The 243,793-nt window shown below is 53.0% G+C and overlaps 10 protein-coding genes and 1 long non-coding RNA gene across 23 annotated transcripts; 7 read left to right on the forward strand and 4 right to left on the reverse strand.

The window, feature by feature from the left end:
- The first annotated feature begins 6,429 nt into the window (after nt 1-6,429).
- On the forward strand, nt 6,430-13,931 carry LOC102445604 (perilipin-3-like). 2 transcript variants are annotated; one of them, XM_089774908.1, is made up of 8 exons: nt 6,430-6,562; nt 7,709-7,776; nt 8,859-9,054; nt 9,480-9,562; nt 9,940-10,204; nt 12,230-12,420; nt 12,557-12,694; nt 12,768-13,931. In XM_089774908.1, the coding sequence occupies exons 1-8, from the start codon at nt 6,526-6,528 to the stop codon at nt 13,110-13,112; spliced, it is 1,323 nt and encodes a 440-aa protein (XP_089631034.1). In that variant the 5' UTR covers nt 6,430-6,525; the 3' UTR covers nt 13,113-13,931. The 2 variants fall into 2 exon arrangements, with proteins under 2 accessions (XP_089631034.1, XP_006110783.3); XM_006110721.5 differs by having other exon boundaries at nt 12,557-12,679.
- Nucleotides 13,932-17,380: 3,449 nt separating this feature from the next.
- On the forward strand, nt 17,381-22,758 carry LOC102446714 (uncharacterized). Its single transcript, XM_075903040.2, has 8 exons — nt 17,381-17,515; nt 18,666-18,757; nt 19,018-19,195; nt 20,109-20,173; nt 20,707-20,956; nt 21,453-21,640; nt 21,828-22,115; nt 22,195-22,758. Exons 1-8 carry the CDS (start codon nt 17,506-17,508, stop codon nt 22,585-22,587), a joined length of 1,464 nt encoding a protein of 487 aa, XP_075759155.2. The 5' UTR covers nt 17,381-17,505; the 3' UTR covers nt 22,588-22,758.
- A 5,323-nt stretch (nt 22,759-28,081) lies between these two features.
- Nucleotides 28,082-54,443, reverse strand: HDGFL2 (HDGF like 2). 4 transcript variants are annotated; one of them, XM_089774935.1, is made up of 16 exons: nt 54,262-54,443; nt 47,847-47,923; nt 47,623-47,761; nt 43,624-43,821; nt 42,996-43,112; nt 40,099-40,170; nt 39,463-39,604; nt 39,053-39,128; nt 37,158-37,437; nt 35,761-35,858; nt 34,588-34,658; nt 34,055-34,125; nt 32,164-32,265; nt 31,862-32,075; nt 30,286-30,412; nt 28,082-29,318 (listed from the first exon to the last, which is right to left on the reverse strand). In XM_089774935.1, exons 1-16 carry the CDS (start codon nt 54,331-54,333, stop codon nt 29,225-29,227), a joined length of 1,950 nt encoding a protein of 649 aa, XP_089631061.1. In that variant the 5' UTR covers nt 54,334-54,443; the 3' UTR covers nt 28,082-29,224. The 4 variants fall into 4 exon arrangements, with proteins under 4 accessions (XP_089631061.1, XP_075759157.1, XP_089631062.1 ...); XM_075903042.2 differs by having other exon boundaries at nt 37,158-37,443; XM_089774936.1 differs by lacking the exon at nt 40,099-40,170 and having other exon boundaries at nt 37,158-37,443.
- A 6,395-nt stretch (nt 54,444-60,838) lies between these two features.
- On the forward strand, nt 60,839-75,621 carry UBXN6 (UBX domain protein 6). 2 transcript variants are annotated; one of them, XM_075903037.2, is made up of 11 exons: nt 60,839-60,980; nt 66,450-66,607; nt 68,048-68,109; nt 69,518-69,649; nt 70,643-70,740; nt 71,760-71,835; nt 71,918-72,002; nt 72,642-72,861; nt 73,031-73,161; nt 74,969-75,114; nt 75,472-75,621. In XM_075903037.2, the coding sequence occupies exons 1-11, from the start codon at nt 60,970-60,972 to the stop codon at nt 75,598-75,600; spliced, it is 1,248 nt and encodes a 415-aa protein (XP_075759152.2). In that variant the 5' UTR covers nt 60,839-60,969; the 3' UTR covers nt 75,601-75,621. The 2 variants fall into 2 exon arrangements, with proteins under 2 accessions (XP_075759152.2, XP_075759153.2); XM_075903038.2 differs by lacking the exon at nt 60,839-60,980 and adding an exon at nt 61,047-61,207.
- Nucleotides 75,622-78,806: 3,185 nt separating this feature from the next.
- On the reverse strand, nt 78,807-101,873 carry CHAF1A (chromatin assembly factor 1 subunit A). Its single transcript, XM_075903036.2, has 15 exons — nt 101,720-101,873; nt 100,990-101,040; nt 99,946-100,760; nt 95,075-95,131; nt 92,150-92,391; nt 90,957-91,017; nt 89,855-89,923; nt 89,253-89,479; nt 88,132-88,300; nt 87,827-87,907; nt 87,534-87,626; nt 85,945-86,203; nt 84,776-85,263; nt 81,094-81,184; nt 78,807-79,310 (listed from the first exon to the last, which is right to left on the reverse strand). Exons 1-15 carry the CDS (start codon nt 101,724-101,726, stop codon nt 79,207-79,209), a joined length of 2,814 nt encoding a protein of 937 aa, XP_075759151.2. The 5' UTR covers nt 101,727-101,873; the 3' UTR covers nt 78,807-79,206.
- Nucleotides 101,874-115,075: 13,202 nt separating this feature from the next.
- SH3GL1 (SH3 domain containing GRB2 like 1, endophilin A2) lies at nt 115,076-166,063 on the forward strand. Of its 5 annotated transcripts, none has more exons than XM_089775029.1 (11): nt 115,076-115,232; nt 115,526-115,890; nt 151,594-151,662; nt 151,750-151,822; nt 152,674-152,817; nt 155,107-155,240; nt 156,579-156,737; nt 157,346-157,449; nt 159,769-159,893; nt 160,405-160,461; nt 163,095-166,063. In XM_089775029.1, the coding sequence occupies exons 2-11, from the start codon at nt 115,846-115,848 to the stop codon at nt 163,289-163,291; spliced, it is 1,107 nt and encodes a 368-aa protein (XP_089631155.1). In that variant the 5' UTR covers nt 115,076-115,232; nt 115,526-115,845; the 3' UTR covers nt 163,292-166,063. The 5 variants fall into 5 exon arrangements, with proteins under 5 accessions (XP_089631155.1, XP_089631157.1, XP_089631158.1 ...); XM_089775031.1 differs by having other exon boundaries at nt 115,559-115,890; XM_089775032.1 differs by having other exon boundaries at nt 115,077-115,232; nt 160,408-160,461.
- Nucleotides 166,064-166,910: 847 nt separating this feature from the next.
- Nucleotides 166,911-182,596, reverse strand: MPND (MPN domain containing). Of its 2 annotated transcripts, none has more exons than XM_075903028.2 (13): nt 182,447-182,596; nt 178,081-178,295; nt 176,835-177,065; nt 175,116-175,275; nt 174,155-174,239; nt 173,636-173,732; nt 172,199-172,271; nt 171,957-172,033; nt 171,451-171,619; nt 170,518-170,588; nt 169,942-170,031; nt 167,927-168,019; nt 166,911-167,431 (listed from the first exon to the last, which is right to left on the reverse strand). In XM_075903028.2, exons 1-13 carry the CDS (start codon nt 182,451-182,453, stop codon nt 167,345-167,347), a joined length of 1,455 nt encoding a protein of 484 aa, XP_075759143.1. In that variant the 5' UTR covers nt 182,454-182,596; the 3' UTR covers nt 166,911-167,344. The 2 variants fall into 2 exon arrangements, with proteins under 2 accessions (XP_075759143.1, XP_075759142.1); XM_075903027.2 differs by lacking the exon at nt 182,447-182,596 and adding an exon at nt 181,187-181,437.
- On the forward strand, nt 181,346-185,572 carry LOC142819030 (uncharacterized). Of its 3 annotated transcripts, none has more exons than XR_012896715.2 (4): nt 181,346-181,479; nt 182,884-182,977; nt 183,716-183,828; nt 184,910-185,572. It is a non-coding gene; the product is annotated as an uncharacterized LOC142819030 (long non-coding RNA). The 3 variants fall into 3 exon arrangements; XR_012896713.2 differs by lacking the exon at nt 181,346-181,479 and adding an exon at nt 182,066-182,193; XR_012896712.2 differs by lacking the exon at nt 181,346-181,479 and having other exon boundaries at nt 182,723-182,977; nt 184,910-185,571.
- Nucleotides 185,573-187,435: 1,863 nt separating this feature from the next.
- Nucleotides 187,436-205,181, forward strand: STAP2 (signal transducing adaptor family member 2). The gene is made up of 14 exons (XM_075903026.2): nt 187,436-187,645; nt 192,533-192,604; nt 193,177-193,305; nt 193,392-193,448; nt 194,607-194,755; nt 195,198-195,329; nt 196,232-196,301; nt 197,052-197,154; nt 198,170-198,244; nt 198,708-198,827; nt 200,379-200,420; nt 201,559-201,636; nt 202,441-202,548; nt 203,061-205,181. The coding sequence occupies exons 1-14, from the start codon at nt 187,544-187,546 to the stop codon at nt 203,117-203,119; spliced, it is 1,296 nt and encodes a 431-aa protein (XP_075759141.2). The 5' UTR covers nt 187,436-187,543; the 3' UTR covers nt 203,120-205,181.
- Nucleotides 205,182-207,845: 2,664 nt separating this feature from the next.
- Nucleotides 207,846-220,785, reverse strand: FSD1 (fibronectin type III and SPRY domain containing 1). Its single transcript, XM_075903024.2, has 13 exons — nt 220,600-220,785; nt 217,299-217,394; nt 216,667-216,798; nt 216,486-216,587; nt 214,572-214,594; nt 214,070-214,191; nt 212,973-213,182; nt 211,855-211,953; nt 211,208-211,367; nt 210,731-210,810; nt 209,892-210,143; nt 209,338-209,426; nt 207,846-208,478 (listed from the first exon to the last, which is right to left on the reverse strand). The coding sequence occupies exons 1-13, from the start codon at nt 220,612-220,614 to the stop codon at nt 208,368-208,370; spliced, it is 1,491 nt and encodes a 496-aa protein (XP_075759139.1). The 5' UTR covers nt 220,615-220,785; the 3' UTR covers nt 207,846-208,367.
- A 5,858-nt stretch (nt 220,786-226,643) lies between these two features.
- TMIGD2 (transmembrane and immunoglobulin domain containing 2) lies at nt 226,644-240,847 on the forward strand. Its single transcript, XM_089774916.1, has 5 exons — nt 226,644-226,686; nt 229,251-229,664; nt 236,638-236,937; nt 237,416-237,511; nt 239,921-240,847. Exons 1-5 carry the CDS (start codon nt 226,644-226,646, stop codon nt 240,139-240,141), a joined length of 1,074 nt encoding a protein of 357 aa, XP_089631042.1. The 3' UTR covers nt 240,142-240,847.
- Nucleotides 240,848-243,793: the final 2,946 nt, after the last annotated feature.

Raw genomic sequence — 243,793 nt, forward strand, 5'->3', positions numbered from 1 at the left:
AACACTTATTCTCCCTCCCCCTCCCCCTCCCATCTCTCAGGCCTTGGGTCTCCGCTGGGGAATCCGGTCCAGCATCCCTAAGGAGAGAGAGGGAACCGTGTCAGCTGCTAAGTGCTAATACCCTGGTAATTGGATTTGCTACCGTCTTCATAAATCCGCCACTGAGATGGAGTCAGCCTCGGCCAATCCTTTCTGAACTGGCCGGGCAGCCGCTCCAACCTGGATCTCGTTAGCTTGCCCGGAGAATAGGAGCGTATCTCTGCTACGCAGCTCTCTGCGACCAGGCTGGACCGACACGGCCCTTTCCAGGGTGAAAGTAACTTTGCATTTCTTACAGGCACTGTCCTATTGCCCGGGTCCCTGCCAGCGCTTTCAATAGCCCCTCGCTGGCTTTTGCCACAGCTCAGCCAGCTCTTGCCGGAGCTGCGCACCAGGGCTCACCCGCTTCCTTCCACCTCTGCCTGTTGCTAAAAGTCAGCCTGCGCAAATGCCGTCTGGCAGCACCTTTGTCAACAAAATACTTCCAGCTCCGGCGAGAGGGTTTCGCCGTGTTGGCCACAGAGCACACCTGCCAGCAAACCAGCGTTCACACTTTTACTTGCCACTGCAAAATATTGTTGGTGATGGGAGACGGGGGATTAAGCCCCCTAACCAGCCACTTTCTGCCCACTGGGCGACGCAGTATATGGGGGAAACTGAGGTACGTCAGCTCCGTAAAAATATTACAGAAAATTCCCACTGCATGACAAGTGGGGGAGTGCTCAGCAGCTCTTCCCTGGCCTTTTGCTCAATTAGGCAGAAGGCCTTTGTCATAGTTCAGGGCAGCTGCAGCTGGATTGCACCTCTGGGGTCTAGCAAGGGCACCCATTTCCGGTTCCCGGACATCAGCGCTCTTGGGTGGAGACCCGGGTTCTCTTTCCCTGCTGACCACACTGCAGAGTTCTCTGCCTCTGCCAAGAAGCTCTCAGCAAGCCAGATGGCCTGAGCACGCCCATTTCCTCACGTCGCTGTCTCCGCAGCGGCTCCGACGTGGGGGAATCCTCCACCGTTCAGAGCTACCTGCTGCCCTGGCTAAGCAAGCACGTTTGCTCTTACGGGGAGCGGGCCAGAGAAAACCGAGCAAAAGGATCCATTACGATTCAGCAGGCCCGGGTTGGCAGGCGTCTGAAGACTTTGTGAAATGCCATAGAGCCAAACCTTCTTGGTGCCGAATGGCTAGTCCGGGCGTTGCCCTCCAAGCAACAGAGCCCAGAGCATTGCAGAGTTCTTGCAAAAATTGGGACAAAGGCAAAAGGGAGCCGAGCCGGTGGAAAACATTGCTAGAAAGGGGTGATTTGAAAATGTTCTCGTTCTCTCTGGAATCGTAGTAATCTAGCACTTTTCAAAGCACGTGACAAAGGAGGCCAGGGTCATTTTCCCTGTTTTACAGATGGGGAAACTGAGGCACAGAGCAGGGAAGGGACTTGCCTAAAGTCATCCCAGTGGCAGAGTCTGGATGAGCAGTCATGTCCCAGACTGGGGCTATAGCCACTAGGCCATGCTGCCTCCGCAGCACTTCAAAGCACCACGAACTGGATTGCACCTTAGTGCTAAGGTCACTCCAAAAGCTCCTGCGAGGCAGTAGCTCTTTTCTACCCCAGACACCTTCAGGGGCATAGCAAGAGGGAAGAAGGGGGAGCAGTTGCCTCCAGGTGCCACGCTAGGGCGAGTGCAGGTAGAACGGCGCGGGTGGGTCTGACGTGGCCGCAGCTGCCGTGGCAGGGCTGGGCGGTCCCAGACCCTCCCACGGCTTTCTCCTTGCACTTGCCCTAGCGTGGCACCTGGGGGCAATTGCCCCCGACCCTGACCCCGACCCCTCCTCGCTATGCCCCGGCCACCTTGGTGTGAATTTGAACGTCTGTGCTGACCGATTGCCATTGAACTCGCTTGCAGCTTGTTTGTGCTTCTGCTCCACACACAGCCTTGAGGGCCGCATAGGCTGGCTGCCGAACGCGACTTTCCAGTGAGTCACTGAAAGCAGCCACAGAGAGGGGAAGATCCTGTCCAGCCCTAAGACCCCCCCAAGGATCCTCCTGGAGCTCCCAGCCCTTTAAATAGCCGCCGGAGCACTGCATGGTGTGCTCCAGGAGGCGCTAAAGCAATGTTCCTTAAAGACCACGGAACACCAAACAATTTTTTTTATGGGGTACACCAAGGTTTTTTTTGTTCAGGAAAAAAAAAAGCCCCCAGGGAAAAGTTGTTGAACCCCCCCCCCCCCCCAAAAAAAAAAAAGGGTTTGCAAAGTGCTCCACTTAGGAAGGAACAATCAGTTCCATACATACAAGATGGGAAGCGACTGTCTAGGAAGGAGCATGGCGGAAAGGGATCTAGGGGTCATAGTGGACCACAAGTTGAATATGAGTCAACAGTGTGATGCTGTTGCAAAAAAAGCAAATATGATTCTAGGTTGTATCAACAGGTGTGTTGTAAGCAAAACTCGCGAAGTCATTCTGCCGCTCTACTCTGCACTAGTTAGGCCTCAGCTGGAGTACTGTGTCCAGTTCTGGGCGCCACATTTCAAGAAAGATGTGGAGAAATTGGAAAGGGTCCAGAGAAGAGCGACAAGAATGATTAAAGGTCTAGAGAACATGACCTATGAAGCCAGGCTTCATGAACTGGGCTTGTTTAGTTTGGAAAAAAGAAGATTAAGGGGGGACATGAGAGCGGTTTTTAAATATCTAAAAGGGTGTCACAAGGAGGAAGGAGAAAATTTGTTCCTCTTGGTTTCTGAGGACAGGACAAGGAGTAATGGGCTTAAAGTGCAGCAGGGGAGGTTTAGATTGGACATTAGGAAAAAATTCCTAACTGTCAGGGTGGTCAGACATTGGAATAAATTGCCAAGGGAGGTGGTGGAATCTCCCTCTCTGGAGATATTTAAGAACAGGTTAGATAGACATCTGTCAGGGATGGTGTAGACGGAGCTTGGTCCTGCCTTGAGGGCGGGGGGCTGGACTCGATGACCTCTCGAGGTCCCTTCCAGTCCTATGATTCTATGATTCTATGATTAAGGGCAGCCATTCTGAATTCTGTTCTCTCCACGGCACACCTCCAACTGCAATGTGCCGCGGAAGACACTTGAAGAAACGCTGCTTTAAGGCTGGATGGGGGGTGTGGCACAGTGCTGAGAGCCAGCTGCACTTGCCCCTCCCTCTCCACCCCTTCCTAAGGCCCTGCCCCTTCCGGGAGCATGGAGCCTCCCCCTCCCCCAACTTTCCCAGGGGCCCGGCGTGGCTGTCGGCTCCCCCGCGGGCTGGATTCCTCTTTGGAGTTACAGCCTAGGGGAGGTTTTGCAGACCAGGCCAGATGGAAGCAGCCGACATCCGGCTGCATCTCCACAACGGCAGCTGATTGCCTTTTCCGTGGGCTGCTCGGTGCCACTGGATAGAATATTCCCTAAGGCCCAGCTCCTCAAAGGTATTTCAGCACTTCGCTCCCCTTGATTTCAATAAGTCTATGAAGCTCTGGACTTCACTGTCCTAAACTGCCGTATAGTGTTGCTGGGAGCTGTTAAACAGCTGCTGTGTTCCACCCCAGAGGGGGCTGCATTGCATTGGTGGTCCAGGTGATCCTGGGGTGAAAGCTGCTGGAGAAGTGACACGGGTTTTACTTTCCTCCTTCTCATAGGAAACACTCCACGTTGTCTGATGTCATAGCAGAGGAGGGGAGACTTCAGGGAAGAGGCAATCTGGCTTTCCTAGGCCGGATGGACTGTGAACGAGGCCTGTGTGGCACTGAACTTTACCCCGCCCTTTATCTGCTCCCTCACACGGTTACCGCAGTGACTTGGGCTACACTTTCACCAGCTGTTCCATCACATCAGCCTCAGGTCTGGCCTGTGAGAGACATGCAGGAGGAGGGAACGTCGTAGAAGTGTCAGGGTGGCTCTCGAGAGGTCACGTAGTCCAGCCCCTGCCAGGAGGCGGCACCCAGTAAACTTAGACCAGCCCTGACAGGCACGTGTCCAACCTGTTCTTTAAAACCTCCAGTGCTGGGGACCCCACCACCTCCCTTGAAGGCCTGTTTTAGTAGCTCAGAAGTTTTTACCATAAGAACACAAGAATGGCCACACTGGGTCAGATCAAAAGTCTATCCAGCCCAGTGTCCTGTCTGCCGACAGTGGCCAAGACCAGATGCCCCAGAGGGAGGGAACACAACAGGGAATCAACTGGTCCCAAATGAAACTAATGGGCAGCAGGTTTCAAACAAATAAAAGGAAGTTCTTCTTCACACAGCGCATAGTCAATCTGTGGAACTCCTCGCCTGAGGAGGTTTGGCGGCTAGGACTATAACAGGGTCTAAAAGAGAACCAGATAAATTCATGGAGGTTAAGTCCATAAATGGCTATTAGCAGGGCTTGACAAACGGCTGCAAAATCTTCTTGCCAGCCCCGCACTGCGCATGAGCAAGACCCACATTGCGCATGCACGTGCCGCCGGAGAAGGGGCGACTGGCTGAAATCTACTCACCACAGACTGGTGTCCCCCCCCTCGATCCCCTGCCCAAGGCTGCACACCCAGCAGATACCCCCCCCCCCCAGCTGCCCTCATTGCCAGGCTGGAAGAAGGGCAGGGGGAGGGGGTTGCTGGCTGTAGCCAGCCCAGCAGGAGAGAGAACAACCTCCGCAGGCCTCTGGTGCCAGCCCATCCCTGCCCACCAGCTTGGAGCATCAGGAACGGCTCTTCCCATGTCGGGATTGCCCTGCGGCCCCAGCCCAGTCTAGCCAGGTGTCACGGGGTGTGGGGGAGTCATTGAGCCCTGCACCCCCCTACGCAGCCAGACTTGACTCTCAGAACAGAAGGTTTGTTGGTTGTTACAGGAACCAGGAGCAGCCAGTACAATCCATCTTGGGGATAGGGGTGTCCCGAGCCAGGGCCCTGCCCAGCCCCCCATGCCAGCTAGACTCCCTTCTCCCTAAGCCAGCTGAAAAACTAAACTCACCCCCCCCCACCCGCAGCAACTGGTCCCAGCCCTCGAGTAGCCTCGCCTCCTCCTTTGTACAGATCCCCCTCCCCCAGGTGTCACCTGGTCCTCAGGACGTGAAAGACTGAACATTCTTCCACAGTGAGTCATGCCCAGCCTTCCCCTCCTCATCCAGATAGTGTTGCAGTGCCCAGGGAAACTGAGGCACACACAGAGTTACTCCAGAACAGCACAAGACAGTAGAATCACACGTAACACAACAAAGCAAACAGGGTGAATACAAAACCAGAGTGACTACAGTGACTACAAGAGTGAATGCATTCCCCCCTACCTCACACCAGGGCACGCCCCCTCCTAGTTAGCAGTCTGGGAAGGGCTGGTGGCTGTGACTGTCCCCCCCGCCCCGTCTCTCCTACCTCAGTGATGCTGCTGGCCCAGGAACCAACCCAGGAGTTCGAGGTGCCCCTGCATCCGCTGGGGTCCCCCATTCAATAGGCTCCTTGCAATGTCCACCCTGTTGCTATCTGGAGAGCAACCCTCCAAGCCAGCCCCCAGGTACCATCCCTGCCCAGGCAGAGTGCGCCCAAGAGACCTCGAAACAGGCCCTTCCCCCTTCAGCACTAGCAGAGGGTCCCTAGCACGGGGGGCTCCACCTTTCCGGACAACTATGCCCCTTTCAGGAGTCTCATTGCCCCCCCTCCCCGTTCCACTCATTTCAGAGCGACTTGTCCCCAAATCCGACATCCGGCTAGAAAAAGGTCACAGTCGCTATTGCTGAAAAATCGCTGGCTTCCTCCTTTTCACCAGAGCCTTCTAAAATCCAGCCAGCGGAACAGAAACACTGCGCGGACACGGCAGTGCATAGTAGAAAGCAGTAGAAACAAGTCACCGGATGACACTGTCGTTTGCACAGACTTTGGCCCGGCTTTTTCTGTAGCCGGCTGTAAAACGAGGCAAATAGCTGGGCAAGTCGCTGCACCCCCTGGGAAACCTCAGAGCACCCCAGAACCCCAGTTTCCCATGATCAGAGGGGGAACCTAAAGAATCAGGACTCGCTTCTTATTTTCCAAGCTCTGCCACTGACTTATCCACTGACTTCAAGGCAAGTTACATCCCCTGGCCTGTTGGTGTGGGTGGGTGTCACTTTGAGATGAAGGACACTCGACTCACTGATTGTTACTAGACAAACAAGGTGGGACCCACATGGCTCCAGTAGCAGGAAATTCCCTTGTTTGGAGAGATATTTAGCAGCACCAGGAGGTCTGCAGGGCAAGGGAGCAGGCCCTAAAGCCTAGACAGCCATCACTGCTCACACAGACCAGCCCCCAAGACCCCAGCCACAGACCAAAGTCCGAGCCTTCCTCCAAGCCAAGTGCCTGCGAGGGGCGGGACTTAAGGCTCCACACCTGGCTTGAGCGAGCTCACGTGTGACCAATGAGGATCCATTTCTAATGCAACTCGCTAGAGAGCCCCACCCATTTGCCAGCCTCCGGAACGAAGGGGCGGGGCGGGTCTCGTGGGCGGGGCTTAGTGCTGCTATATAAAGGCTGGGCAGGCACAGGGCTTATGTTGCTTCTGGCTGAGAAGGGAGCAGGAGTGAGAGGTAAGGGGTCTGGAAGGGTCTGAAACCTGCTGGGGGTGGGGAGCTGGGAGTTATTTATCAGCTCAAGTTAGATGGAATTTCAGTATCTAAGAACTTAAGGCTTGTTTATCCCCTTTCCCAGAGAGCTCCTGACTTAGCCTTTAGCCGCACTAGAAATGGAGACAGCGAACTCCAGCTACTCTATAGCTCCCTGGCTGGGCAGGGCTGTGGGGTTCCCCTCCCAGCATAGAAAAGTTTGTTTTGTTTTAGCTCTGTCCCTCTTCTCCTCCTGGGGTGAGGCTGGCTCATTCTCCCAACTAGCTGAAATGCAAAGTTTCACTTGGAGGCTTAAACACTCTTCTCCTCCCCCCCACCCTTCCAAAACAGGCATGTTTTGTCAGGAAGGTTCAAAGCAAACTGCTTGGCAGAGATGCTGTGCCCTGGGGTGCTGTGAACTCCCTGCTTGTGGAGACTCTCTTGGCTTGGCGCTATGGGAGGCTCCCCTTGGAACAATTGGCCCCTCAGTCCTCCTGGCTGGGGGAGAAACCCTGGACTGCGAGCCCCCCAAGGAGTCTATTGGCTTGTCTGTGCCTCCTGCGTCTTGTGACCCAAGTCTGAGTCACGCCTGGCTGGAACGCTTGGAGGCTGGTGATGCTGCTACAGTGGCCAGCCTTGCGGCTGGCTTATCTCAGGGCGTGTTCAAACCCCCCCCCCCCTGCTTCTCTGGGCCTGGGGGAAGGATCCTGCCTAGTCAGCGGGCTTCCCTACCCAGCTGTGGGGCGCTAAGCGGGTGTGGCCTAGGGTCACCGTGACCCTGGCTCCGGTTAGCAGCTGGCATCTGAAACGGCTGCGACACAAACCTGGCAAAGCAGGCGGTGTCGAAACAGCCCTGAGCTGTCTGGGGCGAAGGCCGCTGCTCGTTAGCGGCAGGGTCCTTGGGGGCGGATTTGCCCTGCCACCCTGGATTGCAAAGCAACGCCTGCCTCCCAGTGCCTGCTGCCTTGGGTCCCAGGGGGCTGTTGCTCCACGAGTTGTGCCGCTGAGTGAGGGGGTCACAAGTCTGCTCTCACTGCTGACCTCTGATCAGGCTTTATGGCTCTAGCATTTGCTCAGTCTTATCGTCAGTGTTGGCAGATTAACTAGGGAGTTTCTGTGTCTTCTAATCAGTTTCCCCAGATTGCACCATGGCTTCTAATGACCCCAGCGCCGCTTTCCCAAAGGACGAGGAGCAGAGGGTAGGTACACGCCGGGGGCAATAGAAAGTGGAGCTGAGCCTGCATAGGGGGTAAACGTAAACCACAGTTCTACCAGTACAATATTGCTTGGGCCAGCCCAGCGTCAGCTTGCTCAGGTGAGGGCAGAGAAACTAGGCACTTCGCCTGCCGTTTGCTGTCCCCACCTCCTCTACAGCAGTGTTCGAGCGAAGTAGGTTTGTCGTGTAGGCCTGGCCTCAGCATTGTGTGTTCGGAGAGGGCTTCTTGGCCTTGCTTTAATCAAAAGGCAGCTGAGTTCTACTAAGGCACCCTTGACCAGAGACAGTAGAGGGGAGGTCTAGGTTGGCTGCGGGGGGGAATAGATTTCACCAGGAGGGTGCGGAAGCACTGGGATGGGTTATCTAGGGAGGAAGTGGCATCTCCATCCCTGGAGGTCTGTCCCGGCTTGACAACGCCCTGGCTGGGATGTGTTGGGATCAGCCCCCCTGCCCAAAGGGGACCAGACTCCCCCTCCTGAGGCCTCCAGAATCACAGGGCTGGAGAAGTAGCCACACATGGCTCAGCCTGTGTTTGTCTATATGGGGCAGACCACACCCTGATGGGGAGTGTGGGGGAAGTAGTGCCACTTGCAGATTCCTGGTAAGTGTTTTTGCTGATCTCCTGCACCACAGCAGTGTGACATACGGCCCAGCCCTGACCAGTGTCCCCTGCAAGCTGGGGGCCTGGCTCTGCTCAGGCGAGTTTGCCGATGGCTAGGCTCTTGTCTAGAATGGTGGTGTGCACACGGATTCTTCATCCCATGGGAGGAGAAGATGGGGGAATACTGGCCCTGACTTGCATGACTTTTTCTTTGCTGTCTGGCTTTATTTGTGGCCTGGCCTCAAACATCAAATGTGCTAACAGTATGGGGAGCTTGAATACCCCTGGCAGTAGCGGGGCTCACCTGGCAAGCTGGGGAGAGGAGGTAACCCTTCTAAGAAGGGTGCCTGGTAGGCCATGTCAGCTGACAGACCCAGCTACCAATGGCAGGGCCCCTAGACTGCTTGGAGGGGGGGGGGCTGCCTGGTAGCTCTGCCCCCTACCTTACTGCCTTCTCCCCCTAGAACATAGCCAACCGGGTGGCCAACCTGCCCTTGGTCAGCTCTGCCTACGACATGGTCTCCACGGCCTACGCCGCCTCCAAGGAGAGCCACCCGTACGTCAAATCCGTCTGCGACGCGGCGGAGAAGGGCGTGAAGACCATCACTGCTGCGGCCGTCAGCGGTGCCCAGCCCATCCTGACCAAACTGGAGCCACAGAGTGAGTAGCTGGGGGTGGCAGGGCCCCATACTCTGCCCAAGGAGCTGGGCATTGAGCCCCCTGCCTGGGAAGGAGTCAGGCTGGTGTCCGTGAAGCCAGTGGCTGGTAAAACATCACCCCTTCCCTAGAGGGCCATAAACACTCCAGCTGGGCAATATTAGGGACATGCCCTGGGGTGAGCCCGCTTAAGGGATGGAGCCACCGTAGCTGGTCTATAGGCAGCATGAGCTCAGGGATTCCTGGATCTGCCCGTTCTCTGCAGCCGTATCTGAGTATGACGGAGTGGGTCCACTCCCCTCTGGGCCTGAGCCAGGCTTCTGCCTGCTGTCCCACCCCCCAGGCAGGACCCCAGTTCTCGAGCCCCCAGGACTTGCTGTAGCTGCGAGGGCTTCCTCGCGGAGACACTGAACTGCCTTGCTTCACAGTTTCCACTGCAAACGAGTACGCCTGCCGGGGGCTGGACAAGCTGGAGGAGAAGCTGCCGATCCTTCAACAGCCCACCGAAAAGGTCAGAGCCTCTCGGCTGCAAAGCCTTCCCCAGGAGTGGGGCGGTGCCCTCGGCTCCTCTGAGCAAGGAGCAGGAAGACCAGCAGCAGAGCGACATGTCACCTTTCTGCCCTGTGGTGCTGGCTGGTACCTGTTGCTGCTGCTCTGTTTGCTCAGGGAGGGAGGGGTGTAGCCAGCCAGAACTAATCCACTGCTGGTGGGGTCTCTGCAGCCTCATGCAAGCCTGGCGGTGCAGAGTAGGCACTAGAAACATGCTGATGAGTTTAATGATGGGCCCTGAACGGGGGGAGGGGCGGAAGCAAAGCTGCATACCCCCCATGCAGCAATATTCCAGCCCTGGCTTGCAGCCTCATGTGATGGAACCTCCGTCCTCCCTAGATCATCTCGGATACCAAACAGCGGGTGACTGCCACCGTCACCGGGGCCAAGGACGCAGTGAGCAGCACCATGACGGACATGGTGGATCTGACCAAAGGGGCCGTCCAGGGGGGCGTGGAGCTGACCAGATCGGCCGTGACGAGTGGTGTGAACACGGTCCTGGGCTCGGCTGTGGGCCAGATGGTGGCCAGTGGTGTGGATGCCATGCTGGGCAAGTCAGAAGAGCTGGTGGATCACTACCTCCCGATGACCGATGAGGAGCTAGGTGAGACTGGGAGCTGCAGCTCTACCCCATGCACTGGGAAAGGAGGATTTTGGGGGGGGGGGGCACGGGTGATGGCTCCAGTGGAAGCCAGCCTACAAGGCTGGGTTTGGTTTCCTGACAATTTAAGAGTCTTGAGGTTCCTCCCAGCTGTTCCCTAGGAGATTCTACTTCTACATAATAGAATGCACACAACCACCATTCCTGGGGTGGCAGCTAGCCTGCCTGGAAGCTTCACATGAAGTGGAAACATGGGGGGGGGGGGGACCCTATTCTCTACAGGCTCCTCTGAGCAAGGAGACAAGAGGAAGCTTATAGCCAAGAGACAAAGCTGAACCATCTGCTCCCCATCTCTGCCTTGCATCTTGTAGACCCTAATACATCGGAGATGCTGGGGCTGCTTGGCCCAGGGGTGGGCCAGACTTGGCCCCTCCAAGCCATTTGATCAGCCCTAGTCATCCTGCTGCTCCAATTGAGACCTGGGGGTGGGGAGTGTGGCAATAACTGGCTGTTCAAAGTGGCTTCCCTGGTCTCCCCAGGGGCACATGGCACGTTGTGGGAGCCACCAACCATTTTGAACGGCAAATTACTTTGTGCACCCTCCTCTGCCCAGGCTCCGATTGGCCTGAGGCAGGGGATCATGTGAAATCTCATCCCGCCAGGGGTGTGCAGGGCTCTCTGGGAGCAGAGCTGGCCCATGACCACAACCAGCATTTGAAGTGACCTTCTCCCCCTCTCCCACACAAACTGTTGCCTGCCAGGCAACCTGAGAAGACACCAAGCTGGGACCAGCACCACCTAAGCAGAACATGGTGGTCTGACCTCTCCCAAATAGGCGAACACACTGCCAGGGCAGTGTTCCCTAATGGCTAAAGCATTGGGGTAGAACTACTCCTGCCTCAGCCTGTCAGGTGCATCCATGGTGGAGCCACTCCCCAGCCAGTGAAATGGGGGTGATACCAGTTGCCTTTAGTCCAAAGGGGCCTTTTCGTGACAGTCCCTGGGTATAATCTGGTCTGTCAAATGGCAGCATCCCTGCCTTGTTGCCAGCACAGCCACTCAGCCTGAGCTCACAGCCAAACCAGGCTCCTGGCTGTCCTACAAACAGGGCAACCCCTGTGGGTTCTTGGTCTCCCCTTATACCCTATACGTGTGCCTTGGCCAGTGCAAGCTGTAACTCTACCATTCCCAAGGTGGAGAGACCGCACTGCACCAAGCCTGTCGCGATTGGTGCTTCCCCCACCCAACACTCCAAACACACTGGCCAAGATGTAACTTAAGGTCTGTGCAAGGCAACGAGAGCAGGAACAGGCTAGAAAAGACAACACGCCAGCGAGTTCCTGCCAGCCCAGGCCCCCTGCCACAATCGTGCACAGGAACGTGGGACCTCAGAGCAGGGGTGGGAGGTGCTGGAGGGATGCAGGGGTGGGAGGTGCTGGAGGGATGCAGGGGTGGGAGGTGCTGGAGGGATGTAAGCGACTAGTTGACTATCCGATAAGCAAATGCTTATCAGATTAGTGACTAGCTGCTTTTTCTTCCCCCACCCCCTGCTGCAAGGGGGGAGGGAGAAGCAGGATCTGGTGCTGCAGGCAGTAGTCTAAAAGTTGGTCCCTCCCAGCACCTTCTCCATGGGGAGAAGGGGCAGAGAAACACACGGTGCTTCCACCCTTGAAGTCACAAGCAGGCTCTTTCTACCCATCAGAAGCACTGCAGGGCATCTGGGGCAAGGGGGCTCAGTCCCCCATGTTCCCACGGATGCTTGGCTTTTGACATGTACTAGAGCCCTTGTGGCTCTTGTCTAAGCAAATAGTCATGCAAATGACATCGACTCTTCGATTAGTTGGTCTAAATGAAGAGTCTTTGGGTGCAGTGCTGGTCAGTCCCCATCGACCTCTCTCTCCTGAGGCACACTTGGCACGTCACCCTGGGCACAGGCAAACTTGAGACTGCTCAGTTGGCAGAGCAGGCTAGAGGTGAGGGGGTGGCCATGTCCCCCTGGTCCCACTAACCCTCCTCCCCCACTTCCAGCTAAACTGGCCACCTCGGTGGAAGGCTTCGAGGTGGAGCAGCAGAAGCAGCAGCAGAGTTACTTTGTGCGCCTGGGGTCCCTGTCCACCAAGCTGCGCCACCGGGCCTACCAGCACTCCCTGGGCAAGCTGCGGGATGCCCGGCAGAGCACCCAAGAGGCTCTGTCCCAGCTCCACCAAACCATAGAGCTGGTAGGAAAACAGCTGTGCCCTGTGCGCACCCCCGGTCCTTGGAAGTGTCTCGGGACAGGCCCCTGCTGCAGCTGAACCAGCTTGTGGGCAGGAGTCAAACCTCGCCAGGGCTGATGACGGGCGTCTTTCCTTCCAGATGGAGCATGCCAAGCAGGGGGGTGCTCAGAAGCTCCAGGAGGGCCAGGAGAAGCTGCACCAGATGTGGCTGGAGTGGAGCCAGAAGCAGCCACACAAGGAGACAGTCTCCGTGCAGCCACAGGTGGGTCTCCATGGGGTAACTCTAACTTTCCAGTAACTCTGGGCGCAGGGAAGGCTCCTTTCTTGACTGACCTGACCTTCCTCTGCAGCAGGTGGAGGACCAGGCTCTAGCCATGTCCCGCAGCCTCACCCAGCAACTGCAGACCACCTGCCTGAGCCTGGTGGCCGGCCTGCAAGGCCTCCCCGCTGACCTCCAGGACAAGGTGCAGCTGGTCCGTCACAACGTGGACGAGCTGCGTGCCTCCTTCGCCGCCGCCGGCTCCTTCCACGACTTGACCGGCAGCGTCTTGGCCCAGAGCCGGGAGCGCGTGACCAAGGCCCGGAAGCTGGTGGATGAGCTGATGGAGCAGGTGGTGCAGAATGCCCCCCTCTCTTGGCTGGTGGGACCCTTCGCCCCATCGGGCAAGCAGCAGGAGGAAATGGAGATGGAGTAGCCTCCTGCCCGTCCGGCTTCAAGGCTCTAGGCTAAGCCTAGAGCTTCTGTGGGGGAGGGGAGTAACTCCTGCCCCTGCATCACTTCCTGTTACACAGCTAGCCTGGCGCTGGAGCACAGCACAGGGTGGCCAGATTCAGTGCCTCAGCCCTGGCATCCCTCTTGCTGCACTGAGCTTGGCTCTTGGATGCAGAAGCTTCCTCCATGGGAGACAGCCACTGTGGGCTGGGTCAAGCTCCCAGTGAAACTCACTGGCTCTGAACAATCCATGACCCCCTGAAATGGGGCTTAAGGCAGAGCTGGGGTGCCCTGGCAGCCACCTCTAGGTGAGTCGTCAGAACATCTGACTTCCACCCCATCAGGGTCCACAGGCTGTCCAGCACCTCTAACCTAGACTATTCCTATTAGCAGCAGATCCTAGGAATCCAAAATGCTGGCATGCAGTCTGGTCTTAGACCATCACTCAGGTGGGTAGCCCTGAGTGGACACTGGCAGGCAAATCCTTCCACTTTTAGCAAAGCGCTAACACTGGCAGATCCAAGCCTGGGATCTCTGCTCCAACTGGGTATTTGATGTAAGGTCCCAACAGCAGCTCCCAGCTAACTGCAGCTTAGTCCTGTTAAACATACAGGCTGCTCCAGCCTTGGAGCTACCACATCACAGCTCCTTGGTGAGACCAGGAACTGACCAGTGCACTCAGTGCCCAGCACTGCTGTCCTTCCAGGATTCCCTGCCTGCCCAAATCAAAGTGCCTTGGCTCTGACTTCTGTATCTGATAAGAACCGGTTGCTTGCAATAAAGCTGTACTTGCATTGACAAAGTCCTGTCTGTGTGGTGTGTGGGGCCCGAGCTTGAAGGGCCATGACAAGTCTCCTTCCCAGCGCTGACAGAAGCTGGCCCCTGCTGTTGGGGGATGGATTCTCCCTTCCTCCAACAATCCCCTCCCCAGCAGAGCTTTGCCTTTAGAGCAATGGCTGGAGGGCTCTGAATTAAGCCCTATAGACCCTGCTTCTTAGTCATCTACCTAGGTCACCTCATGGAGACAAACTCCTGAAACCATTCTTGAAATGGCTGTAATTGGCCAACTCTCGTCTCTCTTGCTTCCCCTGTACACTTAGCATCCTGCACAGAGCTAGCTGGGGCGATGGTAATGCTGTTGGACTCCACTGTGCCTTCCCTTCCAGCTGCCCCTAGCTCTGCAAGGGCATTTATGCAACACACAAGCTCAAAGGGTCTCTACAAAGATCTTCACTTCTGTGTAAGGAAGTGGGTTTGGTTTTTTGTTTTCTGGGGGACCTCACCATCATTGGCAACTATTTGAAGTGCCATTAATAGAAGCAAAGAAAACATTAGGTCAGGGTTCTACAACTTGCTTGGGTTTAGCCTTCCTCAGTCTTACAGAAACATCCTCCACTTTTCTGGATCCTGTTTGTTTTGTGTTAGCCTTAGCCTATCAGCCATGGCCACACAGTTTATCCCTCAAACATCCTGCCAGCTCATTTCAATGGCATTAGGATTACCTGGGCTACATCTAGACTGGCCCCTTTTCCGGAAGAGGCATGCAAAGCAGGCAAGTCAGAATAGGGAAATCCGCGGGGGATTTAAATAAACATGGCTGCTGCTTTTTTCTGGCTTGGGGGAAAAGCCGGACAAGAGCATCTAGACTGGTGCGATCCTCTGGAATAAAGCCCTCTTCTGGAGGATCTCTTATTCCTACTTACAAGTAGGAATAAGAGATCCTCCGGAAAAGGGCTTTATTCCGGAGGATCACACCAGTCTAGACGCTCTTTTCTGGCTTTCCCTAAGCTGGAAAAAAAGCAGCAGCCATGTTTATTTAAATCCCCCACGGATTTCCCTATTCTGACTTGCCTGCTTTGCATGCCTCTTCCGGAGAAGGGGCCAGTCTAGACAGAGCCCTGGGGTGCATGGAGTCAGCATCTTCTACCAAAATACATGGGTTAGGCAGCAATAGTGTCTGGCTTTTTAAGTGAATGGCTGATGACACTTTGCTAACACAAGACAGGACCATACAGCACTTTAAAGACTAACAAGATGGTTTATTAGGTGATGAGCTTTTGTGGGCCAGACCCACTTCCTCAGATCAAATTATGGAAGAAAATTGGCATGACCATACCAAAGGGCTACAATCAAAAAAGTGAACACATAGATGTGGTCACTTTCTTGATTGTATCCCTTTGGTGTGTATATGGTCATGCCCATTTTCTTCCATAATTTGATCTGAGGAAGTGGGTCTGGCCCCCAGAAGCTCGTTGCCTAATAAACCAGCTTATTAGGATGATACAGCACTTTAAAGACTGTCTCGTTTCATGGCTACATCCCTATTAACAGGTGTCATCACCTACAATGATGCTTATGTCAGCACTAGAATCGCCAGCCGTTCTCTTTCCAAGCTTAAACCTAGTAGCTCTCTGCAGTGTGTCGATAACTGAACTCAATGCCAAGATGCTGTTACAGCTCAGGTTTAACAGAGCAGGCAGCTGGGCTAGAGGTGGCCGTGATGGTACTGGGGAGGGGAACCGTTGGGCGTGGCCATTTCTTTCCCTGCTCAGGAAAAAGCCAGTGGGCATAGGGAAGCACAGGAGTCACTGCTGCTAAAGCAAAGGCTGCCCTGGAATAAGGAGGCAGGGGACCACGCTGCTGGCCAGCTGTAGCTTGGTGGTTGTCACTAGACACCGCTGCTGGCATTGTCAGCTGGCAACCCACTCTCACTGGCCTGTGCTAGTCCATGTGTGCGGCAAGTGACAATTCACACGTGCTCAGAGGATTAAAATAGGAGTGAGCTTATTCCACACACAGCCCAGCTGTCTCTCTCCAGCTGGACAGCGCGGTCTCTGGTGCAAAAACCACCTCCAACAAAGAAGGCGTGTGCAAGGTGGCCAAACAAGGTGCTCCTGAAAGCGATGGCAGCGCTGGCTGCATTCACAGCTCCATACGTCCTGTTTCTCAGGGCGCATCTCGAGCTCCAAACTTGCCCACATTTTTTTTTTTTTGGCAAGAGCTGTTGCACCATTCCACCGGCTACAGCAGTCTCGTGGTTTTCCACAGCCTTAAGCACTACCCGTACCTGAGGTAAGTTTCATACCGTAGCTCTCTTCTTCCCCCTTTTTGCTCATTCAGTGAGCACGCTTGGCTGAGGGCGACCAGGGCTTATACCTCAGCTGAGAAGCAGGCTGGGTGGCTGGTGAGGAGGGAGCCCCATACAACAGGCAAACCTGAGCATGGGGATAACTCGCTCTATACCAGTGATTCCCAAACTTTTCAGCATCATGCCCCCCCCTTCTGATTTTTTTGAAAAACCCTCCCCCCCCCCCCCAAAAAAAAAAAAAAACTTGAGCAAAAAAAAAAGGAACTAGGCAGGGCGGCAAATCTTAATTGTGGGGGGGGAGGGCTGGGTCATCTCATGCCCCCCCGCCCTGGAATTTCTTCACACCCCAGTTTGGGAACCCATGCTCTATACAGACCAGAATGGTCCAGTCACAGTGGAGTGTCCCTGTTCGTCTCAGTGTGTAACAATGACGAGGGGCCCCCTACACTTTACTGGTCGATGTGGGTATAAGCTGGCATCGGGCAAAACCGCTTTTGCACGATGCATGATCTGCACGGAGAGGGGGCGGGTCTCCGTGCACGTTTGGAGTCGTGATGCACCCTGCAGCCGCCTCCCCGTTTGAGTCTGATCATCGCCGCAACGCCCAGCTGGAGGGCAAAGCACTGCAAGTTCTAGGGCAGCCACGTGGCCAGAGACTGGGGCAGGCATCCCAACCCGGGAGAGGGGAGAAAGAGCCTTCCATGCCCCTCCTGTGGGAGCCGTTCCAAACAACGGTTTGTAGGGCCAGGGTGGGAGGCTGACTCCTATGGGGGAGAATATGGGCTGGCGAGGTGCAAGGCCTAGAAGCCGAGTCTCCTAGCCCCCAGCTGAGCGCTCCAGCCACTGGGCTGGCTGGGGGAGGCGTTCTTGTATTTATTTCAGTGGTGAGCTGCCTAGGTATGAAGGCGATTCTTGGCCTGTTTTGCCAACCTGCCCTGTTTCTAGCGTCCTGTAGGAAGGCTGCTGCGCTAGAGCCCCTTCCCCTGCATTGGTCGCGCCCTGTGCTTAGCAGCAGCAGGTATCTCGCCCCTAGGCCTGCCGAGGTGGGCAGCAAAGGCTCCGTCTGTGGCTTCCAACCCAGCCCTGAAAGGCCCAGGCGAGGCTACAGCAGCCAGGCCAGGGCATTGTGATGTCACCACATGTCACAATGACGCAGCCGTGTGGGGCAAGCAGCTGCCTGGGGCGGGCGGATTCCGAGAGGGCCCAGCTACCTGAGCAGGGCAGCCCCAGGGCCGGGCGGGGGCCTGGACCAGGCCTTTCCAGCCCCCCCGCCGGATGAGCAGAGGCCATGGCAGAGGGTGAGTAGAAAGGACAGTGCCAGGGCAGCACTAGCACTCAGGCAAGGTGCTTACCAAGAGGCTGGGCGCGACCGGGCTCCAGGCGGGCACCTGCCGCCACGTCGCCCTTCTCGCCACTCGAGGGAGCACGTGAAGGTCCATGGCACCCAGACGTCCGGCCCCTCACGCTCTGCCCTCTCCGCTCCCGCTGATCTCCCTCTCCTCCCCGATGAGACGCTGCCACGTCGCCCTGTCCCACGCATGTGGCCAAGAGCATTTTCTGCCATCAGTTAACAACTTCCCCCCTTAGCAGCAGGCACACACAAGAGCGGGCAGCCAGGGGGCTGTGTCCCACTTGGGCTGCTTCCTGGGGACGTGCTGCCCTGCGTGGTTGCCCCCGAAGGCCGACCCCTTCCACCTGCCTCAGCCACCTTTCCCCTACAGGGGCTGAAACATCCCCTGGCCCACCTGTGCCCCAGGGCCAGGCCCACCGGAGGGCCGGGAAGAGCGGGAGCAGATGCAGCCGTCCCTCTAAGAACGGCAGCTCTTGCCCGGCACGTGCAGGGTGGGGGGGTCACTTTGGTTGGGTTGCTATTAAAAGCGAGGCCGACGCCTGCAGCACTGTGAAAACCCCGCGCTCCTGGCCCGCCCAGCTGCCCATGTCGCTGTGCTGCTGAAAGGCCACCCCCGCTCCCATAGCGCCCTTCGTGCGGGGAGGTGGCGTCCTTAGGGGAAAGCCCCGTCCATGGGTGAAGGCCGGGTTTACACGCTGGCGTTAGGCCGGCAGAGCAATGCTGCAGTAGGCACCGTTGTAGAGAGCCAGCCTTCCCCGGTCCCCACCTCACCATGTCACACCCACTCATCCCTAGGAAGCCGGTCCAAACACCAGGCAGGCTGTGTGTGTGGTCGAGGCACTGGCCTGCAACCAGGGGAGTGTGGTAGGCCTTTTAACTCGCTGTCTGCCTCAGTTTGCCCATCTGTAAAATGGGGAGGAGGAAGGGGCTACTCCTGCTGTCTGGTCCATAGCCTGGAAGCCCCCAGGGGGTAGGGACTGTCTCCCTGAGTGGATGTACAGCGTCAAGCGCACTAGGCGCCTGTTCTGCTGTCTAGCTAATCTGCCTGGGCAACGTGTTCCCTGACCTGCCCCATCTCCCTCATTCTGTCCCATCAGCCACCCCAGAAGTCGCTGCGCCAGCTGCGGAAAAAGGACCGCAGGGCGTGTCCTCCGACCCCACACTGAGAACGGCTTCGCTGGACAATGAGGTACAGAGGGGAGGGACGTCCTGGGCAGCGCCACACGGGCACTGGGGGGGAGGGAGGGTTCAGGGCCAGGGGAAGGAACACTCGCTGCAAACCCCTAATACGGTGAAGCTCCGTTCGCTCGCTCCCTGCAGCGCTCTGGCTCAGAAAGCCAGTCGCCCAGCGCCGTGCCCCCTGGCTTGGGTTGGGATGGGAGCAGGTGCAATCCAGCCCCGGGGAGTCCCGTTTTCCTTACCCCCGGCCTGGCTCTTCTCTGCGGTTAGTTTGCAGTGGACAGGATGGTCAGCATGCCCTTGGTCTCCTCCATTTACGACCTGGCGCCTGATGTCCCCAGCCACGACAGCAGCTCCTGCCTGGAAGCCACGTGCAAGGTGCCAGAGACCAAACCGGAGCCTGGTGCTGCTGCTGCCAGGCCTGCCCAGCTGGAACATGAATTTGAGAGTGAGTCGTGGGGCTGCGGCCAGAGCCTGGGAGAAGGGGGGACCCTCGGGGAGATGCTGGTGGGGTTTGATCCTTTCCCTGCAGTCTGTGTTCTTGCTCCCAGGAATCAGTGTCCCTGCTGGCCATGTAGGAGGCCAGTTTCCACTCTGGCCTGGTGCTCTAGGGCTGTGGCAGGGACCCAGCTTGGCGAGAGCGCATCCAACTAGCTGCCCTGAGCACTGCAGCCCTAGCTGCCGACTTGGGACAGCCAGCGTGGCCGTGCAGCAAGGCTGCTTTTGCTTGTACTGACTGAGCCAGGAAGTGGGGGTACAGCCCCTCCCCCCTTGCACACTCTGGTAGTATAGGTCTCAGTCGCAAATGCAGGAGCAGCTGTTTGGGTAGCAGGAATTCCAAAGCCTGTGTAACCGCCACCAGGTAGATTTGAACCTGGGACCTCTGGAGCTTGAGCCATAAAGCCAGCTGGCTCCCAGCCTCGGCTGTAGAGCTCCCTTGTTCTGCTCTCTCGCTGTGAGCAGGCTACGTGCCACTGCGGGAGACTGACCCACGCTCGCTGCGTGAGTTACACTAGCAGGGAATTTGGACTCCCGCTGGCAGCTTCCTAGCAGCACCGTGCGACGCAGCAGAGGGCACAGGCTGGGGAGGCAGGGGCAGAGCTGGAACGCAGCTGTCTTGCCCCAGGACATCAAACCCCAGCTCCCGTCTCCTCCCTGGGGCTCCCCTCTCTGATGCTGGCCCATCCGCTGGGCGCACTCTGAGCCGGGGGAGCGGAAAGCTCCAAGCAGCTGGACTGATCAGCATTTCAAGCACTGAAGAACTCCATCTTCACGGACACCCCGCAGCCTGAGCCCGATCCCTCCTGTTCGCCCTGTGCCCCACAACTGCTCATGATCCCCCCTGCTGTCTGTCCCCACAGCTGTGCCAGCCGCAAAGACCCCGAGCAACGGGCTGGGCAAAGGCCCTCAGCAGCCACCCAAGCAGGTAACCATTTCCACCTGTGTAGTCTCCTGGGGACGAGCATCTCGCACAGAGATGAACCCAGCCCAGCGTGGGGGATCCCTGAGGCTGCCAAGCAACACTGGTCACGCTGAAGCGCTGCGCGATACCTGCCGCTCTGGTCCTCACGTGGCCTCCTTTACCCTCCGCTCTGAGTCCCTCCTGCCACAGGGATCCTGCCCCTTTGTGCAGACGGGGATTGGTGGCAGACAGGATAAGTGACATGACCGAGGTTACACCAGGGAGTTAGTGGCAGAGCAGGGAATTCAGTCAGTGGGTGCCCTGACCACTGGGCCATCCTTCCTCACCGGCCCAGGATATACTTGGAAGGAAGCTTCCACTGCTCAGTCAGGGGATGACAGACAGAGAGCCCCCCCCGCCCAGGAGGATGGTGGTTAGTGTCTTGCTGTGAAGACCTCTCAAGGACTAGCTGGGCAACTTGTTCTTCTAATCCACTGCCTGCTCCCTCCCCTGAGTCACTGCCAGGAGCCCCTGACCCGAGCTCCTTTTGCTTGCAGGTGGTGACAGAGACCTCGGAGCCCCTGCCATCCGAAGGGACAGACGACATGGCGGTAGCTGCAGTGGCCTACGCCAAGGAGCCGAGCCGCCCCTCCAGGGCGGCCGGTGCCCGAGCAGCCATGACCAGCAGCCTCCGCAGCCTCATGAGCTCCAAAGTGGGCCAGCTCTTCCTGCGCAGCGTGGACAAAGCCCTGGACAAGTCGGAAGAGCTGATGAATCGTTATCTGCCTGTGACGGAGAAGGAGCTCGGTGAGAAGTGCTGCTCTTCTCGGGGGGCCATAAAAGGACCGAGCCCCCCCAATCTCCCTTCGCCCCCCACAAAACGTCCCACCCCCCGGCACTAGAAGTCACCCCTTCTACCTGCAGCGGGCGGTCCCTGGACATGCTACCCCAAGGCACTCATTAAGCCGTCCCTTGGAGTTAGAGGAGGCTCCCTATTGAACTCGTGGGCTGTTGTATAGACCCAGGCCCTCCAAGGTGCAAAGTTTCAGCACTTTGGCCCGGTGCCTCAAAGGTGCCTATGTAATTTTTCCATGCTCGTGAGGAATACATTTTATGTGCATGCGCGCATGCGCACCACCAGCAGAAACGTGCACTGCCAGCTGTGGGTACTGTGGGCACTCTGCTAATCAGCTGGGCGGCACTGGAATCTCTTTGGGGTGGCTGCCCAAGAGCTCAGCCTATAAAGAACCCTGCTCTGGGCCGTGGTCCCTGCCTCCTTGACGCGGTCTGTCTCTCTCTCCAGCTGCACTCACAATGAAAGGGCTGGATGCCTCTGCTGTGGAGCACCACAAGAAGGGTTGCCTGGTGCGCCTGGGGTCCCTGTCCACCAGCCTGCGGAACCGGGCCTTCATGCTCATTCTGAATAAGCTGAGACTGACCCGGCAGAACACCCACGAGAACCTCTCTCAGCTCCACCAGACGATCGACCTGGTACGAACGCGCCCAGCCCTCTCCTCGGCCTGCAAACTGTCCTGCCTGGGACCCGGCCAGAGCCCGGTTATCGGGGACACTCGCCACCTCCCATCCAAGCCTCCCTCGCTGCTCTTGCTCGGATCATTGTGCCCAGCCCGGAGCAGGCTGACGGGATTCCTGACTCCGTGTTTTTTCCACCCTGCAGATCGAACACATCCAGCAGAAGGGGCAGCTTCAGGGCAGCCAGGAGAAGCTGCGCAGCATGTGGAAACAGTGGAACCAGAAGCAGGAAGGGACTTGGGGGCCAATCGGCAGCAGGGAGAGCATCTCCAGAGCCAGCAGCAGCAAGGACCACTACCCTACCGCCAGCAGCAGCAAGGACCACGGCCCCACCGCCAGCAGCAGCAAGGACCACCGCTCCTCCGTCAGCAGCAGCAAGGACCACCGCTCCTCCGTCAGCAGCAGCAGGGACAGCGGCTCGGCACATCTAGAGGTATCTTCCCTAGAAACCCGGACTGCTGCCTTCAGGCAAACCTCACCTCACTCACCCTTCCTTTGTGCTCTCCTGGCAGGTGGAGTCCAAAACCTTGGAGATGTCCCGCAGCCTGACGCAGCAGCTGCAAGCGACGTACCTGAACCTCCTGGACAACGTCAAAGACCTTCCTGTGCATCTCCAGGAAAAGATGCGGCATGTGTACGAGAACATGGCGGAGCTGCATGGCTACTTCTCCTCGGCCAACTCTGTCCAGGATCTGTCCAGCAGCGTGCTGAACCAGAGCCGGGGGAAGGTGGCCAAAGCTTGGGAGGCCTTGGATGAAGTGACGGAGTTTTTGTTGCAGAACCCACCTGTAACGTGGCTTGTGCAATCCTTAGTTTCCCTGGAAGGAGAGCTGCTGGAGACAGAGGAGCCGGATATATTGAAAGTTCTGCAACACTACGAGCCGCAGGACTGCAAAGAGGACTAGCGGGCCAGCTTCCGTGCTCAGCCCAACCAAAGCAGAGACCTCACCCTACCCCTGTACTCGGAGACTGGGTTTTACTCTGGCCCTCGTGGGCTGCACTTCAAACGTGAGGCACCCGGGTGAAATTGCAATAGCCAATAAATGGACGGCTTTGTTTTCCCATCTCTCTTCCAAGCTAAGGCCGTTGGTGCTAGTTAATCGCAATGCACAGGAAGCCAGCTAACGAATTCTCTCTCTGCACTAGCACCCAGTGCCCTCGCCTCACCTGTCGGAGTTTGCCTAACCGGTAACGGTACAGAAATTGCTGGCTAGTCCACTGTAGTGGATGGACGGGCCAGTAGTCGGCTCCCACCTCCAGGCTCCTAGGCGCTAGCATCCTCGTCCTTGGCTGCAAACGTGGCTGTGCAGCAATCCACTGACCTGGGAGCCAGCAACTCCCCAGCACCAGTATAGGACGGGACATGGATAAAATAACTATGCAAATTCGAGGAGATTATTAATTTTTAGAATGTTCTGGGATTTGGCCCAGGCAGCCAGATCAACAACTTCCCTTCTCTGCCCCCTGCACCATAAACTCCCAAAGCCACAGTATCCCAGCTAAGAGCTAGGGCCCGCCTCCCCCCGCCGGGACATCATGGCGTGAACCCGGGGCACTGACAGCCATGATCACAGAGCAGCGCTGGATTAGCAGCACTCTCGCCGCACGGGGGTGGGCACCGGAACCATTGTCACATTCTCCTCTTGCTCAGCTCTGAGCGCTCAGCCGGCGGGTGGCTGATTTCCAAAGCAGAGGAGACTTGTTGGACTAAGCGTGGCCCAAAACTCAGCTGCCCAGATGGCCGAATCACCCTGAAATGCCTACCTCTCAGCCGCCCCCCTCTTCTCCCCTTGGCCTGGGGCGCTGCCCTCTCCCCTGCCTGGCTAGACAGAGCAGGCAGCTGCCCCATTTGCATCGCCCTCCCTCCCCGTGCTCACAAAGTTTCCTCCCCTTTGCTCAGTCTGTCCCCAGCACCTCTTAGTCTGTTTCGGGCTCCCCCACATTCAGTTTCTTCCCCTCGTTCCTCAACACAAGCACCCTCCCTGCTGCCTGCAGGGCCGTTCTCTGGGCCGCCGCAGTCTCCTTTCCTCCCGCCAGAGCCTCGCGCTCCGAGGAAGGTGCCGTCTCCCCTGAGGGCAGCTGGCTGCGGCCCCACTGGAGGCCGTGGGAGAGCCCATCCACCTTGCCCGGCTTCGCGCCCATTGACACGCTGGGCAGACGGTCGCCATGGGGACCGGGCTCAGCCCCCCTTCTCTCTACCAAGGCTACAGGGCTCTAGGGCCGTCCCGCTGAGGGCAGCCTCTGGCTTCAGGCCTATTAAGGTGCGACGGTGGCCATTTTGATTGAGGGCAAAATTTCCAATATAGGACTGCCAGGGGTCCGGTTTTTGCCGGGACTGTTCATTATTCGGGTCCCCTTGGGTAAAAAAAACCAGAAAAATATCAGACGTGAAATGTCGGGTATTTCCTGTTTCTCTTGAACAGACGCCTGGCAAGAACAATTTTCCCCTGCCGCGTCTGGCGGGGACAGGAGACTGAGGAGCTTGGGGCCATTTAAAGGCACAGCCCCCCCCCCCTTTTTTTTTTTGGCTTAACAACTTTGTTCTCCCCCTTTTTTTCCCCTCAACAGAATTTTTTCCCGGAGGTTTGTTTTTTGGTTTTTTTTGGGGGCGGGGGGGGGGTTCAGTATTTTTTGCTAAACCATCTGGCAACTCTAAGAGCAGCACTCTCTAAAAGTCACCCCACCTTCAGGAGTCGGCAACGTTTCTAGCCTCCTCCTCCCCACCCGTTTCAACAGAGTTCCCAGCCCTCCCACAAATTGTTTCAGCTGCCACCGCCAACCCAACCCCCCCCCCCAGATGCCCTTCATTTTACACCCCACTGCCCTCCCCCATCACAGCCCCTCCTACAAATCCGCTGCCCCCCTCAGCTGCAGATGGCAGAGAGGGGGCAGCAGTGAGAGCCTCCCCCCCTTCAGCCGGGGGCGGGCAGGGCTGGGGGAGAGCCAGAGCAACCCCATATGGCCATGGGCCCATCCTGCTCCACACCCCAGGCCGCCTCCATCACAGAGACAGAGCCCGTAGTACCCGAGCGCCTCAGTCCCCGGCCCCGCCTCTCGCGCTGGAGATGGGGAGCTGGAGCAGCGAGAGGCTAAGTCCCTGTCAGGGGGAGCCGGAGGCAGATGGGGGGCCTGGGACCCTGCTGGGACCAAGGGGAGCTGGTCTTCCAGCTACACTCCAACTGCCACCCAGCCCCCTGGGGTCCTGACCACTCCCAGAAGGGGTCTGGAGGACACCGGAGGGAACATTAGCCCTGGTCTACACCAGGGAATTACTTGGAAATAACCCCCCTTATTTCAAAATAAGCGGCACGTCCACACTACCAAGCCCGTTATTTGGAAATATATTCGCAAGTCGGTTCTCCCGCTTTCCTCGGGGAACCACGCTCCTTTCAGAACGGTTATTTCAGGAGTTCTTTCGATTTCAAAAGAATCTTGTGTCGCTACGCTCTGAGGGTCCTGCGAAGAGGCTGCCTCAGCCTCCAGCGTCCCACCCACGCCCCGAATGAGTCCCCTTTCCCTGGAAGTTCCCTCACTTCTCAGGCGAGTTCCCCCCACAGGCAGCCCAGCCTGTGCCCAGCTTTCCCCAGACTCAGCCCCTTTCCCCCAGGTGATGGTCTGGCTCCCTGCCCTTTTCTGAGGCTGCTTTTCCTCTCAACTCTCCTTCAGCCAGCTGCCAAGGGTTTATATAGAGCCCAGGCCCCTCCCACTCCCAGCAGCCCCTGCGAGGAATGGCTAATTCAGCTCCTTGGGGTTTTTTTTTTATCCTGGCACAAGCAGTCCAGAGCCAGATTTGCTCCCCCCCCCCCCCCCCCCCCCCACAGCATCTTGGTCCAGATCGCTCCCTCCCTCCTTGCTGAACCTACCATCCACTCCAAGGGGAGAGCTTTGCGTGACATGGGGCCAGACCAGCGCTCAGTCTGTGGCTGCAGGGTGTGATGGAGTGTGGGGGAGTCACCAGGCCCTGCACCCCACTCCTGCAGCCAGGCCTCGCTCTCAGCTGGCAGGCAGAGTTCACAGGGACACAGCGTAGCCCCGATTTGTTGTTATGGGAACTAACTAGGAGCATTCAGTACCATCCATCTTGCAGAAAGGGGGGCCTGGCCCCCCAGCTCTGGGCTCCTGCCCCCACCCAGGCCAGCGAGGCTCCCTTCTCCCTCAGCCAGCGGAAAACTAACACACCCCTAGCAACTGCTCACAGCCCCCCCGGGCCGCCTCCTTTGTTCAGAGTCCTGGGCAACACGTCACCTGACAATCCTCCACCTCGCTCGGGGTCAGGCCAGCCTGGGTCATTCCCTACCTGCCTCCCCCAGAGACAACAACAAAGTGAGCACCGTGGCGACAAGCGTGACCACCACCCCCACTACGTCCCACCAGGTCCCACCCTTAGAGCGTAAATTGCACTTGTTCTACCCAACTCATGGATGCAAAGTTAGGCGGAGGAGTGATGCTTCACCGCTGCTACCATGGACGTGATGCTGCATCACTGTGCTATGGCAGCATAAAGCAGCTGCAAGGTAGAAGCAGAAGGGCTCCTGGCAATACCCCTGCACAAGCCAACTCCCTGTCAGAGTAAAGCTCTTTACATGCTCCTAGGCTACGTCTTCAGCTGTTCTTGTGCAAAAACTTGCGGAGCGTCTACACTGCACACGTGTTCTTGCACAAGTACATTTACAGTAAAGCATCGGAAAACAGGGCTTCTTGTGCAAGAGTTATTCCTCTCCCCACGAGGAATAAGCCCTCTTGCGCAAGAGCTCATCCACAAGAAAGCAGTGTGGACAGGCAACAGGGGTTTCTTGCGCAAGAAAGCCCTATGACTAAAATGGCCACCAGAGCTTTCTTGTGCAAGACAGCGTCCACACTGCCATGGACGCTCTTGCGCAAAAGCACATGGCAGTGTGGACGCACTCTTGTGCAAGAATTTTTGCACAAGAACTCTTGCACGAAACAGTTCTCGTGCAAGAAGCCTGCAGTGTAGACATAGCCCTAGAGTATGGCTGCTCTGTTTCCCAGGGCATCGGTTTCCCAGGGCACCTAACTTAGAGAAGGGTGGATTGCTCTAACTGCACCCCCAGATTAGGAGCCATGTGAGTGAGAATCTGTCCCCTGTGGTAAAACTCTACCCCATGTCAGTCACCAGTGGATTTGTCCTGTTCTTTGCAACACCCACGATTCCTGCTGTCTAGTCCTCAGCCAAATTCCACCAACCCTCACGCAACACAGCGCCGGCTGCTCTGCCCTAAGCCAAAAGGGAGAGAATTAGTCAAGTGACACTCCAGCCCCTGCACGCCGCACTGTGACTCCTGGTAAGCGTGTGCCACACTGACCCAAGAGGCCAGATTTGCATGTGCACGAGTGACAGGATATCTGCAGCAGCTTTACACCAATATAACTTGCCATCAGCATGTCCTTGAGCCCTTCTCCACACGATCATGCTGGCAACAGCCTGGTTCCAACGGGCCCTAAGGAAAGTCGCAAGACCAGGCATCCCCTCGGATTAGCAATCTCAAGCCTGACAAGACAAGGCAGAGCTGTGGTGGGAACTGGCCTGAGACTCAGGAGGGCCAGCTTCAATTCTTGCCTTGACCATAGATTTTCTGTGCGCTTGGCCACCCCATTTAACTTCCTTGGGCCTTCTTCTCCCCCGACTTTTGTAAAAGGGGATGAGGCTTTTCCACCATTCTGCCTGTTTCCAGACTGCATGCTCTTCGGAGCAGCCTCTTAGTCTGTGCAGCACCCGGCCCTTGCTCTTTGGTGGAGCCTGTAGGAACTCCCGGGATACAAACAATCGATAAGCGCGCCCTCGGTGCTGGGTTTGTGAACAATGCACCCTGCAAATAAGGCCACATTGCTGATAGCAGCCAGGGCGCACACTGAGGGTGTGTCTACACTGCAGGGCTTAACTCGAAGTTATGCAAATTGAGCGACATCAATTGCGTATCTTATTTCGAAATAGGGAGCGTCTACACAGCACTTATTTTGAAATAGAGCACTCTTCCTCCGACTTCCCTTATTCCTCGTACAGTGAGGGTTACAGGAGGGGGAGTAAAGTCAGCCTCCAGCTTGACAGTATTTTGACACTATTTCGAAATAACTGCCTGCTGTGTAGACGCAGACTAAGTTATTTCCGAACTGCGCTAGTTATTTCGAAGCAGCGTTGCAGTGTAGACGTACCCTAAGTGAGTAAAAGGAGTCACTCTGGTTTAGGGTGATTGTTTATATGGAAGGTTTCCAGCGCAGCGCATCAGCGAGGAATATAAAAACTGAGCATTAAGCTGCAGCTTCTGGAGTTTTGGGGGTTGATTTGGAACAAGCCAGAGGATTTGCAACCAGTGGCCTGTTAGGCGCTGCATGGTTCTGCAATTCATCCGCCTGCAGTGCAAAGGAGACAGGACACTCGTCTTCCTTTTCAGATGGACAAGTCTTTATTTTACATATACAAAAGCTCAAGATCCTTCTGAAACACAGCAAACCCTAAAGATTTCTCCTACTCTTGCTGATGAGAGGAAGCCCCCAAGTTGTAGTAATTTATAAGCAACTGTATTTGAAATAAAAGCAGCCAGTGGCAACGCCTCCCCCATACCAGGGGCACCCATCCATGAAGCAAAACATCACAATGCTCCACTCTCGACTTTAGTTTGCTGGTGGAATGATACGCCAACAGCCTCTGGCTTTAAGCGGTCGGGGGACTGCAGGAAAGGGCATCCTACATGATTCCGGGGCTTCAGAGCCATAGGACCTAGGAGGGCAAATGGGCTGGGCATTTCTAATTCAAAGGTCCTGCAAAGTGCGGTTACACCACGGGAGCGAGCTGGAAATAACGCAGGATCCGTTCTCGGTGCTGCTGCTCCACGTTTCCACGCCAGCGCTCGGCTGGCTTGTTACCCACACAAAGGGTTGGGCCTGAAGAGCCAGCACCGTTACGGGATCACGCGCTGGAGTTTTCCGGGTTACGCAGAAGAGCTGCAATCCAACTGCAAAATCTGCAGGGCTGGGTCTGATCCAGAGACTCCAGGTGATTGTCCTATCCCCACGGGAGCCTGCAGCACCACCCTTTTTTGTCTGCCTTGTAAAATGGGCCAGACTGGACCTGGTGCTGCAGGGCGACCCAACGTGGGAGCTTTGGGGTTTATTTTTACAGCCAATCTCCCCCAGTCTAACCGCACTTCCAAAGGAAAAAACCAAAGGACGCCCCTTCTCACCCTGGGCTCACAGCCGTCACCAAGGGGCTCAAGAAAATAGACAAGTGATATTTTTTCATTAAAAAACCCTTTATGTTCAGTTCATGTCGGTTTAAATCACAAGAATTTAGGTGGAAAAAAAATACCCCAAACAAACAAGGAGACAAATACAAACATACAGCACAGAGCCTCCCCAGAAGTTCTTTCCTTTCACAGGAGCAGGAGGGGCGGGGGAACGAGACCTACGCATCATCTACGGTGCGACTTAGTGAAGTAACTCTGGGGGCAAGGCCGAGACAGTCTCCTTCGCTGCCGTCAGTGCGGAGACCCTGCAAGTGTTCTCGTCCACGCGGGATTCGCCCCCTCAGCTGTCCTCCTCCTCGTCCACGGACTCCGACTCCAGGCGGACCCTTTCCCTGTCCAGTCCAGGCCTTTTGATCTCAGGAAAGTCTTGCCCGCTGCCAGGAAAGAGCACAGGAAACTCACTGCGTTGCCTCCATTCCCGGCTCAGACGATACGGTAGCCAAGCAGGGAGGCAGGGTCTAGGGCAGCGTTTCTTAAACTGTGTTCCGGGGCACACCGGTGGGCTGCGAGGCAGTCGGAGGTGTGTCGCGGACAACAACAGAATTCAAAATGGCCGCTCATAACTTTTCCCCCGACCCCTTTTTCCCCTCAATAACTCCCCACCCCAACTCCCCCTCAAAAAAAATCCTTGGTGTTCCCCATTAAAAAAAAATATTGTTTAGTGTTCTTCGGGCTTAAAAAGCTTAAGAGACACTGCTCTAGGGGGTACAGTCTCCACCTCCTCTCTTCGTTCATACCGCTCCATGTATCCCTCCCTCCTCCGTTACACCCCCTCTATCCAGCCCTCCCTCCCTCCCACACCCCTCTGCCCAACACCCCCACTGGTACACTTAGGGGACACCCTTCCTTCCCTAGACCTCCCCCTGACTTTCTTGCCCCAGGCAAGGTTCCCAATCGTCCCTAGGCCAGAGCGCCTCTGCTATCGCTCTTGCTGGGGCAAGGCAGGCAGGCCATGCGGGCTGGCAGGGTTTAGACTCAGTTTCCGCTGCTCAGGCCTGAGGCTCTGCACAAACACCCGATCCCATACGGAGGGAGAACCACCTCGCAGAAGCCTAGAAGCAGACCTGCTGGCCCAACGGGGATTTCCTGCCCGGCTCCTTCGGCGCTAGGAAACCCAGACAGAGACCTGGCCTTGATGCGATTTAGAAAAGGCTGCTGGTCTGGAGTTCTGTACCCAGCAGCAGCACATCACTGCACCCCTCAGCCTCTGCCCCATGCATGCTGTGGATAGGGGGCTTCCCGGCCCTTGCCCTGCTGCTCCCCTCAGCAGGCATGAGATGGACCAGAAAGGGCCCCGGTCCCCTCCCACCGAGTCTTCCCCAGCCAGAAGGGGTCACTCACTCGTGTGTGTCTTCCAGGGATGCCTCTTGGTCTCCATCGCCAGATCCCTGGGTTTTGTCTCGCTCCTTATCCTCCGCGTTCTCCCCTTTCTGGGCCACAGACTCGCCGTTTACGGGGGCTGACAGATCTGCAGTGGGCGGGGAACGTGGCAGAGGAAGACAGACTCGTTCCTAGGCATGGCTCCCTCTTAGGAGCAATGGCAGACAGTGCTCAGTTAGGCCCCCTTCATGGGAGGACCTGCCTGCCTCGCAGCCCTGAATGCACTGAGGGAGCCGTGAAACAGGGAAGAGGGAGAAGGGGATGTCCAGAGAGGCTACAGGACTTGCCCAAGGTCACAGGGGAAGTCTGAGGCAGAGCAGGGGAGCAAGTCAGGCTGCTAAGCAAATCATGGGGCCCTTCTGAGACACAGACCATCTTCCTCTCCCTCTGGATCTAGCTAAGCTGGCAGCTCCACAGCCCCGGAAGCTAAAATCCTCCGGCCACGGCAGCCGCAGGGAAAACCTCCCGGTTCAGCGTTATCCCACCAGCTCTCTGGACACATCCCCGCTAAGAGGGCCAGGGTCTGGAGTGTGGTCAGTCCTTGCCCTCGGCTGAGCCCCACCTCTCCTGGCCCTGGTTTCAGATGGGGGCTCTAGGGGCACCAGCACATTTTGGTGGCTAGGCACCTGGGGAAGATTTGACACAGCTGCCTAAAGGTGAAGCTACCCCCACCCCCTCCCCACTAGTTTGTAGTTCATCGGGGAGCCGACAGCCTCTCCCTGCCCCAGGGCACTGTGGGCGGAGGGCTGGCTCCGAGCACCAGAAGGGGCAGGGAGCAGCCAGCCCTCAGCGCGGTGCGCACCTCTCCCGCCCTCAGTGCCGCCTGGCGCGCCCCGCACCCTTGTAAGAGCTGGCCAGAGCGCACCGCGTGGCACCCCAGCAGCGCTTTAAAGGGCCTGGGGTCCAGGACAACTGTCCCCTTTGCCCCTCATCGTCAGGCGGCATCTCGCATTTCATTTGTGTGCCAGGGACGAGTCGGGGGCACGGGGGGCTGACGGCCAGGCTGGAGCTAACCAGAAGGGCCCTTCTCTTGGAGGCAGCCTGTGCTACCCCCCTTTCCTGGCCATTGGGAACCCTTAGCCCCCCCCAGCCTTGAACCAACTGGTGGCATCACAGGTCTGGAGGGTGCCCTGGGGTGCCAGAGGTAAAGAATGTGCGTGCCCCTTCTTCAGGCTGGCAAACAATCTGCATGCCTCCAGCTGCTGGGACAGGCCTCTCCAGCATTCTGGGCTCATCAGTGTGACACTCCCATGAGCCTGCCTGCTTCCCAGCCCCTCCACGGGCCCCATCTAGAGAGTCACCAGGGAGGACCCTGCCGCTGCACTAGGAACCCCCCTGTAAGACTCAGGCAGGCAAGGCCCCTGCTTCACAAGTGATAAAGCCAGGGTCCTGTCCCTCCCTGGCGAGGGGGGGCAGAGTCACTGGAGCATCCATCACTCTCAGTCTGTGTCAGACTCAGGGCACCAGCCCCCCCGCCCCCGGTTTGCCGAGTGCCCAGGAGGGTCAGGACCCCCCTAGCCGCCAGCATTCCACGTACCAGCATTTGTCTCCTCCTCTCCTTTCTCGTTCCGGGCCTCCTCTCCCGACAGCTTCTCCTGCCCCTTCTCCACGTCCCCCTTCTCCTTCTCCAGCCCCGTTTTGTTGGCTTTCTGGTTCGCCTCGATCTTTGGTCCCAGGACGCGCGACTTCAGGCGGGTGTAAACCTCAGCCGCCTTCTCCATCACATCCTTGTTGGCTTTGTAGCGGCGGATCTGTCACACGCACACAGGGAGGTGGGGCTGGCACCGGGCTCAAGGGGCACCCGCACGCCCGCCCGCTACGATCCCGCCTCCCTTGTACCTTTTTCAGCGTAGCCACCACGTCCGTGTGTTTCTGGAGGATGTGAGAGGTGACCTGCAGGGTTCCCAGCTCCTCCAGCGCGTTCAGGCACCTCTTGATATCCTGCAGCCAGAAGCGGGAGATCAGAGACTCAGCTCCACCTGGCAGAGGTGGTGGCACGGAGCACCCCAGGAAGTTTCTTAGTGGATTGTTCCATCCCCTCTCAGACTTCCAGCAGCAGGACAAACCCAAGATCTCTCCCTCTCATTGGGGGGGGCTGAGCAGCAGGGACGCTGACAAAGGGGCTGAAGAACCTGTCTGACTTAGAGTCAAAGTCTAGGGGTATGTCTACACTACCCGCTAGTTCGAACTAGTGGGGTAATGTAGGCATACCGCAATTGCAAATGAAGCCCGGGATTTGAATTTCCCGGGCTTCATTTGCATAAGCCGGGCGCCGCCATTTTTAAATCCCGGCTGGTTCGAACCCCGTGCCGCGTAGGTAGTTCGAACTAGGCTTCCTAGTTCGAACTACCATTACTCCTCATTCCACGAGGAGTAACGGTAGTTCGAATTAGGAAGCCTAGTTCGAACTACCTAGTTCGTGCCGCGTGTAGCCGCGCTGCACGGGGTTCGAACCAGCCGGGATTTAAAAATGGCGGCGCCCGGCTTATGCAAATGAAGCCCGGGAAATTCAAATCCCGGGCTTCGTTTGCAATTGCGGTATGCCTACATTACCCTCCTAGTTCGAAATAGGAGGGTAGTGTAGACATACCCTATGGCACTTATCACATACGCTCATCTTCGTCCCTTTCCCCGATGAGACACCGCAGCCTCGCCAGGATCGGACACCCGACCTAGTCCAGCCCCACCTTCAGCTGTGCTGCTACAGCCCCCCCCCTCTCCCCCAAAATCCAGCAGTAATGATCCGCATCAGGCAGGCACTAGCAGGCAGCTGTGACAGCCAGCAGGGAATTCTCCAGATTGGGAAGAACCACCCAGGGAGAAATAAAAATCACCTTTGGCACCATCTAGTGGCAAAACTGAGCATTGCTCCTTTAAAACTGCAGAATCAAGTGCCTCTCCTAGGGCCCGAGTAGTTCGACATAGAAGGGACCAATAGGGATGAATGAGTCCGACCCCCGGCAGCAGCCATGTCAGACAATAACAGACCCTTCCGGTGAATATGCAGCAGGAAGAACGACCGAACAGAGCTTGGAGCTGGCTCAGGTGGAGACTATAAGGAGGTCCATAGAATGCCCAGCAGAGGTCAACATTTACAGCTGGACACCTCGAATAGCATGAAAGCCAGAAAGCTACGACGGAGGCAGACTCCAGACACCTCTAGCCAATAAGCTAATTCAGTAACAATCCTCTATTAAAAGCTGACAGAGGCCTAAAGACAGCAGGGTCTGGCCCCAATTTAGGGATGTAAAATGCCATTTAATTGGTTAACGGTTACGCTGGATGGTTAACCGATTAACAGGGGTGTAGATGAGGGAGCCGCAGGTAGGGGCTGCTCCAGCCCGGCCAGAGCAGCCCCTGCCAGTGACGCGCCTGCGCTTGTTGCAGACTCTGGCCGTCCAGAGCCGCCCCGGCCCATGGCGGTCAGGGAGCTGCTCCAGTCCCAGTCGGTTAATCAGAATGGGTAAGCATCGCCCCCGGGTCTCGTGTGGCCTCGCACTGAGCACGGTCACAGATGCCTGTGCAGTGGGGGTAGGGGGCTCCCCCCAGCAGGAGCGGAGGGTTGCAATCAGGGAAAACCTGAGTTGCTCTGCACAGACGTCAGCGACACACTGAAGAAGGGAGGAAGAGGCCACAGTCGCCAGCAGCCTGGGGACGCCCAAGGAAGAGGGAGCCCTCTCAGATGAGGGACTAGACCCTGACCCTCTCCCCAGCCTCCTCCCGTACTCACCGGATTATCGACCTTCAGCGCAAACTTGATCTCGCTGTGAAGTTTCTGAAGCTTCTCTTCGATTGTGGGCTCTAAGACCACATAAAAGAAAGAGGCCAAGGAGTTAGCCCGCCCTTAGCGGGTTTTAACTTGTTTTTGGGTTGCGGGACACGGAGGGTCTGAAAGCAGAGACGGCGCACAGGGCATCCGAGGAATTCAGCTCTGCTTCTACACAAGCCTGGCCTCCTGAGAACAGGCAATATGCACAGCCGCCCCCCAGAGGCAGGAAGGGCTGGGAACGGACTAAGATCAGAGCAGTCGTCACTTGGTTTTCCTGAGCAGGGCATGTTGCTTGAACCCCCTCTAATGCCTGCCAAAGGGGGGTTACACCAGCCATAAGGGCCCCCAATAGCTCTGGACTGAAGAGCCGAATCAGAGCGACACACTGGGCCTGTTTTGGGTAGACGTTCTCCGCACCCCACGCCAGGATACTGGTCAGAAGAGTCCCCTCCCCCCAACACGCTTTCTGTCCCAGAAGTAACCCGCTCTCTCACCCTTCTTCTTCTCCATCCTCCTCTCCGGGATCACGTCGGACTTTCTCCGGCCTCGTTCCACTCTAAAGGGCCTGCAGCAGTTAAGGAAACAAGTAGTATCCCTATTAGGAGTCGTGCTCGTTGCCCTGGCTTCCATGGGACACCAACAGTCTTCTCTCTCACAGGGCAGGCAGGGGGATGCCCTGCCTTCCTGGCAGAGTTTTGCCCACCTGGTTTACACGGCAGCACCCCCGGCCCTGGCACCACCTGCTGCAGGGTTTGGATCACTCTGGGTGCATGAAGGAGGCAGGAGGCTGCCCCAGCTCTCTGGGCAGGAATAATGCCGCTGCTTAACCCTTCCAGCCTTGGATCTCAAAGCACGTCACCAAGGCAGGGGAGAGTCACTGCTCTGCTTTTACAAACAGGAAGCGCGAGGAGCAGGAGGGGTTGAGCCCACGTCCTCAGCCACGGCCAGCCTGGGACATCTCGGGCTGGATTTGCCAAGGGGCCCGTCTGCGGAAGTCAGGGGGGGCCGTGGGGGCACCGAACCTCTGGAGAATCGGGCTCCAGTGAGCCGAAGCTTATAGGGCACTTCTGAGGTTCTTCGTAGGGATTTGCCCAGTCCCACGGCAGGGCTAGAACCCACAGGGCCCCTCACAGGCCAGACCACCCTCATTCTTACATCAGGCCTGGACATCACAGGCCCCCCTCACAGGTTCGCAAGGGCTCTATCGGGGGTCTCAACACCTTGCGGCCCCCTCTCCCTGGCAGCAGAGAAGGGAGCCGTCCCAGCAAGGACAGCAGGGTCAAGAGACGTCCTCTTGCTTGGAGAGGCCTGTGAGCCTGCCACTCCCACACCTGGGACAGGCCCTGAAGGCTGCTTGGACCATCCAGCGGAGGCAGGCTCAGTTCAAGGCACATGACACTGGATGCTCCAGCAGGACCTCCCTTAATGCCCTTAGAAACCAGGGAGGGGGGAGGAACCTCGCCTCGCCCCTGCAAAGCTGCCCCTTCCCAGAACCACAGGCACTTCGCACAGCTCAGCCATGGGCTCCAGCAGGGGAACCTCCCCCCCGCCCAGCGGTGGGGCACAAGAAGAGAATCCTCCCCACTCAGCCCCACAGCCACTGCCCATGCCGGTGGGGAGGGGCCAAGCACAAGGAGGAAGCGGGAGCGCGGCAGCAAGATGCTGACTTGTTATGAGGTTTCTCCTCCGATCGGCCCCTCTTCTCCTTTTGATTCGGTTTCCTTGACAACTCCGAGAGCTGCTGCTTCTTCAGCGGCTTCTTTACCTTCAACAAGAGAACAATGCGGGCGCTGAGCGCGGCGGCAGGCCCCTCCTCGCCGCAGAAGGGGAGAGAACAGGGGTGGCCTATTCCGGCACCTCAGGCGCCCGGCAGCCTGCCACCGGCGGGTGCAGCGCCTAGCGCCATTCCAGGAACGTTTCTGCCCCCCCGAGCGGACAACTCAAGGAGCCAGATTTGCTTGGGGTCACCCAGCCTTTGGCCAGCCAGAACCCCACTGCCCTGCCAAGAACATGGCCACATGCTGCTCTGGTGCCCAGAGGGAGGGTTTCACTCCAGCACTCACACAGCCTCCAAAGGCCTGGTGTCCACACACCGCCCCACCACCCTTTGCACGCCACCTGGAGGGCCTCCTGCCCAGAGGATCTCAAAGCTCTGCTAATATCAAACATCGCAGCCCCCCCAGACACTCCTTTTACAGCTGGGGAAACTGAGGCTGAGGTGACTTTCCCCAAGATCTCTCAGTGAGTCGGTGGCAGAGCAGGGAACGTAATCAGGAAGTCCCTGGCTTCTGTCATGAGGCAATGCTGCTTTTATAGCTTCTCCCTCGTGCAGTGGAGATGGAAGGAGGAAGAGATTTGTCATTTCAGACTCTCCTAGCCCCCCAAGAGCTCCAGAAAACTGGCACAGGGAGATGGGTTCTGGAGATTCCACCCCGAGCTCAAGAGCTCACATCTAGCCTGGGGCAGCGGTGACCGTACAGTGGCTGTGCTTCGTGACATGAGTTTGGTAGGTCTCCGTCCCCTCCCAGCAACCAAACATCTACGTCACATACACACACCCACCCCCCACCCGCCCAACAGCCAGTCCCTGCGCCGGCAGCCTCCATTTCCTGCCGCACCTAGACCCTCCATGGGCTGCTGCAAATACAGCCAACAAACCATGGCAGAGAGTTTTCCAAGCCCAAATCCTGAAGCCCTCCACCAACTGATGCTCAGCCATCACAATGCAGCCAGCTCTGGGGTGGAACGTGAAAGCTGTTACACAGCTTCCAGCAATGCTCCACACCAGCATTCAGGGCTTCCCCCGTGACAGGAAGCAGCCAGAGCCTCCGTCCAACATCTCGGCAAGCCCTGGCGGTGGAGTTTGGTACCAACGCTAAATCCAGGCAGCTCCGCCCCGCCCCCCTCTCGCTACAGTGGCAGCTTGTTCCCCACTGACCGGAGCCGACGTGGCTGCCCTCAGCTAATCCGGGCAAGACACCACCCGGCAGCACAGCTGGGAGAGGTTCCTCCTGGATCTGGCCTGATCCTTGCATGGGCAGCACAGGAGCGACTGCACACTCACCTCTCGCTCCAGCTCCAAGTCGGAGTCCGATGACAAGTGGTCCTTGCCACGGCCCTTCTTGCCTTTCTTGGTCACCTCGTCCCCCACGCTGCTGTCGCTGTCCGAGTGCACCTCCTCCCCCTTCTCCGCCTTCTCTTTCTTCTTCTCCTTCTCCTCCTTCTCCTGCTCCCGGAGCCTGCGGATCTCTTCCTCCTGCTCCCTCTTCCTCTTCTCCTCCAGCTCCCGGCGACGCTCCTCGTCCCGCCGCTTCCACTCGCTGATGCGGTCCACGTCGCTGTCACTGTCGCTGTCGGGGGCAGAGAAGTGGATCAAGGGGAACAGGAAACTCCCTGAACAGATGGAGCCCAGGCGCCCTCCACCTCCCTTGCTTCCAGAGTGCTGCTGGTGCTGCGGAGCCCAGGGCAGGCTGTATACCGGGAGGAGCCGCAGCCTTGCTCCCTGGGACATAAGCTATTTGCAGCATCAGTCTCAGCAGAATGTGGGGTGTGGGCCCCTGGACAGGCCCTGGAGAGAGAGGTAGGAGGCCACCAGCAGCTGCTCGCTCGCTCGCTGCCCCCACCTGGATGGAAGCAGAGCTGGCAAGGGGGGCCACCCTGGCAGCCCGGGAGAGTGAAGGCTTCTGGCTACCCCCAGCGGTGCACACTGCCCCCCAGCACCGAGGCAGTGCTCAGGGATAGCTGCACTAGGGCATCAGTCTCCAGGGCCTAGGCAGTCCCTGGCCCCTCGGCTCAGGTGGCCACCGCTGCGGGGGCGGGATTCCTGCCCCACACATGCAGGAGCCGGGCGAGAGCCATGGGGCCTGCCTCGGTCCAGGCTGCAATTCGCACTTGGGAGTCCGGTCCCTTGGAACCCTGCGCTCTCCTCCCGACGTGCCACACGAAGCCTGTCGGGCACCTCGCCAGTTGTGGCTCCCCCCCGCCAGGCCAGGTCGCCCACGGAACCGCTGGCTGTCGCAAAGCTGGGCAGACGGGGATTCCCTAAAGCCCTGGGGCAGACGCACCGAGACCAGCCTGCGCGCGTGTTGCTTGGGGAACCAGCACGCGCTCTCGCTGAGTCTGCACTAGGAGGGGTCGCCAGCGCAGCCACGCTCCTGAGCTGGGAAAGGTTTGCCGGGGTGGCTCTAGGCTAGCCCACAGAGCAGGGAGCGCTCGTCGACGATGGCACCCCCTCTGGCGGCAACCACGGGTACTGCCCCCTGGCCAGCGAGGCACTGACCCGGCCCCAGGCTTACAGCCTTTATACTAGTGATATATGGTTGTGACTATTTTCTTCCACTATTTGATCTGAGGAAGTGGGTCTGGCCCACGAAAGCTCATCATCTAATAAACCATCTTGTTAGTCTTTAAAGTGCTGCATAGTCCTGTATTTTGCTTCAGCCTTTATACTGTGGCACTGCCTCCCAGCCCTAGGGTGCTGGACAGATGTTTTGTATCTAGCAGTCCCTGCCCTAAAGATCAGAGGCAAGCGCTCCTCTCCCCCGACGCCCAAATGCTGCCCATGTACACATTTCCCTCCGGACGCCCCCGAGACTCAGGTTTGTCATTTTATTCCCGTTTTCATAAATGGGGAAACTGAGCCAGAGGGAGACCAGGCAACTAGAGAGCTTGTGGCAGAGCCGAGAATCGAACTTGCTGGCCACACTCTGCCCATCAAGTCAGGACTCCTCTGCTCCAACACAAAAGATCCCCCACGGGACACCAGCAGGTCTCTTCCCTCTGCTCCCGCTTCCCCTTCTCCTCCAGACGGGACACCAACACATCGCCCTGGCTAGCTCCTGCAAGAAGCTAGAGCCAGGCTCCAGGCCGCACTCCTCTGCTTCTGAGCCAAAGGGGGTTAGAGCATCTGAACTACAGAGCAGGCATCCCAGCCAGGCCTCGATGCCCCTCGGCTCTCACCTGTCGCTGCTGGAGCTGGTCGGGGCTCTCTCGGGCTTTGGTTTCCTGCCACGAGGCTTTGGGGGCGGCTTCTCAGCTAGAAGAAGGGAGGGGTCAGGGATTCAGCACAGCAGGACATAGTACACACACACAGAGCACTAGACAGTGCTTGGTCCTGCCATGAGGGCAGGGGACTGGACTTGATGACCTCTTGAGGTCCCTTCTGGTTCTGTGATCCTTTCCACCAGCACCATATGCAGCCTAACCTGGGCCGGGGATCTGGCTTTCAGCCCACCTCCTGGGGCAAGGATTAACGAAGGTTCCCACACAAAGGGGAGCTGCTGAGCCCACCCAGCCCAGCTCCCTTCCAGAACCACATGGAGAGAGCTAGCAGCAGCCTGGCAGGAAGGTTAGCTCCCCTTCAGTCCTACCTGGCTTCCGGCCCCGTGGAACCTTCTTCACAGACACGTCCGAGTCCGAGTCAGAGTCCGAGTCCATCTTAGTCACGTCCACCGACTCCTTTTCCTCTTCCGAATCCACTTTGGAATCCGAGTCGGAGCCTGAATCCGCCTTCTGTGAGCAAAAGGGAGAGCAAGGGGGGGACCGATGAGTTGGTCCGCAAGGCACAGAGCTGAACTGCCTTCCTATGGGACCCGTAAGTGAGAGGAAAGAGGAAATCTACCTCCAGTCCCCTTAGATCTCTGCAGGTCAGGAGGTCAGATTAGGTGATCACAAGGCCACAAGAGAACAGGACATCCCCTCTTCCTGCTCCCCCAACTCATCAACTCCACGAGCAGGACGCCCGTCATTCTGGCTCCTCGTAACCCTCCTCCCCCCACCATGCCTACACTGGGGGCAACAAGGAATCAGAAGTTGCGTCTCTTCCGTTGCGCGTCTGTATTTCCTTTCCACTTCCGGCCAGCTAGATCAGGTCTGTCTAACTGGCCAGCTGCAACCTGCACCGGATGTCGACTGGCAGAGCCAAGCTCTCAGTGGCAAGGGGCTAACCCGGTGCAGGGAGCAGGGACTAGCAATGGGGAAGGGCTGTTGGCTTTAAGGGCCCCTACCTTTTTCTTCCTTCTGCCTGCAGATGCCCTCCTGGGAGCTCTGACCACTGGCTTCTTCTCTGGAGTAAAGTCCTGGGAAGGGACGGACGGACTTGATTTAGGAAAGGCCTCACTTTCGCTTCAGGGCCTTTGCCTGCATCGCTCTCGGCAGGAAACAGAGAGAGGTGAGGGCACCTTCTGGATATGCCTTGGGGTGGCATTGTGGGGGTAAAGAATGGCCCCAGGTTGGCCCTTCCAGCTAAAACGCCTGCCCCGCCTCATTATCGAACAGCCCTTGGCTTGGATCTCCGCAGACCACAGGTGCTGACCCAAAGCCCCGGGCCTGGTTGTACTTGGGTAGACAAGCTGCCCAGTCTTAACTGGATCAAGGAACAAATACCGACAAGGTCCCAGCAAAGATGCATTGGGCACCTCAGAGCAGAGCCACGACTTTTCCTAAAGCTGGGGAACAGTGGGCGAAAGAACTGCCCCCGGGTGCCCAGTCAGTCAGTGCCACACCGGCCAACCTGTGCCACCTGCTGTCACCACCAATGTCCCTCCAGCAGCAGAGCTTCACAGGTGATTAATCAGCCCCGCCCAGTCAGAGGTGATTAATCAGCTGTGAAGCTTTAGAGGAAACACCAGTCACCATGCAGAGATGCCAAGCCCCAGCCTGGCCTGAATGCTCATGGAACATAAGAACAGCCGTACTGGATCAGACCAAAGGTCCATCTAGCCCAGTATCCTGTCTGCTGACAGTGGCCAGCACCAGGTGCCCCAGAGAGGGTGGACCGAAGACAATGATCAAGCAATTTGTCTCCTGCCACCCTTCTCCAGTCTCTGACAAACAGAGGCCAGCGTCACCATTTCTATCCCCTGGCTAATAGCCTTTTATGGACCTAACCTTCATGGAATTATCTAGCTTCTCTTTAAACTCTGTTATAGTCCTAGCCTTCACAGCCTCCTCTGGCAAGGAGTTCCACAGGTTGACTACACGCTGTGTGAAGAAGAACTTCCTTTTATTAGTTTTAAACCTGCTACCCATTAATTTCATTTGGTGTCCTCTAGTTCTTCTATTTAGGGAACTCATAAATAACTTTTCTTTATCCGCCCTCTCCACACCACTCATGATTTTATAGACCTCTATCATATCCCCCCTCAGTCTCCTCTTTTCTAAACTGAAAAGTCCCAGTCACTTTAACCTCTCCTCATATGGGACCCATTCCAAACCCCTAATCATTTTAGTTGCTCTTTTCTGAACCCTTTCCAAGGCCAAAATATATTTTTTGAGGGGAGGAGACCACATCTGTACACAGTATTCAAGATGTAGGCGTACCATAGTTTTATGCAGGGGCAGTAAGATATTCTGGGTCTTATTTTCTATCTCTTTCTTAATACTTCCTATCATCCTATTTGCCTTTTTGACCGCCGCTGCACACTGTGTGGAAGTTTTCATAGAACTGTCCACGATAACTCCAAGATCTCTTTCCTGATTTGTCATAGACAAATTAGCCCCCATCATACTGTACGTATAGTTGGGGTTATTTTTCCCGATGTGCATTACTTTACACTTATCCACATTAAATTTCATTTGCCATTTTGTTGCCCAATCACTCAGTTTGGTGAGATCTTCTTGGAGTCCCTCACGGTCTGCTTCTGTCTTGACTATCCTAAACAGTTTGGTATCATCGGCAAACTTTACCTCCTCACTGCTTACCCCTTTCTCCAGATCATTTATGAATAAGTTGAAAAGGATTGTTCCCAGGACTGACCCTTGGGGGACACCACTAGTTACCCCTCTCCATTCTGAAAATTTACCATTTATTCCTACCCTTTGTTTTCTGTCTTTTAACCAGTTCTCAATCCAAGAAAGGACCTTCCCTCTTATCCCATGGCCATGTAATTTACACAAGAGCCTTTAGTGGGGGACCTTGTCAAAGGCTTTCTGAAAATCTAAGTATACTGTATCTACTGGATCCTCCTTGTCTGCATGTTTGTTAACCCCTTCAAAGAACTCTAATAGATTAGTAAGACAGGATTTCCCTTTACAGATCCCATGTTGACTTTTGTCCAACAAATTATGTTCTTCTACATGCCTCACAATTTTATTCTTTACTATTATTTCGACTAATTTGCCCGGTACTCAAGTTAGGCTTACGGGTCTGTAATTGCCCGGATCGCCTCTAGAGCCCTTTTTAAATATTGGTGTCACGTTGGCTACCTTCCAGTCATTAGGTACAGAAGCCGATTTAAAGGATAGGTTACAAACCACAGATAATAGTTCAGCAATTTCCCATTTGAGTTCTTTTAGAACCCTTGGATGAATGCCATCCGGTCCCGGAGATTTGTTAACATTAAGTTTTTCTATTTGTTCCAAAACCTCCTCGAATGACACTTCAATCCGGGACAGTTCCTCAGATTCATCACCCACAAAGGATGGTGCAGATTTGGGAATCTCCCCAACGTCCTCAGCCGTGAAGACTGAAGCAAAGAAATCATTTAGTTTCTCCGCAATGGCTTTATCATTTAGTTTATCCGAAGGAGCTGGAGACTGAATGCTCATGGAAGCAGTAGGTGTACTGCAACAGCATGCCATTGCCCTCCGCTGCAGCAACGAGACAAGCTTAGAAGGCCGGGATTACATCCCTAGGCCAAGGTCTTCAGAGCAGATGCACTCACATGCTACTAACCACGGATGGACGCTGCTTGAGCTCAAGTGGTAGAGGCCCTTTGTACGTGTACAGCACAGGCTAGTCCACATTCTGCCCCCGTGTGACCCATTTAGCTGGCAAGGGAGAGGGCATATGGAGAGTGCACCTTGGCCTACGTGCTCTCCACTCTCCCGTTAGTTAATCTGAACCTACCCAACCCCAGCAGCATTGGGGGAGGGAGGGAGAATCTCTAAATCACTCGCTCACCTGGTCACTGTTTTTCTCTGATTCGGAAGAACTTTCCGAGTTCTCCTCTTCCGAGGGAGACGCACTGCCCTGGTCGAGGTCGCTGGAGGATTTCCGGGGTCGTTTAGCCACTGGCATCTGGAGTCAGAAAATCATCAGCAGACCCGCTGCCACAAGCTGGTATATATTGCTCACTGCTGCCCCCAAAATCGACTGAGTGGGGCTTTAACCACCACTCTCCTTACTGGTTTCTGTAATAAACTCGGAACGGCAGCCAGGGTGCAGTTTAAAGTGCATACAATTCATGCACATTGCGACAGGGCCTTCTGACGGATACTAGGGCCAAGGGAGCTATGTCACCCGATGTCAGCTGGTGAGTTAGCTCTGATGTCTTAGCTACTTCTAAACTTGGGATTACCTCCAGAGCATCAATAGGAGAGCTTGATTTCACAGCCTGCTGTGATGTTTGGGTGCCACAAGAAAAATGCAGCTACCTCTGGGGTGGCTCACAGCAGCTAAGTGGTGGTGATGTTCCTGTCTTACATATTATTCCTTGCGTGCTTTGTGAGCAGCCCGTGATATAACTGTAGCCCTCCTCCCGCTATCCCAGCCAGGTCATTCCTCCCACATCATCATGGGGCAAACTTACTTTCATAGCTAGCGCTTTCCGTTTCAGGCCACTGTGGTCGCTCCCCTTGTCGGACTCCTCATCACTGTCCAGCTTCTCCATGGCCGCTGCAGCAACGGCAGCAACCGCCATGGCAGCGGATTCCTCTTCCTCCTCTCCTCCGTCGCTTCCTGCCACTGGGTCGTTCTCGGGAACCTCGCTGTCAGAGGAGCTCGCTGGCTGCGGGGGCGAAGAAATGGAAAGGTCGGGGTGACTGCTCTGCTGGGGGTCCCCCACAGCATGGCAAGAGAGTAGGGAATGAGAGAGGAGGGTTGAGCCAAGAGGGGTATTTACACTCCCACATGAACAGCAGCCCTCAGAAGGCGGGACAACCAAGCCAGAACCCCCGGAAGGGTGACAGCCCTGAGAAGGGACAGTATCATGTTGACTTTTCAATGAAACTTCTTCCACAGCCCCCTAAGCTCCCCTCAGCCTAACCCCCTAGTCCCTTTCTACACCATCTCGGAACAAAGACAACTCCGCACTGGCTCCCCCTCCATCTCTGGGGTTACCTACTGCTGCACCAAACTCTCAGGATCCCGCCTTCACCGTGTTGCTATTCCAGGGCTCCTCAACAAGCTCCCCAGGGGTGAGCCAAACACCGCTCTTCTTTTCTCTGCAGGGCACTGGAGAAGGCCGACTGCTCCCACCTACTTCAAAGCAACTTTCACTGGTTTCACTCGGGCTTTTGACCTCTTCTTAAGTAAGCGATTGCTCTTAGGTGACAGATGAGCCTCTGATCACAGATCCCGCTTCCCAAGCTACATATCCCAGGGCAGCTTCAGATATTCTCCCCTTTGAAATAACCCACCTTCACATGAGGGGTTGGATTTCACCAGCACTCCGCTCCCCTAGTTTGAATCCCACCTCTCCGACTACCCCTTTAACCATCTGCAGCAAAGACGTCACATCTTCCTTGCTACCATTATACAGTGCCAGCTTCATAGAAGCCTAGAACTGGAAGGGACCTCGAGAAGTCATCATGTCCAGCCCCCTGCCCTCACGGCAGGACCAGGCACCGTCTAGGTCAGTGTTTCTCATCCTTTTTTTATAAAGTATCCCCTTTTCAAAAAAAAAATAATTATAACTACCCCCAATACCTAGACTTTTCAGACATACAACATTTTTTTCTACCGTTGCAACACATTTGTTTAAACAGCTTAATTGTAGCCGGGCGGGCGATGAAATTTTTGGGTGTAAAAAGTACAAAAATAATAAATTGCTGTAGAACTTAAAACAAAAATTCAGTTTTCTCCAAATTTCAGTTGTGTGGATGTACTCCTCAGACTTCTCTCGAGTACCCCTATGAGTACTCGTACCACTGAGTCTAGATCATCCCTGACAGGTGTCTGTCCAACCTGCTCTTAAATATCTCCAGAGATGGGGATTCCACAACCTCCCTTGGCAATTTACTCCAGTGTTTAACCACCCTGACAGGCAGGAAGATTTTCCTAATGTCCAACCTAAACCTCCCTTGCTTCATGTCTCACTTCAAGCATGCAAAACACATCTAAAGTGATGATGACCAAGCTCCCTCTTGGTAAAAAGCCCTCTTTGCCCTATGTCCTTCATGCTCTTAGCACTCTCCTTAACTGCAACCAAGAGCAAACATCTCCAAGCCACCCTTCACTCCAGATGTTTCTTCCCGTCTACAGCCACCTCTTTGACAATGTCAGAGTTTAACTTTTCCTCAAACCCATCTCTGCTGAAATTGTGAATCAATAACCCACCTTAATCAAGAACCACTGTGACTACAGCAGCTCTCTCTCATGGTTTCTTAAGACTCTACTCTGTGAACTTCAGGAAGGTCCAGAAGAGCCTCTGGCTCCAGAAACAAGGATTGTGTCACCCCATCTTATAGAATCCTAGGGTTGGAAGAGACCTCAGGAGGCATCAAGCCCAACCCCCTGCCCGGAGCAGGACCAATCCCAACTCAATCATCCCAGTCAGGGCTTTGTCAAGCCGGGATGGAGATTCCACCACCTCCCTGGGGAACCCATCCCAGGGCTTCACCACTCTCCTAGGGAAATAGTTTTTCCTAATATCCAATCTAAATCCCCCAATGCAACTCGAGACCATTGCTCCTTGTTCTGCCATCTGTCCCCACTGAGAACAGCATCTCTCCGCCCTCTATGGAACTCCTTCTCAGGTAGTTAAAGGATGCTCTCAAATCCCCCCTCACTCTTCTCTTCTGTAGACTAACTAAGCCCAAATCCCTCAGCCTCCCCTCCTAAATCACATGCTCCAGTTCCCTAATCTTTTTTCTTGTCCTCTGCTGGACTTTCTCCAATGCGTCCGCATCCTTTCTGTATTAGGGAGCTTGGAATTGGACACAATACTCCAGATGTGGCTCACCAGTGCTGAATAAAGGGGAATAATCACTTCTCTAGATCTGCTGGCAATGCTCCTCCTAATGCACCCTAATATGCCATTAGCCTTCTTGGCTACAAGGGCACACTGTTGACTCATCTCCAGTGTAATCCTCTTCTGCCAAACTGCTGCTTAGCCAGTCGGTCCCCAGCCTGTAACAATACTTGGGATTCTTCTGTCCCAAGTGCAGGACTCTGTGATCGTCCTTGTTGAACCTCAGATTTATTTTGACCCAATCCTTCAATTTCTGTAGGTTACTCTGGGCCCCATCCCTACCCTCCAACGTATCTACCGTCCCCCTAGCTTAGTGCACTAGTGTCTTCTCTTACATTTACCGATTTCACACTCATCTCTGTTGTTTTGAGAGCAATGTTAAACGGCTCTCAAAACTTTCCATGGCATCATCTCACCTTGTATCTCTATGCCCTCGTATCCAGCCATCTCTTCTGCCTGTTCACTGCAACCTAGAGTCTCTCCCCAAACTCTGCAACAGTTTGGGTGGGAGTTGTTGCTCATTAATTTGGTGCATCCTTTCTGTCTGAAATGGTCTTCCTCTAAGCCATCTTCTCTATGTCTCATCTTAAAGCCTTCCTTTGCCTCTCTAGAGATCACAATGTAATAAATCGTATTATTCAATTTTGATTACATGTAATGTTCCTCATACACTTACACAGTTTTCTCCGAGTCTGATCCAAAGCTTACTGAAGTCTCATAGACTCATAGACTTTAAGGTCAGAAGGGACCATTATGATCATCTAGTCTGACCCCCTGCACAGTGCAGGCCACAGAATCTCACCCACCCCTCTTAGAATAATCCTCTCACCTATATCTCAGATATTGAAGCCTTCAAATACTTTGAAGGCCCCAAGATGCAGAGAATCCTCCAGCTGTGATCTGTGCCCCATGCTACAGAGGAAGGCGAAAAACCTCCAGGGCCTCTGCCAATCTACCCTGGAGGAAAATTCCTTCCTGACTCCAAATATGGCGATCAGCTAAACCCTGAGCATGTGGGCAAGACTCACCAGCCAGACACCCAGAAAGTTCTCTATAGTAAGTCAATGGGAAGCACAGTAATATATGGAGATATACCTATCTCAAAGAACTGGAAGGGACTTTGAAAGGTCATCGAGTCCAGTCCCCCGCTCTCCCGGCAGGCCCAAGTACCATCCCTGACAGATTTGCCCCAGATCCCTAAATGGTCCCCTCAAGGATTGAACTCACAACCCTGGGTTTAGCAGGCCAATGCTCAAACCACTGAGCACTAGCGACTCCAGTGGCCTTTGGTTCAGGTGCTCTCATGCCCGGGAAGGGATTGACATGGTCTGAACACAGGACCAGGAACTCTGCAATTCTAATTCTTCCTCCAAACACAGATTTCCTCTGGGGCTTTGGACAAGTCATTTAAACTCTGTGCCTCAGATTAGGCATCTGTAACGCGGGTGTGAGGAGGGCTAGTTATTTGTAAAACTTACTTTCTTTTCAAGAAAGCAGATTTTGCACATAGAGGTTTGCCAATATCACCGTGGCAGGCGGTGGGAAAAGAAGGGAAGGCTCTTGGGCACTCAAGAGTTCCTAGTTATGACCACACAGGAGCCAGGCTCCTGCACTCACCGGAGGGGCACTGTAACTGGCATGGGGGTTGTTCTGGATTTCCCACAATCCCTCATTGAAGCCTTTCCGCTTGTTTGGCTTCCCGTATTTGTCCTTGTACTTGTCATAAGGGAACAAGTCCTTAGGTCCCAAGAAGGCTCTGGGGGGAAAACAAAGCAGAGGTCAGTCCCGAGCAGCCGGGAAGCGGGCCACCGCAAGGGAATGGAGCGGAGAGCAGGGCTTACGTCTCATGCGTCCCAAAGAAGAAGATGGGGTACTTGTTTGGCGGGGGTTTCACGGCGCCGTCTGCTATGTCATCAATCTGAAATGAAGCACAAAGCAGGAGGGGGTCAGAGACGGCAGACTAGGGTGCAGCATGAGGAGGCAGCTAACGGATCCAAAGGCAAGGTTGGCTGCTTCCCATGTACACGGCAATTACACACCAAGGAAGGGAGCCTGCTACCCTCTGAATTCAAAGATAGTGCTTATGGCCAAGCAGGATCAGTAGGCAAGTAACAGCAGGGATCCGCTGCAGCTGCGGTGTTGCAAGAGCTCTAGTCTAAGACTCAGTATCCTTAGGGCTGGGAAGGCTGCAACACGGGTTCTGCACATGCAGGGAACAAGTGCCTTGCCTGGACCACCAGGAAGAACACAGTGGAAGGACTCCCAGGAGAGTCCATCCAGCCCTACTTGGGAGGAAGAAGATTGCTCCAGCAGGTGGCTTGAAATCCTCCTTCCTGGCTGGAAACAAGCGACAGGAAAAGCCCAGGCTGCTAGAAAGCAACTGGCTCGTACTGCACAGGAAGCCCAGCCTTCCCTCATGTTCCACTGGCTCCAGTGCCCATCAGTCCTCGCACATGGCTAGGGTCCTTCCACACTCACCGTCCATTTTGATCAATGTCGCAGTCACAGGATTTTTAAAATAATAATTTTCATGATTTCAGCTATTTAAATCAGAAATGGAAATGTCGTGATAGTGCAATTGTAGTAGGGATACTAAAATGTGATTATTTGTGAAAAATTCAGCAGTTACACGTTTACACACCGGGGGGTGGGGGGAAGGGTAGGTGGGAGCCAATGCTTGTTGGTTATTAAGCCAGCTCCCCACATGTACTGGCTCCTGCCTGGTCTCCCCCGACACACTGCTGCAGAGGAAGCAGTGTGTGAGGGGGAGCCAGGCGGCTCTGGGGGAGCTGGCATGAGTGGGGTGCCAATTTAAAAGCCTGCTCCCCATGCACACCGGCTCACCTCCCTCCCTTGATACAGGTGCAGAAGGGGGAGAGGAGGATGCATGTAACTGAGAGGGTTAACCGATGAGCCCGAGCTCATCAGTTAACTGTGTACTCAGATACACGTTCACATCCCTAAACTGTAGGGGTCCTGACCCAAAAAGAGAGTTGGGGGAGGGCAAAAGGTTATTGTAGGGCAGGACTACTCAACTTTGCAAGCCCCGGGGGCCACAATGATACTCACAGCACATGCCGAGGGCTGCAACTTAAGTGTGGTTGTGTATACATGCAAATACATATGCAAATAGCTTCTTTCACACTGACGGGCATGAATCCAAAGATGAAGGCAAGACCACACAACACGCAGACTGCATTTAACTCAATTCTGCTGATATTAATAAAATGCAATATTTACCTGATTTCCACCCATGTGACAGCACTTTCAATGAGCAATGACAGTCCAGGAATTTAACTACTAAAACACCTATCAACGGAAGACCATTCTATTGACTACTTCTTTGTTTTGGCTCCCACCCACGGGCCTTGTCTTGAGCCCCATGTAAACCCAAACCTCACTGCAGGCCACAAACAAACGGGCTGCATGCAGTCCGCGTGTTGACTAGCCCTGCTGTAGGGGTTGCAGTACTGCTTCTCTTACTTCGGCACTGTCCTTGCAGTGGTGCCGTCTTCAGACCTGAGCAGCTGGAGAGGGGTGGCTGTTGGCCAGGAGCCCAGCTCTGAAGGCAGAGCCACCACCAGCTGCAACTCAGACCTAGGATGGCCAGGTATGGTATTGTAGGCCTGCAGTGAGCAGTCACCAGTGTCCAACTGCCCAGCTCTGAATGCAGCAGCACAGAAGCAGGAATGGCCTGGTACGGTATTGACACCCTCACTTCTGCACTGCTGCTGGCAGGGCACTGCCTTCAGAGTTGGGTGCCCTGCCAACAGCCTCTGCTCTGTGGCACCCAGCTCTGAAGGCTGTGCAGAAGTAAGGGCGGTAATACCTGTACCCCCCCTAAAATAACTTTGTGACATACCCTCCCCCAACACTTTTTGGGGTCAGGCTCCCCCAATTTGAGAAACACTGGTCTCCCCTGTGAAATCTTTTTAGTATGGGGAAAAGCAAACAAAAGACCAGATTTCACAGTGGGAGACCAAATCTCACAGCATGCTAAGGATGTTAAGAGGCAGATAATCCACTAATCATGTAGGGGGCAAAATGTTTATTAACTACAGGATTAGTTGATAAGGGAAGGCTTCTCAGTCTCATCTTACAGCTGCAGTTCTGCATTTTAAATGTAGTAACAGCTGGGCTGCCTGCGCAGCTGGCTCTTACATTTAAACTGCAGAGCCACAGCCGGGGTAGCCCCCAGATCTGGCGCAAGCCGGTACTGAGCCAGGATTGCTCAGTCCTGGCTCACGTCAGGTCCAAGACCTACCTGTGCTGAGCCTCTGCAATATATATGTAGCAGGAGCCAGGCTTCCTGCACACCCGACTCTTATTATATTTAAACTGTAGAGCTGCAGCGGGGGTAGCTTCTGGACCCGGCGGGAGCCAGGACTTGCTCAGTCCTGGTTTGCACCAGTGGGGAGCTGGGACACACACACCCCTGCAGCCAGGGGCTGTCACCAGAGCACTCTCTGTCCGCAGCCAGCCTCCTCTGCCCCCCACAGGTGGCACCACAGACACAGTGCTGGGGGGGAACCAGCTTTAAAGCCAGTTCCCCCCAGCACCAGCACCGACTTCCCTCCCTCCCTTGCTGCCTCTGTATCAGACAGTAAAGGGAGCAGGGGGGAGAAGCAAATAGTCAGCCCAACTACTCACCTACATCTCTACGGCACACGAGGCATTTTTCATGGCTGTGAATTTGGTAGGGCCCTACACATGGCATAGCTGGGGCACAGCTTCTAGGCAGGAGCCAAGGAATATTATGGGCTCTGTGATTACTGAAACATGGAAACGTACATGCTAGGGGGTGACATCGCATACTGGGGAAGTCTTCACAAGAAAGCATCCCCCAGGGAAGGGCAGAGAGCTAACCCGGAGCAGATTGGGACTCCAAAACTATGAGCATCCTCCCGATCAAACCACGTTGTGCTGCAGTTCCACATTCTAGCACTAACCGACCTCAGGCACATTTGGGAAGATCCACGAGCAGATCCTGTCATGCACTGGAGGTCACGCATTGTCTTCCCAGCTCCCACACCCATAATCTTCCCTAGGCATCTACCATGTCCCAGTCCCAGGCATTTGCAGCCTCTTGCCTCTTTCCACTATGCCCAAACCCCTCACATATAGAGACCTTGCCCCTCCCTCAGCTTTCATAGACCCTAGAACTGTAAGGGACCTCGAGAGGTCATCAAGGGTGCGTCTACACAGCGGGGCTTAACTCAAAATAAGCTACACACATCAAGCTATGTCAATTGCGTAGCTTATTTCAAAATTGGGAGCATCTACACAGCACTTATTTCGAAAGACAACACTCTTCCTCCGACTTCCCTTGCTCCTCGGACAATGAGGGTTACAGGAGGAAGAAGTCCTCCAGCTTGACAGTATTTTGACATTATTTTGAAATAACTGCCTGCTGTGTAGATGCAGACTAAGTTATTTCAAAACAACACTAGTTACTTCGAAATAATGTTACTGTGTAGACGTACCCCAAGTCCAGTCCCCTGCCTTCACCACAGGACCATTTTAGATCTTCCCTGATACATGTTAATCTAACCTGCTCTTAAATATCTCCAATGATGGAGATTCTAAACAACGTCCCTAGGCAATTTATTCCAGAGTTTACCCACTCTGACAGTTAAGTTTTTTCTAATGTCCAACCTAAACCTCCCTTCCTGCAACTTAAGCCCATTGCTTTTTGACTTATCATCAGTGGTCAAGGAGAACAATTTTTCTCCTCCTTTCTTCTAACACCCTTTTAGGTACTTGAAAACTATCATCACATCCCCTCTCAGTCTTCTCTTTTCTACACTACACAAGCCCAATTCTTTCAGTCTTCCCTCATAGCTCATGTTCTCTAGACCTTTAATCATTCTTGTTTCTCTTCTCGGGGCCTTCTCCAATTCCTCCACATCTTTCTTGAAATGTGGAGCCCAGAACTGGACACAATATTCCAATTGAGGCCTAATCAGCACAGAGTAGAGCAGAAGAATGACTTCTCGTGTCTTGCTCACAATACTCCTGTTAATGCATCCCAGAATCATGTTTGCCTTTTTTTTTTTTTTGCAAGTGTCACACTGACTCATACTTAGCTTGTGATCCACTATGGCCCCTAGATCCCTTTCTGCAGCATTCTTTCCTAGACAGTCACTTCTCATTCTGTATGTGTGAAATGGATTATTCCTTCCTTACTGGAGCACTTTGAGTTTGTCCTCATTAAACTTCATCCTATTTACCTCAGACCCTTTCTTCAGTTTGTCCAGGTCATTTAGAATTATGACCCTGTCTTCCAAAGCACTTGCAACCACTCCCAGCTTGGTATCATCTGCAAACTTTGTAAGTGTACTAGATTGTTGATCGTCCAATAGGACTTTACTTTTAAGGACCACTAATCAATGCCCTCTCATGCACATGGTGTTCCACACATATACATTGACTCTTCCTGATTATCAACATCCAATACAATACACCCCCACCCCCTCCAGAAAGTGACCCCCTGACTCCATCCCATCCAGAGGCCGTCACCCTGCCTCATCCACACCCTGTCCAAGCACTGTGGCCCACACAGCACTGTCAGTCACCTTACAACAGTATCACACTGCAGCTCTTAAAACCAATCACCTGATACTCTATAACAGACCAGTAATTCCTGCCTGCCCAAAAGAACCCCCATATCCTGTGATCCACTCCCCCATCTCCAATCATGTGCCTCTATGAACCTCTCCTTTCATGTGCAGACCAGGGATAATCAATAGGCAGGCTGTGGGCAAAATCCAGACTGCCAGACGCCTCTGAACAAATCACAAAATCTTTCTTTTTACTATTATCATTACTGCTACTTCAAAAAAATATTTTCTGTGGGGTCTGGACCTAGACAAAAAATAACTGACTACCACTGCTGCAGACTGTCATCCTTGATCCCCATTCCCTGTCCACTTACCCCAATCCATATCTTTTTCCTCATCTCATTTCTCCACAGGCTCCTGCATGCCACAATCCATCACCTTGCCCTTTCTGGATCCCAACACCCATCCCCTGAACCCCACATAACAGTTTCCTTATGCTCCTTCTCCCCTTACCAACCTCCCTGCACCCACCCCCAAAAACCACCCTACAATCCATCACCTTGCCCCCAGTACCCCAACTCCTCAATGACCACACCATAATCACCTCTGTTCCATCTCTCCTCTGCACCACAAGGCACAATGCCCTGCTATTGCTGAGCCCCATCATCTCTTCTTCCACGTGACCTGTTTCCCCCACTCCACACCTCATCCCCTAGTGCAGGGCCCAGGCACTAGGCTGGACTAGACGCCCCCCCATAAGAATCTCCCCATAACCAGGTGGATTGAGTATGAAGTCTTTTGTAGGGAAGGTAAAAGGGTCACCTGGGAGTAGGGGAGCCCCCATGAAGGGCACTTAAGGCTCCCCACTGGGGCTGCAGGGTTTCTCCAACCTCCTCCCTGGGGCTAGGATGAGGGCCCCCGCCCCCAAATCCCCCTAAAGCTTGGGTTGAGGGTGCTCCACTCCCACAGCTGGGGTTGGAGGGGGTCCCCAAATTGCAATTAGGGGCATCCCCTGAGCGCCAGGGTTAGGGACCTCTCCACAGGCTCCCTCCCAAGGCTGAGGTTGGGGGCTCCCCAGGGGGATAGGGTTTGGGGACTCCCCCCAGGTACTCCCAAGGCTGAGGTTGGAGGCTTCCCCGAGGCTGAGGTCAGGGGCCCTTCTCAAGGCTGGGGGCCCCCCATAACCCCTCCCGAGGCTGAGATTGGGGGGCTCCCCGAGGGAGAGATTGGGGGGCTCCCCGAGGGAGAGATTGGGGGGCTCCCCGAGGGACCCCCCGAGGCGGAGGTTGGGGGGCTCCCCGAGGCAGAAGTTGGGGGGCTCCCCCTGGGTCCCCCCAGGCGGGGATTGGGGGCTCCCCCTGGGCCCCCCAGGCGGGGATTGGGGGGCTCCCCGAGGGGGGGTTGGGGGCTCCCCCTGAGTCCCCCCAGGCGGGGATTGAGGGGCTCCCCGAGGGGGGATTGAGGGGCTCCCCCTGGGCCTCCCCAGGCGGGGATTGGGGGGCTCCCCGAGGAGGGGTTGGGGGGCTCCCCCTGGGCCCCCCCAGGCGGGGATTGGGGGGCTCCCCGAGGAGGGGTTGGGGGGCTCCCCCTGGGCCCCCCCAGGCGGGGATTGGGGGCTCCCCGAGGGGGGGTTGGGGGCTCCCCTTGGGCCCCCCCAGGCGGGGACTGGGGGGCTCCCCGCGGGCTGGGGTCTCACCCGGGCCGGCCAGTGCGGGTATCCCTTCATCTTGGCGAAGACCAGGTCTCCGGGCTTGAAGCTGTGCGGCATGGCGAGGCGAGGCCGGGCCAGGCCGGGCCAAGCCGGGACTCCGGGGAAGGGGGAGGGGCGCAGGCCGCAGCAGAGGCCCAGGCCGCTGGCACCGCCGGGGAAGCGGGGGGGGGCGGGGTTGGGGGGGAAGCGGCAAGAGACTGGCCCTACGCCCGCCGGATGTCCCGCCCCTCCGCTCGCACTTCCGCAGCGCACTGGCTCGCGCCCCTGCCACTCACCTGCTCCCTCCAATCGGGGCTCGAGGCGGGGCGTGAGGAGTAACGGGATTGGGCAGCTGTCTGGGCACGCGGGGCGGCGTGGGGGCACTGGAGGGGTGTGACTGGGGATGTGCGTGGGAAGGGGGGCTGGGGGCTATAAGAGCCGTGGGGGAGGGGCCTGGGGGGCTATAAGGGCCATGGGGGAGGGGCCTGGGGGGCTATAAGGGCCGTGGGGGAGGGGCCTGGGGGCTATAAGGGCCATGGGGGAATATAGGGCAGGGAGTGAGGGGGGATGTAGGTGTATGGGGTGAGGAGCAGGGGGGCATGGAGGGAGGAGTACAGTGGAAGGGATATAAGAAGAGTGATGGGGCAATAGAGACGGGCTTATGGTGGGGCACTATAGGGCATGGGGTACTGAATGGTGGCTAAAGAAGGGAAGAGGTGATTACAGGGCTATGTCTAGACTGGCATGATTTTCCGGAAATGCTTTTAACGGAAAAGTTTTCCGTTAAAAGCATTTTCGGAAAAGAGCGTCTAGATTGGCACGGATGCTTTTCCGCAAAAGCACTTTTTGTGGAAAAGCGTCCGTGCCAATCTAGACGCGCTTTTCCGCCAAAAAGCCCCGATCGCCATTTTCGCGATCGGGGCTTTTTTACGGAAAACAAATCTCAGCTGTCTACACTGGCCCAAAAGACTTTTGCCTGAACGGGAGCAGCATAGTATTTCCACAAGAAGCACTGATTTCTTACATGAGATCGTCAGTGCTTTTGCGGAAATTCAAGCAGCCAGTGTAGACAGCTGGCAAGTTTTTCTGGAAAAGCGGCTGATTTTCCGGAAAAACTGGCCAGTCTAGACACAGCCAAGGTGTCTGGGGGGGATGAGGGATACAGATGGGGGAAGGCATCTGGAGGGATGAGGGGTATAGATATGAGGAAGGAGTATAGTTTGAGGCATATAAAGAGGATGGTGTATAGGTATTGATGGGGAAGGAGGGTGAGGATAGTATGGAAGGCTGGGCTATAAGGAAAAGGCATAATAGGATAGTGTGGAGGGTTTTACAGTGCAGGACTGAATGTGTCATTGCTCTCTCCCTTTAACGCCTCTCCTTGCTGCTTTGCTCCATTTTATATCCTCCACTTAATTGTCTTGTTTTGTCTCTTGGGCTCAGCTGGGCATTACTTTCCCCAGATTGCTGGTCTGCCTGGAAGCACTGATTCTGTTGGGAGGCTGATACATGCTGTGATGAGTGTGGTCACAGAAGCTAGTCACACAAATCACTGTATTGTGGGGCATTTTCTAGGCTAGTCACAGAGGGATGATGAAGCTCTTATTAAAGGATAAGGGGGGTATACTATAGGATGCAGTTAGTGTTACATCCTTAACCTCCTCTATTGAGATTTTTTGATGCTATCTGCCCCAAAACACTCAAAATTAAACAATAATTATACATTAATAATTTTCTGTCCAGAAGGGATCTCCTAATTAAAGATCCCCATGTGTACCCAGGGATCTGCAACAGTGGGATCTTCTGGATCACTGTCACTAGAGGAGTTATGGAACTGAATTGTTCTTTGTCCTGCTTAAATGGTGAGCCTCTGGTCTAGTGGCAGGGATGGTATCTTCGTCAGAACACACTGTCTTAGTGCAGGTGATCATGTCTCCCTCTAGAGGCTGGTTCTAGAAAGTATAAGAGCCTGCTACTGACTAAACAGGGTAGGCCTGAGCCTATACCCACTTGAATGGGCACTGGAAAAAAGTGGCAGCAGCTTGTGTGTTCAGATCCTTATGCTACACCCACTGAAGTCAGCTGAAACCTGACAACAACCTCAACAGGCACAAGAGTCAGGAAAGCATCTCTTCAGGGCCTGAATGGCCTTCCCCCTGACAAGTTTGATGTCTGTATGCATCAGGCCACATTCCATTACGGCAGTGGTCCCCAACCTTTTCAGGTTGCCGGGCGCCAGGGGGCGTGGCCGTTAGCCCGCCGGGCGCCAGGGGGTGTGGCCGTTAGCCCGCCGGGTGCCCGGGGGCGGCCCCCTCCCATAGCCCCCATATGCCCGGGGCCGGCACCCCCCCCCGCAAGCGCCGCGCGCCGGGGCCGGCGACCCCCCCCACCACAAGCGCTGCGCTCCCGGGGCTGGCGCTCCCCCTCCCCCCCGCAAGCGCCACACGCCCGGGTCTGGGGCCGGCGCCCCCCCCCTCCAAGCGCCACGTGCCTGGGGCCGGGGCCGGCGCTCCCCCTCCCCCCCGCAAGCGCCGCGCGCCATGTGCCCGGGGCCAGGCCAGCCCCGAGCACCTGGCGGGCGCATGCAAGTGCCCCCGCGGGCACCGTGTTGGGGACCACGGCATTACGGTAACAATGTTCCATAAATATGATACTAATAACAATAGTTAATACTTAAAGTGAAACAAAACAAAAAGCTAGTGAATCGAAACACAGGATCTACAAGCGTTACAACACTGTCAATAAGCCGCTACAAAACTTAATTATAGAAATTAATCACACCGCTCAAAATAATCATTTTGGCAAGGTTTGGATTTGAATATTCCTCTGCCATGTCTGCAACCCAAATATAATGGCATCGGACTAATACATGAGAACCAGAAAGTGAAACTAAGTAATTTATTTTCCAAGCACAAGCTGAATAGAGTGAAAAAAAAGCATTTGTAAACTATTTTAAATATTGATTGGGACAGATTCTGGCACTCAGGGCTTGTCTTCACATATAGTGCTACAGCAGCATGACGGCACCAGTGAGGCATGCAGAGCCCGTGCTGTCCACTGGATGGTTTGGGGAGGTTGCCCCAGGTCTCATGCTTTGGGGGCCTCCGGTTTAGGAGGACTCAGGCCCAGCAGCAGACAAACTCAGCACTTCTATCATTCAGGCCTTGTAGAGATGCTTTCCTGAATCAGGGTCTGTGGGCTGAATCTTGCACCTATTGAAATTGTTGAAAGGTTTCAATTGACTTCAGTGGAATGTAGCATAAGGGTCTGAACACACAAGCTGCGGAGCAGAAGCAGGGGCAGGAAGAGCTGGAATCGGGGCAAGCCTGGGGTGGGGGTTGCCCTAGACTCCGCACTCCCTTGGGATGGTCCTGCTGCCATGCCACTGTAGCACTTGAATGAAGATGGCCCTAATGTTTCTCCTGTCAGCTCCTGTGGCTTTTTCCACATTCTTGACAGACTTAGTTATAGTGATAATAGGGCTATATAGTGTAGATGTGGCCTTAGTGACAACACAACTTTCAAAGGGAAGTTACAATAATGTAACCAAGACTGAATTTGTCCTTTCCAGTTTTAATATACCCAGATAATGGCATTAAAATGCCTATAAGGGAATTTCCTTCTTTTACAGGTTCTGCACAGTTATACTGATATAAACTCAGAGTTACTCCACTGAAGCCAGTTAAGTTTATATTAATGGAACCAAGAGTAGAATCTAGTCCTATCTGTTTTGTACTTAACAGTTTCCTTTTAATTACGAAGTACAGTAGTAGAACATGTCTTTGTAAATCTGTCTTTCATTGTGTAATGCTGCAAAAGGAATAGAAAGCACTGACAGAAATTGGGCCTTGTCTACACACAAAGTTGCACTAGTTTATTTAAAGGTATATTTTTAAATCTATTTAGTTTAAACCAGTGTGAAATTTTTAAAACTAGTTTGTTCTGCTTTAGCTAAGGTTGATGCCAAGTTGATTTAAGATAAATTGATGCAGGTCAGGATTAAGCAGCTTCAAGAAGATCCACGCAGAAGTTTGCACTAATTTAACTAAATTTATTTTAAAACTAATTTTAGTTAAACTGGTGTGATTTTTACATGAAGCTCTTAGAAACAGCAAGCCAAATTAAATAGCCATATGAAAGCTGTTGAAAGTTGACATGAGGTGTCAACAAAAACAAGCATGTGTGTGTATATGACTTAAGTCATATCTAAATTAGCATTTATGACCATAAAATGTTTGTCATTCGGATTTGTGAAAAAAACAGGACCTTAAGTGACATAAGTTTTGCCATAGGTACCAAATTCTCTTCTAGCTGAGGGGGGAATGATCTTCTACTCCAGTGGTCCCCAACGTGGTGCCCGCAGGTGCCATGGCGCCCGCTGGGCCATTTCTGTGTGTCCGCTGAGTGATCAGGGCCGGCCCTGCCCCCGAGCGTGTGGCACATGGGCGGTGCTGGCCCCTGGGCATGCAGCGTATGGGCATCCCCGCCCCCGGGTGCACGGCGCAAGGGCTGTGCCGCCCCTAGGTGCGCAGCGTATGGGTGTCCCCGCCCCTGGGCGTCCCCGCCTCTGGGCACGCAGCACAGGAGCGGCGCTGGCCCCGGGTGCGTGGCATATGGGCAGCCCCAGCCCTAGGCGTGCAACACAGGAGCAGCACTGGCCCCGGTGCCCGTCAGCCCCAAAAGTTGGGGACCACTGTCTATTCTACCCCTACCCTTCCTTTTCCCCAAGGCACTGCCTCCTCTCCTCTTGCAACCCTCCCCCTGCTCTACTCTCATTTGGTCCCCTCCTTCAAGTGCATCCCATCCCTGTTCCTTCCCCTTCCTCTCAGCGCCTCCTGCATGCTGGGAAACAGTGGGTGAGAGGTGTTTGGAGGGAGGGGGCACTTGATCATTGGGGCAGCCAGCAAGCAAGAGGCTGGGGGGGGGGGGGGAGGGCAGAGGAGAGATGAGAAGGGAGTTTGGCGGTGGGTGCTGAGCACCTGTTAATTTTTCTACAGCCCTGGTGCACCCATGGAGTCAGTGTGTATGAGTCTTGCTGGCACAAGTGCTAATGTGCTCAATGCTATGTCAGTGGGAGAGGTTCTAAGCTGTGCCAAAGCTTGTAAGTGCATCCACAGCCTTCAGTGACAACTAGCTGTGTCTAAACTAGCTGAATGTGGCAGTGAGGAGCATGGATTTACACAACGAAAACATCCACACCCTTGACTTAAAATATATTTACATAGCAATGCCCTCCCTGAGAAAGGATGAGTGAAAGAAAACCTCAGATGTTAATCATGTTGCTTAATGCATGACTGGAAGGCACTGAAATACTGAGGTGATAGGGGGGAGGGTGAATCAAGAACCTGCATAAAGTAGACTAGAATAGCATCTAAAAGCAAGTTAGGAGCTTTGCAGAGCAAATTAAATGACAAAGGACCCTGTTCAGCTGTTACCTGATGATCTAGGGTCCTGATCCTGCAATCATATGGTGAGTGAATGTGTGTTACAGATTCTCCTGTGCTGAGGATATAAGCTGCTTATAGCCTCTGGCTACAGTCTTGGCTCTTTACTTCAAGTTGTGGCAGCTTGTGCTTTTAGCTCTGGATATTCCTGGTAGGCCAGCTAAGATGGTCATTGAGACACATGAGTAACTTTAGTGCCATTGTGCCAACAATGCTAATGAGGCTGCTCATGTGAGTAAAGGTTGCTGTAATAATGGGACAGCAGGGGGAACCAGGAGAAAAGGTGAAGAGAGCTGGGTGTGAAAGTAGGGGGTAGACAGTGGTGGGGGAGGGCTGTAGGTAGGCAAAGGGTTGTGGGGGTACATGGTGTGGGGAGCTGAGTGCCAAAAGGGGGCAGTGGGTGCCAGTGTGAAGGCAGGAGAAGCACAATGTATGAAGGCTGGGGTTTGGGGGGCTGGGGTCAGGGGGAATGCAGTGTGGTGCTGGGGGTAGGTTGGTCATGAGTATGCCCTCCCATTCCTTAAGGCCGTGGCTCTCAGCCTTACCCTTTGCAAATCTTAGCTGAGGCTGCAGACCCCCCTCGGTCTGCGGAACCCTGGCTGCTGTAAGGGACCATTCCTGGTCACCGTTCCCTTCTTTTAAGATGCACTGAAATATATTAAATAAGAAGAAGTCTTTGAGTTTTAGGCAGGAAGGTTGAAGCCTGTGAGCATTGCACTGTATCCAGGAGGGGACCAGAAATGGACATGGCTGAAATAGACGGCTCGCTACACCAAGAGGGGGTTCCCCGAAATGCCCCTTCAAACGCAGCAGTGTCCCTCACCTGTCCTGTCCCTGTATCCCCCCCCCCCCCCCCCAAGCTGGTCACCCTAGCTGGGGGCAAAGGCTGGGCACGTGTGGCGCTAAGGCTGGGGGAAGGGTCGGGGGCCTGGTATAGGAAGAAGGGGGGGACACACATGTGGGGCTGGGGGGAGGGGTGGGAGGGAAGGAATGGGGGAGGGGATAGGAAGAGCAATGGGGGGGAGAGGCACGTGCGGCGCTGAGGCTGCGGGGAGGGGTGGGGGAGGGGCAGGGCCAGTGCTCGAGGTAAAGCGAGGTCAGACCCGCCGCTGGCGCTTGGCGGACCTCACGCACCATAGAGAGGCGGGGGGGAGGCCTAGAGCGCCCCTGCCGGGCTCGTCACACAAGGAGGCGCGTGAGGTGCCTGAAGGGCGCAGGCGCCAGGCTCTGGCCCCGCCCCCCGCCGCTTCCCGCCAGTTCCAAGAGGCCGATGGCCGCTCGGTAAGTCACGTGCCCGCAGCGGGAGGCGGGGCTTCCTGTTTCCGGTGGCTGAGAGGAAGGGGGCTCCGCAGGTGTTTTGTTGTGCGGGGCCGGCCCGTCTCTCCCCGCCCCCCTCCCTCCCCCCGCGCCGCCGCCGCCGCCATCATGCGGAAATTCTTCCAGGACATCAAAGCGGACATGAAATTCAAAACCGCGGGGCCGGGCCAAAAGCTGGCGGAGCAGCCCAGGTAGTGGGGGAGGGGCGGCTGGGGGGGGGGAGGAGTGAGGGGGGGGAGCGTTGGGTGGGTGGTGGGGGGGGGAGGAGTGAGGGGGGGAGCGTTGGGTGGGTGGTGGGGGGGGAGGAGTGAGGGGGGGAGCGTTGGGTGGGTGGTGGGGGGGGAGGAGTGAGGGGGGGGCGCGTTGGGTGGGTGGTGGGGGGGGAGGAGTGAGGGGGGGGCGCGTTGGGTGGGTGGTGGGGGGGAAGAGTGAGGGGGGGAGCGTTGGGTGGGTGGTGGGGGGGAAGAGTGAGGGGGGGAGCGTTGGGTGGGTGGTGGGGGGGGAGGAGTGAGGGGGGGGCGCGTTGGGTGGGTGGTGGGGGGGAAGAGTGAGGGGGGGAGCGTTGGTTGGGTGGTGGGGGGGAAGAGTGAGGGGGGGAGCGTTGGGTGGGTGGTGGGGGGAGGTGCCTGCTCCACTGTGAGTTGGGCTGGGTGATGCCGTTGGTGGCAACGAGGGATCCAGCCCCAGGACTCCCATCTCCTCCGTGGTGCTTCTCCGCTTCTGGATCCCAAACCGCCTTTCTGCCATTAACCCCTGCCCAAGGCTGTGGTCGAGTAACAGAGTCTGTGGCGTGGGGCCTGGGGCCGCCGTGGGCTGCACAGGGGGGACACGTGAGACGGGTTCGGGTCCCAGCTCCCTGCTGGCTGGTCTGTTCCTCCTGGGACCTGGGTTCAGATCCCAGCTGCCTGGGCTGGACCCTCTTCTCATCTCCCCTCTGCCCGAGTTCGGTTCTCTTAGCCCCCAAACCGCTTACGCTGTTGGCTCTTCTCATTCCTGAGGTTGTTTTTTTTTTTTTCAGACGACCCCTCCCCCCGCCCCGGCTGTTCCCTTCTCTCCGCTTCCCCATCTCTTATCCCCCCACTCCACTTCTTCAGACTCAAGTTCAGATCTCTGCTCCTTCCCCACTTGTGCTGTTCCTTTCTCTCCCAGCTTCTCTCCCCCACACCCAGGTTCGGCACCCACATTTACTTCCACCCAGGTTGTATCCTGGTGACTCTAAACTATCCGACCCTTTGTGGTATCCTGTTTAACCAGTTAACCAATTCAGTGGATTTTTCTGTAATCTGCATCCCCAGTCTTCATCCCCTTTTCCCAATTGACTGTGCATGGCTAGCCAAGTACAAAAGCAGTTTCTCCTCTCTTGGTCTTCACACCTCCACATCAGCTGCTAGAAGTGGGCCTCATCCTTTCTGACTGAATTTACCTCTTTCTCTCTAGCCTTACTCTTGATTGGTACTCTTTTCTTATGCCTGTATATTTATACCTGCCTCTGGAATTTCTACTACATGCATCTGACGAAGTGGGTCTTTGCCCATGAAAGCTTTTGCTCCAATAAATCTGTTAGTCTGTAAGGTGCCATAGGACTCCTCATTGCTTTCCCAGGAGCTTCCTTGGTTCCCTCTTGCTCTACTCCTCCAAAATGTGTCAAGCTCTGGGATCCTCTGCGCTAGGCGCTGCAGACCAGGCCTACTGTAGGTTTGGAGGACTGAGGACTTTTGCAGTAGGGTACAGCATACACCACCAGAGGAACAACTTTATTTTCCTTGTATCACTTTTAGCTTTAGACTCAAAAACACACTTCCACTAAATAGAAAAAAAAATACTGTAGCTCTGAAGAAGTGTTTACCTGATTCAGGTATCTGAGTCAGAGCTCCTGACTCTTTTGGCACAAACAGGCTTTTACTCCTGTTTGCTGTACCAGCTCCTGCCAAGCCAAGAGCTGATTGTTCCCTGAAGCTGCACTGGGTCCACATCTGACCACAGAATTGCTATTCTTGTGGCTGATTTTCAGATACCAAAGTAAGTTTGGGGAAATGATGCTAATCGAAAAATCATTTGACTTGTAAAGGAACAGGATTGGAGGCAGTTAAGACAAATACAGAACCTCACCATGTTGTGGGATAGTCACCTTCCTGAATATCATTGTCCTGCAGCTGTTTATGAAATATGGCAGCTGAGTGAACGTAGAATAACCATACTGGGAATTAAAATCACAAGGGTGTGTGGTGTTGACTGTTTTAAGGCCTAATATGTTGAGAACAATCAAAGATGAAAAGGATTGCTTTGTATTATATAAATTCTTGGAATCCCAAACTCCACTGGTTCAGGTGACAGTGGCTGGTAAAATTTCCTTGAAGACAAACCCCTTGCCTGTAGAAAGCAAAGGTGCAATCAGAATGAAGCAGTTTATAGGCTTACTGTCACAAGGTCTGTCTGGGCTACAAAACAATATTGATGAACTAGGTCATGTTTTCAGGTTCAGTAAATGTTTCAAAATAAGTTTAAGACATTAGGCCAATACATGGATTAGTAATGGTGAAAGTGCATCTAGACTGGAATTTAACTGTTCGGTGACCTGACCTAGTCAGTGTTGCACTATGTATTCTCACTTTCTATATTATTTGTTTAGTTTCTATGTGAATTTCATATGCTTGATCTCAGCCCTGCTGCACTATTCAAATACACACTCAAAGAAGGCCAGAGTCCCCAGTTCCATCCTAAATCCTGAAGGAAACTGCTAAAACATTAGTTTAATAACAGAACTTTTCTATAACAATATTTCTTAAAAGTTGCAAGAGATTTGTAGTTGAGATCATCTATTGAATCCAATTTTCTGTGGCTTTCAGGGACAATGAAAGTTGTGATTGGTCCTGTCTTGGGCAGGGGGCTGGACTTGAAGACCTCCTGAGGTCTCTTCCAGCTCTATGATCCTATGAATCCAGTTGTATTTATTGCTCCAAACTTTGGGCGCACAGGCTTGACAAACTGCTTCACGGTCACTGAGCAGTAATGCTACCTAGCAAGGGCATCAGGTTCTTTTGTGACCTTATAAAGCTATGATGTCACTGAGCATCTACAGTTGCTTCCCGATCAAGCCTGTTCTTGGTGCTGTTCTGTGTAGTGCTCTTTGAAATTATACTCTGGTGAGGGTGGATGTTTTGCAGAGCAGCTGGAAACATTAAATTCTGTTTTCTGCTAGCAGCACACATTCTCCATTCCTAAATGTATCCATGTTTTGTAGTGGGTGCAGTCTTCAGGACTTTCCTGCTTGCATGTTGTGTATAAGCCTTTGATACACAACGGCCTTCTTGTTCTTATGGAGGAAGAGTATCTTGGAAAAATGGGTCCATCTCTCAGGGTATGCCTACACAGCAGGGCTAAAGTTGAATTAAGCTACACTACTTCAGCTACGTCAGTTGGAGCTACATCATAGAGGTTGAGAATGGTGTCCCTAGCTGCTGGTTGTCTGGAAATGGGTGACAGGAGAGGGATCGTGTGAGGATTACCTGTTGTGTTCCCTTCCTCTGGGACAACTGGTATTGGCCACTGTCGGCAGACAGGATACTGGGCTAGATGGACCCTTGGTCTGACCCAGTATGGCCATTCTTATGTTCTTAAGTCAAAATAGCTTAATTCAGCTTTTGGTGCTGTCTACACAGCAGGAAGTCAAAGGAAGAACACTCTTTCTTTGCCTTCCCGTACCCCTTGTGAAATGAAGGTTACCAGGAGTCAGAGTAAGAAGTCCTTCAGCTCGACATTTATTTCAAAATAAAGACTTGTAGTGTAGATGCACACTGTTATTTCGGCATAACGTCAGTATTCCGCTGCTGTGTAGACGTACCCTTAGAAGGGAAAGGTGCCTTTTTGCTGCCTTATAAAGGCCCAAATCTTTCCTTTTTTTTTTTTTTTTTTTTTTTTTTTTAAATCCTGCTTGTCTTCTGTCTTCCTTGAGTTTGATGAAGGATGTCTTGTATGACTCAGGCATGTTTGAGTGCTTATTAAAGCAGTTTGGCAAAGAGCTGTTCTCTCAATTGTCTGAGTGAAGTTGGAGTTAGTAATTTAGGTCTGAAAAAAAACCACATTCTCAAGCAATTGGGTTCCTTTCAGAGCATCCAGTGGCATCCTTCTAAGTGCCCATAGTCTTCCAGGGTAAACAAAGAACTGATGTTCTAATGTAATCCCAACTCCATGTTTCTTTTCTATGTAACAAGAACATAGCACCTCTGTGGATCACCTTTAACCTGAGGCTTAGGGCTTGTCTACTCTTAAACACTAGTGGCACAGCTGCACTCACCAATATCGTACTTCAGTGTAGACACTAGTGACGCCGATGGAGGGATTCTCCCCTGGCTGCAGTAGCTACATTGATGGAAGAGTCCTTCGGTCAGTTTAGAACTGTCTACGCTGTGGGGTAGATCACAGCTGCACCTCTCAGGAGTGTGGGTTTTTCACATCCCTGAGACTCAAAGCTATGCTGATGTAAGGTCTCAGTGTAGACCAGCCCACCGTGTACTTAAAGAGTTAAACTACCATTTCAGAGCCTGATTTTCAGAGGCACTAAGTACCTGCAGCTTAAAAGCACCTACCACTCCAATTGACAATGACTCAGAAGTTCAGATCCCAGATCTCTGAATTGCGTTATATGTAACTTATTAACCTTAAAGAAGAGTTGTTTGAACTTAAACTGTCTTCTGTTGTCATCTGAACAAGTAGGTTGTCCCCACGAAAGCTCATGATACCATCTACATGTTTTGTTATCCTCTAAGGTGCTCCTAGACTATTTGTTGTTTAAGTGTCTCCTGTTGTGTCTATAACCCAAATACAGTGTCCCAGTGCCACAGCATGATAGCCAGAATATGAAACTCATCAGTCTCTATTGATCAGATGGAGACAGTTTCACTAGGTAAACATCTGGGGGTGGGGGAGAACTGGATTTTATAAACCTCCTTTTAATAATCTATAGCAGGGGTGACCAGCCCACAAAGCTGCCTCTGCACCCATACAAAGGGCCTCCGGTTCCCTGTGAAGCAAAGTGGCGCTGGCAAAATAGCACCGGCAAGAAGCCAAACCCGAGTTTTCATTTAAAGGGGCAGTGTCTTCCTCTCCTCTCCCCCAACAACTTTTTTCCCTTGGCTCTTTGCGCTATGTCCACCACTATTTTGGCTCTTTGACTGTAATGGGTTGGCTACCCCTGATCTATAGCCTGGGTAAAATAAAGGGAAATACACACATCCTGATTTGCTCCTGTAAGTGAGGAGAACATAACTCTGCGTTGAACCTCTGTGGTTCACAGATGTTGCCGGACCAGAGAGCTCCAGCAGTTGGGAGTCTTGCAGCAGCGCAGCTTGGTGGTGGCTGGAGTGGGGACAGCGCAGAGTTCTGCTTCACCTGCTAAGGCTGTTCATTTATTTGTGCCTTTCTTTCATCCGCCAGGGAAAGGGCCCCTAAAGAAAAGCCAAAAGCGGTGACCCCAAAGTCTCGCCAAGGCCCCACAAATGAGGCCCAGATGGCGGCAGCTGCAGCCTTGGCTCGGCTGGAGCAGAAACCCAAGCCTCGGCTCCCTTCTTCCCAAGACGCCATCAAGAATCAAGGTAAGAACAGCCACCGTTCCTTATGGGTGCAGGGGCACGACAGGCATATTTGTGCCTCGACCGAGTGCCCGTTCACAGGGAAAGTCTCCCCCAGCCTGTTTGGCCCAGCGAAGCCTGCACTCGTCTCAGTGGCATTTCCATCTGTGAGACTGGCAGGGTGAGGAGCTAGTGTCCTGTGCTTTCACACTCCATGGATGGCTTTGCACAACCAGCTAGGGGCACTTTTGGGAGCAGGGGGTTGCATTCTCTTGAAGCCTCGTGTTCCAACTCACTGCCAGAGGCCAGATAGCAAAGATGAACCACCTGCCTGACTCGGGTTGGCAATAATTTTTGACAGGGGGCCACTCCAAGACTTTGTAAAGTGGTTGAGGGCTGCGCTTTTCCATTTTAAAGGAGGAAGTGCGGGGTCTGGGATGGAGGTTGGGTGCAGAAGGGAGCTTGAGGTAAGGGATTGGGGTGCTGGAGGGATAATGGGGTCTGGGAGGGAGTTTGTGTGAAGGAGGTGGTCATCACCTAGGGCAGTAGTACGAGTACTCTTAGGGGTACTCAAGAAGTCGGGGAGTATGTCAACACAACTGCAATTTGGAGAAAACTGAATTTTTAAGTTTTACACCCCAGCTATGATTAAGTTGTTTAAACTAACGTGTTACAATGGTAGAAAAAATTGTTTCTGAAAACTAAGTACTGGGGGTACTTTATTTATTTATTTATTTTTAAAGGCATACTTTATAAAAAAAAGGTTGAAAATCACTGATCTAGGGCAGGGGAATGGGATGCAGGGTTTTGGGAGGGGATTGTGATCTGGGGCAGGAGATTGGAGTGCCAGATCTGGGAGGGAGTATGGGTGCAGGACAGGGCAGAGGATTTGAGTATGTGCACTAGGAGGGTGAGAGGAGCAGAGGTTGGGGAAGGGAGAAGCTGGGGTGCCAGAGGCAGCCTCTGGCCAGGAGACTTACCAGCCAGCAGCCAAACCTGCCTGCCTGTCTGCAGAACTAAATGCTTACAGGGCTTAAAATGTTTCCCAGCCAACCTGCCTACCCAGCCATGTGCTTGTGTGAATAACTGAGCCGGACAGAAGGGGAGCATGGTACTTCGTGGCTGCCTGTTACTCAGGCAGCTCCCATTGGCTAGTTTCTGCCCAGAAGCTGGATAATGGGATTGTGCTGGGGATGGAGGCAGTGCCTGAAGCCCTCCCCTTGGGGATTACAGTTTTGAAAGGGAGATGGCCCAGGAGCTGCTTTTCTGAGCAGCATGCGGGACTTCAAGGCAAGCAGGGGAGCCTGCCTGCGGCTCCCTGCTGTGTCCACGGGCTGGATCCAGTGGCTTGGCAGGCCAGATTTAGCCCAGGCCTATCCCAACTGCTGCTTCCCTGCCCCAACCCTGTGTAATTCATTGGGTTGCACCACATCAGCCATCCTAACCTGAATTTATGCCTCCTAGTGAAAAAGGAGCTTCTGGCTGAAGCAGCAGTGAGCGAGCGAAGACTTTCTGCGGATGACAAGGTATGAGGAGATGCTGCTAATCAAGGGCATGTGATCCCTGTGCATTAGAGAATCCCTAAATAAGGAAGTTTGAGCATCTTCTAGGGAAGGAGATACCAGCCCCCGCACGGTGGGGACTGTGCATTTGAGTCTGACTTCAGAAACGAGCAGAGAAATAGCTGTGTGTGGTTCAGAGAGCATAAAACCCTTCAGCTCATACTATGGCATCTCTCCTAATTTGTCTTGCTCACTAACCCCCCTCCCCCCGCCCAAGGTCAGCAGGCTGCAGGAGAGAAGAGCAATTGCTGTGGAGTCAGAGGAGTGATTCTGCACTTGGTGCAGGACAACACCTATTTTTACACCCTCTTTTACCCCCTTTTTGAAAACGCCTTGACTGAAACATCTCTGGACTGACCCAGAGTTCCTTTGCGTGTAGGAGAGTTACTCCTATTGTTTGGCCCTGGGCCGCATTTGAGTACTTATGGGTAGTACCTTATGCTACAGGTCAGCAGGCCTACTCCTGAATCACGGGGCGGCTTGGTGGGAGCCATGATAATGGAATCTGGTGTTTTACCTGTGGCTCTGAGAGTAATGGAAACATCTGCTGCTCCAGCCGAGTCTTTTTAACATGACTGAAAGTGTTGACCTCTAGTGGCGGGAATCACTCTGACTTCAGGGCTGCCAAGCACTCGGTAGGAACGCTTTGCAAACCTTGGGTGACTTGCTTGGTAGCAATCAATTCCTCTGCTTGGATGTGGCATGCTTGTTGCTGGTATCTCCGCAGAATGCCTTTAGTACTTTCCACTATATTAGAAGGGATCCGAGTTAAGCCTTGGGAAGCATTGCACGGTGCTGCCGAATAACCCACACGGTCCGGGAAAACATGCTGAGATATGAGACTGGCATCTCCCCTCTGAAATAGGGATGTTAAAATGCGGGTGATGGTGTAAATATGTAACCGCTGAATTTTCCAGTGATTACACACACCTGGCTCCTGGGAGCTGGTGCACTTCTGGGGAGCTGGCTGCTTCCCCACGCTGTTGCCTCTGATACAGAGGCAGCAGTGTGGGATGATAGGCTGCTCTCCGGGAGCCGGTGTGCGCCGCCTGCATGCTTTTAAGCTGGCTTCCCATGTGTACAGGCTCCCGCTTGCCATCCCTGTCACAGGCAGCAGCAGCTCCCCAGGAGCTGGCGTTTAAGCCTACTTCTGATAGAGGCAGCAGTGGGAGGTGGGGGGAGCCTGTGTGTAATCATGAACGTTAGCTGATGAGCCCAGGCCTATCAGTTAACTGTCTGCGGGTTATACGTTCACGTCCCTACTCTGAATAGTTTCCATGAGTTGCACTAGCAAGAGAGTTGTGCATGGGGGAGATGGGAATCAAACGTTCTCCCCTTTCGAACCACTGTTTGATTTCAGCTCTTTCTTCAGGGGCCCGTGCCTGCAGTTGAGGAAGAAACAGCAGGACTGTCGGTGTCGGGGGTCTATTTCATTTGCCCACTAACTGGGGCCACCGTAAGGAAAGACAAGAAGGAAGCGCACATAAAAGAGGCCATCCTCTGTGTAAGTGAGGTCCTCTGCTGGCCACAGATGTTCGCTGTTTTCTGCCATCCATCTCACTAAATCCTTGGTGTGGTCTCCAAGTGCAACGTAACCTGTTGGAAATGCCATGGGGCCGCTGTGGTCTCAGCCAGATTCTCAGGCAGCCCAGGGTTGGATACTCTGTGTAGAACAACGTGCACTCTCCTCTATCGCCACCTCTCAAAATTACAGCCCTCTGCTGTCCCCACTTTCTCGCTCCAAGCTTCTATCTCCTCATCTGGATTTACAGTCCTTGAAGAGAGTTGCTGACAAATGCCTGCTCTGATTCCTTCCTCTGAGCTTGGTAGGAGACTGCTATCCGGAACCCTCTGGTTCTGAGTAAGGATTCTAAATATCAGTTAATTGAATAGTGAATTCACCTCATGAATTCTTATTGGTTACTCGACTATTCTGTAGTCCCCGGGGGTGGGGCCAGCAGCCAGTGTGCTCCAGCCCCTCTCCTGAGGAGCCCCCTGCCTTTCCGCACTACTGCTTCTGTATCAGAGGCAGTAGCGCGGGGTGTCAGGTGGGAGCTGGTCCGCAAGGGGATCCAGTTTAAAAACCAGTTCCCTTTGCAGACCGGCTGCCTGTTGCCCTGCCCTGCTGCCTCTGATAGAGGCAGCAGCACAGGGTGGCAGCAGCCCCTGTCTGGGCTGGGGATCTGAGCTCCCAGACCTGGTGCGAGTTGGAACTGAGTCGGGCTGCCTGCCCTGATACACTTTCAATGCAGAGCCGCAGCAGGGGTAGGTCCCAGACTCAGCACGATCCAGGTCTCAGCCCAGCTGCTGCCCAGCCTGTTAAAAAAAAATTGTACTGGCAAGACAGGAGGGGCAGAATGTTTGTAGTCTATAGCAGTAACCTATAAGCTTATGGTTATCAGTTAATCACCGATTACGCTATTACGTCCCTAGTTCTGAAATTGGCAGGACCAATCAGCTGGCCCCTCTGTGACTAGCTTCTGTCCTTCTCCTTCAGCATTCCGCTAAAGACCCAGTGGCTGCTTCCATCATGGAGATTCACACCTTCAACAGGGACCGAGAGAAGGTGAAACTTGGTGTTGAGACCATTGCTAAGTAAGTGTGTGAAAGCCTTGGGCAGCTCAGCTCCCAGGTGGCCTGCCTAGAATCTGTTGCTTCTCTGGGTGAGAAGGGGTTGGGTGCAAGCAATTGCCCCTTTCCTGGAAGGTTAATGGGGAAGGGATTTTCTTGTACTGTACGTGGTGCCCGAAGGAAAACTGAAGGGGAAGATTTGGAAACGTTTCCTGAAGTCTTAGACTGGACAGTGCGTAGTCAAGGAGACACAACTTGTGAATGGGGGGAAATGGACTGACTAGATGGGGATCAGGAACCTAGATCCCCAGCTTACTTGGATCTGGTAGGTGGGGGGCCCCCTCCCTTCTCCCCCCTCTGAGGGCTGGAACATGAGCTTGTTGGGAGCCAGTGAGATGTTTTAATTTTAATGTTAGGAGCCAGGTCAGTGAGGTGTGTTGCTTTTTGCTTCTCACTGAAGTGAGGCCCCTGACTGAAAAAGGGTTTCCTGCTCCTGGAGTAGATCATAAAAGTGGGCCCTGCAGTCCTAGAACTAGGCACCTCCAGGTGGAACATCTGAGTGACAAGTGAGTACCCTCTGAGTCAGGCTTTGGTTTTGGACTTTGCCTGCAAAGCAGACGGGGAGGGCAGTGGGGGAACCCATTGCTATGCTCCTGACATCATGAAACAAGCTGCAATGTGCACAAAGAACATTCTGGATGCTGGTATGCAAATAAGCCCAGTCGTCTTCAGCGATCTCACCCTATTCACAGGGCTTTTGAGTTTTATGGTTCTGTCCTGTGTGTTTCCATGTCTCTTCCATGGGCAGTTCTAAAGACTTCTTTCTGGAGAAGGGGGACCGAGGAAATTCGTACAATGAATGAGTGCTCAGAAATAGATTTGGCTTGGGATAAACAAGCCTGGGAAGGATGCTAGTGGAGGGGGCACTTGGAGATCTCTGGACCCATGGAATATGTTTTCAAACGGGACCAGAAGTTCACCAGTGAGCCGAGTATCCAGGCCTGCTGTTGTGAATGAAGTGTGAGAGAGTCCTGCCTTTGCAGATACCTGGATAACATCCACCTCCATCCAGAGGAGGAGAAATACCGGAAAATCAAACTGCAAAATAAAGTGTTTCAGGTGAGGGTCAAACGCTTGCAATTGACATACTGAGGAATTCCCACTCTGGCAGATGACATCTAACCCTCTCCTTCTCTTTTAGGAAAGGATAAATTCTCTAGAAGGGACACACAAGTTTTTCCAGGCCATTGGGTTTGAGAAGGCAATGCTGCCTGTTCCTGGACAAGGCAAGAAATCTAACTCTTAGATTTAAGACGGGGGTCAGCTACTTGTTGGTGCTAGCAAGGTATTTCTGGGAAGCAACTTTGGTCACTGTCAGAGCCTTCTCAACCAGGGCTATACGCAGGTTTTCCAGGGGGCATGTCAGCTCCTCTAGATATACACCTAGTTTTACAACAGGCTACAGTTAGTACAAACTGAAATTTCGTAGTAGTTTATACTGCTCTATAGACTACACTGAAACAGTACAGTATTTTTATTCTGGTTGATTACTTTCTCAATTTTATCATATAGCTATAAGCATTTTTCAGTGTGGTGTAACACTGCTGTATTTTTGTCTGATTTTGTAAAGCAAGTCGTTTTGAAGTGAGGTGTAATTTGGGGTACACAAGGCAAATCAGACTCCTGGAAGGGATGCCGTACTCCGGAAGGTTGAGAGCAATACTCTGAAACCTGCTGTCTGTTGTGGCATCACCGTTCTATCCACACCCCCAAACCTGCAGCTTGCTTGTTGCCCCAGGGGGTTTTGCTCTGGGGAGTGCTTTCCACTAGGTCAGAGGGAGACGCGACTACCCTCCTACCAGGGGGGAGTGCGAGTGGAGGCGAAGGGAAAACAAGGTGCTGAAGCCCCATGTGTGTGTTTGTAGAGACCACAGAAGAGTACTACGTGCTGAAGGAGGAAGTGTTGCCTAAGCTGGAGGAGCTCCAGGACTATAAGGAGCAGCTGGTGAGTTCAGAGCCAGTGAAGGCCCAGTTGGATCGCCAGCTCTGCGTTTTCAAACCTTCCCCTCAAGCTGCCCAGTTTGAGCTGCCCCACGATTTCTACAACCTCACACTAGAGGAGCTAAAGCGAGAACAGCGGCTCCGGTGAGTGGCCTGTAGCACTGAGCACTGTAAGTAAGAGATCTGCATAATTGGGGGCAGGAGGGTGGGCTGACCATACAGATGGAATGTGTTACTCTGGCCTAGGAAAATCTCACCACTCCCCCACCCTCCCTTTGCTTTATTTCATGTTCAAAACTGTTTGTCCATAAAGGACGGAAGCGCTGGAGAAGGCCTCTATGCTGAGAACAAAGGCTATGCGAGAGAGAGACGAGCAGAGGGAAATGCGGAAATATAACTATACGCTGCTACGAGTCCGTTTCCCTGATGGATACATTCTACAAGGTAAAGGATGGCCATGCCTTGCAACTTACACACACACTAGGGATGTACCAGTGTAGTCGATTAACCAATAAGCAAAAGCTTATAGGTTAATGCTATGGACTACACGCATTTCATAGAAACGTAGAGCTGGAAGAGACCTCAGGAGGTCGTCAAGTCCAGCCCCGTGCCCAAGGCAGAACCTGTCCCTCCCCCCTCCCCTTGCCACTACATTTTTTAGCAGGCTGGCCAGCAGCCCAGCTCAGTTCTGGCTTGCGATGGGTCCGGCACTACCCGTGCTGCGGCTCTGCATTTAAAGTATATAAGGAGCCAGCTGGGTGGGCAGGCAGCCCGGCTCAGTTCCCGCTCGTGCGAAGTCCTGGAGCTCAAACCCCCCAAGACAGAGGCTACTGCCACTCTGCGCTGCTGCCGCGTTCTGCGAGGCAGCAGTGCAGGGCACCAGGCAGCTGGTCCGTGAGGAGAGCTGGTTTTTAAATTAAAGAAATATAAATACATACATTGGCTCCCTTCACAGACCACCTCCCGTCTGGCACCCTGCACTGCTGCCTCTGATACAGAGACAGCAGCATGGAACGGCAGGGAGCTTCTCGGGAGTGAGGCCAGAGCACACTGACTGCCGGCTCCGCCCCTGGAGACTATAAAAGTCAACTAACCAATAAGAATTCATGAGACTATTTGACTATTCAGTTAACCGATATTTAACATCCCTAATACACACCCCAGATAACTAGACATTATGCTTCTTGCTCTCAAGCTACAAAGCTGAAACTTGGCAAGACCATGGGAAAGAACGTGGCAACATGGGGATAGAATAACTAAACCAGCTGGGTCTCTTCTAGACGGCATGGGACTGAGACAATGGGGTAACTAGATTTTTGCAGTCTCTGTAGAAACTTCTCTAAAGCGCTCACCCTCTAAATCAATGGTGAGTATAAAGATATGGGACCTCCTTGATCAGCACCGTGCTGTACAAGAGATTGCACACTGCTGATGGGAAATGAGCCATTTAGTGCCCATTACAGATTCCATGGAGTGGTTCATTAAAACAATCCGTGTGATGCCCACATTGTGGTATCCTCCAGCTACAGGGCCCCTTTCATCCTGCAATAGGAGACCCTTGGAATCTTAGACAGTTTTCCAGTGGATTTTATTTTTACGTTAGAGGTGCAACAGTAGGTTATTTTATGGCCTTGCTTTGATGCTCTTGGGATGACCAGTGTGTTTCTATGAATTGTTTACTTGTTGCATTAAATTATATCAAACTTGGTTCCTTCTCTAATGAACTAGCACAATGTTCTCCAGTTATGCAAACTGAGGGTCTTGGGGCATGTCTGTTGCATTCCTCCTTTGAGAGAGGAATGCAAATGCAGACAAATTGCAAATGAAATGCGGATTTGAATTTCCCGCGCTTCATTTGCATAATTGCAGCTGGCCGCTTTTCGAAGTACCGTATTTCAAGAGAAAAACGTGGTCCCCACGGGGTTATTTCAAAAAGAAACCCTTCCTTCGAAATAACCCATAAACCTCATTTTTTTTAAGGAGTAAGGGTTATTTTGAAGAAAAGGTTTCCTTTTGAAATATACTGTATTCGAGAAAAAACAGGGTTTTTGGAAAAGCGGCTAGCTGCAATTATGCAAATTCAAATCAGGAAATTAAAATGGGTGCTTCATTTGCAATTTTGTTTGTCTGTATTTGCATTTCTCTCTCGGAGGAGGAATGCAATAGACACACCCTTAGTGAGAGCAGGTGAATGGGAGTCGGCCTATAAACCAGTTTTAAAAGCTCTCTCTGCCTTATTTCCCCACCTCAGGGACATTCTATGCGCGGGAGCCCGTGTCTGTGCTCTACACGTTCGTGAGGGAAGCGCTGCAGGATGACTGGATGCCCTTTGAGCTATTTGTCCCTGGAGGTCTCAAACTGACGGAAGAGAACGTGGCGTTCAATGAGTGCGGGCTGGTGAGTAAAGTGATTTAGATGAAGCTACTTACAGCAGATACAAAACTCTGCAGGGAACGGAAATGGGATTGCAATCATTCTGTTTCCAGGGGTGGTCGGATGTGTTGAAACACTGAGCCTCTTAGTCCTCAGCTCAGTGCCGTTCAGCTTCAGCCTGGTCACAAGCTGTACCATCCCCTGCCAGAGGGCTAGGAACTCTGCACAAGCCTGACCTATATGTCCTGTCTTCCTGCCTGGCAAAGTTCTTCCAGAACTAACATGCCACCTGGAAGAACATTTTGAAGGGCTACAAATAGTCTACTCCCTGACCAGCTTTGGTGTAGTTACTGAGATCCTGTATGTTTCTACCTGTCCTAGGTGCCCTCTGCTCTTCTGACATTTGCATGGGATGCAGCTGTCATGGCAGACATAAAAGCTTCAGGGGAAGAGAAGAAAGGAAGCCTGTTGAAACCAGAACTCCTTTCCGCTGTCCAGATATTGTCATGAAATAAACAGGATTGGATTCAGCGCTGTTGCCTCTATGATGTGCTGTTGCCTCGAGCATGGAAATAGAAGCTGCCTCACTGTCACAAACGTGTTTGAGGGAAGACTTCTGTTTTAGCTAGAGCACTCGAAGGCCGGGTCTCAGTAAGCAAATGCTCAATGCATTATCCCCTCCAGTCAGATAGGAGTGTGTCTCTAAGGGGCTGCCACAGAGACACTGGTTTAAACAGATTTAGGTCTGAAGACAGTCCTGCCCAGAAAGAAACTTTACATTTGCTGCTTTTATATAACTACTTATTAAACATCCAGAGTAATCAAGAGCTTTTTATCTTTTCTAGAACTACTAAAGAAAAATCCACACTACTGAAGTGTAGCAAAGGACAGCTGCAGCGCTACCCTATTGAGTTGTGATGGTGGACAGGGCTAGTGTTTAGCTTTTCCTTGGTGCATCTATTGTACACAATACAGAGCCTTGGTTGGAACACTAACTGCACACACTTATGTTAGCCTCATTAAATGGAATATTTGGAAATAGTTTCCTTGAGCCAAGTGATTTGAGTTAACTTCCCTCCTGGTCCTTGTAGGCTTGAGTAAGGTAGGGTGTGCAGAGGGGGATACCAAGCCTGTATGTGACAGCAGTAGACTTCTATTGCTACCTCTGGTTGGAGGGCAAAGTAGAGATCAGGTGAGCAGGTAGGAAAAGCCACAGGTTCAACCTCTCTAATCTGGCACTCCCTGGTCCAGCATGGCTTTAGCTGAATGTTCACTTACCATGGGTGTGGCCAGGTTTCCCACAGTTCTGTACATTTTGTTTATAGCTATGAGTACTGGCTCTGTGTTCTGTGCTGCTATTTAGCTAAGAGTCCAGTAGGCAGTGGAAGTGTTGGTAATGCCACTAGGCTATTGACCTTCCGTGGCTTGGCACCTGTCCGGTCCTGAGGATGCTGGACTAGAGGTTCAACCTGTAGTGAACTCGGCATGGAGAAATTGGAGGCAGAGCTGCTCTGGGGTGATCTAAAACAAGTGCCGTGCTACAACTTGACGGAAAGGTCTACCCCAGCACCAGGTAGAGTCACTTTAAGTATAAAATTGTCAAGACTCACGTTCCTCTGAGAGTGACTTGAGATGGTGGGAGTTAGGTCACTGGCTATGCCTAAAGAAAAAGTGTGCATATTTATACTTGTTCCTTAATATAGATATGACCCAGTGTGGCTTTAGTATGCTGCTTAGTGTGTGTTCACTTTTCCTCCACTAGAGTTTACTAGTCAGCATTTCCTCCAAATGCTGGTAGGAGTAAAATAGTATGAAAAAGGAAACAATTGAAAGTCTCTTCCCTCTCACTTTAACCTTCAGTGATGGAGTATGAGTTAACAGAGCCACTTGGTAGAAGTAGGTCTTAAAGATTAAGGGGGGGGGGGGGGAGTTCTTGAATTCAAGATCATATCCTGCATAGACATGTCCTGGAAGGCAGCTGCAGTGTGTGTGAAGTCTTCAGAAGGCTAAGTTTATTTTTGTTTTGTTTTTTTAAATGCAACTAGGAGCAATCACAGGACTATAGCTGATGGCAACAGGTATCACTTTCACCTTCAACATTTTTCACTACTGAAGTGTCTTTACACAGATTCTGGGAATCAATGCAGGAATTACTGAATGACTAGTCTGTGTTGGAAAATCTTAAATTCAATAGGAGAATCTAATTTCCTTTTTAGACATCCATTAAACCTGTGCAACCACTGACAAGTACATACAGTTTCACAGCAATAAAGCAAAGCTCTGTGTAGTCAGATTCTCTCATATGCTTTGGAGACTATCAGTTTACCCACACTATTGCAGCTGACCTTGCTTTCAAATTGCAATCAGATCATGAGATGCCAATGTAGCTAAGCTGTTAACTAGTGGAGTCCCTTAGCTTTTAAAGCTTAAGCTAAGCTTGGTCATCACATCTGCACTCAACTCCCGCTAAGGCTGTATATGCAAATAGTACATGTCACTGATGACATACAGGCTTGGAAGGATTCCATTGGAAGTAATCATGCTGCACATGCACCAAAAATATTTTCCTTGATATTTATAGAGAAATGTTGCTTGAGAACTTTAGTTTGATTAAGGATGTTTACTGTGTATTTTGATATGTTGACAGTGTTAACCATTAAAGCTTTAACTTTTTGAATTTCAATGTGTCATTAAATAATTGAACATTAAGCATTTTTTTCAACAATTTAAAACCTACAATTTTGCACAACTGTAGATTTAATCAAAGTTTAGATACATATCTATTAAAATAAATCATTCTACCAACCCTCATTAGATAATCAGGGTCTTGAACTGTATGTTGAACACTTCAGTCTCTTCTCTTCATCCATGCTATGTCTGTTATAAGAAGGTTGATTTCTTACCACATGATCCATGTCTGCAGTGTGCAAAATTAGCAGAGTTTGAAGTAAAGCATCCCAATAGAGTACTGATGCACTGTGGGTAGATATCCCACTGTGCCTGGGCCCCTTTGCATTCTGAATTGTGCTTTCAGTGCATGCTGGGACCACAACTGCTGTAGATAGGTCTGGGTCCCTGTCAGCATCCCATAATGTGCTTGTCTATTCCCTTGCTTGAGATCAATGAGAGTCTTTTTACACCCTCTCTGGCCCTGGTTACCTGCACAGTTGCCATAGCAGCACACAAATAGAGTCCCTCATGGAGCATGAAAGTATTGAGGTTTATCTGGGTTTACCTAATGGGGAATAGGTAGAGAGCACATGCATGCCACTCCAGCAAGAGGACAAATCTCAGGAGGACAGGGCCATACTGTTCAAGTAAGCCCTTGAGTGAACTGGAAGTGTCGCCAGCATTGAAGCCTGGAAAGAGAACACTAATTCTGATGCTATCAGGCAAGCACAGACTGGTAGGGCTGCATCATGCGACAAGCAGCAGTGAATGCAAAATTTCCAAGGGGGTAAGGCCACTTTCACAGAACTTTGTGAATTAAACCACAGTGGCACATTGACTGGATACAGAGGGAGTGCCTGGGGGTCTCAGACAATGGGCATGTCAGTAAGTAATACCAATAGGAAAAAACTCAGACAAACCAGTAAAATGTGGCAACCCTGTGTGAAAGCAATGGTAAGTGTCTTTCAGGCCACACATAGAACCCTGATGGGCTGCATGTTCCCACTACTGCTAAGGAAGACAAACCAGAAACAGGACAAGATGCGGATAGCATAAATTCAAATATAATTGTACATGTCACCATTTATGCCCCAAGAGCCATGCTATACAGGGTTATAAACAGAGGACTTGCTCATGGGCATTGCAGTAAGCTTACATTCTCAAGATCACATTGCTAACTTTGCTTAGAGAGCACAAGTTAGATACCTTTCATACAAAATATCAATTTCAATAATGCTTTATTAAAGACAGATTAATATGCAATATTTTTATCTAAAAACTAAAACTAAAATTTTCAAGCTTCCATCTGTTCTGCTTCAGACCAAAGTGCTCTCTTCTTTACAAGAAATAGGGAATACTTTCAAGTATCTTGTACAAAGATACACAAGTTTTAAAAAAATCCTAAAAATTCTACATACATACAGAGGTGTTAGTAAGTATTGGGCATCAAACTGCGTTAGATGGACCAACTGTAATAGCCTTCTGCACAGGGACCATCTCCACTGCACCATCTGATTCTGCAGCAATTTCAGGAATTAAGGGTGTAGAATCTGTGAAGTAGAAAAATGTTTTTCACATTCACTATTAATGCAGTACAGCCGCAGGGCATCCCTCCTCATTAGAAAGTGTAGCTAGCATTAGAGGCTCAGTCTTCAGTGTTGTTTACTCAAAATGCATGCTATTGGTACAAGCCCATGTGGACAACTTTTTCAGGGGCTGATTTTGGATTGACGTAACTGTCTAAAGGACTGACATTGACCCAAAATAAATTGTTTACACAAAATGGTTATCCAATGATTGTTTTTAAAATCACTTTGTTAAATCAGTGCAAGTTTGTGCATAGACAAGTCCTTAGATGGAAACGAACAGAAAGAGCCCTCTCTCAGCATAAGAGGTCAGAGCCTTTAAGTTGCTCTGCACTTTTGTGATTCCAGAGAATCTTGATGCACACAGTTTTAGCTTAAGCTAATGTTTAAAAATATTGTCTATTAAGCATCAGAAAAAAGGAAAGGACGGTAGGTACCATAGCAGTTCCAGTTGGCAGAGAAAAAAGTAGAGATGGCTCAAAAGGTGGGGGCATTTTATATCCTTCCTGACCATAGGCTCAAGGAATATTGTGCACCCCTCATCTCTGTGCCAGGCAACTTTTACAAGGGGGCTCTGCAGAGACAGTCTCACAAAGATGAGCTACGCTGCAGAACTGGTATGGGGAACTGATAGCTCTGACAATGGTATAAGGGACAGTTGTAGTATTGTTTTGCATTAGTGACCACCAGTGAAATACTTAATGAGACCAGGCATTTACATTTCTCAGCAAACATAACAAAAGTAGCCTCAGAGAAAACTTAACACAAATGGGCCTGCAGCACCTTAGCTACTAACAAAAAGAGTGGACAGTATTCATGATCTTTTGCAGGTACAACCCCCTTCTTCAGATGACTGGAGCAAGGGGTCCAGAGGTACCTGTGGAGTAGTGTGTGGTGAGGGATTCGTTATTAGGTATTTTGAGTCGTTGATTTTATGTTGGCAGCTAAACCACATTACTTCTCCCAAAGGAGAGAACAATTAGCTTGGCAGCCAAAAGCAACTCAAGCAATTTGTGTAAGTGCGGAGTGTATCTCCACCCCCAACCCTGACTCAATTTTGTGTGTGCATGCAGGGGTGACCTTTTTCTGCAGGCATGAGGAATCTGGTTATATTCCAATGTCTAAGCAGGGCAGGAAAGAGAAGGGTCCAGCATACTACTGACTGGAATGGAAGATTGGCAGTATTGTTGTAGCCATGTTGCTTGCAGGATATTAGAGACACAAGGTAGGTGAGGGCATTTTTTATTAGACAACTTGATGAAAAAGAAACGTTCAAGCTACACAAAACTTTTCTTCAGACAACAGTTGTGTAGCTTGAAAGCTCCCCTCTTTCATCAACAGAAGTTGGTGCAACAGAACACATCCTCCCCCACCTCGTCTCTGAAACGGAGGAGTAGTTAGAGAAGGGAGGTTGCATAATGCACAAGTAGGGTCTGTGGGACTGAGACCCATTAAGTTAGTGTGGGAGAAGCACCGCAGAAGAACAGGCATTCTGAGCCAACGTTAGACAACTTGGCATCTAGGAGCAAAGAGAAAACATGGCCTGGGGAGGGTGATAAAAGCCCTAACACAGATGAGGCATCAGTTTTATGTAGAATGAACCAGCCGTGGGAAATGTTGGCAGGAAGAACTACAGCAATGTTGGCGCTCTGTCCTGTTCCCATCATGCTGAATGTACAGAGCGTTTCGCTGTATACCTCCTGGGAGCAGATCTGCCAAGAGCCATTTGGCAGAGGTCATCTCTCACCTTTCCCTGGTTTTATGTCCACGATTATGCAATCTTCTTCCTCCTCCTCTTCAGTGTCAGCCTGGAAACCATCCATTTCCACAGCTTCAGCCTTTAAACAAATCAAAAAGGTAGCAGCAACTAAGTTTGTCTGTGACTGTTTAAAATGCAAAATGATCAGAACGAGCTCCAGTAGATTAGGCAGCACGAAGGAAATCAAAAGCCTTACTGTAAGAGATGCTTGCTGTAGAATGTGCTTTCAGGATATCTTGAACAAAGTTAGGGATTTCTCACACAGACTGGGCCCTTGTCAAAAGTTAACATCTATATTACAATGTCAGATTTCCTGCTGTATCAAAAAACTGCTGGCTAAAACACATGGGCTATTCCTAATTGCTTTTTGTGTAAGGTACAAACTGATGTTTCGGCTCAGTGTGAACAATGATCTCCAGCTTTGTTCTAAAAGGGAAGGTTTTTTTTTTAATATTTTAAAAAAGTTTCTTCTTGCCCTCAACAGGGAATCACACATGGAAAATTATTTTTCCCAACCAAAATTTCCCCTCCAGGATTATTTATTCAGCATTTATCAGTAGTGACTGCTGCTTTTGAGCCAAAAGAACACAAGAGTGAAATTAAGATGGTGTCCTTACTCTACACTGAGCTGTATTTTTTCTGGAATTAGAAAAACCTAGAGATACCCAGTCATTTCCTCTCCCCTCTGCCTCCCAATAGCTGTTTTAAGATAAGGAACATTTTAGTTTTAACATGTTTGATAATATCCTTCATGCTTAAATTTTAAGTAAGATTCACTTAATTAAGATTCAGGTTTTTCATACATGCACTGGTTCTCAATAATCAGTGACTTTTGCTCTTCAAAAGAAAGAGCACCTGTATTTAGAAGACAGATCCAGAAAGCATGACAGCAGATGGATAACTAGAAGAGGGAAAAGAAAACAGATGTGGCTGCATGGACCCAAACAATCCAATTTTGATTTTTCCCCACAAGCACCCACCCTTTTTGATGGGAAACAATAAGATAGAAGCTGTGACAAGTGGACTTGAAAGCACTAACACAAAAAAATCTGAAAGCTCCCGACAGTTTGTTTCAAATTGCACTCTTCTCCCCCAGCATGATGTTCTGTTTTAGGAAGCTGCCTTTAGCAGCATCCAGAGCGTTAGAGTGTCCGTAACAGACCAGCACAGCTACCTCTCTGAAACCTGTAATAATGCTACTTATCAGAACCCTCAGTCTCATCCTTCTTCTTGCAGGAGAATCATGGCCCATAGCTAACAGCTTGAATGAATAGCAAGCAGAGGTTTTAGGTTCTGCCTTACTCAGCATGTAGGCCAGTCAAGAGCCAGATGGAACACTGGAGGCAGGAACGCCTCAGTGCAAGCCTCTAAAACAATGTTGCTCAGAGCAGCTTCACATGCAGGAGGAAGAAAAAGGCCCAATGTACTAAGAGGAAGATGGAAATTAGTAGTAGAGGAAGGAACCTTCACTTACAGCTTCTCTCTCCAACCTTGCAGTCTACAGAGCAAAGTTCTACCTTTGCTCATTAGTAGGCAAGCCCCTGACAGCTTTGAGTTGGAAAACAACTTTAACCCCCTCTTCATTGTCCCCGACTCAGAATAGACATCTTCCCAGCTGCCAAAATGGACACCTTGTTCTAGCTTTTCACAGGACTTCTATAGAAGTTATTTCAAAATATGTCTATTTAAGTATGCAGTGTTGATGTAGTCCTGTTGGCCCCAGGATATGAGAGGAACAAGGCGGGTGAAGCAATGTTATTTATTAGACAACTTCTGTTGGAGAGAGAAGTTTAAGCAGACAGAGCTCTTCAAGTCCAGGAAAACTTACTCAGCATCAGCTAAATACAAGCTGGAATAGACTGTTTAGCATGAGTAGTTAACATATTAATGGTCCACTTCACTTTGAAATATTACTCTAATTATAGGTGGAAAGGAGGGATAGTTGTTAGTGGGTTATAGATTAAGGGTGTTAAATTTAGATCAATCAGCTAATCGAATAGTCGATGTAATTTTCATTGACTAGTCAATTAGTCGATAAGGGCACCTCTGCCTCTGAAATGTAATTAGAGTCCTGCCAGCTCTTGCTACATTTCAAAGGCGGAAACGCCGCCGGGTACACAGCCAGCGGGGGACTCAGAGCAGGCAGCAAGGAGGGAGGAAGCAACTGGTTGACTAGTCACTTACATCCCTATTATGGATTGTTATAAGAAGCCATAAATCCAGTATCTTTTCACTCCATGATTTTAGCATCTAATGCAGTTAAGTGTCAAGGCTTGTCTGTTGAAGGTTTTGTGCAGGTTTCCTCTGAGGACTGGGAGGTCAGATACAGTGATTGCTCGATGAAAAATGTTCACCCATAGCGATATGGTATGTGTCATATTCCTGTGAGTTTATTCAAGAGTATAGTGATTGTCTAGTTTCACCCACAGTGTTGCTATTTTGGCATTTACTATATTACTATTACCTGTTAGGATAAGCATGTCTAGGACCTACGAATCTTCCAAATAAAATCTAAGAGCAATGCAATAGCTGAAATTCTTACTAAAAACTGAGAAGTAAGGGAGAGCAGAAGGGGGGAAAAAAAAGTGGCCTAAAATATTATAAAATGCTCAGTTTTGCCTCATGCTATACGCTAAAGCTTACTAGGACATCTTGCCAGTTACCTTGGTGTATTTTGCTAATCTATACTGCTATGAGGCTTTGCAAGCACAATTAAGGATTTAGTCCAGGGGTGGGCAAAAGGGCCTCCACGGTCCTAATCTGACCGGATCCGGCCCACGGAGGCCCTGCTGCTCCCCCGCCCCCAAACCAATCAGGGCATGGTGGCAGAGGAGCTGCATGAAGCTTCCTTCGCCCTGCCCCAGCCCTGCGAGTAGCCCGCAGCACTTCAGAGTGCCACATGCTCCTCGCAGGGCGGAAGGAGGCTTCCTGCACTCCCCCGCCCCCAGGCCCTAATTGGCCTGAGGGTGGGGGAGCATGCCAAGCCTCTTCCAGGGCATTGGTGCCTAGTGGGAAGGAGGGCGGGGGGGAACAAAGGGGCTCCCCTCATCCTCAGGCCAATCATGGTCTGGGGGTGGGGTAGCCCCGCCCCTTCCTGTTTAGGCCCTGCCTGGCCTAAATTTTTGAAGTGGCCCCCAGGCAAAAATTATTGCCCACCCCTGATTTAGTCCATAGGTACTTGCAGTTTTATATGTATTGAACAAGCAACAGAGCAAGAGGTGAGAGTAGCGAGTCAAGGCTAGACAACAAGGAATACATCTGGCAGCGATAGAATGCATTGTTTCACATCTCTCTCAGATGAGCACTGCAGTATGAGCAAAGTTAGCTAGGGGTGTTCAAAAAGCATTCATAATTTGGAGGGAAAATGGAGGGAGGGACAGAAAGAAAAAGTTGCCAATATTTTAATCAGACTATTTTCACTTGAAAACTAGAACTACAAAGACTCCTCCTGCCTATTCAAATTAATGCATCTCTTCTCTCACCCCTTCCTCCAATATATCAGAAGGGATTCATTGCAGTGAAATCCACATCAATATTCCCGACTGCAAAACCAACATTTTGCCATCTATATGGAGATCCATGCTTGCCTAATTAGATCACCAATATTCTGTGTTAATAGCTCTTATCCCTTCTGAGTACATAAAGTTAGAATGTTCTTAAAGGAACTCACCTGTTCTGCATCCCTAGGTTTTTTCATGAACTTGGTGATAGACATGCTTCCTGTTGACTTCCTCTTTGCTGAAACTGGGGTGGTTTGTATCACTGTCACCCCTGGTACAGTGCTATTGTCCTCCTTGGCTGCAGAAGGGACAGGTGTGATGTAGTTCCACTGACAAGGAACAGGCAGGTGCTCTTGATCAAAGCTTTTCAGCACCTCTGAGTGGACATACCAACACATCCTATATTCAGGTCTCTTCTCATACACAGAGTTCTCTGAAATAATTCGCTTTAGTCTGGCTTTGGAAGGAATAGCACTGTCCTCATTGACTGGAGTCTGTGGACGGGAAGTATTGGGACTCGTATGATTAGCATCACTAATATCTGAGACTAGGGCCGTTTCACTGAACAGTCCTTGGCGGCAACACTCCTGGAATTCATGGATGATCACTTTACTTCCATTTACATTTCCATGGAGCAGTGGAAGTAGTTGTCCCAGAACTGGAGAGAAAAAGAGATCTGCATGTAGGTTTTTGAAAGCAAGCCATTATATGCCTAGAACTCAGTATACATCACTGACTCACTGATATTAACTAAGCAGTTGTTACTGAAAAATCCACACCTAGGAGTTGTGGTCACTCAAAGTACAAGGCAAGAACACTTTGCTTACTGGAATTTTGGCATGCAAGCAGAGCAACAACCCAGGATGGTGTTACACTCACCATTTTACAGAAAGGAAAAAATATTGTTGAATTCAAATCAATGTGTAGTGGAAACAGAACCCAGGAATCCAACCCCATCCCCTGCTCTCACCCTTCACTCTGTTTTCATGGAGTTAGCATCCTGTTAACTAGTTACACCTGTTCAGCATTAATCAATTGAGAGACAATGAACCAAATCCCCATTCCCTGCAGTAGTATATAGGGATTCAAGAGAACACAAATTGTCTCATTCCCTAATCTTTGTCACAGCAAAAAGATTCCAGCATTTAAAGCAAGCAACAGATTTTAGATGGAACATAGTTAGAACTACCCATCATGGAAAAGTTTCCACCAAGTTCACCTGCAAATATTTCTGACTTCACACCAGTCAGTAAGACTCAGAATAAACTGGATACATGAGTATCATCAGATTGAAACCAATTTAGAGAAAGTACAACTGTTTGACCCTTCCCAGTCTTACTTTGCTGGTCTTTTGTCCTTTTTTTGCTAGTTTTCTGCATCTGCTCTTCCTCTGCAACAGAGGAGTCCAGAATACAAACTGCAAACTGCTGAAGCACTTTTAGGTCTGCATCTGTACTGCTGTTGCTTTCTTCTGTTTCCCAGATGCAGCCAATCTTCACAGCCTGAAGGACATGGAACCTCTTCCCCTTGGCTATCAGTTCATCCCATTCCTTTGCTTTCAGCTTCTGACGAACTTTCTGATTCTCAGGATCATGCTCCTAAAAGTCAAGAAAAGCCTCCAACTTATTAATTCTAGAAAAGTTGAAATTCTCACTTTTGCTTCACAATGTTCTCAGAGCTATGAGAAATTAAGAACGACAGGAGATCAGAAATATGAGGAAATACTTTGGAAAGGAAAGCCATCAGAAAGTATGGACACCATACAGTATTGTCACAGCCTTACAATAAAAGTGTCAGAAAAATCCTTATTGTCCATCTCTGATGTTCACATGGTGAGTCACTAAATATCTATCAGTTTGTCATCCATAAGTCTCATAGGCAGGAAATATCCCCATTTATAGATGAAGAACTGAAGCACAGAGGGAAGTGACAATCAAAGTTACACAGTAGGCCAGTGGCAAAGCTAGACTAGAACACTGGTTTCCTGAGTCCCATATCCAGAAAGAAACACTCTCTCAACATAAAGTTTCCAAAACTTCTAAAAAAAGTGTTGTGATATAGGTGGCTGAGTTTTAGACACTAGAAGGGAAGTCCTAACGTAGTCTTCCATCTCTCAAGAAATGCAGCTCACTCTTGATGAATACCTCTTTATAAGCGGTTTAGAAGTGACTCTTCCCCAAGTGTAGGGTCAACCTGTTCTGGAAGCTTTTCCAGGATGTTGCACTTACAGCAGGCTAACTGGCCATCATCAGCTGCTTATTTCCTGTCTTTCAGATGAAATATTCCTAGAGAACGGTTTTCTGTTTAAGTTGCCCATATTAACAGTTTGTCATCCTTTGCATCTGGTGGAATTCCTAGCACAGCCTCATCCTGAGCATAAGCTTACAATCAGCACTGATTTTTACTGCAGTCTTACATGTATTTCAAATGTTTCTCTAATCACCATTCGCTATTCAAGTGTGCTATTATAGGAGATGGGAGAAATCATGATAGGATATTAGTAGCTACTTCTCCTAGCTTAATCTTCTTCTATTCCACTCCTCACAGAAGAGCTTTCTTGGATTTTCATATAGTCACACAGCATATTAAACTCAGATACAACCCTGTCTATAACAGGTTGTATGTGAATAAAACTATCTCTGTCAAATGTTCTTCTCCCCTGCTTAATCAAAATGCTGCAGTACATACTCATCTGGAAGTACAAAGACACTGATATGCTAACTGACTGCAGAGTGCGCTAGTATTAAAGGCTGAAGCATACATTTTATTTGTTAAATAGATAAGCAGATCAGTCCTATCATGAGCATGCTCTCTCTCCTCTATCAAGTTTGAATCAACATCAGCTTCCTCTGGAAAAGTACACAACTTATTACACAGTACATTTGGGAAATGAAGAAACTGAGGTCCACAATCACTCAATTCACTTACTTCTGTTACTCCCTCATCCTCAGATAGATACCCATGGGGTACAAAAAAGCCATCATCATCATCTTCATCTTCTCCTCCCTCCTCCTCATCATCCTGAAAATAAAGTTAACTTTATTGGAAACTGCACTTCAGAAGAGTTTCTAAAAGCAGCAAAAAACCAGACAAAAACACTCTTACAGAAGAGTGTTGTCTGGCTTGAGACTAATGACAAATCCTTCTGTCCGCTAAGACAGCTATGGTTCTCTTGAATAATATCCACAACTTTAAGGCTGGCTGGCACTGGAAATTCTCACCCCTTCGCTGTGAGAGAGAGACTCTCCTGGTTCTTCCTCTTCCCACTCTTCATCACTATCTATCTCATAGTCCAACAGTTTCTGTAATGGAAACGTTCACATGTCAGCACTCAGTCAGTGAACCCAGAGAACAATTCAATAGTTAAAGCAACAATTTAAACAGCAGCAAAGAGGAATAAATGATAATTGGTCTGTCAAATGTAAGAGAAGAATTAATGGGTATTGGATACAAGGTCTGCTTTCAGAATTGAAAGAAAGCAGTCAGTAAGGCATAGCTAATACCATACTGATTGTGAAATGCTTACACTGTCCTTTGACCAAGGATTCCTGGGACGGATGACAGCGGTTTTCTTATTCCACGTGCCCCAATATGCAGGTCGGTGATTCTCCGAAAACTGTAGGAGTTTCATCCTGCCAAATTTCTTCCTTTCAGGAACACTGTCCATTTTGCAGCTATCCACTATCACCACATCACTGTTGAAACAAACACATCTATCATCTTCTACTGCTGCTTAGACAGAGCCTATGGACATCACTCAAAAGCCAAGGAAACCTAGGGGTCAGCAGTCTAGAGCATTTGAATTAACTACACTTCACCATCATCTGCTTGCAAGAACAAAGTCTCTACCCAGGCCAGATCCCACCCTAAATATCACATCCAGGTTGGTGTAGTTAGCCACTCTATTTCAACTATCAGACAGATTTAACAAAAAGTATGCTATTTAGGCTGTGTCTACACTACTAACATTACAATGGTGCGGCTGTGCTGCTGCAGCAGCCATGTGATGCACTGCATAAACATTCTTTATTGCTGGGAGACCACTTCCAAAGAGGTGTGGTAAGCTTCATTCTCCATACTACCGCTTTTTATAATTAGAGCTGTCTTTCCGGGTTTGGTTGTTTTTTTTCCTTCACATCCCAAATGACAAAAGTTTTGACCAGAGTGCCAGTGTAGACAAAACCTTAGATCATGGATGAGGAACCTTTTTTGGGGTCAGGGACTGCTGACCCACACAAAAAATCAGTCAGGCTAGTAGATTTAGTGTGCTCCAGCCCCATGGTGAGAACAGCAAGGGGTGTGTGTGTGTGTGTGTGTGTGCTGGACTGCCAGCGTGGGCTCCCGAATGCTGAGGTAGAGCCCCAAGCCTCAGGGGCCAGATTCAGGCAAGCCTTAGGTTCTCCACCCCTGCCTTCTGCACTGGACACTGTTAAAATGCCATACTTCCTGCAGAGAAGAATCTGTGAGCTTGCATGTGGAATCAAATCTGCTTCACAATACATTGCATCTTGTAACAATAAAACTCACAGGACTCTCTGAACAGGAAAATCCCACTTTTTTGGTGATCACTGCCATTGGTGCAAGCCATAACACCTGGTTAGACAGCTTGTATGTAAGTGAACAGCAACCACTAAGTCCCACACTAACCTGTTGACTACGTCGGCACTGTGGTAACAGACAACTGTAGGTCCAGATTTACGCTGCTTACGGCACTTCAGTTCTTCCAAAAAAGAAACATCACTAGTCTGTCCTTGTAGGAGCTGATCTAACTGATCTGAGAGGTCCTGATCAAAGGCAACACGACAGAGCGGGGCCAGGACCATGTTTTCTTTAATTTCAAAGGGAGCAAATTTCCCACAGGAGCCAGCAAGAGTCTGAAATTAAAAAGTGCATTTAGAAAAACAATTGCACCAGCCCTTTTGAGTTAAATCTAAACTCCTGATATTTCAAGGGGTGCTAGGAATAATTCCTATTAGAGTTCAGCAGATCCCCTCGAAGGAAATTAAAGTCTTGTAATCATGCCTGTAGCAGCTATTAATCAAGAGTCAAGGATTTCCATTGTAACTGGCAAGATGTATGATCTTTGCTATAAGAGATTACAATTCTGTCCCTCACAGCAGCCACCACAAAGTTTTCAGTAGTCTAACCACAGACACACTGTTCGCCATCACTTAACTAAACTAGCATGTGGGTTCCGAAGATAAGACAATGAAGCAGAGCAATAAAGAAAATTACTAACTACCACCCACCTTGGGGGTTTGTGGAGTCTTTGGTTTCTGAAAGAACCTGGTGATTTCTGCCTTCTGTGCATTAATGCGCTGGAATTAGAGATTTGAAATACAGGTTATCAACTTGTTAAATGAACATGAATATGGCAGAGTCTTTAAGAGGGGTTACTCTTTAGCTCTCTAAAGTTCATGATGTGGTATGTTTGGTATTTTTGCTCAGCTTCTGTAATATAACAGCAATCAATAACAAATGAATATGCTATTACTATGTTATCCATTTATAAGGTCAACATGGAACACAATACAAGTAGGTAGACTCAAGAGGCTTAGTGTTCTGATAAAAATGATGAATTAGAAGCAGGAAAAAGCAGAGCTGGAGCAACCTCTTAGTGCCTTGAATGTCAGAATTTGAGTGGGAAGAATGGTGCTTTGGTGGAAGCTTACACTGTTACACTGTTCAGAGGATGGGTTATGACAGCTTTTGATGGAAGATCTGTCAAAAAGCCCATCACAGTATCCTCCCTGAGTAAGTACTTGAGTTGCTCCCTGATGACTTTTGGAAGGATTTCCATATTGCCACTGTTCTCCATTCCTAGCCCAGAGTCCTAAAGGTGAGAATTATTTTCATACTGATGCAGATGGCCTTCTCATTCTTTTTTTGTGAATGAGTAGGCCAACATACATGATTGGTGGGCAGTCTCAGAAGAGGCAAGTTCAGCAAGGATTTAAGGACAGGGTAGCAGTTTGACTGACCAGAACAGATAAAGCTTTTATGTTTTTTTCCAGGAGAGGAAGATGGAAATGAACAAGTCTGAACAAAGGCCACTAGCATGCATGGGAGGAATTGACAGAGGTACCAACGCATCACTGGTGGAGTAGTGTAGATTGAATATGTTGCACCTCGAATTAAAAAAGTTTAATGTGATGCATCTGAGAAGGGAGAGCGAGTGGAGAGATTCAAAGACGGGAATATTAAAAGCCATGCTCTGGATGATCTAGCAAAGGGTAATGTTGGTATCAGTCCAATCAAGAACACTAACAATCGCCAACTTCCATAGAAGAACCTAGATAGAAAGTGTCAGAGGGACAGCCCTACTCCAAAAGGGAGCAAGAATTTTTTTACCTTCTCCTCTTCTTTTAACCGTTTCTCCTCCTCCTTCTTCCTTTTCTCTTCAAGTTTTGCTCTTTAAAATATAAAGTTGATTCAAGAAATTACTACACAAGTCATTAAGGTGACAGTATTTATCATTTGTATTTTGGTAGAAACTAGGACCCCAGTGACTGTACCAATGGAACAAAAGGGCACTCCATTAATTTGATCCAAACAGCAAGAACGTGAAACAAAAAAGGCTATTCATGTCTTCTGCATGGAAACGTGTTATGTTCAACCATGTCTACATTACTAGTTATCTATTTTCAACTCCCTCTAATACCCAGAAGAGGGATTTGTGGTTGTAACCTAAAAACACTTAAAAAAAACCCCTTAGGGGGCTGTGCACCTTGCTCGCTATGCTCACCAATTCCCCTCTCTCTGGGGGTAGATGTCTGGGTCAGAGGGGAGAGAGCAGGAGCAGGCAGGGTGCATGGCCAGGGGGAGGATGCAGGAGCAGACTCAGCGTGTGGGGCTTGGCAGAAGGGTTGAGGAGACTGGCAGGTGGGATGGGGTGGGGCTCGGATGGCAGAGGGGTGGCCTGGGGACAGGCGGGAGGAGGGGGATGGGCTCAGATGCTGAAGGGGTCCCAGCCCCAGTAGCTCCTCCCCAGCAGCATAGCTCCCCAGGGCATGAAGCAGAAGCCAGAGCTGGAGCAGCCCATGCCTGGAAGGGATGGTGCTGAAGCTGGCAACAGCAACCAGCTGAGGATGGAGGCGGGCAACAGAATGAGGACGCAGATGACATCACTCTGTCGTCCCACAGGAAACTTTTTTACACACACACACACACACACACACACACACACACACACACACACACACACACACACACACACACACACACACACACACACACACACACACACACACGGAGGCGGCACCACAGTACCTGGAGAAGTTTCCCTGCCATGATATGAAGAAAAAAAATCTCAGGTCAAGCACAAAACCTTTCATTCAGTCATTTCAAAATAGCTCAGTTTATCCTCGGCATTCAAGCTGAAAATGAAAGACTAAGGCCTTGTCTAACTAGTTAAAACTGGTACTAAAACTATTTAGAAACCGTTAAATCAATCCAACCCCTAAATGTGAACCCAGTTATACTGGTATAAAGGTGCTTTTATTGGCATAGCTTATTTCTATAAGCTACAGATACAAATCACTTACTCTAAAGCTTCTTGTCTCTCCTTTCGTTTTTCCTCCTTCACTCGTAACTTCTCAGCTTTTTCCTTTTCATCTTTTTCCTTTTTCTCTCTCCTTTCTTTCTCTTTTAGTTCTCGCTCTTCCTCTTTCTTCTTCTTTGCCTCTTCCTTAGCCCGCTCTTTTGCAGCTTTTGCCTCTTCTTTCAGCCTCCCTTTTTCCTCCTTTTCTGCTTGCAATTTCTGCAGCTTATCTGCACGTTCTTGATCCTAGTTGTCAAACCAGTTCAATAAGGGTCCTTATCATGCATGTTACGCAGCCACATATCAAAAGAATAAGTAATGAGAGGTTGTAGCACAACTGTTTGCACTGTTGGGCTACTGGTATAAGTCCTTGCACTGACTGGTTAGCCTATTGCCTCGTTTTGTTTCAGGTTACCAGGAAGGAGGAAGAGACAGAGGATTTACAGACTCATCAGCAGCTTGGGCTTGCTAAGCCATTTTGGGAAGCTGCTCCTCAAACCCCTGTTGATGAATGGATTTGGCTCTCCCTCTCCTCCTCCTCCTCAATGAGCAGTGTACTGCATTTCAGTCATGTTCTGGATAATGAAGGAAGTTTGTGTTCTGTTTCACTGTATGTGTTAATAACAGTCTGACAATACAGGCAGTCCCCGAGTTACGCGGATCCGACTTACATCCGATCTGAAGTTATGAACGGGGCTTTTCTTGCCCCGGAGGACGGGAGCGGCGGGACGCCCAGATGCGCCACGGTCCCGCCGCCCGCGTCCTCCGGGGCGAGAAAAGCTGCTCCGCATCTCCCTGGCCTGCTGGGGCGGGGGAAGGGGTCGTCCCCCCCAGCAGACCAGGGAGACGCGGAGCAAAGCCGCGGAGGATGCGGGCGGGACCGCGGCGCGTCTCGGCGGTCCCGCCACCCGCGTCTCCCTGGTCTGCTGGGGGGAGGGGCGGGTGCGCAGCTAGTGTGCCCCTCCCCCCAGCAGACCAGGCTTTTCTCGCCGACGACGCCTGGGGTAGAGCAGCTGGGGCGCTGCTGGGTTGGTCCCGCAGCGCCGCTCCTTGGCGCTACTGGACCAACCCGGCAGCACCCCAGCTGCTCTGCCCCAGGCGTCCTAAGTCAGCCGCTGCTGAAACTGATCAGCAGCTGATTCCAGGAAGCCCAGGGCAGAGCAACTCTGCCTCGGGCTTCCTGTAGTCAGCCGCTGGTCAGTTTCAGCAGCAGCTGAATCTGGACGCCAGTTCCGACTTACATACAAATTCAACTTAAGAACAAACCTACAGTCCCTATCTTGTACGTAACCCGGGGACTGCCTGTACATATCTTTTTACAGAAGAGTATACAGAAGAATAGATTTAATTATGGTAATTTTTAAAGAGATTTGGGGAAATACATATCCTTTTATGTACTGCATTTTCATGCTCTTAATTTCATTTACGGCTACCTACTGTTAAAGATTCTAAATATGAAAATCCAATTAACGTCGCTTTACATCCAGCTGTAGTTTCTGAAGGAGACACACTGTACTTCCTAAAAGCATGATGAACTCCAGAATTCGCACTACGCAGATATTTTATTTTCTACATAATTCTAAAGCAGGGGGGAATTTTACTGGTGTACCAATTCATCTCAAGTAATTTGACATCCTGAGTTGCTACGATAATTTAATTGGTATTATGGGAGGAGTAGAGAAGGCAAACAAGTGACGTTAGTACTAACATAATATCCTGAGGCAATCCTGTGCTATTTTTCTCAGTTGCACCATCTACTGAAATATTCTGAGTTTAGTACAGTGATAGATCATGTTAGCCTCCCCACCCCGTTTTGAGGGGGCCACATACTACATGCCTGGAAGCTAACGAAATCTATAAGGGGCATTTGGATGCTTGAGTACTGTCAGTTTCTAGCTCTGTCTATTAAGCTCACATTTCAGGCCTCCAGCAGATGCCTGCCTTTGCCAAGCAAAGCTTGCGCTGCACTAAAAGTCTAATGAATTGATGTCTATGACAGCAATCTTATAAAGAATGTGTTACTAAGGTCTGAGTGCTTCTGGCAGCAAATGAAGATTTATTGGCCGATGTGGCTTGGTAAATTGCCTAAATAACCACCAACACACACTAATATGCATATAATAGCAGTAATGGTGCACTGAGGAGGCTTCTACTCAAATGTCTGAAAGTAGTTGTGTGTGTATATATGAAATTCCTAAACTACAATATTAATGGAGCTAATATTAAAACATGTCAGTAATTAAATCTTCTAACCAAGATACTGAGAACATGGTATGTGTTTATAAATGGATGCTTGTGGCAAAATGCCAGTCTAGGTGTTTCATGACACAAAGTAAACCACAGCTGCAGATTATATATCAAGTTCTATTTAGTCAAAGGCTTTATATTAGCAATATATTAGAGGAAAGAATGGTCAAGAAGCAACACAGGGACATTACATGATAGCACTGAATCACAAGGAAGTAGCTGACCACTGGCTTTCTAGTGGATAGAGGATGCAGCTTACAAAGGCTGCTTAGAACAGCACCTAGCAACTCATTCAGCAAGTCACACAGGCAAGCAGGCCGCTGCCAGATTTCTCAATTTCTAGACACTAGATTAGTAGCTGTCAAGAAAAGAGGAAGAAAGTTGAAGGACGCAGTCAGAGCAAAGATTCTTCAGGATTTCCAACCCTGTTTGGCAGAATGCATGGCAAGAGTGTATCTAGAAAGTCAATTAAAGCTTAAGAAAATAAAGAACCTCTCTCAGCAGTTCTGAAGTTGGGGAGAAACATACTCCCCAACTGGTACTATTCCACATTCCTCAGAAGAACTGGAGAAGCAGGAAGAGAAGTGTTAACTTAGACCAAAAGGAAACGCAAAAGGCTTTGCTTACTATTCAATGCAAAAGCACAGCAGGTAAACTTTCTATGTCAGTGAAAATGCCTTACTCTTTGCAATCTCAGTTTCTCCTTCTTCACAGAACTTGAGAGGCATTTCTGGTACACCTGAAATTAAAAAGGTACAGATGCTTATAGATTCATACTGCCCACATCATTCTCTCAGTATTTCAATTGCTAGAGCACTTTCTCCAGAAGAGCTCTAAAAAACTTGATGTAATTTTAGACATCCAACAGCAAATGGGCTAGGTTAAATATTCCTACCGATTAAGAAGCTGGTTTCAGGTCTCTATTTCTGGCCAACCTGATTAATTTATTAAGCATGTATTTATAAGAATGTACTGCACACTACATCTTATACTATGCCACATACTTAGCACATTTTTCTCTAATGTACCATCACCATGGTATATTTAGAAACCAAAATGTTTATTTTTGTACATCAGAAGTCATCCACAAAGCCACTAAAATAAAATGAGGGAGCCAAGGCTGTAGCAAATTTAGATTTTACCCACTGCAAGATAGTTTGCTGCATTACTGATTTCTGCCATGATATTGCAGCCTCATTACCCAAATAAAAGGAATGCCACTAATGAGACAAGAAGCTGTCAGAGAGTAAAAAGCCCCCACCCTTGCTGCCCCCTTCCATCAACCACTACATTTATACATGTCCAAAACATGCACAGATGTCAGCTGTGGAATACCAAACAATTCAATTCACATAATGATTACATGATTAAATGTGTCTGTAGTATTTTATGTAGTTTAGTTAGCTTTGCTAAATCCCTCTATTCTCTCCTTTTCTAGGCCTCTTAAGTACAGATCAGGTGGTCCCACAACGTTTTACTGATCTGAGGAGATCACTCAATACCTAGTTTCCTAGTCTTGAAGATGTTTGCTTATGCAATATAACCAAGCAATAATCATGCACTCAGTCTTGCATGAGAAAGGATGCAGCCCTTGTCCCAAGGTCTTTTAGGCCAATAAACAAAATTTTAATTATGGCTTTATCTGTAGAAAGGAGCCAACACCCCATCACAAACGACAGACACTGTATAGTATGTGCTGTTTTTCCCATTTTTGGCAAAAATTCCATTACATTCAAATTCCAATGATAAGACATTCTACTTTAGTTTGAGGTGTGTGGAATGCAGGTTAACCCCTTCCAAAAATCCTTTATTTCATTACCCTGGCATAGTTTTGTGGCAGGATTTTCAAGTGGAACTTTAGTGATAAACAATGGTTTACTACCATGGTTATGTCCACACTGCCCAGTCTTGCGCAAGAACATATGCAAATGAGGCACAGCGATGAATATCGCATGCCTCATTTGCATACTTAATGAGCCACCATTTTTGTGCAAGGGGCTTTTGCGCAAGAAGGAGCAGTCTACACTGCTCCTTCTTGTGCAAAAACCCCCTCTTGCACAAGAGCTGTTCTGCCTGAAAATAAGCTTAAACAACAAAATAAACTTAAACAACAACAAATAGTCTGGTAGCACTTTAAAGACTAACAAAACATGTAGAAGGTATTATGGGCACAGCCCACTACTTCAGATGACCAGAGTGTAGAAAGAAGTGAGCTGTGCCCATGATACCATCTACATGTTTTGTTAGTCTTTAAAGTGCTACCAGACTATTTGTTGTTTTTTAAGTTTACATTTTTATTAGTTAGTATCAATTTCACTGTACACAAAATAGTTTCATTTATAATTAAAATTTACAGGTAGGCAAAGAAATATTGCTTGAGAACCAAAAGGTATCACTTATTTTTCACCAAGGTCCCAATTTCTTAGTCAAGGTATAGTCAAGCTTCAGATTCCAGAAAAAAATAGAAGTAAATAAAGAGATTTCAGGGTCCCTTCAAAAGCATCTGGCAATCCAGATTTGGCTTGTAGTCCACCAATTGACTACCTCTGAAATGTAAGTATATTTGCATTGTATATTTTGACATATAATGTTGCCAATTTGTGTTTTAGGGTTATAAAGTTTTGATTTTAAAGTTCAAAAAGTTTGTCATTAAACAGTTAGATCCTCCCATAATTTCCTACAACTGTGAAAATGTAAATTGATTAAAGTGCTTGAAAATTAATCAATATTATCCAACAAAATTATAAAATTAATTCTGCTAAGTCTACTTGTAACTTAACTTAGTAACTGTTCTATTCTTGCTAAACACACAAGTCACTTATGTAACAAAAATTAGAAATAGAGATGTAATCTCACAAAGGCCAAATTGCAGCCAATGCATAGGCGTACGCTGCTTAAAAATTCAGTGCTTTTTTCAGTCTAATTAGGATTTCCCTAGTAATTGAGCCTCCACTACTTCCCTTAGGAAGCTATTCCACAATCGAATTATTCAGCAAGCTTCTGGTATGATGCTATGAGCCCTTTAATTATATTCTATTACTCCTTTGCTTCCTCCTAAATAATTCTCTCCATTTTCAGTGTTTATACCTTTCAGCTGCGCAAATGTGTGGTTCTCCGCCCCCGCTCCCTCAATCACTTGGCTAAGATAAACATTTTTCTCTCAAACTTTCTTCACAGAGTAACATCCAAACCCTAGCCCTGAACCTCTTTACTAGAAAAGAATTACAAAATTAAAAAGTTAACTAGAAGTAAACAAGTATCCAGCCCAGTCTACTGGACTTTTGCACTGAACAAGGTTGCAGTGCCCAAAGCATATAGTTACACGGTCTTCTCAACAATATTAAGCATCAGGTCTTTGTGTTTCATGCAAGAAAAACTCCCACTCTACATCTCACATGATAGATTCCACAAGAGTCTATTCACATCTCAACTGTGTTCAAGTGATTTGATTAATGGTTTCAGCACTATTCTCACAGATTGCTTCCCTCTCAGCTCAGTGCCAAAAACCATGGTGCTGTAAAAGGTTCTAACAATCACTGGAACAGAAGCCTTAAGTTGAAATTTAGTAAACGCATAAAATTAACACAAATGAAGCTATCCTGAAGTTTAACTAGATGTGTATTTTAGGAATGCAAAAATCCCATTTGTTTAGTTAGTCGGTTAAACATTAAGTTTAACCAGTTAACTAATTAAATGGAAGTGGGTGGGCAAGAACAACCTCCTCACCATGGATAAGGGCTGCTCCAGCCCAGCTGCTCTGTGCCCCATGTAGGGCTGCTGCTTCCAGGAGCGGCTGCCACTCCCAGCCTGCACGGGTAGGGAGCAGACAGCCTCACGCAGGCGCCCAGCAGGGCTGGAGCAGCCCTCCACCTGCAGGCCAAGTATGGTTAACCATTACCTGGTAAGCATCACCCATTAAGCGTAATGCTTACTGATTAACCAGTTACCCATTAACATCCCTAGTGTTTTTATTATTGTATTCCACTCTTGATTCTGTTGATCAGCACTAGAGATGTAAAAATGCATTTAAAAATGTAACAGTGTAATTGCTAAAAACCATAGCAGTCACACACACTTTATAATAAACTTTATACTGCAGAGACCACAGCAAAGCCATCCCAGGCATGAGCTGCCAGCCCCAGTCCTGCGGAGGTGGCTTCCTCAGGAACAGGGTAGGCATGGGCTACTATCAGCCCAGCTCCTGGGGAGGAGGCTTTACTGTGGGCTCTGCCAAGAAACCAGCATGTAACCAGTAAAAGTGAGGCTTACCCGTTAACCTTTTACATTCCTAGCTAGCACCATGTGCCTCAAATAGTTTTGTACTAATGCTTTGGGGGGGGGAAAAAAAATCAAGCAATTAATAACTTCACATCATCAGATGGCATATACTTAAACAAGATGGCTGACGGCAGAAGATTTGCACACCAGCTTTAACAGATGGAGAAAAATAGTCTGAGTTGCCCTTTTCCCACATACATAGCGCAGGGGTTTGCAGTTATATTGTTCAGTTTGAGCATTTTCTATCCTTCAAACAATTTTACATAAATATTCTAAAAGCAGTATTTTGCACCCATGAGCAGCTTCTTCCATAACCTAAAATTCAATCCTGTATATGTAGGAGTACTTGCACTTCTGACCACTTCAAAAAGGTAAAGATTTTAAAATCTCCCAAAAAGACAATTCTCTTTGGACACTGCTATTTATTCACATATTATACCCAGTCCAAGGGTATAATGTTACATGTTAGTCTTGTAACTTTAAAAAACAAGTAGTCCTGTGGCACCTTAGACTAAAAAATATTTATAGTATCAGGAGCTTGGGTTTTGCTATGAAAGCTCATGATACTATTTATCTATCTTATATATTTATTTTAATCTTTAAGGTGCCACAGGACTACTCATCATATTATACCCAGGTGTACAGTCAGAGGGTGTGTTTCATGACCAAGTCGTAAATACCTGTGATAACATTAAAATATATAGCTTAAGATGCACGGATATATCAACTTACAATACTTTTCAGAATTTCTTTTTGTGACTTTTAACCTGAAATGGCAGAACAAAGTGATTAAAAAAATCCTAGGATAGTATGATCTCCCACCACAAAAACTAACCATTAGGGATGTGAATGTGTAGTCATTAACCAAGCAGTCTGGGCTCACTGGTTAATCCTAATGGTTACACACCGGTTCTTCCCTCACTGCCTCTGTATTAGAGATGGCGGGGAAGGAGAGCGCAGGTGCTCTGTGAAAGTTGGTGTGTGTGGGGAGCCGGCTCTTAAGTCAGCTCCCCGCATACACCAGCTCCCACAGAGCCACCTGTCCCTCCCACAGAGCATGGTGGGGTGGGGGAAGAAGAGCAGGCAGGAGCTGGTGATAATGGGGAGCCAGCTTTTAAGCTGGCTCCCCATGAGCACCAGCTCCTGCCTGTTCCTCCTCCCTCATGTAAACATGTAACTACTATAAAAATCAGCAGTTACACATTTAAAAAAATAAATGCATTTTTACATCCCTACTAGCTAGAGAAATGAAACAAATATTTTTAAAAAACCAACCTTCTGGACAGGTATTGAAGCAGCTAATGGACTAATATCACTCCTGTTCCCTGGGGCAGGCTGTGTCTCAGGTGAGCTGATAGAAGAGGGGGAGCTTAATGAGGAATTAGTAAGTATAGAGTCTCCTTCAGGAGAAGATTCCATTGTCTCATTTTCTGAGTTCATACTTTCTTCCAAAGACACAGCCTGGGGAGACCTTGCAATCATAATATCCTCCAGAACTACTACAGGCATTTTCCCCTCAAATATAACACTCTTGAGTTCACTCTGATTGGCCCTCTTATTCTCCATATTATTACACTGCGTATTTGATAATTCAGAACAGGGTTTGGTTGTATCTATTGAATCTTCATCCTTATCTGCAGTAGCTTCATAGGGTGGACAGGTATCCATTGGAACATCCACTTGGGCATTCTGAATGGGCTTAAATGGACTTGTATCTTCTTTCGTACCATTAGTTGTCTCTATAGATGAAAATGCTTCTGGATTTAATTTACTGTGGTCTAGGCCATCAGTGTCGTTAGAGTCCTGTGTCAAGTCAAATATGAGTACAGTTTCTCTCACGTTATTTTTTATGTTTTTCTGTAAAAAGTTATCTAACGGACCCTTTCCATTAACAAGTTTGGAAGTGAACTGCATTTCAGAATCCAACTGACAATCATTCTCCATATTGTCCAAAGACGCATGTGATGTATCAAGAGTGGAATCTTTATTTTGACCAAGAACATCTTGCGAGCTCTTTGCTTTCTTAACTTCCATGCCTGCGTCACACTTCTCCTTTGGTACAAGATTCAAACGCTTGAAAGGTAACCGTGCTGAAATAGTAAGATTTTGTTACTTTAGTAAAGTCATATAAATCAGCAGAGGAAAAACTACAAATAGAGGGAGTCGATGGGTTTTTAAAAGTACAAGAAATCCTTCAACTCATAACAGGTTACGTTACTACATATACCGAACACAATTGGCTGGTTTAGCAAGTCTATGCAACACTTGATGTATAATATTTTAGAAAACACGTTGTGTCAGGAACTTCCTGAAAGTTACCTTGTACGAGTTTCCTCATGGGAATAACTGGTTTGTCTCTGCACTCCATGGCTGTAAGCAGAAAAACGCCAACATTGATGTCTAGCTCACATTTCTTCCCCATTCAGGAAACATTAAACTGACATCACACCACTGCCACCCGCCGCATCACTGGCGATCAGACCATCCCTCTCAAAAATGGAGAAGGGCAACCAGACGAATGAGTGAGGCGCACAGGTTTTACCAGCACCAGGCCTGCTGTGCAGGGAAATTCAGCTCCCTCCCCCGATGGGGGGAACCGCCAGAAGGAGGGTGCCGGGGGCCTGTGGGGCAGCACGACGCTGACAAAGGCGCAAAGGGGGAGACTAGGCGTGACCAGGGCCATCGCCCCTCAGAGGGGAGCCCCCCCCCCGCCATTTGCATTCACCACCCCCTGGTGTCCCCACGACCCATGGGGGGGGTTACAAACCCCCTCGGGTCGCGCCCCCTCATGCACCCCGGGGCGCTCTGCAGGGGGGGGCCTCGCCCCAGGCCCCCGAGACAGGAACAGAGCCCCGGGCCCCTGCCGGGCCGAGGTCCCCCCGCCCGCGGAGTTGGTACCGTCCCCGGGGGAAGCCGGGTTCCACCTCCCTGGGGCGCTGTGAGGAGCAGCCCCCCGGCGGCGGGGACGGAAACCCCGGGGGCGTCGCCTGCCCCCTCAGCCCCGCGCCCCTCCCCCTTCCTCGCTCGCTGCCCTGGGCCCGGTCCGTACCTGCCATGTCCCGGCCCCGGAGCGCAGCCCTGACTCCTCCCCCCGCCGGCCGCGCGGACCGGGGCGCGCCAGCTTCTCCCGCTCGTATTTGGCGGGAGCCTCGGCGGCTCCACGCTTCGCCACGCTGATAGGCCCAGAGAGCCCCACGTGACCGCGGCCCCGCCAACCCTCGCGAGAACTCCTCCCCCCCTCTCCTGCCGGCTCCAGGAAGGGGGCGGGGGGGAGGGTGAGACTGGACTGCCTCCTATTGGCTGAGGGAGATTGCATGTCATTGGGGCAAACAGCTGCCACCATGCTAGGTCAGGGCAACGATTGGCTGGAGGAGCAGCCAGGCTCGGCTAGGTCTGTGGGTTGCACAGGTGAGGGTCTGGTGCTGTACAGGTAGGGGTGGAAGATGCTCTCTTCTGCTCCCTGGTGCTATGGGCCCTGCGCCCCCTGAGTGTGACCCCCCCCCCAGGGGAATGACTCTGAGGATGCAAAAACAATGAGGAGTCCTGTGACATCTTCAAGACTAACAGATGTATTAGGGCATAAAACGACCTAAGTAAAAAGCACTTTGTCAGATGCATTGGGGCTATTTCTACCCGCAAAACCGTACGCCCAAATAATTCTGTTCATTTTGAAGGTGTCACAGGACTCCTTGTTGTTTTTGCAGATACAGACTAACAGGCTCCTGCTCTGAGACTTGTCTGTGTGTGCAATCTTCCCTGCTGCTGCTTCCCTTGATTATGCTAGGGGACTTTTTCCTGCAGTGTTCAACTATCCCCACAGTGACAGAGTACATGTCACCTTGGGACTGGATGCAGAGGTAACATTTCTTGACACCTTAAATGACTGATTCTTGGAGCAGCTGGTTTTGGAATCCACAAAAGGAGATGGAATTCTTGATTTAGTCCTAAATGAAGGGAAGGATCTGGCCTATGAGGTGAATATAGCTTGAACTTTTGGAAATAGTGATCACAATATAATTAGAATTAATATTCTTGTGAGGGGAAAAAAACCTGCAGCAGCCCAATATTATGGCATTTAATTTTAGAAAGGGAAACTGAATAAAAATGATGTTAGTTAATCATAAATTAAAAGGTACAGTGCCAAAAGTAAAATCTCTGCAAGCTGCATGGAAACTTTTCAAAGACACCATAATAGAGGCTCAACTTAAATGTATATACCACATTTTAAAAATGTAGTAAGAGAATAAAAAAAAGTTTCACCATGGATTAACAATCAAGTAATAGAAGCAGTGAGAGATTAAAAAAAAGCATTGTTTAAAAAGTGGAAATTAAATCCTAGTGAGGAAAATAGAAAGGAGCATAAACTTTGTCAAAGGAAGTGTAACAATATAATTAGGAAGGCCAAAAACAATTTGACAAATAGCTAGCCAAAAAAACTAAAAAAGTAATAGCATTTTTCGTTTTAAATACATCAGAAGCAGTAAGCCTGCTAAACAACCTGTGGGTCCACTGGATGATTGAGATGCTAAAGGAGCGCTCAGGGACAATAAGGTCATTGCAGAGAAACTAAATGAATTCTTTGCATCAATCTTCATGGCTGACAATGTGAAGCAGATTCCCAAATTTGAGCCATTCTTTTTAGGTGACAAATCTGAGGTACTGCCCCAGATTGAGGTGTCATTAGAGGAGGTTTTAGAACAAATAGATAAACTAAACAGATGGCATTCACCCACAGCAGATGGTATTCATCCAAGAGTTCTAAAAAGAACTCAAATGTGAAATTGTGAAATTAATAACTCTGATTTGTAACCTATCCTTTAAATAATCTTCTGTACCAAATGACTGGAGTGGAACGTTACTGGATAACACTCCTTGCCAGTATAGTATCACCGGGCCAGTGGAGATCACAAGGGGATCTGGTTTTCTACTGGCACAAACCCCCAAAATCTTGCAGCACCAACCCCAAGTTCCTGGGCAGTTATGTAGAGGAGCTCTGCACTGTGAGTGAGTACACATGTACACAAATTATGTAGTATGGTGAACGCAGACTGGACTGTCTGGTGTGTGTAATTGTAGGTGTGTGAATATGAAATTACCTGGAATGAATTTTGCTGGTGTGTTTGGTCTTGTTTACATCAAGCTAATTATTTAATTCTAAGTGTTACTAAATAGTCATATACTCCTTTATCCAGAAGTTTATCTTCTGTTTATTGCTCATAGGAAAGAAGAATTGATTTTTCAGGTCAGTTTTGCCAATGCAGGCTTCTCTGTCCTATAGGCCTCATATTATTGAAAAGGCCACAAAGAACAGAAGTCAGACACGAACAATCAAGGCATCTGCTCACACTTTAATGAGCATTTGCTTAAGAAATCATACGTGGAGTTTAGCCAAAGTTCTAGCATAACGCAGATGCAGCCAGAATCACCGAGAAAAGTGAATACAAGACAACATAAAGAACTCAGAAAACCTTAGAGGTTATTTGGCACTCCTTCGAGTTTAGGAAGGCTTTTCGGGAGCAAAGCAGATGACTTAAATTGTCAGATAAGCACAGCTTGTGATCCAAATGCAGACGATCCTTTAGTATCGAGTAAGCAGCAATGTATGCTGGGAAATGGGATTTCTGAACCAGTACAGGGAGAATCCTGAAAACTGCAATGAGAGAGTCAAGTAGGAAGAATGCTTCTTGAAGGCACCACCAGTAACTCCCAGTTGAGGTTCCATTTAGATTTAGATTTGCGGCGGTAATATCTGGCTCTGGCACTAAAAGAGCTTTTGTCTCAGTGTCTGAATAGCTACAGTCATGGGTAGAAACAGACCTTTTAGGACATTCACTCTGAAAAATTATTAGTTTAAAAAAATAAATATTGGAAAATTGGCTATTTTTTATATTATAGGCAGGGCTGTTTCACAGGCAAGCCTATTATCCCATTTGTCACCGGGGTCTTAACAAAGACTCTAGTTATCTTACCCATTACAAAGATAGCTTCCACAATTATCACCTCTAATATCATTAGCTCACAGACATTTACCTTCCTCCTCCACCGCATCCTGCTTCTGTTCTGAAATTTGATTTGTCCTTTTCATATGTGTTCTTTTTTTTTTAATTGTATCCTTTGGTATATATGATTGTGACTATTTTCTTCCACTATTTGATCTGAGGAAGTGGGTCTGGCCCACGAAAGCTCATCATCTAATAAACCATCTGGTTAGTCTTTAAAGTGCTACAGTGTCCTGTATTTTGTTCCCATTATAAGACCCTGTTTGGCTGATAAGTTTACTAAACTTTAAACTTTAAGCACTTGGACTGACGTGTTTTGATTTGGGTGTCATCATTTTATTTATTTATGTACTTATGTATTTATTTCCTAAATTTCTGTCAAGACTGTTAGTCTGGCAAAGTTACAAAGTGACCTGAATTTTTCCACTTAAAGCAGGAATCCAATCGGAACTGTGGCTTGAATCCAGGAATCCACATTATGGCATAAACTACTTATAACCTCTGATTTCACCCAGCATGTCAGGGTGCTGGCGACAGAGTCTTTCCCCATTGTAGAGGGGTCTCAGCCCCCATGCAATGGACGTGGGAGAAAAATCAATAGGCATAGGAGTGAAGCTGGGTGGCATTGTCCCTTCTTGCTCACGGCAGGTGGCTTCACGTGTGGCAAACCTAAGGGGAGCTACTCATGTTTATTGCTCTGCTATTGGGGTAAAGGCATTAACGCGTACAGGGTCGTCTCTGGAGTAAAAGCTGTCTGGCAAATCCGTGTGTTGCTCAGACTTGGGCCCACCAGAGGGCCTCCCAGGCCTTGCAGTGCAACATTACAGATTGGCTCCGTTCACATCAGGCATCCAGAAGCCCCCCAGACCTGTGAGGAGGCATAATTCCAAGTCCAGAAACTTGTGGAGCAAGAACATGACAGAGGAGACTCATGGAATGAAGCCTGGCAGTGCCGGTGGAGGCAGGAATTTTGTATTAGTTTTGTAATATTTGGGAGTGGATGGTGCCTGACTATCTGGAAGGCTCCACCTCCGGCAACTTGGTGGTCTCCCTGTCCATTGCCCCATGCCTATGACTCTAGATATGGTCCGTCTGTCTGGCTGTCCACATGCCTCTCAATTTCTGCTCTGTCTGTCCCTCTCTCTGTCTTACAGTCTGGCCTGTCTAGTCCTGTATCTCCTGTGCCTGTGCTGGGTAGGGTTGCCAGGTGTCCGGTATTGAACCGGACAGTTTGGTATTTTCGCCTCCTGTCTGGTAAAAAAATTCAGAAAATGCCAGACACCTAAAATGTCCGGTATTTTCCAATTTTTTCCCTGCCAGGAAGTGAAAATGCCAGGCTGTCTGGCTCAATATGGAGGCAGCCTGGCAACCCTAGTGCTTATCAGGTTCCAAAGGGGAGCTGTCCGGCCCCATGCAGGGAGGCAAGATGGCGGGTGGCCACCGTGAGCTTATTAATGCCAAAAAAGCCTCACCATGCATTTTTTAAAGGGGCCACACTGGTTTGTTTTTTTTTTTTTGCTCAACAACTCTAGGGGTCCTTTTTTTTTGTTCGGTATTTTTTCTGAAACCATCTGGCAACCCTAGTGCTGGAGTAGCTGGTGTTCAGCTCGAGGGGCTGGAAGAGGCAGAAGCCTGTCTGTGACTGGGTGAAAGAAGCAGATTACAGTCTCTTTCTCAGTTGCTACATACACTTCTGGCACACATGGTTTCACTCCAGTTTGGCTCACTTCCCTCACTGGTACGACAAGTTTTCCATGAGCTCACCTGGCCATGTATGGAAAGTCTCATGCACAGAAACAGAACGTTTGTGCCCAAAGATCTTACACTCAATGGGTTGTTCCTGTCCTTGCTTTGAGACTCTCACACAAAACTTCCTGTCTGGGTGGTGAATCACTGGAATAGATTGCCTAGAGAGGTTTTGGAATCTCTTCCATTGGAGTTAAGAGCAGGTTGGACAGACCAGAGGCATAGTGAGGGTGTTATGCACCTGGGGGCAATGGCAAAATTTGCTGCAGCGGGGACCTGAACCTGGAGCATGGCTGAGCCCAACCCTGGGAGGGGGGGAGGTTGTACCACGTTTTCCCCTGCCCCCTCCAGTTTGGGGCTGGGCCCCTGCACGCACTAACCCGCCAGCAGAAATGGAGGAGGTTCGGGCTGGGGGCAGAGAGGTGGGGAGGAGGCTCCAGCCGGCGGCGGAGGCGGAGCAGGCGAGCCGAGGGATGACAGGGGGAGCAGAGGGGGACTAAATTGGTTCCCCCCTAATGTGGCGCCGGCGGGCAACTGCCGCTCGCCCCCCCCCCCCCCCGCATTTCCCTCTCTACACCACTGGGACAGACACTTGTCAGGGATGGTTTAGAGACGGTCTAGTTCCCAAATGGTGGGGCGAGGTGGAATGTTGGGGGCAGGGGCGGTGAAGCCCAGGCCAGCCCCTGTGAGTTCCAGCCAACCTCATCCTTCCCTCAGATCTCTTCTGGTCCTGCCCCAACGGTGGCCCTGGTTCCTGGCCTACGCCCTAGCCCCAGGTGCAGCTCTACACCCAGCTACTGGACTCCAGTGCAGCCTGGCTGTGGCTCTGCTCCAGCCCAGGTTTGACTCCTGGCTGTGGCTCTGTTCCCAGCCGGCTCCTGGCCCCAGATCCACTCCAGCTGTAGCCCCAGTCCCTCTTACCCCATCTATGTCCCTATTCCTCACCCCAGCCGTGGGATCTGTGGCCTCGCTCTTGGTCCTGGCTTTGGCCCTACTTTGGGGGGCGGAAGGGCAGACATAAAGGGGGCATGACCCTGAAAGCTTTGGGGACCTCTGGTCTAGATAATGCTTGGTCTTGTCTTGAGTGCAGGGGACTGGACTAGAACAATGGTTCTCAGTCTTTCCAAACTACTGTATCCCTGCCAGGAGTCTGATTTGTCTTGCATACTCTCAAGATTCACCTCACTTAAAAATTACTTGCTTACAAAATCAAACATGAAAATACGGACGTGTCAATGCACGCTGTTACCGAAATATTGCTGACTTTTTCATTTTTACCATGTAGGTATAAAATAAATTGATTGGACTATAACCTTTGTCCTTACATTTCAGTGTAAGGAGCAGTATAAACAAGTCATAATCTGTATGAACATTTTTGTACTGATTTTGCTAGTGCTTTTGCATGTAGCCGGTTGTAAACTAGGGGTGTGTCTAGACTACATGCCTCCTTCGACGGAGGCATGTAGATTAGCCAGATCGGAAGAGGGAAATGAAGCCGCGATTAAAATAATCGCGGCTTCATTTAAATTTAAATGGCTGCCCCGATCTGCCGATCAGCTGTTTGTCGGCAGATCGGGGGAGTCTGGACGCGATGCCCCGACAAAGAAGCCTTTCTTCATCGACACAGGTAAGCCTCGTGAAACCAGGCTTACCTGTGTCGATGAAGAAAGGCTTCTTTGTCGGGGCATCGCGTCCAGACTCCCCCGATCTGCCGACAAACAGCTGATCGGCAGATCGGGGCAGCCATTTAAATTTAAATGAAGCCGCGATTATTTTAATCGCGGCTTCATTTCCCTCTTCCGATCTGGCTAATCTACATGCCTCCGTCGAAGGAGGCATGTAGTCTAGACACACCCTAGGCAAATATCTAGATGAGTTGATGTATCCCCTGAGAGATGTCTGCGTACCCCCAGAGGTACCCGTACCTCTGGTTGAGAATCACTAGACTAGAAGACCTCTCATGGTCCTTTCCATCCTGTGATTCCATGAGATGCTGTCTCTGGTGAGTTTAGTGAGGAGTTAAGAATGCGGGTGAAGTCGTATCACAGCCCCAGATAGAGTGCTGTGGTGCTCTGTCTGAAAAGCTATGCTAAAGTGAATTTTTTATTTGGAGTGCAAAGCAGCGAGGTGTCAGTTTATGATGTCAATGTAACCCAGGTGAAGCAGGTCAAATGAGGTCAAATTCTGTTTCCGATTACGTTGGGGTAAATCTGAAATCATTCCGGTACAGACAATGGATTTAATCAGGGAATTACATTATAGTAAATAAAACAAACAACCCCCTTCCCATGAAACAAATGCCGGAAAAAAGGAACAGGAGAATGCTTTTCATATTTGTTTCTCCAGGTATAGAACAGGTAGAGTTGTAAGGACACCTCTCTAGGGAGAAGAAGAAATTCGAATTTGTGGTGAAAAAGTGCTTGTGCCTAATTTTGTGAGAATCTTTCTTAGGGTTGTGAAATATTAAACTTAGACAAACAAGCACTTAAAAATAGTTGCTGTCCTTATTGCTATCTTCTTTCTCAAGAGTGGGCATATTTTTTGGAGTGGTGGATTTTTTTCCCCAGGAATTCAGTATTAGGAATGCATTTTATTATGAAACATTGAACACATATCATCTGCATTCATTGCAATCAAAAGAATAGCTCTGATTTTCAACACCAAACACTGTTAATGACACTGAATGCTTGTTCAATTTCCACGCCAAACACTGTTAATGACACTGAATTGCTTGTTTGTTTCAGATTGTGGGCTGGTGCTGATGATAGAAATGATTCTACCCATGTTGCAGAGTAAATCTTGAACAAACCTAATGTTCTCATGAGGGATGTGAACAGGTAAACCCGGAGCAGCCCCTCTGTCAGCGGCTTGCTGCAGGCAGAGTGCCTCTCTAGCTCTGCAGCAGTTAGGAGCTGACCTTCCACTTAGGGAGGGGGGGCAGGGAGGGAAGCCAAACCCCTCTTCTGCATGCACAGCTGCTGGCTCCTTCTGCAGGCCCCCCCACACATGGAGGGGCTGGCAGTGGCAGCTGGGAGCTTCACACAGCAGCGGGGGAAAGGGGGAAGGGGGGCCAAGAACAGGAGCCACCCTTCCCCCTCACCCTCTTGCACACACAAGGCTGCTGAGGGCACTGCCCATGGGGCTGGGGGGCAAAAGCGGGATCCCACTTAATCAGTTAACTGATTCACTGGGCTTTTACATCCCTAGTTCTGATTTATAACATGAAAAACCAGAACATGTCTGGTGTCCCAAAGAAATTTCCTGGGACACCAGGAAATCATATGGAATAATGTGATTGTGTTGGTAAAACTGGTCACTTTAAGTAACTGCAACCTTGAAAACACTTATGCACGTGCTTTACTTTACTAATGTGACTACAGCCACTCCCCAACTTACAAACACACCGGCTTACAACCAACCATCCGTACTTACGACCCATCTCCCATTAACCCCATTATAATATTTTCAAGTTGAGAACCATGTACGTCAAGTTTTTCGAACAGCACGTTTAAGGGTATTTCTGACTTACGATCAAATTGAGTTACAACCAGGTGTTTGCATCGTAACCTGTTTGTAAGTCGGGGACTGCCTGTAGTCCCATCTGTGGCTATCACTATGAACAGGGCTCGACAAACTGTGGCAAGAGCTACTCGCCAGCCCCGCACCGCGCATGCGCCTGACTGGCACTGCGCATGTGCGCAAAGCTGGTGAATGGGGTGCACGGAGCGACCGGCTAAAATCTGCTCGCCACGGGCAAGTAGAAACAGCAGTTTATCGAGTCCTGACTATGAAGTCAAAAGCTTCAGAGGGGTAGCGGAGTTAGTCTGTAAGTGGAAAAATTTAAAAAAACAATGAATAGTCTAGCAGCCCCTTAAAGTCTAACAGAACATGTAGATGGTATCATGAGCTTTTGTGGGGACAACCCACTTCCTAAGATGAAGTGGGTTGTATGAAATCAGTGGGGCTGCTCACAATGCATGAGGTTAAGCAATTCCATAAATCTTTTCAGGATGGTAGGGATGGAGGCTACTTGTTTATGGGACTGAGCTCTGAGAATGAAGGGTCTCATGTTCAAAGACTCTGATTTGATACCATCTATAACAGTGATAGGCAGGCAACCTACACTTGTCAAGCAAAATGCAGGACAATGTAGCACTTTAAAGACTAACAAGATGGTTTATTAGATGATGAGCTTTCGTGGGCCAGACCCACTTCCTCAGATTACACTTGTCAGTGGGTTGTAATCTACCAGGATAGTGTCGTTTTGCTCAGTGTGCTTGCGTACCTACAATTTGTGGGCTGTGCCAATTGAGCCGTAGCAGCACTTTGATTGGATACAGAGGGAGCACATGGCTCTTACAGTTAGACTATGTCTACACTGCAGGCTTCTTGCGCAAGAGCGTGTTCACACTGCCATGTGCTTTTGCGCAAGAGCATCCATGGTAGGGTTACCAGATGAGCTAAAAAAAAATACCGGACACACTTGATCTCAGATGGGGACTGGCCGGGAGGCGGGTGGGGCTGGCCGGAATGGGGGAGGGGCCAGCCGGTGGGAAGCAGGGCTGGCTAGGAGGAGAGTGGGTCGGGGGCAGCGGGGCTGGCCAGGGGAGATTGAGTGGGGGAATTGGCAGGCGGGAAGCAGGGCTGGCCGGGGGATTTGAGGTGTCGTCGGGGTTGTGGGGCTGATCGGGGGAGATCAGGAGGAGGAGAGGAGAATTGGCTGCAGGAAGTAGGGCTGGCAGGGGCAGCGGGGCTGGCTGGGCAAGATTGGGAGAAGTGGGGGAAAACTGGTCGACCAGGAGGGGTTGGGGAGCGAATCAGCCAGTGGAGAATGGGACTGACCCGGGCACATGCAGATCCCAGAGCGCTGCCTGTCCTGCGCATGGTCCCGGCGAAGCACAAGTGAGTCCGGGTGCGGCTCCAAAATGACTGGGACAGCGCTCAGGATTACGTACAGGGCTTCCCCTCCTCCCTAAAGCATCACACACAATCAGAGGCTCCCAGTGCCGATTGCGCCCTGCCTCCTGGCCACTCCCCCCACCCCCGCCAAGCTTCCGTTGGGCGCCCAGCTGGAAAACACATGTCCAGTATTTTCTGAATTTTTTTACCGGACAGATGGCCCCAAAACTGGACTGTCTGGTTTAATACCGGACACCTGGCAACCCTAATCCAAGGCAGTGTGGACGCTTTCTTGTTCAAGAAAGCTCTGATGGCCATTTTACCCATCCCTGTTCCCGTCTACACTAGCCTTTTTGCACAAGAGCTCTTGCTCAAAAAGACTCATTCCTCGTGGGGAGAGGAATAACTCTTGCGCAAAAAGCCCTCTCTTCTGACGATCTACTGTAAACTTTCCTGCGCAAGAATGGGCTTGTAGTATGGACGCTCCGCAAGTTTTTGCACAAGAACGGCTGTTCTTGTGCAAGAAGCCTGCAGTGTAGACATAGCCTTAATGTTGTAAAAACAATGAGGAGTCCTGTGGCACCTTAAGACTAACAGATTTATTTGGCATAAGCTTTCGTGGGTAAAACTCCCTTCACCAGATGCATTGGAGTGGAAATTACAGATTAGGAATATATATCTATGTACTAATATATCAAAAGAAGGGTGTTACTTATCAAGTGTGGGACCGGTGTTAATGAGGCCTATTCAGCCAGAGTAGATGTGGCTCACACACAGCAGCTGATGGGGAAGTGTGAATACCAAAAGAGGAATAATTGCCTTTGTAGTGAGATAACCACTCTAAATTCCTATTCAGTCCCAATTTGATCATGTTAGCCAGGGGTGGGGAACTTTTTTGGCTTGGGGGCCGCTGACCCACAGAAAAATCAGTCGGGGGCCGCACACAAATGAGAAGCAAAAAAGAAAAAAAAATCTCTCCCTGATGTGGCCCTCGACTGAGAAGGGGAAAGATGCTCCCCACATTCCCCTCCCACACCTGGGCCTAGTAGGCTTTGTGTGCTCCTGCCGCATGGTAGAGCAGTGGGGGAAGCATGCTGGAGCACCAGCGCAGGCTCCCCTATGCAGGGGGGGCCCTAAGCCTTGGGGGTTGGACCCAGACAAACTGGGGGCCACATCTGGCCCCCGGGTCTGAGGTTCCCCTCCCCTGATGTTAGCCTTTTAGGTGTCATAGGACTCCTCCTTGGTTTTGCAAATACAGATTAACATGGCTACCCTTCTGAGACTAATCACTGTGTACAGTTAGCATGCACTTCACTTCACTTGCCCTGGCAGGTTACCCAGCACTGCTCTATAAAGTGCTTAGGGCACTACTGACACTATATAAATGATAACTAAGAATAATTACTAAGTCTTATCAGTCTTGATAGTTAATACTAAATAATTGCAATAATGACAATAAGAAAATTAATGGTGATAATGCCTTGGAATCGTGACAGTTGTGAAAAGAATAGCCATCATACTTGGCCTTGGTGAAAACCATTGTGGTGATAAATAGTAGTGATAACAGTGATTAAAAAGTATAGCTATTAACAATGGAAATTATATTAATGCTGTGGCTTAATAGTGAACATAATAGTGATAAAGCTTCAGAGGGGTAGCCAAGTTATCTGTAACTGGAAAAACTTAAAAAACAACCAATAGTCTTGCAGCACCTGAAAGACTAACTAAACATGTAGATGGTATCATGAGCTTTCGTGGACACAAGCCACTTCTTCAAATGAATGGAGTTATTAAAGGTCCATTTCTAAGTAAATAGGGGATGGGGGGGGGGAGAGAAGGAAAATAAGGGGAAATAAATAGTTAATTAGAGTGTCTATTTTACATGAAGCTGATGGAGAAGGTGATAATTGTTCTTAAGTACCCATTGTTTGCTTTTTTTCTGTCATTAGGATGTGGAATGTAGCAGGCCTTCCAGGCAATGTCTATTCATACTTTCGTAATAGGAATCAAATCTGTGAATGAAGTTAAGTTCCAAGGCTTCCCTGTGTATTTGACTTGCAGAATTGGCCCAGACCAGTTTGGTGACTTTGAGATCCAAAGTCAAGTGGATCTAAAGTGGGGGAGGTCTAGGTTGGATATTAGGAAAAATTATTTCACTGTGACTAGGAGGATGGTGAAGCACTGGGATGGGTTACTTAGGGAAGGGGTGGAATCTCCATCCCTGGAGGTTTTTCAGTCTCCACTTGACAAAGCCCTGGCTGGATGATTTAGTTGGGGTTGTTCCTGCTTCGGGAAGGAGGCTGGACTTGATGACCTCCTGAGGTCTCTTCCAACCTAGGATTCTATGATTCTATGACCCATTAATGAGTGCCCAGGCAAGTTAAAATGTTCCCCAACAGGTTTCTGTGTGTTAACTTTTTGGATATCTGATTTGTCCATTTGTCCATTAATTCTTTCCCACGGAGCAGTGGTCTCCAACCTTTTTACATCCAAGATCACTTTTTAAATGTCAGGGCAAGCCAAGATCTATCCCATCCCTTCCCCAAGACTCCACCCCATCCTTGGGGCCCTGCCCTCTCCATTCCCCTCCTCTCCATCATTTGCCGTCCCTGGCCCTTACTCACTCTCACTGGCTTGAGACAGGAGGTGCGGGCTCTGGGGTGGGAAGGAGTGATTTGGTTGTGGGAAGGCGTGAGAGGTGCAAGCTCTGGGAGGCAATTTGGATGCAAGAGGAGGAGGAGAAGGGGATGCTGGCTCAGGGAGGGAGCTCCAGGCTGGAGAGTGTTGGGGTCAGGTAGAGGGTTAGGGTGCTGAGCAAGCCACAGGCTTGTGGATGTGGGGGTGCAGGAGTTTGGGTTGGGGTGTATGAGGGGCTCAGGGCAGGGGGGTTGGGTGTATGATGAGCTCAATTACAGGCTAACTTGACTACCCTCTGAAGCTTTATCACTATTATATTCACTATTAAGCCACAGCATTAATATAATTTCCATTGTTAATAGCTATACTTTTTGATCTCTCTTATCACCACTATTTATCGCTACTATAGTTTTCACCATGGCAAGTCTGATGGCTATACTTTTCACTACTGCCATGATTCCAAAGGTGTTAGCACCATTAATTTTCTCATTCATCTGCAGAAATGAGTTGTCTCCACGAACACTCATGATACCAGCTATGTGTTTTGTTAATCTTTAAGGTGCTTCAAGACGGCCGTTTTTTATAATAGCAATACTGATACATTTCACCATCACATGTGTACTCAGGTGTGTGCGTAACACCCCACCGACCCAACCAGGCCTGTGGGTTTTTTGGGGGGTCTGTGTGTGTGTGTCTGTCTCTCTATGTGTGTGTGTGTCTGTCTCTCACTTTTTTTTAATTGTATCCTTTGGTATCTATGGTTGTGACTATTTTCTTCCACTATTTGATCTGAGGAAGTGGGTCTGGCCCACGAAAGCTCATCACCTAATAAACCATCTTGTTAGTCTTTAAAGTGCTACATAGTCCTGCACTTTGTCTCTCTATGGTACTCCTCCCCGCAGGGGGCCTTGTAGTAGCACATCACCTGCAGGGTGACTCTCTGGCCGCGGCTGAACTTTTCTATGGTGCAACCGGAAGGGACACTCTTTCCAAGCGTCACGCGGCCATCCCTATGGTGGCGGCTGAGCCCAAGGGCGGCTCTTGCTCCCCCGGGCCGGCAGGGGGCGGAGTGATTCCTGGCGCGGTGGGGGTGGGGCAAGGTGAAGGGGGCGGGGCGTCTCGCTGAGGGGCGGGCCGGCTTCCGGCGCCATGTAACGTCCGGAGAGCAGCGGGCGGGGGAGGCGGCGCCGCCGCGCGGGGAGTCGGTTCGTGTCCGTCCGTCTGTCTGTGGAGCCGGGCCGCGGTGGCGGGCTCGGGTCCGTCTGTCTGTCCTGGGTTCGGGCTCGGGTCCGTCTGTCTGTCCGCTCCCCTCAGGCTCGGGTCCGTCTGTCTGTCCGCTCCCCTCAGGCTCGGGTCTGTCTGTCCGTCCTGGGTTCGGGCTCGGGTCCGTCTGTCTGTCCGCTCCCCTCAGGCTCGGGTCCGTCTGTCTGTCCGCTCCCCTCAGGCTCGGGTCTGTCTGTCTGTCCGCTCCCCTCAGGCTCGGGTCTGTCTGTCTGTCCTGGGTTCGGGCTCGGGTCCGTCTGTCTGTCCGCTCCCCTCAGGCTCGGGTCCGTCTGTCTGTCCGCTCCCCTCAGGCTCGGGTCCGTCTGTCTGTCCGCTCCCCTCAGGCTCGGGTCCGTCTGTCTGTCCTGGGTTCGGGCTCGGGTCCGTCTGTCTGTCCGCTCCCCTCAGGCTCGGGTCCGTCTGTCCGTCCTGGGTTCGGGCTCGCTCTGTCTGTGTGTCAGTCCCGGGCTCAGGTCTGTCTGTCCTTCCCCCTCCCCCCCCCCCCGGGGTCTGCTCTGTCCGTCCCTGGGTCCCCGCTCCCCCCCCCACTCCCCGTGGGCTCGGGCTTCCCGAGTGTCGGTCGGTGCAGGGCTGATCCGCGCCCGGCCCCCGGGCTGGGAGAGGAGGCGGCATGTCTGTGGCGGGGCTGAAGAAGCAGTTCTACAAAGCGAGCCAGGTGAGCTCCCCCCCGCCCCCACACACACACTCCGCGCGAGCACCCAGCTGAGGAGCCCTTGGCTTGTGGGGCAAAGGTTGGCCACGCGTGAGTCTCAGCGATCTCGGCGCTCAGACTCTTTCTGACCCCAGAGCGGGGTGGCTATTGCCATGGCTCCGTGCTCAGGGGTTGGCAGGCCCGCAGTGGCTCCTCAGCAGCCGCCTTTATCATTGCCCCTCTGTCTCCCCCGTTGGACACTTGCACTCATGCTGATGGCGGGGAAACAGTGCTCTGTCATTAGGGTGATCCTCTATCCCAAAGGGAAAACAGAGCACCTCCCAAGTTGCCCACCTGAACTCTCACCCCACAAGGCTGTTGCTGGAACTTTGTCTCCCACCCTCCCCATCCACATCTCTGCTATCCCCTCTACCTCTCCCCCCACCTCACTTTTTTTTTGTCCTGTTTGCTCCTGGCCACTGATCAAGTTAGCAAGAGTAAATGTGACAAGTGCACCTTTTTTTTTTTTTACGCACAATCCAGGACAGGGCTTAAAAAACGGAACTGTACCAGCCAAATTGGGATATATGATTGCCCTAACTTTAATTCCTGACCTCTCTGTTCAGATTTTTCTGCAGTTGTCTCCGTGTATGCGTGTCCATAAAGTGCTGATCCCTGCTTGAAGTAGATCCTTCCTTCCTTCCTTGAGCGTTGACTCCGTCTGCAAATGATTTGACGTGGCATTGTTTTACCTCCGTTTATATTTAAGGCTGGTGAGAATGGGTTGATGTGGAAAGAAAGATGGCTCAAAATTGCAGCTGTGGTGGAGGCGTTTGTTACAGCAAAGGGAGATATTTCTAAATTAAAAGCTTCAGATTGGCTGTGTCACTGCCAACTGACTATAAAGGGTATCATTTTCTGGGAAAATATCTAGGCTAATGCCTTAAGTCTGCCGGTGCTGAATGTCTCTACTTTTCACACGACAGATCTAGCCTTTCTGGTGCATACTGAGTTACTCTTTGAGTAATGAGGTCTATTTTGCATTTCGGTGAAAATGATGCAGGCTCACTGTAGTGTTCTCTTTGTAAACAAAGATGTGCACAGGGAAGCAGCAGGTAAACAGATGGCTGCTTATTATTCTTGTATCAATTTCTTCTTCCCCCTTCAATTCTTACTTGACTTATATCCACTGCTCCTTGTAACTTCCATCTGTCTTGTCTCTTTGCTAGGAATTCATTTGTTCTGGAAGTACAGAGAAGGGAAAAAATGGGGGGGGAAAATCACCATGGGATCCAGAAGTCTGACTCAGAAATTAAATGGCTTTTGTTTTAAAAAAAGATGAGCTCCATCAAATTAGTGACTTGCTGCAAATTCAGTTGTCATTAAATCATCACAGAGATCTGTGTGTGGAAGGAAATAAGGACACAGTTGCATTTGCCACGCAACTGTAAGAGGAATGCTGTAGTGTTTCATTGTTTTCAAGGGGGGAGGAATGGTGGATGAAACTTGTTCATTGCCACATTCTACAGTATTGGTGTCCTTGAGTTCCTCCTCATCAGCAAAAAGAGACAAGAAATACAACACTAAGAAGACAGAGTATGTGTCTAGTTCTTTTCTTGACACATATAAGATGACACACATAGATCCTCTTTAAATTGCAGATTAAATCCACAAATAAAGCAATAAGATAGCAAAGGTATCTATTTCTTAGGTTACTCTGTGCTCTTTAGGTTTTTATACCATCCCCATTACTATCTGTTCTGAATTCAGGAAGATAATGAGGAAGTTAGGTCTTGTTACATGAAGTGTCCTCTTAATTCCTACCATATATACACTTCTAAAACTCAGATGTGTCACGTATTGCTTAGTGGAAATGCTAGCTCAGAAAAAGCAGTCTTCCACTTGGGCCAGTAAGCAGAGAGGTGTGTGTGTTCTAGGGTGATGGCCTACTAGGGCTTCTGTATATTTCCTTGCTGTAAGTGCACTTTTCAAAGGTGTATTACAAGTAGCCGGTGATAATTTTCAATTGTCTTGAACTGTTTTGTAATGGACAGTTAATTGTGAATGAACTGTAGTAGCTTTCTGGTCAGCAAGCACAACTTAAGGTTATTGGAGCAGAAAACTCTAAAAGGCATAATTACAAAATGTGTCGTAATTCTCTGCATGCTGAATTACAATTTTTAAAAAAAGTCACAAATCTGAAAAGATGGGAGGGAAAAACACATTGGAGAGGGAAGACTGTGAAGGGTACCAAGTGGGAAATTCTGGCCTAGAAGGTGCGGTTGTAGCTAGGAATAGCAAGCCCCTTGTTATACCTGGGGTTGAGTAAAGAGCAGCAGCAAGCTGCAAGATAACCTCAGGAAGCTCCCTCTTCTTTGATAGTAGTTGGTATCATGAAGCAGAAGAGATTTTGTGGCATGTGAATGTGATGAAATCTGAGAGAGAGAGAGCGAGCGAGAGCAAATGGAAGCCTTGAGATGACAGGAGGAAAATCTGTCCAGTGTACACATTTTTAATGACCTATTACTGAAATAGTTATTAAACTCCCTAGGTGGGACAAGTAAAAGCTGTGATCCTGAGTTCCAAGTGTGTGTGTTCATGCTTTCATCAGAAAGGGACCCTACCCAGAAATCAGTGATAGGAGTCCAATTCTCTAAATAAACTTAAGGGAAGCTTGGGATTAATTCCCTGCTTCTCATGAAATTCACACACCGGTCTCTCCCTTGTTCTCCTAGCTTCTGCTAACAATCCCTTGTCAGAGAGGACTTATCCTTGTGGTTATTAATGCTTCTGAAGTGATAAGCTTGTCACTGGAATGTACCAGATATCAACAAAACTTTCTATGCGAAGAGCACTCTGAAATACCCCTAAGCAGTATGTATTCTCCCCCATTTAAAAAGGACAGTTTTTTGTTTCTTTACCATTAGACTTGTTATATTTTCCAGGCACAAAGGGTAAACCGTTCCAGCAAAGTGCCGCTTAATCCAAGTGTGTTTAAGTGCTTTGCCTCCTTTCTTGGTTACCTCTATGAAAAAGCACTTTGCTTAAATGGAAAAACATGGGAATAGATTGAAGTCTTCAATCCTCCTGGCTACATCAAACACACACCTGGGTTGTTTGCATTATTCTAGTCCAAGGGGAACACTTACCCCTAGTTGGAAGATTTCACTGTCACGATTTTAAGCAGACCAAGTCGACGTGAAAGTTCATCTGAGTCAAAGATTAAATACATTGCTCTTGCATATGTGGTGATAGTTTTCTTCAGGTGGGACGTAGCTAAAATGAATAGAATTTGTACTTCTCTTTGGTTATTTTTTGTTATACTTTCAGTTAATTGTGTTTTTTTTTTTTTTAAATAAAAAGCACTGAGCCAAGGTTCTCTGCACTTGTGCAAATGTTAAATGCTGCACAAAATTGAAGCAAGCAATAGCCACAATGAAGAAATTTGTTGGCGGCCTGTTAGTTGAGAAGTCCCTCCTCTTCTCGTTTTATTTGAATATTTAGGTCACTTCTGAGGTCACTTTAAAAAACAGGAGATAAGGAGTATGCACAATTGCATCTTGAGTCATTTCTCATATCTTCCTGCTGCTGCCAAGATTTGCAAACTGACCTAATCTGTTGAAACTGAATTTAATTTGAGGCTTGCTGCCAATGTTTATGGCATGATTGCAGAAATGAATTTCATGTTTCACAGTGGGGTGGAGGAAGACAAGCTGTCCTGCTGCACCTCTCTTTCCGAGGTTGGACATATCTAAATGCTCCCAAGTGTTTGAGTGGCTTTGACAATGGCTCAAATTATGGATTCTTTCAGGGGATAGGGACCGATTCTGTGTCTCTCTCCCACTCAGTGTCCTACCCACTTCTGCTGTGCTCCTGGGGGAAGGGACGAAAATAGAAGACGTCACAGGCTGATTAGTTATTTTTTGGCCGTGACGGAGGAATTGGATCTTCCACATGTGTGGATTTGGCAGTGGTTTTCCTGAAGTGCTGTATTTAATTCCATTTCTGCTATTAAACAGGGCAAGGCGTATGAAGAATTTCGGCCTGTAAAAGAATCTAATAATCCTCCCCTCAAAAATACTGCATTGTTGTGCCAGTGAGTGTAGGATCCTCTCCCTCCCAGCCAGGATGGTCTGCCAAGTCCTCTTCCTCCAGCTGAACTGGGTTGTGCTGGTGGCTTTGAGGAGGACTTAATCTTGTTCCATTGTGTTCTTTAGAGATGCCTTTGGCTTCTATTTCAGTGGTTTGCCCTCTTCTTGGGTGAGGCCGCCATGCTCCCACACAGCAGAAAGTAATGGAGCTTGTAACCCCCCCCCTCCCCCCAAAAAAAGCCTAAAACCTACAATCCTGTACTGGCAAATTGTTACAGGTGGTGAATAGTTATCCTGTGTGCATCCAGAACAAGCCTTGCTGCTTCATAGTTAAATGTCCCATTTGTTTAAAAGATGCAGCTTTTTCCATAGAAGGAGACTAGAAATCTGGAAGATATTTCTTTGGTTTTGAGTTTCAGCATACAGATTTGGGAGACGATCAGGAAAAACTCTTGTAGCGTCCTTCACCGTTGTCAGTCATAGGTCTGATCCAATTCCTAAGGTCTTCCCATGCCAGCATCCTGACTCTGACAGTGGCTAGGTATCGGATGTTTCACAAGAAGGTGTGAGTCCTGCAGTGGGCAGGTGGAAGATAATTTGCCTCCCATATAGGTCTTATCCTGCTCTCTAACAGCTAGATATTGCCTTAAACTATGAAACACACAGTATATATCCATATAATTAAATATCTAATTCTTATTCAATCTTAAGTTTAAATCACCCTTGCCTAGTCTTTCCTCCAAAGATGTACTGGTATAATTGTCAGATAGGGGTGTGATTTCCCCACCCCATCGCCTTTTCTTTAATTGGTATAGTTTTACCAGTACAGGCCCTAGAATGAAGGCAGTTATGTTGGTAAAAAAGTGCCTAATGGCTAGGAATGTGAATGGTTAACTGGTTATCTGATAAGCATCACCCTTACCAAGAGACGCTTACTGGTCAGTAGTTAAATGGCAGCCCCATGGGGATGGGATCCCACTTAATTGGTTAACTGGGGTTTTACATCCCTACTAAGGGCTAAAGCACTAGATTGGGACTTGGAAGATAATTTTATTCCCAGCTCTGTTGCTGTCCTGCTGGGTGACCATGGATGAGTCATTTCACTTCCCTCTACCCCAGTTTCCCCACATATAAAATGGTGATAAGCATGGCTCGACAATTAATGTAATCTACTCACCCATGGCAAGTAGATTACAAGCCTGCACAGCACACCGAACCACGTGGCTGGCGAGCCCTAGTGATAAGGATACTATGATCACCTTTTATAAGTTACTTTGAGATCTATTGTATAAGTAAGTCAGTGATGAGCAGCCGAGGCTAGTGAGTGGGCGGCATGAGTGGCCCTAGTTCAGTGGTCCCTGGGGCTGCTGGGCGTCCGGGGGCAGGGCCGCTCACGTGCTGGGCGTCCGGGGGTGGGGCCACTCATGGGCCATGTGGCCGGGGGTGGGGCCACGCATGTGCCGCGCGCCCAGGACGGGCACCGGCATGTGCTGTGACCCCAGGCAGGGGCCGCCAGTGCGCCCGGGGCCAGCACCGGCATGTGCCACGACTCTGGGGCAGGGGCAGAGGCTGCTCATGCACCCGGGGCCAGCACCGGCATGTGCCATGCGCCTGGGGGCGGGGCTGGCCCAGATTGTTCCGTGGGCGCACATAAATGTTGGGGACCGCTGCCCTAGTTCATCTCAATGGGCCACAAGATTGTTGTAACCAAGATGGTCTTCCAGGATAGGGTAGTTTTGCTAATGCTGCTTAGAACCTAGAATTTGTGGATGGTGCCAATTAAACCATAGCAACGCTTTGGGTGCAGAGGGCACGCCCAGCTCTCATGGTTAATGTTGTGTGCAATCTGCATGCACCTCATTTCATGTGCCCTTGTTTTACATTCATGTCACATTAGTAATACTGGTAGGGAAAAAAATGATGCAGAAGGAAACCAGTGTAATCTGGCAACCCTGCACATGGGGAATGGTAAACAACATGTCTTGCACGTCACAAATAGAACCCCAATGGGCCACGTGCGGGTTGCTCATCACTGGTATATGGGGGGAAGGGAGGTAGGTATGATCTTATTGCAGTGGGACAATAACCCCCTTCTTGCATGATAAGTTAGGGATGTTAGAAATGGTTTATTTTAATAATCATGCAACTGCAACAATTCTTAGCGGTTATATGGTTATTAAAGTGCTCCCTCCTTTGGGGGAGTGGGGCCAGCAGCCAGCGTGGGATGGCAGCGGGAACTGGCCCATAAGGGGAGGTGGTTTAAAAATTGGAAGACCATGCAGACCATGCGCTCTGCCAGGCGATCTGCATGCTGTTGCCTCTAATACAGCAGCCCCTGTTCATGGGGGTCCCCGAGCTCCCCACAGAGCAGTCTCTGTTGGCTTCACTGCGGATAGAGGCTGCTCTGTGGGATGCTGGAGCAGCCTCTGTCCATGGGGAGCTTGGGGACCCTGAGGGGACAGAGGTGGCAGAGGAGAGCCAGTTTCAAAACTGGTTCTGCTCCCTGCGCATCCCAACTCCTGCCTGCCATCCTGCGCTGGTGCCTCTGTATCTGGAACTGAGCCAGCTTGCCAGTCCTAGGTTTAAATGTAGAGCGGGGGTGGGTGGGTGGGTGTGTAGTGTGACTAACCAGCACAGTTACCTGGTGAGCAGTTGCTTATCAGTTAAATGACTAGCCACTAATCTCTACTAGCTGTATTGGTATACTCACCTTTGTACAGATATACCTGAATTTTGGGGTGGCTGTTGGTATTGTTAATGCAGCACAACTTCTGAGTGTGGACAAGGCCTGAACTTGGAGGGCTCACTTATTTTATTAAAATTTCCTTTTGTGATCATGGCTGTGGTGGTGATGGCAGACTCGCTTCGGTTAGGGATAACTCCTCATCCCTGCCGTTCAGGGTAACAGTACTAGATCTTGCTAGCCATAGCTGTTTGCTTCTTACTTGATTTTCAGTCATGGTGTGGGGGGGACACTGGTTTAAACATGCAGTGTGCTGACTAAAGCTGTAACCGTGAACATGCTCAATCCTGCTGGAGATGATATAATGGGGACTTCCTCTAGCTCATCCCTACTGCATTGAGGCCTTCTGTGGTCCCATCTACACAACAAGATGTTTGTTAGCTGATGTTGCTTTTGTATTGGACTCACCCAAACAAAAGTGTATTTCCTACCTGGTCCAAGTGCTTCTGGTTTCTCAAAGAGGCTGGAGAGAGATTAGCCCTAATCTCAAATGTCTCTGTAAAACAGGTCCAGCATACTTTGGCCTTGATCAAGCTGACCATACAAACCTGGCAGAACCTGTCCTCCTTTTTAAATTGGCGCTGATGATTTTTCTAGTGCAACTTGGCCTTGCTTCCCTGTCCTCTAGCCTCGTGTTTCTGAACCATTTTGATACTAGGGACTGGTTTGTTGCCTTCCTAAACTGTTGGAGATCTCCGGGACCAGCACTGGTCCAATTGTTGAGAACCACTGTTGAAGTCCATCCCCTCCATGTGAGCTTCTGACCTTCAGACACGACAAAAGGCTGTGTCCTTGCTGCAGCAGCCAACAGTTGAATCAATAGGTGAACTGTGTAGTGAGAGAGTATCACTGCTTGATGGCAGTTGTTCATAATTCCCCCTCCCTACCCCTCGTACAGGTGCTCTTTCACCAGACCGATAGCTGTTCTTGTGATCTCTTCCTTTGATAGCAAGAGCTTTTCCTGTAGCGCAGTTCAAGAGCCAGAATAATTCTCTGTAACCCGATGATAGTTGTTGTGTATAGAAGGGTCAAGAGATCTCGAGGCTCAACTTGCATGTGGGCAGCCTCTCCAGTCAGTGGCTAATGAGTCCCAAGAATTTTCTTCAAGTTGATTTTTGCAACAGCAGCTCAGCAATGTGGTGTGCCCTGAAATGTCTGTGAGTTGTGGTCTGGTCCCAGATCATGTGGTTCAAGGACAATTTTGTGGCTAGGGAAGAGAAGAAATTTCTTCCATTCTTCATCTGTGTGTTCTTCCACCCAGGGTGGGCAGAGATTACCTCGATCTATATACGCGAGACATGTTTTTTCTCTTGTGGCTTTACATATGCATCGTCATGCTTTTTTTTTTTTTCTTCGTTGCCGCTTGATAAGAAGCATTGAAAAAAATCTGCCTCACATGTCAAGTCAGTTCCTTGCATTGTCCTTTAGAACTCATGTCTGAGTATTTGTCTTTCTGCTCACTTCCTTCATTTGGCATGGTGGTGAGTTCCTCTACAGTGTCTGCGGATGAAACCTGCGTCACTTCAAAACTAGTGTATGACCCTCTGGTAGAAGGCTGTTAGCTGTGCAGTGTGCAGGTTAAAAACACATTCAACCTCAGGCCCTGTGTCTGTTATCTTCTGGCCTCTTTGTCACTCTGGCATTGGACAGAAGTAGGGGGTCTCCCAGGCCATGTAGAAATGACTTAGGACTTTCTGTTGACCTTGCCCCAGCATGCTTAGAGCAAGCCATGATGACCCAATGTAAGTGGGAGCATCCCAGAGGCTGCCAAAAGTTTGCGATGGGTACTAGCCGGGGGTCCAAAGACAGGTGCTTTCTAGCCCTGTGAAGATGATTGACAAAATGCCTGTTGATTTGAATATGACCAAGACTTCACCCCAGAAGCTCAAAGCTGGCTTAAAGCCACCAAGTAACTGAGAATCTGATCCTTTGAGTTCTAACGTGACCAGGGCTGGGCGGGGGGAATAGGGACAACTAAACTGGTGCCTTGAGCTTGGAAGGTGAAGGGCAAAACATCTGTGGAAATTAAAGGAAATGGGAGGGGTAGGACTTCAGTAAACATGATGTGTCTGGGCCCCAAATGTCTCTTGACAGGCTGAGCTTATGTCATAACTTTGAGATGCTCTGGTGTATTGAAGGATCTGTACAGCACAGGGCAAAGGATCAGTACTGTGCCTTGGGAAGCTTGTGCCTTAGCCTCTTTTCTGTGATTGAGCGCAGGGAGTGAAAAGAGACTTCGGTTTCTGTGGCACTCTCAGTATCTAGCCTCTCCGCTGAGACCACCAACGAGGCGATTGTCAGGGTTGCTTAATGGGGACATCACTTTGCCTCAGCCCCTTTTTTAGTTCATCAGGATTTTGTAAGAGATCTGGGCCCCTTTGGCAATTATTTTGGGGTTCATAAAGTGGTGCTTTTTTCCACAGCCAGGCAATGCTAAATCTAAAACTGGGGTGCCTGTTCTGGTGTTTTGTGTTACCGTAGCAATGAGACTGGAAAACATTAAACTATCATTGCTTTAAAAATTCAGTTTTCTGTTGAAGGCCCAGTTGCCCTTCCTCCAAACAGTAACAATGAGGGGAACAGGAAATTGGTGGCTTGTCTAGTTAATGTTTCAGTGGGAAATTGCCGACTGAGGCTAAGCAGGCTTATTTACACCACATAAGTGCAAAATGACATGGAAATCACTTTCATTAAGCTAGGTGCTGACATGGAATGGATAATAGTGTTGTGGTATGGAAACTTGTCCCCTAGGATTTGAAGCGTGGAGTAGGCATGTAAGTGACTAGTCAACTACCCAATAAGCATAACCCTGCTGCTGCTCTGCAGTTCCCCCCTTATCGACTAATCAAAGAGTTGATGAAATTTCCATCAACTACTCGATTAGCTGATTAAATGCAATTTAACACCCCTAGGCTGTGTCTAGACTGGCAAGTTTTTCCGTAAAAGCAGCTGCTTTTGCGGAAAAACTTGACAGCTGTCTACACTGGCTGCTTGAATTTCCGCAAGAACACTGACTTCCTACTGTCTGAAATCAGTGCTTCTTGTGGAAATACTATGCTGCTCCCGTTCGGGCAAAAGTCCTTTTGTGCAAAGCTTTTGCGCAAAAGGGCTAGTGTAGACAGTTCAGATTTGTTTTGCGCAAAAAAGCCCCGATCGTGAAAATGGCGATCGGGGCTTTTTTGTAGAAAAGCGCGTATAGATTGGCACGGACGCTTTTCTGCAAAAAGTGCTTTTGTGGAAAAGCATCTGTGCCAATCTAGACGCTCTTTCCCGCAAATGTTTTTAACGGAAAACTTTACTGTTAAAAGCACTTGTGGAAAATCATGCCAGTCTAGAGTAGCCCTAGTGTAGGGTGAGTAGTCTCAGCAGAGATTAAGTTTAAAAAAAAGTCAGAGTATTTTAGGGTTGTTAAATTTCAATTAATTAACTAATTTAATTGTTGATGGGATTTCTAGTGACTGTTCAATTAGTTGATAAGCACTTCTGCATTCTGCATTTGAAATGTACAAGAGCCCCAGCTCCCTCTTTGTGATAGAGGCAATGCTGGGTGGGTGGGGAGCAACTAGTCAACTAGTGTGTTGACTATCTGATTAGTCAACTAGCTGATTAGCAATTAGTTAATTAGGCGCTTACATCCCTAGAGTATTCTAGTTGCAAGCAAAACTAAACCACCCTGAAACAAATGTATATAAAATGTGTGGTGTGGTGTGTGGTTTTTTTTGTTTTGTTTGTTTTTTTATATTATAGCAACCTGGTCAGTTGTGATACTAGCCTGGTAGACAGAGTTACAGTCCAGTAAGGAATGACTAAAAGACAGATTCAATGGTTATTTTCAAACTGTTCATTTCCAGTATCAGATTGACTCCAGATAAATGGTTTTGTGCAAAAATCAATACATAGTCTATGGTAGAAACATGAAAATACTTTGCGAATCAGGATAGAATCTGCAACTAAAAGGAGGAAGATGACATTAAATGGCAAAGTTGGCAAGCCACTGAATGAGGGTGTATGCTTTCTCTTGTGTGCTTATTTCTGATAAAGCGTTCCATTATGTCCGACCTCACATGGAAAAGACGTTCTCTATAATCATCGCAGAAGAAGGGTTTTTAGAAACAACACCCTGTTCGAACTTCGCTGCCCTTTTAACCATTTGTGGACGTTTCTGTCCTGTTAGTTTCCAGTTTTGAAACCATCAGTTCAAATACTTCAGTTTTACTTCTAAGCAGTTCTTGGGAGAAGCCACTTCAGGACAACCCAGGGTATGAGCTGACATCACTAGAGCTGTGTAAGTTTTACGTGGTTTGATGACCAAGACTGAAAACAGAATAAGGGCCCAAATTTGTGGTGCACTGAACACAGCAACTCTCACGAGAGTCAGGCGCGCTCAGCATCAAGTAACACTGGGCCTTGGTTGCCACATGCATAGGTGTGGAGAGCTTGACCTGGTGAAGATAAACATTGTGTTATGCTGGCAGCAATGAGCATGACTCATGTGGCACATGTTGTATTAATATTAACCCAGCCAGGAATCCCCTGAAGTCCTCCAGGTCTGGCTTTCAGCACAATTGTGCTCCTGAGGGACAGAGCCTGGGGAGTTAAGAACAGGACAGCGTGGTGTCCTATGTACAGCATGGCAGTTGTGTATTACACCGTGTGGAATTCAGTGTGGTGCTGAGGAAGCGGGACTCTCTTGTTCAACTAATCAGTTGTACTTCGGTCCTGCATCCTCCTAGTTTGAAGCAGGGAGGCACCTGTGAGGTGCTAGTTGCTACCGCTGGGGATCATGGTTTAAATGATTCATGCATTTGCAGTTCTGTGTCTGTGGAGGTGGAAAGCAGAGAAGCATTCCCTTTTACACCCATTTCTCCTACAGTGAACTTGGCTGGCAGTGAATTTCTCATTCTGTCCTATTTGGTAATACTTAGAACTTACAGAAACATTTGCCATTGCAACCACCTAAACAAAACAAAAAATGTGGCTCACCGTACATCTAATTATTGCTCATGCAGTTGGCCCTCTCCTGTCTCGCATCCTTTGATACTGTTAAAATGGCAACAGTTTCTGTTTTCATCATAAATTTGCCTGAACAGCACCACCTCCGGGAGCTGTGATGTCAGCCTCTCTGCAAACTCAGGCTGCTGCTGCTGCATTGCTTGCAATCCCTTTACGTTGTAAAGGTTTCCTTGGCAGCTGTAAAGGCTGGTAGGTTTCTTTTGAATGAAAGTTGAGGGGTGGGTGAGATTCTGTGGCCTGCACTGTGCAGGGGGTCAGACTAGATGATCATAATGGTCCCTTCTGACCTTAAAGTCTATGAGTCTGAGATTCTCGAGCACAAAGATGGCAGTTGACTGAGAAGTACTAGCTCCGTACCCACTAAGGATGTTAAAATGTGATTATCTGGCTAATCGTATAGTTGATACAAATTGTTGATTTGTTGCTGATTGAGGCAGCAAGTGGGGGGGAAAAGGGACTAAAGTCTCTATTCGACTATCCGATCAGCATTGCTTATCGGATAGTCAACTAGTCCCTAACATCTCTAGTACCCACAGCCCAATTCCTCACCCTCATCTGTGAGCGAGGAAAGAATTAGCCCCATTTTACAGATGAGTGGGGCCCTATCAAATTCATGGTTCATATTTTGGTAAATGTCATGGTCATAGGATTTAACAAATCTTAAATTTGGTGGTTTCAGGTATTTAAATCAGAAATTTCATGTTGTAACCATGGGGGTTCTGACCCGAAGGGAAGGGTCACAAGGCTGTTGTAGTGAGGCGGCAGTACTGTTATCCTTAGTTCGGCCAATAGCCACCCACCTCTGAAGGCAGTGCAGAAGTAAGGGTGGCAATATCGCAACCCCCGACCGTAGCCAGATTTCACGGTTTGTGATGTGTTTTTTGTGGCTGTGAATTTGGCAAGGGCTTGTAAATGTGGGAATCCAGGACCCAGGAAGGATACACAGCTCATTGAAAACCAAGTACAGGACTTAGGAGTTCTGGCTACTGGTTCTATTGGCTTTTCACTGACTGGGCCACACCGCTCTTCCCTATTTGTATCTATTTCAGCATGTTAGTGTTGAGAACTGTCCTTGTTTCATACAAAGTCAATAGGTCATGGGTGAGTGTCAGTGAACTTATCAAAAGTGTCAGAAACAGGAAGGTAGGGGAGATAACTTCCTTAATGCAGAGAAAGGAAATGCTTCCTCCCAACACACTTCCTCCCACAGGGAGGCAGCAAAATGAGGATGAGCCCAGGCAGATTAGGTTTTAAAAACTGATTCATTTCTATAGCACATCCTTGTTTCTCTCTCTTATTCTGCCTGCATTAATGCTGTTTGTGGGCTTGCTGCCCTGTCCTGCCTATTCAGAAGTGCTCTCAACCTCATCACAGAAGGTATTCTGCCATGCTGCAGTGGTTGGAGCCAAACAGATAATCCCCTCTGAGGAGCTGTTGTAACACTTGTATAGGTTCAAGGCATGCTTGAGGGTTTCAGCAGATTTCTATTTCTTGATGTCCTTCCTGGGCAGGCTGCAGATTCTCTTTTGAGAGTGGAGGCAGCGCCCAATGCACATTAGACCAAAGGAAATGCCATCAATCCCACGCCGGGAACCTAGTAGCAGTGGTGTAGGGCTTTGAGTTCTGTCTCTTAGCCGTATTACAGATATGCTTTGTGTGGGGTGTGCTCCTGAACAGATGCCCCCTCCAGCTTTTCCAGTAATCTCCACTTTTGTTGAGGTTCTGCAGTAGGGGCCCATGAGGTGCCATGCACAGATGACAATAAAGCATGGAGCAAGAGCATGTCCGCTGATATGTGGAGTTTCCAAGGCAGGCGTATCCGTGCTTCCACTGGGATTGGCTGTGGTACAGGACAGGAGAGGGTGCCCCTCCAGCGTGAGCATATGCTGCAGCCCAGCTTGGTGAAGGGTGTTGCTGCCTCTCAGACTTGTGCTGGTTCCTTACCTGTCTCAGATCTGCTCCCCAATTTATGGCTTGATAAGGGTTCACAGCATTTGCCAAGGTTGCTTGTGCAGAAGTTGAGCGGTGCTTTGGGGCACTGCTGAGTTGTTTTACAAGAAGCCTTCCTTCGCTGTAGCTCTGACTGGTCTGTTCGGCTATCTGCTGTAAATTATTAACACAGGCAAGTCCTGGAGCCTGAGCCTAACCTGAGGAATGAGTCCGCCTTTACCCTCTGGATGTGGGTAATTTCGTATATTATCCCCCATGGCCTCTATCTGCCAAATCACATTTCTCACTGCACATGCAGAAATCCTGTCTCAGGATCATGGGTCAGGCTGCTCCAGCTGGGAAGGGGTGGCTCAAATCTGTGCTCAATTCTGACGCAGAGAAGGAAGTAGGCTCCTAGAAATTTCCTGTAAGGTCCTTTCAGCTTCTCTCTCGACAAGCTTGTGTGTAACGTGACTGACTTCTTCAGGTTTCGACCCTGTCGTGGCCTCTCTCTGTGGTTAGCAAAGCATCCTTTTTCCATGTTTGATTTCCTCCTCCCATCCTGTTAAACTGCAACCCCATCACTTTTTCGGAATTGGATGGCTGTTGACAGGAAATAGACGCGTTCAGTAGGCAGGGACTGAGCGGTGGTGGGTCCCTAAGCTAGAAAGAGGACAAACAAGTTGTTCCTGGATCCAGTCCAGTAATGGTGTGTGTTTATCTCGGTATTGTGTTAGCTGATCATTGTGTCTCAGGTTGCAGAAATGAGAACCACCCTGGCAGAGCAAGTAAGGGTGCAGGCACCTTCTATACCTCTGAGGCTGATCTGGATGGGTTTGGAACTCCCCAGCCAGGTGTAGCAAGGTCCATGTTGATTCAGTCTGTTATGAGACGTTTGGACTACAGTGACTCAGCCCTGTTGTAGTAATTACATTCAGAATCATGTCACTATCTCTTCCAAAGAAGACCTTTTTATTGTGTGATTTGTTTCATTAGCTTTGGTGCTGATACTTTATTAATAAAGTTTGTCCCCTGCAGCCGCGGTGAACTTCAGAATCCTCTTATTGCATATTAATTGCCAGATAACAACCCCTCATAGCATGCTCAGTATTAGTGACACTGTTCTGAAAGGTGATTTTAAACTGGAACCCCCGGTGTAGTTTTATTGTTCAGTGGCGACAAGGTGACGTTGGCTTCATCAGCAAGCTTAAAGGTGCTTTTTCCAGCTATGAAAACTTTTAAAAATTCACACTGGGGTCTGAAAGTCAAGCGGGCTTCTTACTAGCTCAGGCATCGTCCCCAGCAATGAAAATGTGTTAAACGTTCAATTGATTAAGACAGATTAGAGTCCCTCTCCTCCTCCAAAAGACAGGGCAAGACTAACACGGCTGCGTCTCTATCCCTCTCCTCCAAAGTTCTGATGACACTAGAACTAGCATTTAAAACCAAAATGCCTACAGCCACATCTTCTTTTTTTTTTTTTTTTTTTTTTTTTTTGGTCTGTGCTCTCTGGGTGTATCTCTTAGAGTCATATTTGCACACAGTGACAAAAGTAACGTGATTTTTTTTATAAAGTATTGCACACGTGTTCTTAGGGGGTTTATAAGAGATTGGTCTGGCCCAAAGCCAGAGAACCAAATTAAGGATGTCAAAATGTGGCTAATTGTATAGTCGATTCAGTTTGTATCGACTATACAATTAGTTAAGTGCTGCTGTGCAGAGCCTCAGTGGAGGTAGCTCCAGGAGCTGGCTCCAGAGCTGCTGGGCTCTTATTACATTTAAAATGCAGAGGCGCAGTGATCAGAGTGAGCTGGGATTGCTTGGTCTCGTCTCGCACTGAGTCCAGCATCCCCTATCCCGCCCCTGCCGCTGCTGCCTCTGATAAAGGCAGTGGGAGCAAGCGGCACCCCAGAGATGGTGCTGGGGGAACCAGCTTCTGACTCCTCTCCCCCGCCCCCGCCCCCTCTTATAGACGGTTTTCCCAGCACCGGTTCCTGCCCCTCTCTCCTGTTTGTGCCTGCAGGACATAGTTATATTTAAGCACTAGTTATCTGTTGGACTCAGGATTTTAAATGTACCTGTGATTGTAGCAGCAAAGTGATTGAACTGCATTAAAATCTAGATAGTTTGCTTAAGAATAAAAACAATCTACGGGGAAACTGCAGCATTGGTCGGCGTTTAAACCATTATGAAATAGGGATGTCAACGTACACGATTAAGCGATAAGCCGGGGCTTATCGGTTAATCTTGTTGACTATGTGCATTTTCACCCCCCTCACTCTCCCGCATCAGAGGCAGCAAGGAGGGGGGAGCTGTAGCTGGTGCCCGTAAGGAGCTGGCTTTACACAGGCTCCCCAAAAGCACTGGATCTGCCTGCCCGCTCCACTCCCTTGCTGCTGCCTCTGATAGAGGGACAGCGACATGGAGGACGAGGGGGGCAAGCTGGAGCGGATATGCTTTCAAACAGGGTCTCTGCGTTTGCTGGCTCCGTGGACTCACCCCACCCCCCCGTTGCTGCCTCCTACAGAGGGTATGTCTACACTACAGCACTAATTCGAACTAACTTAATTCGAACTAAGCTAATTCGAACTAGTGCATCTAGACCTAAAAACTAGTTCGAATTAGCATTTTGCTAATTTGAACTAGCATGTCCACATTGAGTGGACCCTGAACCGAGGTTAAGGATGGCCGGAAGCAGTGCCGGCAGGGCATCAGAGGAGGACTTAGAGCGTGGAGCTGCTGTCTCAGGCTAGCTGAGGGCTGTGCTTGCTCCTGGCACAGGCACCATAGCCAGCCCGTGCCCCTTTAAGGGCTCCGGGGCCAGGAGGGGGGCAGAAGAGTTTCCCTGGTGGTGCCCAGAGTGGCCACCAGGGAAAGCTGGGGAGGGCTAGCCTCCCACTAGTTCGAATCAAGTGGCTACACAGCCCTTAATTCGAACTAGGCTTAGTCCTCGTAGAATGAGTTTTACCTAGTTCGAATTAAGCGCTCCGCTAGTTTGAATTAAGTTCGAACTAGCGGTTCGCGTGTGTAGCGCCTATCAAAGTTAATTAGAACTAACGGCTGTTAGTTTGAATTAACTCTGTAGTGTAGACATACCCAGAGGTAGCAATGGAGGCCAGGCAGGAGCTGGTGCTAGGGGGAAGCCAGCTTAAAAGCTGGTTTCCCACCAGCACCCGCTCTGTGGTACCTGCTCCCCTGCTGCTGCCTCTACAGCAGTGCATAGGTGGGGGGGACACAGGAGAGGCTGGTCCATGGCAGCAGCCCCTGTCTGTGGGGTCTGAGCTCCCTGCAGATGGGGCTGCTGCCATGGACCAACATCTGTCCATAGGGAGCTTGGATTCCCCTTCTGTATCAGCAGCAGTAGCATAGGGTGGTAGGCAGGCGATTTGCATGGGGAGCTGGTTTTTAAACTGCCTCCCCTGGGGGACCAGCTCCTGCCTGCCATCCTGCGTTGCTGCCTCTGAAACAGCAGCATGGAGTGGCAGGGGGCTGCTGGGAGTGGGGACGGGAGTGCCCAGGCTGCCAGCCCCACCTCCTGGAACTGTCGAATAGTCATATAACCACTAAGGCTTCACATGGTTACACAACTGTTCAGTCACAGGATATCTGACATCCCTATTATGACGACAATGTTAGCAACGTTCTCTTGATGGCTAGCAAAGATGAGCTTTACCTAGGCAGAGCAACATTAGGATGAGTCTAAGGACATCCTGTTGTGAAGGCTAGAGCTGCAGCATGTTGGACTATTTCTGGAAGAACAGAAGCTAGCGAAGGAAGAGATCTTGTTTGTTCTTTTTTCTTTTTGCTCTTCCCACTGTTGGTTTGGTATTTTTCTGTTGATGTCCAGAACTGAATGCAGTTATTTCATTAGAGCTATGCAGAGAGGATCTTGACGCCTCTGTGTGTGCGGCTCAAACCTAAGCTGGCTATATAGCGATGATGGGCCCAGCAGGGTTCTGTGTCTAGCCTGGGAGACATTTTGTTTACCGTTGCCAGATTGGACTGGTTTTCTTCCCTGTAGGTTTTTTCTATCCATATTACTGAAGTGACACGCAAGTAAAGCAAAGGCACGTGAAGTGAGGTGCGTTGATTGCACACAGCATTGACTGTGCATCCAATCAAAGCACTGCTGTGGTTCAGTCAGCACCACCCACAAACTCTAGGTATGCAAGCGCAGATAGAAAACAACCCTATCCTGGGATGTAGAATAGTCAAATAGAAATGTAGCTGTGTTAGTCTGGTGTAGCTGAAACAAAATACAGGACTATGTAGCACTTTAAAGACTAACGAGATGGTTTATTAGATGATGAGCTTTTGTGTGCCAGATCCACTTCCTCAGATCAAATAGTGGAAGAAAATAGTCACACTGTTTGATCTGAGGAAGTGGGTCTGGCCCACGAAAGCTCATCATCTAATAAACCATCTTGTTAGTCTTTAAAGTGCTACATAGTCTGTATTTTGTTTTAGCTATCCTGGGAGACAGTCTTGGTTACAACAATCTTACAGCCCAGTAGGATGGAGAGGCGCTCCTTATGCAACCCACTCTTAGCCGAGGTTGCCTATCGCTGCTGCATAGTGTTCATAAATCCATGCTTAATCTCCTGCCTATTTATCAGCTCTAAATATGTGTTTCTTGGCATTCCTGCTTTCCGGGTTTTCTCCCATAACACTGGTTGAAGTCACATGCTCTAGAACAGTGTTTCTCAGCCGGTGGTACAAGTACTCTTAGGAGTACTTGAGAAGTCCGGGCGGGGGGGGTGGTAAGTCAACACAACTGAAATTTGGAGAAAACTGAATGTTTGTTTTAAGTTTTACAGTGCTTTATTACTTTTGTATCTTTTTATACCCAAAAATTTCATCGCCCGCCTGGCTACGATTAAGTTGTTTCAACAAATGTGTTGCAATGGCAGAAAAAAAATTTGTGTCTGAAAAGTGTAGGTACTGAGGGTACTTTTTTTTTTTTAAAGGGGATATTTTATAAAAAAAAAAGTTGAAACACTGCTCTAGAAGTACTTATTTCTTCTGTATTAGTAAAATTATGCTCTGCGCATAGTAGGCATGTAATAGTGTAGTTAATTAACCGATAAACAAAAGCTTATAGGTTAATGCTATAGACTGCAGCCCGGCTCAGTTCTGGCTCATGCTGGGTCCAGGAGCTCAGCCCCCTCTCTTCCAGACAGGGGCTGCTGCCTCTGTATCAGACTCAGCAGTGCAAGGGGACAGGCAGCCGGTCTGCAAGGGGAGCTATTTTTTTTTTTAAACAGGCTCCGCTTATGGATTAGCTCCCGCCTGGCACCCTGTGCTGTTGACTCTAATAAAGAGAGAGCAGCACGAAGAGGCAGGGGGCTCCTCAGGAGAGAGGCCGGAGCACACTGGCTGCCGGCCCCACTCGCGGGGACTATAGAATACTCGAGTAACTGATAAGAATTCATGAGGTTAATCAACTATTCAAATAACTGATATTTAACATCCCTAGCACATATCTTGTACTTCAGTATTACACGTCACAGTAACTGTAAGGCATTCCAAATGCTGCTTATGCTGCAAAAATTAGTGGACCTCTGGATACCACCATAGGACTCAGTCTTTTATTAAAATCTCAGAATTGGAGTGATTCTTTGAGGTCCTTTGGTGAAATACACCATTGCAGTGCAGAGTCCTGTCCAAATGTTAGGGGTTGGCTTTTACCATAAGTTTAATGGGCACAAGTAATTTAAGTTCTAGTGGGTTGGGCGAATAGGGGAGGCTTATTACTTCTCTCTTCTTATGTACCTGTCTTCATCAATAGCTTTTGTATATATTAAATAAGAAGTGTGAGGCATGGGCTGTCGTGCATGTTATGGAGTACATGGGAGATGACTAATAGGAAAACATGTTTATGGTGCAAATGCTTGTTGCTAACATTTCAAGAAAAATCATGGGTAGACTTGAAGTGAACATGGATGTGGAAATTATTTTTTCCTCCATTGTGAGTCAGCTTTTAAAGCATAGTTGCACTGTGCTGCAATAGGAGAAAAGTGTATTTATTCCTAACGAGACTTCAGCAAGACAAGGCTAAATTGTCTGGTTTTTTCCCTTTCCTAAAAAGAGAGGGGACTGCTTTTGTCTTGTTGAAAGGGTAACTTGGAAAACATTGATACATTGACAAGCATGAAACATTCTTGTAAAAAAGCTTCTGGAGCATAGAGCGGTAGTCAGTGAGCAGGAAAAGGATTGTGTGTGTCTCGGGAAAGGCAGGGATATATCTTCTGTTATCAGTGGATTTTATAACTAAGTGGTGGTTTATTTTTGTAATACAATATTGTATCCATAATTAATCAGTTGAGGTAGTTTTTGCTGAATACCACATCTCTACAAAAGCAAGGCCTTCAGTGGTTATCTCCCAGTGGGATACCAGTTACATAAGAGCGGGTCAAAACCCAGCTTTCGTAGTTTGTGTTTGCTATTCTGAGTTGTATCTCAATTCCTTACTAATGACAAGCAGCAAACCCCTCCAGGTGCTGCTACTGCTCAGTACAACTGCAAGTGAAGCCCCACACCTGGCTAGATTGCATGAATGCTCCAAGAGCCATTCACAAATCTGAGAGGAGGCACCAGCCAAATCCCACCACCCAGCCTTGTGCCACTGGACCGTACCATCTTGCACTGCTCAAGCTGTGCAAGTTTATTAATTGGTTCACCACTTCATCAGTGGAAAATGTCCATCTAGCAGCCTTTGTAACCCGAGCAAGTTTACTAAACGCTTCAGTCAAAGTCACTGGTAAGAATAAGCACTACAATACGTTTATTTATTATAAAAGAGAGATTAAGTGGTTATAAGTATTAGGCAAAAGAAAATAAAAGATAACCATGCAGTCTAAATTCTTAACTTATAGATGGTCACAGTGTTTGTATGCAGGCTTTCCCTTTTAGCCTCAGGACTAGTCTGTTCAATTCCAATATTCGTGTGGCCTTCAATATAGGTGGGGGAGAAGAGAGAGGTGAGACATGAGTCCACTGTGTTCTGGTTTTTTTTACCCTTAGTACCATTATGTGCTTGAACGTAAATGCAGGCATGACTGGTGCACATTGCTGAGTTCCCAGGCAAAGATAAGCAATTCCCCAGTGAGACTTTGTGCAAGCAAGTCATTGAATTGTAACTCCCTTGCAGGACAATGGCTGTTGATAGTTGTTTCAACCCCAAGTTGTACCCCAGGGATCCTGTCACTGTAAGTCTTTCAGAGGTGAGTCACTGAAGGAAGGCACTGGTACCTCCTTTGTTACTTGGGGATCTAATGTCTGGGCGATATCCCAACACACAGCATATTTTAGTGACCAATATACAACACAATCTCATAGTGTCATGCACACGACTGATGTACGTATTTATGGCTTTCAGCAGCTCATAACCTTGTCCATGGTACCTTACATGTCATGCTGTATACAAAATATCACCGTTCTATCCAAGTGATGGCTCTGGGGGTTGCAAGGTGCTCCCTCGAGATGCAGTGACTCTCACTTACCTTTTTCAAACGTTTCTGTCTTCAGCTGTGTGCCCAACCTGATGTTTTTAGTGGCTTTAGGACAGGGGAATGCCTTTTGATTCTTGCTTTGTTTCCAGGGACTGCACTAGGTTGGCAGGTGGCAACTAACCTTTCACAAGACTGTTTGTGCCAAGACAAGGCCCTGGAAGTACACAGAGAACAAGTCTGATATTGAAAACACCCTTGCAGTTATCACTACATATTTACCTAGGACACTGCCCCTCACAAGCTTGTTTTACTAGGAGCCTTGGTTCTACTGCACTAAGACTAAAGAGGCAGAAATGTTGTAAAGTACACACAGGTCAGTGTTTTGCAAGCACCGCACCAGTACTGAAGTGTAACTGACTCCAGTGGTACCCTGCAAGGCTCATTCAGAGCACGCTGTTGAAATATCAGGCATGGCAAGGTCAGTTGGCGGCCCTGTGGGGTGATTGCCAGTGCTCCAGCTGTTCAGTACCATAATAAAGGTGCATTAAACCTGTGGTTGTGAATGACCCTGCCCATTATTCCAAATCAGCTGGTAGCAGCCGAGTAGGTCAGTGAAACTTGAAACTGTCCAGTCCTGCCACAGTTGAGAATAACAATGATGTGGCTTCCGGTGAAGATGACTTAAATTACACTTGATTCTAAGGCGTTTTTCCCCTGATTGAATTATGCTTGTAACATTGGTTTTCTTTAGCAGTCATATGAACACCCTATAGAATAGCATGTGAGTGTGTGTGTGAGAGAGAGAGGAGAATTTCTTAACTGCTTGCTGGTTTTTTTTGGTCTCTACTGGGCTTTCCTGTTGTTCTAAGCATATTGATCTTGGACTCAAAACGTTACAGCACCTTCTAATTATTTTGTGGGCTGGCTTTTCCCACAATACTTTCTCTCTTTCTACTGGACAAGAGCAAGTTGGGATGGTGGGTGGGAGTATGGGGCTACATTTTTTTTAACTTTGCTGTTGGGAATGAATATTCACTGAAGGTTGCTGTAGGGCCCAAGAATGCTTTGATATGCCAGGATCCAGAGGGATAGCGTTTCCATTATAGTGGGAGCATTGTTTTTAATTCAGTGGTTTCGTGTGTCCCAGAAGAAGAATGCAAAGTCTTGGAGGGGGCTTTTGGAGTAGAGGGAAGGCAGGGTGATGGCCTCCCACATCGTAAGTTAATTTTCAATTAGAAAAGCGTTAAATCGCTGTCATTAATGGTTTAAAAGAGAAAAATAGCAGAAGAATCCAATAGACCTAAAATGATGCAGAAAAGTTATTTGGTATCAGGCAGATCAGAATGGCAAAGATGATGGCCTCAATTTTGGAATTGACTAATTTTTTGTAGGTGCCTCAAGTAGGGCCCCCAAAAATAGCTCTCATACATTGAAAGGCCTCTCACTTCTGATTAGGGATGTGAAAGCTTAACGGGTGATACTGGTTCTGGTTAACCACTGGGGGCTGGAGCAGCTTCCCACCTGCTGCAGGCAGGGGACTGCTCCAGCCCCAGGTCCCCACCGTGGACGGGGCGCTCTAGCTTGGCTAAAGCAGCCTCTGTCTGAGGTGGGGGGGGGAGGAACTCCAACCTGGCTGTGGTGGGCATGGGGGACCCCCCCACCCACTCCCACTTTAATTGGTTAACAGAATTTTACACCCCCACTTCTGATAGCAAATGCACAGTACTTTGTGAGGCTGACCCCTTTACAGTGTCTCCAGCTGGGTACCAAAAACAGAGGCACCCAAAATCACTAAGCAGTGTTGAAAATGTTGGCCAGGGGCTTAGTATAAAAATCTCACTTGCTTATGGTTTGTGATGTCTTTAGTTCGTCTGTTCCGGCATCCTTCACTCTGGTGGCTGCCAGTACTTGGATCCTCTTACTGATAACCTAGCCCTGTCAGGAAAATCCTGGTGGTGTCTGAGGGTGCCTAGACTTTGGCTTTTGGGCAATGCACTGACACCTTAGTGGTTCTGTGATCTCTTCTAATGTTGCTGCTGCCGGGTGTATCTGAGCATGGCTTGGTTGGGCGCACCCCCCAGGTTGTGGAATGTGCTGGGATGTGTCCGGACATACTTGTTTCATCACTGAGTGTTATTGGGGCCATAAGGAGAGCACAGCAGGTGGAGCAGAAACGCATGCTAAATGTAATCCAGGGATTTGGGTAGGGTGTGTGTTTCAAAGTGGTGGTGGTGGTGGTGTTTCTAGAAACTGTCCTGGTGTGAGTAATAAAGTGGGCAGGACTGAAGTGGAGTCATTCTCTTAAACAGTTAACAAGCTTCCTCATTTCTCCAGTTTGTCTCTGTGACGGTGCGTTGGGGTCCCCCGTCTCCTGCACCCCAAAATGGCACGAACAGACTCCACCAGCCAGTAGAATGGAGGTAGCTTATTGCTTCTCCAGGATACAGCACAGCACAGATGTAATCTGGTTACAAGAACTGGGCCTAAGAGGCTTCAGTGCCCCCCTTGAGATGGGGGAGTCCCAGCCCCCTCCCCAGCTCCTTCTCCCCTGCTTTCCAGACAGGAACTCACTCACTCTCCTCCAGCCCTGCCCCCAGCCAGGGCAGCATCCACCTTCCTTTGTTTCTCCCCATGGGGGGCGGCTGGTCAGACAGGTTTGGAGCCACCTTTGCATAATGACTCCCCCCTTCCCTGCTGGGTCTTGCTACAGACAGCAGAGGTCGCCACAGCCCTAGCAAGGTCGCCACAGCCCTAGCAAGTTACCCCCACTACGTCAGTCTCCAGCAGAGTGTATCAAGTATTCCTCTTTTGTTCCTTTTCCCTCCACTTGAATAGCAGTTGTGAAGACTGGCTAGTGCATGAGTGTTGCGTGGTATGTGTGATCTGAGCTCTTTAAAATGCATTACCTCACATCACTCTATTTGGAGATGTTCCCATGATTCTTTAACTTCCTACTGGCACTCTCACCCCTTGTACTACTTTGACTTAGTCCAGGGGTGGGGAATCTTTTTTGGGTCCAGGGCCACTGACCCACAGAAAAATCAGTCGGGGGGCCGCACACAAGTGAGACGCAATAAACAACCCTCGCTCACGTGGCCCCCAACTGAGAAGGAGAAAGATGCTCCTCACGTTCCTCTCACGCACCAGAGCCAGGCCAGTAGATTTTTACTGTGCTCCAGCCCTGCAGGGTGGAGTGTCAGAGTGGGGTCCCCAATGCTGGGGGGGAGGGGAGAAGGGAGCAGAGCGGAGCCCTGAGCCTCAGGGACTGGATCCAGGCAAGCCGGGGATCACATCCAGCCCACCCGGGCCTTAGGTTCCCCACCCCTGACTTAGTCCAAGATCCTATTGCAGCAATCAGCCAGAAGGTGTAGATTAGCCATTTTTGAACATCTTCTGTCATGCACAACCCTTCCACTCCTTTTACAATGGCAGGAGAAGACCTTGACTGCTCTTACCTTTTAGAGCGGGGAGGGAATCAGAAGTGGAAGCCCCCATGACTTCATGGGACAAAGCAATAGGAAACCTACTGTTGGGAACAGCTCATCACTAGCAGGGGATAGACTGGATGCAAACAAACCGGACTCTTCTATCTTGGATTCCTAGGGGCCAGGACTGAAAATGAGTTTTTACTAGTGGTGCTCATAGCCCTATCTGGAGGTGAGGGAGCTGTTGCAGCTACAGCTGAGGCGCAGCAACAATTAGATGGGGTGTTGCACTACAACTACACCCACCTGCCATTTGTGAGCTCAGAGCCATCGCAGGCATTTTTTAAATCATTACATCTCTTTGTTTCAAAGAATACTCGGTGTGGGGTTTATTCCCAGCCATTTACTCACCAGAGAAGGGCAAATCAAAAGGGGAAAGAAGAGACCCAAATGTGCTCTCAGCCCTTCAGGGAAATCACCTGTCTTGTGCTGGTTTGGGGCACACAACTTTGTTGCCAAGTGTAAATACTTGTTGTAAGAAACATTCAACCTCTGCTGCTACAAGAGGGCTGGGCGGCAGCTGTGGGGCTTGGCTTTGTGTTTCTCCCCCGCCTTCGTCTTTCTCTCCCCCACCTTCATCTTGCTCTGTCATGTTAGAGCACTGGCTTCAGGGACCTGGGAGCAGGGAAAGATGTTAGATCTTCCAGCCCTGCTAGGAATGGATGGGGTAAAAGAAAAGCAGCCAGGGAGTGGGAATTTTATCATCCTGATCACGCCTCTTTCCCATCTGCTGACTTGAGCAATACTGATTATTTCTGCTGCTGTCTTAGCTCTACTGCTTTCCTGCCTGCCTCGGATCAGGCTCCAGCACTTGACAAAGAATGGGCAGTTTTAGGCAGTTTTAGGCCTCTGCTGCTCAGAATCCCTCTGTTTTGCTGCTGTTACACTTCAAAATTGTATGCAGAAAATGGGAAGAGCAGAAAACACGAAGCGTCTGTAAGGCTTCTGTTTAGCCAGCCCTGGCTAGATCTCTGGGCATCAGAGAAGGCCTCCTGGGTGCCACGTTTCATTCTGCCTGTGTCCCATATTTCATAGTGGACAGGCAAGAGCCAGCACCCATTCCATCTTTGGTCAGAGATGCATCTTTGACTTCTCTTTCTCGACAGGGATTGTCGTCATGCCCATTCTGTGTCAGGCTTTGGTTGATCTGATGTAGGTGCCTCTGAATGCCAGTGGCCAGGGTCCTTGCAGATCAGTTCAGCCAAGCCAGAGCTTAAAGGGATCATGTGTGAACACGCTGCCATCTCCCCATCTTCTCCAGAAGTAAGAATACCTTACTCTGACCAAGACAGTGCTACTCTCCCCCCTGTGGCTTCTGAGGGGGGAGAAGCTGCATCCTTGCTAGACTTTGCAAAGTCCCTCAAGCTAAACTGGCAGGAAAGACAATTTGATGCTTATAAATTGAGTTTCTCCCAGCTTCTTCCTGGCTCTCATCTCTTCTCTAACTCTCCTGTTCAAGAATCTGCAGCAGCCTTTTTCCCTTGAGTCTATCGCGGGAAGATTTAGGGGCCTGGAGTTAGTGTGTGTCTTCTCTGTGTGCAGCCTGACTTGTTTCCTTTAATGGGAAGGAGTTTATCTTTACAGTATATTGCCCTTCCCTTGTCTTCCATTAAGGAAGCCCCCCAGTTTAATTAGAGTCATTAGGAGGCAGCCTCCCTCTCATTCTTCCCAACCAGCAGGAACACCTGGAGAATTCCTTGAATGTTAAAAGGAGGATTACATTAATCTGTGAGTGAGGAAAACACCACAAGGATTCTGGCACTGAGAACTGTGTATTTTACACGGCATGCAATTCCTTCCTGAATACAAACGGAGTGTACCTCCTTGGGGCTGTTGCAGCCTCTTGGGCAGAAGGTCTGAGTGAGTGGATGAATGGGTAGGCGGGAGACTACGTAGTGTTAGTCACATCTGTTGTAAATACATTTAATAATAAGGGAGGTGATTCTACTTCTAGTGATGATGCAGGCACGTGCGAAGTCTCTGCATTGTCACGGGTTGCGCAAGAGGGCTGGTTGGCTGTAATGAGGGAAATACAATCATCTGTTCCGGTTGGTCAGCCTGGCTGATGGAAATACTCATCTCGCTCCACTAGTGCAGAGACCCGGGTTGCCCAACCTTGAGTCGTGCTAGTGAGGAATGTCTTTGTCTCTGTCTTTCTTCCTAGTTGAGTAGCTGCCCCATGGAGACGTGCTGGGGTTCTAAGCTGTGATTTTGCAAAAATCCCCCTCCCCTTGAGCAAAAAAAGGCAACCCCCCCTTTGTTTGGTGCCTGCACAGACACCCCAGCCTGGGTTGGTGGGTAGAATGTTTTTCTGGTAAATGACTTGGCTCTGTTTGGAGCATGACAGGCCTTCCTAAGTGTGTGTTCTCACCAGCTGTCAGTATCCCAGGCAAGGTGATTCCACCTTCACTAACTGTTTTGCTTTTCTCTGATTAGGGAGAAAGATTAAAAAGACTTGGACTTTTCAGCTTAGAAAAGAGGAAACTAAGGGGGAATATGACAGAGGTCTATAAAATTATTACTGGTGTGGGAAAAGTTATTTGCTTATTCCCACAATATAAGAACTAGGGGTCACCAAATGAAATGAGTAGGCAGCAGGTTCAAAATAAACAAAAACAAGTTTTTCCTTCACCCAGCGCATAGTCAGCCTGTGGAAATCCTTGCCAGAGGATGTTGTGAGGACCAGGACTTTAGCAGGGTTCAAAAAAGAGCTAGAGAGATTCATGGAGGTTAGGTCCATCCATGGCTATTAGCCAGGATGGGTAGGAATTGTCCTTAGCCTCTGTTTGTCTGGAAATGGATGACAGGAGAGGAATCACATGTTGATTACCTGTTGTGTTCCCTCCCTCTGGGACATCTGGTCTTGGCTACTGTCGGCAGACAGGACACTGGGCTAGGTGGACCTTTGGTCTGACCCAGTGTGGCTGTTCTTATGTTCTCTGTGAGAGTGGAAGCGAAGGAAGGAAGGAAAAGCTTGAGTGCATTTAGATGATAGTTGCTCAGAGTAGCCTGCACACGCTTGGTGAGGCTGGATAGTCTGGAGAGATTTTCCTTCACGAGCTGGACCAACGTGACTTACAGGTACGCAGGAATCTCACTTGGCAAGTGTAATTCAGTTGAGTCAACAGGGTGGACAACAGAAACCCGAGCCGCTCCCCACCCAGCATTCGGAATGTCTTTTGGGTTAAATGCAGTGCCCTCGTCTGACTGGTGTCTGTGGCCTTCTTCTGAGCACTGCTACTAGTTGAACCTAGCTACTAGTTACTGAAGTCAGGACCAAGTGTGGCTCCCTCTTTGAAGGAGATTCAGCTCTTGCTTCTAATACTTCCCTGCTGTTGATCATGGTTCTCCTCTGACCACACTCCTTTAATACTGTGGTGGGCAGCCTGTGGCCCACCAAGCATTGTGTGTGTTGTTGCCCATGCGCAGGGTTTCCAGATGCCACTGACTTCCATCCATGGAATTTTTTCCCTACTGGTATTCCTGAAGTGACGTGCACTAAAGCAAGGGCACACAAAGTGAGGTGCAGGCTGATGGCACACAACATTGAGCGTGAGAGCCGTGTGCTCCCTCTGCAGCCAATCAAAGCGTGCTACGGTTCAATCGGCATCCCCTGCAAATTCTAGGTACGCAAGTGCAGTTAGCAAAACTGCCCTGTCCCGGGAGGCCATCTTGGTTACAACAGCCTTGCAGCCCACTTCCTGGCCTAGGTTTTCCATCTCAGCTTCAATATCCATGTTCCTGATCCACAGCTCTGCAGGCTGATACTAAACCATTTGACTGATGAAGTATCCAGTTTCCTTTCCTCTTAGCCCTTTTCCTGAGGGTTGGGGGTTCTTTGGAATTCTGAAGGGCCTTTTGGTTGAACCTCTTTGGTCCAGCAACATCCATGGTCCGGCATGGTTTTAATTAGCTGGATGTTCACTTTATTGGGGTGGTCGGGTTTTTCGCAGTCCCATTAAAATTTGTTTACAGCAACTGGTCCTAGCCCTCGGCATTCTGTGCTGCTGCTTAGCTCTGATTTACCCCAGTTGTCTCCAAAGAGCCCAGTAAGCAGTGGAAGCATTGGCAATGCTGCTAGCCAATATTGACTGCTCGTGGTTGGCAAACTCTGATTCGGCACCAGTCAGGTCCCAAGGAGTCTGGATTAGAGAGGTTCAACCTGTGCCGTAACAATTATTTGTTCTGCAAGTCTTGCATGGCAGCCCCCCAATCTCTGCTAAACAACCCAGAGCAGGATTCCCTCTGGAGCCTAAGACTGCCAGATCATCCTAAAGCAACGGCTCGCAAAAGGATTTGGTGTGGCCCTCCCTTTCTTTTGTCTGAAGGCAGAGCGGAGAGCAGCAGCTGATGGCTCAGTGCCCAGTTCTGAAGGCGGCTCTGTGCCAGTAGCAGCTCAGAAGTAAGGTGGCTTGGCAAAGAGAAAAGTGACAATCGTGAACATCACTTTCCCCAGCAGACTCGGTGCCCCATTGCCACGCGTATTCTGCACTGCTGAGGGCCAGCACCCCACCTCCTGGTGAGCAGGGCTCCCTCTGTCACCTTTATCTCTGTCTCAGCCACCTGGAGCTGCCAGCCAGAGCTTTTTAAAAAACAAAAAACCCCCACAAACTGCAGCCAGGCCTCCCTCTCCCTATTCCTGTGCCTGCCTCCCTTTGCAGGCCCCACCCCTTAGTGTGAGAACCACAGATCTAAAGAACTCACTGTAACCCTTGACTCCCTTGGCCGCCAAAGCGAGGTATGTTGCCTCCTCAGCATTTTGCACTGCCAACGGCTCTTGGGATCAGAATGGCAGTGGGAGGAAGATGTTGCTTATGTTTGGACTGCTGGGAAGTATGTTATTTTAGGTGGATTTAATTAGGGATGTTAGATATCGTGTAATTGAATAGTCGTGTAACCATGTGAAATCTTAGTGGTTACACAACTATTCGATAATCCCTAGGGGCAGAACTCCCAGCCCCACTTGTGGGGAGGCCCCTCCACCCCATTGTTGTATCAGAGGTAGCAGCACAGGTTGGCAGGACGGAGCTGGTCCGCCAGGGGAGTCAGGTTAAAAACCAGCTCCTGGCACAGACTAGCTGCCTGCTGCCCTGTGCTGCTACCTCTGATATGCGTGGTGGTGGCAGCCCCTATCTGAGGAGGTTCCAAGCTCCCCACAGGCAGAGCCTGGTCGGTGGTAGCAGCCCCTGTCCACGGGGGGCCCAGGCTTGCCATGGACAGAGGCTGTTTTGTGACAGCCTCCCCTATTCCCCCTGCCACGAGTATTGATTCCAGCCTGCCCCCTTCACCTTCCACACAGCTGCCTCTCTATCCGAGAGGATACAGAGGCAGCAAAGGGGGAGTGCATGTGGTCGACAAGATTAACTGATAAGTGTAGGCTTCTCGGTTAACTGTGTAGTCAACTACACGTTGACTTCCCTAGTTTAATATGCTTTTTGCAAAACTTTCTGTCTGGACTAGGTGACCAGATAGTGTGAAAAATCAGGACAGGGAGTGTGGGGGGGGGGGGGGGAGGGGAGGGAGAGGAGGCGGTAGTAAGCACCTGCCTATCTAAGACACAGCTCCGTATATTGGGACTGCCCCTATAAATCCGGAAATCTGGTCACCCTGGCCTGGACAAGCAAATGGGAACTTTATCTTTTCCAGCTCACTCAAACCCCTCACCTTTTCACATGGGCTCCACACACACCTTGGTGAACAGATTTTGGATTTGCTGTAGCTTCATAGAGATCTGGGTGTCCTTTGCTTAGAAGATAGGATTGGCTTTTTTTAACCCCTACAGCCATGCTTGTTGCTTAATCCCCCAGTCAGTGTGGTAAAGGACTGGGTCTAGGGATTAGCACAAGGTTGTATCTCGAAGCCTCTATTTTATGCCCAGTGACTCTGATTTTCTGGGTAGTCTTCAGTAAGTCATTTATTTACTCTGCTATGCCTCAGTTTCCCATCTGCAAGATGAAGACGATATCTCAAAACAGCGTTGTGCAGCTTGTTAAGAACGCTAAGATCCTTTTGAATGAAAGAAATGATAGCAGCACAAAATATTTCTGTGCCTTTTAAGGCAAAGTATGCTAGGGAGGCCCCTCTCCCCCCCAAGGAAGTGGAAGAACATCATACCTGAACGACTTTTTGTTTCAATTGCAAATCTGACCAATGATGGAACCTTCAGTGAACCTAGTACTCTACAGAACAGCCGCCCCTGTTCCTCAAAGGGAAGGTAGAGGGTTTTGTGCCAGGGTGGATTGATTTAAATCAAGTTACCAAGAAAGCTAAGGCTGACTGTGCTTAGAGTGCACTTTATTTTGGTGTAAGCCCCACTGAACTCACTGGCACTTGTGTTTTTTGAGAACACAGGTATAGAACAGGGATCTCTTGGAAAAGCTGAGGTATGCTGAAGCAAAATAGGTGGTAGACTTATGGGATGGCCATCATGTTTCAAAATAAGGGGCATGTATTATGTAATATAAAGTAAGAAAATGACACTCAGTGGCCACTCTAGTTTTTGCTTCCTGCACCTTTCTGTATTGTATACTCGAGTGAGATTCTAAACCTAGTTAATCAATTAAACAAGCCATAAGGATTAGCCAAGCTAAACTTTTTTTTCTAGCAACATCCAACACCACAAACAACTTGGGAATTTACTTTACAGATCACCCTTATACTAAAAGGCGTAGAGAGAGTCTTGAAGAATGTTGCATTTCAAAGTGAATTCTTTAAGTTGACCCGCTCAGCCCTATCCACATCTTTATCCACATCATTTTCTCCCAATAAGCAATTTTCCTTACGATGTTTCATTCTTGCAAGTTGGCCCTGCCTCATCTTCTTGCACTGCTTACACTGGGCACATTTTCCTTTTGGACACAGGGAACAAATTTCTTCAAAATATTCCCAGAAAGGATCTCTCTTAGGCCCAGAAGCCAAGACAGATTTTCTGTGGCAAAAGTGGGGGGAGGGAATCTAGGAATCTCTCTGTGTGCAGAATAAAGTCTTTCCTTTTCTTTTCCAGTCTGCTCCAATGTTCCTTTCTATGCAACCTCCCTCCTTTCCTATAGAGTCTCTCTGTCTTTAGACAATGTCTTAACTACAGTAAAACTCTGATGGTCCGGCACCATCAGGAACCCGGAAGTACTCCGGGCAGCCGGACCATTGGAGCTGCTCTGCTCCCAACTTCCCGGATTCAGCCGCTGCTAAAACTGACCAGCAGCTGAATCCGGGAAGCCGGAGGCAGATCAGCTGGAGTGCTGCTGGGTAGGTACCGTAGTGCTGCCCCTTGGGGCTGCGGGACCAACCTGGCAGCACCCCAGCTGTCCCTGATTCAGCCGCTGCTGAAACTGACCAGCGGCTGACTCCCTGCCCCGGGTTTCCTGAAGTCAGCCGTTGGTCAGTTTCAACAGCAGCTGAATCGGGACGCCTGGGAACCAAGCAGCTGGGGCGCTGCTGGGTTGGTCCCTGCAGCGCCGCACCACGGTGCTGCGGGGACCAACCAGACCTAACCAAGTGAGTTATAAGATCAAGAACACATATTCCTGCGCATCCAGAAATATAATCTATGCTCTGCCCCAGGCGTTCCCAAGATCCCTGGATCCCAAAGGTGCTGGATTATTGGAAGTTTACTGTAACTCCTCTGCCAAGGTCCAGCGCCACCTAAGCACAGAGCAAAACCAACCCCATCCAGCTTGTCTGTCTTTGCACATGCTACTTTTTAGCCTGCTGAGAAACAGAAATTGAAAACCCCGGACTTTCAAGAGGCAAGAGGTAGTGTTAGGCTGGACAGACTAGAGCCATTCATTCATTTTTTTGAGAATGTTAATGTATGTGCAGCATTTTTGCAATGAGATTTAATTGTAACTGTTTTTAAATGAGAAAATTAGTATTGATTTATTTGAATTGGATTTTAAAAAAACAAAAAAAACCCTCCAGGCTTTTTTAAAATTATTTTTAAATTAAGTTTTATCCAGCTGGTTTGTGTACCTTTTTTTCCTCTGTGTAAAGAAGAGCTAAAAACATATACATATTGATAACAAGCAGACTAGCAGGAAAGGCCTGGCCTTCTCCAGCCAAATAAGGGGGACTCTTTAGGATCTATGATGTGGATTGGGAGCACTCAGTACCCTGCATTCCCTAGTCCTGTCTCCCGCCTGCCTGTAGAGTTTGTTTTACTTGGATATTCATTTTAAAAGCTGCTCGGTTTTATCAACTGAATGAAAAGCACATCCCTTTGTCAGACTTCACTCCTAATGGCGTTGCCCTCCTAGTTCGCTAGTACACAAGAGACCTGCAGAAACTTGCTTTTTTAAAAAAAATTTTTTGGAAGTGCAAAAGAAATTCTTAAAAAAAAAAAAAAAAAAAAAAAAACACCAAACCTTCCAGCTCCCCTGAACGTTAGAAACATGCACAAGCTCAGTTTCTCACCCTCTCCTTTTCACGCTTTTTTTTTTTTCCAAAAAATCGTCTGATCATCAGTGACCCTTTATATTTTAATATTTCCTTGTACAGGAAACCCCCCGAGTTGCGACCCCCTACACACATACACAACTATTTTTTTAAGTCCAGAAGGGGCCAACCCCCCCACCGACTTACATCCTTGGCCTGCATTTACGACAGTACATGGCATCTATTGTCAATGAGGGTTCGAGTTGTGATGCCCCCGACTTGTGACGCTTCCCTGGGATCCAGTCGCGTCGCAAGTCGGGGGTCGCCTGTATCCTGCCCCAAGGAGCATGTTTGTACAGGGCCTTGCATGCTTACGCAGCTCTAAATATTTATTAAAATGAAACCCATTTGTAGCCATCAAAGGACTATTAGTATTTTTCTGTTATGCAACTTCCTTTTTCCATACTGTGCTGCTTAATATAGAGGGACTGGGATTTTACTGATGGTCAGTGTAAAATGGGATTTTACTGATGGTAGTGTGGCTCACTGTCCCATGGAGTGGCACTTAGACCACTTGTACCGAGAGATAAGAACAAGGGAACTCTACAGCCTAAGCTGAGAGCGGAAGAGGCTCCTACACTAAGCTCAAGATCCCAGGTTCAAATCCGCCCAGTGGCGGTTACATGAGCAAAGTTTTCTTTGTAACAAAATAATAGTGTTAAAAGAGTACTAGGCTATGCAAGTGACTGCACAGCTGTAGCTCTGCTCTGGAGGTAACGCCTTTTCTGGTGCAACATGAAACGTCATGCACCCTTTAAGATTTGGCATCTAAACAACATGAGAGGAGAGAAACTGCTACCTGGGCTCAACCACCAGGTGAAATTCTTTCTCGTCTTCTCTCGGTGGCCTCCGTGCTGCTGAGCTGCCTCTTTGCTTTACTCAGGAGAACCCATGTGCCAAAGTGAAGTTGGGAGCAGCATTATGTCCTGCTTAGCAATGTAAACAAAACGTGGTTAACTCTCTCCCCCCTCCCCGCCCTACCCAAACAGCTGACTTAAAACAGTTGATTGTTCTTTCTGAAGCTGCATTGTGGCTTCTCCAGGGCGAGGAAAGTGCAGCCTGTTGGGTGATCTGCAGCCAAGAGATGCTGCTGGCGCATTAGAAGCTGGTTGTCGCATGGGACCCCGGCGCAGCATTCCTAGGCGGTGGCGTGCTGCTCCTGTACGTCGAGCTCCTTGCATTGCATGCACAAGGCGCTCCTTGCATCCCTCGTATTCCCCCACTGGCTCCATTTGTTGCCACCCTCCCACCCCCTTCTATTTCAGGGGCTCAGTGTGACCTACACCCTCCTCCTCACTTCCGGGGCTCCTCTTCTCCCCAACTACGAGGGCCCCTCATTCTCCCCCCCCCCATGAAAGGAACTCCTGTATGCCCCTGTGCTAAGAGTAGGAGCGCTTCTCCTCCCTGTGCAGAGAGGAGTTATTTGCATGGTCAACATGTTGGGCAAAGGGGCAGAGAGGAACTAGAGGTATTAGGCTGGGAGGCGTTGGCAAATGCCATCAACCAGCTCCTTGATCAAAAGACCATTGGGCTTAAAGCTGTGGCTCCGCTAGCCAGATGTTAGTGGTTCTGTGTAGGGATGTAAGCAGCTAGTTAGCGATCTGATAATCATAAGATTATCAGATAGTCCACTAGTCCCTTGACTCATCGATCCCCCCCCCCCCATTGCTGCCTCTGACAGAGGCAGCAGTGAGGGAGCAGGAGCCAGTGCTAGGGATGAGGCGGGTGGCTTAAAAGCTGTTTCTCCCCCCCCCCCCCAGCACTGTCTCTGCGGGGGACAGGGGAGACGGGGGTAGTGGGGTCCGGATACAAGCCAGGAATCAGCTAATTCCCAGCTTGCACCCAGTCCTAGGAAGCTGTGCCTCGGCTTTTTAAATGTATTAAGAGTCTGGTGTGCAGCTAGGGGGTGGAGACCCCATGCAAGCCGGGAATCAGCTGTCCCGGCTAGCATTGAGGTCTCCCGCCCCCCCCCCCCCCCCCCCGCGCTTCAGCCTTTTAAATGTATTAAGAGCCTACTGGCTCTTAGTATGTTTAAAAGGCAGAGCCACAGTGGGGTGAGCTCTCAGGGCTAGGAGCTAACCCCACTGCGGCTACCCCATTTATCGACTTAATTACAGAAATTCCATCAACTAGTCGATTAAACTAAATTTAACATCCCTAGTTCTGTCGTCCCTGTCCCCCCCATCAACAGGGAGGCCATTGACAGGCCATTGTAGCGAATCAATTCAGACTCGCAGGAGCATGCAGAGGCTTTCACTGCGCAGACAAGCTCAGCCAGAACAGTACACCCATGAGAAATTCTTGGTTGAAGCACTGACTCTGACCACTTTAAGGAACCACATCTTTGTGGTGTTTCCCTCGCAGTTGTCTCAAGCTGCTCGGGCCACTAACAGCCACTGAGGTTCGGCGCTTGTAAGAGGTGCAGGATCGGACAGGGAAGGGTGACAACACCCTAAACCTTGTGATGCTGGAGCAAGCTGCTTTTGGGGCCTCCCTCATTCTGGAGAGGAAAAGCTCGATCAGGACTTCAAGGGAACGGCCCCTTTGCATGACTGACATGTCCCTTGTTCACTGTGTCTCTGCAGCTGGTCAGCGAAAAGGTCGGTGGAGCGGAAGGGACCAAGCTGGACGATGACTTCAAAGAAATGGAAAAGGTGAGTAGGGGAACAGATGGCTCCGCGTTCCTCTCCATGCGTTTCAGAGCCGGCTGCTGACTCTGTTGGGTCTCCCTCTCCCTGCAGAAAGTGGATGTTACCAGCAAGGCAGTCACAGAAGTATTAACCAGAACTATAGAATACCTGCAGCCCAACCCAGGTAAGCACCCACAGCCAACGCAGCACAGCCAGCGTCCTGCTGCTCCTCCCACTGAACCAGGGGAGGGAGGCCTTGATCACAGAGAAGGGAAAGCTCCGAGAGGCCTGTTTGGTTTTGCTTTGGGATGGCCCCTTGGCAGTGCATTGCTGGGTTATAAGCATTGCTGCCCTGTAGTGGAAATTCGCTGGCCCAGCTTGTGTGACAGCCACCTCCTTCCCTTCCATGTTCAGGTGGCATTTCTGCTTCTAGCTCCTCCCTGCTTTGGGGTTCACATGAACCTGAATTGAAATATTGATGCCACCCTGTGTATCTCGACTGTTACCACAAGCGCTTGGCAGTTGTGACTCCATCCACCCTCTAGTTTGTTTCACTCGTTCAAGGGCAGTCCACATCCTTGTGATATTTTCTTTGAGCCCAGAAAATCCAATTGACTGTCGAATAGTTGCCCATGGCCTTTGGGTTCAGGATTTAGCAGGTGGATGCGACTGACTCTGGGGTGTTTAGGAATGGAGTTGTCTTTTGTGAGGTGGGAGAGACGTTTCACTGGCATTCCCTGACTGCTTTCCTGCTCAAATCTAGTCAGTCTCATTGAGTCTAGCAACTAGGGATTAACTAGAACAACAGGAGGGCTGAGGAATTCCTCTTTAGACCTAGTTGGCAAGTGCTGAACTATTTTCTGCTTGCTCCCTTGAAGGGGGCTTTTTTTTAGAGCTAGCAATATTGCTGGGAGACTAAGACAATAAAGTTTCTTGGCAAGGGAAGTAATTTAAAAAACAAAGCTGGCAAATGGTCGCTTGCTTGCTGGCAAGTCCACAGATTGCAAACACAGATGTGGCTTTCTCTTGTGCCAGCTTCCAGAGCCAAGTTAACGATGCTCAACACGATGTCAAAGATCCGAGGCCAGGTGAAAAACCCTGGCTATCCACAGTCGGAAGGGCTCCTGGGGGAGAGCATGATCCGATACGGGAAGGAACTGGGCGACGAATCCAATTTTGGTAAGTGCTCCATTGGGCCGGTCAGCGCTTAAGTGGGCTGATGGGAAGTAAATTCCTGTTACTGGGTTTCCTTAATTTTTACTGTAAATTGCTGACCAGATTATGAGTCAAGTGAAGGGAAAAAAGGAAACGGACTCGTTAACATGCTGATAGGGAAACGATAGCTCAGTAGGGCCATGAGTGGGATTCTGGGTTGGCAAAAGCGCCTTTTAAAGCAATGGTGTGTGCAAACTGAGCTCCGACGTGCCTTGTTAGACCCTTAACCCTGCCCCAGCCATCTTTCTGCTGCTTGAATCTGTTTTTTCAAATGTGTTTGAAAGGCCTAGCCACTGTCTCCAGTGATCCAAACAAGCTATTGGTCAGTGCTATGGAGCAGACACATCCACAGACAAGTGAGCTGGAATCTAGACCAGCTGACAGTTCTGAGGCTGATTGGAGGTTTGGCCCAGACCTTGGTGGAGCTGAGCCCCCTCTGTTCCCAGCACGTCCCGGGAAATGCTCAGCACCTTGTGGGACCAGACCAAGCTTGTATTTCTAGGGCTTCCCAATGGGCTGGGCAGTCGATGTCTCAGAAATGAGCATCAAATCCTTATTAGTTATCGTACTGATTTAATTCACAGTAAGTACTTCTGTTGTAATGAGACCCTTGCATTCAATCACAAGCCCCTAACGTGCTTCCCCCCCTTTACAAGAGAGGCACAGAGCACTTCACTGGTCCAAGGCCACGCAGGGAGTCTGGCGGAACAAGGACTGGAACCAAGAACTTCAAAGACCCAGTCAAGTGCCTCATCTGCTGAACTCTCTTTGGGTTTTAAAACCTCCAGGAGAGCGCTACGTCTAGGAGAAACCACCTTCTGACTTCCCAGCTGAGCAAATCTGACATGGAAAGTAGCAAGGGAGGAGATCCAGAGTTGTACAATGCAATTTTAACTGCAACTGCACTCCCCAGGGGGCCACAGCCGACAGTATTTCCATGGGGTAATGCCTCATTGCCATGAAGCAAACCATGTGTGACTTGTGGGGGCGGAGAAGCGAAACCATTTGACAGCAATAATAATCCACCAAAACACTGCAGCCTTCCCAGATGGCTGGATTCAGGATAGTTCCCAGCTGTGCGATCACTTCAGTGTGAGGCAGAAAGTTCTCTAATCTGGAAGATTGTACAGTAACGGATATTTGGAGGAGTGGCTGTACGCTAGTGATTTCGTGACCAGCTCTCTGCTGGGTTGGAGGAATTATAGCTGCAATACAGGATCTGAAAAATAATAGCGGGAAGTGATTTTTAGAGGACCCTACAAAACATGGCTTCCTTAAACATCCTCTTGTTTCTAGGGACACCAGATTTAAGTGTATGTTTTAAGCCCCATCTTTCCCTATGTTCAGATATTAACACTGAAAGAAATCTTTTAAAAATGGGCTTGTTCTGCACCATTGGTTTTTTGTTTTTTTTAGTTGGGGCAATGCAAATATATTGAAAATAGATTCACTTCACGTATAGTAAATTTCACTTTCACATTCTCCTGCCCAGAGCCACAGTGTTTGGGTTGCAAACACTGAAGGAGATACTAACTTCTTCCATTGGGATTTTAAAACAATCACAGAAGCATTTATGTTCATCTTACATGAGTAGCTTGCCAGACGTTACACATGCTGGCTGGGAAAGGGCCATGGGAAAAACTGAAACTAGAAGGGTTTTGTCCTACCATTTTATAAGACCTTTACTTTGGAGCATAAATTGAACCTAACGGTCATAGATTTGCATTAACTGTCTCAGCATGAATGAAGAAAAATACCTTGAGTTGCTGCCAACATCCGGGGAAATTTTATTTTTAAAACCGATCATAATGCTGAGACTGGACTGGGGCCACTAACATTTCCCCCTTCGATAGCGCCTGGCGTCAGAAAATTCCAACCATTGTGTATAGACATTCCTTCATGATGTGTGTCACCCCTGTAAAATAGGTAGGGATTTTCCGTATCGTTCAGGTGAGGAATCAGAGGCACAGAGAAGTGAAAGGAGTTTCCTGAGGTCACGCAATCTGTGGTGGAACTGGAAATTGAAGCTAGGGGTCTCAGTGCCTCAGCTCTTGCTCTCACTACTAGGCCACACTCCCTGTCATGCTGCTTCAGTGGATCCAAATGAGAACCTTTGGGTGTTTTGACACATGATTGGGGCTCATGCTCACTCAGTATCTTGGCAGAATGGTTCTGCTTGCAGCTGCCACGGAATCTGGCTGTTACTGGTTGGCTCTTTCTCTATCACCCTCTCTCTTCTTCTCTTGCGTGAAGGTGACGCGCTTCTTGACGCTGGTGAAGCTATGAAACGATTGGCTGAAGTGAAGGACTCGCTGGATATCGAAGTCAAACAGAACTTTATCGATCCTCTCCAGAACCTGTGCGACAAAGACCTGAAAGAGATCCAGGTAACTCGGAAGATTTTCCTCTCTCCCCCTCTCTCTTCCAGACTCTGGCCTCTTTAGGTTTTTAGCACCTGCTGTCCTATCCGGTATCACTCCAGAAGCCAAAGCAGACTTACACAGCATCTGTTTAGGTTACCCTGCAGCTTGCAGGCTTTCTCCATGTTTTTCTTGGCTCTGCTGGCATTTTCTTCTTGTTTATTTAACATCCACTAAGTTCTTTGACCAGCTCATGACATGGGGTGTTTCTTGGAACAGTTTCCAAGCTGATCCACTCACGCTATAAGCTCCCTTCATAATGTACTGTAGCTCTCCCGACTTACGTTCTGTAGCTGCTGGTACTTGGATTCTTTTTTTCTGTATCCCCGAGTCTGACAAACTGGTACATCGCCTTGCGTGTATCTTATAAGCCATTGATCAGCTTTCAGTTCCAGCCTCCCAACATCCTGAAAGGTAGATCCAGGGCTGTTTGTCACTTTCCTTCTTGCTCCCTTTGAGCAATACAGCAACATCCCACAGAGAGGCTCTCTCAGACGCTGAGGACGTCTGCACACAGCTTGCCAGCTCCTTCCTCACACTCGCAAAAGACCAAGCTCTTGAACATTGCAAGGTTTTGTAAAGGGAGCCGTTGAAACCTCTCTCAAGCCAGTGAAAATCTCCTGAGAAGTGGTTCTCAGTGTGACACCCCCTCACACACATACATGCACCTAGCTAGCTAACGTAGATTTACTGAGCACCCACAAACAACCTCCAGCGCTGTACAGACACATTAAGACAGACATGATCCCTGCCTGCTTTCTGTCTCTGCAGAGCTGTGACCCGCACAGGGCTTACAACCAAAGTGTTGCCTCTAAAGGCTCTGAGCTCTGCCGCAGAGAACCAGAGACAAGGGGCCAGCTGGGCAGTTCTCCTTTTAGAGTGATTGATGGTGGGCAGCCCCAGCTGAACTGCAGCAGTTTGGTTCCCCTCCAGCTTATGAACAGGGTGGGGGTGGGGGAAATGTACCTTCTCGCCAGCTTCTCGCTGGCTGTTTCCAAACAACAAAAAAGCAACAATAGTCACAGCCATCGTAAATCCCCTGCTGCACTGGGTTCAAGTAGTTCCCTCATCCCCAGGCTGCTCTTGAACCCTGACCTGCCGCACCTCTGTGGAGCGCCGCGGCAGGGGCCTGTAGCGTGTGGGGAGCCTGTCAGAAGGCGATGGCAGCAATCGCCCACTCTGGGAAGCTGGGGGGCTTTTTGTCCATTGCACATCTCCACCCTTGCTCTCTGGGCCAGTTGCCAAAGCAGCGCTTCTGGCGGGAAAAGTTTGGGCTTTAACCACATGCCGCCCTTCTCTCCCAAGCATCATCTGAAGAAGCTGGAGGGCAGGCGTCTGGACTTCGATTACAAGAAGAAGCGTCAGGGGAAGATCCCAGATGAGGAGCTCCGACAGGCCATGGAGAAATTTGAGGAGTCCAAGGAAGTAGCAGAGACTAGTATGCACAACCTCCTGGAGACTGACGTGAGTGTCCCCTGGAGATGGCTGCTCCCTTCCCCCTTAGCTCGTTTGTGCGCCGCTGGGGTGCTGCCCGAGCGTCTGCCTTCCTGGACGTGCCTCTGGGGCAGTGGATGGGGGGGCAGCCTATGTGCTTTTATTGGGGGAGTGTCTCCGCTGCTCTAATGCACACAAACAATGATAGCACGTCTCCTGTCATGCCTCTGCCGATGGGCCCTGTTGGGACCCTGCACCACGCGCTGGTATTTTCATTTTGGGCCCCCCACAACCAGCTTGGCAAATGCCCTCCGGTGCTGACCCTATTGCCCCTCCCTGCTGCTGCAGGCCGGGGCTGAGACCGATCGTTGCACGAACGAGGCCGTGTGGAGACTCTTCCACGTACCTGTGTTTGGTCAGGCTGCGGCTGACGCGGCTCGTTCAGCTACACCCACGTCCCCCGAGGTGCCAGGCTCTCGGCCTCAGTGAATGGTTGAACGTTCCTGTCCGTAAATCTACGGCTTCTCCCATCAAGCTGCCTTTTGCACGTTTCCCGATGTGCTCGAGCCCCCGGCGGAGCAATAGAAGCCTCCCGCGGGAGTGCGTGAAAGCCGCTCACCGCAGTTTGACCCTTGCAGATTGAGCAAGTGAGCCAGCTCTCAGCCTTGGTGGACGCCCAACTCGATTACCACAGACAAGCGGTGCAAATCCTGGATGAGCTCACGGACAAACTCAAGGGCAGGTGAGGCTTCTTAGGGCCGCTGCAGACCCTGGGCGGGAGGTGGAAGCTGTAACTGGGGAACGTGGGGTCAGTAAATATCTGGCTCCTTCCTCCGTGGGTTGTTCCCTGGCATTAGGAGCCTTCGAGGGTCTCTATCGCTGAGTCTCTTGGGCTTTCGTGGCAATTGTCTGCATGATCCGTTTTCTACAGACGGTCCCTCTCTGCATAAATCATTTCCTGCTGCTTTCGGCAGTCTCTGGATCAAAACATAAACACTCCCAATGAAATGAAAGATGCAAGTCAATTCCTTTGGGGGAGCAGGGCAGAGCATATACAATCCCGTGTTAACGTAAAGGATTTCAGCTCCTTAACAGGCCCCTGGTGTTGGATGTCGGAATCGTAACCGGAATGCTGTTGGCATTTCTGATTTTGATTGTTCCAACTTAGTAGAGCGGGGTGGGGAACTTCAGGCCCACGGGCCGTGCACCGTTCATCAGGGTGAGCCACTGGCAGGTTGCCAGACACTTCGTTTACCTGAGTGTCCGCAGGCCTAGAGCCGGACCACTGCTTCCCGCAGCTCCCATTGACTGGAAATGGCAAACTACAGCCACTGGGAGCTTCAGGGGTGCACGCTTGCAGACACGCAGGTAAACAAAGCACCTGGCGACCTGCCAGGGGCTAACCTTGTGCAAGAGGTTCCCCACCCCTGCAGTAGACCCTCCTCTACCGTTATCGAGAAGGTATGCTAGCATTATTCTATTACCTTTGAAACTGGCTCCCTCTGGCTTTCTTTGTCATTGGAATGCCTGGCTCCGTGTCTCGTTTATTACGGTAACATTCAAAGGCCCTAATCTGCATTGGCCCCCACTCTTGCACAAGGTCTCTGTCCTGAGCAGCTTGTGACCCATTTAAAAATGGGACGCAACCAGGCAGAGGAAGGGAGCAGGGAAGAATGCGGGTACCTAGACCTAACGTGGTGACAGCCACTACAAGAAGGCACAGTCTCGCAAAGTGGAGATGATGGCTCGAGACGTCTGCTTGAGAGATTCTTTGGTTTTCAGCAAACTCTTGCTCTAGCCTCTGTGTACGTTCGTGTATCCTGCTAAGCTGACGCAAACATATGATTTCCATATGTCCCCTGGAATGGTGCAGATGGAACCCTGGAGCACTGTCTGGCAAATGGAATACAGATTAGTGCGGGGTGTGGAGGAGCAGGAGGAAATGCGTTCCCCAAGGGACTGCACTGGCTGGGCTGTACGGTCTTTGCTGTGGCCAGTTCTGCAAACCCCACCCCTCCCTTACCAGTTTCTTCCCTTCACCGTGTAACACGAGGGACACTCAGTCACGTCGTCACGTGCACCTTCTCTTTAAGTGAGGTAGGGAAAGAGTCTGTCCCTGTAGGCTGTTCAGATATTCTGGGATTCCCAGGCATATGTGGTGGGCTGCTCCGCTTTGCTGATTCATGGAGAGAGTGAAAGATCCAAATACATGAAGCTCTGCCCCGCTGGTAGGCAGAGTGGTGTAGTGGTTAGGGCCCAGGACATGACCTCATTTCCATTCCAGGCTCTTCTGCCAACATACTGCGTTAACTTGGGCAAGTCGCCTCCCCCCCATGCTTCAGTTTCCCCATCTGTAACATGGGGGCAGCGATACTGACCTTCTTTGCAAAGCTCTTGGAGATCTGCTGATGGAAAGAACTAGCTAAGAGTTAGGGGCTTGCATGAGCTGCTGCTAGGGTATCTCACCCTAGCCATGTTCCCCAGAAATCCTGCCCCGGAGGGTAATGAGAACAATGCCTGAACTCCACCGGCTCCCCTCTCTGGGTAAGGGCCTACAGCTGAGCCCCATGGAATTGCTATGCAAGTGCAGTGACTTGCGTTCTCACTCCCAGCTGCCTCGCCTGCTCCCACCCTAGGGACACAGCAGGCTTGGTGGATTCTAGTTTGTTCTTGGGACTGTTCCCCGTAGCAATGACTGTCCGATTGCTCTGGGTGGGTGGGTGGCGCCATCCTGGTGTCTGAGCAATGGAGGGGCTGCATGGCCAAGCTCCCCCTGGAAAAGGAAACGCCGCCCTGTGCTGAATTCCCCCTTCACGCCTGAGCACCATGTTTGAATGAATGTAGGCGGGAGTCGGGAGCATCCGGGACAGTTGGGGTATGAAAACTGCTGCAGCAGCGCCCCCTGCTGGCCACAGAGTGATAGTGCCGGGCCCTGACTGCAGCTTTCCCCGTGGAAAGCCTGCCAGGGGAGCTGGATGAGTTTGCTGCTGCTGCTGCTGCTCGACTCTCTTGCTCTACGCAGCCTCGCTCCAACTTCACCCTGTCTCTGTTGCCTCTTCAGAATGAAGGAGGCCTCCTCGCGCCCCAAGCGGGAGTACAAACCTAAGCCCAGAGAGACGTACGACTTCGGAGACACCGACCAGTCCAACGGCGGCTTCTCTTGCAACCCCGCCCCCAAAGTCTCAGGTAAAGATGTCCCAGGTGTGCTGTCGCTGGTGCTTTGTAGCCACCGGCAGGCACCCTCTTGGGGATGGAGGGATTCACTCTTGGAGGAGCCGAGAATGTTCCTAGGCCACAGGCTGCCCAGGAGGTGGCAGAAACGTTTACGGGCAGGGGCTCTTGTGGCCCCCTTGTCCTCCCCGTTCTTGGCTTTGGCACTGGGGAGAGTGGGTCTGGTTTCAGCCGGTGCTGGCTGCCCCTCTTTGTGCGACTCTGGAGAGCAGTGGAGTGGCCATCTCACTCCGTGGTCTGTGATTTCGTCTAATTTGGTCTGTGAGCGGCGGCTAGGAAAACCCATGTCAACCTTCCCTCCTGCCCCCGGCACACTCCAGCCCCGCTCTGGGCCCGGCCTTGTAACTGACCTAGCTCAGGACATAGGGCACCGTATCCCTCCCAACTAACAGACCGCTCCCTTCTGGGCTATACCAAGGGATTATTTTTGCGATTGGTTTTAAGCATGTCTCTCTTTATTTGGAAGCAGCTTCTTCCTCTTTTCGATCCGACAAGCCATCCCGGACCCCCAGCAGGAGTATTTGTGAGTTCCCGCCCCACACTGCATGCAGTGTGATCTCCCTTCCTCCCTCTCTCTCTCGCTCTCTCTCTCTTTCCACCTCTGCTCTCACACAAGCTGTCTTTTTGGAGCCACTAACACGTCAACCAAATAACTTGTTCTGGTTTTAGTCTATCAAAAATCTTTGCTCTAATTCTGCCCTTGCTGATTCCTGTCCCAGCTGGTTGACTTGGGTTGTAATGGAAGGAAAGTTGGGCCCTTGTCTATTTCTTTTTTATGGACAAAATGCCTGGAGTCATGTCCCGTCCTCCCCCCCCCCCCCCCACGTGGATGCAGTGGAAGGAAACGTTTTGATGCCTCTCTGCCCTCTTCCAACACACCCGCCCCATTTTGTCCATTAAAATTGTTTCTGGCCAGAAAGGCAATCTTACATGCCTGTGTTGGGAAGTTACTGTTTCACATGGTCCTCCTTCACTCCTGGGGCTGTCACTGTCAAGCCAACACAGCCAGCGGCCAGTTAGAAAGCAGGGCGCACTGGGGGCCTGCTATGGAAGTTTGTAGGAGAAGGGAGCTGTGGGAGAACTGGGGTAGGTCTACTGAGGGGTGCCTGCAGGAACTTTCCCGGGCAGCAGGTGGTGCTGTTGCGCAGGAGAAAGCCAGGGGAAGGTTCCTGGGTCTAGAGGGGATGAGTGGTTCTTCCACTTGGGTGCACAGTTCAGACAGGCCAGGGGAGCGGGCTGGAGCGTGTCTGCTTTTGCAAGGGCTGGGCTCCTGGAAGAAAACTGGTAGTGGGCCAGTGTGGACACCCGGACGGGGAGTAGCCGTGCATGAGGGGTGTCCATTCAGAGTCCCCGTGGTGGGGAGGAGAGGTCAGGGTCCTTGCACTCGGGAAGGGGCTGTGTTGCGTGGCTTGGCCCAGGCTGTGCGCTGCCGTGTGGGGCTGAGCTGTTTCCCCGGTGGTGGTTGGCGGGAAGCCTTTGCACCTTGGAAATGCAGAGCTAATTTGGAAAGGCTCTTCTGAAAAATAAACCTGCTGCTTAGGGTGTTTTCCTGCCGCCTCTGCCAGTGTCGGGTTGCTTCTGGGGTTGAATAGCCGTTCCAGCTCCCATCGAGTGGGTAGATGGGGATTGCAGCCGGCCTTAGTTTTGCAGTTGTTGGGTTCCCCTCTTGCGGATTCCACTTGCTGAGTGACCAGAGCCCTTGTAATGCACTCGGGAGCAGGGACAACAGTGCTGGATAGTTACTTAGCATCCCGCTTGGCCTGCTCCTGGACAGTTGGACTCCAGGTGATGAGGCAAATGCCCTTGAGACGCAGACCCTGAAAACCTTCTCATTGGTCCAGATCAGGGGATCTGGGCTCTACTCCCAGCTCTGCCAAAGAAACTGCTGGGGCCCTGGGCACGGCACCCGTGCCTCAGTTTCCCCATCTGCTGCTTTTGTAGCCTGGCTCGAAAATGCTGCACAAATCTCAAGCCCCTCTGAGAGGCTAGTCCCAAGGGGGGGCTGCAGTGAGGCTTGTCCCCCCCAGTCCAAACTGCCCTGGGATGTGTTTGCCACAGCAGAAGTGTGGGGAGGAAGAGGCTCTGGGAATTGACTAGGGTGGTGTTGGGGGCACATTTCACCTGAATTTGAAAGTGGTCGTTTGCAACTTCCCCTCCCGTCTCCGTGTCTGGCGGTATCCTCAGCACAGAGACCAAGGACTTGCTGAGACTCGGCTCCCCTCTGGAGAACCTCTGGCTGGGCAGCACCGGGTGTAGGGACGGTCTAACTACAGCCATCCCGGCCGGAGCTCTTCCACCAGGGCACTAAAATTCACCTGAAGATGAGGGGTGGGAAACTGGTCTGTGGGACAAGGGGAGGGTGAGCAAATCACAGAAGCTGCTCCATGATCTGGCTTCATGGCCCAATATTTGAAGACTAATGACGTTTAGGTGCCCAATGTGGTGCACTTAAAGGGGCGTGTGCTCAGCACGTTCGGCCAATCAGGCCCCTGGGAGGTGGCTCCAGGTGAGCCCTGAGTAATTGCAGCAGTGGGAATTGCTCGTCCACCCTGGCTATCTGGGCCCTAGGCACCTGTGTTCTCTGTTACCATCCAGTATTGAGTCTAACCCATCACCGACTAACCAATTTACTGACCCTTGGCTGCCCTGCGCCACAGTAATAACACTCACGGCGGGCCGAAGAGAGCTGCCTCACCTCTCTCCTGTTCCCAGCGGGGCTCTTTCTGGCTGGTGTGTCACTGGAGGTAGTGGGGACAAGAGCAGCCACCAGGGATGGGAGCTGGAGGGCTGCCTAGACTGGGAAGGCAGAGGACAAGCAGGCCCAGGGAGGTTGGTGCGATTGTAGCTGGGTGTTCCTCCCTGCCAGGGGGAGGAGTAACTCAGTGAGCTGTGTGGTAGAGCAGGAGGAAAAGTCCCCGCTGCATGGTGGAATAGCCCCAGGGAGGCCAGGAGCCCCACAGCTGCGGCTTCTTACTGCAAACGTGTAGGAGGGAACAGCAGGGCCATAACGCTCGGGGCTGCCCTGAACCGGAATCCCGGCAAAGACGAGCGGGGGGACCAGCTTGCCGTGGGGTTGGGGTGCTGCGGCACAGCGAGGCCTGCTCTGTACGAGCGTTCCCGGGCCGGGCTCACCTGGGCTCTGCTTGTCTCTTTCAGCCCACCTGGACCAGCCCTGCTGCAAGGCACTCTACGACTTTGAGCCCGAAAACGATGGTGAGCTGGGCTTTAGGGAGGGCGACATCATCACGCTGACCAATCAGATTGACGAAAACTGGTACGAGGGCATGATCAACGGCCAGTCCGGGTTCTTCCCGCTCAACTACGTGGAAGTGCTGGTCCCGCTACCTCAGTGAAACTGCATCGGTCCCCCCACCCCCAGCCCTTCCCCCTCCTTCTCGCCCTCCTGACACCCCCCCACAGCGGGCAAGCCCTGCCCTTCTCTTGCATTCCAATTTGTAACTCAACACTAGTGTCCTGCCACTGGGCGGGGGTGGGGAGAACGCGACTGTGGTCACCCTGGACGGGTGCTGGATCCGTGGACGGGGGTGGCAGGGAACAAGCCATGAGGGCTGAGCAGCCCCTCTTTACGTTTTTCTCCTGGCCCTTGAACTAGGTACATGCAGCCCCTTCCCGGGCGCCTCCAGTTTGTACAATAAGCCAATGGAGCATCTCCTTTGTCATTGTCTTTCTTGGGGTGTTTTGGGGGAAGCAGAGAGCGGGGTCAGCCGCCTAGGAGAGCCCGTGTCCGTGGTGCACCCGGACAAGAGGGAGCATGTCTCTCTCCCTGGGGGGGCGTGCCCCAGGAGAGCCAATAGAGCCACCATCTGCTCCAGTGTGTGTGTGGGAGGGGAAGTGCTAGGTGGGTTCTAGCCTTTAAACTGCGTGAAGAAAAAGGCCTCAGCCCGGCTCTGCCCTGCCAGCTTGGAGCATCCTGGCTTGGGGGCAGGGGTCCTACTGAACCCTCCCCCTGTGGGGAAGAACGGGGAGTGTGTGAGGGGTGAAGCTCAGCTTCTGAGCCCCCTTCCTGCTTGCCCAGAGCTCACACCCAGCTTACCGCTGGAGCCCATGCTGCTGAGGGAGGGACCCTGCTGCCTTTATGGGCTTCTCCTCCTGCCCCTCTAAGGAGGGGCTGGGAGGAGGGATTGTCTCTCACAGTAACACTAAGCAGCTTGAAAACACTAACTAGGCCCCTGTTGTCTCTCCCGCCTCCCTCCTTCTGTGCCCTCCGCTTCAGGCTGAGTTCTGTCCCCCCTCCCCTCCAGCCTGCCTGGGCCTGCCCTCGCTGTCTCTGGTGTCTGTGCTGTCCCAGCTCGCAGCCCTGGAGACGCCAGCTGCTGTGACTGCTCCCTCTGTGCCCAGCAGGGCGGGGTTCGAACCGGTCCTGCTGCTTGCCCTCGGCGGAGGCTGGCGTGGCAGGAAGGTCGTTCCCAGCAGCTCTTAGATGGCGGTGGGCAGGGCTGGATTACAGCGAAGGTGCTGTAGCCAGTAGAGGAGCTCTCCTGGGGAGCTAGTGACTCCACCCGCAAGCCCTTCTCTCTCCGCCTGCCCGGCACTGTGTCCCAGTGCTGTTCCCATCCGACGAGAGCTACAGCCGCCCCTGAGGGGCTGAGTCCCGGGTCAAAGGGCTTTGCTTGAGCTAGGCTAATCTTGTGGGCCTGCCCCCGCTCCATGCAGCCCCAGCTCTTAGGAGCAGCCGGGCTTGGTGTGGTGGGGAAAGGCCTGGCTGGGGTCCTAGACCTTCTCCCCCAGGTCTCGCCCCGTTCCCTGGAAAGGAGGGGAAGCCGCAGGCGTGCCTCGTTTGGACTGGGCCTTGCCCTTTGCCTGCTGCCTAGCTGCTCTGTTCCAGCAGGGGCAGGGATCCCTGAGCTGCCTTGTGGTGCCAGGAAGCACCTGGTGTTTGGGCAGGAGGGGAGGTGGGATCAGCTGGGGCCTGGCTAGGACTTGGGGGACACTTTTTTTTCTTTTTCCCCTGCTCCTCAGTATGTAAATATCCTTCCATCCCCACCCCCATCCTGTTGCTGGCAATGGGACAAAGCACAACCACTGAGGAGCCCTAGAGCTGCCCTGCCTCTGTGCCCAGCGCTGAGTGCGGCTCTTCCTGGAGAGAACTCCTCCCCCCAGGGCTGTTCCGCAGGGGGCTGCACTTTCTCTGGCCCGCAGCACAGGGATGTGCTGCCTCCAAGGGCAACCCGCAGGGGGCGCCTTGCAGAACGCACCTCCCCTGCTGTTCCTTGCCCCGCCGTTGAGCTGGAACTGAAGCACAAGGGGCACCCCCCGTTTTTCGCTGGCGACAGACGCTCCCGCGGTGCCACTGTTACAGCCAGCGTGGTGCAGCCGGGGCAAGAGACAGGGCAGCCTCTGCCCACAGCCCCCCCCAAGCAGGGCTTGGTATCTCCCTGTCCATGGCACACGAGCAGGCCCAGCACTGCCCTGCTGTAACCATGGCCGGCCGGCTCCTCTGCCGCCAGCCCCGGCATCGCTTTGCTGTCTGTATTATTTTTAGTAGCAAACTGCTGGCAGGCCGGGGTTTGGGCCGGTAGCTGTGTAACCGCTCAGGCCACAGTGCTTGCCTGTCCCGTGCCGCTAGCCGGATCCAGCACCCTGTTCCGTATACACACCCAACCCTTTTAACTTTTTTAACCATGCATGTTGATATACGTTTATTACTCTCGTCAATATCGTCACGGAACCAACTCCCAGCAGAGGCCAAGGCTCCCGGGTGCTCTATTCAAACCCGGCTCCTGCAGCCACCCAAGCTTCCTGGGTGTGCAGCCAGTCGCCTCCAAGGGCCCGATCCGCTCCTGCTTCTGCTAAGCCACCAGGAGTAGGGACCAGCCCTTGGGGTGGGAGCTGCAGGGCGGGCGCCATTCCCCTGCCTGTCCCGCCAGACCTGTGCTAAGACCTGGTTCGTATTTTTGAGGTTGTAGCTTCTAACTTTCTCCTTTCAAATCCGTGGCCTGGCCGGGTTGGGGCTTTGGCATGGTCCAGCGAACATTCAGTTGGATTGAATGAGTCTTTTTAGTTGGGGCAATTTTAATAGAACTTTTGTTATGGTTCCTCCTGGGTTTAGGAGGGAACCCCCACAAATCTTGACTTGTAATCTCTGAATAAAAGTATTAAATGTTTCCTTTCTAAAGCCTGTGCCTTCTTTCACGGGGAGGCCAGGGGCTCCTCCCCTGACAGCTGTGGAAGGAGCAAACTGCGCCAGGAGTAGGGCGGCTGGAAAGGGACTATGGAAACCATGTCCTGTATTACTCAGCAGGGGTGGTGAGTGTCATTGCGGGGGAAGGGCAAACCGCCAGGCATAGCCCTGCCCCCAGAACGCCCACTGTAACTGTACTGGAGGAAGACGGTTGCTGCTCCCCATGCTTGGAGGCTGGGGCTGTGCACCCTCAAGGTGCTGGTTCCAGCAGGGGAAAGGGTAGAACCACATGTTGCCCCACCTCCCTGTGGTGCACGGGGCGGGGCCTGGGTAGAAGGGGCGGGGTGGGGGCTTGCTTCCCCCAGCCCTACCATCCCCCCCGCCCATGTCACTCATGCAAACCCTGATTCCTTGGCCAGCAGCCACAATGTCGGCTCATGAGTTAGTGTCACTGTCTCCTACTGTGGGGGCGTTGCTTGGCCCCGGGGGAGGGGAATATCCCCAAAGGAGTGGACCATCCAGACTGACCCTTCTCCCCGCCTCTCTCAGCTGGTGGGGCAGGGAAAGCACCGGACTAGGGGAAGCTTCCCGCACCTGGATGTGCAGCCGTTGAACCCTCCTGGGATGGCTTGTTCCAGGAGAGAACAGAGGAGGCCCCTGGCTTTGACTCCAGCTGCTGCCCTTCCCTGGAGGTGGGGGAAGGGATTCGTCATCCCTCACTCTCAGCCCAGGGCCCTCCCTGCAGCCCTCCTGGGTTTCCTCCAAGCCCATTTCTCCCTCCTAAGGGAGGGGGCACGGTGCCCGCCTAAGCCACAGACCCGGAGCTGCTCTCTCACCACCAAGTCTTTTAATCAGAACTAGCACTTCCACAGATCACTGACAGCTGGAGAGAGGCCACCGCCCCCCCGTTCCCACCTACACGCTACACAACGAAATTGAATGACGGGAGTGACGCTCGCGTCGCCAGCCCCCGGACCCACCCGCAGGCGCGGCAGAGCCGAACCCAACCGGTGCCCCAGCGCAGACGTGGGCCGCAGTGGTGGGCAGCCCCCTTCCTGGCTCAGCCACCCCGGCCTTTATGGCTGTAGAACAGCCCCTGGAGGCTCCTCGCTCCATCTGACCTGCCAACACAGGTGCATCCGCCCCCTCTGTGCTGGGCGCAGCCTGGAAGTTGTCTTCCCCAGCGGGGGGCTGCCGAGCTTGGCCCCACTGGTGTAAAGGCCCTTGGGTCTGAGGCGGATGTAATTCAGGCTCTGGCCGTGCCTCAGCTGCTGGGCTTGAGGAGGCTGTAGATCTGTTCCAGAACATGTGCAAAACCCTGATCTTTGGGCGTCCTGGAGGCGAGGGAGCCCTGAAAGGGAAACAGCTGCTGTCGGCCCGCTCTGTGCCCCAGCCCCATAGGGCGAGCCCCTGGGTCTCCCCAAACAGGTGAGGGGGGAGAGTTCTACCCAAGGCAACAGGCTCGGGTACCTGCCCCGGCCACTAGACCAGTTCTCAAATGGCTTCGCTCGAGTAAGGACTGCAAAAGCGGGGCAGGTCGAAGCTAGCAGGCTCGGGCTGCTTCAGCCGCATGGCTGGTTTGAGTGCAGCTTAATGCTTCAGTGCCCTGCAGAGAGCAGGGCGGGAGTGAAGAAACCTGACTCGAGCTTCCCTAGCCGTGGAAGTGCTAGTGGAGAAAATTCAGGCACCGGGGTAAAAACACCGAAGGGGGCTCAGAGCAAGCCTAGAAAACATGGTGGAAAGTCACCGGTGCCTCATCGCGGCAGGTGGGGTTTTATGGGCTTGATATTCCCCCCCCCCCCCACCACCACCACCTCTCCCCCCCCACTCCTGGCCATTTTCTCACCTTTAGTTTATCCAGGTAGGTCTGCTCCTGGCTCCATAGATCTTGAAACTTCACCAGGTCTGGAGCCCCCTTGTAAAACTCAACCAGCAGCATCTGGCGCCGCAAAGGGAAAGGAGAGTCAAGGGAAGCCGAGCGATTGCTCGAGTCCACCGAAGGCAGAGGCCATGCCCTGCAGTTTGGCGGCCGTGGGGAAGAGGTGGGAGGGGAGAGGATCAGCCTGTCTGCCCCAAGGAGCTTTCCTATTCTAGGGATGTTAAATATCGGTTCATTGAATAGTTGATGAACCTCACGAATTCTTACCGGTGACTCGACTATTCTCTAGTCCCCAGGGGTGGAGCTGGCAGCCAATGCGCTCTGGCCGCACTCCCGAGGAGCCCCCTGCCGTTCTGTGCTGCTGCCTCTGGATCAGAGGCAGCAGCACATGGTGCCAGGTAGAGCTGGTCTGTGAAGGGAGCCAATTTAAAAACCAGCTCCCCGCACAGACCAACTGCCTGTTGCCTTGTGCAGCTACCTCTGATAGAGGCAGCAGTGCAGGGTGGCAGCAGCTCCTGTCTGGGCTGGGGGGGGAGTCTGAGCTCCGGGACCTGGCGTGAGTCAGAACTGAGCCGGGTTGCCTGCCCACCTGGCTCCTAATACACTTTAAATGCAGAGCAGCAGGGGTAGGGCCCAGATCCGTCGCAAGCCAGGACTGAGCTGGGCTGCTGGCCAGCCTGCTAACAAATGTAGTGGCAAGGGGACGAGGGACAGAAACGTGTGCAGTCTGTAGCATTAACCGATACGCTTTTGCTTATTGGTGAATCGATTAATCGACTACACTAGTACATCCCTACCCTGGCCCCTGTAGCAGGAACTGTGGCAGACTGGACAAGCCTGAATTGGAATTACAGGAGCAGAGGGGAGTTTGTTTGGGCAGGGGCACAGGCTGCTACCCACCTAATGGACCTGTGATCTCGTTGCTCACTCACACGGTGCCTAGCCCTTTGCCCATATGTTTCTCCTGCCGCTTCTCGGAGCCGTGGGATTTCCTTTCTCTGAAAGGGCTCTGAGCAAAAGGGTTGGGAGGATTCACTGGAGGTATGGAGGGGAGGGGGAGAGCCTAGTGGAGCGGCTTCATCTGGCTACAGTCAAGAGGGGACATGTCTGTCACCACAGATCTCTAGCACAGGGCTACTCAACTGTGGAAGCCCCGGGGCCACAACTTATGTGTAGTGGCATATACTTGCAAATAGCTTCTTTCACACTGACAGGCATGCAGGAGCGGCCTGAGGCCGGCTGCAGCAGCTGGCGCCCTAGGCGGGGCGGCACAATCGGCGCCCCTGCCTGCACGGCTGTCGATGGCCGTGACGTCATCAGGCGCCCGGGCCAGCGGCGCCCTAGGCAGCTGCCTAGCTCGCCTAGGCTCACAGGCCACCCCTGCTGGCATGACTACAAAGATGAAGGCAAGATTACACAACACACAGGCCCCATTTAAGTCGGTTCTGCTGTTGTTAATGAAATGCAATAGTTACCCAATTCCCACCCATCCGACCGCCCTTTTAGTGAGCAATGACAGTCCAGGAATTTAACTGCTAAAACGCATCTCAGCAAAAGACCATTCTATTGACTCCTGCTTTGTTTTGGCTCCCGGCCGTGCGTTGAGCCCCGCGTAAACCCAGACTGTCCAGCAGGCTGCAAACAAACAGGCCCCAGGCCACGTGTTGAGTAGCCCTGCTCTAGCAGGACAGCCAGCCCTTTTCCGGAGCCACCCTGCCCACGCCAGCCTGCCTGGAGATGAGGCTTTGTTGGCCACCTGAGGCTGCCCTCGAGCAGGGGAAAGGGGAGCCCACCATGCCCGCTGGTGAGTTATAGGGGACGTCAAGGTCCTACGGGGGGACGAGTTGAAGTGACGGAGCCCAGCTGAGGACTGCGAGGAGACGTGTACGGTGCGGCCAGACCCTCTCAGGCTGGGTGGGTCCCCGCACTCCCTGCTCCAGTCCCCCTCGCCCCACGTACGTGCCACCCGGGAGGGGTCTCACCATCTCCTGGAGGACGTCGTTGGTGAGAAACCCGTCCTGCATGTAGGTGACCTCCACTTCCATGGGGATGCCGTAATCGTTGGGCCTTTGCTGAGAGACGGGAGAGAAAAGGAAGGAAAATGGTTTCCGGCCGGGCAGGGGCTGGGGTTCTGCAGGACGAGCTGGGACCTTCCCAGGCCTGGCTTAAGCGCTGGCATTAACTCAGCCCAGCCTCGGGCAAGGCCAAGGTCTGTAGTTGAGTGGCAGGGTCATCGCCCAAGGGTGAGGAAAAGGCCCTTTCCTGGCTAGGCTCCCTGAGGCTGCCAGCACGGAGATCCGGAGGGGGTGTCTGCCTGTTTCTCCAGCTGGAGAGACCGTGTCCTCCCCAGCAGGGGCCCTGATCCAACACCCCTGCACCGTGGGACCCAACAGAGGGCAAAGGCTGAGAGCTGGCAGCGGCTGCCTGTGCTCCCTCTCAGAGAGGGGTCCCCGTCCCCTCCCCAGCTACGGGGGCTGGAGGTTACAGGCTGGCACTGCCAACGGAGCTGTGACACCAGCACCAGCCCGGCCTGGTCACTGGCGCCTTGCGGAACTCACCTCAGGAGGCGGCATGACCCAGAAGGGCGAGATTTTGGACTCCACGCCTTGGTTGCCGTGGTAATATGGCGCTGTGGGGGGGAGAGAGCACCGGGGTTGGACTGAGGGCAGAGTTACCCCCACACACACCCTCCGCCGCCCACCCCAGCTGCCTGGCAGCTCCCCAGAGCTCAGGGAGGGGTGAGAATTAGAGCAAGCAGCGTTGGACGCAGCCCGGCCCGCTGGGGTCACAGCACGTTCCGGGGGGAGCATCCCAATGCCCTGGATCAGAGGGCTGCAGACTCGAGGGAAGGGGGCTAAGCCCCACCAGGTCTCAGGCTGCCAGGTCCTCCGCTGGCTTTGCTAAAGGATGGGTTCCCAAGCCCCGCCCCTGGCCCCAAGCCCCGCCCATGGTCCCCAGACTCCACCCCTGGCTTCCCAGCTCCGCCCCTGGCCTCCAGACTCCACCCCTGGCCCCCCAGCCCCACCCCTGGTCTCCAGACTCCACCCCTGGCCCCCAAGCCCCGCCCCAGCCCCCAGACTCCACCTATGGCTCCCCAGACCTGCCCCTGGCCCCCTAGCTCCACTCCTGGCTCCCCAGCCCGGCCCCTGGCTCCCCGCTCCTAGCCCCACCCCTGGCTCCTCAGCCTGGCCCCTGGCTCCCTGCTCCTAGCCCCCAGGCGCTACCCCTGGCTCCCCAGCCCCCACCCCTGGTCTCCAGACTCCACCCCTGGCCCCCTGGCCCCACACCTGGCCCCACCCCTGGCTCCCCACTCCTAGTCCCCAGGCCCTACCCCTGACCCCCAAACCCCACCCCTGGCCCCCAGACTCTGCCCCTGGCCCCCTGGCCCCACCCCTGGCTCCCCAGCCTGGCCCCTGGCTCCCCGCTCCTAGCCCCCAGGCCCTACCCCTGACCCCCAAGCCCCACCCCTGGCTCCCCAGCCCCTCCCTTACCGCAGATGAGAGCCAGGCAGGGCTGGAAGCTGTTGTTGCTGCCCTGCAGCTTGAGCTGGTAATCCATCTGGGCGTCGATGTCCTGCAGCGAGGGCAGGGCGTGGCTGAAGGGGTGGCTGTGGTACCAGCCCACCAGCGCCAGCCCCCGCAGGAAGAGGCTCTGGCAGATCTGAGGCAGGGGCACAGAGACGGGGGAGGCCGTGAGAGGCTGGGTGCTCAGGCCGGCTCTGCCGGGCCGGGGGTGGGGGGAGCTATGGAGCCCAAGGCGCCGTCAAGCCGAAGCCTCGTTCTCTGCCGCAGACCCGGGACAGCCACAGCATCCCACCCGCCACGCCCCGTTCTAGGCTTCCCGGGCGGGGCAGGAGCCACGGGGGGGCTGCCGCAGCTCCCACGCTAACTCCGCTGGCATCGCCGCCCTTCCGGGGGACCATGGGGCTGGGTTGTGAGCCTGGGGCCGCAGGACGATACGGGCACAGCTAACCCCCCGCCCCACACGCGCCCCCTACCTCCTCCTCCACGGTGGCTGCTGATTCAGCATCTCCGAGGCGCGTCCGGCAGGGGAACGCGCGCAGCACCGTCAGCACTGCAAGAAACGCCAGGCTTCAGCACGGCCCAGCCGGCCACGGCTCCGCCCGGCTCCCACAGGCTGGCTGGAGTCCCCGGGGGCTGGCCGGTGGCCTTGCACCTCAGACACAAGCCAGCCTCGGAAGGCCTGTGACAGGAACCCTGACCCTCCGTCTGTACCTACCCTGGCTGCTGGTGTCCCACCTGCCTCCCAGGTACCCGACCACCTCGCTCCTCGTCAGGTGGCTGTGAAAGTCCTAAAGGGGGAACAGTGGGGAGTTTAAAACAAGGGCAGATCTCACCTGCTCTTCCCTCTAGTCCCACCCCCTGCATCCACCCCCGCGCCCCTCCAGCTGCCCTACAGTCCACGCCTTCTCCCCCGTACCCTCCCCCCTGCACCCCTCCCCCACCACCGTGCACTCCTCCCCTCCCACCCCCTGCACCCCTGCCCCCTCCCCAACACCCCACCACCCTCCCCCCTGTGCACTCCTCCCTTCCCACCACCCTGCACCCCGCCCTCCTCCCCAACACCCTGCACCCTCCCCCCCCCTGCTCCTCCCTTCCCCCAACACCCTGCACTCCACCCTCCCTTCTGCACCCTGCACTCCACCCCTTCCCCCTCCCTCCCTCCCCCACACACTCCTGCACCCCCCCCCTGCCCCCTGCACTCCTCCCCCCCACCCCCCCCCCACCCCTGCACCCTCCCCTCCCCCTGCACCTCTCCCCCACCACCCTGCCCTCCACCCCTTCTCCCCTGTACTCCTCCCCTCCCCCAACACCCTGCACTCCTCCCCTCCCCCTTCTCCCCTGCACCCTCCCCTCCCCCTGCACCCTCCCCTCACTCCATCCCTTCTCCCCTGCACCTTCCCCTCCCACCACCCTGGCCCCCTGCACCCGTCCCCCAACACCCTGCACCCTCCCCTCCCACCACCCTGCACCCCTCCCCCAACACCCTGCACTTCCCCTGCACCCTCCCCTCCCACCACCCTGCACCCCTCCCCCACGACCCTGCACCCAAAGGCATTGCACGACCCTTCCCCCTGCCCCCCCCCACCCTCCACCAGGAAGTGTCTGGTTGACACCCCCGCCTCAAGTCTTCTGCATTCTGCAGGCGTCACCCCTAGTTTGACGTCTCCCTGGACCCTGCAGATCTGTGACCCCCCCCCACCTCCCCACCTCCCCCTTTCTTGGGATCTGCCTTCAGGCTGAGGTGCAGCCCCAGGGCCTTGCTTTGAGCCCGAAGGACACTCAGGACGCTGCGACTAGACTACAAGTTGCTGTGGCCGGCAGGAGATGAGGACAAACGTGGGCCGCCCTTTGGCGGGGGGTGGCTCTGCCGCCTCGGATGAAGGCCCCGGCCTCTCTCTGGCTCACACGCACAGCCCGGGGCTGCCGCCGGCGCCACCACGGCTCCTCTCCTCTGCCCGGGGACCCACCCTTCTTCACCCAGCTTCTCCCTCCTTCGGCCCCTCCTCCTGGGGGCAGCAGCCGTTCCACCCTGGCCCCAGCGGAGTGTCCATCAGCCCCGGTGCCTCTCTCCCTGCTGGCCGCCAGCAGCCATAGGCACGTGCTGCCGGCCGTCGCGTGGGCCTCGCCTCCCATGCCGGGGGCGGGTACGTACCAGCAGCAGCAGCACGTTGCTGGAGATGGCCACGTTGAAAGGCTGGAACTTGTTGACTGCGGCGAAGGACGTCACCTCCACCAAGGTGTGGGGGTTCCTGGAACAGAAGAGCCCCGTCCTCTATCCCAGCCTGTGCAGTCCTGATGCCCCGCCCGCCTGGCCCCCCGGAGCGGGATCCCCTAAACTCCAGCACGGTGGGCTGAGAGCCTGGGCCGCAGATTTGGGGGAAGAAAGGTTCATCCCAGGGGAGACTGAGGCCCCCCAGGACAGACAGGCAGAAGGACGCGGAGCTGGGGCTGTCCAGGCAGGGGAGCTCGGATTCGGGTTCCCAGAATTGTGGGTTAGGGGCAAGCCCCGGACAGGACAGAGGGACGCTGCAGAGCTGCGCGGCCGCCTCAGACGTGGACTAGCAGGGAGCGATACCATCTCCAGGCAGAGCTTTAGGAGCGGAGCAGCAGCGGGCGCAGGATGCCGGGAAGGGCGCTGCACTCGCCAAAGGGGCTGCCGCGGGGGCGCTACCTGGCGGCGTCCCGGCTTCCCAGGGTGCAGTAGCGGACGGGGGTGCGGTTCTTGCTCTCCGGTCTCTTCCCGGGGGGCCCATTCTCTGCAAAGACATCGTGACCAATCCCCCTTCAGTCCGATTCACACTGGCCCCGTTACCGCGCCCGTTGAGGCAGCGGGACAGAGTTTGCGGAGACAGGTTCCCGGGAATTCGTCTCATTTCCAGTGCAAATCTCAGAATTACCTGGTGGTTTATGGCCGGAGCTCTGAATCAGACCAGCTGAAGGGGATTCTGCCGGGTGAAAAGTCCACCCAGGAAGGCCCTGTAGCCTCGCAGCGAGCCCCATGGCGGGGGACTCAGCTGCTTGGGGTCTGATTTAGAGACGCGATGGGTTAACCAGGTAAGCGGCGAGCGTCGCACCTACCGGGTGACGCCTACCAGTTATGAACAGTTCACTGGGGCAGCTTCCAGTTCACGCAGCCGCAGCGCCACTGCTGTTATCCGGGCGAGCGGCGGGAGCACGCCGCAGTCAGGCCTCCTGAGCGCAGGGCAGGCCGACCCAAAAACCCGCCTGGAGACACGGCGCCGTAGATTTTAACCTCCCTGGGGGCAGTCCAGGTCAGAACCTCGGACGGAAGCCTCGCACTGGCCTGAAACCGCCTGCAGCTCATTCCCGCTAGAGCGGGAGAGCGCTGCGGCCGCGTTCAAACCCTCGGTGGCTCGCAGCGAAGGCAAAGTGGCGAGGCAGAGACGCCGGGCGGCAGGGGCTGCAGAGGGGGAGGCTCTCGCACCCAGTGCAGAGGCAGGAGGAAGGGACGGCGAGGAGCTGGTGCTAGATGGGCAGAGGACTGGGGAAAAGTGAGACGAAGGGCTAAGAATGACCAATCCCAGCCCTGCGATTCCCACCGGGCATGGAGAGGAGGAGAGCAGAACCCCCAGCCCCGAGCAGGCTGCTCCCAGCCGGCAGCCCAGCATTACCAGCGCCGTGCGGCTCCGCCAGGCTCTTGCTTTGCTGCTTCCTGCTTTTCTCCTCCGGTTTCTTGCCGAGCGCAGGCTCCGAGATGGTGATTTTACCTTCCCTGGTCTCCTCCTCCTCCTCCTCGGCCAATTCCTCCTCCTCCCCTTCGCTCACCAAGTTCTGCAGGGGAGAGGGAAGGGGGGAGAGGAGGGGAAGTGGCAGGACAAGCACGCCCCCTGCAGGCCTTGGTGCTCCTTACTGGCGCCCCATCCCAGGCCCCCCAATGACTCCTGTGCTCCTAGGGCCAGGTTTCCACCCCAGCACAGCTACATGTTGCAGGAGCAGCTCCCTTGGCTGGCACCCTAGCCCAAAGAAACAACTCCCAGCCGCGCCCCTGGGGGCAGATCCCTGCCCACAGTGCCCCACGGCCCAGTCCCACGAGCCCATCTCCGGCGGGAGACTCCCAGCCCCCTGCCTGCTCTCCCAGGGTTCAGACCCTCGCTGGCCGCATGACTCCAAAGCCCAGGTGTTTAAAGGGGCTTACCTCTGGGAACCCTCGAATCCCTTTGGAAAGGAAATTTAGGCTCCTTCGCTCAGGCCAGCAGGGCCCACTGCGACCATCTGGGCTGAGCTCCCATGGAGCCAGACCAGCGCCCCACCCCTGCCAGAATCGGGGCGCGGCTTTTAAGGGAACATCCAATTTGGCTTTGACAACTCTCAGTGACGGAGCCTCCCCCTTGCCCCTTGGGGAGCCCCGCCACTCCCAACCCCCCGCCCGGAAAGCAGTCCCACGGCATTTCCGGCGCCAACGTCCAGCCCGTTAACGCCTCTCGCTGCGGCCCGGGGAGCCGCTATTGATTCTCTCGTTCCTACAGGAACTGACTCCGGTGCGGGGGTGCCGGGCATGGACCTTTAAAAACCCAGGGAGGCCAGGCGGAGGGAGGTGGCCTCTTTTACATTTATTTTACTTCAATATTTTTACCCTGCCTTTCTATTTGAAATATTCAAGGAGGCTTTTGAATCTTTTATTAGACCAACTTCTCTTCTCTAGCCTCCAGCCTTGCACATGCAGGAGCTCACGTCTTTCCCCTGGAGGGGCTGGTCCAATAACAGATATTACTGCCCCCGCCGGTCTCGCTAGTATCCTGCAGCTAAACCAGCTACAACAGCCCCTGGAAAGTCCAAGAGTCCTTCTCCCAGCAATGGGGCGTAATAGGACGATGGGGGTGGGGAGATCATCGGTGAGGTGTTCCTGCTGCCTGGGCTCCCCTGTGCTCTCCAGGCCCCCCCCCGCCTTGGGACTATGGGAGACAGGGTGAGGGGCACAGGAGCTGGAGGCATCTCCCAGCCAAAGACTGGTTGAAGCCCGGGGGTCACGGCCCTGCAGCCCCAGACTCTGGGAGGGAAGTCCAGCTGCAGGCTGCTCGGGGCAGGGACTGGCGTGGAGTTCGATGTTTGTGCAGCGCCTGGCGCAACGGGTCTTGGGGCCAAAACGGGGGCTTCCAGCTGCTGCGGCCATCGCTCACCCCCCTGCCCCCAGGGCTTCGGCAGGGCTCCAAACCGGGGTCTGCACAAACCCGCAGCATCCCAGGGGAGGGGGGAATTGAGCCTCCGTGTCTCCCCCAGAGCTGCCTCCCTCTCCTGCAAATGGGCCCGTCCTGGCCTGATTCCCAGGGCTCTCCTTCCTTGCTAACCCGGGTTCAGAAGCAAACAAGGGAGGGGGGCTGGGCCCGGCTCACCTCCTCGGCCGCCGGCGCATTGGGCTGGTGTTTCTTCAGCCAGGCGGCCTTGCACTGGTCCAGCTTCTGCCCCTTGTACCTGACGGAGGCCCAGCCGCAGCCCGATTTCTTCGCCGGGTTCACCAGCTTCTTGCAGTACGTGGCCCAGGCGCTGGGCGAATTGAACACCTGCCCCGTCTCCTGCCAGGTGATCTTCCCGTCGGGCAGCAGGTCCCCTAAGAACTTCTTCCCCTGGGAGAGCAGGAGGGGAGCAGGCGGCTCTGTGAGCCCAGCACGAGGGGGGTGGGCCCCGGGAACGGCCCGGCGAGGGGGGAGATTCACCGGTTACGAGAGGCCAAGTGTTGCCCCTCGAGGGCTGTGCAGGCAGCGACCCGGGAGCCCTGCGCTCCGTGGGAGACTCCATGGGTAGCAGACGCGCCTCGCCTTGGGCGCGGTACAGGAGTGTGACGGGGGGGGGGGGCTGTCTGCTCTGTAACCCGCTGCCCCCACCTGGCGGGGTGATTCCCTCTGACTCACCCACCTGTGGATCGGCCAGACACCTAGTCCCAGCCTGAGCAGATGACGAGGCTCTTCCCAGGGGGAGAGACACAGGAAGGGAGGCGGAGACGGCCACCTGGCTGGGGGGCAGGGCCTGGGAGCTGGGCTGGCGGAGTGTGGGGAAGCATGGAAGGAGACTAAAAACCAGGACGGGGTGTGTGAACCCCCTCCCCCCAAGGGAACTAGGGCAGTTGGCCTGTCTGATGCCTACCCTGGGCTGTATCTTGGAGAAGCAATAAACCCATTTGTACTCTGCTGGCTGGCGGAGCGTCACATCTGGCTGTGGACGGGGGTGCAGGGTCGGGGGGCTCCCCGACGCGCCGTCACAAGGAGAAAATGGCTACATTCACCAGCATCAAAAACTCGCTGCTGGGTAGCTCTGGCCCCTGGCGCGGCTTAAGGCAAGACCCGGGCTTGGGGGGGCGAAGGGGGCTACGTGAAGTGGTGGGGACCCAGGGGGAGGAAGCTGGAGTCAAGGGAGCAGGGAAGGGTTGGCGAGGCACGGAGGAGTCGGTGTGAGGAGTGGGAGGAAGATCAGACAGCCCCCCAGGTTGTGGGGCTGGGGAGGCTGTCATGTGGGGCTCCCTGTCTGGGGCGAGCCGCTCTCTGCTCGGCCCCATGGCTGCAGGTGCCTCCTAGTCTCCATGAAAGATGTCGGAACAGGAGAGAGCTGAAGCCCCAGGCACCCCCAGGGAGCAGCAGCCCTCACCAGGTAGTAGATAGACAGCACACCCTCCCCCGGCTCGATCAGGCCGTCCTTGAGCAGCACCCGCAGCGTGATGCCCCGCCGGGTCAGGATGCAGCTGCGCCCGCCCGGCGCCGGCTTCCCAGCACTTTCATTCTCCGGGTCTTCCAAACTCGTCTCCAGCTCCTCCTCCTCCTCTTCCAGACACTCCTCCGCTCCAGGGGAGTCCGCGTCCAGGGCTGGGAAACAAACAGCCCGGTCAGGGCACCGGGGTTCCAGCCCCAGCTCCAGAAAAGAGCAGTGCCCTGCGGGTCAGCGCAAGAGCCAAGAGTCGCAGGTTCTATTTCCGGCTCGGGAGGGGAGCGAGGTCTAGTGGTTAGGGCAGTGTCATGGCGCGTGGGTAGAGCAAGGGTCTCCACGGAGCCCGAGCTCCACTCCAGAGTCCACCGTTAGCTCCCCGTGTGAGGCTGGACGAGCTGCTTCCGTGCCTTAGTTTCCCTGTCTACACTGAGAATGACAATGCTGGGGAGGGTGCACTCACTCCAGCTTGCAAGGTGCTTTCAGAACCTCAGGTACCGGCATGGAAGGGCGCAGGATCAGCATAAGAGCGGCCACATCTCGCCCAGTGTCCTGTCTGTCAACACGGACCAATGCCAGATGCCCCAGAGGGAGGGAACACAACAGGTAATCCTCATATGACCCCTCTCCTGTCATCCATTTCCAGCCAGCCCATAGGCTAGGGCCACCATTCCTACCCATCCTGGCTAATAGCCATTGGTGGACCTAACCTCCATGAATCTATCTAGCTCTTTTTCGAAGCCTAATAAAGTCCTAGTCTTCACAATATCCTCTGGCAAGGAGTTCCACAGGTCGACTGTGTGCTGAGTGAAGAAAAACTTCCTTTTGTTTGTTTTAAACCTCCTGCCTATTCATTTCATTTGGTGACCCCTAGTTCTTATATTGTGGGAATAAGTAAATAACTTTTCCTTATTCGCTTTTTCCACACCAGCATCATTATTAAGAGATCATGAGAATTAACTGATGAGTCTAAAAGCCATTGTTAAAAACCTCAGACTGTAACTTCTTGGCTTTACCTGAGATCCTAACACCATGGGCACCTTTTAAAACTAAACCAGAAATGTTAAGGCTGAAATTCTCAGCAGGGAACCAGTGTTGCCTGTACGCTGTGCATTGGGGTGGCCACTCAGGAGGGATTCAAATGCTGGCCAGCTGGTTAGCAGAGCGCCCACAGTTAGGGTCTTGTTTGTACTGGTGGTGCACATTTGCACATGCCTCAGTGCACATAAAACATTTATTCTGCACATAGATGGAAAAAATTAGAGGGAACATTGGCAGGAACCAGTGATTTTGTGCACCCATCTCCAGACCCTGTACAGGGGTCTGACGAGCAGTGGGGTGGGCATGCAGCACCTCCTGGAGATCAGCCCTCTCTGAAGGGTCTCAAAGCAGGCCCTCCAAGTCCCTCCTCGCCTTTGAAAATGTGAGCCCCTAAAACTGCTCTTCACTATTAAGTCCCAAAAAAGAGGAAGAGGGTGTTAGGGCAGCAACAGGCTCTTCTGTGCCTGCTGGGGGACCTTGGGCAAGTCACTGCTCCTCGTGCCTCAGTTTGCCCATCTGTACAATAGGGATAATGTGGTGGCCCTCCTCTGTAATTTGCTTTAAGGCCAGCAGATGGAAAGGCCCATCGAGGAGCTTAGCTGAATCATGAAACCAACAGGCAATTTCAGTGCCACCTCACATGACTCGCTCAAGGAGCTTGTGGGCGGGCCAGGAATTGAAACTGGTCTGCCAGGACCCAGCCCAGTGCTTGATTCTCGCTCCTGCCCTGTGCTGACTGTGCTGGTGATTTAGCACCTCTGGGTGCCTCTAGCCCAAGGAGACTGAAACACGCAAGAGGCAACAAGCCAGCAGGTCCATATACAACACTCTAGCTGCCGGTAGCAGCAACCTCCCAAACTTCCTGGGATGGTTTCACTAGTACCAGGCCAGCCCTCGGACATGGCCTCCTTTAGATCAGGTACCAGCTGATCCGGGCTGTCCCTCTCCATAGCTCTCTCCACCCCAACCTGTCGCCCTCCCACGCCACCGAAGCATCCCCGCTCTGCCCCCTGGGGAGGAGATGGAGATGGATGACCTGCCAGCCAAAAGCACCTGCCACCTGCTTTTCTGGATGGCTGGCAGAGATGGTGTGGGGGTTAGACTCATAGGGTATGTCTACACTAGCCCGCTAGTTTGAACTAGGAGGGTAATGTAGGCATACCGCAATTGCAAATGAAGCCCGGGATTTGAATTTCCCGGGCTTCATTTGCATAAGCCGGGCGTCGCCATTTTTAAATCCCCGCTCGTTCAAACCCCGTGCCGCACAGCTACACGCGGCACGAATTAGGTAGTTCGAACTAGGCTTCCTAGTTCAAACTACCGTTACTCCTCATTCCACGAGGAGTAACGGTAGTTCGAACTAGGAAGCCTAGTTCGAACTACCTAGTTCGTGCCCCGTGTAGCCGCGCGGCACGGGGTTCGAACGAGTGGGGATTAAAAAATGGCGACGCCCTGCTTATGCAAATGAAGCCCGGGAAATTCAAATCCCGGGCTTCATTTGCAATTGCGGTATGCCTACATTACCCCGCTAGACATACCCCTAGACTTTAAGGTCAGAAGGGACCATTATGATCATCTAGTCTGACCCCCTGCACAGTGCAGGCCACAAAATCTCACCAACCCCCCCTAGAATAATCCTCTCACCTATATCTCAGATACTGAAGCCTTCAAATACTTTGAAGACCCCAAGATGCAGAGAATCCTCTAGCTGTTCCCATGCTACAGAGGAAGGCGAAAAATCTCCAGGGCCTCTGCCAATCTACCCTGGAGGAAAATTCCTTCCCGACCCCAAATATGGCGATCAGCTAACCCCTGAGCATGTGGGCAAGACTCACCAGCCAGACACCCAGAAAATTCTCTATAGTAACTCCCATCATCCCTCCATTGACCTATTTCCCACCAATAATGAATGGTCAATTAGTTACCAAGATCATGTAACTAGTGTCATGCCCAGCCCGCGCGGACAGAGCAGGTGTGGGTGGGTGGGCACAGCCCTGCCAGAACAACTCACGCAAAGCAGGGATCAGCACAGACACCGTCCCAAAGCTCATGGCTGTGCGGAGCCCTTTGCTGGAGCCACTAGCCAGCTGGGTTTGCCTGTCCCAGCCTCCCTCTTCAAGCCAGGTCCAAACTGCCTGAGAATCTTGGTTTGAATTCAAAGGTGAGTTCTGATGCAGCCCCCTTTGCCAGTCACGCACGAGGATCTCCACGCGCCAGGGCAGATCCAGTTGCAGCATGAACCTTCACCAAGACCAGATTGTAACTGGCCACCATCAGCAACTGACCTAAGTGCCTAGGCTCTGGGTGCGGGAGCCTGGCTCCTACCACCTCCCAGTGGGCATAGGAGCTACACCACCAGGGGGCGCTCTAGAACTCCTGCCACAAGGAAGGGGTGGTCCAATAGCCACTCCTGGGACCACAGAGCCAGGGCGCTGGAGAGGCGGCGCCCCCTGCTGCCTCCCCACAGAAATGGGGCAGATTCCCCAGGGGAAAAGCCTGGGGAGGGGGTGAAAAGTGTCAATTCCTCATGGAATGGTCCGTGGGACACTCGTAGCCTCCGGCCTGCTGTGCTCCGTGCCCACCCGGCCCCCCGACACCTGGCATCTGCAGCCCAGAGGCCGGTCCCCACTTCTCCCTACCCCCAGCTGCCAACTGTGTCCAGAGCTTTGTCACAATCGCAGTCAGGCCTTAACTCAGCCCTTGGCCACTGCCTTAAACTCTGATTGGGGGGGGGGGGAGCCATTATTCTACAGCCCCCCTGACATGGCTGGAATGAGCCTGTGTTGGGAGGGGGCGTTAAAGCAGCTCTCACTCACCTTGCTGGGCAGGTGGCTGCCCCCTCCCTAGCAGATAACTGGGGCTGCGAGATCCGAGCCCCCCCCCCCCCCCCCCCCCCCCCCCCTTCGGGCCTGGGGGTTCTGTGCATCCCCCATGCTGCACTATGGGCCAGGAATCCCCCATGGCAGAGGTCGGGGGGAGCCCCCGACCCCCAACGGAGCAAAGGGACGCCAGAGGCAGGTGGATGAAGCCAGGGGGAGCTCGGAAAGGGACCCGCAGCTGGAGGGATGCAGGAGAAGGACTGGAGCTGGGGGTGGGGGGGAGAAGGCAGGCGGGGGGGGGGGGTGGGCAGCTCGGGACATGCAGGGAGATGAGGGGCCCGGCAGCGGGGGGTGACCCAGCCCAGGGAGGGAGGGTGCAGCCGGGGGCGGGCGAAGGGCGGCAGGGGAGCTGCAGGAGGGGAGATCCGGCCCCCTCCCCCCCAGGCCGGTACCTGCCATGGCTCCGCTCTGCCCCGGTGCCTGTTGTTCCGCCCCTCGGCGCAGGATGAATCAGACACTGGGCTCCAGCGGCGGCTGCTTCCCAGCACGTGATGATGCGGCCCCGCTTGTCTCCGCCTCCCGCTCCCCAGCCGGCCCGGACACCCAGCCCCGGGGAGTGCGCGGGGGGGGGGGGGGGGGGTGCCGGGGCTCCTGGCTGGGAATGGAGGGGGACAGCGGCTGTGGGGTGGATGCAGCCCGTGGGGCAGAGAGGGGTGTGGGGGGTGCATGGAGCTCCTGGGGCGGAAAGGGGGTGGGGTGCACGGTGCCCATGGAGTGGAGATCGGGTGTGTGGTGGGGTGTCCATGCAGCCCGTGGGTGGAGGTGGGGAGGGTGCAGGAGCCCTGGGAAATGACCGGATCCGGACTATCTGGTCCTATGTTCCTCCTAGGACCCGGCTCCCCATCTGGCTGGCTTCCCGTCCCAGGGGTTTAGCCATTGGCTCGCCCCTAGGTTTGCTGGAGGGGGCTGTCATTAAGGACCAGGTTGGTGTGTTGTGCCTCTAGCTCAAGGGACCCCCCCCCCCCATCTTCACCTGAACCTCAGAGAAGTTAAGCGATTTCCCCAAGGCCATAAAGAATCAGTGGCAGAGTTAGGAATAGAACCCAGGAGCCCTGGCTCCCACTCCTCCCTGCTGTAACCATTAGACCCCACTCCCCTCCTTTATTAATATAGAATAACCTCGTTTTCCCAGCAGTTACCCTTTTCAGGGTCCTGGGTTCTGTTCCCAGCTCTGTGCCTGACCCTGGCTCACGCTTGCCTCAGTTTCCCCCATTTGTACAACAGGGCGGGGGGGGGGAGAATGGAAACCTCCCCCACCAGCGCGCTGTGAGGATAAATTAGTCTCTGAAGGTGAAGGGGGCTATTTTTATGTCTAACCTCAATGGTGCATAAACCAGCGCGCTGCCGCTATTCCCCCACCAGGGGGCGCCCGCTCTTTGTGCCTGGTCCGCGCGGTGCTGCTCAGAAGGGGCAGGAGAAATTCGATACATATTTCTAGCACCACACTGGATCCAGACGCGGTGTCTTCCTGCCAGGTGCACACAGCGCTCAAGGGGCAGAATCCACCCCCAGCCGCAGATAACACAGACAAGTCAATCTCCAGGAGCCAGCCCCCAAAGCCTGGCTCTTAAAGGGCCAGCGCCACTTAGAAATTAGGTCAGTTTCACAAGGGACAGGGTGTTTTGTGTGTGTGTGGTTTTACTTGTTTTCTCTCTGTCCAGGGTCTGTGCGAAAGACCCACGCAGATGACAGGACAGACAGCGAGACTGGCTGTAGGCAGTGAAACTGGCTGCAGGCAGCGCCCTGTTAAAAGCCCAGAGCAAATGGAAAACAGGCAAGAAAACACGTTCCTCCTTTAATCTCTGCCATCTTTGGCAGTTGGCAGTCATACCAGGAGGTAACAAACCCAGGATCAGATGTTTAAGTGGACTTTGCCCCGTCTAATCGTTCTAATCTTTTAAACTATTAATCTAACTGGCACATGCCAGCCCGTGTATTTTCCAATACATGCAAAAAGCACTGACCAGTCTGACATGCTGATTATGCACCAATCAATCTTTGCCTCCATTGGTGCATGAAGTGTCCTAGAAGGGACACAACCAATAAAAGCAGGAGACTGGAGAATTAACAGATCTTGAATTAGATCCAGATTTTACAGGAAGCTCTTTGGGACAGAGACTTGGATTAGATCCAGATCTTACTGCAAACTCTTTGGGACAGAGACTTGGATTAGATCCAGATCTCATTGTAAGCTCTTTGGGACAGAGACTTCTTATAGGTTTGTACAGCACCTTGCATAGCAACTAGCTGAAGACTCCTTGGTACTCGGAGCAGGATACATTGGTAAATCTCCCTTTGACTTCAGCCTTCACTTTTGGTTCCTTAAATCTGTACCCTTTAAACCATTTTCCTGCTAGGATTTGTTTTCCTGAAGGGTTTGGGAGGGATTCCAGGGGTTGGTACATGATTTAAGGCAGGTAGGCTGTGTCTACACTGGCACCCTTTTCCAGAAAAGGGATGCAGATGAGGCAAGTTGGAATTGCAAATGCAGCGGGGATTTAAATGTTCCCCGCTCCATTTGCATGAACATGGCTGCCGCTTTTTTCCGGCTCGGGGCTTTGCCGGAAAAAAGTGCCAGTCTTAAAATCAGGAATAAGGGACCTTTCGGAAAAGGCTTTATTTTCTGAAAGATCCCCGTCTAGACTGGCACTTTTTTCCGGCAAAGCCCCTAGCCGGAAAAAAGCAGCAGCCATGTTCATGCAAATGGAGCGGGGAAAATTTAAATCCCCGCTGCATTTGCAATTCCAACTTGCCTCATCTGCATCCCTTTTCCGGAAAAGGGTGCCAGTGTAGACACAGCCGAAGGGTCTGATTGTAAGCAATAATAGTCCATTATCTTCTGTTTCTTTTTGCAGCCAAAAGCCACTGGAAACAAACTTGCAAGACACAAAGTTAGATTCACATGGGACCTGTTCCTACAACTGGATTTGCCAAGAAGACCCTTCTGTTTGACTAGATCTGACTGCGGGATCGGGCCCACACTGGGTGCCATCTGGCAGATATCAAATGCCCCATTTTGTTGTCAACTTTGGCTCTGTCTCTCTGTCATTTGAAAAACAAATTGGAAATGCAACAATCATATTTTATTCTATTTCTGGCTGTCCTCTTTTACAGTCCTTACGGCCCCAAAGTGACCTTTTCATCTGAGAAAATAAAAAAATACAATTTGAGGTTTTTTTTTAAATGACCTGGCCAGTGAAAAAATAAAAAACTAAATTGAAAGTGGAGTCCATAAAATAGAGAAAAAGTTGGAAATGAAAGTGAATACCCGTAAGAGTTAATTAAAAATGAAACGGTCTGATCCTTCCTGGTCTCTTTATGATCATTGTTATGAACAAGGGGTTTCCTGGTGTTGACTGGGGGGCATGGTGTTCAGTCATTGCCTTGCGGCTGTGTGGCTGTAAGGGGCTGTGTATAACAAGAGCAGCACAAGTCTTCTGGGAAGCACAGCCCTAAAAGGCGTAGCCCCCATGATCACAGGCTGAGTGGGAAGGAGCTGAACTTTGACCTTCTCGGGGTTGGGGATTCAACGATTCCTGTTTTTAGCTCTGCCAAGTTCCTCATTCCACACAAGGTTCAGAAGAGTTGAGCAGCCTGTTTTCCTGGGGATTTCCTTTGATGGCTTAGCACCTTCTTCTCCTGCAGGGCTGGAACTTGCATTGGTGACTCCACGGGAGCTGAGATTTCCCCCTAAAATCTCTCCCTTTTGCACCAGCTTGGGACAGGCCACTGGCCTTTTAAACCAGAGCTCAAAGGCCTGTCTCATAGAGCCACTGAGCCTAGAGCTGGGGGCAGCTGGCCCCAGCCTGGCTTGCAAGGAGATGGAGAATATGATCCACCCCCATTGTTCCAGAGTAGCAGCTGTGAAACTAACCAGGACAGAAACCATGCTGTACAGTCAGGCAGCAACCTCCAGGCCCAGACAGCTGTCGGGAACAGGAACCTTCCCGGCCAGCCACAGTGTGACCACATGTCAAAATGGGGCCCTTGGTTAGTGTAGGTTTAGCCACTGATACCTTCCCTCCTAAGCAGCAGGCAGATCCTAGAGCCTGTGGCGTCCCGCTCCGGGCGGATCTGGTTCTAACGTAACCGGCCTGGGCTCAGTACCGTGTACTTGGCCCCCTTGTGCCAAATCCCCCTGCTGGCTGGGAGTTTAAACGGGAAGCTCCTTGGGGCAGGGCCTCTGTTCTCTGTTTGTGCAGCACCTGGCGCCATGGGGGCCGCAGGCGCCCGTGGGACAAACACCAACCCTACTGCAAATTCCAGTGCCGGCTTGGCGGCTCTTGCGCGACACCTGACGCCACCAGATCAAAGCCACTCGCCTCCTGGGTGGCAGGTGGTCTGACTCCAGCTCCCCAGGTGTACACCTGGCGCGCGTGTGTGTGTGTGGGGGGGGGGGGCTGCATTCCCGTGTGACCGGAGTGGTGCACAGAGCAGTGGGAGCTGTGCGGGAGGCTGCTTTGAGCAAGGGGGGGGGGGGGGGACTGGTGCCAAAGCAGTCCCAGGAGGAAGCAGCAATGGGGGAGGGCTCTGCTTTCCCAGCTCAGGGAGGGGAGAGCTGGGGGGTGCTGTGCTTACCCAGGTCGGGGAAGGGGGAAGCAGGGGGCGTTGCTTTCCTTGTCTGGGGAGGGGGCAGGGGGGTTTGCTTTCCCAGGCTGAGGGGAGAGGGAAGCAGGGGGATTTGCTTTCCCGGGGGGAGGGGCGGGGGGTTGTTTTCCCAGGCGGGGGCAGGGGAGACAGGGGGGTTGCTTTCCCAGGCTGGGGGGAGGGGCGGGGGGTTGTTTTCCCAGGCGGGGGCAGGGGAAACAGGGGGGTTGCTTTCCCAGGCTGGGGGGAGGGGCGGGGGGGTTGTTTTCCCAGGCGGGGGCAGGGGAAACAGGGGGGTTGTTTTCCCAGGCTGGGGGGAGGGGCGGGGGGTTGCTTTCCCAGGCTGGGGGGAGGGGCGGGGGGTTGTTTTCCCAGGCGGGGGCAGGGGAAACAGGGGGGTTGTTTTCCCAGGCTGGGGGGAGGGGCGGGGGGGTTGCTTTCCCAGGCTGGGGGGAGGGGCGGGGGGTTGTTTTCCCAGGCGGGGGCAGGGGAAACAGGGGGGTTGTTTTCCCAGGCTGGGGGGAGGGGCGGGGGGTTGTTTTCCCAGGCGGGGGCAGGGGAAACAGGGGGGTTGCTTTCCCAGGCTGGGGGGGAGGGGCGGGGGGTTGTTTTCCCAGGCGGGGGCAGAGGAGACAGGGGGGTTGCTTTCCCAGGCCGGGGGGGGGCGGGGGGGGCTGTACTTTCCGGGGAGGGGTTCTGCTCTCCGAGGCCGGGGAGGGGGCGTAGCCCCCGGGCAGATGCGGGGCGCGCCCTGCCGCTGCCTGGCTCCCGGCCGCTCACCTGCGGCCCAATCAGGTGCGCTAGGGGAGGGCCCGGCCCCGCTGGATCATTTTTCGCCCTGCGCTTCCTGCTCCGGGCAGTGCGGAGCCTCCTGCCCTGGTGCCCGCGCCGGGCCGGGGGCGATGGCCCTGCTGTCCCCGCCGCTCCGGGCCGCCAAGCCCAAGTGCAGCCTGCCCGCCCCCTACTACGAGGGCTTTCTGGAGAAGAAGGGGCCCCAGGACAAGGTAGGGCCCCTCCCGCGGGACCGGGGCTGAGCTGGGCTCCGAGTGCCAGGCCGAGCAATGTCCCCCCCAGGTCCCTCCCACGCCCACCCGCCAGCACCAGGGAGAAAAAAAACTCGCCCCCCTCCTCCATATCTAGAGGTGTCCCCGATCCCAAAGCCTAGCGCAGTCGGACTCGAACCCACGACTCAGGGCTCAACTCTGCAGCCCGCCTCTTTAACAGGCCGGACGCCTTGCCCTTAAACTTTGGGTCCTCTCAATGCCAAGGGGACAGGCCTTCTAGAAACACCCGCGGTCGCTGGCTCGGGCTTGCCTACGCACACAATTGCTCCATCCACTTCCTACCTTAATCCGGATTAATGATCAAATGCAAAGCCAGATCTTACAGGCAGCCCCTGTTTCCCTCCCGGGGCTTGGTCACAACTCTGGCTTTGGGGGTACTAGAAATCCCAGCTGGATTTGTCAGGCTTGCGCCTGTTTCTAAGGGCTTGTCTAGACAAGAAAGTTGCACTGCTTTCTTCAAGGAATGGGTTTAAACCAGGGCACTGCAAAGCATGAACTCCCTTATTCCGCGCCACTCCAGTTCATCTGACGAAGTGGGTTTTACCCACCAAAGCGCATGCCCCTAATCGATCCATTCGTCTGCAAGGTGCCACAGGGCTCCTCGTGGGTTTGGCAGATACAGACCAACACAGCGACCCCTGTGAGACTTTTCACAGTCCAGTTTAGCTCAAGCCGTTTCTAATCGACCTTTGCTACACGGAAATCGGCTTTGTCCACACTGCCTTTGGCCCTTGGTCGGGTTTAAACCAATGCAGCTTTCTCACCAAGACCGGCTCTTAGAAATAGCAGCCCCTGAGTGGTGTGTTAGGGGAATCCAGGTGGGAGTGGCTGCAAAATCCTGCGGGTGTGTGTGTACAAGGGACAAGCGCGATCCCGGGGTTGGGGGAGCTAGACGGGTGACACTTCTCCAGCTCTGCTGTGGAAGTGCTTTGTCTGTGCACTCCGGCCTCCGTTCCCAGGCAAGCCGGCCTCCTGCCCAAGCTGTGCTCCCTGGTGCTTTCCTTCTGTGCAGTTTGCCTGGGTCGTTCTGGGGGTTGCTGGATGAATGATGGGTCTGATCCTAGAGCAGGGGTGGGCAATAATTTTTGATGGGGGGAGCAGGGCACTTTTTTTTTTTTAAGTGGCCCCAGGCTGCCCTGGAAGAGGCAGGGTCTCAGGTGGAAGGGGCGGGGCCAGGACACTTCCTGCTTCCCCACCCCAGAGCCTGATTGGACTGGGGGAGGAGGAGTTTGTAAAGTCTTTGCCCCCCCAGAGAGAACCACTGGCTGTTCTGAACAGCTGGCGGTTCCCTCTAGGCACCTGCGCCCCTGGAGGTGGGAGGAGACTTTGCACGCTCCCCCCTGCCCCCAGGTAAATCAGGGCCTGGGGGAGGGAGATCACACGAAGTCCCTGCCCTGCAAGGGAGCGCCCCGCTTAGAGTCGACCGCCAGCTGAGCAACAGCTGGCAGTTGACTTTTCAGTGCTGAGCCGCTTGCAGGGTGGGAGGAGACTGATTGGCCTGGGGGCTGGGGAGCATCCGGCCCATGGAGGCCTTTTTCCCCGCCCCTGTCCTAGAGACTCCGATTGACATAAGCGAGCCCTGGACTGGGCTGTCAGCGCTGATGCTCGTGGGTAGGGATCCGCCGCTGAAGCGTGCTGAGCTGCTTAAACCCCTTTGCCTGGGCTGCCTTCAGGAACCCGGCCTGCATGGATGGCCCCCGAGCGGTCGTGCCGTCTGGACCACAGCTCAGACGCTGTCTCGATCAGGCCATGGACCTGAGGGGCAAGGGGGCGCCCCTCCAGAATGGGGACAGACAGAACGCCATGTGACAAGCCAGCTGTCTGCTCCAGGTGTCTTTCACCAGCTTGTTGGCCTTGGATAAGGACCCGTCGTTCTCTGGGGGTGACTGGGAGGATGTGGGGTCCCTTTAGTAGCCGGGTGAATTCTAGGCCCCCACTGGGTGTTGGACTGAGATGCAAAGAGCAGCATTGCCCCATGGGTGTGGGCAGCGACCCTCCACTTGTTCCGGGGGACTAACCTAGACACAGCTCTCTCTCCGCTCCTTCCCAGCTCTACATCTCAGGGTGGTTTACAAAGGTGGATGAGGAGCAGCGGTGAAAGTAACTTCACATTTCTTACAGACACTGTCCTAGTGCGACCCGTGTCCCTGCCAGCTCTTTCAATAGCTCCCTGCTGATTTTTGCTGCAGCTCAGCCAGCTCTTGCTGGAGCTGTGCACCAGGGTGCAGCCACTTACTTTCACCTGGGGTGAGGAGCATTAGCTCTGTTAGAGATGGGGAAACTGAGGCACAGCGTGTGGCACTGACTTGCCCAAGGGCCTGGGGGCGGGAGGAGTGCGGGAAGTTTCCTCCACCCTACCCCCACCCTGCAAGGAGCGTGCGGCACTTAGAGGTGCCACGTGCTCCTGGCAGGGCGGGAGGAGGCTATGCATGCAGGGCCTGATTGGCCTGGGGGTGGGGGAGCATGAGAAGTCTCTTCCCACTTCCAGGGGATGGGTGCTTAGTGGGGGGGGGGGGCAAAGAGGCTCCTCCACCACCAAGACCAATCTGGTCTGTGGGGGGGAAGCCTGAAGCATCATGGCCCCGCCCCCTCCATTTGAGGCTCCGCCCCTTCCGGTGCGCCACCCCTGGATTTGCCCAAAGTCACCCAGAGTCAGGATCAGAACCCAGATCTAACTCCCAGGTCTGTCCTCTTGTGCTACAAGAACTGGTTTTCTGCCCAGCTGGTCTTCATGCCCCAGGGCGCCCGTGAAGCCATATTGTGGCGTTGGCTTGGGGGCCGGATGGTGGGGCTCAGAGCCCTGGACTTCAGCTCCAGGTGGTGGGGCTTTGGCTTTCTACCCTGAGTCGAACACTGGTCCTGCTTAGCAGCCCCCCCAAAACCTGCTTGCAGTCCCCGAGGGGTCCCGGTCCCCCTGGCGAGGCGCACTGCTCTAGCTGTTAAACCCAGGACTTCAAACTCACTTGTGCCCAGTCACCAGGGTTCCCGCTACGTTTTTTCCATCCATGAGCGGATCGAGTTTTGTCACGTGCACCAACATCGAGGTCCCGTGCGCTTTGTGCGGGTGCCGGCCACCGCAGCGCCCGCCGGCTACTAACAAACATCCCAGCTCTCTAGAGATATCGACATTGGAAATGTTGTGGAAGAAGAAAGACTAGCAAAACAAGGGATAATGAACCAGCTGCAGGACTTTAAATGTGTATTTCACATGCAATCAAATAAAAAGCAAATTTGTACAGCAGAATGGTCAGTCGCCCGTGGCGATCTTATTAAAAAGGTGTCTGCGCCTGTTGCCTTTGCCAGGAAAGTAGAGTTGAAGGGGACTGAGCTGGCAGAGGTTGGGTTGGGCTGGGCTGTTGGGGCAGATGTGTCCAATCGTTCTCAGCTCCTGGTGAACTGTTGTTGAGTGGGCTCACTGCTTTACACCGTGCACATGTTGCTTCCTGTTACCCAAGAAATAGAAACCTGGAACTGGAAGGGACCTCAAGAAATCATCCAGTCCGGCCCCCTGCCCTCACGGCAGGATCAAGCACCCTCTAGATCATCCCTGACAGGTGTCTATCCAACCTGGTCTTAAATATCCCCAGGGATGGAGATTCCGCAACCCCCCCTGGGCAATTTATCCCAGTGTTTCACCACCCTGCCGGGAAGTTTTTCCCAATGTCCAACCTAAACCTCCCTTCCTGCAATTTAAGCCCTCCTTGTGCTCCCTCCTCCCTGCCCACATCCCCAGGGATCTCCATCCCTCCCTACCATTGCCTGCCCACCTGAAGGCAGAGGCCCACCTGGTTGTCCTGGCCTCGCCACGCCACTGGTATGGCTGTGGCGTGTCTGCACTGACATGCGATGCTGGCCCATGACACAGACATGACAGCACACCCCTATGTGCCGGGCTGCATGGCATGTCGGCACGCAATGGCCCAAGGAGGCATGCTCTTGGCCTGCAGGCGCCCGATAGGGTTGCTAGGTGTCCAGTTTTTACCCGGACAGTTCAGTATTTTGGCCTTCCGTCTGGGGGAAAAAAACAGAGAATATTGGACATGTAAAATGTCTGGTATTTTCTGTTTTCCTCCGACAGATGGCTGGCTGTGTCTGTAAGGGAGGGGGGAGTGAGAAGCACGGCAATTTAAAGGCGCAGTGACCTCTTTTTTTTTTTTTTTTTTTTGCCCAACCAATTTTTCCCTGCTCGTTTGGGATTTTTTGTGACGGTATCTGGCAACCCTAGCGCCCGGGGGCCTCTCGGTGCTCTCCACCGGGGTGAATTCGGGGCTCTGAAGCCGGCTGGCCAAAGGGCCAGTGCAGACCTGCTGGCAGAGGGGGCAGCGGAACTTTTATTTTGGGTCACAACACTTGCCTGTTGATGGCAAACCGTGAGCGAGGCAGCCTTTCCTTCCTGAGCGCTCCCGACCAGCCCACGCGTGACGGCCTCGGGGCTTTGCCCTCCCGCGTACCCCAGCTGGACAGTATGGGCCTGCCCTAAGCTCTGCCCCCTGCCCGGGCACCGGGACTCAGTAGTTAGCGCCCATCACTAGCGCAGCTCCCTCAGAGACAGACTCTCTGCCCCGGCGTGTCGGGCGCAGGGATGTTGGACCGGCTGCTTCCCCTGGGCTGAGATGGAGCCAGCCTGCAAGGGGTGGGAGTGGGCCCTATTGTTCTATAGACCGCTATAGAGCTGGCCACGCCAGGCCGTGCGCAGGTCCCCGTGCGTGGCATGCTCAGTAGGCCTGTGTTTGTGCCAGTCACCTGGGTGACTGCCCCGAAGGACACCCCCCGTTGGCTAAGCCCCTCCGGTCCCAGCCCCGACGCCTCTTTGCTCTGCCCTCGCAGGGGTTTAAGAAGTACTGGACGGGCCTGCGGGGGCTCACGCTGTATTTCTACAACGCCAGCCGAGACGTGCAGGTAGGCGGGAGCCGCTGCCCGGCGGCCGTGGGAAAGCCTTTCGGGAGCGGGCAGCGGCTCTCTCTCCTCGGGGCCTGATCCTGGAGGCACCCAGCACCTCTGTGGACCAGGCCCGCCTTTCTCACCCCTCCCACTGGCCTCTGGCCCTGAGGGCGTCCTGTCTGGGGTGGGTTGGCTGGCTGGGTGTCCGCCGCGCTGTCCTGGCGATGAGGGACTCGATCCCTCCGACCTGGGAAATAGTCCCCCCCCCCCCCCACGTTCCCCAGGGGTGAGAGGCTCTCAGCCTGCTTGGCTGTGGGGAGCCAGCCGGGGACCCATCCGGGCGGATTTGGTGACCCCAGCAGGCTGGCATCAACCAGGCCTCTGGGCAGGGCTGGATTTGAACCAGCAACCCAGAGGTGTTTTATTTCCCACCCCACCCTAGCACAGTGGTGGGGGGCAGGCAGGGCTCCCTGGCGGGCACCTCTCTGCCCCAATTCTCGGGCACCCTGCGGTGGGCTGCAGGAGTGGGGCTGGCTGGCACCCCCCGCCCCCGCCCCTGCCCCACACCGATCTGTGCTTTGCCCCCACAGCATGTGGAGGAGCTCGACCTGGACGCCTTCGTGTCCCTGACCGACTGCCACCTGCGGAGCGGCCCCCGGGCCGGCGATGACGGGGTGGGGCTCAGCCTGAAGCTGAGGGGGCAGGAAGTGAAGTTAAAGGTGCGTTTGGTCTGCGTGGCCGCGGCTCAGCCCCCTCTCCCTCCCCCCCACTGGGGTTACCCCAGTAACGTGCGTTTCCCTTGCAGGCCGAAAGCCTGGAGACTCGGGAGATGTGGAAGGGCTTCATCCTCACCGTGGTGGAGGTAGCACGCCCGGCTGGTGCTAGAATGAGAAACCCTCCCCCTCACCCACCCGCCCCCGGCTCCCCGGTCCCGTCCTTGTGCCCCACATGCCTTGCTATACAGACGAGCCCCACACGCCCACCCTGGCTACACCCACCCACTCCAGCTACACCCACCCACCCCACACACCCACTCCAGCTACACACACCTGCCCCCACGCCCATCCCAGCTATGCCCACCCACCCACTCCATCTGCCCACCCCGGCTGCACCGACCTGCTCCACCCACCCGCTCCACCTGTCCACCCCAGCTGCACCCACCTGCTTCACCCGCCCACTCCACCTCTCCACCCTGGCTACACCCGTCCACTCCAACTACGACCACCCCAGCTACACCCACCCACTCCACACACCTACGCCAGCTACACCCATCCACTCCACATGCCCAACCCAGCTACACACACCTGCCTCCATGCTCACTCCAGCTATGCCCACCCTGGCTACACCCACCCGCTCCACAAGCCCACCCCAGCTACGCCCATCCCGGCTACACACAGCCACCCCGGCTACACACACCTGCCCCCATGCCCACCCCAGCTACACCCATCCCGGGGCTACACACGCCCACCCTGGCTACACCCACCCGCTCCACAAGCCCACCGCAGCTACACCCATCCCGGCTACACACGCCCATCCCAGCTACACATACCATTGCCCATCCCATGCACGTCCCTACCTGGGCATGCTCACCCCTGTCCTCCCCAGTCCTCTCTGCTTCAGCTCCCACCGGCCCGATGCAAACCTAAAGCCATTCACCTGTGCCCCCTCCCCCAGACTGTGCATGTGTCATGGCAGGTCTCCCTTGGGTGCTCAGAGCCCACCCTGGGCTCTGCTCCTGGGCATTCCCAGCCCCTTTGCCCCATGTCAAATTCAGCCCCTGCAGGCCTTCAGCAGGGGGGAAGTCTGAGTCCACGGAGCTCAGGAGCCGTGGCAGGACTGGTGGGGGATGGGAGACAGTGCAGCTCTGGCCCCCGCTGCTGGCTGATTGGTGGGTGGCACAGAGGGGGGTGTGCAGCCTCAGGGCCAGGGCTGGGAGCAGCCTAAGGTCCCCAGCGGGAGGGGTTGATGGAGGCTCCCGTCCGGCCTGGTGGGACTCAGCAGGTCGCCCCTGTCCCTGCAGATGAAAGTCCCCTCCAACCTGACCTTGCTGCCCGGCCACATCTACATGATGTCCGAAGCCCTCGCCAAAGAGCAGGAGCGCCAGGCCTGGCTGAGCCAGTGCCTCTCCGCCAGCTCCCTCGACTACGACTCGGTGGAGGAGATGCCGTAGTGAGTGGGGCCCGGTGGGAGGCGGAGGCTGATGTACGCGGCGCGGCTCAGTCGTCCGGCTGGTCCGGTGTCCTGACGGGCCGGGCAGTCGAGCTCCCCGACTGGCCCATCCAGGCTGGAATCTCACCCTCGCCGAAGGTGTCCGGTTCAGCAAGTGGCCAGCCCGGGTCGTCCCCCGGCCGTAACCCCTGGCCCGTGCGGTTCAGCTCTCGCCGGCCCTGTGCAGCCACCGCCCTGTGGGCCCCGGGACCTCGGCTGCCCAAGCCAGCGCCAGCCCGGGTGGGGGTGGGATTGAGCAGCGGTGGAGGGGGGTTGGCTGGTTGGTAGCTGGTGGTCTCAGAGCTGCCCCCCTCTCCAAGGCTCCAGGCCCTGGGTGGGTTTGAGTCCTGCAGGGAGGGCCCGGCATGTTCACTGGGTCTCTCCTTTGGCCTGCGTTTCCCAGCTGCTATTTCAAGGTCTCCAGGACAGAGGCCCAGGTGCTGCTGGAGAGGAACCCGGATTGCGGCAACATGCTGCTGCGCCCAGGGGGCGACGGGAAGAGCATCTCGGTGACCACGCGCCAGATGCTGAATGGGTGAGAAGGCGGGGGCGGGGGGGGGGGCAGATTTCCATGACTTGGCTCGTCGAATAGTCGGTGTAATTTGCATCGACCATTCGATTAGTCGATAAAGGAGCCGCGCCCCAGCGCTGTGGCTACACTTCAAAGGCGAAAGCGCTGCAGGGAGCCGAGTGAGTCCCCAGCTGACCCCGGCTCCACACGGCGCTGTCGCTCTAAAGCCGCCCCTCCTCATCCCTCCCCCCCGCTGCCTCTTTCTCATAGAGGCAGCGGGGGCGGGGGGGGAGTGACGACTTGACTAGTCTTGACTAGTCTTTCACTTCCCTAGTGAGAAGGTGGGGGGATGGTCGGGGGCAGTCTGCTGGGGGGAGGCTCCAGGGCTGGAAGGGGGCAGACCTGATGCTAGTATATGGGGTGAAGCCCATGGGGCGGGAGTGTGAATCCTGGCACTAGTGTGGGTGGGGGGGCCGTAGTGCACATGGGGTTAGGAGTATGAATCCTGGCACTAGTGTGGGTGGGGGCCCTAGTGCACACAAGGCTGGGAGTGTGAATCCTGGCACTAGTGTGGGTGGGGGCTGTAGTGCACATGGGGTTAGGAGTACGAACCCTAGCACTAGTGTGGGTGGGGGCTGTAGTGCACACAAGGCTGGGAGTGTGAATCCTGGCACTAGTGTGGGTGGGGGCTGTAGTGCACATGGGGTTAGGAGTGTGAATCCTGGCACTAGTGTGGGTGGGGGCTGTAGTGCACACAAGGCTGGGAGTGTGAATCCTGGCACTAGTGTGTATGTGGGGGCCGTAGTGCACATGGGGTTAGGAGTATGAATCCTGGCACTAGTGTGGGTGGGGATCCTAGTGCACCCAGGGCTGTGTTCACACGTGTTGTGGGGGTTGAGTGGTACAATCTCCCCATTCCCTTGCAGCAAGGCGGTGGTGAAGCACTACAGAGTGAGCTGCCTGGGCCGGCAATACGTCATTGACGTCGAGCAGCCGGTGAGTGGGCCCGTTCTGCACCCCCACTTTACGCAGACACAGGGACCGGGGGCTCATCCCCGGGCAGATCAAACGGCCGGGGATGCACAGCCACCAAGTAGCAGGCCTAGGAGCCAGGCCTTGATCACTTCCGCTGCTGGAGACTCTGTAGGCGCTATAGAGCCTAAGACACACACACAACTAAAAAGTTCCGGTCAGCAGCATCCAGCAGTGCTCCCCCATTCACCCCTGGATCATGAACCCATGGAACTCACTGCTGCAGGGTGATAATGTGGCAAATGGCTAAACGAGATCCCCCAAAGCCACAGGGATAGGAATAAGAATTACCTAGACGGTTACACCAGCTAGGATAGCAGTGGCAGGGGCTGGCAACCCGCATGCTGCAGGGCATGGTCTGACTGCCAGCGGGGGGTCAGGAAGGAACGCCTCACCCCTGGGGATATTGCACAGGTAAGTGCATTATGATGGGCTTGCACTTGGCATCGGCAGAGGCCCCGTCACGGCTCGGCTGCGCTGATCCCCCTCCAATGCGCCTGCTGGGCCAGGTTCTTTCTGAGGCAGGGGGTGACTGTCTTTGCCTCCTCCTGGCAGTCCCTGGGGATGTCAGCTAGGAGCACGAAGCCCTGCAGGCCAGGAGTGCCACCCGCAGGCTGCTAGGCTGGGGGCGGGGTCTCCAAAGCTGGCTCCACCCCCCCCGGGGCCGGGGCCTCAGGGGGGCCCAGAGCTGAGTCTGACATGGTCTCCCTCCAGCATCAGTGCTCCTCCCTGGCAGACGTGGTGCATTACTTCGTCTCCAACACCAAGAACACCCTGGTGCCCTTACACCTGGATGAGGACTACGCGGAGAAGTTAGGTAGGTTCCCTCCTCCCATGAGCCCCAGGCACGCAGGGGCGGAGCTAGTGAACACACAGGCACCAGTGCATGATGGGTGGGCACCAGTACGGGGGTGTGCCAGCTGTCTTTAGGGGAATGATCCTCATAGCGGGGGAGTGGGGAAGGGCGGGTGCATATCAGATGGCTGGGTGGGACCTGAGGGGGCAGGGTGGGTCCAGGGGGGCACATGCATTGGCAGTGTGTGTCTGGGAGAGGGCATGTGGGGAGGTAGCTTGGGAGGGGGGAGAGGACCCACGGGGAGGTAGCTTGGGAGGGGGGAGAGGGCCCACGGGGAGGTAGCTTGGGAGGGGGGAGAGGGCACATGGGGAGGTAGCTTGGGAGGGGAGAGGGCCCACGGGGAGGTAGCTTGGGAGGGGAGAGGGCCCACGGGGAGGTAGCTTGGGAGGGGAGAGGGCCCACGGGGAGGTAGCTTGGGAGGGGGAGAGGGCCCACGGGGAGGTAGGTTGGGAAGGGGGAGAGGGCACACGGGGAGGTAGCTTGGGAGGGGGAGAGGGCCCACGGGGAGGTAGCTTGGGAGGGGGAGAGGGCCCACGGGGAGGTAGCTTGGGAGGGGGAGAGCGTTCACGGGGAGGTAGCTTGGGAGGGGGTGAGGGCCCACGGGGAGGTAGCTTGGGAGGGGGTGAGGGCCCACGGGGGGGACACGCCAGCTGGGGCATGTGGGTGCTGGTGGGCGGAGGGTGCGTGGACGTGGGTCCGTCCCTGCGCCGGGCCGTGCGTGCGTGATCTCTGCGTGTGCTGCGCTGCATGTCCCGCTACAGAGGGGGCCTTGTCCCGTCTTGGAAGCTGTCTGCTTCCAAGCCTGGGCTGCCCTTCCCGGCCAGGCTCCTCCCTTCCCAGAGCTGGCCCCCCCTCCCACACTGGGCCCCCCTCCCAGAGCTAGGGATCCCCTCCTCCACCAGCCTACCCCTTGCCCTTCCAGGGCTGCCCAGGCCCCCGCCCGCCCTCTGACTCCCCTTTCGGGGGTGTGTTGCAGAGTTTGTGGAGACCGATAAGGAGAATGGAGAGAACGTCTGGAAACCGTCCATGCCCCCCTGCCCGAAGCCCAAAGGTAAATGTGCCAGGCTGCCACTCGGGGACCTGGCTCGTCCCCGCAGGGCGTGGGGCTGTTGGGCTGCGAAGAGGGTGCACGCCGGGCCCCTCGACCTGCCGTGGCCTGGCCCCAGCACAGTTTACGGGCCTGCCAGTGGCCATGAGGCAGCCAGGCCCTTTATAGCCCCAGCGGGGCCCCCAATGCTGCGAGCTTCCCCCACAGCGGTGCCCTGCCCCCGCCAGCTGGGACTCCAACGCTGTGCGCTTCCCCCGCAGCGGGGCCCTCACGCCTGTTGGCCCCGCCGTATCGGTGCATTGGACAAGTCTGCTGTGCCCATCGCACTGCTTCTCGCATGCCCTGCAGTCCCCCCCGCCCCCGGCTGGGTCAGTGCGCTCTTACCTGGGCGGCTCGCCCAGAGCCCTGTATTGCCTCCCTGTGTGGCAGGGCCCCTCCCCTAACCCTGTGCCCGTCTGGCTCCCAGGGGGTACCAGAGGGGACGCACTGACTCCACCCCCCTTCAGAAGCCCTCAGGGGAAAGCCCGTCTCCCGCCGCCGGTGGCGGAGAGGGAGGACGAGGACCAGACCTACATGAATGACGAAGGTGAGATCCGGGGCCCCGCTGCGGGCTGGGTGTGGTCGGGCTGCCCCCGGGGGCGGGTGAGTAAAATACCATCGAGGTGGCTGCTTGCCTGGTGTCTTTCCGGGCCACCCTGGGGTGGGCTCTTCGAAGGAATCTCTGATGCCGGGTGGAAGGGGCGGGTTGCCCCTGAGGAGAAGGCTGGCGCCGGGGACGGATTCGGGCCCTGGGACCAGAGAAGTATCCTCAGTGGAAGCCCCCGTCTGCAGCCCCCACCCCCACTCCGCCAACTCCCTTCTCTCCGGACAAACAGGAGAAACGGTCTGAGATAAACAGGATGAAGTTTACTAAGGACAAATGCAAAGTGCTCCCCTTAGGAAGGAACAATCCGTCTCACACCTACAGAATGGGAAGCGACCGTCTAGGAAGGAGTCCTGCAGAAAGGGATCTAGGGGCCATAGTGGACCCCAAGCTAAATATGAGTCAACAGTGTGAGGCTGTTGCAAAAAAAAGCAAACGTGATTCCGGGAGGCATTAACAGGTGTGTTGGGAGCACGGCGCGAGAAGTCGTTCGTCCGCTCTGCTCTGCGCTGATTAGGCCTCAACTGGAGTTTTGTGTCCAGTTCTGGGCGCCGCATTTCAAGAAAGATGTGGAGAAATTGGAGAGGGTCCAGAGAAGAGCAACAAGAATGATGAAAGGTCTAGAGAACATGACCTGTGAAGGAAGACTGAAAGAATTGGGCTTGTTTAGTTTGGAAAGGAGAACACTGAGGGTGTGTCTAAACTACATGGCTCCGTTGACGGAGCCATGTAGATTAGGCTGATCGGCAAAGGGAAATGAAGCCGCGATTTAAATAATCGCAGCTTCATTTAAATTTACATGGCTGCCTCGCTGAGCCGACAAACAGCTGATCAGCTGTTTGTCGGCTCAGCGCGCTAGTCTGGACGCTCCCGCGCCGACCTGAAATCCCTTTATCGACCTCCCCGTTATGCCTCGTAGGATGAGGTTTACCGGGGAGGTCGATAAAGGGCTTTCATGTCGACAGGGGGGCGTCCAGACAGCTGATCAGCTGTTTGTCGGCTCAGCGCAGCAGCCATGTAAATTTAAATGAAGCCGCGATTATTTAAATTGCGGCTTCATTTCCCTTTGCCAAACAAGCAAATGTACATGGCTCCGTCGACGGAGCCATGTAGTTTAGACGTACCCTGAGAGGGGACAGGATAGCGGTTTTTGGTATCTAAAAGGGTGTCACAAGGAAGAGGGAGAAAAATTGTTCTCCTTGGCCTCTGAGGATAGGACAAGAAGCAAGGGGCTTAAACTGCAGCAAGGGAGGTTCAGCTTGGATATTAGGAAAAACTTTCTCACTGTTATGATGGTGAAACACTGGAATAAATTGCCTAGGGAGGTTGTGGAATCTCTATCACTGGAGATATTTAAGAGCAGGTTGGATAGACATCTGTCAGGGTGGTCTAGACAGTACTGGGTCCTGCCATGTGGGCAGGGGGCTGGACTGGATGACCTCTCGAGGTTCCTTCCAGTCCTAGTGCTCTAGGATTCTGTTGTTGTGCTTCCAGATGTGGCAGCCATCAAGGGAACGAAGCCAAAGCTGCCCGGCGGTGAGTACACAGTCCGTGGGGTGGAGGCTGCACTGCTGGGTGACCCACGTGCCTGCCGGGGGGGGAGGGGCTGCCCATGGCATGGCACCGAGACCACGTCCAGAGGGAGCAAGGAGCCTGCCCTACGGCCGTAGCCGAGAGCCAGCTGGCTTGGAGTTCAGGTGGTGGAGAGAGTTACGCACTGAGCTCCAGAGGGCCCAGGTTCAATTCCTCCTGTTGGTGTGACAGCTATAGAGCATATGCCCAGGGCTCCCCCGCCCCCGACACACACCTGGGTTCCCCTCCCCCCACTGGGGGTTGTCGGGTCCACTGCTCTGCCTGGAGCCCCATGTGGCCTCCCAGAGGTCCGGGATGGAGACAGCGAATGGCCCCTCAGTGCAGACGGCTCCCCGGGCAGCTACCCCGGGAGAAGGAGCCGCTCCCTGGCTGTGACTGGCGAAGGGGAGGAATCCCAGTGCACCGGGGGGAAGAGGAATTTGAGTGACGCTAAGGGAGAGGTGAAAGGACCCGCAGCGGCAGCCTGGCCCGCCCAGGACGTGGGTGGTTCGGCCTAGTGGGTAGGGCCAAGAGCCAGGCCTAGCGGTTAGAGCAGATGCAGGGCCTGGTGGTTGGTGCTGGAGTTGGAAAGCAGGAGTCAGGCCTCAGGGCAGGGCCGGGGCAAAGCCGGGAATGGGAGTCAGAGCCCCGAGCTGGGGGCGAGAGCAGGGTGGGTGGCAGTGGCGGCAGGCTGGGTGTTACCAGCTGGCACACGCCGCTTCCTGGAATCCCCCCGTGCTGAGCTAGGGGCCTGGACTGCCCCTGGGTGGGGGGCTCCATTCCCCACAGTTCGTCGCTCTGCCGGGGGCTTGGAAACAGCCCGGTTCTAGCCCAGACCCCTGCCCGGGACGTGCTATGGGACCCAGGGCTGCATCCTGGCTGCCCCGGCCCAGAGCCTCCAAGGTGCCTGACGGGGTTGGGTGGCTGTGGGTCTGGGAGGGGCACAGGTAGGGAGGCTGGCTGGGTAGGCACATGGCTCCGGAGCCCAGCTTTCGGGGTGGCTCTGGGGCCGCTCCTGTGGGGGGTCCCCTGCGGCAGCAGGCACCGGCTCCGGGGGGCTGGGCGGGGCCGGCGGACTGAGCCTCTGCCCTTCTGTTTTCAGTCACGGTGGGCGGCGTGAAGGTGATTTGGGAAGGGGGCGGCCAGGTCAAGATGCCGCCTGTGCCAGCCGCAAAGCCAGGTACAGCTGATTGGATGCCCCGCCCCCGCCGGAGCCCTCCGCTCGCCTCCACCCTGCCCTCTGCGCACCAGCGGCCCCCCCTCCTGTCGTGTTGCCAGAGCTCGCCCATGGAGGAGGTGGGGGAGGCGCTGGCGGGCGTCCCTGTGCCCCTCGCAGGGGAGCAGGGTCCACGGGATAAGCCCAGCGTGGCCCGCAGTCGCTCACGGCCTGACGTGGCTTTGGGCAGGCCCTGGAAGCCGTTGGACTGGGCCCCACGGGAGCGGGCTGGCTCTCTGGGGCCCCATTGCAAAGCCCATTCTGCTCCCCTCCTCCGCCCCTTCTAGCCACAGGGAGCAGGGTGGGGCAAGAGAGGGCGTGCTCGGAGCTGGGGTGCGTGGCCGCAGTGGAGGCAGCGAGAGTGGAGACAAAAGGGGGGGCTCTCCGAAGTCCCCAGGGTGTTTTCTGTTGGGTGGGGAGCCCCGTGCAGATCGGTGCTGTCTGAGCCGAGACCTCTCCGGCAGCGGGGGGCCATTCTCCGGCACTTCCTGTCGGAAGAGCACCACAGAGCCTTGGCACCACCAGCTGCGTGCTGCAGAGGGGAAACTGAGGCCCAGAAAAGGGCCGTGACTTGCCCCGGGGCACCAGGAGCAGTGCCCGGGTCCTCTGCCCCCTCCCGCCCCCACAAAGCACTGCAAGAGTCCCCGAGTGCCACCCATGCAAGCAGGTCTCGGGCTGCCCCCAGGCGCGGAGGGCTGGGGTGGTGGGACAGGCGGGGGGGATAGGGGCTTCCCTGCTGATGCCCAGCTCTGCTTGCTCCGTCCCCAGCCACTAAAGACCTGAGCACGAGGGCGCCTAGCAACAGCCCCAACCTCCGGAAGGATGGCGGCAGCTCCTCCCGCGAGGCCCTGTCTTGGGTTCGAGACTTCTCCACAGGTCAGTGGGGCCCGTGGCTCGAGAGGTGGGGGAGAGGGGCCAACTCTGCAAGGCAGAAGGGGCGGGGCTTTGGTCAGAAGGGGCGGGGCTTCAGTCAGAAGGGGCGGGGCCGTGGTCAGAAGGGGCGGGGCCAGGCGGACCCCAGAGCCCTGTAGAGCGGCATGCCGGCGGCTATTTAAAGGGCCCGGGGCTCTGGCTACTGCTGTAGTGGCAGCTGGGAGCCCCAGGCCCCTTTGAATCGCTGGGCCCTGGGGTAGCTGCCCCTTTGCCTGGGTGGGGCTGCAGGTGGCCTATGGACTGTCTGTGCTGGTTACTCTGCCCTTGTGGCAGGAGCAGGGGTCCGGCAGCCCGGACGCCTGGGTTGTGATCCCAGCTTTGGTTGGCTTTGTGGCCTAGTGGTTAGAGCTGGTGACTGCCAGTCAGGCTCCCTGGTTTCATGTCCCAGTGCTAGACGGGCCTGGGCTCTAGTCCGGCTCCGGTTCTGTAGCTGCCTTCTCCCCCTCTGCCCACAGACATCTCGGAGGAGCTGGCGCGGAAGCTCCAGGAGCGAAGGGCCAACCTCGAGAACTGACCTGCCGGGCAAGGAGGGTTCAGCTGGGAACACGGGCGCCAGTCCTCCCGGGGCACCAGCCTTGGCCCCGCACCGCTCCCCGCTCTTGTGCAGCCTTGGTCACGGAGCCAGGCCCGGCTCTGCTTCTCTGGCCCTTTTCCAGCACCTTCCGCCCCACTGGCCCCAGGCGGCCCCCCGAGAGCTTCAGCTCTGGGCTCTTCCCGGTGATTTTCTAGGGGCAAAGGCGCTGGCGCCCTGGCTGGGTGAGCCCCAGGCTGGACAGGGCTGCCCCCCTCCATTGCTCAGAGGGGCTGCCGAAGGGAGGGACAGAGGCCACGTGGGCCGATCTGGCCACCAGAGAGGCTGCCACCAGCCTTGCTGCGATCGGGGGGGCACCCGGAACAGCCACACGATTCCCACCTTCCCGGTGGGGTCTCCTGGGGGCGAGGGGCTAATCCCCTCGCCTAGACCAGCCCTTTGCAGGCTGCGGTGCCGGGAGATGTACAAGGGCCTTCCTTTGCCCGAGGGTGTCTCACACTGCAGGGTAAAACACAGAGCCGGGGGGGGCGGGGTGATGCCCCCCCCCCATGGCTGGCAGCTAGAAGTGAGGGGCAGAGGCAGGCTGGCCAGAGAGCCTCCCAGGGCTAGAATAGCAGGCGGGCTGCAGGGTCGGTCTGGGGGCATCAGCAAAGCTGTCTGCGGTGGGAGCCCAGGGCAGTCCTGCTGGGTGAAAGTGGGGTGCATTGCCGGAGCTGTGCCTCCAGGAAGCCCTTCGGTTGGGCAGCAGCTCAGGAGTGAGGGGCACTGGCCCCGCTGGGAATGGGGCCCAGGGCTCGTACTGCAGGGAGGGGCCGATCAGAGCCGAGCATGTGGAACGTTCTCGGGGCCAGGACTCCGGGGTGCTCCTCGGTCCCTCCCCCACCTCGGCCCGCGGGAACCAGAACAGCCAGCCCGAGTCCTGCTAGCCCAAGGTCCTGTCTTCTGCCAGCACCAGGTGCCCCTGGGGCAATGAAGAGAACAGGGCAGTTACTGAGTGATCCAGCCCCGGCTGCCGGCAGCCAGAGGCTACAGATGCCCAGAGCATGAGGTTACATCCCTGCCCACCTTGGCTAATCCCCATTGCTGGATCTGTCCCCCAGGAATGATCTGACTCCTGGTTGAACCGTCTGGCCTTCATCGTGTCCCCTGGCAAGGAGTTCCCCAGGTTGGCTGTGCACTGTGGGAAGAAATACTGTGGTTTGCTTTAAACTGGCAGCCTGTTCAGGTCACCGGGTGACCCTGGTGCCGGGGTTAGATAACACTTCTAGTCTATCCCTGCTTGGGTGTGTCTTTCCCAAGTCCATCCTGTCCGTCTCGCCTCCTACCGCAGCTGTCCCAGTCCTCTGCTCCTTTCGGTGCCCTTCTCTGTGCCTTTTCCAATGTATCTTCCCTGGGATCGGGCAACCCGAAGAGCCCGCTGGGCGTGCCGGGGTCTATACGAGGCACGATGGTATTTTCTGTCTGATTATCTAGCCCGATCCTGACACCGGTAGCGGGTTTTGGCTGCTGCTGCGTACTGAGCGGATGTTTTCGGATGGATCCGCAGTGGCTCCAGGATGGCTTTCTGGAGCAGTATCCGCTAATTTAGGGCCATCATTTTCCAGAACAGCAGCCCCCCACTGTGCCCCGTGCGGGAGGAATCCTTCATCCTTCTCACCGGGCTTCGCTAGTTTGCAAAGTGTCCAATTCCCTTTTAAAGCTTCAGTGATGAATCGTTCCTGGTCCCCCAATGCCCTGCCCTCCTCTGATCTGTGCTAATCGCCTCCCGGCCCTTCCCGCTCACCCCCACAAGCCGGAACCCAGAGATCCTGGCCTGCCCGTGCACCGGACTAATCCAGGCATTGACTAGGGGAGCTTGACTGTGGCCCAGGCGAGGGTACACCATGCTGCCAGGAGTGGTGTTGCACTCGGAGTGCAGCGCTGGGGTGCTCTCTGCCAGCCACTCGCTTGGTGGTTCCCTGGCTGCATGGGGGGCCTGAGCTTTGGAAGGGATTTGTACAGCGTGATTGTTACTCTCGTTGCCAATAAAACTGTTTTCCTTCCACCTTGCCTCACTGGTGGTGTGTGGGGCTAGCCCCAGTGGCCTGTCTTAGCAGGCCCAGCCTGGTTGTGCTCAGCAGCTGGAGAGAGGGGAGCGGGTGCATGGGGGGTAGGTATCAGGGCTCCAGGCTTTGAGGCGCTCTCTGCCACTGTCATGCTGTGTGACCTTGGGTGAGTCACTAGTGATGCCTAACATTCTCAAGCATGCCCAGTGGCTGTGGATGCCCGACTTGAGACAGCTGGGGCCTGATTTTCAGAGGGTCTGATTACCCCAAATTCCTGTGGGCATCACAGGGGGGAGGGGGTCAGCCCTTTGAAAAAGCAGGTGCCGTGTGTCTCTGGTTGGGCACCCAAAATCCCTGGGCATGCTGGGAGGAATTTTGGGCCATCCCCTGTTGGACCCAGAGCGCTGGGACTTAAGGCTAGAGCTACACGGAGAAGGTGCTTAAGGAAAGCTTGTTACCATGGCTGTAAAAGTACAGGGCGGTGGGGGCAGCGGCCGATTGACAGCCATGTGGGGTGGGAAGGCCGTTAACCCCTGGGGGAGGGGGAGTTTACTTGCAGGATTCCAGGGCTTGTGGTGGTCGCTTCTCTTGGCATTGGGGGTTTAGTGCAGAAACATCCTTGCTTGGCCTCCCCTTGCACCCTCCAGCCCCATCCCTCATCCGCGTCCCTACTGGTGTCCGCAGCGGCTGGGGGCTGATACACAGTGGTACCAAGGGCCTTCCAGAGGCCCGGCGGGGGCTCATGCGGGCTGGGCAGCGGCCTGATAGCCTCAGGGCTGTTCCCTCTGCTAGCACGGCCCCTGCTCAGGCCGGGGTGTGGAGGGGTCTGCAACCCTCTCGTGCGCCGAGTGATCCGTGTGCTAAGGCTGCCCTGGCCGGACGGGGCGGCTGCGTGTTCCCAAAGCAGGCGGCAGCGCGCCCGGGGCCAGCAGGACCAAGCGCTTTGTCTGTGTAACAAAGGCTCGGATTGCGGTCTCCGGCCTGGCCTAGGCTGGAACGCTGGGTCAGCGTCACTGGAGCTTTGGGAGGGATGAGCCTCCCGGGGGCTATGTGCCATGAATGAGCTGACGTCGCGTTGCTGGAAGCAGCTTGGCTGCAGTTGGGCGCGAGTTACTGCACAGCAGGGCCCGTCGGCTGCAGGTCCCTGCTGAATCGCTGCCCCCCCCCCCCCAGGCTGGCTGGTGGGCGGGAGGGGGACCATGATGGACAAACACCTCCCTGTTTCAGTGCTGGCCCATAGCCGGGGGGGGATGGGTCCTTGTGCAATTCCAGCCCATTCCCCTTGCCGGAGCCTTTCCCAGCCCCCTGGGCAGGACTGAGCCCGGCCTGGAAATCCCCTAACCAGCCCCCTCCCCTGCCTGCCCATGCGGAAGCTGTGCTGTTAAGGGCCCCTGGATTCGGCGTCCATCCAACCCACGCCCTGCCCCACTTGAGTGCATCAGGCCACGCACGCTCCCGAGCTGCCTGGTGCTCTAGAGATGGAAGAGGGGGAGCAACTTGGCAGCCATGTGCAGAAATGGTGTCCCCTTTGGGGGAGCTGCCAAATGGAGGGGGGGGGCTGCTTTGATCTCGTCTCCATCACCAGGGGCTTTGCACAGTAGGGCTACGTCTAGACTGGCATGATTTTCCGCAAATGCCATTTTTGCCATCGGGGCTTTTTTGCGCAAAACAAATCTGAGCCGTCTACACTGGCCCTTTTGCCCAAAGGGGAGCAGCACAGTATTTCCGCAAGAAGCACTGATTTCTTACATGACATCTTCAGTGTTCTTGCAGAAATTCAAGCGGCCAGTGTAGACAGCTGGCAAGTTTTTCCGCAAAAGCAGCTGCTTTTGCGGACAAACTTGCCAGTCTAGACACAGTCTCGGGGTATAGGTAAAACCGCCCTTTGCAGCACTCAGCCCTTGGTGCCTCTCTCCCCACATCAGGCCTTTTCCCCTGTCCCTGGGGAGGCCAGCTGCCTGGGAGCAGAGCCCCCCTACCGGCGGGGCCCTGGCTGGAGAGCGCTGCTGCGGTTGGCAATGAGCCACCCTGGGAATGGCGGGGGACCCCCAGGGAGTCGGCTGGGGGCATCTCCCACCCTGCCCAAACTTTTGTTCTCATGCCCCAGTTGAAGAAAGTGGTTGATGCCGTGAACTGACATGACTGGAGTGGGGGCTCTGGGGTGGGGCTGAGGATGGGCTTCAGGGTGCACGAGGGGGCTCCGGTTTGGGGGGGGTCAGGGCTGCGGCAGGAGGGGCTTGGCTTGGGCAGCTCCCGGGCAGCGGGGGGTGGCTAAGGCAGCTTCCTGCCTCTCTTGGCTCTGCAGACCAGGCTGCGCCCCAGAAGCAGCCGTTCCCAGCCAATGGGAGGGCGGAGCTAGTACTCGGGGCAGGGCCTTGTGCGCTCTCCTCCTCCCCCCCACCTACGAGCCAGGCCTGCTGCAGGCCACTTCTGGGGCGCAGCGCAGTCTGCAGTGCCAGGACAGGCCGACAGCTGCCTTAGCCCCCCCCCCCCCGCTCACCGGATCCCCTGCAGCACCGAGCCCCAGCGCCCAACATCCCGCCCCCCAGTTCTGGCTCATGCCCTGAGGCAGCCGCCCAATGGTTCAGTGGTGCCTCCCTTCCCGGGGCCCGGCCTCTGCCCGCCACCTTGCCCCAGGAGACACCACGCAGCCGAGGGGGAGCTATGCCTAGCGCTAAGTTTATTATTAAGGCCAGAAGCAGCTTTTTCATGAGAGAGGCTAACGGGCTGTAAAGCAGACGCGCACCCACACGCCTGGTGCCCCTGGGAGCTTTTGTGCCGGCCGGGACCAAACCAAACGCTCTTCCCGCGGAGGAGGCCACGTCCCCTGGACTCGCGATCCCGGCGCGCTTAAAGGCGGCTTGCAGCTCGCGGGCTTCCCCCCGTCTCTTAAAGGCAAGTGTGAGGCAGCGGGCGGGGAGGGGGAGGCGGCTTTACAATCGATCTAGGCAGGAAGGTCTCGGTACATTCAGAGCGTTCTAGTCCTTGCAGCCTTGCGTGCCGCCCGGCCGGGCAGCGCCAGCCTCTCCGTCTCGCGCAGCCTTCCGGGAACTGGGAGGAAAGCAAACCGACCAGGCTGCGGGGCCGTCGCTCCCTTCCAAGGAGGGTGCCGGGGGTCCAGGAGGCGGCCCAGACCCGCAGCAGGAGCTGGTGCGGGGCCTGCTGCGCCCGGAGGTCGTGTGTGTCTAAGTCAGGCTGGCGTTGGAGCTGCTGGTGGCGCTGTTTCGTTTCTGGAGGCATTTGACAGTGCTGGGCACCTGCAGTCCCGAGTAGACGTGGAAGCTGCCGCACCAAACCTGGGGGTTGGGGAAGGGAAGGAAGCAGGTTACTGCAGCTGACTGCAGAGTGTTTCATCCCAAACAGGCAGGGCGGGGAAGAGGACGGGGAGGGAGGGGCACGTCCGAGCAGCTGGAGCATGTCTCATCCTCATCACTGGAGTCTCAGGGCTTCACGCTCTCCTCCCCCATGACTTTTACCTCCCACACATCCTTGAGCGGCAGAGAAGGATGAGCCCCCCATTATAGATGGGGAAACTGAGGCACCGAGCAGCAAAGTGACTTGCCCGGGGTCTGCCCAGTGGTGAAGCCAGGACTTGAATGCTCAGGCCACCTCGCAAACAACCGAGCGCGTGAAGCCTGTAGCAACGATCTGCTGAAAAGTACTCGACAGAACTAATTATTACTCCCCCGTGAGAGACTGTTCATAGAAACCTCCCCTCCCAGCCGCAGTCCCCCGGCAAACCACAGCTCGATAGCCGCCAAGCGAGCAGTCAAGTCAGGGGAGCGACACTTGTTCTAAGACAGCGGGGCCTTCTGGTGCTGTGAGCTTCCCCCCGCAGCAGTGTCCCGGCAGGGACAGCTGGGCCATCCTGGTCCCTACCATCCGAGGGCGTTGGGGCTGACCTGGTCCCAGAAAATGACACAGGAACAAGGTGGAGGGAGCCCTTCCCCCGCTCCCAGCCCCACGACAGCACAGCCCCTCATGGCAGAAGGGGGGCAGGCAGGTGGGCGGGGAGGCCGTGCCTTTGGCTTGCAGGGAGACGAGTTCACACCTCAGAGCTGAGGCTGCCCTTTATGCAGGGGAGACCTCCAGACACACACGCTTCAGCATCGCAGGCCCCTGCGGCCTCCTCCCACCCCGCGAAGGACCCCTCACCATGAAGGCAGGAAGCACCGGCTGGGTGAATCTGGCCTTAAACGTGTGGAGCAGCTGCTTGGTTCGAGCGTTGTAGAAGGACAGGAAACCTGCGGGCAGACACAGGAAGTCAGGGGGGGGCTGAGCCGCCCAGCAAAGGTGTAAGGGGGGGATTTTTCACCCCCCATCTCAGTCCTCAGGTCAGACCAGCCTGGGTCGCTGCAGCCCCCTTCTCAGCCGGCGTCTCCACCGCAGCCACCTGGGACGCGCCTTAGTCTGATCACAGGGGGCCGGGTGGGTTGGGGTGGGGCTGCCCAGTTCTGATGCAGCCCCAGCACGGACACAGCGAGCTGTTCTTCACACCCGCCTACGCTGCACTATTATCACAGCGGGGGGGGGGGGTCACTGCCAGGAACCCGCCAGTCACCCAGCCCCAGCTAGAACTGACTGAGGCTGCCGCTCCCAGCCGGTGGCAGCCCCGAGGAGCAGCGGCTTTCGGGCAGGGTGGGCCGCGGTACGGCCCGTGGGGTCAGAACGCAGAGACAGCCGGGGCAGCAGGACGCGCACGGCCTCACCTTCGGGGAAGTTGCAGTAGACGCCGATACAGTCGGGCACGGGCACGTCCAGGGCCTTGGCCTTGTTGTTGTGCTTGGCGGTGAAGCTGACCTGCAGCCAGTTGTTGAGGTGGACACACCAGGACGACGACGTCTTGCCCAGCTGGTCGAACTTGCCCAGGGTCCGATAGGCCACGCCCACGCCGAAGGCTTTGCTGTCCCGGTCGTACCTCACCTCCCAGTAGTGGTCGCCCCCGTCGATCAGCGTGTCGCCTGCGGAGGGATGGGGGGGGATGGGGCATTCTCAGTGGGCGTCCCGGCCTTGGGTTCTCTCGAATCCCAGGCTGCCCTGACCCTCTAACCCAGGGATGGGGAACTTAAGGCCCGGGGGCTGGATGTGGCCTCTGAAGTTCAGGGCTCCCCCCCCAGCATTGGGGAGTCTGTGCTGGGGCTCCAGCCCCCCCACCCTCTGCTCCCCTGTGGGGTGGGAACACACAAAACCCACTAGGCTCTGGTGTGAGGGGAATGGGGGAGGGTCTTTCTCCTTCCCAGGTGGGGGCCGCGTCAGTGAAGGTTTGGGGGGTTTTGCGTCTCACTTGTGTGCGGCTCCCGACTGATTTTTCTGCGGGTCAGTGGAATCAAAGGTTCCCCCCGCTATTGCCCTAACCCCTCCCCCCCAGCACACAGCCCTTCACCTGCTGATAGCCCAACGCCAGCAAGGGGCTCACAGCGCCTGGTCTTGTGGCCCCCCAGCAGGTGACATTCCCCCTGCCCCCCATGACGGTGCGACCTGCCCCGTGCCTGTCCACAGAGACTCCCTGGCTCCCACCCCTCGCCCCCCCCCCCCCGCAGGCTCTTACCCAGCACGGTGTAGGACTCGGCCGTGAAGCGGTCCCTGCCCCCGCGGGCCGAGGGCATCCTCTTGGGAGACTGCAGGCACCTACAGACAGTGGGGCAGGCAGGAAAGCTGCAGCCGCTCGCCCCCCCCAGGGACGGGGTCCTTGCGCTCCCCCGGAGGCTCTTTCCCGCCTTTGCCCTCACTCTGCCTCACAACGGCACCCGGCTCCTTCCCAGGGTGGGGCCCGCAGTCCCGGCTCCCGTCCCCCGAGGACGGCACACAGGGTGGGTGTGCACCCCAGCTCCCTCCAGGACCCTCCCCTGAGGATCGGTCCATGGCTCGGCCGGTACCTCAGCCCCCTTCCCCCGGATGCATGGTTGGGTTTGACCCCGGGCCTGTCGCTCCCCCAAGGCGGAAGAGTCCACGGGACGGGACTTGTCTGTTCTTGAGCCTCTGGCTGTTCTCCCTGCTGTGTGGGTTTGTGGGGGGGGGGGTTTACCTGGCAGGGGAGTTTACCGGAGACGCCGTCCTGCCCTTCCCGTCCTTCTCCCGGGCCTTGATGTCCTGCACCTTGCCCCCCATGGCGTCCCACTCCACGCTCAGCTCCTCCACCTTCAGGTTCTGGTGACAAGTGCTGGCGTCCAGGCGGAACATGAAAGCTGGAGACGGAGCCCTGGGCACGGTCAGACCTGGACTAAGCACCCACCCCAGGCTCCCCTCCCCAACATCCCATCCCAGCCCCGTCCCAGGGAGCCCTGCTCCCACCATCCCGTATCACCCTGCCCAGGGAGAACCCCTCCCCCCCAAGTACCACAGGGAGGGTGCCCTCCCAATCTCTCTCCCACCCAGGGGTGACCCAGATATGGGGGTGCCACTGAGGTTCCCTGGGTCCCTACACTGGGTGCCTTGCCCTGACTGGCTCTGGGGCAGGACACAGGGAGAGGGGAGAGGCCCCTCGGGGGGGCCCCGTGGTGCCAGGGACTGTGTAGGGCACACTCAGCTCAGCCCCATGCCCGTAGCCGCATGCCCACATGGCCCTGGGTGTCTGGGGGTGTCCAGTGGGCCCTGCTTCTGCCCAGGAGTGGCAGGGGGTGTCACTGACGCAGGCTGAACCCCTCTATTTCCACGCCCCCCCGCCAAACGCACCTCTGGTTTCCAAGGTGACCGGCTCGGAGAACTCGCCCGCCACTGCCTTGTTACAGGCCTTCACGCGGAAATTCATGCATTTCATGTCGAACTTGAGCCCTGAGGGGAGTCGCTGGGGTTAGATGGGAGCAGGGGGCCCATGTCAGGGCTCAGCAGGGCCGGCAAGTCCCCCATAGCCAGCCTCTGCCTGGCCATCCCCAGCACCCACAACCGGTACAAACTGGGGCATCTGAGAGCTAGCTGCCCCACAGCCGGCGCGCCTGTCCCCTCCCTACAGCGCCTCCTGCTGGGAGAAGGTGGGACTCGAGTAGCTGGGAGCTCCCCCTACCACCAGTGCGCCTGTCCCCTCCCTACGGCACCTCCTGCTGGGAGAAGGTGGGACTGGAGCAGCTGGGAACTCCCCTACCGCCAGTGCGCCTGTCCCCTCCCTACGGCGCCTCCTGCTGGGAGAAGGTGGGACTGGAGCAGCTGGGAACTCCCCCTACCGCCAGTGCACCTGTCCCCTCCCTACGGCACCTCCTGCTGGGAGAAGGTGGGACTGGAGTAGCTGGGAGCTCCCCTACCGCCAGTGCGCCTGTCCTCTCCCTACGGCGCCTCCTGCTGGGAGAAGGTGGGACTGGAGTAGCTGGGAGCTCCCCTACCGCCAGTGCGCCTGTCCCCTCCCTACGGCGCCTCCTGCTGGGAGAAGGTGGGACTGGAGTAGCTGGGAGCTCCCCTACCGCCAGTGCGCCTGTCCTCTCCCTACGGCGCCTCCTGCTGGGAGAAGGTGGGACTGGAGTAGCTGGGAGCTCCCCTACCGCCAGTGCGCCTGTCCTCTCCCTACGGCGCCTCCTGCTGGGAGAAGGTGGGACTGGAGTAGCTGGGAGCTCCCCCTACCGCCAGTGCACCTGTCCTCTCCCTACGGCGCCTCCTGCTGGGAGAAGGTGGGACTGGAGTAGCTGGGCGCTCCCCCTATGGCCAGTGCACCTGGCCCACTCCCTACAACGCCTCCTGCTGGGCCAGGTTGGTAGGGGCATAGCCAAGCGCTCCCCCTCCCCCCCAGCCAGTGCTCTTATCCCATTCTCTGTAAGCCCCTGCTGGGGGGGCTGCTATGAGTAGGTGCCCCCCGGGTCCCTCACCAGTTAGGGTGTACTCTGTCTGCTTGATGCCCTCGATCACCATCCAGGGCTGGTCCTCCTTCACCCGCGGGGGCCCCTCGAAGTTGGTCTTGCGGTACTCCAGGACGTAATGGTCGATCTTGCTGTCCTCATCAGGCATCCTCCAGGCCAGCGTCACGCAGTTGTCGGCCACCAGCGACTCCGCCATGTCGATCTCCGGGGCGCTGGGAACTAGACCAGGGGCCGAGAGCACAGGGATGGCAAACACGGTCCTCATGGTCCCTTCCAAACTCCATCACCCCCTACCAGCCAAGGCCTGGCATGGCCCCTCCCAAAGCTCACATACTGCTGGCCCAGTCTGGCATGGCTTCTCCCAAACCCCACGTCCTGCCAGCATGGCCTGGAAACCCCGTCCTGCTGGCACGGCACAGCATATCCCCGCCCAAGCCCTGGTGACCTGCATGGTATGGTCCTTCCCAACCCCCCCGTGTGCTGCCAGCATGGCACCGCGTGCCCCTCCCAGACCCCTGTGTCCTGCTGGCACAGCATGGCATGGCCCCTCCCACACCCCCACCCTCCTGCCAGGATGGCTCCTCCCACAGCCCCACCCTCCTGCCAGGATGGCCCCTCCCACAGCCCCAGCATCCTGTCTGCATGACCCCTCCCACACCCCCACCCTCCTGTCGGCATGGCCCCTCCCACACCCCCACTGTTGTGTCTGCATGGCCCCTCCCACACCTCCACCCTCCTGTCGGCATGGCCCCTCCCACACCCCCACTGTTGTGTCTGCATGGCCCCTCCCACACCTCCACCCTCCTGTCGGTATGGCCCCTCCCACACCCCCACTCTCCTGCCAGGATGGCTCCTCCCACAGCCCCACCCTCCAGTGAGCATGGCCCCTCCCAAACCCCCATATCCTGTCAGCACAGCCCGACATGGCCCTTCCCACACCCCCACCCTCCTGCCAGCCCAGCCCAGGGTGACCCCTGCCAAACCCCCATGTCCTGCTGGTGCGACCTGGCCTGGCTGCAGGCAAACCCTCCGACCCGGATGACAGCCCAGGGCGGCTGCAGCAACCCCAGAGGAGGCCACGAGGCTCCCCTCCCCGCCGCATTCACCTGGGAGGAACTTCAGGGACTGCAGCATGCGGCGCTCCTGGGCGAAATCCACCATCAGGTGGCTCATGTTGTCGCTCACCTTGGCCTTGAGCGAGAGCCGGAACGCAGGGGCCATTGTCACGCTGTGGAGAGTCAGAAGGGCCCTTTCCCAGAGTGCACCCACACCCATGAGCCCCGCCCGCCCAATTCCCTGCAGACCAGGGCGTACGGGGAAGCTCCCGGCACACACAGAGACCATCCACGATCTGTGTTCCTTCTAAGCCAGGGCCAAGTTGCCCCATGTCTCCCCTGCAGCCTACCCTCCACCAGGAGTGCTGGGCTGGCCGTCAGTCTCCCGTGACCTGATGTCTCCTCTCCAGCTTGGGGGGCCCATCCCCGGAGCTCAGGGTAACAGGGAGAGGACTGTGCTAATCTAAACTATGTTAGTAAGACAGATCGGCACGCGGTGAGGAGCGGGTGGGGACATGGGGCAGGGTGAGAGATAGGGTGGCGGGTACTGTACCTATCCTTGATCTGCTTGGCAGCCTTCGAAGCAGAGAGAAAGAGAGAGAGAGAAGGGGGGGGGGGACAAAAAAGAGGAAGAGAGGGTCAGACAGGGCAGCCAGATGCGTTAGAAATAATATTCACCAAACTCTGCGCTGCAGTAGCACTCCCTAGCCCAAGATCTCAGAGCCCTTCAGGGACACAAAACCACTAAATCACAAAGTTGTGAGGCCAGCATTTTTAAATGGGGAAACTGAGGCATAAAGCAGGAAGCGGCATTCCCCACGTAGGTGAGTCAGCGGCAGAGACAGGAACAGAGCCCAGGAGTTCAGACCCACAGCTATCCTCATCTAGCCACTAGACAACATGTCTATCCCAGAGCCAGGACTAGACGCTAGGTCCTGTCTACCTACTAGGTAATCCTATCCCAGACCAGGACTAGAAACCCAGAATCCTGATTCTTGGTCCCCGTCTATCCACTTGGTAACACCTTCAGGCTGTGTCTAGACTGGCAAGTTTTTCCGCAAAATCATTTGATTTTGCGGAAAAACTTGCCAGCTGTCTAGACTGGCCGCTTGAATTTCCGGAAAAGCACTGGTGATCTCCTGTAAAATCATCAGTGCTTTTCCGGAAATACTATGCTGCTCCTGTTCAGGCAAAAGTCTTTTTCCGAAAGACTTTTGCGCAAAGGGGCCAGTGTAGACAGCACAGTACTGTTTTCCACAAAAAAGCCCCGATTGCGAAAATGGCGATCGGGGTTTTTTTGCGCAAAACCGCATCTAGATTGGCCACGGACGCTTTTCCACAAAAAGTGCTTTTGCGGAAAAGCATCCTGCCAATCTAGACGTGCTTTTCCGAAAATGCTTTTAACGGAAAACTTTTCCGTTAAAAGCATTTCCGGAAAATCATGCCAGTGTAGACGTAGCCTCAAAGTCTCCCTGAAATCAGCAAGTCTCTCTCTGTTTTAGGCTACATCCCAGGACTCCCGTTCAGCCTGTTTCTCTGCAGAGACTGGCCGAAGTTACCTTCACCAGAGCTGCAGATCCCTTCTCACCCTGGAGAGGTGATCTCAGTCTACATCATCATATAATCCAATGCAGCGTTAACTTGCGGACCTCACTGCCGCTGGAGATTACAGAGGCAAAGAGCTTAGAAAATTCAAGAAAAGAGCAGGAATTCCCAGGAATAAGCACAGCCCCCACAGTTACAAGGTGTAGCAATCTTCATGCTTCTGGGTTGCAGGGAAGTGGGGGTCAGAAAGGGTCTGGCTCCCCAGGATGTGACATTGCAGAATCCAGAGTATTATGGGGTGGGAAGGATGAGGGGTTAGTTTTCATCTCAGGCATCCATTGGTGGGGCCTCACTGGTGGGTTATTGGTATAGGTTCCAGTGGGCAATGCTCATATTAGGGAAAAACAGAGCCAGAGGCCATCACCCCAGGAGGACCATGGGGGGCAGATCTAGGGTGGTGGTGGCCCTGACCCTGATCTCTCCTCTGCTGCAGTGTGTGGCTTGGATTTAATAACTCTCTGTGCTGGGCCCTCCCCCTGCTCAGCTGCACCCCCCCTCTAGCTTTCCCATAGCCTGGGCCTCGGTGGCTGAACCCAGCTGGGCTGTTGGTACATTCTGCACCAGGCCGAGCTCCAGGCCCACTGCAGAGAGCCCAGCACAGCCCCTGGAGAACCTACACCCGCAGCTCAAAGGCATTCAACTGGGGCAGGGGCCAAGGAGGAGCGGGGTGCGGCATGGGGGTGTCAGACACTGGATCACAGATGCTAGAAATTGGATGCCCCCTTGGCACCTGCCTTCTCCCTTCCACAGTGATCAGCCCCCCCCCACGCCCGCAGGGGTCATCCCACAAAGTGCACCACAGGGGTTCATGTGCCCTCCCCCGGCTCGCCCTCTGCCCACCATGGGCTGCCTTGGGGCGCACCTGGTGGAAGTCGTGGTTCTCGGCTCCTTCCAGCGTCTGGTTGGCCGTCTCCAGCAGCTCCTCGGAGCTCTCCAGTGCCTTGGTGCAGGCGGCCAGCTGGTTCTGCAGCAGAACACAGTGAGGGGCAGTGGGGCAGGGGGCAGTCAGGGGCCTGGCTGGAGCTGGGGGGGGGGGGTCCTACCTGCAGCTCGTAGGTGCGGCTGGCCCGGTCTTGCTTGATCTTCATGAGCATGCCCTCCTTCAGCTCGTCCAGCAGGGAGTATAGGGACTGGAACTCCCCCTCCAGGTCCTCCTGCACCTTGGTGGAGTTTGCCTGGGGGAGACAGGCCCAGGGGGCGGGAGGGAGCTGCACAGACCCCAGCTCAGGACAGCTGCAGCTTACTGAGCTGCCCCCATCCCAGCCCCTGCCCCAGCTGCTCCCTCCCCTGCCGGGCCCCTGGGATTCGCCCTCGCCATCTGCGCGCTGCACTGTTGCACTTGTCACGCAGCAAATTCCGTGGCCAAGGACATAGCATGCTGGTGCAGTTGTGGGGGCAACAGGGGGCGCTGCTGTGCCAACGTGGGGGGATAGCGAAGGGAGGGACACTGTCGTGCCCGTCCTGGGAGGCTGCGGGGCAGGGGCACCGTTATACCAATGCTAGTGGGTTGATTGGGGGAGGAAGGTTGTCATGCCAATGCTGGGGGGCTGCTGTCATGGAAGGGAGATGATGGGAGGATGGGGGGGCAGACAGGAAGGTGATGGGGGCCTGTGATGCCAGCCCCACAGAACAGGGGGAGCCCTACAGAGCCAGGTGTGCCGGGGGCCCCCACTACCTCCACATTCTGCAGCATCTGCTTGAGGGCGTAGATGAAGTTCTGGATCTCCTCGTTCTTCACGGCAAGCGTGGTGATGATCTTCCGCAGGGCGTCCTGGGCCAAAAGAGCCACACCTGCTCTCAGGGGCATCCCTGGGCTCTACCCCCACCCCTGGTCCTGAGCCAGGGGCAATTCACCCTCCCCCAGAGCTCAGCTCAGCTCTCCAGTGGGGGACCCTTGCTGGGATGGGGAGACGCTGCCCCTCGTGCCTTCCATCGAGTATCTGTACCTGCACTCCAGACATGAGGTGCCTAGGCTGACAGCACCTTTGGGCAGTAACATTATATTAACACCCTCCCCCCCCACACACACATTAAACAACTAGGGAAACTGAGGCACAGATGGGTGAATTTACTTGCCTACGGTCACACAGGGACTCAAACAGCAGGGCCAGGAATGGAACCCAGGAGTCTGGACTCCTAGTCTCTCTCTCATAGAATCCTAGGGCTGGAAGAGACCTCAGGAGTCATCAAGTCCAGTCCCCTGCCCAAGGCAGGACCAATCCCAACTCAATCATCCCAGCCAGGGCTGTGTCAAGCCGAGACTTAAAAACCTCTAGGGATGGAGACTCCACCCCCTCCCTAGGGAACCCATCCCAGTGCTTCACCCCCCGCCTAGGGAAATAGTTTTTCCTAATATCCAACCTAGACCTCCCCCGCTGCAACTTGAGACCACTGCTCCTTGTTCTGCCACCGTCACCACTGAGAACAGCCTCTCTCCATCCTCTTTGGAACCTCCCTTCAGGAAGTTGAAGGCTGCTCCCAAATCCCCCCTCACTCTTCTCTTCTGCAGACTAAACAAACCCAAATCCCTCAGTCTCTCCTCATAAATCGTGTGCTCCAGCCCCCTCATCATTTTGGTCGCCCTCCACTGGACTTTCTCCAATGCATCTACATCCTTTCTCTAGTGGGGGGGTGGGGAACTGGACACAATACTCCAGATAATACTCTCCTCCTGCATCTCTTTTATCCCAGGAATGATATATAGATATATACACCCATATCTATCTATCTATCTATCTATCTATCTATCTATCTATCTATCTATCTATCTATCTATCTATCTATCTATCTATCTATCCCCACCCACCCTATCTATCTATCTATCTATCTATCTATCTATCTATCTATCTATCTATCTATCTATCTATCTATCTATCTATCTATCTCAAATGCATTTATTACACAACTCCTCAGACAATGGGCAGAGTACGCAGCTCCCTTCCCAGCTCAGCCCCTGTCCTACTGAGTGACCTTGGGAAGTCCCTTCATCACCCTGTGCCTCAGTTTCCCCTCACCCTATGTGTCTTGTCTATTTCGATCGACTGTAAGGACTTTGGGGCCGGGACTGTGTCTCACTAAGGGTACATCTAGACTACAGGCTTTTGTCGACAGAAGTTTTGCTGACAGATACTGTCGACAAAGCTTCTGTCGACAAAGAGCGTCTAGACTACATTCAGTTCTGTCGACAAAGCAAGCTGCTTTGTCGACATGGTAGTGTAGATGCAAAGGACAGTTTACACGCAATAACACCTTCTGTCGACAGAAGGGGTTATGCCTCATAAAATGAGGTTTACCAGCGTCGACAAAACTGCTGAGTTCTGTCGATGTTATGTCGACAGAACTCAGTGGTAGTGTAGACGCAGGTATAGTTTTGTCGACATAAGTGGACTTTTGTCGACAAAACCCTGTAGTCTAGACACACCCTAGGTGTCTGTGCCACACCGGACACTGGGGGCCCCAATCTCAGTTGGGGTCTCTGTGTGTAACTTTAATGCACATAGTCAAAATACCGTCTCTGGCTGGGATTTGCCTAGACAGAGTTCGGGGCAGGATTTCTGCACCTGTTTTTACCACCCCCACCGCTGGACAAACCCAGCCACCTGCCCTCGCCAGGAGACTGGTCCCAGCGAATTGCAGGCACTGAATGTTCACAGCACCTTCCACTAAGCACTTACACAATGTGCCTCCACCCCCGGAGGTGCATGAGAATCACCCCACATCCACCTACAGATGGAGAAACCGAGGCACACAGAGGGTGGAGGTTTTCAGAGGTACAAAGCACCACAACTGCCGCTGCATGACAGGGGACCCAGGCCAAGGTCACTCGGGCCGGCCTGGCTCTACAGGTGGATCCATACAGGTACATTCTACCCATCTATGTCGGATCCAATCACAAGGATGCAGGCTAAGCTTGACACTGAACTAGGAGCCCAGACTCCCCATCCTACTCTAAAAGGAGGACTATGTAGCACTTTAAAGACTAACAAGATGGTTTATTAGGTGATGAGCTTTCGTGGGCCAGACCCACTTCCTCAGATCAAGTAGTGGAAGAAAATAGTCACTATTCCACTACTTGATCTGAGGAAGTGGGTCTGGCCCACGAAAGCTCATCATCTAATAAACCATCTTGTTAGTCTTTAAAGTGCTACATAGTCCTGCATTTTGCTTCAGCTACACCAGACTAACACGGCTACATTTCTATTACTACTCTAAAAGGGAGCTCCTCTGTCCTCCTGGAGGGATCAGGCTGGGGAGGGGTCTATAGATCTGTCCAGTTTAGGAGTGGGTGGGTCTGTAGATCTGTCCAGCTGGGGATGCGGAGGTCTGTAGATCTGTCTAGCAGGGGAAATAGGCTGTGTTTGTATGTCTGTACTTCTATTTAGCTGGGGGTGGGTGGGTGTCTGTACATCTATCCAGCCGAGAGGGCAGGTGTCTGTAGATCTATCCAGCTGGGGGAATAGGTTGCCTGTGTGTCTGTAGTTCTGTCCAGCTGGGGGGAATAGGTTTTGTGTGTATGTCTGTAGCTCTGTCTAGCTGGAGGGTGGGTGTCTGTACATCTATCCAGCCGGGGGAATAGGTTGCCTGTGTGTGTGTGTCTGTTGTCCAGTCCAGCCACATTTGCCCCCCTGTGCAGAGACGACCCCAAACGCCCCGAGAGGCGCCGCTAAGGGGTGATTCCCCAGCCCCGTCCCCCGGAGGGAGGTCACACGCCTTCCTTTGTTGCACGTTCTCTGAATCACGTCCCCCCCCCCCCCGGCATATCCAGGCCCCTCCCTCGGGCCCCAGGGCCCCCCCTCCCTAGGGCCCCGCCCGGGCAGAGCACAGCCCCTGCCCAGCGCAGGCTGCAGGGAGGAGGGGGAGCCGCGGCCGGAGACAATCCCCCGGGGCTCAGATGCTGCATCTCCGGCGCTGGCCCTTGGACCAGCTGCTGCAGCATCACCTGGTGCCGGCTCCCCATCCTGCACCCCCCGCCTCACCTTCTGGTCCCCCATCTTCAGAGCTCCGGGCCCAGCTCGGCCCCTGCCAATGGGCGCAGGGGAGCCGCCCCGGGGCGCGCGGGCTCCGTGCCCGGGTGCTGAACGGCCCGGCCCGGCCCCTCCGGCATCCACAAAGCTGGTGGGAAAGCAGCAGCCCCCCTCCCTCCCCCCGCCTGGGAACTTGCACGGGCCCTCAGTGCGCAGCTGCGGGGGCATCCTGGGAAGTGTAGTCCCCGCCCGAGCAGGGGCCTGGGGGATGCTAAGCTCGAGGCCCCTGCAGAACAGCCGGGCTCTGCTCCTGCCGAGTGCTCCCCTCCCCCGCTCTGACCCCTGCAAGGGAGGGGTCCCCAGGGGCAGCCCTGCTTAGGCTGCCTGTGCTGTAGGGGGCTAGGGTTGCGGCGGGGGGAGCAGGGAGCAGTCCATGGGGCAGGGCGGTGGGGGGCTGGGGTTGGCAGGTGGCTGCGGGTAAAGCGAGCTGGCGAGCACCTGCCCACATTAATGACGCCCGCGCTCTTGAGGATGTGGTGTCCATGCATGTGGCTGTGCATGCCGGGCGGGTGTGATTCTGTGCATGTGGCTGTGCATGCCGGGCGGGTGTGATTCTGTGCATGTCGCTGTGTGTGCCGGGCGGGTGTGATTCTGTGCATGTGGCTGTGTGTGCCGGGCGGGTGTGATTCTGTGCATGTGGCTGTGTGTGCCGGGAGGGTGTGATTCTGTGCATGTGGCTGTGCGTGCCGGGTGGGTGTGATTCTGTGCATGTGGCTGTGTGTGCCGGGCGGGTGTGATTCTGTGCATGTGGCTGTGTGTGCCGGGCGGGTGTGGTTCTGTGCATGTGGTTGTGTGTGCCAGGCGGGTGTGATTCTGTGCATGTGGCTGTGTGTGCCAGGCGGGTGTGATTCTGTGCATGTGGCTGTGTGTGCCGGGTGGGTGTGATTCTGTGCATGTGGCTGTGTGTGCCAGGCGGGTGTGATTCTGTGCATGTGGCTGTGTGTGCCGGGCGGGTGTGATTCTGTGCATGTGGCTGTGTGTGCCGGGCGGGTGTGATTCTGTGCATGTGGCTGTGTGTGCTGGGCGGGTGTGATTCTGTGCATGTGGCTGCGGCTGGCACCTGGTTGGCGTGCGAGTATCACTGTGCAGTGTGGGTGCTACTGTTCTTCTCGGCTGGGAGTTCCTCAGGCTGGCTGTCACGGTGCCGTGTGTGTCGTGTCTTCCCCAGTGGATGGCATTGCCATGTGTAACTAGGGCGAGTGGATGTAGCAGTGTCATTGTACCGGTGTGCAAGGAGCGGGGGATGCTGTTTATCTAGTGGGGTTGATTTGGGGCCCAGGTGTGCGTGCGGGGGCGGGTGAGCACAGCAGCTGTCCAGCAAGGGCTGATTCTGTGCATGGGTGTATCGGGGTAGTGGGTGTGATCTGGTGGGACGGTGTGAGTCAGTGCCGAGGTGTGATTGCCCCTGGGGTGGCGGGTGTGACCCTGTGTAGGTCACATGGCTGCTCATTGCACAGCGAAGACAAAATTTCCAGTTCGACGTGCTGACTCGGGTCTCTGAACCACAGGTAGCTGTTTGAAGCCGCCTGCTGTGGTCTGCCTCAGGGGCTGCGCCTGCGAGTTAGAGCCAGAGCCAGAGCCCGAGGGCTTGATGCTCATGGGGGAGTGTGGGGGTGTTTTAGTGTCTTAGTTTCTTTTCTCCCCTCCGCTGCTGTGCAGCTCTGTAAAGAATGTGCCTTCCCCCTCTCCCCCCCCCGCCCCCCCGGTCCCATCACTCGCTCGCCTCGGGGGAGGGCTGCTCCCAGACTTCACTCCCACCAGGCAGAACCAGCCATGCAGGGGCTTTAGTGCCAGCTCCCCCTCCCCACCTCCCCCGCAGTGGGGAGCTGGTGCACACACTCCAGCCACATGGGGGGCACCAAGACTCGGAGACTCGCTGCAGGGCTGGAGTGCCGGCACTGGCTTGTTTCTCTGCGGGAGGGGCAAAGCCCCAAGCCTTGCAGACCAGATCAAAGTAAGCTGGGGCCCAGATCCAGCCTGCAGGCCATAGGTTCTAGAGTCCTAGGGGCATCTAGGGTTGCCAGATACCTTCACCAAAAATCCCGAACAGGGCGGGGGACAAAGTTGGTTGAGCAATTGGTAGACCAAACTTGTTGAGCAAAAAAAAAAAGGACTCTGCGCCTTTACATTCCTGTGCTCCCCGCTCCCCCCGCCCCGCCAGATGCGGCAAAGGAAAAATGTCTCTGCCGGCCTTCTGTCCAAGAAAAACAAAATACCAGACATTTTACATATCCGGTACTTTCCGGGATTGTTTTACTGGACAGAAGACGCAATTACCAGACTGTCCAGGCAAAACTGGACACCTGACAACCCTATCTGCATCCCTCCTATAAGGAGCATGCAGGGCTTTTCCAGTCCCAGCCTCTTCCAGCAGGAGGCGCTCTAGGGAATGGGTTGGTACCCTGGCTCCCAGAGTTCCTGGGGGCAGTTGCTATAGGGCTCCATTTAGGAACATTCGCTGTACGGGTGTTTGTGGCTACTTCTGTCACAGCTTGTTCCAGCAAAGGTGCTGGAGAGACTTTGGGGAGGTCAGGGGAGTAGGAGTTCAGAAATCTCAGTGATTTCTCCTTCTCCCCAGACTTCAGGGGGTGTGCAGGGTTGTGGAAAGGGAGTGCAGTGCAAGCATGGGACTGTACAATGCTATTACATAAATCCGTGGTGCACACACATGCTCCCTGAATACCTCCCACCTGCTGTTCTGGTCACCTCTCCGAGAAGATATATTAGGACTGAAAAAGTCCAGAGAAGGGCAACAAATATGATTTAGAGTATGGGACAGCTTCCATAGGAGGAGAGATTGAAAGGGAGTGGGCACATTCATCTTAGAAAAGAGCTGATTAGGGATATGCTAAGAAATCTAGTAAATAAATGGCGTGGAAAAAGTGAAAAAGGAACTGTTATGGGAATTAATTTCTCCTTCAGATAATACAAGAACCAGGGGTCACCCAATGAAATCAAGAGGCAGAAAACCTAAGGAAGTACTGCACAAAACTCACAGTCAACCTGTGGAACTCCTTGCCAGGGGATGTTGCAAAGGCCAAAATTATAACTGGGTTCAAAAACAAATTAGATAGGTTCCTGGAGGACAGGTCCCTCAACAGCTGTTAGCTGAGATGGTCAGTGACACAACCCCATCCTCTGTGTGTTCCTAAACCTCAGAATTTAGAACTGGATGACAGCGGGATGGGTCACTTTATAAATTGCCCTGTTCTGTTCATTCCCTGTGAAGCATTTGGCACTGTTCTCTGTCTGAAGACAGGACACTGAGCTAGATGGACCATTGGTTTGACTCAGCGTGGCTGTTGTTAAGGTCAAAGCACTGAGCTGGGAATCAGTACTCCTGGGCTCTGTTCTTGGCTCTGCTGCTGTGTCTCTGGGTGATTTTGTGTTGGTTGCAGTTATGTGCCTCAGTTTCCCCATCGGTCATGTAAGCAGTATCTGAAGGAATGCTTCCCTCACAGCTAGCTGGAATGGGAGAGAAACCCTGGGTGTTTCTATGCAAATACAGTATGCTCCTGCTTTCTTTAGATCTTAGATGTTAGTCTGTTTCAGCAAAAACAAGAAGTCCAGTGGCACTTTAAAGCCTAACGCATTTATTAGGGTATTAGAGTATAAGCTGCAACTCACTTCCTCAGATTCGAAAGAAAGAAAGAAAGAAAGAAAGAAAGAAAGAAAGAAAGAAAGAAAGAAAGAAAGAAAGAAAGAAAGAAAGAAAGAAAGAAAGAAAGAAAGAAAGAAAGATGGGAGTGTGACATCAGTGCTAATTACATCTGAGTGGATGTTGTTGTGACCCAATACCAGGTACGTTTGTGTTAAATTCGAGGGTAGCTAAATATGAAAGGGCTCAAAGTTAGCTGAAAGAATCTTGCAAATTCAGGGGCTGACTTTCAGAGCCTTATAAGGGTTAGGAGTGAGGGAAGGTTATTCTTCCCCTGCCTGTACTGGTTTGACCTGTTCACTCACTCACTCACTCACACACACACACACCCCTTCAAAGAACAGAGCTAAATAGGATAAACTTAAAAAACAACAAATAGTCTGGTAGCACTTTATAGACTAACCAAACATGTAGATGGTATCATGAGCTTCGATGGGCATCTGAAGACGTGGGCTGTGCCCACGGAAGCTCATGATACCATCTCCATGTTTTGTTAGTCTATAAAGCGCTACCAGACTATTTGTTGTTTTTTATGTTTATTCTGTACAGACTAACTTGGCTACCCCCTGAAGTTTCAGAGCTAAATAGGCATCATTAGGTGCCTCTTTTCTTATGTTAATAGAGTTAGAGTTGTGTTTCTTCCTACTTGCTAAGGCTTGAAATCACTGGAAGCTGAAATCATCTGAGACTGATGGGCAAAAGTCACAACCAAGAAGTGGATGGCAGCGGGTGGTGAGCGGCCAGCAGGGTGGCAGTATAGAGGCAAAATGAGCAGCCAGCAGGGCGGCGGCGGAGAGATGAGATGAATGGCCAATAGGGTGGCGGCAGAGAGATGTGACCAGTGGCCAGCAGGGCGGCGGTGGAGGGATGTGACCAGCGGCCAGTAGGGCGGCGGTGGAGGGATGTGACCAGCAGCCAATAGGGTGGCGGCAGAGAGATATGACCAGTGGCCAGCAGGGCGGCAGCGGAGAGATGAGACGAGCGGCCAATAGGGTGGCGGCAGAGAGATGTGACCAGTGGCCAGCAGGGAGGCGGTGGAGGGATGTGACCAGCGGCCAGCAGGGTGGTAGTGGAGAGATGTGACCAGCAGCCAATAGGGTGGCGGCAGAGAGATATGACCAGTGGCCAGCAGGGTGGGGCAGAGAGATGAGACGAACGGCCAATAGGGCGACGGCAGAGAGATGTGACCAGTGGCCAGCAGGGCGGTGGTGGAGAGATGAGATGAACGGCCAATAGGGCGGCGGCAGAGAGATGTGACCAGTGGCCAGCAGGGCGGCAGTGGAGAGATGACACAAACGGCCAATAGGGCGGCAGCAGAGAGATGGGACCAGCAGCCAATAGGGCGGCAGAGAGATGTGACCAGCAGCCAATAGGGCGGCAGAGAGATGTGACCAGCGGCCAGCAGGGCGGTGATGGAGAGATGTGACCAGCAGCCAATAGGGCGGCGGTGGAGAGATGTGACCAGCAGCCAGCAGGGCAGTGATGGAGAGATGTGACCAGCAGCCAATAGGGCGGCAGCAGAGAGATGAGACCAGCGGCCAGCAGGGCAGTGATGGAGAGATGTGACCAGCAGCCAATAGGGCGGCAGCAGAGAGATGAGACCAGCGGCCAGCAGGGTGGCAGCTGAGAGCAATGAGCAGGCGGGTGGCGAGTGACCAGCGGCGGGAGTAAGTTGCTTTTTTCCCTCTCCCCCCAGGATGGGAGGTGAACTCTGTGGTCCCACCTCTGAACCCTGGGTCTGCCCTGAGCAAGGGCAGCGCCTGGGAGTGGAGGGCAGAGCAGAGTTGGGCAGGTGGAGGGTGCCTTCGATTGTGGAGGTAAGAACCCGAGGGGGAAGGTCCCCCTCCACCTGCGTGGGAGCTTTTCCTCCTGGTTTGTACGGACCCTGTTCGTGGCATTTGCCCAATGAATGCCACGGGACTTCCCTCCCTTTTAAGAAATGTCTCTTCCACACTCAGGAGACTCTGTGCTGGCGAGTGGGGAAGCGTCGCCCCTCTGAGGCGCTGGAGTTGCTGGGTGGGGGCCCGAGCCAGTTCAGGGTTGGATGGATGGAGAGGAGCCCCTGGCAGAAGGGTGACAGTCAAACGGGGAGTGCATCCACCTGACCCCACTCAAGGGGCTGAGCTGCAGGCTGTCACTGCCTGCTCTCCGCTGAGTAAGTCATGCTGGCGCCGGCGGAGCCTGTGGCAGGAAGCTCAGTCTCTGCACAGCGCAGAGGTGGGGACCAGGGTTACAGGATGCACTGTCTCACGCTCGGCCAGATGGGCCAGGCAGGGACTTAGCGGCCGGTGCTGGAGACACCCGAGAGCTGGCTGAGATCCCTCCACCCCCCACTGCAATGGCGAGGCTGGCAGGATTTCTCCTCCCATTGCTCTCAGCAGGTGAGTGCCCCGTGCTCTCGCAGCCCCTGGCGTGTGGGGCTACGGTGTGGGTGTGTCTGGGGAGCAGGGCCTGCTTTTCAAGGCTCCAGTCCAATGCAATCTGCAGTGCCTATTTGCTCCGCAGGGCCAACCAGCTCCAGGCCTGCCTGCCAGACAGGGCTCGGGGTGCCCCTCCTGGCTCCATCCTAACCGGTTTCCAAGGGGTCCGAAGCAGGAGGCAGGGAGCCCTCCGTGCTAGGGAGCGGCCATAGCAGAGATGCACCTTCCCGGAGGCAGGGAGTCATCACAGCCTGGCTTGGTGCCCACTGGGCCTTGCTACCATCTAGGCAGCCTCTAAGCAGATCTAAGTCCCACCCCCCAGACTCCCTAGCTTGGTCCAGCTAGGGCCCTGCTATCTCCCCGATCCTTGAGCATCTGCTGTACCGCTGCAGAGCCACGGGAAGGGCAGGAGACAGGCAAGGGAGAAGGGCCTGACCGTGAGGGACTTGGCTGCTGCAGCCTCCCTCCTTTCCTTCCCCTGCAACAGCCGTTTTGTCTCAACTTTCCCCAGGGGATAATTTACAGCTCCCCTACCTGCTCCCACCCCCAACCTGCCTAGCAACCTTTCTCCTGCTCTGTCGCCCTTTTGTTCCTGTTGCCCTGGTCCCAGCTGTTGGAGCGAGACCCCGCCCTGCCCCTCCCCTCCTCCTGTTAACCAAAGCCGAGTAATTTGGGGGTCTTCTGAAAGAAAAGCCCCATTTCTTCTAGGGCTCCTGCAGACCCTACCGGGCTACACATGCTGGCGAAATCTCTCTGGGGTGCCCAGGATGGCAGAGCTGCCAATACCCCCAGCTCGTCCCATGCCAGTGTGGTGTTATTATGCAGGGCCGAGGGGCCCGCCAAGGTCCGGGCCCACTGTGAGAAGGGAGAACAAACCCTATTAAGCAGTTCCTGTTCCAAAGGATCTCAGGTGGAGAGGGGAATTAGCCTTCTTTGGGTTTCCATGTGAGGGTTTTTTCAGACATTTTGGGGGGAAAAATCGAGGGAGTTTCCACCACTATGGACAATTTGGGAACATTTCTCCCCTTCGGTCCTCAATTTGGGGGAAAAAATAGAGTTTCCTACATTTTTGCCTGCCCAATTCTTTCCCCTTTCCTAGCCTACAAGCAATGAAATATGCAGTGGAAATTGCAGTCGTGGGCTGCTTTACCCAGGGTGGCCCCGGTCCTGTGACAGTGGGCAGGTGGGCCTCAGGGCATCTGCAGCAACCAGCTGGAGTCAACGTTCCGGCGCTGTCACAGGATTGGGGCCACACTCTGTGTCTGCTCCGACCCTCATCAGTCATCCAGGGACTTAATATGAACATAGAATTACAGTGCACTAGAACTGGAAGGGACCTCGAGAGGTCATCAAGTCCAGTCCCCTGCCCTCCTGGCCGGACCAAGCTCTGTCTAGACCCTCCCTATTATGCGTTCAAATAGTCCCAGTGAGTTCTGTGAAGCTGCCTTCATGCAGAAAGTTAATTAGAGTCAGTGACGCGCTTGGGTAGCTGCCCAGGAGAGATTCAAATGCCACCCAGCTGATTAGGAGAGCACCCCAGTGCCCATAGCCAGCAGGGCGTGTTCCTACTGGTGGTGCACATCTGCACGTTCCTCGGTGCACCGAACAAAAGTGCATGGATGGAAAGAATTCAAGGGCACCTTGATTAGAATCATTGTGCCGGGAATCCTCGGAGCCTCTAGCTACAGACTCGGACCCCATAGTGCTTGGCACGGCACAAATACACAACAAAAAGTAGGGTGCAAGCACAAGGCTTTGCAGAATCGGGGCCTTTCTCAGCTGCTGCATCTGGGGCAGGGACGCCTGGGGATGTTTAGGGGTTTTGCAAAACTGCTGCTCCTCTTTTGTAGGGTTTTATACAATTTAACCCTCCCCTCCTGACAAATTCATTTCTAACTAGCCTTAGTCCCAGACTAAGCAACTAATCCCAGGTTGGATTCTGCCCTCTGTGACACCTGCGCTTGAGCCGAGTGCCGAGCCCAGAACTTACCCCTGCTCTGCTTCTGGGCATGAGACACACAGGATCAGGCTTTCAGACCACTGGTGCCTGGGCGGATGCACCGGCAGGGCCTGTTCTTTGGGGACAGGACTGGGGCAGCTGCTCCGTTCTGGCAAAAAGGCAGCACTGGAATGGCTGGTTGTCAGGCATGAAGCTGTCCTGACAGTGTCCCGATGGTGGCAAGCAGGTGGGACCTCAGAACTGATGCCGTTAAGGGAAGGAGTTCAGTCCAATGGTGCTGTTACCTAGTGGTTAGAGCAGGAGGCAACGTGTCAAGACTCCTGGGTTCCATGCCTGGTACTGGGAGTGAGACCGTAGTGATTAGGACGGCATGGGGGAGGACTGGGAGTCAGGACTCCAGGGCTTTGCACCAGCTGGGTCTAGCATAAGTCATTCCTGGCTTTGTGCCTCAGTTTCTCTGTCTGTCAAATGAGGGTGGTATAACCCACCTTTGGGACGTGCTTTGAGATCTCTACGTGGCTGTTGTTGGAGGGGTTTCTATCTCCTGTCCATTCCCTCCCCTCAGCCACCCTTCTTGGAGCCACGGAGAAAAACGAGTCCCTGCAGGTGAAGCAGGATCCTCCCCAGATCCAGGCCTGGCCAGGGGACTCGGTGGAGCTGCCCTGCCAGATCCTCACGGCGAAGCCCTGGGCTCGGCTCCGAGTTGAGTGGCAGCAGGACAATGACTTGAAGACTCTCTGTTGGGTGCTGCTGTACAACGGCAGCGCCTCCAATTGCTGCAGGGGTCCGGGGGGCTGTGACTCCCGCTTCGGCTTCACGTGGCACCCCCCGACATTCACCCTGTGGATGGGCAACGCCAGCGCCGGCGACGCGGGGCGGTACGTGTGCCTGGTCACGCTGGAGATCCCGGAGATTCTGAAGGCCGAGGGCAACGGGACCATACTGAATATCTCAGGTAGGAGGGCAGGGGAGCTGCCAGGCCAAAGGGGGGGAGCAACGGCAAGTCCCGGGGGAGCCAGGTCAGGGCTCAGCACAAACAGGAACAGCCCCGGATAAGTGTGTTTGTTTGGGGGGAGTGATCCTAAATGAATGGGGCAGCATCTAAAGCCTGCTCCCTTTAAGAAGGGGGCCTGTTTTTTAAAGCCCCCTGTGCTGCAAGGGCCCCTCTCCTCCCCCCGGCTGCACCCCAGAGCGCGGCACTGGACAGGGGTCCCTCCATCCCCCTCTCTGGCAGGATGTGAGGTTTCTCAGGGGCTGCTCTTCCGTTCTCATGTGCCACCCACGGCACGTCGGCAGCATGAGTTGCTGAAACCACAAGGCAAGACCGCCATCCTGCAGCTCCGTCAGCTGCCTCTCTCGCCCCACGGCAGGCTGCATGTCCCTCTGACGGGCCTTGTGGGCCCCCCTGCCCTGTGGCTTTGCACCCTGCCCTCTTCCTGCCTCATCCCTGGGAGCCAGGCCCCCTTTCTCTGCCTGCTCGCCACACACGGCAGACTGTGTCTGTGCACACCTGCCAGGCCCCACGTGGCCACTCCCTGAGCACCCCCACCTCATCTTATGCCCGCTGCATCAGGGATACCATTTCAGATGGGGGCGTGATGGGAGGGGAAGCGAGTGAGCGCATGGGAGGGGTAGCTGAGGACAGAGGCGTCAGCAGAGTTACTAAGCATGTTCAGTACAAGCCAAGCACTAAATGGGGGTGGGGGCACCAAGCCCATTCACACCCCCCCCACACACACACTTCATCTCTATCCAGGGGCTACTAAAGCACTGGAAAACTCTACTTTTTCGGCAGACAACTTAGCACGTAGCTGCCAGGAGCACTGTGACTAATTAACATAAGAACATAAGAATGGCCATACAAAGGTCCTTCCAGCCCAGTACCCTGTCTGCCGACAGTGGCCAATGCCAGGTGTCCCAGAGGGAGTGAACCGAACAGGTAATGATCAAGTGATCTCTCTCCTGCCATCCATCTCCACCCTGACAAACAGAGGCTAGGGACACCATTCCTTACCCATCCTGGCTAATAGCCATTAATGGACTTAACCTCCATGAATTTATTTAGTTCTTTTTTAAACCCTGTTATAGTCCTCGCCTTCACAGCCTCCTTAGGCAAGGAGTTCCACAGATTGATTATGCGCTGTGTGAAGGAGAACTTCCTTTCATTTGTTTTAATCCTACGGCCCTTTAATTTCATTTGGTGGCCCCTAGTTCTTATATGATAGGAAAAAGTAAATAACTTTTCCTTATTCACTTTCTCCACACCACTCATGATTTTATAGACCTCTATCTCTCTTAGTCTCCTCTTTCCCAAGCTGAAAAGTCCTAGTCTCTTTAATCTCTCCTCATTTAGGACCCGTTCCAAACCCTTAATAATTTTAGTTGCCCTTCTCTGAACCTTTTCTAATGCCAGTATATCTTTTTTGAGATGAGGAGACCACATCTGTACACAGTATTCAAGATGTGGGAGTACCATGGATTTATATAAGGGCAATAAGATATTCTCTGTCTTATTCTCTATCCATTTTTTAATAATTCCTAACGTCCTGTTTGCTTTTTTGACTGCCGTTGCACACTGCATGGACATTTTCAGAGAACTATCCATGATGACTCCAAGATCTCTTTCCTGATTAGTTGTAGCTAAATTAGCCCCCATCATACTGTACGTATAGTTGGGGTTATTTTTTCCAATGTGCATTACTTTTCATTTATCCACATTAAATTTCATTTGCCATTTTGTTGCCCAGTCACTTAGTTTGGCGAGATCTTTTTGAAGTTCTTCACAGTCTGCTTTGGTCTTAACTACCTTGAGCGGTTTAGATTCGTCTGCAAACTTTGCCACCTCACTGCTTACCCCTTTTTCTAGATCATTTATGAATAAGTTGAATAGGATTGGTCCTAGGACAGACCATTGGGGAACATCACTAGTTACCCCTCTCCATTCTGAAAATTTACCATTTATTCCTACCCTTTGTTTTCTGTCTTTTAACCAGTTCTCAATCCATGTAAGGATCTTCCTTCTTATCCCATGGCAACTCAATTTATGTAAGAGCCTTTGGTGAGGGACCTTGTCAAAGGCTTTCTGGAAATCTAAGTACACTATATCTACTGGATCCCCCTTGTCCACATGTTTGTTGTCCCCTTCAAAGAACTCTAATAGATTAGTAAGCCATGATTTCCCTTTACAGAAACCATGTTGACTTTTGCCGACCAATTATATTCTTCTACGTGCCTGACAATTTTATTCTTTACTATTGTTTCAACTAATTTGACGGGTACTGACGTTAGACTTACTGTCTGTAATTGCCGGGATCGCCTCTAGAGCCCTTTTAAAATATTGGCATTACATTAGCTATTTTCCAGTCATTGGCTACAGAAGCTGATTTAAAGGATCGGTTACAAACCATAGTTAATAGTTCTGCAATTTCACATTTAAGTTCTTTCAGAGCTCTTGGGTGAATGCCATCTGGTCCTGGTGACTTGTTACTGTTAAGTTTATCCATTAATTCCAAAACCTCCTCTAATGACACTTCAATCCGTGACGAGTCCTCAGATTTGTCACCTACAAAGGACGGGTCAGGTTTGGGAATCTCCCTAACATCCTCAGCTGTGAAGACTGAAGCAAAAAATTCATTTAGTGTCTCCGCAATGACTTTATCGTCTTTAAGTTCTCCTTTTGTATCTCGATCATTCAGGGGCCCCACTGGCTGTTTAGCCGGCTTCCTGCTTCTGATGTATTTAAAAAACATTTTGTTATTACCTTTTGAGCTTTTGGCTAGCTGTTCTTCAAACTCCTTTTTGGCTTTTCTTATTACATTTTTACACTTAATTTGGCAGTGTTTATGCTCCTTTCTATTTCCCTCACTAGGATTTGACTTCCACTTTTTAAAAGTTGTCTTTTTATCTCTCATTGCTTCTTTTACATGGTTGTTAAGCCACAGTGACTCTTTTTTAGTTCTTTTATTTTGTTTTTTAATTTGGGGTATACATTTAAGTTGGGCCTCTATTATGGTGTCTTTGAAAAGTGTCCATGCAGCTTGCAGGGATTTTGCTCTAGTCACTGTACCTTTTAATTTCTGTTTAACTAACCTCCTCATTTTTGCATAGTTCCCTTTTCTGAAATTAAATGCCACAGTCTGGGGCTGCTGACGTGTTCTTCCCACCACAGGAATGTTAAATGTTATATTATGGTCACTATTTCCAACCCGTCCTGTGTTAGTTACCTCTTAGACCAGATCCTGCGCTCCACTCAGGACTAAATCGAGAATTGCCTCTTCCCTTATGGATTCCTGTACCAGCTGCTCCAAGAAGCAGTCGTTTAAGGTATCAAGAAATTTTGTCTTTGCAATTCCTCCTGAGGTGACATGTAGGCACTCAAAATGGGGATAATTGAAATCACCCACTATTATTGAGTTCTTTATTTGAATAGCTTCTCTAATCTCCCTTAGCATTTCATCGTCACTATCACTGTCCTGGTCACGTGATCGATAATAGATCCCTACTGTTATATTCTTATTAGAGCATGGAATTACTATTCATAGAGATTCTATGGAACATGTTGATTCATTGAAGATTTGTACTTCATTTGAGTCTACATTTTCTTTCACATATAGTGCCACTCCCGCACCTGCACAACCTGCTCCCTCCTTCCGATATATTTTGTACCCTGGAATGATTGTGTCCCATGGATTGTCCTCACTCCATTAGTTAATTCCTATATAAAAGAAAGAAAATGAAATAAATATTAGACCCGCTCAGCTCTAATGCTAATATATTCTGACATCTTGTGGCAAGTCCCTTAAAGCAATGATGCTCAACCTTTTTAAATTTGTGACCCACCGGGGCAGAAAAATTTTGGTTGACCAAAAAGAAAGCACCAGCCGGAACATTTTGTTGTGGCCACTTTAATTTAAAGCAGCGATCTGCTCCCCTGCCACTCCCCCCACCCCCGCTGTGCGTACATCAGGTGCTGAGCCAGAAAAACAAAATGGTGTCTGGCCCGGCTCTGAGACTCCCCAGGAAGACAGCCGTGACCCCCAAGGGGGTCACAACCCATGGGTTGCGCATTGCTGCCTTAAGGGATGACCAGATCTGCATACAGCATTCAAGATGTGGGCATACAATGACTTTATATAGTGGCAATATGGTATTTTGTCTTGTTATCTGTTCCTTTCCTAATGTTTCCCACTATTCCGTCAGCTTTTTCGTTTTTAGATTGCCACTGCACATTGAGCAGATGTTTCCATAAGGATTCCAAGATCTCTTTCTTGAGTGGTACCAGCTATTTTACACCCCATCATTTTTGTATCTATAGTTGGGATTACATTTCACCATGTGCATTACTTTACATAAGAACATAAGAACGGCCGTACTGGGTCAGACCAAAGGTCCATCTAGCCCAGTATCCTGTCTGCCGTCAGTGGCCAGCACCAGGTGCCCCAGAGAGGGTGGACCGAAGACAATGATCAAGCAATTTGTCTTCTGCCATCTCTCTCCAACCTCTGACAAACAGAGGTCAAGGACACCATTTTATCCCCTGACTAATAGCCTTTTATGGACCTAACCTCCATGAAATTATCTAGCTTCTTTTTAAACTCTATTATAGTCCTAGCCTTCACAGCCTCCTCTGGCAAGGAGTTCCACAGGTTGACTACACGCTGTGTAAAGAAGAACTTTATTTTATTAGTTTTAAACCTGCTACCCATTAATTTCATTTGGTGTCCTCTAGTTCTTCTATTTAGGGAACTAATAAATAACTTTTCTTTATCGGCCCTCTCCACACCACTCATGATTTTATAGACCTCTATCATATCCCCCCTCAGTCTCCTCTTTTCTAAACTGAAAAGTCCCAGTTGCTTTAACCTCTCCTCATATGGGACCCGTTCCAAACCCCTAATCATTTTAGTTGCCCTTTTCTGAACCCTTTCCAAGGCCAAAATATCTTTTTTGAGGTGAGGAGACCACATCTGTACACAGTATTCAAGATGTGGGCGTACCATAGTTTTATACAGGAGCAGCAAGATGTTCTGGGTCTTATTTTCTATCCCTTTCCTTAATAATTCCTAGCATCCTATTTGCCTTTTTGACCACCGCTGCACATTGTGTGGAAGTTTTCAGAGAAATGTCCACGATAACGCCAAGATCTCTTTCCTGATTTGTCATAGCCCCCATCGTACTGTACGTATAGTTGGGGTTATTTTTCCCGATGTGCATTACTTTACACTTATCCACATTAAATTTCATTTGCCATTTTGTTGCCCAATCACTCAGTTTGGTGAGATCTTCTTGGAGTCCCTCACAGTCTGCTTCTGTCTTGACTATCCTAAACATTTTGGTATCATCCGCAAACTTTGCCACCTCACTGCTTACCCCTTTCTCCAGATCATTTATGAATAAGTTGAATAGGATGGGTCCCAGGACTGACCCTTGGGGGACACCACTAGTTACCCCTCTCCAATCCGAAAATTTACCATTTACTTTGCCCTTATCAACACTGAAATCCATCTGCCCTTGTGTGGTCCAGTCACCTAGTTTTGTGAGATCCCTTTTTAACTCTTTGCGGTCAGCTTTGGATGATTCCCTGTTTACCCCCTTTTCAAGATCATGTATAAGTTTAACACAGTGATCCAAATGCAGATCCCTGCAGCACAACACTCATTCCTACTCCTTTCCCCCCCTTATCTTCTAAGTGGCGTACCCAGCAATGTTTTCACGATGATCGAACGTTCCTTCAGTGACAGGAGCGCTCAGCCTTTTGTTATTCTTAATGAACCCGCCTCCCTCTCTTATAACCAGCTCCCTGCCCCAACGGGAGAGCTGCAAGCAGCTCAAACTCTGTTGCATTTAAAACTGCCTCTGGAGCCAGGACCTGGGCTTGAAGCAGAACTCAGGTATGGAATCCAGGGGTTCCAACTTCAGGGGGGGCTGCCCCCTTAGCCTCCCATAAAAGTTGCCCTTGTTCTGCATCCCATGTGCCCTAATCTGATACCCTGGGATGCCTGGTGTCCTCTGCCCTCTTCCCCTTACATGCCCAGCCCACACTGTGCTCTGCCCTCTGATACTGACCTGCCCTTGTGTTCTGCCCCCTTGGGTGCTGTCGTTGCTGTCACTGGGGTTTTGTCCATAGTCTGAGGTCTCTGGTGGCATCCAGGCTCGTCTCTAAAAGGATTCAACTTAACAGGGCTCTTCCCCTGCCCTGCTTCCCAGCCAGGGGTCGCTGAGAAAACATGCACCAAGCCTACTAGGGGAGTGGCTCCCAGTTTGGGGCTGCCTGGAACCTGCAAACGATTCCCCCACTGGGCACCCTGTGGCCAATTAAAAAGGAACACAGATGGCCTGGGTGCTAATGGCTGGCTGGTCCTCAATGAGCTCCCTGCAGCTCATTTGCCCCATCCCCAGCTGCCCAGCCCCCTCAGCATCCCACTGGGGCACCGGGGGGAGGGGAAGTCAGCCAACTCCAGCCTGGCATTGACGTCAGCCCGGCCCATAAGCTGGGCTCGCGCGCCGCTGCTGTCACGGCACGTCGCCATGGTGACTTCATTGGCCACAATGAATTTCTCGCTTCGCGTTGTTGCTGCAGAAATATCTGACGTGGTGGCACGTTCCCATCCAAAGCCAGTCTGGCTAATTTAACCCACACACCGAGCACGGGGGTGTCTGGCAGCTCGGGGCCTGGCCTAGCCGTAAGCCCCTCCTTGAATCACAGGCTGGTCTTCAAATAATGGCCACTGAGTTGCAGACAAAATTCGGGACGTGACGGAAAAATACAAATGGGCCTATATTAATAGTGGCACAGACCTATTCATTTTAGAAGAATTTGCCGGAGTGATAGATACGCGCAAGGGTTCCATTATCCCTGCAAATGTCTTTGGGAACCAGACTTTTTTGCTGCAATTCCACTACATTCATTAAACAAAAACATGGAGGCACCAACACAAGATGAAACTCCAAAGGCTCGAGTCTCCCCACAGCCGCTGTGGAACTGGAGGTCAGTCACCGGAGCCTTTTCCGTGTTGCCGGCGTTGAGTGGCCGTGCAGCGCTCATGGCTCCCTCCACACGGCTGAACACTGCGCCGAGCTACGTACGCTAACTCAGACCCAAGTGGCGGGGGAGCCTTCTAGGTTGGGATCTGCGATTACCGCAGGAGCGCGAGTGAGGAAGGGCCTGTCCCAGGGGAAGCCGCCCAGTGACGTGTGTTTATTTCTCTCTACAGCGGTAGGAGAAGGTGGTGCTCTGAGGAATCTCATCGGAGGTGAGCGGCGTTAAACCTGTAGGATAACACCCATCACACCCACCCAGGCCTCCTGCTGGGGGTCACGTTCCTCCAGGCCGCCCCGGCCTTGCCCCTCCGTGGGACCCTGCTCACACCCACCCAAAGCTCTCCGTGGCCTCCTGATCTTTCCCAGCTACACATGGGCCAGGGTCAGAGCACCTGGGCCAGGCCCTTACTTGATCTAGGAACATCGCTTTGGCCTCCAAAGTCGGGAGTCCCCTGTCTGCTCCCACCTGGCCCAGCCCCGGGTGGTTCCCATGGCAATGAGAGAGAGCATCCCCCCAGAACATGGTGCCTCAGCCAGGAGCCACTGCTGCCATCGAGGCATGAGACCAGGCCCGCACCTCCCCTCGGATGGGGCTGCCTGTCTCCAGGAGCAGGTGCAGGGTGTGTGTGTGGGGGGGGGGGGGCACCCTGCTTCAAGGCGGAGGCTGATGGCTCTGCCCTGCTGTTTCAGATCCAGTGTTCTGGCTGGGACTGGCTGGCGGCCTGGCCGTGGTTGGGCTGCTGCCTGCTGTGATCTGCTGCTACAAACACAAGTGCAGAAATCCAGGTAACGGAGCCCCCCAGAGACGGAGCGGGGACCCTGCACTCACAGGGGCGAGCTGGCGGAGAGACCACCAGGCCGGGGGAGGAGGGGGGAGGACCCCAAGGATCCGGGACTGCGATGAGCACCCCCGTGTCTGCGGGAGATACCTGGGCAGATCCCAGCTGTTCTACCTACACCACTGGGCGATGCTGCCCTCGGGCCGCTGCAGACTGCCGGGACTGTTGAAAAAGCCGTGTCCGCGGGAGCCGGCAAGAGGGCGGCTGGATAAATTCAGATCCACCTTCTCTTCTTTTGCGCCTGCTTGGTACATCAGCTTCCTGCAGCCCTCCCTCTTTCTGCGGCACAGCTGGTGCAAAGCATGCAGGGGTGAGCTGGGGTCTGCCTGGCTGGGGGGATGCTGCTCTTCCTTGAGGCAGGATCCCAGGGGACCCAGTGCGGCCGCTAGAGGGACACCCTGCCCCACAGTTATTAAAAGCCGTAGGGTGTATTTACCAACAGTGGAAAGCAGCCGTTCGCCCCGGGTATCTTGTGCTGGTTCCATTCTGCTTCTTGAAAATCCCCCCCCCACACACACACTCCTCCAGCTCATCCAGATACAAGAGCCTTTTCCCTGTCCAAAGTGGCCATGTAGTGTTGCAGCTTGTCCCGCCCCACGCTGGGCTGCCTTCGAGGGGGCAGGAGAATTCATTCCTGTCTGTAGTATTTGTGAATAAGTCTGAAGCTCCTCCAGGAGGGAAAACCTTGGGGTCCTGGAAGATCATTTCCTTTTCACACAGCGCATAGTCAACCTGTGGAACTCCTTGCCAGAGGAGGCAGTGAAGGCTAGGACTATTGCAGAGTTCTAAAAGGAGCTAGATAATTTCATGGACAGGGCTCGACAAATAATGTAATCTACTCACCCGTGGCGAGTAGATTACAACCCGGAAGAGCTGGCAGAGAGAGATCTGCACATGTGCAGAGTGCAGAACCATGTGACTGGCGAGCAGGGCTCGCCGCCGCTTGACGAGCCCTGTTCATGGAGGTTAGGTCCATAAAAGGCTATTAGCCAGGGGATAGAATTGGTGTCCCTGGCCTCTGTTTGTCAGAGGCTGGAGATGGATGGCAGGAGACAAATCTCTTGATCATTGTCTTTGGTCCTCCCCCTCTGGGGCACCTGGCGCTGGTCACTATTGGCAGACAGGCTACCGGGCTAGATGGACCTTTGGTCTGACCCAGTACGGCCGTTCTTATGTTCTCATGTTCTTATGTTTGGCTCTGGCTGGGGCCTGGCTGGGTGGTTTCCAATAGGAGGAGAGATTGAGGATACGAGTCAGGTATCTCTTTGGTGTCCACAAAGCCCTGTTTCCTGAACACAGGAGGAAAAAAACACCGCCACGCAGGTCGCTTGCTCATAGAAGCATAGAAACATAGAACACTAGAACTGGAAGGGATCTCACGAGATCATCAAGTCCAGTCCCCTGCCGTCACGGCAGGACCAAGCACTGTCTGTATCATCCTTGTCTAACCTGCCTTTAAATATCTCCAATGATGGAGATACCACAACCTCCCTAGGTAATTTATGCCAGTGTTTCACCACCCTGACAGAAAGTTTTTCCTAATGCCCCTTGCTGAAGTTTAAGCCCCTTGTTTCTTGTCCTATTCTCAGAGGCCAAGGAGAACAATTTTCCCCCCTCCTCTCTGGCTACGTCTAGACAGCAAGCCTCTTTCGAAAAAGAGCGTCTAGACGACAGCCAGTACTTTCGAACAAACAAGCCACTTTTTCGAAAGAGAGCACCCAGGCAGTCCGGATGCTCTTTTTCGAAAAAGCACAGTTTGCATGACACAGTGCCTTTTTTCATAAGAGCACTTTCGAAAAAAGGCGTAATTCCTTGTCAAACGAGGTTTTCCATCGTCGAAAAAAACTGCCATGTTCTTTCAATTTACTTTCGAAAGAATGTGGCAGCAGTCTAGACGCAGGGGATGTTTTTTCGAAAAAAGGCCACTTTTTTTTAAAAAAAACCCTGTAGTCTAGACACACCCCTTTTAGATACCTAAGCTAGCCTTGCCAAATGTCCTATGCCCCATGGAGGCCTCTCATTGCCATGCTCACAACATCTTCTCTTGATCGCTGCTGTCTTGTGGCCTCTCTCGCATACACAGCTTACCAAGCAATCTCCTGGTCCCTCTGTTTGCACCCTGTCCCAGGGAAACGCCTCAGACCACAAGGCTTAGCTCTGCACAGGAGCTGCCATGTGGTCGATTGCCTTGGGTGGTGGCTTCTACCTCCAGCTCTCTCACTCCGCAAAAGGGCTTCATTGCTCCTTCCTGTGAGGCTGCAGGAAGAATGCTTAGCACATGCAGTGGCTTTGTCACCGTCCATGTTTGACAGCCGCCATTAATGCTTTCTGTCATAACATCTTGCTTGGAATCCAGGGCAGCAAATCTACGTGAACGTACTGTACCGCCAAAAGCAAGCAGAGAAGAAAGCTGGTGACCAAGCCCAAAGCAAGATGAAGCAGAGCAGCATCTACACCCTGGAGTTCCAGGGTGGGGGTCACAGCCGCAAGCCTCCAGTTGCGGGACAGAGCCCTATTCCCACGAAAGCTCCCAAGCAAGCTTCCTCCTTCCAGCAAAGGGCAACAAAAAGGCCATGAAGAGCTGCACAGAGCTGCCCTCTCTGCTTCTGTGATCCCCTCTCCAAGCGGCTCTTGGACCTGCCTCTCACTTGGGTTAATGCTGCTCCCGTGCTCCGGGAGAGATCCAAGTGGAGGGACTGAGAGGCACTGGGAAGCCAAGAGGTGGAATTGCAAAGAGGAAAGTGTTTGGTTTGTTTGCTATGGCCGGGGGAAGAGCAAGTGCAGAGTTGGGGGAGAGGCCAGGAAGGGGAGAGCATTGAATTCAAATCCTCGTCTCCAAAATATACATCTGGGCCTCGGAGCCTTAAAACCCCACCTCTCCTCTGTCAAGGGAGCACAGGGACTTTCCCCCATGTCCAACGTTACCTCTAATCTTTTCCATCCATGTGCAAATTTTTCCATCTGTGTGGAATAAATTTTATGTGCACCAATGCACATGTGAATGTGCACCACCCGCCGTGGGCACTCTGCTAATCAGCTGGGAGGCATCTGGCTCTCTCCTGAGTGGCCGCACACATGCACAGCTTACAGGGAGCACTGCCCCGTATCCTCTGGGCCCTTGTGTGGGAGTCACCCTGCAAGAGAGGGAAACCCTACTGGCCAAGAGGAAATTGGTGCATGCAATCCTGCCTCTGTGGAAGTCAATGGCAAATTTCCTAGCGAGCTGACTAGGGACCAGGCCCATGTCTGCCTCTCCCTGGTAGCAAGTGAGGTGCCAGACATGAGGACAATGTCTCCGTGGGGCCCGGTGGTGCTGTGGTCCATCTCAACACTGCTCCTCCGTCCTCTTGACATCTGGCATTTGACAGCCACCTGCTAGCGCGGACCTGCTGGGCTGATGGATAACATGGGTACCGCTTCTCATTCAGCCCCACAGCTTGGTGGGGAGTTGGTCCTATCACCCAGGGGGGTAGGAGAGCCCTCTTGAGATGGGGACTACCTGGGTTGCCCAATTAAGGGTTCAGGCTCCAGGAATTGCCTCTCTTGGGCCTCATGTCTCTCCCCTGCCGGACTGGGGCTTTTAAGCTGCACGGTTCCCCGTGATGTCCCAGCAAGCTGGTCCACTTGAAGGCCGGCACCCGGACTTTGCTTTCTCCCTGAGGGGCCAGCAGTTATAAGTCACCCTCCCCCCCAGTTCTACTTAGTTCTTCAGGCAAAGGCATGTCTGAGTGAACAGAGAAACGTCTTATGGGGCCCCAGAAGGTCGTTCCACAAGGGACTCTGGGACAGAGGTGCCTGTCCTTGGGCTGGCTCAGCAAGACGGCCCTGAGGCAGTTTAAACCCAAAAGCCCTTGCTTTGCTGAGATCTGGAAAAACCAGTTGAACCAGTCCATGCCAGCTGTGTGCGTGCGTGAGCGAGCGTGCAGCACGTCTCTGGAGGTGTTTGTAACCCCCGTGATTCACAGTCTCCTTTCCCGGCCTGGCAGAGCTGTGGCCACCGCCCCCTGCAACTGCTGCCATGCTAGGTTAAGGAGGTTTTTGTCCTGTGGCATGATCTTTCATGAACAGTCTTTCATTCCAGAGCCTCTAGGACAATCCCGGAGGCCAGGCAACCCTGCTTTGGCCTGGCACATACCCCAGTCATACATGTAACGCAATATGGTCTCCAAAGATCACATGTGCAGGTGCAATATGTCCCACATTTTACAGGTAAAAAGCACATAGCAAGGAAATATTTGTGAATAGAGCGTTGGCGTCGGTTCAGCAGCAGCTATGCCACTAACTCACTGTGTGATCTTGGAGTCATTACTGTCCGTGCCCGTGCCTCAGTTTCTCCAGCGGTGATGTGGGTATAATTCCTACCCACTTTCTGGTCCTTCCGATCCTTGGATGAAAGATGCTTTTGTAAATGCAATATTGTGATTACTAATAATTGTATCACTCTGTACAATGAAGGGAAGGTGTACTCATGTAACACAAGTCTTAATATATGGAGATATACCTATCTCATAGAACTGGAAGGGACCTTGGGAGGTCATTGAGTCCAGTCCCCTACCCTCATGGCAGAACCAGGTACCATCCCTGACAGATTTGCCCAGATTTCTATTTGGCCCCCTCAAGGATTGAACTCACCAACTTGGGTTTAGCAGGCCAATGCGCAAGCCACTGAGCTATGCCTCCCCTGCAAAGACTCTGAAAGTCTTTGGCAGCTGCCCTCTCTTGGACACTCGCCAGCTTGTTCAGACGCAGGCCGGTTTTGGTGGCCTTTTGGAGCGTATGTGTGAGGTTTGTAGTGTTCAAATAAAAGCAGGCGTGTTGCTCCAACAAGCAAAACCGTGTGTGGAGAGAGAGGGTAAGGAATGGGTTTCAGGCTCTTTTCTGCCTCTTCTGATGTATCAAGAGGTCCTGAAAGTAGACCTGGATAAACAATGGATTTTTTTCAGTTCACTGGTGATTCCGGGGGGAAAGAAGCAGATCAAACTGGCACAAACCTTTTTCATAATTTTCCAGAAAAACCAAAATCGAAGAAAATGTTACGTTGAAGTGGAATGTTTCAGCAAATAAACCATTTTTCTGAAAAATGTTGCCTAGCTTTACCAAACCGCTTTATTTAAAGTGCATTTCCCCCTCTTTCTTGCTTACATCAGGAATTGATTTTTTTTTCTTTCTTTGTGCCCTGGCAGGCTTTGTGTAGCAAAAGAAAGCTGAGAGAATCATAGGGAAGTGAAATTTGACTCCATGTGGAAGGGATTTTTTGTTTGTTTGTTTCCAGCCTGGTTAAAAGTCTTTATTTATTTATTTATTTAGTCAACATATTTAACTCACGTGCCTAGTGAACAGTGGAGTGGAAAGCACTTCAGGTTAATGTCAATACCCCATCAGCTCAATTACAGGCAGAGAAAGCCTTGACTACGCATCTTCAGCTCTTCCCAGGAGTTCTTTTAGCTACCTAAGGGAAGACCAGACTTAACCTCTGCAAGGCACAGACAAGTGCCAACAAGCAAAACCACATGCAAACTAAAACACGGGCAGGCTTTATAAAGGGGCAGTGCTCCATTTAGACTCTTTGTAGGTCTCCTCAGGGTTTCACCGGCGTGACTTCTGAGCCCAAAGTGTTTCTTTGAAGTGCTAAGCCGCAGTGTGAGGGCTGCCTTTCCGGGACTAGGGTGTGCTCTAGCTCAGTGTTTCTCAACCAGTGGTACAGTAACCTATGGGGAACTCGAGAGACGTCTGGGGGGGTATGTCAACACCACTGGAATCTGGAGAAAACGGAATTTTTGTTTTCGGTTTTACAGCGTTTTATTATTTTTGTACTTTTTACCCCCCAAAATGTCATCACCCGCCCGGGTACAATTAAGTTGTTTAAAGAAATGTGTTGCATTGATAGAAAAAAATGGTGTGTGTCTGAAAACTGTAGCTCCTGGAGGTACTTACAATTTTTTTTTTTGAAACGGGGGTACTTTATAAAAAAAAAGGTTGAGAAACACGTCTCTAGCTCACCTCAAGCTGCGGGCTTGATGAGTTTTAAAGGCCGTGGTGTATAAAAGGGCCAACTCGACAATCACAGTGGTCCCTGCTGGCCTTAAAATCTATAAGGGGATGGCGGGGCTGAAGAGAGACACGTCTCTACAGTGGCTGGAATGCTGAAGGATTCTTACCTAGAGCAGGTGCCTGGGCCGTGAGTCCAGCGAGGGCTAATCCAGGAATGCCTGGCTCATTTGGCTCCAGT

Source organism: Pelodiscus sinensis, chromosome 32 (assembly GCF_052426305.1).
Source record: "Pelodiscus sinensis isolate ZL-2025 chromosome 32, ASM5242630v1, whole genome shotgun sequence".
Lineage (NCBI taxonomy): Eukaryota > Metazoa > Chordata > Testudines > Trionychidae > Pelodiscus > Pelodiscus sinensis.

Coding starts and splice junctions, on each gene's coding strand:
- LOC102446714 (XM_075903040.2), top strand. Junction 20,957..21,452: donor TGTGACGGAGAAGGAGCTCG/GTGAGAAGTGCT, acceptor CTCTCTCTCCAG/CTGCACTCACAATGAAAGGG. Junction 21,641..21,827: donor TCCACCAGACGATCGACCTG/GTACGAACGCGC, acceptor TCCACCCTGCAG/ATCGAACACATCCAGCAGAA.
- SH3GL1 (XM_089775029.1), top strand. CDS start 115,846: ATGTCTGTGGCGGGGCTGAAGAAGCAGTTCTACAAAGCGAGCCAG. Junction 155,241..156,578: donor AAGACCTGAAAGAGATCCAG/GTAACTCGGAAG, acceptor TTCTCTCCCAAG/CATCATCTGAAGAAGCTGGA. Junction 156,738..157,345: donor ACAACCTCCTGGAGACTGAC/GTGAGTGTCCCC, acceptor TGACCCTTGCAG/ATTGAGCAAGTGAGCCAGCT.
- TMIGD2 (XM_089774916.1), top strand. CDS start 226,644: ATGGCGAGGCTGGCAGGATTTCTCCTCCCATTGCTCTCAGCAG. Junction 236,938..237,415: donor TCTGAGGAATCTCATCGGAG/GTGAGCGGCGTT, acceptor CTGCTGTTTCAG/ATCCAGTGTTCTGGCTGGGA. Junction 237,512..239,920: donor ACACAAGTGCAGAAATCCAG/GTAACGGAGCCC, acceptor CTTGGAATCCAG/GGCAGCAAATCTACGTGAAC.
- LOC102445604 (XM_089774908.1), top strand. CDS start 6,526: ATGTTGCTTCTGGCTGAGAAGGGAGCAGGAGTGAGAG. Junction 7,777..8,858: donor CAAAGGACGAGGAGCAGAGG/GTAGGTACACGC, acceptor TTCTCCCCCTAG/AACATAGCCAACCGGGTGGC. Junction 12,421..12,556: donor TCCACCAAACCATAGAGCTG/GTAGGAAAACAG, acceptor CTTTCCTTCCAG/ATGGAGCATGCCAAGCAGGG.
- UBXN6 (XM_075903038.2), top strand. CDS start 61,125: ATGCGGAAATTCTTCCAGGACATCAAAGCGGACATGAAATTCAAAACC. Junction 69,650..70,642: donor TAAAAGAGGCCATCCTCTGT/GTAAGTGAGGTC, acceptor CTTCTCCTTCAG/CATTCCGCTAAAGACCCAGT. Junction 71,836..71,917: donor TGCAAAATAAAGTGTTTCAG/GTGAGGGTCAAA, acceptor CTTCTCTTTTAG/GAAAGGATAAATTCTCTAGA.
- MPND (XM_075903027.2), bottom strand. CDS start 181,412: ATGCTGCAACTGGATCTGCCCTGGCGCGTGGAGATCCTCGTGCGTGAC. Junction 174,240..175,115: donor GGCGGAGCCGCACGGCGCTG/GTAATGCTGGGC, acceptor ATGTCTTTGCAG/AGAATGGGCCCCCCGGGAAG. Junction 168,020..169,941: donor ACGACGTCCTCCAGGAGATG/GTGAGACCCCTC, acceptor TTGCGGCGCCAG/ATGCTGCTGGTTGAGTTTTA.
- STAP2 (XM_075903026.2), top strand. CDS start 187,544: ATGGCCCTGCTGTCCCCGCCGCTCCGGGCCGCCAAGCCCAAGTGCAGC. Junction 195,330..196,231: donor ACGCGCCAGATGCTGAATGG/GTGAGAAGGCGG, acceptor ATTCCCTTGCAG/CAAGGCGGTGGTGAAGCACT. Junction 198,828..200,378: donor GACCTACATGAATGACGAAG/GTGAGATCCGGG, acceptor TTGTGCTTCCAG/ATGTGGCAGCCATCAAGGGA.
- HDGFL2 (XM_075903042.2), bottom strand. CDS start 54,333: ATGCCGCACAGCTTCAAGCCCGGAGACCTGGTCTTCGCCAAGATGAAG. Junction 43,822..47,622: donor CCAGTTACAGTGCCCCTCCG/GTGAGTGCAGGA, acceptor TCGCCCCCGCAG/CCAGCGAGCTCCTCTGACAG. Junction 32,076..32,163: donor TGGTGGCTACGCTGAAAAAG/GTACAAGGGAGG, acceptor TGCGTGTGACAG/ATCCGCCGCTACAAAGCCAA.
- FSD1 (XM_075903024.2), bottom strand. Junction 211,954..212,972: donor GACAGAGTACACCCTAACTG/GTGAGGGACCCG, acceptor GACTCCCCTCAG/GGCTCAAGTTCGACATGAAA. Junction 211,368..211,854: donor GGTCACCTTGGAAACCAGAG/GTGCGTTTGGCG, acceptor CTCCGTCTCCAG/CTTTCATGTTCCGCCTGGAC.
- CHAF1A (XM_075903036.2), bottom strand. Junction 100,761..100,989: donor CATGAGGAAACTCGTACAAG/GTAACTTTCAGG, acceptor TTACTATTTCAG/CACGGTTACCTTTCAAGCGT. Junction 91,018..92,149: donor GAGAGACAAGAAGCTTTAGA/GTAAGTGATTTG, acceptor TATATTTTAAAG/AGCAAAACTTGAAGAGAAAA.